We start from the raw sequence: 244,983 nt of genomic DNA, 5'->3' as shown, positions 1-244,983 counted from the left end.
CCACTTTACCCCTAAACAGTAGGCTAATTCTTCTGAAATCTGCTCGTCAATGGGACAGCTGAGACTGGGATTAGGCAAACTGCAGATGTTTGTCCTGGAATTGATTTCTCTAGGTTTAAAAACAAGTTCCTGTGGCTGTGGGTTTTTATATCCACCAGAACACAGCAGATGTGCCTTTCCTGCTGGTCCTGCTTGACCAATTCATGGATTTATTGTGCTGTAGAAGCAAATCAGTTCCTGCTTCCTCCTGATAAGCCCACTTTAATATTTAATGTAAAAGCTAATGAACACCAGAGGTTAGTAACCTACCCTTAAGAACATGTCCTTGCCATGAGATGAATGTACTCGCTGATAGCGCATTTTAGGAAAATCTGCATTTCAGTAGAGCTTCATTTGTGGGTTTTGAGTGTGTTAGTCAAAAAAAAAAAAAAAAAAATACAGCCATGGGTCTTAATAGTCTAATGTTCTCCATTATGTTTAAAATCAGCCTACAGTGAACTCAAGTGAAAAATGAATTCAATTTGTGAATATTAATGTAATTTTTTTGTTGATGCAGATTATGAAAGAGATACAGAATTGGAGACCTTTCAGCCTTGAGCCTGTGGATTATAAATGTCAAACTTAAAGGCTTTGAGCAGTCATTCTGCAGTACATAATACAATGAAATAGGGATGTAACACAATGCCACTGTCTGAATCTGTATCTGTTTAGTGCTTCTATTTAGTTTATGTGTGTTTAGTGTTATTTAGTTTTTCTGTTCAAAAATATGCATATTTAGATTGAAACATGAAGTAGGTGTAACCTAAACTGAAGCGTTATTTTAATTTATTATTTTTATTATTTCCCCACCAACCAGACAGATCTCCCCTATCATCCAAGCTACCAAGCGGAAAGGAGGACGGCTAACACATGCTTCCAAGTCAGGGTGATCACAGGGCATTGTAACACATGTGGCGGAGAGTGCTATCTGACCTCTTCCGCATACATGAGCTCACAGATGCCCACGATTAGCTAGTGTCACTCTGGCGGGAGAGAGTTATGCCATCCATCCCACCTAGAAAGCATGGACAATTTTGCTCCCATGGATGGCTGTGGCATTTTTGAGATGTGAACAGGACTGTTTTTAATCCCATTCACGCAGTAATTATTTTCACTGCTTGCAACATTTTCTAATGAATTTAATAGGTTCTATTTCCCAAAACATAGGCCTAAACAAACTACGAGCTTAATTTAATCCACCATGACATAGACCAGGCAGTTACTAAGGATGAATGAATGAATGCTGTAAATGAATCATTCAAACCTCCTGCTCGTGTGACTTTATTTTGTTGCATTCCATGGGATCCCAATCTCGATGCACACCTCTAGTTTCAACTAGATGCCTAGATGCGAACCTTTCTCGCAAGCTTTCTAAAACAAACAAACAAACAAACAAAAACACAAAACCCCCATGACTTCTATTCAGATTTGTATTTTAAATCAAGTAGATCTTTATTGTCATCACAGCCATATATATTGTGCAGTACACAGTGAGATGAAGCATTTCTCCTGGACCCAAGGTGCAAGACACATGTATTTGTATCTGTGTAGAACACATTATCTGTTCATTCCAAATAACATGTTCATATTTAGTTACATTCCTATAATGAATACATTATTCCTATTCCTAAACTTTGCAGTACTTTTTTGGTAGAAAGTGTCTGATATTACACCCAGAAAACACTCTAGGTACTTCAGTCAAGGGTGAGCCTATGCAGTTGTCATGAACTCACAGTAACCTGGGCAAGTGGATATTTTTTAGTCTGACACTTTTTTGCGTGTCCGCTTAGTGACCTCTAAATCTGATTAGCAACCAGCATTAACCCGAACATTGCATCATTACAACATTAATCTGAAATGGTCTAGAGACAAGAGATGAGCTAAAAATTATAAATATAGGCATGTCATACTGCTGAGAATGATTATACAGAAAGTACTTAGTGTAATAAAAAATGGATTATAGAACTCATCTCATATAATATTTACACAGACTGACCTCTTCCAGTTAGGGAAAGCTTAGAAAGCATAGAAATCTATAATGACGCTAATACTCCAGAATTGAACAGAGTTTTTAGAAACATGGTGAAATATAACAGTCAAAAGTCAAAACAGTCTCTATTTTAACCAGAGCTCATCCTGAGAATATTATTACCAGTTGAGGATGGATTGTAAGTATAGACTAAGCATTATCCCAGTAGAGAAGATTAGAGCGGTCAGAAATCTCATTTTGTCAATTTAAACCCTTGGAGCTGTAAGACCAGGCCTTCCTGGATGGAGCTGCAGCCAGCCTCGAGCCTGCAGATTTTAAAGTGAGGGATGACACTTATGATCTAATAGGAAAGGTTGATGACAGCGCTGTCTCATGAGCATTGCATTTGCTGTCATCCATCAGCTGCAAGTGATCATTAAGATGGGAAGGAAGTTTAGTTTCTGCAGTCCTGAATGCGTCCTTTTTCTCTTTTCCTTTCTCTTCTCTTCTCTTCTCTTCTCTTTTCTACAGGACTCATTTAGACACTTCCTTCTGACAATCCTCTGCTGTCACACATGAAAAAACATGGCTGTAGTAGACCTTAAGGTTATCCTAATACTATGACTGCCCAAGAGCCATCTGCATTCGACTTAACTTGTAAGATAGTTTAGATAAAAGCACTTGCAAAAGGAATAAACATAAAGTACATTAAAGCAATGATTTGAGGGAAAAAAAATTAAATTTGCACAATATCCCTCTTACCTCAAATATATGTTTGCTGTCCAACAGTTACTTCTTTAATTTTGTACTGGAGCTACAGTAAGAGAAAGTAGTGTCTATCTCACCCACATCATTACCATAACACAAGCCCAGATCTTTATATAACGATTTATATAACACCATAAGTGGCATAATCTCATTTTAAAAGCTATAGTGCATCAGATTTTTTTGTTTAAAAATGAATAAATATGATTATTGAGTCAGGGAACAAAAATAAATGCTATAATCTGATTTTGAGTTGCTGTGAGTCACCCTGACAGTCCTGTAATAGTAATTCACAATCAGCATTCTGTCAGGGGTGGTGTGTTGGAATTGGCTGGAAATCTGTACGCATACACCATACACCATATGCCATACGCCAGTGCTGATACATACAAAAATCATGATGCCCCAGAATATTTAATCTGTGGTAGTTTCTCTTCAAATGGGAATCAAATAACTAATATATAAGTATGCAGGCTGAGAGATGTATATTATTTAAGGAATAAAACAGAATGGAGCATGTTGTTTTAGCAAAATAATCAACAATAGGTTGGTGTGATGTGGATGACTCAAAGAGGATGATTATTTTCCTAAAACAGAACATCTCAAAGTGTTTTAGTTCTCGTATTTTGCCAATACTAACAATTTTTATTTATTCAAAGATGGCCATGTCATACATTTTATCAGTTTCTAGTTACATTTTATATTCTTACATTATAACAGCTATAAACATGCTTTCACTTGTCATGTTTCGCTTGTCATTTTACTGAGAAACAGCAAAGCCCTCTGTCCTGAAGACTTTCTAGTGTTGGAAAACTTAAAATTACAACATTACTTCTGAATGTTACAAAGTGCTGACACTGGAGGCTCCTTCCACAAAATGTTAAATAAACATCTCCTCAAGGAAAACTTCAGCAATTAAACACAATTTTAATCAGTTTATGTGTCTGTCATACAGTCCCTATGGATTAACTCTTATAAGAATAATGTATTAGAATGAGCACATTAATTTACACTTGTGATATTCCCTACAGCCAGAACTATTATCTGAGTCTTACTGTTATAGAAAATTAATCAACACTTCCTCATTGAGTAGAATCGAGAATCCTGTGGTATAAGCTACAATAATTACAGTGCCTTGTTAATAATACATCTATTACAGTGTAAATCTAAATCAATTTCCACTGAAGCTACTTTTTTTTAGACTGTGGCTGTCATTGTCTGAAAATTTCCACCAGCTTGCTATGGGGCAGGCCTGAAGCCCAAATGTCCTCTCTATCTGTATATGAGCTGTCACAGTACTGCACTAAAAATGTCCTGTAATGCACCGACAGATGAAAATCTCCTTTACAGAGCACTCAAAGCACAGGGGAAGAATCCTGACATTTACTCTTCCACTGTAAATAATTAACCACTGTCCACAGTTAATAATTAACTACATGTCATTTTGATATTTTTTAATTTTGGTATGTGTTGATGGATACAGAGATACGGGATTAGAGAAGAAACAGAGGCACACTATAACTATTCACTTCCATCATAATAGAAAAACCAGTTGTTTCTACACGAAGAATTTTCAGACTAATTTATTATTATTATTATTATTTTTTTACAAATCTTGAAATTGTCTTGTTCTATTTGCAGATAACTTTGCTTAATTCAGGAATTTATTTCTACAACAAAACAAAGACAATTTCAAGCTTGAAATTAGAAGCAGTGTCTAGAAATAGACTTTATATTTACATAAATATTACATTTATTTGATCATAATGAGAAATATTACATATTACAAGTTAGAAAACAATATTATAAGATAACATTCAAGAAAATTTCAGTTGATCTCTTGCAAAGGCACTTTAGAATGTTTGCAAACGTCCTCTTCATTTAATATTATTAAAATTATTTTTAGACCTCCGCCTTCACTCAGTTGACAGCTTTACATCTACATTTATTCATTTGGGAGATACTGTTATTCAAAGTGATCTACTAGTGAAGCAGAATCAAATCCAAGAACAAAGCTGTTAAAGGAACAGGTTCATCAAGAATGAAATTTGCAGAATATTCCCCTCACCTCACAAGTAGCCCTGCTGAAAGATCCAGCTTACTCTGACCAGCTACCAAAACACAGGCGAAGATGGTCACACTGGTACACCATCAGTGCTAGTAGAAAGGAAGTCGCCTGTGCTGCAGGTTTACATCAGGCAAACTACAAGCTTAAACTATATCAGTAAAACCATCTTTTACAACAAGCACTACCATAAAATAGCAGAAAACAGCTAACCAATCCAATTGTAATTCTATTACCTAAATCATTTTTAGTTCACAATTCTACCTCCTGACTTTCTCAATTGCTTCTATTATTCCATTAGTTTTCAAGATGGCTGCTAATACTGCTTTTGTTTTCAAGATTTCTGCCATTACTGCTTTCGTTTTCAAGATGGCTGCTATTACTGCTTTACTTTTTCAATGGCTGCTATTACTGCTTTAGTTTTCATAATGGCTGCTATTACTGCTTTAGTTTTGTAATGTAGTTTTGTGTACTTTTATAGACAACAGTGTGTCAAACCTCTTCCACAGGATGTCAAAAACTACATAAACAAGTCTATTTGAAATATTGAACAACTTAAGATGAGTGTGTGATGATTTAGACACTCAGTTTGCACATTGCTAAATGGCTTCCTATTATTTTTTTTAGCAAAGACTTCCTATCCTAGCATTTCAGTCAAATGTTTTTTTCTGTTGCAGTCACCATATTTGTCATTATAGGAAGGGTAAGACAATTTCAGCCAACTAATATTTGGTAATATTACTTGTCATTACTTGTCTCTGAAATAAATTTCCCAGTTGTCCTATAATGTGGCTAGCTAGCTAATATAGCTACGAAGCAGGGAGGATCTGCTGCACTGCTGCTTGTAGAAAATGTATTAAAAATGAAAATGTAGTCAGGTTTATTAGGGCAGTTGATATACAGTAAATAACACTATACTGGTATTGTACTGATATTTTATCAGTATAAATAATAAAAAAAATCTTGTTAACGAAACATAGACACAATACAGTGTGATGTCACATGAAATGAAGAATGAGCTTCCCTTGCTTCTTAGTTAATATCTACCAACATTAGCCTCATATCATCAGTACAAACCTGAAGAAGCAAACTTCAGAAGCCAAACATGCCTTGGTTGATTGACTACATTTGGGGTAAAGGGGAAAATGTTTAACTTTGATTTATTTGACTCACACTTTAAAGCAGATTCCAATCTAAGCAGAGAGCGATGCAGGTAAAACAGAGAGAGACAGAGCTAAACACCAAGAGGTAAGTGCTAGTTCTCAGGAGACCCTCAGACATTTGTCCTGAAACAGTTAAACCATGACTGATACAATGAAACTGAAGCAGACCTATTCAGCGTTTACAGCAATAATAATAATAATAATAGTAATACATGTAACAGTGATGTGGTCATCAGCACCTCAAAAGGAAAAAATCTACATAGACGTAAACAGATGGACATAAGAAAGAGAGCTAAAGGTTTTTATTATGGTGCTTTTAGAAGAGCTGAGGGAAATGCAGAAATTCAGGCTCTGTGGTAATTTAATCTAAATGATGTGCCAGTCAGTTAGCATCTGTCCTTGTTATTTTATTTATATGTGAAATAAATACTCCAGAGGCTAAAACAAAACTGTATTTCACATTTCTTTAATTTGACCGAGTGAAATTCCTCACCCTCCATCTCAGCTTCTCTTCTCTCACAGACCGATGCCTTATGCAGATCTCTTTCTCAGTGGAAATGGAGATGGAAAAGCACGTCGGATCGAGGGGACGGCGCCAGCTGCACATTCCCCGTCCCTGGGTGTGTGTGACATGCGACTGAGAAAGCAATCTCACGGTAATGAAATCTCCCGTGCAAACGTACACCTGGCCAATCTCGGCATAATGAAAGTTAGCCAACACAAACACCTGGGCTGAGGTGCAGTGAGATGGGCTAGAGGCCGAAAGGCTCTGTCACACACCTCCCTTCAGGCGCGTTCTCATTCAGATGGAGACAGAAGGGTCCATGTGGGACCTGTCTGATTAGCTGAGTAGTCATTATGCTGCTGTGGCAGGTAGGGCAGATTGAGGCAGGCAGATAATACAACTTTCAGGTAATAGGGAGATTTGTTATAAAGATATGAAGGTAATTGAAGCTAACAGGTGAGGTGTTTTTTGCTCTAATTTAACTTTTCACTTTTCAGAGCAAGAATAATTAATAGCATATTAATTACTACTAACATAAAAGTCTAATCCCTGACCAGAATAAAGTGGTACTGAAGATGAATGAATGAATAAATGAATTAATAAATGAAGGGCCACAATGTTTCAGGTTCAGGAAATACAGTCTGTTAAAGATGGGGTTCCAGTCTCTACTGGTCTGCAGCTTTCGTGTGTCTGTGCCACAAAATTTCCTTTAAGACTGCATGGAAGATGCGACTTCCTGTAACGTTTCATTGAAAATGCCACAATTAAATGTTTAACAGCATGACTTTATTACTCATCACTCAAGCAGCAATTAGAATATCTGCAATATTTCACTGCACTGCTGTTTGTTTAATCTGCTTTCTGTAGCAGTAAGAGCATCCTGAGTGCATTTGCATAAAAAAACACACAAGATTATGTTGGACAGAATATTTTAAGTATTATTTATTAATTTTTTTTAATGATTTTTGTTTAGACCCTGTAAAAAAACTACTAGTGTGGCATCTGTGTGAACAGTAACCTGGGAGAGGTTTTCTGCAGTATTATCCAAGCCTGGCCTTGCTAACAGTGTCCAGAGAAAGAAATCATGTCTATAACCTACAGCAAAAAGTATAATGTTTTATTATATTATTATAATATTTGTTACCCATTCATTCATTGATCTTCAGTAAGTGCTTTATCCTGCTCAGGGTCCCGGTGGATCCAGAGCTTATCCCTGGAACACTGGACACGAGGCTGGAATACACCCTGGATGGGATGCCAGTCCCACAGGGAACCATGCACACACATTCACACACTCATTCACACCTAAAGGCAATAAAGAGTAGCCAATCCACCTACAGGCATATTTTTGGGAGGAAACCACAGAATCCAGAAATAGCCCACATGGAGAACATGTACAGAATCTCCATACAGACAGTATGCTGAGTTCAGGATTCAAATGGGAACCCTCAAACTGCAAAGCTGCAGTGATACCCACTGCCTCTGCACATAAGAATATTTTATCAAATTACAGAAGGTGGGAAAATTGGTAATGTATATGATCTCAGGACATTTAAATAGTGAATGGAATAAATACACTCACCAGCCACTTTATTAGGAACACCTGCTCATTCATGCATTTATCGAATTTGCATGGCTGATTGGATATTTGCATGATGTGACAGCAGATTATGCAGACACAGGTCAAGAGCAGCAGTTAATCTTCACATCAAAGATCAGAATGGGGAAAAATGTGATCTTAGTGACTTTGATCATGGCATGATTGTTGATGCCAGATGGGATGGTTTGAGTATTTCAGAAACTACTGATCTTCTTGAATTTTCATGCACAATATTCTCTAGAGTTTACACAGAATGGTTGATGAGAGAGGTCTGAGGAGAATGGCCAGACTGGTTCGAGCTGACAGGAAGGCTACATAACTCAATCACGCTTGACAACCAAGATGAGCTGAAAAGTATCTTAGTACAAACAACACATCAAACCCTGAGGTGCATGGGCTTCAACAGCAGTAGATCATATTGGGTTATACTCTTTTCTGCCAAGAACAGGAATCTGAGGCTATATTGGGCACAGGCTTGCTGAAACTGGACAGATGCATTGTAAAATTGTGGCCAGCTAGCTAAATTAGTGAATTGCCTACAAAGTCTGTATGGTACTCTGTTTTTCATTCTTCAAAAAAAAAGTGTGTGGTCATGGTTCAGTGACTGATTTGGTTTCTGATTGGTATGTCTTATTTTAGGATCATGGATAATGATTTGATTCAGTGGGACTTTTGCAATTTAATATATTTGTAAGAATTAACAAAGTAGAAATAAGTCTGATTTATGTCTTCAATGGGAGCAGCTTGGAAGGTTAAGTACATTACTGGCAGGCATGTATACAGATATGCCTTTGGGGAAGACCTGAGGCCTTGCTTGCTATTTTGCCCTCAGACCTGTTGTGCCCTGTTGGCTGGCATGTGTAATAATATCACATGCTCTCTAGTTCAAAGAGCAAAAATATGTGCCTGGAGTGCAGTTATGATCCAGGGTTTTCGCCTCTAGACATCCGAAGTCTGTTTTGCAAGATGCGCTTGAATCCTGTTTATTGCTCTTGGGTGATGATTAGATGCATTCACAGATGATTAGGCTAGGCTAATAATTTAATGTTTACTCTTTTGCACAGTTTAATCACTATCCTACTCACAAACCAGATATCTAGATGGCTAATTATCATTTAAAATATCCATGCTAAAATGTCTGAGCATAGACCTGATTATCGCTAACTCACAAATTATATTTTTTTTCTTCTGGATTTCACTTCACTGTTCAGCTTTATATACTGGCAGAACTGTTCACTGACAGTAAACATGGCCAAAAAACAGAATCTTTCAAAAGAAAGCCAAATCTCAGAAAGTCAGACACACCTGTACTTAAAAATCAGATATAAACTGTGATTATTTAGTAATGAAAAAAGTGAAAATTCTGTTAAATTGAGTGGAAAATCTTTTCACAGTGTAATTTTGCATGTTGCAATGTATGCTATTTGAGAAGTGCTCACTGGCAAATATCCCTTAGAGTCCCTGATTGCTGAATTCTCAAGAAATATATTAAAAGTTAAAAGAAAAACAACAAGTAATGCATGCAGGATAGAATTAGGTAGATTTACATTGATTCTGTCCATTCAGAAAAGTACTTAATACCTAGTAAACAAAACACATTGCCATATAAACTGCTAAAAAACCCAAGAGCCCTTAGACCCAGTTTTTCCTGTCAGTTTGTTCTGAGGCTGATAAAACCACTAACACTTAACACACAGCAAAGTCAGACCAGCATTGCTAAATAAACTCACATCATTCATTCATTCATTCACCTTCAGCAGTAACATTTTATCCTGGTCAGGGTCGTGGAGTCTATCCCTGGACATAAAGGGGGAATACATCCTAGATGGAATGCCAGTCCATTGCAGGGCACCACATACACATATTCAGACACTGGGGCAATCTAATGTAGCCAATTCACATACTGGCATGTTTTTTGGAGGTGGGAGGGCATAGGAGAACCTGGAGTAAACCGACGCAGTCACAGGGAGAACATGTAGAGCATATGGTTGGGCCCTGTCTGCCCACAAATTAAAGGGTTATGGTTTGTGGTTACTATAAAAAGCATGGGCTGCAGAAAGAGAATCACTTTCTCCTTTATTGTGAACAACTCTGAGTCAGCAGAATGCCAAGAAAACTGCCAAATTTCCCTTCAGATCACAGACAATGAGAAATAACAGATTATTTTTAGCAGAGGCACCCACACAAACGCAAACATATCATGACTATCGCTGCTAAATTTGTCACAATATATGTATATAGATATAGATATATGTGTGCGGATTCAGCATATTGAGTAACTTAAATTGTCAGACAGACTGCTTATTTACCCTAATACTGTTAATGTTGATGTCTGAAACTGCTTTGGCACTATATGGGAGAATAAATCACTCAAAAAATTACATTTAAACAGTTTCCCCCTTGCTGCAAATGTAGCTGATCAGCCAGGACAGAGTTAAACTTTGGGTCACATCTCCTATATTTACAACACTGCTGGCAGACATTTATGCACCTCCTTTTACCCACAGTAACACTAAACTATGTGCTGAGGAAGAAAGTGTTTCCGGTTTCACGATGGCAGCTACGATTGTTTGTAGCTATCTGACCATTTTTTGTCCATTTTTACACATAACCAACCAATGCATTGTTTCAAACTATAAATTGATGATTTAGACATTAGGTTTCCAAAATGCTAAGCTAGAAGCTATACACCTGCCTTTTTTTTAAACATTTGGAAACACGTACAAAACCGAAATAGAGGCTCTTAGTCACAGTGCAGATTCTTGAGGACCATTAAGCCAAGAGAGATAATTCACTGTTCCAGGAAATCAACAGTTAAACTTTTAACTTTTTAAAATTCCAGCTCAAAAAATCATCACAGAAGTGGTTCAGGAACACACATCTAGAAGCACATGAAGAGGCACTGAAGAGTGTAGTTGTACTCCCATGAAGCCATTAGCATTTAGCGGGTGCTTTAGTCTCTTCAAATTTTCATTACACATTCAGATGTGTCCATATTCATAACACATCAGAATAACAGGAAAAATCTGAGTCATAGCCATTTTCAAAGCAGATATGTGTAAAGAATTAAAAATTAGCAAACAGGCATTTCTCACTTTTTATAGTCTTATGAGACTGTCACGGATGTCATAAGACATCCTTGCATGAACTGCAATGGGGTAAATGAGAACCCAACCATATCTTTGATTTTTACCCTCTTTAATCCCACTTCCTTCCCAGTAGCTAGATAAGTCTCAACTACTGCACAACAGCTACCAGTCTGCAAGCGTGAGGGCTAACATTGTGCATCCTTAGAGGCAAATGGAATCAACTTTTCAAACTGTCACAAGGAGATGTGCACTAACTGGCCAATTCTGTAAAAATGAGTATACAGTTGCCATTGTTCACTATGATAAACAGGGAAGAGAGATAGCAGCATCAATGGATCTCTTTTGGACTGTCTTGGACTCTTGGCCATGAATTGTTCTATATATACACACACACACACACACACACACACACTATCACCTCCTGATACTTCAAAATAGCCGCAGTGTTGGGAAGATGAACAGTCTATAAACGAAAAAAGCCAGCTATTTGATGAATTTATGTGTCTGGCAGGACAGAGTCTGTGATAGCTACTCTGTGAAAGTGATTGTGTGTAGTTTTTTAAAGAGAGAGAAAGAGAGAGAGAGAGAGGCAAAGAAAAGTAGGGTGTATAAATCACCTTGACGAGTAGCTCTCACACATGCTTGATGACATTATTACTCTTTGGATAATTAACTGCTGTACATGAGAGCTGACATGGCTGCTGTAACCGGAAAAATGAAAGTGCTTGGCTACTATTTGACTGTGACGACTTTTAGCTACAGTGCTTTTGGTAATACATTCCTCAATCTGTGGTAAAAGTTCAGTCACCGAAGGTTAGACAGTTGTGTGCTCAAATCTCAGGATGCTCTGCCGCATACTTGGAATGTGTCCTTGCAAATTGTCTGTATAAAAATGTGAAATGAATAAAATTCTACTTTATAGTGCTTGAGTAACACTAATGCACGACAATATTGCTGACAAGGCCCGAAAATTATGAGGGACAAAACAATGAAGAGTAGTTTCCAAGACACAATGCAGCTTTTTATGATAAGGTTCCACAATTCCAGCAATTCACACAATCTTGTAGTAAAAGATATAAATATATTATATATTCAAGGCCAAACAGGGTGGAGTTTAGGCATGTTAGGGTCAGTTGCGGCAATGGAATGGGTTTTGTTGGTCAAAAGGTCCAACTATAAGCAGTCTCTTTAAAGTCTTCTTTTATTTTTTTTGACTCAATTTGAGCAACCATATCTTCTTTTGTGTTTTTTCAATTTTGGGGCTACTGAAGGCTACACAGTGGTGCAACAGATACAGTTGCCACCTTGCAGCCCCAGGATCCCAGTTTCAATCCAGAGCCCAGGTTACTGTCTGTGTGGAGTTTTTCATGTTCTCTTGGTGTCCTTGTGGGCTTCCTCCAGGGTATCTGGTTTCCTTTCACCTCCCGAAACTGCTAAATTGCCCCTATGTGTGAATGTGTATGCATCCTGGCATCCTATTCATCCGTCCCCCCACACCATGTCCAGTGTTTCCTTGATTTCATCAAGATTGAGATGCGGCTGTATTCATTGACCTCATTCAACTGCACTATATGAGTCAGATAAAGCTGGTAAGTGTGGGCCATTGCTAATGTTCCATATGGATAAGGTTAGAGTTAGCTACAGGGATAGCACCTTAGGTTTTCTTACTACTTCACTTATATGAAACCCACCCTATTGCTGTAACTTTTTAATATACTGAGTTTTACTTGAGATCCAAAAGACCAAAGGAAGATTATTCCATCTCTCTTTGTTTGACAGAAATCCTGACTCCTCTCTTCTTTCTTCCTCTCAATGATCCCTCTCTAGTCCATATGCTATCTAAATGGTAAATGGATTAATGTCCATTTAAATGTTCTATTGTTGGACTTCAGACAAACCACTCTCACTTTCCCATGTTCTGTGCACTGAGGGAGATTAACATATTAACACAGACAATTTTCTCTGAGCCTTTCTCCAAGAGAAGTAATCAGAAGAGGAACGGTATGCAAAGGAACAGCAGATGAAGGTGTGTGTTTTATGCATACACTCAGTGACATGTTGAAAAAAGGATTGATGGGGATATGCATTGCTGGAGTGGCCTACGTGTGAAGCATATTTATTTAGCTGCTATATTAGAATCCTCCTCTTGGGGGATTTGAATCTGTCTTCCGGCTCACCTTGTTGCCAGCTTCATTGTCAATTATTTTTGGACTGTGTGGTGGAGTATAAGGTGACAGTACACTTTCGATCAAAACTAAACTCCAGTTCCGTCACACTGGCACAAGCAAGTAAACAGTGCTCTCCTGAGTATTGCACTTTTGCAAAAGTCTTTAGGTGCTCACTTGCCTCTTTTTCCAGATCTGATCCTGCTGTCTCAGTCTTCACAACTTTCTTATGTGATAGGAATTTGTCCTGTTGCTGTTCCATCAAATGTATTGTTGCTTTCCTCTTCGATTTTTCAGGCCAAGAGAATCATCAGGCATTGGTCAGATGCTGTCTTATCCAGTCTCTGGTAAACAAAAGTGCCATTACAGGCTATTGTGTTCATATCAAAGTTCGAAGCACAGCTTTGATTTCTGTAATGTCAGGAGAAATGACTCAAATGAGCCCAGTGTGGATGCAGCTGATGGTCGAGGCAACACACATCTCTTCTTCAGTATTTTATACGTGAAGCAAAATACTCATGTATCTTTCCAACTACGTAAGAATCTTCCAACTGCTTACATCAGAACCAGACTAGGCCGCACACTTAGCTTAGATCTCCCCCCAAAAATAAATAAATGGACAATGATCAACCTTTTAAAGGGAGGTGTCCAGATAAAAAAATCCATTTCTGAAACAAATGGGAGCCAGAAGCAGTGGGATGCAAGTGCATAACCTCTACAGGTCTATAATAATGGCTTATCCATAAATCATAAAGGGCCGTAAAATCCATAAATCATTAAGGCCGTATTTCTCAACTCCAGGCCTGGAGAGATGGAGTCTATCAGATTTTTGTTTTGAAATTTTGTTCTAATATGTAAAAACTTGTTATTGCTTCGTCATTATGGGTTATTGTGTGTAGACTGATGTCCAGAAAAGTCAATTGAATCCATTTTTAATTAAATCTATACTACAATAAAATGTGCAAAAACTAAGGGGTCTGAATACTTTCTGAAGCGTTTATTAAAGAATTTCTAAATATTTATTAAAGCAAGTTGTCCAGTGTTACATAGTGTTAAAGCAGCTAAACATAGTTTAGCAAATTACTAAATAGCTACCAAGTGTACAATAATATTCTGCCCATTTTTTGGAGCCATAGAGCTTTTTATTCCTGAATTTTCAATCGACGGAACACAATAGGTCCAAGCTGACATTATTTATATTTACTTGTTTTTGAGATATTGAGGTTTGACTTAAATCCAATCAATTCAAGTGACATGGCAAATGGATTAATGAATATAAGAACTCAACAGTGACAAAAAAAGTAACAAAAAGAAGTAGGTGCTAACAATCATGTCTACTTAGGAGCTCAGACTCAAACCCCAAAACATGGAGCTGTAAAGCATCAACACTTCCTGCTGCACCACTGTGCTCACTCGGTGTATTTTAAACCTTAAAAATCACCTTGAGTATCACATTCTGCACATTAGCTAGTGGAAGATCTATTACAAGAGGAGCTGTAGGAGGATCCCACGACCAAGGTCAATTCCCAGTACCAACACCCAGATGGAAGCACAAACAAATTGCACCTGATGCTAATTACCCACCAGTCAGGTAGAGAGTCTTTGCTTGCTTTTTACTGTATAAACATAGTTTTTACTATATAAACTATTCTGTTATGTTAACTTGTTCTCTGATTTGACATTTATGTTTAATTTTTGCCCTTGCAGAGTGCTTAATTTTTTTTTTTTTTAAAGTAAACTCATTTTATTTCATTTTTAACCTGTCGCATCAAGACAAGACAATCTCTGTAACTGTGTGGCTTAGGCAGGTCTGTTAAAGTCAGAAATAATACATCAAGAATATAAAAACATTAAGGTAGACATTTACAATCAAACCCGACTAGGCTTACAGTTAAATATTTAAAATGGCTCAGTGTAATAATTGCCCAATTTCGAGCTCCGCTATAAGGAGTAGACAGCACTGTATATGAAGACTGTCTTTATGGTTTAAGCTACATATTAATATTCTACTTTATAGTAACCACAAATTTAACGACAGAGTAGTTTTTAAAAAATGACATCAAGGTAATCTTATAACATATTGTAATACCCTTATTGTATAATACAGTATCCTATATGCTGGCTCACAGGCAAGTCCACTGGCCTGAACTCTCTTTGGGTTCAGAGTGAATCCTGGCCAGTGTCACCCTGCTTTGTCACATGAAATACAAAAGCTGCTCTCTTTTTCTAATTCACCCATTGGAAGAGAGCAGAGATCGATGAGAAGGCTGCTGCTGTAATTGGGTAATACGCCTCTTATGGCCTGTGTGTTCATGAATCAGTGTGAGTGTATTACAGAAGCTATAAAGCTCAGCTGGGGCGATGGGTTGTAAATACTCAGGAATTGTGAAGTGTTCTGGTGGCTTCCCGATGAAATGCATAACTGGGATTCTGCTACAACATCCTGGACAAGCCAATGAATTGCCTTTGATCGCTGTTTCTTGGCTTTGACCATGCCTTTGCAAGAGATAAGAAAAAGTGCTACAGGCAGAATCAAGCTGCATGTCTCTGTGGCGATGTCTGAAAATCTAATACTCAGAATTCTTCAGCGGCATCTGGAAGCAACCCAGAGGACTCGAGCCCAATCCTCTGCTCTGCCTTGAGTCTGCTCTGTCAAATTTAGTGCCTCCCATCTGTCAGCTGCCTCTAGGCAAGCACAGGGAATTCCCCCCAGCACTTGGCCCTTGACGAAGACCCCGCTTAGGGAATAGAGGGCAAATCAATGAAGTGCAAAATATTTTGGCTCCTGACAGTGAAACAAGGAGAGAGTGTGGCAGGCAAAAACAAGCAGAAACTCTGCACAAAGGAAATAAATTAAACAGGGAGTAGGAAGACACTTGAGGTGCACAAAGCCCCATATCCCAGAGACAGATTAATCTGGATTTCCTCTACGACTATGGAATATGGTCAAAATATATTACATATATCCATTTCTAAAAAAAAAAATGAATTGAATGATGTCATAAGAAAAGCCATAGGATTTGACCCTTGCCCTCCATCTTAACCTTAATCTTATCTTTCAATCCTAATTTAATATGAATTGAGTTCTGTGGAATCTTACTACCCTGCAATCATGAGAAATAAAAACATAGAAAGCTAACACGTAAAAAATATATAACAGACTGAAATACAACATTTGGTTATACACTTGCAATTAAATGTGACCAAACTCATGATTAATGTCAAATCCCAGGCATCTCTGAAATGAACGGAATGAGCCCGGACTTCAAAAAAACATTTTCACAGTTTTTCACTCTTCTGTCTAGCCATCCTGCAGGATCCCAATTAGTGTCTGAATTCCTCATTAGCAGAAAAGACTGCTCCTCCAGATGTTAGAGTGCAGAAAAAGTCATGGGACAGTGGTAAGAATCATGAAATTTTAACACTAAATGCAACACTAGTCTCATACAAACCACACTATTTAATGTTCCAAGTCGATGCTCGGCTTTTTTAAGCCTTATATCTTGGATTCCATGCATTTGAAATGCAAAGAATCTGGCTCTGAAGAAATCGGAGACACCGACGCCTCATTAGTGCTGATGCTGAGCCACTCAACTGAGGAACAGACAGATTGTGTGCTGTGAGAATTTGCACAGATGCAGCTGAATATCATCACATCATCATCTGCTGCAGGGGAAATCCTCAATACATTATTATGGTGATGGACAGACAAATCAGGGGTAATCTTTGGTTAACAGTCCTTCTGTTGTTCTATTCATTTGCTATACATTTTTAAACACCTTCTTCTTAGAAATCATCTGCTGGTGTTTTAGAATACCTGGTGTGGTTACACAGGTGTGATTGTAAAATATATAAAGTTAAGGCGATTGCTTTAAGACAACATGGGAAGCAACAAGGCCTCCCTTGAAATTTCATTAAATGCACCAATGAAATATTTATAGATTTGTCTAGATTATTCATCACTCTTGGTGAAATTGAATATTTTAGTGAGTCAAAATATCAAATATCTCACTGCAGTATTGCGCTGTTCATTCATTTAATGCAAAATGTTTTGAATGGACAGCGCAAATGTCTATAAAAATGTCCATAGAAAGCAGCAGACTCACCTTCAGTACGATCCTATGACAGATTCATGTACACTGTTTTTTAATGGAGCGAAGATTAATGCTCATTGGATAATAGGCTTTTAATACATCATTTTGGAGGGGTTATTTGGAGGGGTTATTTTTGCATAGAAAAAATTATTATTATTTTTTTTTTTTGCATAGAAGAAATCTCAACGGTTGGACAGTACACATTTCATAAATGAATTTTTGTCCTGCTGACTGACAGCATTTCAAAGATAAACATATCAGTGCCAGGCAGTCCATGACAGCCTCACACTCGCCATTCAAGCCACCCAAAGTCCCATATATAACCAGACTTTGCTAAAGAGCAATCTTATTTACCGATGGAGACAGTTTATCCAAAGTGTTTTTACAAAAAATCAATGACAGCAGCTCTACTCTAATAAAGTAACGGAAAAGCCCTTAAGGCTTTCAAACTAGGCAATTTTTGTATTGCTGACTAGATCACCTTTAATTCATTCATTCATTTTCAGGGTCATGGTGGATCAGGTATCTATCTTGGGAACACTGGGAGCATGGAATGTGACGCCAGATCGCATGGCACTAAGCACACACATTCATACACATATTCACAACTAGAGGCCATTTAGAATAGCCAATCCACCTACTGCCATGTTTTTAGGAGGTGGGAGAAAACTGGAGAACCCAGAGGAAACCCACACTGTCATGTGAGACAAAAAACTTAACACAGACTCAATTAGGCTCAGGATAAAACCATGACACTGTACACACCAAAACAACACCATCACTAAGTCATAACTAGTACTTAATAATAATAATAATAATAATAATAATCCATTTTACATGTCGCTTATCCTACACAGCGGAGCCTGGAGCCTATCCTAGGGAACTCGGGGCACAAGGGGGAAACATCCTGGATGGGGTGCCAACCTATCGCAGGGCACAATCGCACACACATTCACACACTCATTCACACAATACAGACAATTTGGAAATGCCAGTCAGTCTACAGTGCATGTCTTTGATGTGGGGGAGGAAACCGGAGTATCCGGAGGAAACCCCCGAAGCATGGGGAGAACATGCAAACTCTGCACATACAGGGCCGAAGCAGAATTCAGACTCCCTCCAACTATGGAGGTGCGAGGCAAAAATGTAACCACTAAGCCACCGTGCCCCCAATAATAATAAGAATAAGAATAAGAACAAGAATAAAGATTATTATTCAATATTTATCTCATCTAAAGTGAGGAGGAGGCAGCGTGCTTGAGCGTTAGCTTTGAAAACAGAAAACAACATTTTCACCTGGATACTGTAGATTTGTACCTTCTAAGAGCTGCTGCTGTAATCATGCAGACTGTCTTATTTGCAACATGCTCATACTGAAAATCCTTTCAAAACACTTAGTACTGTTTGTCTCTAGTTCCTCTAGATTTTTCTTCCTCATGTCAAGTCAGGGACTTTTTCTTTCCACTGTTGCCTCTAGCTTGCTCATTAGCTCACCTTGATTTCTGTAAAGCTGCTTTGTGACAGTGTTGCACAAAATTAATTTCATTCAGTTGAAAATTAAGAGGAGTGCTTGTGTGATTAAGCAGCATTTAGCAGCCACAGTTAAACTGAGTCAGTGACATTGGAAACCAAAAAACAACCCAAAACTAATAACTTTATTATGTCTTCTTCCTTTGCAATATTGAAATATTCATATTGAAATCACTGACAAGACCATTTTTTTCGACTGGCATTCTGCCTTATGTTGATTTTTATCACTTGTGCCCAGGCTGCAACCTGATTGCTCAAGAAATAAGAAATGCTTGACACCACTTTGAGCTTTTCTTAAAAGTTTCAGAAGTGCACTGCAGTGAGCGAAAAGGCCATAAGCAGTGATTTTTAAAAGCGGCTGCATTCTGCCTTTCTTCCCATAGGATTACATGTAAAATGTGTGATGAAAGTTGAAGAAAAATGCCTAGTGAGAAAGCAGCCTAATATGGCAACAGGGAATCTTCCAAGGGGGAAATGGTGAGGGCAAGTGGATTGAGGATATGTTAAAAACAGATTTGGGACACAGCCAAAGCCAATGTTCCAACTACGGCAACCATACCTCAAACACTTCAGTGTTCTTGTCTGGACAGTTACATGCAAAGACACTCATTATACCTGCAGGAATTTCAGCCTCATTCCTCTCTTATGCTCTGTGAACAGAGAAATGGATTGACCTTGTGTATATTAATCTAGACAGTCAAACCTTTGATATTTTTCTTGAAGTCTAAGCAAAAAAGCAAGAACTTTTTCACTTCCTATATGGACTGTGACCTTTTAGAAACAGTCAGACAAATCCATAAAGCAATACACTAAATATGATTTCAGCCTTGCAGAGCTTTACTGGAGCCTTAGCTGACTGTTCTCTAACATATCATTCTTGCCTTTCTCACAAACCATCCTATAGTCTTTCAGTAAAGAAAAAACCCTACCTATTTCAGTCTAACAGGGCTGACAATCTACAAATTGTTTCGTCCTCTTCCTCGTCCTCATCTGCCTTTTATTAACCACCCCCATATTAACCTCCATCTGCTCTGTTCAACATGTCTGCATGTGTCAGACTAAATCTCCTCCTTTCTCTCTCGTCTCATTTGGTGAAATTACCTGAAATTGGCTCCTATCCTGACTGTTTTGATGTTTGGTGCTGCTGCTTCCTTTTTCTTGTTTTGCACCCGATTCCCCTTACACCAGTTTCTGAAAGGTATTAATGAGAAGAGGAATTGATTTGTTCCTGTTCTCCCTCTAGTGCCCCAATATTGGCTTCCCATGTGGAGTGACTGGGATTAGTCTTGTTGATGGGTGTTTCCTTGACCTTAACAAATGGATCGGACTAAATTGCAGTTCTTTTGGGCTTGTCTGATTGCTCCGGTTTGTTGTCCTTCTTGACAGGGGGTCAGCAACATTGCTGCTTCTTGGACATTGAGCAATCTTCTTGTTTAACCCTCACCATCTATACCTTCTTCTCACCTATTCTCACTGACAGCTGGTCATGATATTAGATGGGAAATCTTATAAGAAATAAAATCTAATAATAAAATCTAATATCTATCAATAGCTCCACAATGACACTATTAGAGTTGAACAATGCATTACATCATGAGGTGTCATCAATGCAATGACACTTAAGCCCTTAATAGGATAGACAGCTGCATTTGTGATTTCTCATTTTTTAAGTGTTTTTTTAAGTAACACCCTCATGGCTTAATGCTGTTTTTCCTCAGAATACCAAACATGTTACAGAGAAAAGTGAAAAAGGAAAAAACAACAACCACAGTCTCTGTAATTTGTACTTTCACTGGACAATGTTTGCTCAGTATATCTATTTTTAGTTTCTCCTTCAAAGGCAGTTTGGGGGGAAAAAGTATTTCACATGCTTCCTCTTAATCAGTACTGATGACATATTAATGATGCATCAGTAAAGTGGGCTAAAAAAATATATCAGCTCAAATGAAATTAAAATCTAGGGGCCATTTCACTCTGTGACTGACATGACTGTCACTGATAGGCAACATGAGCCTACAGTCTGGGCTAAAAGAAATCAGCCCCACCCTTGCTTCATACCATTCTGTGTATTTTTCTGTGTAATATGACCATTGGTGGTGATGTTGCTCTTGGTTCCTCAAAAGTCTAAAACAATTCACCTGAAGATGTTTATTAATAGTAAATAATCTGATGTGGATGCCAACAATTCAATGAACCTTATATTGATTTCATTTTAACTTTGAAAGCCTTGCTAGCACATTTATACGAGCTGTCCCTGTCTAGTCTGTGTAAAACACAATATTAATATGCAGGATTTGTTTGCCCTCTTTATGTTCCTCTTTACTCCAATATATGTATCCTTTCAAATGTTAAATCTCTCAAACACAAATTGTACCTTCAGCTCTGACTCAATTACCTCAGAGACAGCAACTATGTGTCCCAAGCTGTGCACTGAGGAGGGCCATAAACCAAACTAGGTCAGATTATTTCCTATTATGTGCTGCACTCTCTTCCATATCAAGGCTACTGATTTGATTCTGGATTTTACCACCATAATTCACACAGCCGTGATCACAGAGATTTCTACTGTTTCCTCGTTAATATAATATACTGTTTTGGGAAATTGTTATATCTTTATATCATAGTGGTATAATTTATCTGCTTGAGAACATTTACATTGTTTGATATAGAAGTGGCTCAGAACCACCACTCATCTGAGTTGTGCTTACTGTGTGTGAGGTGTGTGTTCCAGCACACACCATTCCATTTGTAGAGGTTTATTTATTGATGCAAAGCAGATAAATCCAAAACCTAATCCAGGAAATCTTGACCAGCAGAAACCAGAGCTCCAAAGGCAAATACAGTCCAGGTGGAATCCAAAGTCACAACACAAGAAGAACCGTTCTGAGTTGGCGTCAGAATAAATCTAATGGGAAGGCATTAGAATTCCAGAAGAGGAGCACAGACTGCTATTTAATAAATGAATCAAACAAGTAAAACTGTATTGAAACAGAAGGTTCCGGAAATTCACTGCATGCGCACACCAAGGCTCCACATCCAGATCCAGCACCTCATAGTGCATTGACGCAACACAGCGTCATGCAATCATATGGATACATCTCCGTCACTTTTTCCATCTCCAACAACAAATAGTCCTAATCGGACATGGTAAAAGTACACAGATATCGAAGTTAAAGTGCAGTTAAATAGGCGTACACCTCTAAACAAATTATCTGGCAAAAGCTAAAGTACAGAATCACATTATTTACATAAGTTAAAATACAAAAAAGACAAGCTTTAAACAAGATCGAAGTACGAAATGCCTAAATGTTAGCAAGCATCATAATGATTTGGACAATGCAAACATAATGTATTCAATGTGCAAATAATGCTAACACCTAGGTGTCATGAATTGGCGAATTGGCTAGATGAACACAAAATAGAGATAACAAAAGACGCGTTATTAACATATACTAACATTAGGTCGCTTAGATAACAGAGTTATTCTTAATTGGCATTTCCAAGTTGTCTGTAGTGTGTGGGATAGACTGTCCCGTGGGATAGACTGTACAGAAAATGGATGGATGAAATTTAATTAATAATGAAGTTTCACATTACTGAGTCTTTTTACTGAGTCAGTATTTCAGAATTATTTGGATCTTTATGAATACCACATTTTGTGTGTAAATGCTCCTAAGAACAATTTACAAATATATTTAGTCATATCCAGCTTTTTAAATGTGGCCCAATGTTATTTTTTTAGTGTATTAGTGTTTGTTGACTCAGATAATGTCATTATCTTCGTCTTCTTCATCTTAACATTTTTATAGTTTTTTCATAGTTTTTGATTGAAGGTCAAAACTCAATTGCCATATGACATTTTTGCTACTTTGACTGTGTACTAGAGAATCTGCTCGGCCCACAATCCTGTCAAAGTTTAGACAGCAGTCATAATAAAAACAAAAATGCTTGCCTGGGTTTGGAACTCAGGTTGCAATCATGGCTGTGTACTTTTTAAGTATGTAATAGTTTTATTATTGTTTGTGTCTGTTTACCTGCTGAGGGGCACATGGCACCATTTTACTAGACATGTGGTGCAGTAAATTGGGTCTTGCGTGCCTCTGGCACTTGTTATTCTTGTTCTGTCTCTTAATTAATTGTAGTAGGTTTTTTTTATCATTAGCATTCATTTGAGCAACCATTTTAAATTCTACTCTTTTAATTTTATGCTATGCCTTAATTGCCCTCCACAGCACTTAAGACATCCTTGTCCTGTCTTTATTAAAAAATCAGCCAACCCATGTTTGTGCCAGTGTCCATCAGCATCTATGCTGCACTTTGGAGTGAGTGTTTCACCCAGCAGTCACTCCAAAGGACCCCAATGTCTCCTGTAAACACACGGGACCACCCCGATTTAATCAGCTGTCAACATGGTGATGAATGATGGAGAAAGTTTGAAGAACAAATAAGAACAAATTCTTCAGGGGTTTATCCTTTCCTTTGTATTTGTACTGAAGCACCTTTATTTTCCTATAAGGACTCTTGAAGTGTTGAAGTGACACTGGAATAAATGAGCAAAAAAATGAAAGTGAAGCAAATAAGCATCCTTCAGAGAAAGGAAGCTCTTTAAGTATCCTGTGTGGTGTTTTACATTTAAGCAGGCTCGACTAACTTGTTGTGTTGTCAGGTCATTAGTAATTTGGGCCTTTATAACAGAGACACCTCAGCCCATTAACACCTGGCGAAGGCTTATTTAGAGGCAGGAGAGAATGTTTGGAATAAGTATTTGTCCTGCACTCTGGTTTATGTGCCACTAATCTCTGCAAATGGCTTGGGAAAGAGCATCTAGTTTGCTTGAGGACTGACTAAGGAAATGACATTAGGTTTTTTATTTAAATTAACACTCATGTTTCTTTCATTCCTTGGATGTCCCACTGACTGAGGCAAGCTGTTTACATTTTTAAATTGTTTTTCAATGCTCTTTTAAATTAAATTTAAATTTTAATTAGATAAATGGCCGTACTGTTGTAGCATCACACAAATGTCCAGAGTTGCCAGGTCTGCATGATAAAACCAGAAAAGTGGCCACGAAAAAAAGTTATGAAAAATGTTCAATTACATATTTGACAGGTTCTAAGAAAACTAGTCTCTCTCTCTCTCTCTCTCTCTCTCTCTCTCTCTATATATATATATATATATATATATATATGTATATATATATATATATATATATATGTATATATATATATATATATAGTAGAATTTTTGAAATATTTACATGAATTTCAGAATTTCAGAGTGTCTTTTATAGAGTGTATTTTTTTATGTCCTCTTTTTTCATTCAATGACAGTGTGCACTCAGGCTGGCATGGACTCCACAAGTTTCTGCAAAACTTTATGATCAAATCCAACAGAGTGTTACATGCTTCAATAGAAGAGATTAGGCATGAGGAAAAGCTGCATATATATATATATATATATATATATATATATATATATATATATATATATGTATGGTTTGTGGACCCCTGACCGTCACGCCCATATGTGCTTTTTGAACATCCCATTCCACATTTAGTCTCCTCTTTGCTGTTATGATCACCTCTACTCTTCTGGGAAGGCTTTCCACTAGATTGTGGCTGTGGGGATTTGCCAAAAATGTTCAGTGGGGTTAAGGTTAGGGCTTTGTGCAGGCCACTCAGGTTCTTCCACACAACAAACCTTGGCAAACCATGTCTTTGCCGAGAGTTATGCACAGGGGCATTATCATGCTGGATCATGTTTGGGCCCCTTAGTTCCAGAGAAGAGAAAGTGAAGTGCTACAGCATACAAAGACATTCTATACAATTGCGTGCTTCCAACTCTGTGGCAACAGTTTGGGGAAGGAACACATATATTCAAACAATATGCACAACATCCTGCTGTGTCTCCAGTGATCTCTTCTCATTTCCTTTTATCCTTTGATATAATACCTGTGCAGGAAAGCACAGAGATCAAAAAGTTAAAATAAAAGCAGCAGTGTTTTATCTAACGCCTGCCTCCAGTGTCCTCACTACCTTCACAGCCATGAGGCTGTCACACTGTTGGACAAAAGCTAACATTATGGAAATGTTAAGTTGACATTCCTACCACTAAAATGCTGCAGCAATTTTATAGACATTATTTTAACCTGTACAAAAAACCTTAAAACCCCTCAGAATACTTGACTGCATACAGAATTCAGGTTGAGTGTTCTAAATAAGGAATAAAACATGATGGGACATGCTGTTATAGGCAAATAATCAGTGGCAAATAATCAAATAATCTGTTATAGGCAAATAATCATGCTGTTATAGGCAAATAATCATGGCCATTACCAACCTGAAGTTGATTATTTTCCCATAAGAGCTGTGTTTTATTCCCTTTATACCACAGCAATTTGCCAATGGTACCAATTTTTTATTTATTACAGAACATCATACTTTTTATCCATTTATGCTTACATTTAATTACTTATGGTATAACAGCTATAAATGAACAGCTGCTCCCTCACTTTATCTTGAAGTTAACAAGACAGATAAATGCAGCTCGTTACCAAAAGCACAATGCCCTCTGTCGTGCTGACTTTCTCCCGTGGCAGAAAACATAAAGGAACAGCTTTACCTCTTGCCGTCAAGTGCATTAATATAAACCTCTTAATTGAACTACAGCCGAAATTACTTTCAGAGTTGCTGCTATTGATAAGTAATCAACGCCTTCTGGCCAATCAGATTTGAGAATTCAAAGACTCTGTCATCAAAAACTCATTCCTACAACTGTACACTTTTTTAAAAAGGGCGTCTTGGGTATACGGAAAATCAATTTGAAATTTCACATGAAAAGGAACACCCTATGTAACCCCTAAGGGAAAGATTTCAAGATTTCAGTGCTCTAGTGTCTCTTGTTGAATTATTTTAATAATACCAGAGATGCTAAAGCTGCACAGCTGCTAAATTGGGATTATCATAACCTGTATTGATTGGTAAAACAGCATTCAGTACTCAGTAACTTTGATCACTGCAGCAGAGGATGCTGGGTAAACTGTAGGGGTTATATTATAATCCTTTTCTCTCTAATATGATGTGCAGTCATGAACCAAGAAAAAGAAAACACACACACAGATCAGATGATTTGACCTAAACCTTGCAGCTTCATGTCTTTGTGTTCAGCGAACAGTGAGTTAGAGGTGAAAAGTCAGCAGAGATAAAAACAAACTCATATGATAGAATTTTTTTTTTATTTTTTGGTTAAAAAAAAAACAGTCAAGGCCATGATCAAGTTGCTGCCAGCAGGCTTCAACAAACATAAATATTGAATTTGAATTTTCTGAAACCTGTTCTGTTCACTTCTTACCACTGACAGGGTCATCATGCTAGATTTTACAGTAATACAATTTTCACTCAATATGTTATATTTTTATCTTAATTTGCAGTATAAACAATATTTATGAAAATGTATCCACAAACTTCTCCTTATCCTCAAAATCTTAAAGGAAATTAACATATCAGTAACATTTTACAGTAACAGTACATGAGTAATCATGCACTAATACCTGAATTAATCCTTACTTAAATATGAACTAATGATGAGTTATGTACTAATGTACTGTGCTAATCATAAACTAATGAAGAACTAACCTTAACTACGACGTGAGTCTTATGAATTCATGCCTGAATAATGACCTCCTTAAGTATGTTAGTACATGTTTGTTAGTTAATGTATTAATTAACATGTAGGGGTAAACTAAATCAAACATGCTGTATAAGAAGGAATATGAATTAAACGTGCATAGTTTCAAATTGTTTATATAATTTGCCATATGATGCTTACTTTCATAATTTACATAATTTATAATTATAAATATAGCTATCCAGACTTCAGGTGATATGCTAGCATAACTAGCTAGCTATAACTACAGCTGCCTATAATATTACAAATATAATAATATATACAAATATATTAGTTATCTTAGGAAATAGCTCAATAGGGGCAGGAGGAAATGTTAACTGTGGCTTAAGTATCATAGTGATGATACTGATACTGCATAGTGAATATACAAACACAAGCTTACTTTAGTAGGTTATAAAACCTACTAAACCTAACGCACATTTGTTAAGACAAATAATATTTTACAGAAACTCACATTTAACACATCACTAAACTGTCTTTACTATGACATCTTTTGATGATATTGCTGGCCCATTTCATATTTTGGGCATGATTTTTTATGTTCATTAAAAAAATTAACAGAAAACATAATGTTACTTACTGGAAAAACTTAAGTTGAGTACAAAAAAGTAAAAAAAAAAGAAGTAAGAAGGTTATTTTAAACTGAACAGAAGTGTAGATAGACTGCCATCAAAGTCTTTATAAAAACCTTTCTCCAAGGTCATGACACGGCATGTGAAACAATTAATTATTTTCCAATAATAGCATGTCCTGAAGTGTTTTACTCTTTTTATTCCACAGCAATTTGCCAACGATTACAATTTTATATTAATTAATAACCCATCATTTTTTAATTTCATTTATTGTTACATTTATTGTGTGGAACATCCACAAAATCAACAAGTTAATTCCTGTTGTCATCTATGTTATAGCAGCTATAAACAGTTGTTCCCTCACCAGCTTTCCTTTTTTTCTCTTTCTTACAGTTAAAAAGATAAAAAAAACAAACAAGCATTTTCTTTGTCAGAAAACTTAGCTTCCTCTTTACCCGTAACAATGGAGACTCCTTTCGTCCATCCAGTCTCTGTACCGCTTATCCTACACAGGGTCGCAGGGGAGCCTGGAGCCTATCCCAGGAACTTGGGGCAGAAGGCGGGAGACACTCTGGACAGGGTGCCAACCCATCGCAGGGCACAATCACACACAATGGACAATTTGGAAATTGCCAGTCAGCCTACAAAGCATGTCTTTGGACTGGGGAGGAAACCAGGGTACCCAGAGGAAACCCCCCAAAGCACAGGGAGAACAAACAAGCTCCACACACACATGGTGGAGGTGGCATTCAAACCCACAACCACAGAGGTGCAAGGCAGAAATGCTAACCACTAAGCCATCATGCCAGGACTCCTTCTAAAAAAGGTAAATAAACATCTCCTCACAGAAACTTCACCATATCAACAATTACGTGGAGCGTCCACCATACAAGTCCATGTGTAAGCTGTTACTATAGAAACAATAACATATAAGAACAAGTGCATTAATTGCATGAATATAAACCTGTGATTTGACTCACAGTCTGCAGTACTATCAGATCTGTGCTGATATAGAAAATTAATCAACACCTTCTGATCGATCAGTTTTGAGAATTCGACAGTGCTGTAGTATACGTAATGAAAACTAACTCACTGGATGTGAATTAAGTGTGTGTATGTCTGTGTTTAGATGGAAGCACTTATAATGGGATTCATTAGAAGATGTGTGTCATTGCAGATTATTGAAACGGACCTCTTTGTTCCTTTGATTTTATAATCACTAGTGCATTTGTGTATGCTTTTGCATGTGCATGTGCTTGTGTTTGATCTGTGTCAGTATGTGTCTATATGTATGTGTCTGTTTTTGTTCAAAGCACGTGTTGCAGCTATTTCCATCTGTTTTGAGCGCTGTGTATGATGTGCCCTATAATTAAAACGGACCCTTATGAGGCAGTTCCTTTATTTCCTCCACTCATTCTCTCTCTTTATGTTCGCCAGAGAGTTGTGTGTGATACACAGTGATTAGTATTTGAAGCGTTCTTCACCGATGCAAACACAACTACATACATGCACATCAAGTGTGTTCACACATATACACACATGTTCGCACATCCACGCCACCTCCAGTCACATGCTTGTTTTCTCTCTTTGACTGACACATCTTCGTGGACATTTAGTCATGTGTAATAAGGATGTGCATAATTCTGATGTGTGTGTGTGTGTGTGTGTTAGAGCTGTTGACAGTTTGAAATGTACAGGAAGAGTTGTATATAAAAAAGACTTTTTTATGTTACCTTCATGTTTGATGTTAAGCAGAATAAAACCAGAACAACGCATTTAATTGTGTTCTTTAATTTAATTGTGAGCTTTGCATTTTTAAAGAAGACAATATTAAATATCATATAACAGACTTGATGAGAGGCATTTTTCTTTTCACTGTTGATTAAAACACAGTATAGATTGTAATGTATATACAAAGTAATCTGTAAAATCTGCACATTAACCCTCCATGCCAACAGAGGTTGTGCTCTCCTGAGGTCTAGCAAGACTTCAGACATGAACTTCTGGTTCAGTTCCTCATTTTGCAATACACATGTTCACAGGTTTAGCTACTCATTACGAAGTCTTGCCAATCTTCCTCTTGTATAAGTTGTTTATCCTTGCTGCATTGAATGTGTTTAGACATTTTCACTGTATACCTGACTACTGGTTTCGACATAACAATTGCCTGGTCATTTTTGGACTGTGTTTTGAATTTGGGATGCCAGTCTATCACAGGGCACAATGCGCACATACACGCACATTCACACTCTCATTCACACCTAGGGGCAATTTAGTTTTTGTGAGGTGGAAGGAAAACCCACATAGACATAGTGAAAACATACAAAACTTCACACAGACAGTAACCTGAGGTCAGGGCCAAACCAGGGACCCCGAAGCTGTGAGGTGGCAATGTGTGTGTGAGAATGCCAACATGTATTTGCTAGTATTTGTGCGTGGAAACCCAATCTGTGATGCCCCCTCAGTGACTCTTGTGCACTGACCTGCTGTTTAGCTGAACAAAACGAAACATACACAGACAGCATTTACTTTAGGAAAAAAATTGCACTGACAGCTGCCTCAACTTGCCAGGACAAAGAACTGCAGCAGTATCCAGGATTTCCTCTCTGCTGAGTGTGTCACGTGTGTACTAAAATTTTTCTGTCACATGTCCAGTGTTATTGTTGGTGCTGAAGAGTGTTTGGAGCAGATTTCATTGAATATTTTCTCTAAAGGCTTTTCTAGATGTAGATTTTTCTGTATTTAGTGTTTACTTATTATTCCAGGTGCTGTACACATTTTGTATTTGTCTTTTCACTGTGTTTATACACTAACCACATGGGAATTAAAAATCGTTATAGGGACAATAATCATTTTTCCCATAAGGGAAATGCACTGAAATGGATGGGAGACACTGTAATTAGGAGCTTCACACTCATTTTGGTTTCAGCTCATGAGGAATGAATCATTGTGTGTGTGTGTGTGTGTGTGTGTGTGTGTGTGTGAGATGGTGGTTGTAAATTAGACCCATGGTTCTCAGAGTTCTTAATTAATATTTTTAAATTAATCTTTGTAATATGAATCTATCTTGAATCTAACTACAATTACAATGTGCTTTAAAAGTGCCAATTAAATGAATTTAGCCAATTTTAAATATAATAATAAATACAACTGGGGTCATAACTTTACATACGCTTTGCAGAATCTGCAAAATATTAATAATAAAAAAACGTAAGAGGGATCATAAAAATTGCATTTGGTTTTTTATTTAGTACTGTCCTGAATAAGCTATTTCACATTAGATAATAATAACAATTTACACCGATCATCCTGTTCAAAAGACACCCACTGGCTCTTAATGTATCGAGTTGTCTTCTTGAGCATCAGTGAATGTTTGCACCTTTTGAAATAGTTGTGTACGAGTCTCTCAGTTGTCCTCAGTGTGAAAAGATGGATTTCAACATCATATAGCCACTGTTAGAAAGGGGTCAAATATGCCGAAAATGCTGGAAAAGCAAAGAATGTGCAGGATCTGGAGGATTTTTCTGAAGATCAGTGGGCAGTTTAACTGCTCAGGACAAACAAGGGACTCAGGGACAACTATCACAAACATAAAAACAGTCACTGATCAGTCAGGTAACAACACAGAGTATTAAGAATTAATATTAAGAGTATTAAGAATGGAAACTTGTGAGATCTATGTGAGATCTATCCATTGTCTATGTGAGATAGCTTATTCAGGGCAGTACTAAATAAAAAACAAAATGCAATTTTTATGATCGCTCTTATTTTTTTAAGTTATTAACATTTTGCAGATTCTGCAAAGCGTATGTATACTTATGACCCCAAGTGCATTTGCGTAATATTAAAATAAATTCATTAGTGCTGTGATCTTAAGGGGGTCTGCAAATTTTTACACTGTATAAAAATTTAATTTAAAAAAATATTAAAAGAAAAATGTTTTACGGGGAGTCCCTGACTACAAAAAATCTGGGATTTTGGCTGTACTTTCTGTAAAAGTCAATGAATTACAATAGTCATTACCATACTAGCAATAAAACTATACAAGACCATTTTTCTTTCCCGTGTCCTGTTCTTTCTTTTCACCACTTCTCACACACATCCACACATTCTGAGACAATGTGAGCCACCTTTTTGAGTTGCTTATCACAGATTTTAGATTAACCTTCATAATTCTTTCCATCTCAAGGTTATCAGATATTGATATTGAGGGTTATTGAGTCATGACTGAGTATGCATGGCATTCTGACATTTATTGGGCAGTTGCCTCACTTAGTCCTTGAACATTAATGCAGCCTGACTACTAATGTAAAAAGTCTCCTACCAAGAGCTGTTTATAATTCATCAGTTCAATATATTAAAAAATATTAATAATACAGTCTCTACTATTATATTATGTATAATTTTCCAGCATACTGACAACATTTACATTTATTTATTTGGCAGATATTTTTATCTAGGTGATTTCCAATTAATGTAAAATTTAATACAGAAGGGATGGCCCCTGGAGAAAAGCTTTTGTTGGGAGACTGTGAGTCTGAATTTCGTGAATGCCACTGTCATTTGTCGTCTAGAGTGCAAGAGAGCATAATTCACCCTGCTCTTTGTAGGGAAGGATGACATTACTCTCTCTCCTGTCGATAAGTGCAACACTAGCCAGCAACACTAGTCACTACCACAATTAGTTGGTGGAAATTGTCCATGAACAAACTGGGAAAAAAAGGGTCCTGAGGTTTGCATTCACAACATTCTGATCAGAACCTTAACTGCTCAGCTGCCGCCACCCATGCAGGGCTTTCCTGTGGGCTCAGAGCTCTTCTGGAATGAGAGAATGCTGTGCATGGATTTTTTTCCACCCCGAACAAAGAGAGAACTATTGTAAGCTTATAAAAAATTGATTGAGCTCAGAGAAGAAGGGATGCAGAGAGGCTGAGGAAAAAGTGATTACTTCCAGGAAACCCAGATCTGATGAATCCACACACTCACCCCCGACTCCTCTCTCTCTGGGCTGTAGCGAGTGTATGAAGTGTGTGATTATTCTGCGATAAAGCCCGTATCCCATTTTATGAGGAATGGAGAGGTGGAGTATATGAGGGAAAAAAACCGGAAAGTTTATGTATACAGTGCGTGATCAGATGTACATTTTGTAGCTGTAACAACAACAACAACAACAATAATAATAATAATAATAATAATAATATTAATTTATGGATAATTTACTTGATCGTCTTTTTTCTCCCAAAATGCCTTTAGATGAGAAACTAAAAGTAGATAGATTAAACACATATTGTCCAAAGTACAAAGGACAGAAGATACAACTGTAAACTTAAAACCTTTCTGTTTATCATGTTTTGGAGGAAACATGGCATGAACCCAGTACTACATTACATACTTGAAACTATTAAAAGTTTTAGAAATCACACGTACAGCTGTCTATCTAAGTGTTTGTGTGTGCATGTGTAATAGTTTTCCCCACATCATTCTTATGTCATCGACCTTGTGAAATAATACATTGCTCAGCCCTAATAGTTTCACTGTAGAGTTATTGATGAAGATTAGATGTTAGCCTTCCCATCTCATACGACGACCAGCCATCACTACCTGTAAGTACTGTAGGAGAAGACTGGAATAAATCTGATAAAAACACAAAAAGATCAAAATTAAGTGGAGGAAAAACAGGAAAAAAATGTTGTAGGTGAGGATGGAGCTACCCAGAAAGCATTCTAATGAGGAAATCTGGTCATCCACTGGTTAAAATCTTGTTTGCTGGATAAAATACTGTTAGATATTTTGGTTTACTGTTGGCCATTTTGGCATTTTGTACTATCATCCAATTATTATTATTACAGTAGTTTTTGGTATAAAATATGACCTTAAAATTCAGGTTTCCCAGGAGTCCATGTGTTAGTCTGATTTCATAGAAAGTGTAGTCCTCTAAATGAACTTGAAATTTAAACTGTTTATAAGCGTAATACCTGGAGTGGCATGAGAGTCTGAGGGAGGGACAGTAAGGTGGCATGAGACAAAAAAATGTGCTGACGTTTAATTTAAACTCACTTCCTTGCTGCTTCTCTATTCTTCCTTGCTCTGACTTTATCTGTCTCTCTGTCTCTTCCTCTCGTTTCCTGAAACAGAATGATGGGCGTGAGTGTATAGATTCCAGCAAATAGTAATCGATTCATAAATAGCATTATAGCAGCGTTAATGTCCACCACAGGGAGTTAGGGACTGGAGACTTACTTTCCGTCAGTGCTCTAGCACTCACACACTGCTCTAATGCATTTACACACGCACACACACACACACACACACACACACACACACACACACACACACATACACACACAGCAACTTCCTAAACCAACAAACAGGCAGAGGGGACTTAAGGAATAATGACTCATGTTACTCCTGCTGTAGTTCAGACCTAAATCTTAGGAATTTTAGGGAAAAGAACAAGATCTTATCTAAGAATTAGCAAATAATTCACTCCTTACAGCAAAAGTGGCCAATCAGCTTAGGCTTATATTATATGTATTCTAGGTTATTTGTACATCTAAAACATGTACCTATTGCACCTTGAAGAATCATAAGAAACACTAACCTGGCCCTACCCCTAACCTTACCCACTGTACAAACTGTTCCACAATGTTTGAGACTCTGCTAGGAAAAAAAAAAAATCACATTTTGGATCAATCCCTTGCCATTCAACAAAATAGTTCTGCTATCCATTAAAATACTATTACTTGTGTTTTGTATATGTTTCCTTATGTACTTAGGTTGGCTCATCGTACCCCATTCTCACATTACTATTAGCTTTTTTAAATGACTTTTTAAATGACTTTTTCATTCATGAAAATTTAAGGATTACATACTAACAATCCGCGACCAAATTTCCCATATAACAGGGAATATGTCCTTCTAGTATTCTTAAGACATTAGAACTCCAAAATCATATACCCCCAGTCTACTGGAGTCTAGTGCTACTGCAGTACACATACGAATTAGTTCTGTAATGATTTGTTTGGTCTTTTAAAATTCGCAGCACTTTGATGATCCATGGAAGGCAACTAATTAGGCAAGTTTTTAAAAACACAATGACCAACTCCATCTGCTTTGATGGGTGCAGAATTGATCTTGGGGCTATGTCGGATCTAATGGAACAGCACAAGAGACACACATACTTAATGAACTGACTCAAGCAGACTACCTCAAAAACAAACGAGCATACCACAGCTAGTCACGGCCACAAAAACCACACAAACAATTACAATTGTAGTATAGAGGACCAGAAATGGCAATAATGCTGTCCAGAGCAGATGGGAGGCAAACCTGGTTTATTCCCTCTGAATGAGTGTTTTATCGAACAACAGATTTTGGAGTATGTCAGAGTTTGCCTGGAACAAACTGTTGTGGTTGTGATTGTGACAGTAGCCGTGAAAGATCAATGTGAAGCCGTCTCCAGGGCCTCACTCGTAATAATGGGAAAATCAGTTTTTCTCTCCGATGTATTTACAGAGGCAGTCATACTCGCCTTGCGTTGAGCTCTGGTCAGGCCTGAGAGGAATACGAGAGGAGTGTGTTTTCTTCAAGGAGGAATATCTGAAGTGAGCATTTCACCAGCATCTGAAGCCAATATTCAACTTTAACTGACAGAAATACTTGAATGTATTATGGTGATCTTCACAGATTTGTTTTTTTTACTCAGTCTTCTCCCAGTTTGGTCATTTTGCCAGTTCCTAACATCTAGCTAACTCACCCCTATCACACAACACCTACTAACTGGGGAGAGTGGGGCAAACACATGCATCTTCAGAGACATGTAAAACCAATATCCATATCTTTTTTAACTGCTGCTCATGCTGTGTCACAGGCTAGTGTAATGCACTTGGAGGAAAGTGCTATCTGCCTTGTTCCACATACATGAGCTCAGAGATGCCCATGATTGGCTATTGTCACTATGCCATCCCTCCCACTCAGAGAGCATGGCCAGTTTTGCTTATATATCATCCCTTTTTTTTTTTTTTTTTTAAATTGCAAGACAGCAAACTCTCTGCATCCGGCCTGTTTTTCTCCTTTTCAACATGAACTAGCTGATGAGATCTGCAAGAGCAAATCATCTCTGATGTGCAACCTTCCCTTACAGAAAAGTCATATGAATTTCATGGGTGAATAATCACAATTCATGTGAATTTTATATATATATATATATATATATATATATATATATATATATATATATATATATATATATATACACATATGTGTGTTTTTTTTAATGATTTTCCCCCTACATGATTAATTTATTTTCACATGTAGGGCATGTGGATAATACTTTATATATATTGTTAAATGCATCTTCACATTTTTTTTTTACAATGACTGTTTTTTTTTTTGTCTTTTTTTTTTGGTGTTTGTTGATTTGGAAAATGTGCACAGACAGGACTCCAGTTTGTTTCAGGGCAGAGATCTATTTGCACTAATGACAGAGTGAATATGAGTTGCCACGGCTCTGCCATTTAACAATGTGATGTAACGATGATCTGTAATGCTTTGGTCAGCTACCTGGGCATGACTGCACCACAAATGTGTTCATGAAGACACTGTGAACACATTAACCAGTGCAACTGCTATATTTTGAAGAGAGGAACAATATTTCTTGGTCTTGTCTTGTATACATATTGTTTTTTTCCACTAGAGGTCTTGAATGGTCAAATAATAATCACTATGTTTGCCAGACTGTGCTCAGGATGTGAGTGCTGATGCATGGTGTATATTTTTATTTCCTGCTGCTCTCAGGTTGTCTGTCTAATGCAGGACTCCTGTTCCAATTAAGGGCCATTACTGAAGAGCCTGACAACATTTCAGTCTGCCTCGGCCTTTACTGCTTACTGCATTAATGTCCTAATGCTATTCTCTCTTTCTCTGGCTCGCTCTTTTTCCCCCATGCTGGCTAGCGTTGTTTCTTTTTTGTGATCGCCGGTTAATTGGAGGCTTTAAGCCATTCTCAGATTGGAATTTCTGATGTGTTTATCAGTCAGTGTCAAGATTTGCATGTTCTACTTCCTATGACTCCTGATAATGCTTCACCCGAGACAATGCTGGTAGGAAATGCAGAGACAAGCATTTTCGCTCACTTAATGAGACAGGATCGAAGCTTTTAATACAAACGATGGAGTGGCAATTTACAGCATGATATACTTAGTCGCTTGAATCATTAGCAAGACACAAATTGCATTTATTTGTGTACATTTATACCTGATTTCATTTCTGCTAGCATGATCAATTAAAAAAAAAAAAAATATATATATATATATATATATATATATATATTTTATATATAATATATATATATATATTTTATATATATATAAATGAAAGTGTCTTGCTAATGATTCAAGTGACTAAGTATATCGTGCTGTAAATTGCCACTCCATCATTTGTATTAAAAACTTCAATCCTGTCTCATTAAGTGAGCTAGCTAATAATACTGGCTTTATATATATATATATATATATATATATATATATATATATATATATATATATATATATATATATATATATATATATAAAGCTAGCATTATTAAGGTTTGAAGCATGTACTGAAGTAGATTGAGTATGATGTGATGATTACAGTTTCAGTATGTTGGAATTTGTACATTTACTGCCAAATAAGTTGCCATTTTGTGGGCAGGCATACAATCCAAAAGCAAATGTGCACTAATTACATTAGAAGTCATTGGTTTGTAAGTTCATTAACCACTATTAGGCTGATCTGTTTTGGACTGCAGATAACAGAAAGAGGCATTGCCAGGGGGCCGTGTGAACAGCACAATTTTAACAAGCTGCACTGTTTTAAAGCTTACTGAAAATGTGTGTAGGTGGAAAATGTGCATAAGTTCATAACTGCTTAGTCAGATATCACTGACTTCGCTCTGCCTGGCACAGCAGCTCAGGCGAATGTTGCTAAATGATTAACTGCGCCCTATACTTCCCACAACATTATACCAAATATTCCCACTGTATGTGTATCCCTCAGCCAAACAACTAATTAAAATGATAGAAGTGTTACATACTGAATAAATAGAAGAAAAGTTATACAGAAGTATGCTTGGCTAGGCAATTAGTGAGAGTTTTCTTACCCTCCCCTTGCCTCAATTATCCTTGATTACAGTGTCGGGCTGATGAAAGACATACAATCAACAGTTTTCCATCAGTGACCCCTAACAAGGGCATTGAACACCTTGGTTTTGAAGTCTTCTAATATGCAGACAAAATAGAAGGAGTAGGCAGTAATCATATACCATACACTGGCAGAAGGCAAGATGAGCATCAAACAGCAAATAGCGAAAAGGATGAGCTCCATTTTGAGACTGGTTCTTCTCAAGGTTTATTCTTCATCTTGTCTCAGGGAGGTTTTCCTTGCCACTGTTGCCTCTGGCTTTCTTATTAGGGATACATATAAGTCTACATCTGGATTTCTACAAATCCACTAAATTTGCTTTGTGAAAAAGTCTTTTGTTAAAAGTGCTTTACAAATAAAATATAAAGTCTATTCACAGCCACCTGTTCCTAATCAATATACTCCCCATGAATAACCCAGTCGTTCATTCAATCTGTGCAAAGTCTCGCTCCTAGTATGCCAGTAGTGATGGTACTGAATATTTTGTTTGTGTACACATTTTTCTGCTATTGATCCTGCCTGTTCTGTTTATTGAGTTCTGCCTAGCCTAATTATATCTGTCTATTGATCACATGATACTCTGACTGTCGATCAGTTTTGATTTTGGATATCCTTTTGGATTTGTCTGCTTTGTTAAAAAAAAAACTTCACTTGCATCCAAAAACCTATCTGTGCCTGACAAAATCTGATAAAAATTGCCCCAAAGCATGATAATGCAGGCTTTAATATTCACTTGCATTGCCATTGTCACCTATATACATTTCAAAACTGAAAGCACCCCAAAAGTTACATAAGTGTATCTGTACCTGAACTGTTGACTATAACAAAGCACGATGCACTTGAAATATTCAGTTAACAGTTATAGACACAGCGACTGTCCATGAATGAACCTTAATTGTTCAGCTAACTGCTCATACATGAACCTGAACTGTTCATTTAACTGTATATGAATAAACCTGAACTGTTCATTTAACTGTATGTGAATAAACCTGAACTGTTCAGTTAACTGTATGTGAATGAACCTGAACTGTTCATTTAACTGTATGTGAATGAACCTGAACTGTTCATTTAACTGTATATGAATAAACCTGAACTGTTCATTTAACTGTATGTGAATAAACCTGAACTGTTCATTTAACTGTATATGAATAAACCTGAATTGTTCAGTTAATAACACATTTTTTAAATTTTCCTTTCCGAAGCTCAAGGTCTTTTTACAAATTCAGTTATTCATCATGACACACAGAACACAAGGGCATACACACTACTGTACAAACACTACAAAACTACAAGTGATAGGAAAACAAAACATATTACACATTTGTGAAAAGAAAAATATGAGAGAAAACGGTCATATGATGAGCAGATTAGATAGCAGCAGAGAGAGTGGGAAAGGACTGAAAAATGTAAGTTTTTAACTGGAATTTTTTTTTTACACTCATGTGGGCAGAGTGCTGATTAATGTTGATTAATACTGATTAACATAGGAGTGTGGTGCTCACGTGGTGCTTTGTGATGTGCTTAGGAGAGAACTCTAACAAGGCACAATTGTAACACACATTTTCTCTAACCGTGAATTCATTACATGCATATACCAGTACATCATTTTTACGTGTCTATTTCCAAAAAACAAAAAAATTGATCCACTCCTGCTGGAGATTATTAAAAAAAAACATCTTCTGCCGTAAAGGTAAAAAAAAACAAACAAACAAAAAAAAAACAACAACCCTGAAAAATGTGCAGTGACATTTATCTCTACACTAACTGTTAACATAGTTTTCAGAGTCTGTGCATGCTCCTTCTGTTTGCAAGAAACCATGGGTGCAGCCTGCGGCACAATTGTAACACCTCTTATAATTATACCGAATCCTGCTTCAGTCATGTCTCAGACTGTTAAGAACAGCGAAAGGTGACAGCACTGAAACAGAAAAGATGCACACACTAATTTCCATCCGCTTAAGAATGAATTTCAATTGAAGTAGAGTGCATAAAGACTTATCCTTTTTTACAATCACAGAACTAAGGTTAAACCATAGTAATCATATGTAATACTACACTAATTATGATATAACAAAAAAAAGGCAAACATAAATAAAAAGGAAAAGGAGCTCTGCGACACCCTCAAAGGCATGTCAAACAGAGTAGAGAAGGTGTGACGATTCAGCATAGATTTTCCTCATGTACGTATATGTTTACAGTGTTTCTTGAATGGTGTTACATGTGAAGATGTGATGTTATAATTGTGCCACATTGCTAGTTGTGTCATGACACTCTTTTTGATTTCAATAGAAATGTACCTTACTGTGTAAAAGTCTTAGGCACATGCAAAGAAATACTATAGATCAAAGATGCCTTCAGAAATAATGAAATGTTTCTACATTAAAAAATACTATAAAGAGCAGTAAACAGTAATAAATGTAACAAAGTCAATATTTGGTGTGATGACCCTTTGCTTAAAAAAAAAAAAAAAAAGTAATTTGTGCAGTTTTATAAGTAAATTAGCTGGTAAATTTTTCCTGAGTTTTTCTTCTGGAGACTTTGACTGTTGTACTTGCTTCTTATTTTTGCAGCAAAACCCAGCAGCCTTCATTATGTTTTTTTTTTTGTCTGAAAAGTGGTCTCTTAAGTAATTTGCTGCTTTCTTTACTGAAATACAACAATTTTCTGCAACATTTAATTTTGTGCTGGAAAACTAGTGTGTGGAAATCTAAAATGTTTTGTACTTGGTTTTGACTCGATAATGTAGATGTCATAAAATAAAAATCTAGAACAAAGTTTGTACTAAAAAATAGGGTGCCTAAGACTTTTGCACAGTACTGTACTTGCTGCACTCACTGGTAATATGGGAAAACTTGCACATCATAAAATAAGTAATTAATACATTCACTCATTCATCTCCAGTAAATCCTGGCCAGAGTCAGTGTGGTTTTAAATAAATTTTTTTATACTGTATTTTGGGAAGTGTAACCAGATCAGATCATTAAAACTGCAAATACAGTAAATGACCTTATTTCTTATAATATAGTGACAGTACAATATTTGTTGCAAATTGATTTTGAAATTGATTTGAAACTGACTTCCTGGTGTGTGACCCCAAACCTGACCCTGACCCCCCTTTGCATTGTTCGCTGATATATCCTATATATATTCCTTTCTATCACTCCTTCTGTAAATACTCCATTTATTGTCCAAGTCAGTCACTAGATGTAGGATTTTGGGTGTTTGTCTTCGTGTATTGGATATATAGGGAGTTAAAGAAGTAGCTTTTCTTTTGTTCATGTTTTTTTATTTTTTTAAATTATATAGACAAGTAAGAGTGTGTTTTGCTTTTTTTTTTTAAATTTACCCTGTGGTTTTTGTTTATTATTTTTTTGTTTTAACACAAAATTTGATAAATTGCTGGTGACTGCATAAAATATTCCCACAATATAGCCACTGTAAATTGTGATAAAGCTTGTAAAGAGGGCCAAAAATAGATCCCTGGAGTACACCGTGAGTGACAGAACTGGAAGAGGATATGTGTTTCTGAACCGTGATGAAATATACTCTGTCTGCGAGGTAGGAATTAAGCCAAGAGAGAGCTAAACTGGTGGTGCCATTGGCATAGAGAATGGTGGGGAGTATATTATGACAACCTATATCAAAACTTAAGCTGAAATCAAAGGAAATAAGAACAATAAGAGCACCAGAACAGATGAAAACCAGATTGAAAGGGTCACAGAGATGATTGGAGACAAGGTGCAGCTGGACAGAGATGGTAGAGATGGTGGGTCTGTAGTTGTTTAACACAGTGGGATCTACAGTAGGTCTGGCTTTTACGAATAGAAGTAACAACTGCCTTCTTTAGATCCAACAGATCCAACAGCAGTGGCAGAGGCAATTGAACAATTAATGAGGTGGGAAATGGGAGCAAAGATATCAGACAGCAGTTTTTTTAGGAGTGAGGAGGGTGCAGGAAGTAACTGACAAAATGATGAGCTGAATCTCATGATTATTCTCTTAACAGAGGATGGGATGGTAAGAGTAGGGCAAAAAGAATGTTCCCGACAAACCTCTTGGAAGGATGTCTGAGAGTTGCTGGTAGCGAAAAGGTAGTTATACAACTAATCAGATGCAGAAACTACATTTGCAGGGGTTGGGTAAGTTTATTTATGGAAGCAAAGAGTGTTTTAAGCTTGCAGTTGGAATTTCTAATAGCAGAAGAGAAGTAGGAGTAGCGGGCGGTATTAAGGGCAGCCCTGTATTTAAGCAGATGGTGTTTATATGCTGCAGAGTGAACAGTAAGACCAGTTTTCCTGTAGAGATGCTCAAGGAATCTACCAGTAAAATTCATAGCCTGCATGGGGCTCAAGAGTGAACCATGGGGATAGATCATTTAAGGCTTTACAAATAATGTGTAATTTGAGAGTATATCAGAATAAGGGGAAAGTACAGTAGAGACTCAGATTGAATGGAAGCAGAGAATGATCAACAGCTTCATAGTTGCAATAAGAAATAGTGGACTGGGCCTCATACATCAATAATGGAAATTAATTATAAAGGTCTAGGCAATTATGTAGCAGGTTAACATGCGCCTCATTCACAGCATACATCTTCCATGTCTTGGCCAATCCCATAAGCCTGGATGCTGTACATTATTCAAAACCATTTATATGATTGACATATAGACTAGCAAATAATTTGAGGATCACTGGCTTTGCTCAAGGGGCAGACAGTGGATGTTTGGCAGTCCTGGGATTTGAAGTCAACATTTTGATCACTGGGACAAAATCTTAACATACTGCTGTTTCAGTGGTATAACATTTTATTTGCATTTCAGGGAACATGCTAACATAATATTCAATTTGTGTATATTAGGTTAGCATAAAAAGCTAGGCTGATAAAAAAAATTGCTGACTAATTTTAGCCTGTTAGCAAACTTGAGGTCATGCAAAGTCATAAGTATTTTAAGAAAAAGGGGCGATGTGGTTGGATTTTTGGTGAATTTTAGATGAAATCTTAAGATAAACATACAATAATACAATCGCTAACCCCAATGTATTGTCTATTCTATATGTTCTATGGTGTTCCAGTAGGTTCTAGATATACAGTATGTTTTAAACAAATGCTTGTTGTATAATATGGGGAATGTTGAATTGCAGTAGCGTTTTTTTCCTACCTGATTATTGTTAGTGTATAGTGCATGTGCATGCTATATAGAGAGGACTGAACATGTGGTACATGGCGAACAAGTGTTTTGCATAAACCTGCCCAAGCAATGTGTGTGCATCTGGAGTTATATGGCTTGCACAAGTCTTTTGAGCGATTACATAACATATTAACACTTGTGTTTCTGCAACTACAAGCATTGTAAGCTTAGGCATGTTCTCTCTAATTACACGGAATTTGCTGACATGCAAATGAATGTATAGTTTTTCATTAGTGGTTAATAGGCTGTTATGATAAATGCCTGTGTGGTTTTCTCATAAATGTGTTACGTTATGTAAGGCTTTATTCAATCCTATGAGATCACTGAGACCTCCGGCATGTTTCCAATATATTAGATTAGGATGGGTGCTGATGGACCAGTAGCTGCACACACACACACACACACACACACACACACACACACACACACACACACACACACACACACAGAGGAATATGTTACTGCTCACTTACTCTTACATTTAGGTATCAGCTTATTAGACAAAAAAGAGGTAATGTAATGTGTAACATAATACAGAGCTATAATGTAATACATAAGGAATAAAACACTATAGAGTATGCTTTTATAGGAAAATAATCAACGATGGGGTGGTGCAATGTGGCCTGATGTGAAGCGGTATTACTGCTACCACCTTGAAGTTGATTATTTTCTTAAGCAGCACGTTCTCAAGTATTTTATTTTAATACAGCAATTTGCCAACTAACTATTTTATATAAACAACAACACATCGTACTTTTCATCCATTTATAGTTACATTTAATGTTGTGGAATATCTGTGAGACAAGTTAGTTCATGTTATCAGTTAAGATTCAAAAGCAGTGCTTGTGTTGTGTCTGCCATACAGTTCCCTGTGAATTAGCTGTTACTATGGAAATTATAACTACTTTCAGAGCTCAAACTGTTATAGAAAATTGATCTTATTGACCAATCAGATTTGAGAATTCAATAGCACTGTGGTACAAAGAGCTTTTTACGACAGTGTGGTTGAAAGCTCAAATCTTATTGGTCAGTAGGTGTGCACGTATCAGACAGTAGTTCAGACTATAACATGAACGAAAGGTTAATATTAATGTGCTCATTTTAATACGTTATTGTTTCTATAGTAACAGCTCATATGCAGGGACTTGAATGGCAGACACTCAACATAATCTAAGATTATTATTATTTAAAAATGGTGATGTATATTTATTATTATTTAAAAATGGTTATCTTTAACAAAGTAAAACATATAATCATTGATGTGCTGACTTTTTTTTGTTATGAGACATTTAATTAATATTTATGGAAGGAGTCTTGGTTATAAGTGCTTTGTAACAGTCACAGTGTTTTGTGAAGTTTATCAGTACATGCAAGTCTTCCACTTTTTGGGTAAAAGGTGGATTTTTTTGAGAAAAAGAGAGATAGAGAGAGAAAGAGAAAAGAGAGAGGTTGAGGAGGGAATGACTGTTTACTGCAGCTATAACATCTCATACATTCCACAACATGAAAATCTAACTCTAAACTGTTATAATGTGTGACATTTCATACATTAACAAATTAGACATTGTAATTATTATCATATGGCTGTGGTATAAGTGAAATAAGAGGAATAACACTAGACAGATTGTACTTTTATATGAAACTAATGCACTTTGGGGGGTAGTGGCACTCCACTTGTGCGCTGTGCTGCATCACACCCCCTGGCTTTTCATTAATAATAAAGCAGAAAAGCATGAGAACCATGATCTTGTTGAATATGGGCACCGTTTGTGACTTTGTGTTGCCAAAACACAAGCCATGAGATTAGTGGGGTCTTTGGCTCATGATCAAAATCTGAGACCGCAGATCCTACAGGGTAGGAAACGTCTACATCACAGATATTTTTATTAATAAAACATTCATGCCAGTTTAAGGGCACATCATGAGTCATACAAGCCTCTGATTCATTAGCAAGTCAGCAGTAGTTAGTAATGCAGTCAAATACTCAGCCAATAGCAGTTCTGTGATCAGAAGCGGACACTGATTAAGGTTAATGAACAAAATATTCATACAGTGCATGGGAAAATACAGCTAACAAGGAAAAACAAGGTGGGTATGTCGAATAAATTGGCCATTTAGTGTACAGAGTATTTACAAACCCCAACAAAGGTGCTGTGCTGTGATTAATTGGCGACCTGATAAAATATCTAGTGAATGTAGGTGTAAGATAGGTGTATCATATATATATATATATATATATATATATACATATATATGTGTATATATATATATATATATATATATATATATATATAAGATGTATATATACACACACACACTGCAGAGGTGAGAAGGGAGACTATCATTCTCAGAAAAACTCAATTCAGCTCTTTTGTCTAGTTTTATTTTTGCCCCATATGGGAAATGACTGGAATTCCCTTCTGGGCAGTGAGGAGGAGGTGATATTTCTCAATCAGCACACTAATTAAAGTGTTATGTGCTGTCAGCTAAAAGCAGGAGACTGTAGGCTGGACTTTAGAAAATAGGGAAAGAGAGAGAGAAAAAGAGAGAGAGAAGGAATGAGGGTGGGTTGTTTGCAGTGCTCACGTTGCACTCTGAGTGGTCTCTGATGACGAAGGACCTAGCTCAGCACCAATCTGGGCCCGTAATCACGCCGATTTGTTAACTAAATGAATCGTGTCCAGGCCAGCCTCCCAGGGGGGACATTTTTATAAGGAGGAACAGAAAGGCTGGTGGGAGGGGAAACGAGAAGCACCCAGCAGTCGCTTATTGATGAGTGCGCTGCAGACTTCAGCTCGGCTGGCTGCGCTTCCTGTTCTGAAATCTGTAAACATCACAGCAGGAACAGGTGGAAGGGCCGTGCCGGCTAAGAAGCACCCGTTATGAGAAAATCTGCCGCTTCCAGGAAAGAAGCAGACATTTCACACAGCCATACTTTAATGTCACTGACACTGACTCAGTTCAACATTTCTAACATTCAAAATAAAAAAAAATCACATCTTGTAGCAAAAAAGGGTGTGGCTTCTGTGCCTGTTAGTAGAGAGGTAGGGAGGATGTAAAAAGCTAAATCTAAAAATTAAAACACAGCTGCATTTTACTACATAAAGTTGTATTGCTGCAAAACATCCCCATAGCTTATTGAATCATTAGTTGCTTTAAATATATTTTGCATACATATTCCATAAATGAGAAAAGCTTGAAGAAAAAAGAGAGAATACAAGAGGAAAGCTTTAAAGCGCTCAATTCACATTTTAATATTCTTTACTATTAACATACTTTGTAACACAAGCTTTGAGAATACAACAATACCACTGTTCGTCATGCCAATAAAGCACTCTGAAACTTATCGAGAGAGAACTAGAGACAGACAAAATGAGAGTGAGAGAGGTCTCCTATAAAGCCACCAAAACACTTAAAGTACCATTGGTACTCATTATAGCCTAATGAGTAGACTGCGCTGTCACCATTGATTTGATATAGAGTCTCTCTCTGACCCTTAGAGCACCACTGCACTGCTTGGGCCATGGGTTTAAAACCTCTCCCTGATAATGAAACCCTATCCAATCAAATCCACACACTCACTGTCGCCTCGCTCCAGTAATTAAACCACCCCATTAACAATATGTCTATCTTTCCCACTGAGTGCTTTCTCTTTCAGGTGCATAATCCCTCCAGATGTTACCTGAGTTCACCTAAGAGCCTCATTCTCAAAGAGCTGCTCTCCAGGGCTGTGTCCTCAACCAGTTCAAAAGTAAAAGGTATAGAATTAGAATGTAATAGGCTTAGCAGGTCTCAGAAATAATGGCATAAATCCCATGCTGCCCTTCACTTGGATGGATAGTGAGTGTGTTATGCTCTAAAACCTGCAAATTCTCAGGTGTAGCATTTAAGAGTGCGCTTTGCTGCCACTGTAAGAATCACATTTTCTCTAATAGAAGATATAATGTGTTATGCCACATTTTGGCTAGGATAGACATTGTCCAAGTGGGAAGTGTTTTTTTTTTTTTTTTTTTTTGATTTCCTTCTAAAATTTCTATCATGAAACTATGATGTCTACCTTTTCGTTATATTTGGTAATACTTTACCCTACCTATTCATAATACTACATGATACCTACACATCCTTCATGACAACTGACATAAACATATATAAACATTCATGAAAGGATATTCCAAAAGGTGACAGTCAGAAAGCCTGCTTTCTACAAGTTTACAAAACCCTAAAGTGACAGAATTTTTGGCATAAAGTTGTCTTATAATATCAAATAATGGTAATGGTAATGATGTAACCGATGTGTTATGTATTTGCCACATATTTTTAAAAATCACACACACATATAATTTTTAATGTTATGGCTAATCAGTATATATATATATATATATATATTCGGAGTGCCCATGCTGCCCCTGAGCAAAGGAAGAAGGTGGCCTGAATGGATGAATCACCACATTTTCTTTTACATCATGTGGACGGCTGGGTGCAGGAACAGGATGCATGATGGGAAGAAAGCAAGCTGGAGGAGGCAGTGTGATGCCCTGGGCAATGTTCTGCTGGGAAACCTTGGGTCCTGGCATTCATGTGGATGATACTTTGACATGTACCACCTACCTAAATATTATTGCAGACCAAGGACACTCCTTCATGGCAATGGTAATGGCAAGAGCGTAGGAAAATATTCAAAATAAAAACCTGTACTGCCACAAAAATATTGACAAAAATATAGTCACAACAAAAATAGAAAATATATATGAGACGTCCCAGAAAAAAATCCATTGCAAGTTGAATTCTGTAAGAGCCAAAAATGGCAAAAAACTTTTACACACTCTGTACAGACCGAATAAGATGACATTAATAACAAGTTAAGAAGAAGCAGAACTGTATGAATTAATCAGCAATCATTTCCTAACCAGTGTTAGCACGAACAAAGATCAGTTGAATGAAGAGACAAGATGATCTGTAAGTGAAATCTGTAATTCTGACTTTTTTACACATATCATGATCAGGAATATAGAGCCCTTACTTCACATAAACCCAAGTACAAACTATAAACAGTTATTCAGACCTGAAAGCTCATCCATTATTAAAAGGAAATGGAAATCGGACACAGGCATTCAACAAAGATACGTATAGTTCTGGATTTAAATTAATAACCATAATATACTGAATAAATTATGTACTGTGGCCCTAAGAAGCTTGTGCAGTTCATCTCTTTCATGAGTGTATAAACTTTCTTAGCTGGAATATAAGGATCAAGGTACAGTATGTGGTTCAGATTTCTTCTTGCCTGCTTGTTTCTAAACTAATCTGTCCCATCTGTTCATCTGTCTCATGCATAAACATTCCTCATGTGCGTGGGATTACCTGTGAAAACGTTTTAAGCTGAGCTCTAGAGCGTTTTAAGGTGAGCTCTAGGGCTCTAGGACATTTCCTGGTTGAAGATGCAGCCCTCAGGAACAGTCTGAAATGTGGAAAGAATGCAAAAGTTGCTGCTTTTGAGGATCTCAGATTGTCTCTCAGCAATCAAGAATCAGTGAGCTGTGTCAGAATCAGGGTTTGAACACTCAGCAGAGTCACTGTGTCACTGCTGGTCAAAATGAAGATCCATTTGATTCTCTGAGTCTTGATGGTGTCTGTCATGATGTGACAGTGAGTATATGCTTTACTGATGCTTGTGAGAGAGTGTGTGTGTGACACAGTCTTCCCTGCTAGAGCTTCTGGTCCTTGCTGTTTTCCTTAGTATACAACCTGTTTAGAGATAGAGAAAGAAAGTGTGTGTGTGTGGGTGTGTGACTGGAGGAGATTATGTCAGCTCAGGTCACAAGTTATTTTCTATAGGGTTCAAGCAGTCTATGTATATATATATATATATATATATATATATATATATATATATATATATATATATATATATACAGAACAATATACATATAATACATAATATAATTCAATTTAGCTGAGCTGGGAGAAGGGAGGATGACTTGAGTGGAGAGGAAGGAAGAGGAAAGAAGGAATATAGAGAGATGATTGGTGAGGGGCCATAACCCGTACACAGGAGGATGAACAGAAAGGAGATGAAGAAAAGAGAAAGTGGAAAATAGAGGGTGCTGATTGGCGAGAGACCATAAATCACACAAAGGGCTCTGAACAGCTGGCCTCATCTTCTTCCTGGGTATGTTTTAGTTTGCGCCCTTATGTGCATATGTGTGGAGGTGTGTGTAGGAATGAGTGAGTTTGTGCGTGTGTGTGTGTGTGTGTGTGTGTGTGTGTGTAAACAGGGAACATGATGACTTTGTTGAATATGTAATTAATGAAACAGCAGTAGCATAGATTCCCTGTAAGCCAGGGATCATAGATCATCTTTCATGCTATTATTTGGACGCACAGATATGAGGAAATCACACAGTTATAGAAACCTCTCTAAGCAGGATTTCATTACGCCCACATTCCTCCATATTAAAACTATTTACGCTTTCAAGTGTCTTTATTTAAACATAGTAGTCTAGTCACAGAAGTGTTGATTTAATCTCCGCTGCATAATTGACTGCTTTCCTGCTTTAACACACCTTTACCACACCTCAGTAGCTGTTCATGAGGCTTCATCTTGCTTATTAGTCTGTTTGTGTAGTCCAAATAAGAGAGACACTGAACTTTTGTTTTCTATTCTGTTCTATTTTCTTCACACTCCATAATTTTAAGCAAATCAGGAAAAAGAAATTGCAAATTGCAAATTCAAAACAGTTTGCATGACTCAATTTGTATGAATATTTACGAAGGTTAAGGTTAGGATTACATTTTTTTTATTACAACTTAATTTGTATGAAACCAAATGAAATCCAACTTTATTTGAAATGTATGAGTTTCTCATGAGATCAGGCAGACCTGAGATTGGACAGAATTATGGTAATGGAGAACATGGAGAACAACTGATGCTGAAAAATAAATTAAAAAATAATGCACATGTGATGGTTTTGGAAAATCCTTCACATGGTAAAATGTTGTCATTTTCTACTATATATAGTTCTGAGAACTACAGGCTTTTCTGAACTGAAATATGTCTCTCTTTTGCATGTATCTCAACCACAAGTAAAATCCTAACATTTGTCTGGTTACCCCCAAAAGTGAAAAACGATTACAAAAAAACAATTATTACACTTATGTCCATCTTGCTATGGCACATAGCATTCCAACAACTTGACCAAATCGTGTGAGAAAATTCCACTTAGCTAGGAAGGTTTTATATACCTGTAGGCAGACTGATTGAATATAGTACTGTGTTTGTTAAACTGGCTTGTTCTTTACCCAACTTGATCTTTGCAGACAAACAGTCAAAGCAAGGTTAAAAAGTAAATTAAAACATTGTCACATAGTTTTGGTGAAATATATCAATCAATTCTTTAAGTTGATGTGACAAAAACCTGATTTTTTTGTCTTTTTTGGCTGTTTGCCAGAATTCACCCACAGTGACACCTGATGTGTTTTCCCAGGCTGCCACACCAATCATAATCTGACAAATTCAGTGTTTGTAGAAATGCTGGTGGACCCAGTTGTAAAGCCACAAAAAGAACATTTTTGCAACTTAAAAATCAAATACAATCCTATTAGATAAAACGTGGGAATGTTGACCCAAGCCATGTTAGTCAGAGAGCTAGCAAGGTTATTCTCTGACATTTGTTTGTAATGTGGGTGCAATACATTTTGATGATTACATTTAGAAAACTGGTGATTGCTGCAAATTGTTTATTAGTGCAGTGTTATGGGGATTGTGTGATTGCATTTTACAGTACATTTATTCATTTGGCAGATACACTTAGCCAAAACAGCATACAGTTAAGAAAGAATGCAAAGCAAGCAATCGATTTTTCCCAGATGAACTCACCATCAGTCAGAAAATGGCTTATTAGACAGTCATCATGAGTGGAAGACAAAGTATTCATTGCTGGTGAATTCAATTCAAAACTTTTTAAAGCATCCTGTTCAGTTGATTATTTTGCCACTAGAGTCATCAAACCACATGCACTTTGCACAAGTGTGCACATGCATAGTTACGAGTATGCATTTCCACTGAAATTTAGTTTTTTATGAATGCTGATGTGTGAATGAAATTCTTTTGAGGCCTGTTTTGTAAGTGTGCAGTTTATATATAGGCTCCACAGATCCACAATAGATCCACAATACATTGTACACTTCAAAAATATGAAAATAGAATCCTAAAGATCCTGTCTTTAGGGGGAATCAATAAAAACTTTTGGAAACGCTTCTTTTATGGGCAATTGGGCTGCTTTTGCCATGCCTGATTAAACTGCAGCCCAGGCTGCAGCTCGAGTGTAGATTATTAGGTTCCATCCCAGAATTCTCTAGTAATTTCTCAGGTAAGTTAGAAAAATGACACTTTAACCTAATTTACATTTTAACCAAAGGACATTGATGAACTTAATAAGACTCAGGAGTCATTCTAGAACATAATAAGGAAGACAAATAAGACAAATAAGGAAGACATTTCTTGCTTATCCATCCACCTTGCTACCTGTCTGTTTGTCTGTCTAACTGAATGTCTGGCTATCTAGTCATCTATCTGTCTGGATAGATACAGCAAATATCTAGACAGATAGCTAGCAAAGTGGATAGATGGATGAATGGATGGATAGATGGATAACAATTGATAATTCACCTAAAAAGGTTAATTACTGAATGTAGTCAATTGTAACTACATCATTGTTTGTACCTTTACCTGAGACATTAAGCAGACTTGTGCTTCAGCCAGGGTTGCCAGATTTGTGTGACAAAAGCAACCCAATGGCCAATCAAAACCAGCTCAATACCAAAACTTTAAATGTACCTGTGACACCTTGGTTGGCATGGGGATAATAAGAGCTTGAGAGAGAGAGTGGTGTTATGATTATTTTAGGTTTCCAGCAACCTTCTTAACTGAAATGAAGTTGAAGTTGCTTTGCTGTACACCATCAGATCATTTTGCTTGGGATGTAGCACCTCACTGCAAAACCGAGAGTATAAAGATAGCATTGTTAATCACACACAGGAGTATGCTCATTCATGATCTTATCCATTCCTACTCTAAGACCTCCTGTATCCTCAAGCTGTGCTTGACCATGCCCAGACCTCCACACTGCACTGTTCTCCAGACCTCCACACTGCACCTGTGAAATCACTGTTTTACAGTGGCAAAATGTACAGAGCAACTTCATATAGGACAAAGGCTAACACAAGCAATATTGAAGAATATACTTTATAACAAAATGATTCTTTCATCAGTAAAGTCCTAAAACTGTCTCATATTAAAATAAATAGTTTACTTTTACTGTAGTTACTGTACATTACCTTATTTCATTACTTTACATGTACCACTAACAACAACAACAACAACCTACTGTTCAAAATTCCTTAATAAAATGAATACCTATCAACCCATCCTGCAGCTTACGCTGATTGGTCGGTCACATTTCTGTTATAGTTGTTCAGAGTAACATGGGCATTAGCAAAAAGTTGTCTTGCAATCTGATTGGCTGATGCAGACCAATCAGAATTCATATTTGTGGATTGTTTGCCAAGTAGGTGAGAGAAATGTTTCAAACATGAATGCAGGTGGTTCAAACATGTGCCAAGTGACATGAGCGATCTATGAATAAATGATATTGATTTGTGAACCATTTCTATTTCTGAAGTATATTTCATTTTATTTAGTTGTGGGTTCTGATTTTGTTTTTGTGGACTTCATATTATTTAATTGTAGATTATGCAAAAACAACAACAAACAAACAAAAAAAAACAAAGAAAGACTGAATTTGTGTGACCTGGAATTAAAAGCTCCATGGATCCAACCCAAAACACTTTTCATTGCCCAAGATTGGAGCCAGTGTAAAGAGAGGAAGACTGGACTACCACTAATGTGATTGTCTTAATTCTCTTTTAAAATGCATATAACAGAAATTATAGCACAGACTTAAAAATACAAATAGGTATATTATGTTACTGCAAGAAACCTGACACTAGTGAGTCTGTGTGGGATCAAGGCATGCACCAGTGAAAGTCCTTGTAATTATTTAAAGGATGTGAAACCATGGTAGGCTAATTGTAGCATGGCAGGTCACGATCTATTTTCAGCCATCTCTAGTCAGAGGCACATACATACAGCAGCTACGAATCCCATCAAAGGCCAGGCACTTTCTTATACCGCTCACTCTGGGAAGGATCCAAAATAAGTAACTATGAAACAAGACATGATTATATCATATGGATAGCTGAGAACTGAGTTGAAGCAGTTGGAGTGTATAATTCTTCAGAGAGGATACGTACATAACTAGCCTGACTCCACTTTGCAGGATCCTCTTTCGAGGTCTTCGACTGGTGGCATATGTAAGTGTGTGAAATGCATTTTGAGCTGATTTCTTCCAATGATTTGAGATGTGTAATTTGCCAGTGGGACACCATACTGCGTAATGATAAGTGATAATGAGTTTAAGAAGATTGTTTGACATTAGCATGAGCAGTTAACTGGTACCTTTCCTTGTCACTGGGGTGGTACCTATAGTGTTTATCTCTTATCTGGAAAGTTGTCTGCAGTGTACCTTTAAAGTACTTTAAAACAGCTCTCAAATATCTTGTGCAAATGATCCCAAATGGACAATTTTTTGTGACCCAATACCTTGGCATTTTGGTTTCTCTTTGTTAATTATCACTACACTCATAAATCCATATTCAGTAAGTGATTCGGCATTTTTTCGTGTTCATGTTCTTGACTTCTGCTGTTCCACTGACTCAGAGTCACTCAGTGTAGTTGGGGAACTAGTGGAGGGCTAATAGACAGAGAAATTTGTCCATGTTTTTTTGCTGAACTCCTACACTAGTACAGCCTGTCAGTGTCAAGTGGATTGTTTGAATGTGACTCCTTGTAATATTTCATATTCATAATATCGATCCATCCATCCATCCATTTTCTGTACTACTTATCCTACACACAGTCACGTGGGGGGGGGGGTGGGGGGGGTGGGGGGGGGGGCATGTGACTCGGGGCACAAGGCAGGGGACACCCTGGACAGGGTGCCAACCCACCACAGGGCACAACCTCACACACACACACACACACACATACACACACTGTGGACAATTTAGAGATACCAATCAGCCTACAATGCATGTCTTTGGACTAGGGAGGAAACCGGGTCACCCGGAGGAAACCCCAAAAGCATGGGGGGAAAATGCAAACTCCATGCACACAGGGCAGAGTACGTGTATCAGACCTCCAACCCTGGAGATGCAAGGCAAAAAAAAACATTAAGCCACCGTGCCCCCAGCTGTAATATTTATTTGTAAAATAAATGAATAAAACCATTGAAAAAAAAAAACACAACCCCATTTGTAAATCAAGTGAAAAGCTAATTAAACTTACATGAGTGGTCCTTATGTACCTTAAACCATCTTAAAGGTAAGCTACATTCACGCTACCATGTAATTGATATTTACTAAAGGTAGGGAAGATGTTCCCTTGAGGATACCACTCCAGAGACTCGGAATGGTATTTACATTTTAGTACCCTTTGCTCTGCGAGTGTAGTTATTTGCGGTTTTCAAGGTTTTTAAGTTGTATGGTATATACTGTCAGATGTTGTGTTGAGAAATCTGAGCTTACACATCCTTTCTCAGTGTGCTCCATGTGAACAGGGAAGCTCACAAAGGACATCCAGAAATAAAAGTTATTCACACCCATCCATATTTAACTCTCCTGATCTGGCAGCACACACTGTATGATATAGTGTAAGAGGATTAATTCTTGCTTTAGTTGTCTATGTATAGAAAATGACCGTGCCGTCTGTCTGAACATGGGCTGCTCTGTGCTTTGGTTGCAACACTAGGGTCAGATTTTCTTGGGGCAGCAAGTGGTCAATCTTTATGGTATTTATCAGTTCCTACCCATGTGATTGTCAATAAATGGGTTGGACTTGGAGAGAGTTACTGCATTGCCCACAGAATCAAGACCCAATGTCTCCAGTCACATGCCACTTTATTTCACCCAATCTCACTGTTTCTATTTAAAATTCCCTGGAATTAACTGAGCCTTTTCTAGCTTGCCTAGAAATGGTAACATTTAACAAATTTTATAATGGCATATTATGACTCGCTAATATATTTTTTTTTACAATAACAGTTACTACAACCTTCTGTTTTAAATTACTCATTTGATTTAGCTTGGTTCTTGTAAGCATTTCTTATTATTGACCCATTAGCTTTGTATTTTATTTAGATTTTTTCATAGCACAACTAATCTGGCTATTATACAGTATATTTAATTTCTAATTGGTGAACTGGACCAATTATTGAACTATTTACATATACTTATGTTGTCTGATGAAAACCACATACTGTACATTTTTCTATATATTGAATGTGGGCATACTCCTCTGTCTACACATAGCAGTTGACATCTAAATAACCAATGAAAAGCTGAAAAATCACACTATTTATTTTAGCAGAAGTGTCTGTCAAAACCACATATACACTCTTAATTTCATTACATTTCTAAGAAAGAAATATATGTACTTCTTACTTCTTACATATTTATTCAGACCTTCAAGGTACTCATCACAAATCTTGAAGGTCTCTTCTTCTGTCATCTCGCCAATGATTTATTATTACTTATTTAAATTATCTACTTATTTAAATTTGATTTTACATTTCTGTTTAAATCTTCCTAATTCTTCAATGTATAAAAAAACCCTATCAAGAATCATGCCAGTTCATCATCTCCTGTGACCTTACTTTCGTTAGTTGGCTTTTTTCCTTTTTTAATGCATGAGTCCATTTAAAAGTAGCAACTTTTTTGACTTTTTCCATCCCTGACAGTAAACAGTCTTGTCACCTCATATAGCTCAGGTTTGTTTGCATAATTGTGTCTCGGGTTGTCAGAGAAGTTAATTGCTAATGCGCTGTGTGAGTTCATTTTTTGTTCACTGTGTGCAGCTGGCTCAGGGTCATGCAGCTCTCTTTGCAAAGAAAAAGTAATTGCTTTATGAATTAAAAAATATGTATACTAGGTAGGCATTCACCATCATGATTAATTTTAGAATTCTTAATATACCTGAGTGCTGGTTTTGATCTTTGTTAATGTCAAAACATGTATTCTTAGCTGAGTTTAAGAAAAATAAAGAGGGATTTGTTTGCTGTGTCCAATCCATGTAAGCCCATTTTAATAAATAACATCTGTACACTGGTGACCTCATAAAACGTACTTTCATTTCTAAGCTACATGCGTCTACTTTCTGTTAATTTGGATGTGTTTTGTATGATGGTCTCTAGAGGTACATGTTTTTCATCAGACAGTGGTGATAATATGGAATGATTAATCAAAACTATCATTGATTTGGTTTTAGCACTATTCACTTCCACTTTTATGTCTTATTGTACAGTATATAACTATGCAATTGTATATTTTATTCATGTTCTTGTGTGTATGCGTTATTTTGTATTTATACAGCCAATCATTTGAACAAAATGTGGATATTTTCGCACTTTTTAATTTTGGTTCTCGCCAAGACATTGGAGTTATAATTAAATACTGACTTTGGGGTTAAAGTGCAAAAAATGTCAGCTTTATTTGGAAGGTAAATTTTGTAGAATGTACTGCCCTTTATATAAAAACTTCAACCATTTCAGGTAATTAGTACTAGGCTGAAAATGCTTTGTAACAGATGACTGTCTGAAGTCTGTGACCCAAACACACCACCAAACCACTCAGGTGACGTAAATGACTTGACAGGAACATTTTTAATTGTTGGTCTTGAAAATTGCTTGCTTCCAAACACTTAATTCATGAATTCATCTTGCATACAGAATAACACAAATCACACACAATCGGAACTGCCCAACTTCCTTCTCACTGCAGGAAAGAGATTGTATTCGTTTACGAAATGGCAGACTTTACCTTTGTGTTCGTGACTTTGAAAGTTTGTGAGGTCATTTGTAACAAATTCACATAGACAGATAAACCAGGACATGTCCTGATTCAAGAGACAGCAATATCTGACAATGTCATGATGATGGACAGAAGATAAAGAGATGGGTCATGGCATTGACTGATTCTATTCAGCGAGGCATGCATCTTTTAAGACTTTTGTGATTCGCCTGCTCTAAAGCATCTGACTTGGATCATTAATGTGTAATCAGATGCTTCATGGACTGACGCAGGTGTATTGGTGGGAAGAAATGCTAGAATAGTTGAAAGAACAGTGGTCTCTACAGTGGACCTGAAAACCATTGGGTCGATATCTGCTCTGAATGCGGACACTGTGAAGTATTTCAGCAGATTGAACTGGGTGCTCAGAAAAATACTGGAGCAGAGCAGACCAACAAATGAAAAAAAAAAAAAAAAAACTCACTTTACTACAGTGACTTCAATATTTTAACCACGAAACAGCTCAGTTTTTGTAGCAGATCCTTTGCTATGGCCAATCACATGCATTCATATAAATTATTTCCCTGAAGGCAGCTCGTTGAGAAAGACGTTTTCACAGACTTTCACAGATTTTTTATTTCATTTACCCTCTCTGGTCTGATTAGTGAACTGACAAAATGGCTTGTTTAAAAAAACGAATTTTTTTTCAAACGATTTTACAGAGAAATGCAAATTTATTCTCGGCAAATAAAACAGATGTCTCGTCTGTTCAGAGTCTGTGGTTACATAAAGCACCAGTGTGAAACAAAACAATCACCTCAAATTGATATCTATTCATTTATTTAAATCTATTAGCTAATCACTAATGGTTAAGCATTAAGATAATTGTCATTGCCATTCAGTCCTGTGTTTGTAAGGAAGCAATTTATATGTAGTTGAATGGAGCTAATTGTTATTTAATATCAGTTATTGATGAGAAGAATAACTTATTGTAGATTTATTACATTCAAGAAACCATTACACAATCCATTACACAGTGTGCAATATTAAAATAAACTTGTTTTTTGGTGGCAAAGCACACTGTACATATGAATCTCTGCCAAAACATAAGGTTTATATATTTACACTGTACGAAAATAGTCTGTTTGACTGACATACCACAACATGGGTTTTCACACTTTACGTTAAACAGACAGCTCTGTCAAGCAAATGTTTCCAAATAGTACCTTTTTCCTTTAGCCTTGAGTGCATACAGGCATTGCTCACCCATGAGATACTGTTACACACACTCAGCTCAGGGTTATAAAAGCAGTGGCTTTCTCCTGCCAAAGTTGTACCCACGCTTCCTGGTCATGGTAGGATGATGAAGAAATATCACACAGGAACAGATGTTTGTGTTAGTGGTTGCACGTATTAGACTGTCGCTGCTGTGGGGAGCTGTCAAGTAGTGAGGCAGATAGTAAAGAACGCAACTAAGTGTACTTTGTTAACCTGAAAATACTTCAGACAAGATGAAAAGTCTTTTTTTAAATTTTCTTTTCTTTTCACTCCACTTATTTTTTGTGTACTTATTTATTTTTTACTAAAATATCTCACTTTTTTTGCTATTCTATTACGCACTGCGGTTATTTTTACTACTTCATTTATTACTATATTGTCTTATATTCCTACATTGTTGTGATACAGCTGTATGAGCAACCTCTGGCACAAGAATTTCCCTCGGGATGAATAAAGTTCTATCTTATCTTATCTTATCTTATCTTATCTTATCTTAATGGTTAGGCGTAGAACTGTTTTTTTTTTAAAAATCCCACTGCTGAAGGAATTCTGACCAATCCCGCCCAGTCTCGCACATATTTTTTGTTTGTACCCGACCACAATATTTTCGCTCGAACTTCGAAAAACATAAACAACTAACATAAAGTAGTTACTAAGGATGAATTAGTGATCCAATCACATGTCGCATTTTGAGTGCGTCTCCATTGTCCACTTGTGCTCACATTTCATAAAATACTTTCTGCTGGAAGAAGGGTGTCGGACACATTTATTACATCAGTCTTCCACTGCATTTGTTTTCAGGTGAAAACGTCCTGTGAATCCTATCTCATATACCTGTATGGGCTGTTTCAAACGTTTTGATCACATGGTCTGCTAACAAAACTTATAAATGAATGGGAGATGAGATGAAGCCACTTTCCAGCTATGGACATCATCTTTAGCAGCTTAGTGTAAAACTCTACCATTCAGCATGACTTCGCGAAGATTGCGTATTTTCCGGCTAGGGCAGTGACGTAGTCAATTAGATGGTCCTTCCTTGCTGTCTGGGACACATCGGGTGTTTACACTACAAATGTTATATGGTTATACGAGTCCCAGACCACCTCCGAAGGTCATTTGAGTGATCGGATCACAATGCATCTCTGAGACACACTTACTTAGCAATGTCCACTTGTGATCAGATCTCCCTGGCCACATGTTAGTACCAGGGCCTAAATGAATACCTGAATGAATGAAAGAATCTCATTTTAAATGGCATGCAGCACTATGTCCAAAAACGCTCCCATGTTAATCAGTGTTGCTTTTATTTGTTCTGCAAGCTCCATATCCGAGTAAAAAACACCCACTAATGCAACTATATTTGTTCTCTAATAGTGTTTAATAGTTTTAAAATCGGGTAATATGATACATTGATTTATAATTTTGCACATTTTTGGCATTGATTTGTTCATTTTTGTCGTTAACCATGTAGCCCAAAGAAGCACTTAAGTGTTTTTGCTTTAACTATGGAAAATGTGACAAGTAACCTATATTTTTTTTAATTAATGAAAAATTAATTTCTAATGAAGTAACACTGTGCCGCATTATATTTACTGCCTTAATATGCACCAAGGATCACAAGATTCTGTAGAATCCTGCAAAAGAGGGTTTTCCTTTTATAAAAGGAAGCTCTTTAGGAAGCTAGAACCTCTAAGCATACAAGGAACCCTTGAGGAACCACTTTTTCATAAAAGTGTAGATGAAAGAGAATCACATCACACAGTTGTGAGAAATCAGAGAGGATAGTATCATGTCATATTGTATAATACTCACTTTTCGGATTTGACTCTCTTTCAGTAGTAAAACACGATGGGGCTGTTATAGATCACTGATAGGGTGGTGTGATGCGACCCAAGCAGAATTACCGTTGCTATCCCAAAGTTGATTCTTTTCCTTTAAAATATTACAATATTTTTTATTAATTAATGAATGACACTTCATATTTGAATTAATAAATACTTTTTTTAAACAGTTTATAGCTATGAATAATGTAGTGCATGAAACAGGTTGGTTCATGTTATCATTTCCTGTTAGCTTCTCTTTTCACTTTCTTGAAATGAATAAAGCCAAAAATACCCTGCAGCTTTTCACGTTACATAGAAACCCGAAAGAGCAAGTTCCTCTGTCCTGAAAACTTTCTTACAAAGTAAGGACATTGGAGACTCCTTCCATAAATGATAGATAGATTTCTTTACAGAAAGCTTCACCACATCAGCGATTATATATTTTTGTTCTTTAAATAACACATTTAAAAAATCTGTTTACTATTAGTTTGAATCTGCAATACAAATCTCTGTGAATTAACCGTTACTAATGTATTAGAACAAGTGCATTAATATAACTGATGATATGCCTTGCAGCCGGAGCTACTGTCTGAGCTGCTGCGATAGAAAATTAATCAACACCTTTTGACCAATTTGAGAATTCAACAGCGCTGTGGGATTTTAAATATATTTGTATATATATATATATTTATATTGCTCTGATTGCTCTAAGGCATTGGAATTGGTCAGAGATGTTATGGTATAGAGACAGATTGGTTCTAGCCACTGGCACTGTAAGACCTTTTCACAGAGATGAACAATGATGCTTTTTGTCTTACATTGTTGCGATTTGCGACTCCAGCAATTTGTATTCATGCACTGTGAACTTCGCACTCTCTGTGAGCATCTCTGTGTTTGTTATGTTAAAAAGCATGGTGCGGTTTATCTCCCTTTTGGACATCTGTATAAATCACTCTAAAATCAGATATTAAGCGAGATTTTTGATCTGCTTCGCACAACATAAACAGGTGTGAACGGAGCTCCAGAGAGAAAGCTGTTTGTGATTCAGAGCTTGACTTCATGCCAGCTTCAAAGCAACAGATTGATGTCTTTGCTGGACATCAGTGGAGTTTTTTTGTGGACACACACCTTTTTTGTATTTATCTGGTGAAATATACGTATATAGTTATATAGCAGCAACACTTTACAAAAGATATTTTTTAAGATGTGAGGAATGAAAGCCTTGAAATCCAGGCTGTCAAACATCATTCCTCAGGCTTCGAGGGAAAACATACAGAAATGAAAGCTTTTTCTTTGTATGGTCTCTGGCACATGGCCGCCATTAATGACATTGCGTTTGATAACTGCGATCACTCCTGTTCGGGCAACTTAATTGGGTAGAAGCAAGGCAGTGACCTTGAAATGAACACGATCAGAGATATTGTGTGAGTATGCAGTTATTTTTCCTGATATTCAACCATTTATTCTGTGCACATGTGAAGTGTGTGTATGTGTGTGTGTGTGTGTGTGTATGGGGGGGGTGGTTCATTATGGACTGTGCTGCAGTTTAACACAGTAAGTGGTAAACAGCATGGATTATTATAAATGAACAGGAGGAAAGCCGATATCAGCTACCTCTTGCTGCGGAAATCCACAAGGGCCAGAGTTCAATGTATGCAAGTGTGAAATTCGTGTGTGATAAATTATGAATTGCTAAAGGCAAATGCTAGTACAGAGACATTTCCATGTGTTTGTAAATGCCAGGAAACAATACAGGAGATCTAGCTGAAGGCATAAGAAGACCATAAATTTGGAAAAGATTCTGTGTAACTCACACTGGGAGGAAGACACGAATTGCAATACACAAATGGTATTGCTTCTCATTTGTGACACGAGGACAATGTGCCACACTGAAAAGCAAAACCTTCATTGCATTGCTCTTATGCCATTTTTTTAAAAAAAAATCTCTCGGTTCATAGCAATCAGCAAGGGATTTCATTTTAAGAATTAAACACAAGTGAATATTATCCACTATTTAGCAATCCACACAACTGCATTGCATTCCACTGTGTGATTCAGTTTATGTCAATTACAATACACAAATGTATTGCTTTTCATTAGTGACATACAGAAAACACTGCACACTGAAAAGCAAAACCCTACTTGCATGGCTCTTATGTTGACTAATCTGAAAAACAATCAGCAGGGGATTGCTTTTTAAGATGCTGACTTTGGTCAGAAGTGTAATTCCTGGTTGCACTGCATTTCACATTCATGACTGCATTGCACTCGTGCCTCGCTAAAATACAATCAATGTCCAATCACAGCTCTAAGCCGTACTTGTTGTAATCAGAGAAGGGAGAAGCATCCGAAAGTGTCATTTTAAGTGGAATGAACTTTAAAGTGTCTTATAGGCTCATTGTTTCTTCATTCCTACAATTCTTGGTGTCATACAAATAAATCTAGCAATAATATATACTTGGATATATTTATTAATATTAATAATGCATATGCTACTTCCTCATAGCTGTCACAGAGAGTAGGGCATAGGCAAAATGATCTCAAAATAAGCCACACTGTTGGTATTATTTTAAAATGGCTGACATTACACAAAAACCCCCACATATCAGTTCTAGTGTTTGAGGACAAAAGCACCCACACACATGAGTCATATGAGGCTAGATGTCAATTAGCAGTTATGAAAAACAGCCAAAATTTTCATATGGGTTTTCAAATCAATACAAACCATAAAGGTATTTCACTGAAATAAAGTTTTTAATCTTGTCTAGGATATCGTCCTGCAAAGATCATGCTGTGTAAGGAGCCAGTTTAACAAATGTGGTGATAAAAACAGTCAGTTGACCTAAAGATGTCTAAAACCTTGCTAGCTTAATGTGATTTCCTATCATAGTGAATGTCATGCTTTGATCAAGTTATTGGATAGATACATGCCATATGTCATGTCAACGCTGAATTCAGCATTGGACTACATTTCCCTGAGTGATTACTAATCACCTGGACTCAATCACCACCACCGCCTTTAAGCACACCCCAAACACACACTCACTGCGAGGTATTCGTTCAGCTCTGTTATTCATCTCACATACCAAGCCTTTGTTTTATGTTTGCTATTTCTGATTCTAACCCATGTTTGTTTCCTCGTTTTGTGATTACACTCTCATTCCTTGATAACCTGTTTGTACATCACCTGATCTTTTTCCTGTTTGTGGATTCTGATCTTTTGGATTTGTCTGTACAAAGTTTCTTTCAATGAATACATTCACTGTGACTGTCGCTGCATCTGCCTCCTGAGACCATAGCAAAATGGACATAAACCTAATCAATGCAGTTGTAATCAGATATCAGCTGTTAAAATAGCTGTGATGCTCCTGTGCCACATGATTTTTCCCTTAGCAACCAGACTTTAAAATGCTAGGACTAGGTATTCTTGAGATATATACAAAAGAGAAACAGTTCAACTGTATTTCAGTTCAATTCAGATAGTTCAGAACTATATCTATCTATCTATCTATCTATCTATCTATGCCAATACATACCTATATATACCAAATCAGATTAATTCCTCATTTATGAGTCTCAGCTATACTAAATACCACAAAGATGCATAAACTGGTATAAGGGGTTCAAATTCTGTACTACTGAGATCTAGAGAATAAGATGCCTCTAATCTACAGAGTCTGTGGTTTACTGTTAAACATGGCAGTGAACTCATAATGCTCTGGACAGCCTCCTTGTGGGAGTCATTAGGTCTTACGCTTGCTCCGCATGGTTATTTAATGGCTAAGGAATATGAGACCATTTTATAGGACTAGATGTATTCTGTGTTCCCTGTGATCCTTTAAAAATCCAAGATGATAATGATTTTCATAAACACTGCCAAATGAATTCAAAAGTGGTTTCAAGTCCAACACTTCCAGACTTCTAGAAGAATGGTATGAATATCATACTATACACATAGTATAGATGAATGCTAGATATTAAGTTTAAAGCTGTTTTCTTAGTTCTTCCAGCCTTTTTTTTTTTTTTTTAAATATAGATCAGTTTTAATCCACATCAATCTTCATGGTTAAACTCTTTCACACAAAAATCACTTACACTGTAAATATAATAAAGTAGAAAGAATAAATATCATAAAATCAATCTTGGAAAAAGAAAAATCAGTCAAGTGTATTTATATGTAAATAATTCCAGTTACAAAAATCAATTTGTTTTCCAAATCCAATTCCAGTCTTTGCCATTTGTTACAGAGTCATCTGATTTGTTTTCTCCGATATCTGATCCACCATTTTTTGCTGATATCGGCCCAATACTGATACTGGGTATCAGATCTGTGCTATCTCTAGGTACCATGCCTGACTACAAGGAAACATAGGTACATTAATAGTGTTAGCACTTGTAGCAACATAAATGCTGAATGTGTAAGAGACAGATACACACTGAAACCTGAATCAGGAGAGCACAGGACTATGAGGACATCCCCCTCTTCTCACTTACATGTCTCACACACTACTCCATAGTGTCCCCCAGCTTAGAGCCTAAAATACACAAGCTCTTATTACTGTACAACAGAAGTGCAAAAGAATAAGAGCAGTTACATGTCATGTTTTAAGCTTCCCCGGCTATATGTGATATATAACGTAAGAGTCTAGACTATCTGGGGCTGCCATTACAGTATGATATACACCTCACCGGCTGAGAGAGGTTCCAGTTGCTTCAGCGCTGTTTATAGACAGCCCTTTTACTGCCTAGCTACTACTTATTATTAAAGGAACACCTCAGTGTTTTTAAATCTGATCTCTAGGACTGTGTCTGTAGTGTACTGATTATTACACACACGAATTTCCTTTTACTAAGAATAAAAACTGAACATATGTTTTCTCAAAATCATTATGAATTTTATCCAATTTTCCAAACTGACAAAACTGAAAAACATCTGTGTTTGCTTTGAGTTATGTAGACTATGCTGGGAAATTATAACCCTTGTGTCCTTCCTTCTAGAAACTGAGTCCCAGTTCTGAATTTCTGACGAATTTTGCGGATTTAGGGTTCAATTTACAAATACCTTTGCCCGAAGAATTCATGAAATTGTCCTACAAAAATGTTTTCTTTATCATTTGACCAAGTTCAGCAACTGCAATACGACTTTCATTGTAGCTTAATTGAATGAAGAGGATTTCTATTCTTTTCTGGGAAATGTGTGAAATGCTCATCTGTAATAATCACATATTTCTACAGAGGCAGTAGAAAATCCCTAAAGTATTCCTTTATATCTTGGTGTTAACTATATAGTATGGCATTTTGTGAGTTTGTGTGGTCATGCAAACCAAATATAGTTATACAATATTTGGACCAGCATTGTCTTTGCTAACAATCACACGAATAACATCCGGGAAAACATTTTTCAAGTAAGTGGAATATCTTTTGTATTTTGTGATCTATCTTAAATACTTGTATAGGTAACACTGTCACACCTGACCCCACCCTGTCAACCGTCTGATATGCTAGCTAGTTTAACTATCACTTATGCTAACTGATAGTCAACTAGACAGTTATCAAAACTAGTATTTTTTTGGATTTGTTTACATGAATATGACCATATCATCACAGAATGAGGAAGAAAAAAGTGTATGAAATTACTTACACGAATTCTCTTCTCTATATTAGTGGTCCACACAGTGCCCCTGAAGTCTCCACAAAATGCAATATAACCTTTGATATCATTTTTTACTTTCCACTTTGGTCATAATTGAATTGGTGTGATATCATGGATACTCTCCATAGAAACCTGTTGTGGCAAACTGCCTTGGAAACTGTCCAACAGGGAAACATAACTATGTAGAGAAATAAAGGTTATAATTCATGAATTCCTTTGTATGCTATTTGGTTATTTAGTGTATTTAATTAGTTGATGGTTTTTTGGTTAAGAAATGAGTAAATTCATGTAATCAGTAATCTTAGCTTAACACGTTCTTGACCAAAAAATAGTCAGGAGCCTTAATGTTTGATAGATGTCTTGAGATAATAAAGGTTGTCAATCGAGATTTGAAATTTGCTATATTGGGCCATCATGTCAAGCACCAAAAAGGGACACACTTACCAGCCAGGTGAATTTCTAACCATTTAGCATCCCTAAGCAAAAGAAACACTTTGGTCTCTCCCACCAAAAACTCTTCACCTTCCCACCCACAATTCCACTGCCACTTGATTTCACTCATAACTCATCATTACAGTAGTTTTTCATAACATTTTCAGCATTTTATTCTACATAGAATAATCATACATCTGCATGCAGGCTTCGTAACTGATTTAATATGGCCTTTTTGCTGGGTTATTAGATAAAACTAAACTGAACTCATTAGTATTAGTCAGTAATTTCTGAGAATTTCAAAGAATATCAGAAAATGAACTGGGACGAAATTGAATCAGAATGCTGCAAAAAGCTGTAATTGCCAGCAATGGCTTTGCACCAAGCTAATTTTGTTCATTTTTGGATTCCCAATACTTTTTCTCTATCAATTTATTTATGTATTTTTTTTAAATTTTGTTTGTTTATGCTTAGTAATACAAAGTTTTTGTTCATATTATACATTCAAAGTGAATTATACATTGAAGTGGATATATGCACTGAAAGTATAGTAAATAATAAAAACAAGTGTCGGAATACTTATTTCCCCTCACTGTACATACATACATACATACATACATACACACATAAATGCACACATAGATTGCTCAGTCACACACTGAGCTCACCATAGACACCTCTGGAAGCTGCTATATTTACTTCAAATTGGATGCAGTGAGAAAAGCCAAGGTGTCACAGGATGAAACAAAAGCCTAGTGTTATTCTCTTCAAAACATGATCCTTTCATCCATCCGATGTAGTAACTATAGGCGGAGAATGGCTTGGCTTTGGGGGTGGAAAGTAGTACAGGGTGTGTGTGTGTGTGTGTGTGACAGCATTCTTCGCAGTGGCCTCCTAAACAGATGGCTCGGAAGCTCCCGGAAAGCATGTTATATTTGCGCCTGGTCTGAAATTATTCCTCTGTGCCTGTCCATAAAGTCTTACCCCTCACCAAAACATTGCTCTCTACACAAACTAGCCTTGTTTCATCACTGGTCGTCATGGGAACACTGTGTGTTCTCGGCCCCAAGGAAGGGAATTACAGAGAGGGCAGCCAAGAGTGCACTCTGTGGTGTTAGATCTGTCTCTGACATAAATGGATTATGTGTTGAGTAACACACAGGTTTATTGTATTTTCGGTGCAAAAGGGGAAATCAATCATAAAATAGTTCAAATAATCATGCTGAGAGATGATAGCGATCTGAAGTGCCAGTACAGTGGGATATTCCTACCTACAGCATACTGTATAAATGTGACAAGCAGAGGAGGTGTTTAGTTAAAGATGACAGCTGCCTTGTTCTATGTTTTTAGGGCCAGCCTTGAACACGTCAAAAAGTTGTCAGTCAAAATGGCACAGCAGTGTCACACAGCGTTAATCAAACACTCCAAGATATTCAGCTCTTTTGTGAAGCTTTGGCTCACACTGGAGCTAAAATCAATACTCGATGAAGACAGAAAAAAAACCTGAGTCTTTCGTAGTGGCTCACTGGATGACTCACTTCCTGGGAATTCAGTAGCGCAGTGAATCAGTAGTGATTCAATACATTCGCTATGAATTTTACACTTTAAAGTACAGTCAACGTAAGACCTATATTCAGCATTTTATTCCTGTGTTTAAAGTATTCTCATGTTTCAAGTGAAGTGGGACAGAAAATGTGCAGGGTCACAGTAATTACTGCTTAAAGAAGTTTAGGTGCTTCATGGCTGATTTAAAAAATCTTAAAAGGGTTCTTGTCAGTGTTTTTAAGAAACGTATTCATCTTAGTGCCAGGAATCTTTTTTTTTTTCCTTATGTTTGTACAAACAGTTCAGGGTCTAAGAATCAACTTAAAACTCTCTTAGCAAGAAGTTCTTAGCATGCCACCTTCATAGTTTCTTTCTGGATGCTATCCAGTTACTCAACCGCCCCAGTCCATAGCAACTCTTACTGAACCACCTCAATTTTTTTTTTTTTGCATTGCAGTTTCACACTGACAGAACATGAAACAAGAGACAAAGACATGGTGTGTTATGTCTCTTGTCTCATGTCTGTCTCCGTGTAATCATTTGTGTCTACTGCACTGTCTGATCCTGCTTCACTGAATTCCTGTGAGCACAACTCATAGGCAATAAAGTGTTTCTGAAGATACTGAATTAATACAATGAGGTACATCAAAAAAAAAAACAGTACAAGATGAGATTTTTTTTTTAAAGCAGTAAAAACCATTTAAAGCTCCAGGGTCCTTGCTTGGATCAGCCAGTGGATCCAGAAGGTGGCTTGGCTATGCTGAATTAACCTTAGGTATGAATGAATGTGTGAATATGTGTGTGTCTTGTGATGGACTGGCGACCCATCCATGATATATTCCCGTTTCAGAGTTCCTGGGATAGTCTCCAGATCCACCGCAACCCTGACCAGGATAAAGCACTTACTATAGATGAATGAATTTATGTTCATTTAAGTGTTTAGGAGTATCAATTTGTAGATTTCATACAAGTGAGCTCCTGTGATTTTTTTCCCCTTATGATTTCCAATAATAGAAAAATACATTTTCTGTGCCTTCACTGAACCCTCACATATACCCCGTTACTGAGCTGATAGACTTATTTAAAGCTATGGTTAGAAAAAAGGGGCTTACATTTGTATGTCTGCATCGAAAATACCTCTTTCAGAACATTAATAATGTATACTCTACATAGTACTGTTAATTCTCTAATCTGATTGGTCAGAACATGTTAATTAATTTTCTATAATAGCAGCTCTGACAATAGGGCCAGCTGCAAAGGCTAATCACAAGACTATATTAATGCGCTTATTCTAATACATTTCTACAGCAACAGATTTATATAGCTGGTGCTCCACATAATCTAAGTCTAATTATAAATGCTGTTATTTAACAAAGAAAAATATATAATCATTGATATGGTCAATCTTGGAGATGTAAATGGAACCTTTATGGAAGGAGGCTCCAGTGTCAGTGCTTTGTAACAGTCAGAGGTAAAGCTGGACCTTTAAGTTTTGCGATTTCTCTGTAATATGACAAGCTTTCAAGATTATTAACATCAAGAGAGAGAAAAAGAGAGTGGTTGGTTGAGAAACAAGTGTTTATAGCTGTTATAACATAAGTGATAACGGTAACTCACAATTGTTCCATAACATTAAATGTAAAAACAAATAGGTAAAACGTATGACGTGTCATTCATTGTTGGCAGATTGCTGTGCTACAGTATAAGAGGAATAAATCACTTCAGATTGTGCTATTAAAGGAAATTAATAAAATTTGGGGTGTTAACAATAACAATAACTCTGTTTCACATTGGGCCACATTACCACCCCATCACTGAACAGCACTTCATTCCTTTCATAACATATTTTTTTATTTTATTATTTTATTCCTTTCACAACATATGGTGTATTTGAGAAGGTGTTAAGACTTTTTTCTTAGATGCTGAAATTAAATGAGTCATGCAAGGTGAATATGATGCTGGGACAACCATGCACTAAAATCATGCAAGTGTGTGTAATGGTGTTCTCACAAAGATGCACACTCCTTATAACTATGTAAGACCGATCCTTGGCCTATCTCAGGGAATTACATGCTGTCATGTCTTATGACACACCCTGTTAGCACCAATGGCAACACCTTTAAGTGGCGGTGAGGGTCATGATTGAGTTTAGACAGCGATAAACACACCGGTAAATTAATGTATATATTAAAATATGTAACCAGCCCAACTCTCTATATAGTTTTTAGGCTATTCAGTATATTATGGGCAAAAGCAATGGAAATAGCTAAGCAATCTTGACATTTGCATTTTGTAATCTTAAGACATATATTGCATATTTTATTATTTTAATATAATATTTCTGAAGTACCATGAGTAGGTTTGATTGAGGCCAGTGATTGATGCATGAGACGCTTTGTAGAACATAATCACATTAGCATCTAAATGAAATCCCATTGCAGGATCCCGTAATGGAGGAAATGTGATTTGCATTCGCTATGTTTCACTATGGGGCCTTTCAGTTGTTCAGTTGCATATGTGTTTGATCTTGTTTACAAATGCAGGTTTTTACCTATTTAACGCCAAGGAAAATGGACAGATTTTTTACACTCAGGTAAAAAAGCAAAAAAGAAGAATGTTGGGGAATGCGAATAGGAAGTTGTGTCAGAGATTGAGACAAAAGGACACAATTACCTCTATTTAAAACTTGATAAATAAACTAAAAGAAGTACAAGGGTTTATAACCAAAATATCAATGACTTATAAAAAGCTTGGTAAAAATGTATCTTTGCAGTAGTCTCAGCTATTAACAATCGCTGCATGACGTCCTCACACTGTCTCACAGTGTGAAGATTACACCCGTCTGGTGGGTAGAGATGTGACTCGGTTAATCGAGTAGTTGAGTAGGAGAGATGAGGACTGGGAGCTCATTCTTCTGTGCCATGATGTGGAGCACAATGCATGTTTTCACAATCCGGCAGACTTTTTCTGGTTGGTATAGCAGTAACCCACCTGGAGCAGTGTCCCACCTGGAGCAGCGTCCCACCTGGAGCAGTGTCCCACCTGACGCAGTGTCCCACCTGGAGCAAAGTCCCACCTGGAGCAGTGTCCCACCTGGAGCAATGTCCCACCTGGAGCAGTGTCCCATCTGAAGCAGTGTCCTACTTGAAGCAGTGTCCCACCTGGAGCAGTGTCCCACCTGGAGCAGTGTCCCATCTGGAGCAGTGTCCCATCTGAAGCAATGTACCATCTGAAGCAGTGTCCCATCTGAAGCAGTTTCCTACTTGAAGCAGTGTCCTACTTGAAGCAGTGTCCCACCTGGAGCAGTGTCCCATCTGGAGCAGTGTCCCATCTGGAGCAGTGTCCCATCTGAAGCAGTGTACCATCTGAAGCAGTGTCCCATCTGAAGCAGTGTCCCACCTGGAGCAGTGTCCCACCTGGAGCATCCAGACAACACCATCACCCTTTAAGCAGGTCAGTGAGGTTTGAACGTGCGTGAGAGGGCATGTCATTGTAGCATCATTAGTCTGCTCTATGTGGATTTGGGAATTCTGACTAGGTGCCCCTACAGCAACATGAGTGCAGTCATTTGCTCTAATTACACATGGGAAACCAGACATTGTTGCAAATTGCGCTCTGATGCCAGGCTCTTCACGTACCGTGTAAGGAACTCTGATGTACCAACTTGTCAATTTAATTATGCCAACCTATATGATGGAGCTTAAGGACTGCTGGGCTTGTTAAGACCTGTAAGTGGACAGGTATTGCACGCTGGTCTTTCTAAACTCAGGGACATCTCAGCACATAGGTCCAAGAGAATTGCTCTTGGAAATTTAAACTGGCTCATTAACCAATCAACCTTTGTGGTGTCTAAAAACACGTTCTTGCTTTATTGTTTGCTTGACATGGTCTTCTAACAGTACCAAAAATGCCATTCTGTAAATGTGTCAGATTACTTCACAGCCTATAATTACCCACAGTTAATACCAATACATAACGATTTACTATTTCATTCTGATAGGGGATTAAACTGTAGATTGCAAATAGTTAATTGGAGCAATACATTTTCATACATAGAAACAATAATTTACCAGTCTACACAAATAAATACATAAACTCATAAAAATGCTGTTATGCTTTAATGTGGTTCATGTCCAAGTGGCCTGTATACAGTACATTTAAAACGGAGTCTTATAATTTGATATGAAGTGTAAAGTGGGAGAGACATGTAGGTGTAATTTGCTACATATCCATAGGGTGTTTATTGGATATTTTTAAGTTACCAAAGGGACAACAGTGTGATGCTGAAGATCAACTGTGAGGTGTTACATTAGCCATAGACAATTATGTCCCTATTTTCATGCACTGCACTATTATTTCATGCTACATTACTTTTAGAAACCTGAAACACACACACACACACAGTTGTCAAAGGTCACATGGTTAAGATTCTCTACTGAAGAGAGAGTCCTTAACCTGCTGCATGTACTTGTGGTTATTGTATTCATTAGACAAAACAGTCCTGATCACTTTCATTGAGTGTTTCAGCTGCAGCCATTTCTAAAAGGAGCTCGCTTTGCATTCTGATACTGCATTGCTGTATTATTCACTTTAGGTGGTAAAAATCGTCCATGACAGCACAGTGTCATTTTCTAGCTGAGTGAGTATTACTTCCTGTCTTAGGACTCGCTCAAGTGTCTGTTAACTGCTCTGACCTCTCTCCCTTCCTTAATTCCAAACCCCCTAGAAAACCTTCACTGCCTGTTAGTCATGTGTGTATAGACCAGACTAAAGAAGCTGAAGGGTATGTCCAGTCATTTTAAACCACTCTACCTGCAGCGTGCATTTGAAAGCAGTGGACAGTGTGGAAGAAAACAGGATGTTTATGAACGTCTTTAAAATGGAAACATCCCTGAGGACACAAGACCTCCTATAACTCCAGATTATTATGATAGATTTAGCAGCAATCTAAAGTGACTGTAGAGAGAAAGTGGTTAACTAGGAAAAGTGGAGAGAAATGACTCATTTGGCGAGAAGAGGGTTTGAGAAGATTAAAGGAGATGGTGAGATTTATACAGTCAGACTGCACATATGCATCAGTGGTTCAGATTTCTGAGGGCTACAAATAAAGAACATAAAAAGTGAATATACATCTCGGTGTTGCCAATGAAAATTTGACAAAAGATAAATGGTTTTAGGGGGCGTGGTGGTGCAGTAGGCAGCATGGACTCCTGACATCCTGCAAAAAATAATATCTTAGCAAGTGAAAATATCTTGAATATGGGCAAAATGTATCTAATATTTCTTATTATGAGAATATTATAAATCAAATATAAGATTATTCACTTTCTTTTTAGATTTTTTTACTCATTCCAAGCTTTAAATGATGATCTTATTCTACTGGCACATAATTTTGCTTCTAGAAATAAATTCTTAAAAATAGAAAAATTATCTGCCAATTAAACAAAACTATTACAAGCTTGACATTAGTTAAAAAAAAATCTAGAAATAGGTAATAATAATTTTATATTTGGTTTATTTGATATTGTCACTTCCTAGGGTGTCTTTTTTATTTTTTGCAGTGTAGCTCCCTGACTTGTGGTTTACATGTTCCACCCAAACGTTGTGCCTCATTTATCAAACTTTTAGTAAAGTTGTGTGTAAATGTTTGTGTAAGCCAAACCGAACTACACATTTCCAGCAGATTTCCAAAAGTTTTGGAAATGCTGATTTTCTTCATACTCACGTAAAGCATGGTCCTGACACAGCTCATTTACATTTAGTGATGCCCACAAAAAGGCAAAGTGCATAGAGGGCTGAAATATGAAAATATGAAATGGTGACTAAACAGTGAAAGAAAATGCTAAAGTAGAAGTTATTTTGACTCATGCCTACACCAAAAAAATATTATTTAGCAGCGTAACTGCACCTGAAAAAGCCAAACTTTAGAGAAAAATTACAGAAAAGGTGAATTAGGTGTGAACTAAGTGCAGTGAAAAGAAAATGGTTTGACAGGAAGACAGAGGGGAAAAAACTCAGGTGATCATGGACACCAAGCACATGACACAGGGAAACTGCTATGTTTATATTGCGCGAAGTCTCTCGTGCTGACATGCTTTTCAGCCTCTTGTGCTAAAATCTCACACTTATCTCTCTTCGAAACATATCACTGACAAGAAAAAAACATGATAAACATGCACAGAAATGGCACAAGTTGTTTTGCTGCTAGAATTCGTGCCAGGTTTAAAGTGTTACACAGCATTTAAAGAAGATGCCAACTTTCCAACTTTCAATACAATATATTTTTTCATATTTAATTTTCCTTAAATTAATACCATTACTGCTGTAAATGGACATAAGCGATTTAAACTTGACAGCATTGTCCCTCTATAATAGTGCAGTAATCCAGTAATCCTATAATAGTGCGAATGATGATTTGAAGCTGATGACTCGAGGTTTACATTAGATAGAGTTCTCATATAAATTTACACACACTCAGGAGAACTAGTAGGATAGAAGATAGAAATGTTTTTCTGGATTTTCATGAATACCAAATTTCATGTGTAAATACTCCTATGAACGATTTAGAAATAAATCTTTTTGTATGCAGCTTCATAAATGAGGCATTGTTTGCAAACCAAGAGTATACCCAAAATCCTTACAGTAAAGTCTGTCCACTTGGCAGCCATCTTGGCAAAACTCCCAGGCACTTATTCTCATCATACAAGAACAGCTTCCTATCTGCATACATAGGGAGAGACACATAAAGCAAAAAGGATTAGAAAGAAGCCATTTCAAACACCAATTTTGAAATCACTGTTAAAATCTGACAAATATAGAGTAAAAAGTTTATGGTCTTCAGCTCCATTAACACAAAACGCATGCTGCCTACAAACATGCACTATTTAGGGCAAAACATAATGTCTTCTCTATGTGATGTAATGAACTGTGTGGCCTATAAAAGGCAATTTGGGATTTGGCCTGTGGGTCGTCCATTAGCTCCCGAGAAGTCAATCTAATCCGGATTTTATGGTTCATTTCAGTTGCACTTCACAAATATTCATCGTTATTAAGTAAAGAATGGAACATCATACTTATTATCCATTTAAAGTTACATTTAATATTGTGGAACATCTGCACAACAAATTCTTGTGTGTTATCACTTACGTTATAGCAGCTATAAACAGTCTGTCCCTCACCAACCTTTCTTTATTTCTCTCTTGCATGTAATAAGACAAGCTGTGGAACGCCATACATAAAATATAAACATACAAGTTTTCTGTTACAGAAATTTAGTCATACCTTCTGACCAATCGGGCAATCAAGCATTCAATAGTGCTGAGGATTGTTAAACTATATTAAATTAAAATAAACATAAAGTTAACAGCGTAATGCTTATCACTGCCAAATCCTTCCACTTTCACATGTAACAGTGTTATACAGCAGAGTTTAATTCCGATGTTACCACCAAGAGTTCGGCTCAGGAGACACTCCAGAGCATCTTTTGAAAGTGTTCATCTTTGTTCTATTTTTAAAATAACCTTGTTTGTCAAGCAATTTCACATTATTATTCTTATCTGCTGGAAAGTGTCACAGCACAAGCTTATATCAACATACATATGGCACTTGACTCCAGTGTTACGTCGAAGTGAAAGATATGAAAGTTGAAGAAAGCAGTCGGAAGCCAATCAGTATATACATATGTCAGTTGTCAAGTTTCATATAGCCTATTATTTTCATAAGGGTGCCTTTTCTGACAACGCCACTGTCCCGCACACATTTTCTACCCTTTTATGGGATCTAGTTAGTCAGATGCACAACAGCTCCACTCCAGTATTGGGTGCTGGTGACAGATGTGAGTGGCTTCACAGGATACTCCAGCTGATATTCAGACTGTATGATGCAATATGGGACTGTTTCACTGACATTCAGTAGCTTCTTCATTTGGGAAATGAGAAAAATGCTCTCTATTCAATTGATCACAGTGGAAACACAGCATAGGGCAAAGGCGCTGATTTGGATCGAAGTCACACAGCTGGACAAGCTGAGCCGAATCCATGGCTTTTTATTCCCGCTCCATCTAAGCGCACACTCCGGCATTGTGTGGTCTGCGGGAGTGACAGAGCTGACCTTTAGACTTGTTTGTTCATCATATGGGTCCCCTTTTGGCTCATGACGCACCATCACAAACATGGTTTCTAGGGTTTGGGTAATGATGGGGTGGTGTAGATCTGACAAGTAGGAAAAGTAGGAGACCGTGTCATACTTAGTTCTTTTAAAATCGTTCTGTCTTGTTCGGGTCAAAACGACCCAACTAAAGTTTCTCCTAAAAGTGTAGCAATATGAAAAATATATGTAATAATATGTTCAATATGACTTGTTTTTGGAAACCCTAAAATGTTACCTAGTACCTCAACACTGGGAATGGCCTTGACCAACCACTTTATTAGGAACACTTGGACACTGGCTAGTTCACCAATCATGGTGAATGAGCTAAACTAACGTGGTTGGGTCCTTGAGCAAGACGCTTAACCTTCATCTCAGTTGTATCCTGCATTGATTGTAAATTGTTTTTTTTTTTTTTTTTTCTTAAAGCATCAGCCAAATGAACAAATATACTGGATTATGTGTTATTTTATACTATGTAAGATAATATAGTACTTTAAATATGTTTTACAGTTTCGCAGTATTTTACTGGCAATCCTGCTGTCAGTAAATTACTATAAGATTTACAGTCCTTTTTTTTTTTTTTATTACAGTGAAAGTCTTGATAGGGCAAAGTATTGCACACGGACAATCAGGCGCATGCCTTTGTGATTTCTAATATTTTTCAGTGATTCAAGCCTGTAATGCTCTACTTTGTTGATGTGTGTTTCCTCTGAATACCAAACATGGTAAACAGAACAGTTGTTACCCTTTCATTTGAAGCAAAAAACACCCCACTAAATGTACACTTCAGTTGTCTTTTTGTGTAATTTGTACTTTCATTGATCAAGGTTTGCTTAGTCTGTGTACTTTTAGTTTTTCCTCCAAATGCATTTTGGGTAAAAAAAAAGAATGACAGAATAAATATTCCACCGCATTTGTGTTTTTTATACCCATGACTATATTTCACATACACATGCTGTTGATGACGTGTTATGGATGTGTCATAAAGTAAAGTTGGCTGAAAAATATCAGCCCAAATGAAGATCAAATCTAAGGCATTTCACTCTATCTCTGCCCACCTTAAATGTAACGTATGGTAGTTTTCCTAAGAGTTGGCTCATGCCAGTTATTATGAATTCGCAATATGCAATTATGAGACTGTTGATCCCATCCAGATGGGTTGGAAATTAAACCAATCACATTTTATTGAAGTTGATTCTGCTCAAGATGAAGGGCTTCATAAGATTTCTCTGAAGAGTGGAGATAGGACACCCTTGAGAAACTTAGACTCAGTTTCTTCATGAACTTATGCAGGTAAAGCTCACTGTGCTGTGTATGTATGGATAGGAGGAACCATTCATAGCCATAAGCCATAACATTAAAAATGCAGCAACTATAGGGCCATATTCAGAGTTGAGTTAAGCACAGTGAGGATTTACTACTGAAATTACATACATTGGTGTTCAGACCTCAGACATAACTACAAACTTGAGCACTATTCAGAAGTTGCGTAAGAGTCTTGTGTGCAATTCTGATCTTGGATATTAAGTTCAACACCACTGTCTGACAGTTCGATGTAACCACAATATGTTACACTGAAATTCATATTTTTTGGCTCTAAATACACTTAAAATAAGCAAGGAATGTCATTTGAGGCCAATATTAAATACATAAATATGGCATTATTTGTTCATTAATAGTATCATTCTAAAAAGATTTTTTGTTGCACTGAAGACATCTTACAACATCTTATTCGGAGGCACTGCTTATCTTGAGGAGCGAATTTTTTTTTTTTTGGATAATATTATTAAGTGCACTTACTTAAAGTGAGCTGCAGTTGTAGTAGATAGTAGTGCTTGGTCAGCTTATCCTTCAAACCATGAGCACATTTTCTTTACAGGAGAGCACACTGAATTAACAAAAACATCAAAACAATATAAAAAAACAAATGCAAATTAATATAACATGCTGGATTGACTGTTTTATAAGATATGATAAATAATGAGCCATTATCTGGCATTTTTGGAGGTGTGAACTACACACTGGTAATTTGCATAATCAGAATGGGTAACCCACAAAATTAACTTACGCAGGTGCATAGCACATCTCTGATTATATTTACCTTTCCCCTTGTAAATGTTGACAAAAATTTTGAGCTCAAAAAGTCGCCAATTCTGAATATGGCCCACAGTGTAAAACACTGAATGCATACAAACCACAGTTCACCTTAAATCTAACTATAATACGACCCTTTATAACTTTATAACATTAAAACTGACTATAATATGACCTTTTTTTAACTTTCTCCTTGTAAATATTGACAAAAATTTTGAGCTCATAAAGTCACCAACTCTGAATATGTCCCACAGTGTAAAACGCTGAATGCATACAAACCACAGTTCACCTTAAAACTAACTATAATACGACTCTTTATATACTGGAACGAACTCTAAACCTGGCATGTTTCAATTTAATTTCTTTGCGCAGCAATATCTCATCTCAATCACACGTACCTTCTTGATTAAAAGTTTCCTCACCAGTGAGCCTCATCGCTCTCTGTTATGTTCACTGCAGACACACAGATAAAGAAGTCTCTGGGTTCATGATGAATTAATCTGAATCTCTTTTTCCTCCCTGGATAATAACTTGTGTTTTCAAAATTACATAATAAGCCTGCAGTCTTTTTCTTCAATTGTTTTAGTCTTAACACCACCAAGAGTGCTTTTTCCTATATATTTTTTACATTTACATTTCAAAGACTATATAGACCCTTTCTTCTCTTCCCTTTTCAATGCACTGAGAATAATCTTTTGTGACTGAATGGATGTGGCATATTTAAAAGCACGTATGAAAATATATCAGATTATAAAATTTCCCTGGAAAAAAAGTCCATTAAAATTGAAATTGCTTCTTTAATATCACATCACGGTTGCAAATGGCACTTTTTATGCACTTTCCATTTTTTATGAAAACAAATCTTCAGTTCTTGCGAATTTTTAATGAGGTCTGAATGGCTCCATTATACCACTTCCTTTACTCAAACTTACAAACCTCTGTATAAAGGGTCTCGGAAATGAAAAATTAAGAAGAAAAAAAATGAATACCTCAATGAATGTGGATTTCCAAATACATAGTGCTTTCACAAATGTCTGTGTGTATTCACTTTGAGAGCCACAGAGGCAGCCATATTTGACACATTTTGGCACCAAATGACTTTTAAATTCAGCATGGCTTGTTACCATTCTGACAAAATGACTGAAAGTGGGATTGTTTCAATTCACAGCACACACAGAATGTGATGTATTAAGCCCTTTGCGCCTATTTTCAGGCAAAATAAGTCCGCATTCTGCATGAAATTATGCTTTGTTTGAAACTGGTATATGAGGGAAAACACAAAATTTAAGCACCGAGCATGAGGCAAAACGCAAAGTGAGCTTCTTCACATAATACGTAATACACATATATACAATACAATACATTTGATGGGGGAATCATGCAAAAAAAAAGGAGTGGGAAAATGGGACGTGTGACTGATTACATGCTCTGTTTGAGGTAATAAACTTTAAAAGCGCCATGCGTGTTGTTCAGATCAGCAGTGTTATCATATATATATATATATATATATGTGTGTGTGTGTGTGTATATATATATATATATATATATATATATATATCTATATATATATATATATATATATATATATATACAGTATATATATTCCAATCAGCCATAACATTAAAACCACCAGCCTAATATTGAGTAGGTCCCCCTTGTGTCACCAAAACAGCTCTGATCCATCGAGGCATGAACTCCACAAGACCTCTGAAGGTGTGCTGTGGTATCTGCCACCAAGACGTTAGCAGCAGATCCTTTAAGTCCTGTAAGTTATCAAGGTGGGGCCTCCATGGATTGGACTTGTTTGTCCCAAACATTCCACAGATGCCACTTGTTTGTCCCACACATTCCACAGATGCTCGATTGGATTAAGAGCCGGGGAGTTTGGAGGTCAAGTCAATGCCTTTAACTATGTTCCTCAAACCATTCCTGAACAATTTTTTACAGTGTGGCAGGGTGCATTATCCTGCTGAAAGAGGCCACTGCCATTAGGGAATACCATTGCCATGTGTACTAGGGGTGTACTCTGTCTACAACAATGTTTAGGTAGGTGGTACGTGTAAAAGTAAGCTGCAAGCTGTAATGCACTGTGTGTTCTGATATTTTTCTATCATAGCCAGCATTAACTTTTTCAGCAATTTGTGCTACAGTAGCACTTCTGTGGGATTTCTGTTCAGACCAGACAGGCTAGCCTTTGCTCCCCACACGCATCAGTGAGCCTTGGGTGCCCATGACCCTGTCTCTGGTTCACCAGCTGTCCTTCCTTGGAACACTTTTAATAGGTACTGACCACTGCATACCAAGAATACCCACAACACCTGCCATTTTGGAGATGTCCAATTTGGCCCTTGTAAACGTTGCTCAGATCCTTACACTTGCCCATTTTTCCTGTTTCCAACACATCAACTTCAAGAACTCACTGTTTATTTGCTGCCTAATATATCCCACCCCTTGACAGATGCCATTATAACCAGATAATCAATGTTATTCACTTCATCTTTCAGTGGTTTTAATGTTATTCGCTCCTCCAATTGGCATGTTTTCAAAGGCCAGAGGAAACCAGAGAACCTGGAGGAAACCCATGCAGGCAGGGGAGAACCTGCACAGGCATTTACTTGAGCTGAGGATCGAACCAGGGACCTTGGAGTTGTGAGGCAGCAATGCTACCCACTGTGCCACCCAGCACATATATAAGATGGCCAAAAGTATGTGGACACCTGACCGTCACATGCATATGTGGTTCTTCCCCAAACTGTTGCCTCAACGTTGGACGCACACAATTGTATAGGATGTCTTTGTATGCGTTAGCATGACAATGTGCCTGTGCACAAAGCGAGCTCCATGAAGACATGGTTTGCCAAGGTTGGAGTAGAAGAACTCGAGTGGCCTGCACAGAGCCCTGGCCTCAACCCCATCTTTGGGATGAAATGTGCACCAGACCTTCTCGCCCAGCATCAGTGCCTTTGTGGCTGAATGAGCACAAATCCCCACAGCCACATTTCAAAATCTGTTAGAAAGCCATCCCAGAAGAGTGTAGGATGTTCTAGCAGCAAAGGAGGAATCAACTCCATATTAATGCCCATGGTTTTCAAATGGAATGTTCAACAAGCACATATGGATGTGATGGTCAGGTTTCAACATACTTTTGGCCATACAGTGTAGGTCAGGTCACATACATTAATTTCCTAACACAACAAATTCAACACATTAAACAGGACTTCTGTGGAATGTTATAGAAACTGCAGTCGACCACAAGAAAAATATAATATTTTTATTGCACACTTCTGTATATTCCGTGTTTTACACATCTGGTGCCGCCCACACTGTTTACTTGTTCAGACACAATTATTTATTAACACATTATTATCACTGCACTCACATTTCCTCTTTAGTCCTGAGCTTTATTACAGCTCTGTGGTTGACCATTTCTACCATTTTACAGCAGCTTTTTAACTGCAATTTGCCCTTCACGCAGAGCATTTAGTAGGTGGTCACCAGGCGCGGTTTGCATGATGAGCTACAGTAAATTGAACATTAATTTCAGACACACTGTGAATGCAGTTTGTCTTACTGAGCATTTTGCACTGCATCTCTTGAAATATCCATCTGGCATTAGCCCACAGTGGGTCCACAGTAGTATCATTTTACAACATTAATTCCAGTGCAAAACTAAAGAAGCAAACAACAGACAACATACATGTCTTGGCTGATTGTCTTCATTTAAGGGAGGCTGAAAATGAGGGTAAATTTGATATTTAGATTTTTTTGTGTGCTTGCATTAAAATCAGTAGTGGAGTGACAGAGACATAGGTTTGGTTTAAAAATATTCCCTATCCTCTTTCTCTTCTCCTCCAGGGCTCTGATATTATTAGACTTCAACAGGCAGTGTAACGGATTGCTCACTTTCTTTATTATATTAGAAAGTCAGCAGTTTCTCCGGTTACTCCTGCTCTACTGTATCTATCTGCATTTAGCTAAGGCTTTTTCTCTTCCCTTTAGCCATCTGGATATTGACTTTGGTTACTTTAAAAAGAAAGAAAGGTACAAGCGGGACTGAATTCCTAAACTCAGCTGAAATATGACCAGACGCCTTGTGATGATGTTTGCCATCATTTGTCTGAAATCATTCTGGAAAAGAAATATCACTTTAATAAGCAGTTCAAAACCTAGACAGATCAAGCTGGTTGAGGCATGAAAATCAGGTGCACCGTTTGAAGGCTCCTGCCAAGCCGAGCTCCTGTTTCACTATAAATCGAAATCAGAATGACATAAAAGATGTGAAACTTTGATGAAACGCAACATAACAATGACAAGTCAGCTTCAGTCTCTTCATATTGTATGTCTTAAAGAGAAATATTGATTGAATCCAGTGCTTGAAGTGCCTGATGGAGTCAAACAAGACTGTTCAAAAACCATTAAAGGATTCAATGAGAAGTGAAAAAAGTTGGTACTCACTCTCATTTGAGGCCATACTAATGACAGATCCATGTAGCACTAAATTAGTCTTAAAATTATTGTTCGATCATTAGCCAATTTATTAATTTTTATTTTTAATGGGAGTAGATTTTTTGTGTTTCAGGCAAGACACTACAGGTAAAATCACCAAGCTGTTGTCATAAAAATATCAAGAATCAACAGAAAAATGCTTATTTCATTGTTTTTCTCCACTCGCAACCACAGCATTATTAGAAACTTAGCAAGATTGAAGAAGGTTTTAAGCTCTGTCTGAAAAGCTCGTTTCCTGATTTACTGTATATGTCAGTTTATGTGTCGTTATGATATACAGACATGCCAATTTTCTTTAAATACATTATAAAGCACACTAACTAGAGTTGAAACACTTTAAATCACATTGTATTTTTAAAAGTGGTTTTCTCAAAATCAGAACCAAAAGCCTGTTATCTATGTAATATGTTTTTAATTACAGAGATATTACAGAGGAATTTCCCAAAATGTTGATTGTTGTTGGATTTACATTAGAATTTATAAAGAAAAATGGCATAGTATAATTTTTAATGAGGGTGCATGTTTTTCTAAACAATAAATAAATTATTTTCCAGCAAAATTTTCTGTTAAATAATTTTTCTTGAAAGTGTGAAAGTGTGAAATAAACATTTTAATTCTAACATAATATATAAAATATATATTTTTTGGTTTTATTGGTTTTAAGTATGCGAATGTATGCACATTTAATCTGACAAAAGCCTCATTCACATAAATAAACGTAAATCTTTGAAAAAATTCCAATACAAAAAATACTTGTAAGAATATCAGTCAAGTGACAAAGATTGTTTGTGATATCTATTGTTTTTAAAAAATACTCTATTCATATGACACCCATAACTTGGTTCAAATCTTGTTATTTCCATATATTTTATTGCAATAATCCTTTTAATTCAAGTAGAGATTGGGAAAGAGATGAGAAATGGAAAGGAGACACTTATCAGCCTCAAAAAGAGAAAATACGTCAGTGGACTGTGTGTCAAACTTGTGCGAAACCATGAGCCAGACCACTCCACATCACTTATCAGCACTTACTGAATCACTGTTGTGAGCCAATGAAATGTCCCTTTGAGTCAATAAGTCAATCAGTTAATGTGTTTAATCTTCCAGGTGATACAATGGTTTTATCACATTGCTTCCCCGATGAGTAATGTGGCTGTAAAAGTAAAAGTGAGGTTACAGTGCATTATGTTATATGATTTCTTATCCTATTACATTATTCAGTAATATATTAATATATTATTACACTTAATGTTACTATTCTAAAGGAAAACTTGCTTTGCCCATCCACAGTCATTTCATGTTTAATAATAATATCCAAGGGCAAATAACGTTTATTATAAGGATTCACTATATTTTGTAATGATGGAGACTCAAAGGCAGATCCATTTGCAAGATGTTTAATACAAATCTCAGCAAACGATAAGCGATAACTCCTTCCAAAACATCAATGTACACAAAGGTCAAACCATGACTGGTCATGAACAACAAATCCAGAGTAATGGGTAATCCAGAGACCAGTCAAAAATTTCAAAGCAAGGGTTCTACACATAATAAGACTATCAGTATAAACAAGGAAGTTACTCAAATGCAGGGAATGGCAAGACTTCGCAATGTGTAAATGTTTATATACTCTAAAACCAAGAAGTGAATGTTAGAGATCATGCTAGTATTCTAATGAGCTCAACCTTTGCTGATAGGGAGGGGGGAAATGTCCTAAGTGAATGTAATATATTCACATCTAACTTAAAATTGGGGTCATCAATAACTCTGTTGCCATTTAGTTGAAATCATTTTGATTTAATATTATGCTGAGCTGACAGGCTTCAGACAGCAAGCGCCCTGCCAACCTCTACATTTGTAAACTACTCTCTTTATGGAAAAACATTAGTGACACTTTATCAAAGATTATAAATTTACAATGGAAAACAAGTAATCATTCTGATCATAAAAATCATCCACATCAGTCTCTCCAGTCTCATTTCCTGAGGTAAAAATTACTCACAGATATACATGAGTCTTATCATCACTCTTGACTTGACTGAGCGCTGTTCTCTAATACATTGGTGCTGACATAATCACTGAATAATTCAGTGAGTTTTGTTTTGTTGGCTAACTTTCCAATTCCTTGATTAGCATTCAAACATTACAGCGCATGATTTCTACAGTTTAATCAGAGATGCATGTGCAGTGTGGATAAATTCTAATTCTCACTTAGTGTTTGGACTGTTTACAAACTGAATCTATTAGGATTATGCCCGGTTTGCTGTTGTACATAAGATGTGGTACACCTTGATCACAGTGTAATGTTTACCATGAGAGGAAAGCACACTTAGCTAGCAAATTAGCAATAAAAATATCTTTAAGCAGACTGCCTGTTTATGTAGCTGCATAAACTGGCTCCTTATTTTCCTAAAGTGATCTTTGCTGTTAGATAGTACAGGTAACGAAGGTAATTAAAGACATTTCTATCTCATTTTATTGAAATGTATCTATGTTTTCTTAAAGTAGAAGTGTCATGTTATTTTATAGACAGAAAATATCTATTTAGTCAACACCTTTTTTTTTTTTCATCATTTTTTGGCCGTTTGCTAGAATTCAGTCACATCTAACAGGTTTTCCCAAATGACTAACAGACATTTACCACCAATCCTAGGATTTTACCCTGTTAGCTGAGTGCCTTATTTAATTGTACTTAAATTCCAACAACTGTAACACCGCAATTCAGTGCGGAACAAAAGGGGGGCAACTCCATACTATTTCCCACGGTTTTGGAATGGGATGTCCAACAAGCTCATATTGGTGTGATGGTCTGGTGTCTACATACGTTTGGCCATTTTGTGTATTACTGTCATTAGCTAGCTGCAAGCAATAAGCTTAATAAACTGAACTTTCTAGTGCAACCTTGGCTGAAGGTCAGTTTGCAAACCTGTAATTGTAAGTGTTTGTGTGGTTGCACATAACTATGTGTTGTAAGTTCTAATATATTTTAATATTGCTAAATGTTTTACAGTAAAATTCCAAGGTAAAATATTTTGTTTAGCACCAACTTCAGTTTTTAAAGATTGTAATACCTTGTATTTTAGATCAGAAAAATAAAACCTAATGAAAAGCGTTTTTTTTATCATAATGTGGTCTTAAAAGGCTCAAAATGTCTTTCTCTAGTGAGTTTATTACCATTTATTAGGTATTTGATGATATTAAGAGATTACTCATCATGCAACAGCCGAATAGAACCTTATAAAACAAACAGTATGTGATTTTTCTGTATAATAAGTTTCTATCTTTGTTAGGCCAGCATTCAAAAATCTACTTTCTAAATTTCCATAATGTAAATCTGAAGTAATCTTAAAGTGTAGTTCTTGCTGACCTTTAAATATAAATGTTGCTCTACACAGCTCTTCACCCAGAAGCTTATAATACTAAGTTTCTGAAGTGTCGCTGGAAACATTGATCCCATTGTTTTATGTTTTTGATACAATTCCAATAGCAGAGCTCTGAGTATCAGTAATCACTGATCTGATCCTAAGCAACCTGGCTCTTTGTAAGGAATTTTGGGATCCTTGACTGTTTAGGGCACTGAGCAAGTAGATGTCATAGAATTCACTCAGCCCAGTATTAGTGAGCAGTCCATGAGACATGACCTGCCAAAAAATACAGTCATCACTCTTAGGTGAGACCCACACATCCTATCATTACTTTAATGGAATCATTTTGAAATGGGTTGTGAATCATTAATTTGAAGCTTGAAGAGATAATGAATTAAGGGATGGTTAAAACTTGAAACCGTCCCTGAACCTGCTATAACTTGAACCCTTTTTAGACATCTATTCATGTTTTTTGGGTTAAGCATAATAAATTACTCATACGGAACCACACAATTAACAAAATCAGCAGGATTTAGGAGGCCTCTGTACCATCACAAGAGCAGTCATAAGGAAAAAAAAGAAAGAGAAATGGAATTTCAAGTGTCCTTTTCATATCATGAATGACACTCAGAGCACCTTACTTTCATCTTAATCCCATGTATAGCTTTTAGAGCCAAATTGGCTGAATCACAGACACTACGAAATTAGTGTTCTTTCCAAACAACCATTAACCCAAATTCAGAATTAAAAGGAAGCGGAAACTACCTCTAATCACTGTGATTTACACAAGTGCTTTACTTCATCTGTGTGCCAGACTTCAGTTCCTGTGGGCTTCGAGTGTTTTGCTTTGCTAACCAGCCTTTCTTTTATCGGAAATGATTTCTGTGTAACTCTGTCACACTGGAGCCCGAGGTAGCAGCATCTGTGATAGCGCGTCCTCATAGGTAATTAAACAAACATAACAAACATAAAAGCTGTTATGACTATTCTCATCCGCCCTCAGGACAGACGACTGCCAAGTCAGGAAAATGCACCACAGAAATTGATAACACCTAAAATGTCTGGGCAACACTTGACTTAAGGGTAGTATACACCTTTCATGACATCTGGCATAAATTTACATAAACATTTATAAAGGTTTACTCCAACAGTCATCAGCTGTCATGAAGACTATTAAGTGGATATAACACCTGAGTCAAATAACGTGTGCCTGATTTATTACTACAGATGCATCAATACTATTTTTTCAGACCGAGTACAAGTATGAGTACACGTTTTTTTGATACTCGTTGATACAGATATCGAAACTGATACAGAAATGAGCAACCTATTTTTATTAATCAATTAATCAATAATAAAGAGAGTGAGGGCAGCTGATATGAGTGCGCAGAACAGAACATTATCAACGAGCAACGTTACTAAAAATGAGCAAAAGGTGCCATGAATTGCACCTTAACTTGCAAACAAACCATAGACACTGGTGAGCACGAGTGTCTCTATGCTCAGTGCTCGCAGAAGTGAAGCACTCACTCCCATATGCAACACTTTCACTGCATTTCACTGCAATTTACGGGACCTTGCACTCATTTTTAATGTCCAAGCTCACTGATGTTGCTCTGTGAGCTCAGGTTAGCTGCCCTTGTGCTCACAGTTAAAGATACTGTTTAACCACTGTAAGGTTTTATCAGGTTACTTGCATTGATGCTGTAAGATGCTGTAGTACCTTCTCTTGATATTTTCACAGCACACAGTTTGCTTTTGCTGTGATCATTATTCACTAAATACGTCCAGATGCTGTCATTTCCAACATACTAGGCTTACATTACATACAGTAGTATCATGTGATATCAGATGTTAGAATCTTTTTAAGGATATAAGTAAATGAGCATGCTATCAGGCAGATAGCCAATACCAGTGTCAGGATTGATCCATGTCTAGTAGATATTATGACTGGTGTAGGAGGATTAATGAACATTAATATTTAAGAGGCTTTGAAAATGATGATACTAGAGATTTTTGCTGGTGCTGAACTGAACTGAAATGACGCTGACCTGATGTATCATTCCATTCACAATGTAATCAGTACACTGGGGGAGTGGGAGCTGCAGTGAGTAATGTTCTGTATTGGTGTGTGGAAGGTTGTGAGTTCAAATCCCTGGACTGTCAGTGAGGAACTGCTGGACTCTCAAGTTCTCAGCTTTGTCCTTGTATTTAAATCTACATTTGTAAGTCACTTTGAATTCAGGTTTTACCAAATGAATCAGTGCAAAACTAATACAGTACAATTTAGGATAAGTGGCATCCAAATTTGCAAGTATGATTGAAAAAGAAAAAAGATGACAATAACTAACTCCAATTTAAAAATGTTCTTTTCAATTATGTATATGGAACGGCGAGTTACATTTGCTTTCTGAATTGCTGCCTTTTACTGGGTTTATTATTGTCTTTGTCACTCATGCAGTTGGAATACAGAGAACTGAGGTGAGGTAATATGACCGTGTAATGTGCCTCCTTTGACAAATGTAAGCCTTCGAAGTCACGGGTGTGTATGACTTAATCCTATAAGATGATATCAAGTGATAACATAAAGTTGATGTGTTGTGAATTTCAGTATTATTTTTTTATAATAAAATAAAGTTCTAATTTTTCATTAGCGTTTTCTGCATATCATGTAAAAAAATTTTCGGTTCTCAGTAATGCTAACATTAGAATTTGCATTGGACTATGCCAGAAAGCAAAAAAAAAAAAAAAGTGTAATTTTCTCACAGACAGGTACTATGCAAGTGAAGAATGGGTATTGTGTCAAATAAAAGCGGAAGTAGCTACAACAGTATACTTGAGTAAAAGGTAATATGTGTCCACACTTCAATGTCCTGAAATTTCACATTTAAACATAAATGCTTTTAATTAAATTTCTAACTATTTTCACGACTTCATATGTTCATATGAAAAGGCACAATGGTTAGGTGTAGCGTTAATGTTCATATCTTTTCTTACAATGTAATTTATATGAAATATGGATGAAATCAGTAATAACAATAAAGCAAAGATTATTATTTATTTGAAAGGCATTTATTGCACAAATATGATTGGCTATTGTAAAATCAGTATGCATTTAACTGGATTATTTAACCATAAGATTTGGAATATTTTGGTGTAAACAATTTTGAAATATACAGAATACAAAGTCACGTAAATTACATATTCATAATATTACCTCATTTTTGTCTTAAAAGTCAGACAGAACCATTTAGCTCCAGAATTATATGCTCTCTCATTAAAGGTACAAAAATCATATCCTTGAGGATACCACTTAAGTGACAAGTGTTTAGGACTTTTCTTTTCTCCCTGACTTTTAAGCTGAATTGGATAAACTATAAAAAAATAGAGGGCACCAGAAACTTTGGAAGCATTGAGAAGTTTGTCTGTGCAAGCATTTCCTGTTTTCCTTATTACAGCAAGGATTGATCGAACAGAGATCAGCGTGTGGGACACACAGGTATTATAGTTGGTCTGCTTAGCTCTGCTTTCTCCGTACAGCTATAGGCTTTTACATTTGGAAGCTATGAAGCATGAAATTGGTTGTATATATGTGAGTTTAATTGTATTGATATGTGCATTGATTAGGCTAGCTCGATGCAGTGTTACTTTTAGATGATTACAACCATAACGATGAGTGAAAATGTTCGTTTACCAACAAGTTACTCTTCCAGTTTCTCTTTAGGCATAGTTATTAAAGACATGGGAATTTGTAGCTGCACTTTTGACATGGAGATATTGTGGTAGTATTGATTATACTGTATATGTGAATGATTACATACATCATAATGCAGTACTTAGGAGATATCAGCAGTTTTCCTTGGGGCTTGAAGACACACTGAAGATTGCTTTAGTACTAGATTGCTGTTCATCTGTTTTACCATTAGTCTGACAAGCACACACACACACACAAACACACACACTCATGCAGAGGTCAAGGCTCCTATTAGCAAGAAGGGAAAGTAATTAAAGAATAACCTCACTATGATTTGATATCTCTCCATATCCTGTTCATCATTAGGCATGAGATATTAGATGCATTAAAGCAACCAAAAAAAGTTTACTAAAGAAAGTTAGCACATATTTCTAATTAAGTGAAAGATAATTTATTCTGCTCATTGAAAAACATTACTACAGATATCAGATGTTTTGCAGAAAATTATGGGTTTTAGTTTTACCATTTGCATGTTAATTAATATATCAAGAGCATCACCATGATCAGCAGATGAATAATGAAATATTTGGCATGCACCAGCCACATTCAGCCTTACACCTGTAGATGTGGTTAGATTTTGTGAGTTTGCACTTTTTTTTTTTTAATTTTGTGGCAGCAGTGATCTGAAATCCTGCTGTGCTCTAAAGCCTCATCGAGTCTCTAAAGCTATCAGCAGTGTTCCGCTTGACTCCAGAATTGACGAGCACCTTCAGCTTCACACAGCTTGCTAACCAGGCTTCTCATGAAGCTGACTGATTATATATATATATTTTTTATGGGCTCTGGATAAAAAAGCTTCCACTTGTTTGAGCTTCCTAAATGTAATTGGGTTCTTCATGAAAGGCCAGGAGCACAAAAGCAAAAGTGGAGATTAACAAATTCTCTGTCAGTCATGCAGGCTGAACTGCTGGTGCGTGATTAGCAGGACTGTAATCCCTCTCCATTTAGAGGAAAATGTTCTCTAGACCGATCAGGACCAGTGGCGTGAATCCGGTCCGGGAATAACAACAACAACAACGGAGACTCTGCAGGAAAAAAGATTGAGAGAACATTCAGGGAGATTAATGAGGGACATAGAGATAGAGACAGAGCAAGACAGACAGAAAGGGAGACAGGAAAGCAAGAGGATGCCAAACAGGACATAAGAGGGGAAAGAAAGAAAGAAAGAAAGAAAGAAAGGAAGACAGAAAGAAAGAAAGGAAGGAAGGAAGACAGAAAGACAGAATGAAAGAAAGAAAGAAAGAAAGAAAGAAAGAAAATGAACATATTAGAGCATGGAAGAAATGAGCTAGATATGAGAAAAATGTGAATAAAGAATAAAGACGTCTACATATGAGACATCTATTTAAATCACTCTATTACGTAAGGAATAAAACACTTTGGGGCATGCTGTTATAGGAAAATAATCAACGATGGGATGGTGTGATGCAGCCTGATGCAAAATTGATTAAATTCCTATAACAGTATGCCCCAAAGTGTTTTATTCCTCTTATACCAGAGCACCTTGCAAACTCTAACAATTCTTTATTTTTTAAGAACATGTCAATGTTTTTCTCCATTTATAGTTACATTTAATGTCCACTAAATAAGTTTGTTCCTGTTGACACACAAACACTGCAAAAGCACAAAAACCTCTGTCCTGAAAACCTTCCTGTCACATGAGTCACATGAGCTTCCCATGTGAAATTAAGTTTAAGTATTGAGAAAATACAGGTTACAAAGTGCCAACACTGGAGACTCCTTCTAAAAATACTAAAAGTCTTTTTTGTTTTTTTTTTTCCACATTTTTTAAATTCTTTTATGTGGAGCGTCTGTCATACGAGTCCCTGAGTAAGTTGTTACTATAGAAACAATAATATTTTAGAGCAAGTGCATTAATATAAACGTGTGCATTAATAAAGGTGGAACTACTGTCAGCGCTGCTGTTGTAGAAAATTAATCAATAAAAAGATGTAAAAGATGAGAGAAAGATGTAAAAGATAAAAAAAATGTTAGATTGGTGAATAAGAGAGTGAGTCATGCAGGTACAAAGGAGAAGATGAAAGCAGGAATGATTTGCAAAGTGCCTCTTCCTGTAAGTTTATTATTTTTTAATGACAAGACAGGATAGACCACTATTGAGTTTATTTAGTTTTGTGTTATTATAGTTTTTAGCCTAATTGACTGGTCACATCAATCTGAGGGTTTAAAATGAATCGGTCACAATGATCACAATGCTCTGTTTCTTAAAGGAGTTTTTTCTTTATTTAGTTTATTATTTGAAATGTTAATTGAATGTTAGAAAATGTTTTGAATCTTATTGTAAGTTGTTTGGGGTCTTTGCATGGAAATTTCAGAAATAAAAATCTGTAATAACAGATATACATCAGAAATGTGATGTCTCATTTACTGTACTTAACTGAACTGGACTGCAATCATAAAGGGATCTGTGAAAAAAAAAAACGTTTTTTAAGTGAGAAAGGTCTTTTTCATTTTGAAAAAGGATCAGGGTTAAAATATGTTTGTGACAGAAACTTAAATAATGAAGTTAATGCCCATGTATTAATTCTTGTAGAATAAAAAAAAATCAGTAGTTTTTACTTAAAACAAGTAGTGTTTACTTGAAATTAAATTGCTTCCACAAACAAGTACTTTACATTTAGAAGACAGGAGAAGAAATGAGGAGCTCTGCCTATTTGGGAACTTAGGAAAAGCCTCCTGGGTGAAGCTCCCTCATCAAGCTGGTTGACATGATGAAGAGTGTGCAAGACTGTTAAGAATTTAAGGTATAAAATTGTTTTGATTTGTACACTTTTGATTTGATCACTTTTCTTGATCACTGCTTAATTCCATGTGTTTCATTATGTATTTCATATTGTCTTTGTTATTATTCTACAATAGTAAAAATTTGTAAAAATTGTAAAAACAAACAAACAAACAAACAAAAAACCCACATCTATGAGTGGATGTGACCAAACTTTCAACTGGTAGAGTATGTGCAGTTTGCAAGCATTAAAAACTCCATAAATTAATATTTGATATTTAATAAGCGGCTCCTGAGTGATGCAACAGAAGAGAGTTCGCACTATAGCCGGGAGATTGCGAATTCAAATCCTGCCCATTCCACAGCCATTTCTTTGCTAGGAGGCAAGCAAAAGTGGCCATGCTTTTTGGGTGAAAGGGATGGCATACTCTCTCTCTCTCTCTATCTCTCTTTCTCTCTCTATCTCTCTCTTGCTAGATTGACACTAGACAATCATAGCTGCTCATGTATGCAGAAGAGGGCAGATAACACTTTGGTCCTCAATGTGAAGCAGCAGTTCAAAAATATGAGCAGGATGGCTTCACGTATCTCGGATGAAGAATGTTTTCCCCCAGTTGGTAGCTGTTGCATGATAAAGAAGAGTTTAACTAGTGGGTGGGATTTGGCAGGTGACCAAATTAGAAAGAAAATGGTGGAAAAAAATCCAAAAATATAAAAATTGCCAGTAACTCCAACACAGTGTTGCAGCAGGTATCATTTGCTGCCCCACAGCTCCAGTGTCCCCAGTTCAATCCTGAGCTTGAGTAAATGTGTGTGTGGTGTTTCTGTGCGTGCTCTCTCTGTGCCCCTATGAGTTTCCTCCATGTTGTACAGCTGTTTCCCACCTGCTGGTAGGCAGATTGGCTACTCTAAATTGCCCTTAGGTGTGAATGAGTGTATGATATATGTGCGGATGGTGCTCTGCAAAGCACTGGCATCCTATCAGGGGTGTATTCCTGCCTCCCGCCAGTGTTCCCGGGATAGGCTCCAGAACTTATTCAGTGAGTTTATTACAATGGGGAACCATCTGGGCCTTCCAGACCTTCCTAATAGAAGAGGTGCCACCGTTGCTAACAAGAAAATCCTAGCAGGCGGACTGACTGCCAACACAAGTGGTGGTGTGACCGTTATTTGGCTATGATTTACAGCCATTAAAATAGAATTAAGAAATATGGCCGGATTTGCTTCTTGATTTGCTGTTGATGGAGGATTAGGCAATTGGCTAGATTTATAGCATTGAGTTACTGTTTCACGTTCCTAAACAATGTTACAGATTTCCTTAGTAGTGGGTTGCATATCACAGGTTTGAACTAATCTGATTTAAAATGACAATGAGCAATCTGGCTATCTGGGTGATTTTAATAACAGCAGCTCTGAGAGCAGTGCCGGCTGCAAGGCAGATTACAAGTCTATATTAATGTGATCAATCTAATGTGTTATCATTTCAGTAGTACTTACACAGGGACTAGCATGGCAGACGTTTCACATAAACGTATTAAAAAAATGCATATAATCATTGACATGGTGAAGTTTTCTATGAGAAGACAATTATTTAGCATTTTCGGAAGGAGTCTCCAGTGTCAGTGCTTTGTAACAGGCAGATGTAAAGCTGTAGAGGCTGCTGAGGGAATGACAATTTATAGATGCCATAACGTATGTGATAATAGGAATGAACTTGTTTTGTGGATGTTCCACAACATTAACCGTAACCGTAAATAGAGAAAATGTATGATGTGTCATTCTTTACTTAATGAAAAAGTCAGGATGTGCTGTTATTGGAAAATGATTTGTGATGGTAACACACCACCCCATCACTGATTATTTTCCTATAACACCATGCCCTGTTGTGTTTTATTCTTTATGTAATGAATAATGTCCACATTGTAAATGATTGAGAAAGTTTTCTTAATGGAATTGAATGTACTGAAGGGCTAGATCAGAAAAGTGCACTTTTTTTTTTGACAGTGGCTTATTGGTGGGTTTAAAGGTGCATGTACAGGTGCATAATAAAGAAATGCTATTATTGATTGGTTTGTGTAGGTTGTGTAGTTTTTTCCCCATTATTAGATTATTTAAGTGTATCCAAATTCTTTGATCAAATTATTGCAAAAAACACATAAATTGCTTGTAGATAATTTTGTTGATATGATATGATTTCCTTACTTTTTATATATGTTTTTGAATCCAAATAAATCCAAGAGTGGAAAAGAGTTTTTTTCTCTGGTAGAAATGGCTATGTGTTTTAATTTATAATCCCAAGTGCTTGGCTATGAGTGTGCAATTATGGGTGAATCTACTGCATGCCTGTGGTGGGCGTCTCCTTTTTTCTCACTCTCACAGCAGGAATCTCTTACTGCTATCTGCTTTGAATGCGCAGAGCATTCTGCTTGCTGTGAGCCGACGCCTCCCGCTGAGTTCTCGCAGTCTGCCATCATGCAGATGGCACACGGTAGAACACTGTAGTGCTATGAATGTGAGGCCTGATATCTTACCCACAAAGGATTGGTTTATTAATGCGCCTGTCAACAACCTTTACGTCACTTACAGCATTATTCAGAGTGACTTACCAAAGTGCAAGATAGTCCCCATCCAAAACAGTCTCAGGCTAGTACAAATAGGTCAGAGTCTAAGAATACTTTCAAGCTAAAACCCTGTTAGAGAGGAGCTAGTACAACAAACTGGTATGGCAATGGAAAATGTACAAGTGTATTATTATTATTATTATTATTATTATTATTATTATTATTGTTATTATTATTATTATTACAGTGTGAGGGGAATAGGGCACTTTTGTTTTTGTTATTTAATATACTTCCAGTCCAAATTTACACACAATGTCCTTTTACTTTGTACTTGAAACTGAAAATTGATAGACAAAAAAGTGGTCAGACAACACAAATTACCAACATTAGTACTTTCTTGTAAAGTTGTTGTTGGCATTTACAACTTTGAGAAGTCATTGGTAAGAAGTAATTAGTTGCCGTGCAAGGCCTTCTTGAGTTATTTTGGCTGTATGTTTGGGATCGTTGTCTTAAAACCTCGAAATGTTGAAATGTCCATCAACTCCGCAGAGTCAGTTTCTTGGCCGATGGGATAAAATTTTCCTCTAATATGTCCTGGTACATCGCTCCACTCATGTTTCGATGATGTGTATTGCCCCAGTACCGTTTCAGGGAGACGTGAAGAGCTGAATTATTGCCCTCTGACCAGAGCATATTGTTCCAAAGGAGTTCTGAATTGTCAAAGTGCTTTCTCTGTGCTTCTTTTTAGTAGAGGAGTTTTGTGTTGGGTATAGGAATGGAGATGATTGTGGTGCAGTTCATCACTTACTGTTCTTTGTGTAACTGTTGTTCCTGCTGCTTTCAGGTCGTCCTGCGGCTCTTTTCGAGTCACTGCTGGCTTCTCTCTTACCTTCCTTATCATCAGTTGTAGATCACATTGTGAAATCTTGCATGATGCACCTATCCAAGGAAGATTAGTTGTAGTTCCGTGAGCTTTCCACACACATATTATCGAACCAATTGTACTGACAGGGATGTTTAAGGTTTTTGCTATGGCTCTGTAGATTTTTGCTTTGGAGTGTTGTTCAATAATGTTCTCATCTATTCTCTGGAATCAGCTCCCATCAGTGGAGGCCAACTGTTTAAATATGAATTGTTTCAGTTTCTAATAGCTGCTGTGAGTTTTTCTAATGCTGAATGGTCTGTTAGGAGGTTAGCCCAGTGCAGAGAGGATATCTTTCCAGCTTACTAATATGACGTTTTTGGATATTGCTAGTGTTGTTTGTATAAATGGTTGGTGCTGTCAGGGAATTTGAAGTGATGTAGATTATACATTGAATACTGTGATGGAGGGGCAGTGTGGGATGCTGATGCTGAGGATCTCAAATCCAGAAAGAATTGATGTATGGACATGACCAGAGAGAATAAAAATAACCATCTATGGAATCCGGGCAGTGTTTACATTTGTTACTATTGCTAAAACCCATGTGATATAGTTTATGTGTGGTGAGATAGGTAACCTATGTCAAATCTTATATTGCATTAAGGGAGTATTAGTATTGCCGGACATAGAGAATATATTATTGGATATGGTTTGCCAATGAATTATGGTATGCTCCAAGTTGAGATCAGATAACTATTTGTCAATTGGGAAATTAAATTTTAATAAGAGTAAATACTCTATATTTGTGATATTTTTGCTTGGTTTGAGTTGACTGACTTTCTCATAGAGCTGAGGGGGATTATACTGAAAATGATGGAAATTGATTTTTTCCTTTCATGACTTCTTTCTGTTATTGAATATGTTGAAAAAAACAAACAGTGGTGAGGTTTGTTATATTTGTCCTGTAACTAGTTCGAAGGTTGTGAGCAAGCTGACATTGAATAGACGTTTCAAATTGGTCTCTCTTTCCTTGCCAGAAATATTATGGCTTGTGCCATAGTGCGGTCAGAGTGGAAGGCGAGTGATTACTGTTCAGTATTTTATTAGCTTTCCAGGATGCGGTCAGAGTGGCATAAAGAGTGTTGCTTTTGAAACAGGGTTGGGTTTTAATGGAATTATCTATAAATGGTAAGTCTTTCGAAAGCAAATCATGGGATATTGTTTATTCTATATCTAACCATTAAGTGGTTGTATTGTTTTTTCATGATTGAATGTACTATAGTTGGTTAGAGAGAAAATAGTAATAAACATTTGGAGCCAAGGGGATTTGATACCCCGAGGGATTTTGATTTCTGAACAGTAGCCAATTTATTTCTGGTTTTATTTATTTATTTATTTATTTATTTATTACATTTTTGTAACAGCTGAAACAGCTGAATTGAGGGAGGAGAACCAGTTGTAGGGTGGATTGACAGAGGTCATTGAAAAAAGATAATTAATTTTTAGAAGTATTTTCTTCTCGATGGCTTCTGGATCGGGATAATGGTAATTTGTTCCATCTGATCAAATCTTTTTTTTTTTATCAATTGAAGAAATGGTGTGAAATTAAGTTTAAAGAGATCTTGTAATTTGGAAGATATGTGGATTCCTAGACATTTTAATAAATGAAACAGGTTGGTTTGAAGGGTACATCACCAGCACCAGCATCCCAATGGTAGGATTTCATATTAGGACAAATTGATAGAATAAGCCTTTGCTAGGGTCTCTGGAGGACTAGTGATTAGGCCACGGTGCTCTCACGGCCGTGGCATGGCTTCGTGCACTCCCAATGCTGGTCCCAAGCCTGGATAAAATTGGGTAGGGTTGTGTCAGGAAGGGCATCCAGCGTAAAAATTGTGCCAAATCAAATATGCGGACCAATGATCCGCTGTGACCTCCCCTAATGCGAGCAGCCAAAAGAAGAAGATGAAGAACAACAACAACAACTTAACAATTTGCTGCCTCTGTTTATCAGATCGTGGACTAGTGGGAGAGAAGTTGATGGGGTTGTTATATATAATAATTTGTCATCTGCATAAAGGGTTATTTAAGGCTGGTGTTCATTAATCAAGCTGGACAAATCACTAGCACAAGCAGATTTCCTGTCCAGGCTATTTGTTTTTTATTCATACTGTAGTTGCCTAGAGGACAAGTAGAAACAGTAAACTAGCAGGTGGATTAATTAGCTTGTGTGTATGACAGACGAACTTTTCTGAACCAGAAACACTGAAAAAAACCTGACTAAAACATAATATAGAGCGAAGTTGTCATATAACTGTCCTGCTAGGACCTCATTATAGAGAAAAAAAACTTATAGAGAAACAAAAACTCAAAAAGAATTTTTTAGGTGCAATGCCAGGACAGAGCACAGCTCATTAGCCTGACTCTTTGTGAAGGGTGCAAACACAATGTGCTACATTGGAAAAGAATAATTATCATATGCTCATTCATATCATATGCTCATTCATATCATTCATATCATATGCTCATTCTCATCCCTTAGTCTGTATAATACACTTCATACAGTATACAATACATTTAATACACTTAATGTCAACTAGCTAACTAGTTCACATTAATGTATTACACTACGCTAGTCAGTGAGATTTCCAGGCAATTAAAACATGGGTCTGGACAGCACATTGGAATAATGTGCTTACTTGAAATGATGTGTTTGCTTAAAGGCGTGTTGAAATGTGTCGCGGTCCAGCAGGAATACCCCATAATAATTTTTTTGACAATGATGGCCCATAAAAACATTCTTGTACTGAACTGATGAGCATAATGAGTCATGAAAAGCAGGGGTTCTCAAAGTTTTGCAGCTTTTAACTGTTGAATAAATTCCACAGACCCCTTAGAAGAGATTTATTTTATGAACATAATCCAACTGCAGTTATTGAGGTTTGAATGAAACCTAATCCAGTCAAATGACCAGTCAAATAGACTAATAGCTATAAGAACAGCTTTGATCATGGTGGGTTGTGATTTCCACCTCTGTAATAAACAACAACAACAACAAAAAGGACTCTCTGGCTATGCTTCACAGACCCCACTGATGTAAAGTATCCTCTCTGGTCTGATTTCAACTCTTATTCTTGCTCAGTATTCTTGAGCAAGGAACTGAATCCAAGCGGTTCCAGATGCTACATAATGGCCCTGTGGAAAAAAGACTGCAACCTAACAGTTTGTAAAAAAGAAACAGGGCATTATTTTTATTTCCCCAGTGCGCTCGAAAAATGGCGAGACCATAAATGCGGTAAATACAAAATGGCCTCCACACATCAAATGAAGCTTGAGGTACATTCATAGCCACAAGCACTAAACAGCCCTCTAAATCTCTACTTTATAAAACGAGGAGGAAAATGGAGGGAATGTTTAACACATTTTGTTTTGATATTAGCACACTTGGTAAGGCTCTAACAGAGCTCACTTTTATAGTTATGTTTTTTATGGTGTAGGCAGTAGATGGATTTTATGTTGCAGTAGTTTTGGAAGAACATCAGAAATCAGGTACACTACATAACCACTTCATAACAGATGTATTAGCATGGAAAAACATTTTTTTAGAATAATGCATGATTATGCTGTATATTAATTAATTGTCAGTATTTGCAAGATGGCATTAGATGCTTTATAAACTGTTATGCATTTTAAAAAATATATCACTACAATTAGAGTTTCAGAATTTTTCATATAACTGCCATTTGTGGTTCTTCAACAAGTGCCTGTCTCACAAGATTTGCATTACAAATAATATATCATAAACATGTTCCTCATGTCATTGTTGAAATACTGACATTGTTGAAAATTTTTATATCTTGTGCACTTCTCTATAAATGTTGTTCGATGCTTATGGATGTGTTATAGCCTTCAAATGAAATGCAACCCATGGATTAGCTTTGTAAAATTGCTGTGAATATGGAGTAAACTATCATTACCAGGGGCAGCTGATATAAATTTACTAGTACTGCTAAGCCCCCCTTCCATTCTATGACAAATAGACATCAGTATAAGGTTTCATTTTTGGCAGCTACATTCAATTCAATTCAATTCATTTTTATTTGTATAGCGCTTTTTACAAAGGTCATTGTCTCAAAGCAGCTTTACACAAACAAAAGTAAAGTGAAGTGTGTGTGTGTGCCGTCTCTGATGAGCAAGCAGGGCGACGGTGGCAAGGAAAAACTCCCTGAGATGGTGATAGGAAGAAACCTTGAGAGGAACCAGGCTCAACAGAGAACCCATCCTCATATGGGTTTACACTGTAGTGTGCGTGTGTGTGAGCACAATGTGTGTTGGTGTAGTCCATGGAAAACAGCTGAAGCGTTTTCGTGGCAGTATGAAGCATTGCCAGTGGACAGGTCCAGAGTGAAGGGGGGGAGGTCTGGATCACCGGCAGCTCAGGAGTGTAGCTCGGCAGAAGGAGAAGGAAAGTGGTTAGGTACACTCACAGTCACTGTGTGGAGATAAAACTCAACATCCACGAGTCCCCCAGATCTACTCCTTTGATAAAAACACTAGTCGCTAAATGCTAGGTTAAATAAATAAGTCTTCAACCTCGACTTAAACACTGAGACCGTGTCTGCTTCACGTACATTAACTGGGAGACTATTCCATAATTTTGGGGCTTGGTAAGAGAAAGCTCTGCCCCCTGCCGTGGTTTTGGCAACGCGTGGTACTGATAGACAGCCTGCATCCTTAGAGCGAAGTAGGCGCGGCGGAACGTAAGGTACTAACATATCGCTTAAATACTGCGGAGCGAGACCGTTTAATGCTTTATAGGTTAGGAGTAATATTTTAAAATCGATGCGGAATCTTACTGGGAGCCAGTGTAATGTAGATAAGACTGGCGTGATATGCTCATACTTCCTAGTCCTAGTCAGGACCCTCGCTGCTGCGTTCTGAACTATCTGAAGCTTATTTATGCATCTAGATGAGCATCCAGATAGTAAAGCATTACAGTAATCTAATCTGGACGTGATAAATGCATGGACTAGTGTTTCAGCATCACTTAGCGAAAGTATATTTCTAATCTTAGCAATATTTCTGAGGTGGAAAAATGCTAACCTGCTTACATTATCTACATGCGCCTCAAATGAGAGATTAGAGTCTATAATCACACCGAGATCTTTTACTGTTAGACTACTTGAAACAGAGAGACCATCTAAAGTAACAGTGTGATCTCTAAACTTACTTCTAGCGGCTTGTGGTCCCAGTACCAGAACCTCTGTTTTTTCTGGGTTTAGCAGGAGAAAGTTGCTTAGCATCCAGTCTCTTATGTCTATCGCACATGCCTCAACTTTCTTTAACTGGCTATTCTCATCTGGCCTATGGCTACATCAGCTTATTTGCTATTAAAATGTCTAAAAGTGGATTATTTTGCACTTTTGTGGAACCAAGCAAAGCAGCACTACCAATGGTTGTAAAAACAGTACACAGAATGGTATGAAGATGTGAGGCTGGGGCTGATTTCTTTCTAGCCCAGACTGTAGATTTATGCAGCCTATGAGTGACAGTCATGTCAGATTTGAGTTCATGTTGCTGGCTCATATGTAACACGTCATCAGCAGTGATTGAGAAAGTGCATTTGAAATACAGTTGAGGGTGTAATGAACATGAACAAGGTGGATTATTTATTCTGTCATCCTTTGGAGGATAAACTAGAAGTACTGTATGTAGACTAAGCACACATTGTCCAATCAAAGTATAAATTACAAAAAGACACACAACAGAACTGTTTAGTGTTATTTGGTTAAAAAAAAGTGTTTGTGTGTGTGGTGTGTGTGTTTGTGTGTGTGTAATAGTTTGCCCCACTCTTATTATGCCATTACTGCGACCCCGTGATATAATACATTGCTCAACACTAATAGTTTCACTGTCAAGTTATTGATAGTTATTAGATTTTAGCCTCCCATTTAATACCATGACCAAGCATTACTGGTCATCAGCCTTTAGCACCAAGCGTCAGTAGCCTGTTTCCCTTCACTTATGCAGTCATGCAATTTAACTGTCACAACTGAAAGTGTTTATTTACCTGTCAACAGTGGGAATTTTTCTGACAGTTTGCTCTGAATTAATTGCATATATCTGACTCTCTCATTGGTAATAGCCTGGAGTGAAACCAAAATCATGTCAGTCCAGCTCCATCTGCAAAAGGCAAAATATGGTCAAGATATAAAAAATAAATACTTTAAGTCCTTAATTAGCCTTTGAGACAATAATACACATAGTCTACCTGGGCAGATCAGGGAAACTAAGACATTTCTGTGTATAGTTATTTATGTAGTTTGTCCTCAGGGCCAGAAAATGTAAACTCAGAGCTCCATTAGTAATAATGATAGCTAAGCTGTTTTGCTCTGGTCGTTATACGTCCATTTCTACTGGCCAGTCCTATTGATATAGTTCTCATAAAAATTGATTTGTGCATTTCTTTTATTGCAATGCCCCTCAATTCTTTTGGTAATGACTCTTTACATTTCATTTCTTATGAGGGCTTTTATTGCAATGGTATATACGTTTCAGTGACTCAAGTTTGTGGCAAAAGACGCCTATCAAAATAAGGCTATTTTTTAGGCTACCTATTATACATTGGACCATATGTAGGCATAAGGTGTTGACATGTCAAATGTGATGCCATATAACTAACAGATCTGGCAACAGTCTTCCATTCAGAGCATTAAAAAACATTAGGGTTGGTTTTCCACATCTCTTTTTTCCTGAAATTTCTATTAGGAAATTCTCAGGCTGCTGCAATTCTTACCAGATAATAATAATAATAATAATAATAATAATAATAATAATAATATGTTGCTTATTCATACCATTCGGTGTATTCTTCTTATAAACATTGATTGTGCTGTTGCACAAAAGTACAAATAATCCACCTTGAGACATTTGTTAACAGCAAACACTCTGATCTGGAAGCCAGAAATGGAACCTTATAATGATGTCTTTTTATCTTTGCAAGACAAGGAGCTTGTCAAGGAGCCCTGCTAGCACATTTATACCAGTTACACCTGGAGGTGATACAGATTTATAAACAAAATATGATATGAGTCAAGATCAGTAACAAGTACAACAGTTGCCATTTGTTTGCAAAAATTGTTTTGCTTCTGCTGAAAAAACAAAACAGTTAATCCATCCATCAATCTGTCCATCCATTAGATAACTCTTCATTCAGTCATGTTCATCTGGCCACCCATCTATCCATCCATTCATGCATCAATCCATTCATATGTTTGGCTCTCCACACATTTTCCCATCTATCCACCATGCATCAACCATGTGTCCATCCATTCATCCACCTATTGTTTGTCTTTCTACCTGCTCTACTTCCTAGCTAGCCATCATCCATTCTTTGATAAAAATGATCATTTATTCAGTCATATATCTGGCCACTAAACCATCCGCTGAACCTTCTATCCATTCATCCATCCACCCATCCATCCATCCATCCATCCATCCATCCAACCATTCAGTCACATATTTAACCCTTCTACCCACTCTATCTATCTATCTATCTATCTATCTATCTATCTATCTATCTATTGTCCATTCATTGATCGAATAACCATTCAATCAGCCATATAATCATCTGGCCACTTAAACATCCATCCATCCATCCACCCATCAAGTCATGTTTGTCCTTCCACCCATCACTTGACCAATTGTCAGTCCATTTCCAATCTATTGCCATCCCTTCATCAATCAAATAACTATTAATTTAGTCATATGTTCATCTCCCCACATATCCACCCATCCATCCATCCATCCATCCATCAAATAATTGGTCATTCGGTCACTTATTCATTTGGCCACATATCCATCCAGACAGCCATCCATTAAGTTACATGTTTTTCCATCCATCCATCCATCCATCCATTCGTCACATATATTGTGGCCACATATTCATCCACCCGTCCATCCATCAATCCAGCTAGCCAGCCAGGTACGTTTGTCCTTCCTCCTATCACATCATTTATTCATCCATCCATCCATCCTTCCACATGTATAACATGTCTGATCAAAAACTGAACTAAACTGTTTAGTACTGTACTTATTCAGTAATGGCACAATGCTGAATTGAGTTCAGTGTTGGGAAGTTACTCTCTGTGTATATACATGTGTGTATGTATGTTTAACATGAGCTTGTGTGTATAGATATTGGGACAAGGGCACTATATGTGTAGCTAAATGTACATATCTGTGTGTTAGAGAGTGTCCTTCTTGGTCAGTAAAAAGCCCTTGCCTGCCTGAATGGACTGTACTTGGATGGCCTGATGCATCTGTTTGGGGTTTTTATTGAGATCATATGAAACTTGGCGAGATGGTAATGAGATTCAGGAATATGAATAGCCATCTGCCTCCCTCTGCAGTGCTCCAATACACCTCTCCCAGGTGGTGCATGCCAAGAAACTTACACCCACCTTTCAAACTCACATTACCGCTCGTCCGCCAAGACTCTGGGTGTCCTCGTGATTAAAATATATACATTAATCTATCAAAAATCTTCTAGCTAATGTAGTGCCAAGTATAAAACCTGTAACTTTGGTGTGAAACTGATACAGTGTGTGTGTTCCTGATCTGATACAATATATGGTACATATATTAATGCACTGAATGTCTTTATAAATGTACTATAAGTTCTCACAGGGATTGGCTACAATGCCAGAGCTCTGTCCTTTTTTTGTCCTAAAATGCAAACATGCTGAAAGCTTGAAAGAGAAGTGCAACTTTTTAGATGTCCTTGTTGGACCACATACTGTGCTGTCAGTTTTAAGAGAGTCTTAGGCTATGCTAATTGAGCTGTGTGATGTCCTGGCCAATGCAAACCTTGCTTGCCATAATGCCCTCATACCTACCCCTGCACATATGCATGCCCTCTTTCTTACCTCTGCCCCTACCTGGACAATGACATCACACTGTTCAGTTAACATAGCCTGACACAAAACACACATTGTCAGCTCCTGCCCTTGTCCTTTCTTATACTTGTAGACACTTTGTTTTCCCTGTGACCTCTACTGATGGCGACCTCTCTCATCATCCTTTGCCCATTCCATCCCTTCTACCCTTGCAGCCATATATGAACTCAGACACCCCATTCATACCCTTCAAACATGTCTGAGTATTTGACCAGTCTTCAAAAGTGATTTTATGATTGCACTTAAAGAGGTATACTTTTCTCAGATATGCTAATGCTAGCAGTGAAGATTGCTAGCAGTGAAGATACCATGACTTACTGAAATCCTTTCATCTTGACTTATGTTAGCCAGATAGCTAGCATTAGCAGTGAAGATTGCAAATGTTAATGAATATGCCCCGATAATCTTCTCAGAATTCTATATCAAGATAGCTTATATTTGCCTGCTAGGTAGCCTTAGCATTAGTAGTGAAGACAACAAATGCTATTAAATATGAAAATCCTGTCAAGTTAGTCATGTACTAATTAGGTCATCTTAGCATTAGTAGTAAAATTAAACATAACTTAAAATCCTGCAAAGTTAGCTACTGCCAGTGAGCTGGATAACAGAATCTGGGATGTTCAACACACACAGACACACACACACACACACACACACACACACACATATATATATACAGAACCCTCCGAAAGTATTGGAATGGCAAGGCCGATTCTTTTGTTTTTGCTATACAATGAAGACATTTGTGTTTGAGATAATAGATCAGAATTTCAGCTTTCATTTCCTGATATTTACATCTAGATGTGTTAAACAACTTAGATCATGACACTTTTGGTGGCAGACCACCCAATTTTTAGGTGAGCAAAAGTATAGAAACAGATAGTCTTAAAGTAAATTAAAGTAAGTAACACTTAATATTTGGTTGCATATCTTGCAATAACTGCATCAAACTGGCGACCTACTGACATCACCAAATTGTTGCATTCTTCTTTTGTGAAGCTTTTCCAGGCTTGTACCACAGCTTCTTTCAGTTGCCGTTTGTCTTGGGGCATTCTCCCTTCAGTCTCCTTTTCAGGGGGTGAAATGCATGCTCAAATGGGATAAGGTCTGGTGATTGACTTGGCCAGTCTAAAACCTACCACTGTTTTCCCCGATGAAGTCCTTTGTTGCGTTGGCAGTGTGTTTTGGCTCATTGTCTTGCTGCATGATGAAGTTCCTCCCAATTAAATTGGATGCATTTCTCTGTAAACTGGCAGACAAAATGTTTCTGTAGACTTCTGAATTCAATCTGCTGCTACCATCATGAGTTGCATCATCACTAAAGAATAGTGAGACTGTTCCAAAAGCTCCTCCATGCTTGACTGATAAGCTTGTATGTTTTGGATGAAACATGAATGAATAGATCCTTTCTTTCTCCATACTTTGGCCTTTCACTTTGGTAGAAGTTAATCCTCGTTCCAGAACTTTTGTGGCTCATCTCTGTATTTCTTTGCATATTCCAATCTGGCCTTCTGAAACTTACTGCTGATGAGTGGTTTTCTTCTTGTGGTATGGCCTCTATATTTCTGCTTTTCTTCAAATGGTGGATTGTGGTACCTAACCCCTGCCCTGTGGAGGTCGTCGGTGATGTCACTGACTGTTGGTTTTGGGTTTTTCTTAACAGATTTCACAATGTTTCTGTCATCAGCTGCTGTCGTTTTCCTTGGCCAACCTGTTCAATGTCTGGTTGTTAGTATAGCAGTGGTTTCTTTTTGTTGTATTGGCTATGACCAAATTGCTGTATTGGCTATGACCAATGATTGTGCAATGGCTCTGATCAATTTCCCTCTTTTCCCAGCTTCAAAATAGCTTGCTTTTCTCCAATAGACATCTCTCTGGTCTTCATGTTGGTTTATCCTTTTCAACAACTAATGCAGTCTTCACAGGCAAACCCTAGGGCTCAGACCAAGAGTAGACATTCAGAGCTATTAATTGTTTAAACAGTCAATTTAACAGGGCACACATGGGCAACAAGAAACATCTGTCAGTCACACATTCTAATATTTGTGATCACTTGAAAAATGGATGGAAAAAAAATGGATTGAAAAAAGGTGCCCTGTTATAAGGTGTATAGCAAAAACAAAAGAATTGGCCTTGCCATTCTAATATTTTTGGAGAGGACCATAAATGTCTTTGACTTATTTCCTTCAACAAGAAGACTTTCATATATGTGTGGAGGCCTGGATAAACTCTTCAGATGGTAAAATTTTGACATTTTCTTCTAGATATCCAAATTTCGGTTCCTGAGAAACAGCTATTTAGACCTGTTCCCTACCAATGACCATTCCCCAACTTTGCAGAAATCCTCAGAAGCTTAATATTGAACATGTTTTTCAAGTTTGGTTCAAATCCATATGACTAATCATGAATTACAAATAATTAACTAAACCAGCTCTGCCTCATAAGAATTGAGTGACATGTGGCAGCCATATTGTTTAAATTTCTCAGTATGCTTTTGATAATTATTAAGGTTCACACTTTCCTGAGTGGTTTGACATTAATAATGGGAAGCAAAAATTTCCAGGACTAGTTTGCAAAACTAGGTTTCACATATTATGCAAATTTTCACAAATTTGAGTAGGTGGAGCTAAATGCTCCAGAAGGCATTTTTTAATAGTTTGAGCAAAAGATTTAATGGTAACCCTGTCAAATGTTTGTTGAAAACTGAACGGCTAATGGCAGCCATGGTTTTTAAGTAATCAGGTCGAGGTTAAAACTCCATTTGCAGACTAGGACCAGATTGATTGGCCTTATGGTTCCTGAGAAATGGTTATCTGACCATAGCTCCACCACCTATGTATGACCACGCCCAAAACTCTGCACATGACCTCAGAATGTTGTTTTGTGTATGTCTATGAGGTTTTGTCCGAATCCTTGCAAGGAAGTATGAGTTACAAAAGTTTGAATAAATCAGACTCTGCCTCATTAGAATTGATTGATGTGGCAGACATATTGTTTATAAATGTCAACATATTTTTGATAATTACTGAGGTTTGCCGTCTCCTGAGTAGTTTAACACCAAATGTGTGAAAAATCCTAGGACTAGTTCGCTAAAGTAGGTTTTGCATAGTATGCAAATTAACCAAAAATCTAAGCGGCAGAGCTAAATGGTTCTTGAGGCTTTTTTGTTTGAGAGAACGCAAGGAATCAGAGGAAGAATTTTGTTTGTACAGCTCACGGTTCATGAGATATAGACCAAAATATGAATTTGCAATGATTAAATGATTTTATTATTTATATACTAGAGTGTGATCACTTTTTTTCAAATGTTCTAATCATTCTTGGCAGTTAAGACACATACTGACAGAGATAGAGAAAGCCCAAGAGAGAAAGAAGGAGAGCGGAGTGAATTTCTAAATTTTGCCTGGAATCATGAATATTTTAGGTGACTCAGTGTTGGTTTTCTGCATCTCCTCACTGTTCCTAAGTTTAACCGATTCACATTTGTCAGAGTGGAGCTATGTGCCTCTGTCTCATGTGCTCTCCTTCTCTCTCTCTCTCTCTCCCTCTCTCTCTCTGAAATCAGAGGACTGACTACTCAAGGCAGGATAAGGTCACATGTGGTTACACACTTGGTAGCCTCTTGTTTAACTTTTTGGATCTGGAGCTATCCATCTCCTATTTAGTCAACATTACGCCTCCTCGACAACGAACACACAGCGGCTGTGTCCTCATCCAACTGTGTGCTTACACAGCACCTTCCGACGGTCTGACATGCACATGAAAGAGACATTTCCAATTTAAATGGAGTCTTTACAGAGACGGTGCGTCATGAATATGCATGGTGGGGCTGCGGAGCGCGGGGGTGAGTGGGTTAATCAATAGACGTGTGTATAGACTCCAACAATAACACTGCAAATGGTTATGCATAGCAAGCTGAGAACTAAAAATGAAAGAACAACCAAAGATATTATTATTATTATTATTATTATTTGATCTATTATTCGAGCCCTGGTGTTTATGTGCTAATTATGCACTAATTCCTTCCTCTAGCAGGGTTCACACATTTGTGCGTGTAAATGCTGCTATATGAATTAGCATCTTTGTTAGTACGTTATTGAAACCACATGTCTGGATTTGTGAGTGACAGGTCTTTGATCTCAGGGTTGCATGTTAAAGATGGCTGTTAACAGTCTTTTGCAGTGCCACTGGGGCTGCATGAAAAATTCAGCACTCGTCAGGAGGAGGTGGGTGTCTTCACCGAGCGAGAGAATGACAGACGAGTGATGAGAGGAAAGAGAAGAATGTGGAGAGGAAGACAGAAGACAGCCCTGTGCAGCCCTGAAACAGATAATCGATACACTCCAGCATGGCAAACAGTTGTCAACAAATAGACTCGTTTCACAGCCCACAGACGATGGGATTGTGTGTGTGTGTGTGTGTGTGTGTGTGTAGGCCATCTGTGGTTGACCTGGGCTTTGTAGCATTCAGGGGCAAGACTGAGTTTTCTGGAGCGTAAAGTGTTTTGGTGCAATGACCGACGTCTGCACGGGCCGCTGAGAATAATGCATTCTGACTGCTGCTGGAAAACACACACACATGGTGAGGAGGAGAGGAGGATAGACAGAGGAGAAAGGGTGAAGAGACAAGAAGAGGAAGGAAAGGAGGGATGAGGGAAGACAGAGGGGGAGGAAAGAAGGATTAAGGGGATGTAGTTGAAGAGGAGGCTAGACAGAGAGGAGAGGATGAAGCGACAGTGAGAGGAGGAGAGGACGGAAAGGGGAGGGGTTAAGGATGTGTAGGAGGACAGGAAGTGAAAAGAAGTGGAGGACATGCAGAGGAGAAAGGAAGGAGGAAACAAGAAATGGAGGAGTGGAAGGAAAGGATAGATGACTGAAGATCGCAAGGAAGGAAGGAATTTTTAAGGAGGTGTAGGAGGACAGGCTAGACAGTGGAGAGGAGGTGAACAGAAGAGGAGGATAGATGGAAGAGAAAAGGTGAGGGGGGGAATGATAAGATAAGGGGGCGTAGGAGAAGAGGAGGATAGACAGCAGGGAGAGGAGGTGAACAGAAGAGAAGGATCGATGGAGGAGAAAGAAAGGGAGTGAACAGATAAGGAGGATAGACTGAGGAGTAAGGGAAGAGAAGACAAGAAGAGGAAAAGAGCAAGGAAATGAGGGATGAGGGAAGATAGACAGGGAGGAAACACAGACTAAGGAGGTGCAGGAGGAAAAGAGAAGAGGATAGAAAGAAAGGGAGGTGGAGGAGAGGAAAAAAGAGAATAGAGGATAAGAGAAGGAGAGATAAGGAAGACAACAATAGTTGAGGGATGATTGAGGAGGAAAGGTAGAGAGGAAAGGGGGATAGATCAAGGAGAAAGTAAAAGAGGAAGGTGAGAGAAGGAAAGTAAGAGAAGAACGACAGAGAGACAAGGGAGGTGAATGAGAGAAGAGAGAGCAGAGAGGAGGAGAAAGACAAAGGGGTGAGAAGGGGAAATGAAAGAGATGAAGGAAGAGGGGAAGAATAAATCATTAGGAAATTGTAGGAGAGGGAGCACAGAGAAGAAGAGGAGAATATGAGGATGAGAAGACAGGAGGATAAAGACGGATGGAAGAAGAAAGGAGAAGGAGAAGACGGAAGTGAAAAGATGAGAAGGACAAGGTGTAACTCAAGGAGAAGGGGGAACTTCTATACCTTTATACTAAGTCACCATCTCTCTCCTCCCTCTGTCTCTCTCTCTCTCACACACACACACACATAGTGTCAGAGAGTTCCTTCTCTCCTGCTTGGTGTAATGACAGGCCCATATGGACCGTCTCTTCTCTCTTCTCACCCTCTGCCTCATCGCCTCTTCAGCTGACAGAGAGGTTAAAGGGATTTTTTCACCTTTTTCCTTAGACAGAGGGAAAATTTACATTAAATGCAAAACAGGTAGCTGCATTAGCTTCAGTTAGAACTGCAAAGATCCTCTCTTTGTTAATGAACAGGTTAGTCCCAGTGCAGGAACGTTTTCTGGGCTGCAGTTCCAGGAACCTTATTAGCTCCTGCTCCAGATTAAATACTTTTTCAGTTGAGGAGAAACTGTTTGCTTTCTAAATGCTCATGATTGTCCTGGTTTCCCCTATGGCGTCTCTGTTCCCATGGCGATGAATTCCATGTGCTTGTGTTTTGGTTTTCTGTTCTGGTCCTGTCACTGGTTTGTTACCTGATTGTGTTCACCTGTTCTGTGTTAGTCCATGATTAGTTTTTAAAACCCTGTTGTGTTGTTGTTCATACTTATCATGCAGTTAATTACTTCAAGTTCGAGCCTTATTTCGAGTTTTGTGTCATTGTACAAGTTTTTTTTTTTTTTACCTTGATTATGGATTATTCCTATTTAACTCTGCTTGTCTGCATTTCCACTTGTGCTAAGGTCTCTAATTGTGATTACTCTATTCACCCCAATAAAGCTCATACTGAGTATATGCACTTGCATCCTGCCTCTCATCTTACGCTAAATAGTCAAAAGCAAACTTTTTAGAATGACCAATTTAGCTCCCTGCCAGTAAAAAAACATATCAGGCTAGCAGGTAAATACTACAGCTTGTTTTATACAATATGCAGTTCTTGAATGAACATTGTATCTTTGTCTGGAAAGCAGTTCGGCTAACCAGCTCTAATCAGCTCCAAGAAAATTACTGAGAAAAAAAGCTTGATGATGAAGGGCTTTAAATTTCATAAATTATAACAGCAAGGTAAAAAAAAATGCACTGCTATAAAAATAAAATGATTCTAATTTCAGCCTATACTGAGAAAAATATGAGAAAATGAAAATAATAGTTTAAGGATCAGTGCACTAGGAACCTCTGCGTAGTTCTATTATGGTTTATTACATTTTATTACAGTTAAATAAGGCAAGAAAGGGTTCCATCAAATACCAAAGTCTTTTTATTTAAGGACTTGTTCAGTGTCCACTCTCAGGTTCTAATGGGACTCTAAGTGAGAGCTTTATTAAAGAGAAGTGCACTTTTTTTTTGGGCAGTAAAAATGTAAGTCACTGCAAACCTACATTTGTCTTATAGTAGATTTAAGAAAGTGTTAGTGTTAACTATGAGACAAATATATATTGTGCTACAATTGCCTTTTGCAGCAACCCAGATCATCCTTTTCCACTTAGATCTGGATTGTTTTTCCAATCTTGTAGAAAATCACACACATTTATCAGTCAACTTAAACCTGTTTCTTACTTAGATTTTCTAATTCTACAGTATTTACCTCCATTCATTTCTTGAAATTTAACTGAAAATGTTAATACAGGGTGTTCAAAAGCCTTTCACTGGTTGTGTATACATGCACAGTATGTATTTTACAGGAAAATCTAGATATTTTTAATGGTTTTTGATGTTGGCTTATGGTTAAAATTTGCATTTAAGACAAATATAAATAATGACGTTAATACTAAAAGTGTAAACTTTCAAAGAATTGGATCGATACAATGACTTAAAAGGCAGCGATTGATATTAATCAATGAAACAATTATAAATTGCTTATTATTATTGGAATATATTTCATATTTTTAAATTGATGTGTAAATAATTTAAGCTAATTTAAACTTGCCCGTTACTCTGATACTTTTAAAATAGTCCTTCTCTACTACGTTGTAATCATTTGCAAATTAATGGTTGGTACCCCAGATTCTGAACAAAGTTGGTCACGTATCAATCAGAAACTATTAAACTGTATTGTTGTTTTGTTTTGTTTTCAGATATTGAATCATTGCCTTAAGAATTTAATGGTATTGTGTTGGTGGAAACTTGAGGCTTACACCCCTAGTTAATAACCATATATAAATTTATTTCTGAAGCAAAATCTATTTTTACATTTTTAGTTTTTATTCATTAAAATAAAAAATTATTTTTACTTAAAATAAATTACTTCCTCAATTAAGTAGTTTTCAGTTAGTACTTAGGAGAAGCTTCACCAGGAAAACTGTTAAGAATTTAAGCAAGACAGAAACTGGACGAATGGATTTTTCTTGGCAGATATATTGGCATTATGTATTATTTCATGATAGCAACATCTTCATTATTCTTCTAAAAAGGTGAAAATAGCAAAAATGAAGGAAACCCTTGTATGAGAGTTTCCAAGGTGTGTCCAAACTTTGGACCACAGTGATATTTTTTTTGTTGCAATTGACTTTTTATTGTTGTTAGGATTTATATATGAATGAAAGACACATAAAAGTACACAATAAAAAGTGAATATATGGAAAAAGGTAAAGAAAATGAAAGGATATAGTGCACAGGACAGGAGCAAATAAAAAACCTAAAATACAGATAAAAATTTATACAGACATAATTTATTATTATTATTATTATTATTATTATTATTATTATAGATACTAATAGATGTTATTATTATCTGTTGTGTTATTTAGGCACCTGAATGTACAGGATCAGTTTGGAAGGAGGGGCGTGGAGTTTTGGGAGGTGCTCGAGAGAGAGAGCGTTCTTCTGATTGGCTGAGATAAAAGGGGCGGGCAGAGAGGGGGATGGGTTAGGGCTCAGGCTTTAGTGAGCTTTTCAGCAGCAGATCTGCACACAACAGAGAGCTAGAGACACTGAATACACAGCCTGTAACAGAGAACTGAGCTAAGGAGCAGAGAGAGAGAGAGAAAGAGAGAGAGAGAGAAAGAGAGAGAGAAGGAAGCGATTTAGGAGTGTTTATTTCTCAGCAATCTCTCCATCTGTGCTTTGTATGAATGAGTGTCTCTGGATGTGCTGTGTGCATGGACATGGCACATGACACTGGGGCTCCGATTGATCCCTTCCATGCCTGATCAACAGCACTTTTATTAACCTGGAACTTTACCCTTTCAAGAGATCACTCTTTCTCTCACCTCTTGCTTCTGAGGTGCAGACAGAGAGAGAGAGAGAGAGAGAGAGAGAGAGATTGAGTGTGTGTGTGTGTGTGTGTGCAGGATCTCTGATTGAGAGAAAAGCTCCATCTTCATCCTCACTTCATGATCCAGTAACATCTGGAGAAAGACACCTGTCCTCTCAACATGTGGATCTAGCAGCATTTTTTTAAGGGATTGCTTCTGCTTTGGATTGCTTTCATTGCCTTGAATCAGAGTTTTCAGTGGATACTGAGGTAAGACACTGTTTCAATCTGTGTGCATGGTTGTTATCTGGAGGTTTTACAGCAGCAGGAGCCAAGTTGTGAAGAGACAGTTAACTTTTTGAACAGCAAATGATATTATAGATACAGTGCTTGCAGGTTTATAATAGGTGTTACACAAGAGGTTAGAATCAGGGCTGGGGTTAGTGTTTGTACTTTTTCTTACAACTTCAATGACATGAAATCTAATCTAACCTCCCCGAAATAAAGGCACCAAAATGTACTTTTGCTTTAACGTGGTAAAATCTTGGGTATATCTAATCTAATAAGTATTTATTATTATTGTTATTATTATTATTATTATTATTATTATTACTACCTGGGAATGTGGTGCATCCATTAGGTGCATCTTTAATTAGCTTTTAAACTAAAGCTTTAAATGGTCCTTAAGCTTGATGTTTTTAAAGATGTACATATTCACATTTCCAGGTATAACCTGGAAAAAAGAGATAACCTTTAAAAAATGTGTATCTGTTGATTTTTTTTAAAAGAGACAATTATTTAGTGTTTATGGAAGGAGTCTCCAGTGTCAGCGCTTTGTAACAGACAGAAGTAAAGCTGTAACTTTAAGTTTTCCACATGGAGGGCGGTTCTCTGTAACATGAAAAGATGCGTTTTTTTTTTTTTTTGTCTTATGACTTTCAGATGGATAAAAGAGAGCCTGGTAAGGGAACATCTGTTTAGTGCACTAAACTCTAAATGGGTTAAAAGTAACACATTTTTCTTTAATAAATATAAACTTCATACAGGTACAAAAGATGTGCCTTTGATGGTACCACTCCAGCGACAAGCAAAAGTACAGTTTGGTACCTTTAATTCTGAGAGAGATAATGGCCCATAATTACTGTAGCTCTGGCTCAGATTTTGTGTGGGTGTGTATTAAGAGCCATGTGATAGACTGGTCTCTGGATACAAGAAAGGTTACTGCTAATTAAACCACATTCTTCTTCACTGGAGCGCAAAATGCTGAGCGCCCCAAGTGAACCAGTGGCAGCTGTTACTCTCCAAACACCTCCGAACTCTCTCTGCTTCTCGCACCCGGTGTATGTGTGTGTGTGTGTGTGTGTGTGTGTGCGCTGAATCTGCTGTCCTGCTGTTCTCAGCGAAGAAGGTGTGATCTCAAGCTCGCGAGAGTCTCTGAGTCTGAGTCGCTGGTGTGTTTTGTCTTCTGTCTTCCTGTGGGGAGCTGATCATCCAAATCTTGTCAGGTCTTTCACGGTCTCGCCTCACCTCTTGCGCTCTCTCTGGTAAACATCACGCTAACCAGCTCTGATTTACATGCCCATCCCTTTATCACATAGCTCCTTTTCCCAGGAAGCACCTCTCAGATACAGGAGTAGGAGTGTATGGGGGAGTTCTAGAAGTGATAATGAAGCAGTCCTGTTTCATATAATATGATATCTCATGTACCATATCAGTCATGGTGTCAGTTATCACTTATTCATCTTTCTATGGAAAGAAGATTGAGATGATAAACTCTACAAAATATCGGATGGATGAGGAAAAATGGTGGAGAATTCCATCCTAGGAGTTCGACTTGGTATAGTTCAGCTCGCGGTCACCTGCCATGGACACACACACACACACACACACACACACACACACACAGAAACACACTTCTTAGCTTTGGGTGGCCAGATGCCTGCTTACCTTCCCTCTGACACACAGTGAATGGCAGATGGCTCTCCCAAGATAAGAGAGAGAAAGATTGCGAAAGAGAGACTGAGAGGAAGAGTCTAACAGTGTGTTGTCTGATTTAAAACGAGTTACTCCCAGCACACAAACATATATGCACTTACATTATTATTCTAACATATATGCATATTTTCCCTCAATCACAATTACAGGATTGTCATCATATAAAAGGACACAGGCAATGATGTTCAGTATAAGGGATCTTAAAAGACAGCTGTCCATCTGCTGCTCGGAATGGGACTTTATCTCACAAATGCTGCCTACCAAGGCTGCCTAATTTTCAGTAGATTGCAGGCTTAGTGAAGATATTTTTAAACGGATTCTCTGAATCTCTGTACATCACGTCTGTAGTGTATTTATGATTAGATGTTTCCCTGTGCTGAGAAAAATCCCACTCACGTTTAGTGAAAGCCTCGAGGACAGTTGACGTATTCCATCAACAAAGCCGCGTAAATTCCCAGTTTATTGTTGTTCTTCAGCTTAAAGTCATCAAGTACTAAGATTAATGAAGAAGTTACAGAGAAACTAGTAGTAGGAAATAGGAATAGGGAGCATGAGGAATGTCAGTCTGGACACTTTGACATATCCTGGGATCTTCAAGGATTAAAATATGTTACTAACACAAATCAAAACTATAAGTGTTACATTCTAACCGTAGTTCCTAAAGTTTACACTTATTAGTCTATTTGCTGAGACTGAATCAGAGATAAATTTGATACTTTTAATTTGTTTGCTATTTGGTTTGGTTTCCTTTCACAGTGCATGGAGCTTAATTAAATGAAACAAAAAGAAAAAAAAACTTAGCCTAAGGGGCATATAGGAATGAAAACGCCCCCAACAGTGCAGCAACAGAAATCAAACAAACCTTTGCCAAGCGTACAAAGAAATCTCAAAAGTCCCCTGAGCACAGAGAACACAGGGCCAACACACAATAAATTACTAGATAATTATATAACAACCAGTTATGTATATAATTATAACATTTCATGTGTTGCATCAAGCGTTTTATTTTCTCATTTTGTTTGTTGGTCCAAAAAAATGCCCACAAACCAAAGTATATGTTTCCTATATTCCTAAAATATATGTGCACGTTTAGTTCGTCTTCTGTTGTTGGGTAGATTCAGGGTCAAATCACTTTCTCACACAAATTAAACCTCTTGTGGAACCAGATCAAGAGCAGACAGTCTCAGACAGTTGTCTGGAATGTCTTTGTATGCTGTAGCATTCATTGGAACGAAGAGGCCCAAATCTATTCCAGCATGAGAATGCCCTTGTGCACAAAGCGAGCTCCATGAAGACATGATGTGTCAAAGTTAGTGTGGAAGAACTCGAGTGTCCTGTGCAGATCCCTGACCTCAACCCCACTGAACACCTTTCTGATGAACTGGAACCCCGACTGCACCCCAGACCTCCTCACCCAACATCAGTACCTGACCTCACTAATGCTGTTGTGAGCACAAATCTCCACAGCCACGCTCCAAAATCTGGTGGAAAGCCTTCCCAGAAGAGTGGAGGTTATTATAACAGTGAAGGGGAGACTAAATCTAGAATGGGATCTTCAAAAAATACATATGGGTGTTATGATCAGGTGTCCACATACACACACAGCCAATCTGACTGCTGAAGGTGCGTGCAATTTAATGTGCTTAAAAATCACGTGAAAATAACCAAATCAAATGAAAAGTCACTAAAATTTAAATTTGACTTCCAAATTGCTGTGGTATAAGGGGAATAAAACACTTTGGGATGTGCTGTTATTAGAAATTAATCATCTTTGGGGTGGCCACCTCACACTACCCCATTGCTGATTGCTTTCCTATAACAGCACGGGTTTGCTGAGTTTTATTCAATACTTAATGATTAATTGACCAATTCCTTTGACAGAACACTTCATGAAATCATTGTACAATTCTAAACATTCAGACGTCCATCATAAGTGAGTTTTAAGTCAAAGCGGTTCTTTTTTTTCCCAGTACAAGAACCATGTTGAAATGCTGCTTGTGTTTAATATTGCAGTATAAGCAGCCAGAGACGCTTACCAGAGCCTGAGATCCTTCTGATTCAAATCACATTTCCTGTTTTAAATTCACACTGCTTCTCTTGCTCATTAGTTCTCTGTTCTATCTTTGTTCTGTCTCCTTCTTTCACAGCGTAAATGTCATATGTGTTCTGAGTAACATTAATGTGAAAGAACTAAGTTATTGGCTGAGTTATGCCCAAAAGATCCCATCTGCATCCACAAACACGCGTGCACACACATGAGCCTATGACATCTGACTCTATTAATAAACCATGCTCGGATGGCGTGACTGGGATGAATAGTCTCACACAATAGTGACGAAATACCTTGTTCCTTCTGGCAGGTACGCAGTCATAGCATTGCTTTTCTGTCCTAATGGAAAAGCTCACCACAGGCCCTGTGTCATTAGTTTAGAGAGGAATTATGCACTGTTGGGTCGCACTAAGCCGCTTTTCGGTCTGCGCGGAGGTCACCCGGGAGCTTTAAGCTCCTATCAGTTTTTTAAAAACCCATTTTCAAGCATTCGGCTGCGTAATAATTCACTCGCCTGTGTTTATGAGAGAAAATCTGCTTTAGGGCTGGTGTGTAAGGGCCTCGGCATCAGAGTGGTGTTACACAACACGACACTCAGGGAGGAAAATCAATACACGCACAACTCAGACTTGGTTCTCTATCGCCCACGTCTGTACAACTTCGTGCATGTGCTAATCATCACGACTGGTCTCTCCGTGATGATGTCAAGGTTACTGAATAAAAGGATAAGGTCACTTTTGCTTAGGCATTTAACTAAATATTTTGGCCTAAAATTCGTCTATGAAGCTCATATCTGAATGCCTGAATCAGCACACACATACACATCTCAAAGCAATTTCTGACCGAATAAGACCATCTGTATACAAACAGTTCCCAAAAAATAGCAGAATATACAGTATCTGTGTGAAGTATAAAGATATACTGATTACATTGGGGTGATTCCGTGATTCCATTTAACTCTAACTCTAAACGCTTTACTTAGATTAAAATTGTTTTTAAGAAAGAATGCAAAGGTATCTTTACTGACACTGACTGCATTTTGCTCTTAAATGAGTAACATGGTTGAGGTTTTTTAGCATACAATACGCAAAATGTGTTTACTTTTCACCAAAGTCTTCAAGAGAGACAACTTTCATGCATACAGTTTCCTTGGTAAAATGAGAGGTTGCGTTATTTTTATTTATTAACTTATTAAATTGAAAAGAGAGAGAAAAAGAGAGTCTGGTGAGGGAGTGACTGTTTATACCTGCTATAACGTAAGTGAAAACAGGAACTAGCTTGTCTTGGGGACATTCCACAACATTAAAAGTAACTCTAATCGGATAAAAGTACGACATGTCATTTATTGATAAAATAATGTAATAATGTGAAATGCAAATTGCAATGGTATAAGGGAAATAAAACATTTCAGGAAGTGCTTTTATTAGAAACTAATCAATAACCACAAATTTTTCACTTTTATTTTATTCCTAAAATTATTGTCTTTTTGAATAAACAAACAAACAAAAAAAACACAATTATTAGCAATAAGATGCTTGTCTGCTAGCTGACAGTATTCAGTATAGCTGAAAAACAATAATAAGTGTGTCAATCAAGCTGGAATGATTTAACTACAGATTCTTCAGCGAGAGCGTTGTGAGATTTATATGGAGCTGTGAAAAGGCTTTTTGCCACTCTAAAATGCTTAGTTATCCCATTAGACACTTGTGCTAACTATGTCTACGTACTCGGCCATGCAGGGAAAAAGGAGCGAAATGGTGCTGGATTTTAAATATTCATACAGATCTTTCTTCCAATTAAATATTTAGCCTTCTGTTCCTTTGCTATATAAGACAGAAACATCGAGCCCTGTCACTACACCATGTTCGTCCAACGTTGACAACTGACACACTTTTTTAATTCTATTAAGAGGAACGGCACAGTTGTGCTCCAGCACTAAGATCATGAAGCTCTAAATGCTTTATCGAATGTTAGTTAGTATTTGTTCTCCTGCAGAGGGGCACGCTGAGCTATCAAGCGCCAAAGCAGATGATAAATGAGTTCGACGCTCATTTCTCCTCCATTGTCAATAGCCTCCCACGGCATGTGATTGCGATCACTCTAATCATTCCTCCATTAGCGGTGTCTCATTCTCACACACACTCACACACTCTCACTCTCAGCCAGCCAGCATGAAGGAATATGAAATCTGACCTGCTGACTCTTCTCTATTCACATGCACATTGTCTGCCACTGTTTCTTAGCATTAGAAATTAGCATTACGGTAGCAACAGTACAGACAAACAAAAGCTACTTACAAAGTGAAGTAAGGCTCGTTGACCCGGTGGGGTAGGGGGAGGTGGTGAAGATGGCTTATTAGGTACTGAGGGTGCCAAAGTGAGGGGTCAAAGCCTTTGTCTGGAATAATGGGGGGCTGATTTGCGCAGGAAAGAGGCCTGTTGTGAGGTGGACACCAGCAGAGCGTGGCAGAATGGAAACACGCACGCTCTTATCAGAGCCTGGAGAGTGTGAGTGTGTACAGCGCTGATAAGGTGAAGGAGAATGGGAGAATATTGCTGATCTGAAAACAGATTGGTGGAATCTGAACAATTTAAATGAGCTTTCTGCAACACCAGCAGCCAAAAGTGTTATATTAAGTGAGTAAAATCTCACAGGTTATGCAAGCACAAATTTCTACGTACATGCAACGTGTTACGTTGTGTTTTCACAATTTAAAAAGTGTGCAGTGTATTTTCATATGACATTTTTTTGCCATTTAGCAGATGCTGCATTCTATAAAACAAAGCAATTTATAGTATTATATATTATAAAAATATTATAATATTTTTTACTCTTCAGGGTTTAGCACTAATATGATGAATGTGGCACTGTGGGAAGACTTCGGTAAACAATACAGCACTGAAGTGTGGCAACATTAATGGGACAAAAACTCAACTGTACCAATGCTTAAAGTAGACCGACATTCACCTGTACACTATATTTTCTGTTTCCCTTGAATACCATGTGTTTTGCTTGCTGACACTTCTTATGTCTTATGTCGCAGTACTCCAGACTTTTTAGCTAATAATAGTACATTTAGTATATTTTGGATATGCATTGGGGCCATGGTGCCTTAGTGGTTAGCACTGTTGCCTCGCACCTCTGGGGTTGGGGGTTTGAATCCCGCCTCCGCCCTGTGTGCGTAGAGTTTGCATGTTCTCCCTGTGCTTAGGGAGTTTCCTCTGGGTACTCCGGTTTCCTTCCCCCAGACCAAAGACATGCATTGCAGGCTGATTTGGCATTTCCAAATTGTCCATAATGTGTGAATGAGTGTGTGTGATTGCACCCTGTGATGGGTTGGCACCCTGTCCAGGGCGTCCCCCGCCTTGTGCCCCGAGTACCCTGGGATAAGCTCCAGGCTACCACGCAATCCTGTGTAGGATAAGTGGTACAGAAAATGGGTGTATAAACATTCAAACTAAGTGGAAATCCACTGCATATAGAAAGTGTGTAGAACAATTGAAGCTTAACTGCTAATCCTTTACACTTCAGAAACATTTCTAGTGTGAACTGGGCTCAATGAAGACAGAAGATGCCATAACACTACCTCAGAATGAGAATGAGTGTAGTTACACGGAAGAGGGGCACAACTATCTGCACGGATTTAGCTTTAAACCAAAAATTATGGATATTGTAACATTTTTGAACTGAATATCTTCAGATTACATGGCAGATAAAATGGCATGCTAAAACTGGTAACATATGCAACAACATGCCAAAATGTGTAATGAAAATAGCTGAAGCTCTGAAAAGTTAATGAGAGATTGTCACAGGATCAACATAAGCATAAAATTCATACAGACTTGACAATGTTAAAGAAGAAGCAGACTGAATCTCGATGTTTAACTACATTTTTCAGTAGAGAGGTACTGTCTTAAATCATGTAGCTTGTAGTTAATCTATTTTATGACGCCCAGTATACGCTATATCTCAATTTCTTAACATACAGTATACCGCCTATATATTTTATTCATCATTTTTCTAGCGTATCTGGTACTTTGAAACAAATTGACTCAAGCAGGTTACAGGCCAATGGGAATAAACCGTCTTGTGGTCATGGATACACCTTCAATTTTTTACCATGCAGTGATTTTAGCTTCCAGTTTCACAAACTAAAAATATTCCATTGTTACCTTAACTATTACTTTGTCTTCACTTTGTCCTTTTAAACTCATCGTGATAGCCATTCAGAAAGTAATAGACCGTGTCGAAAGAAATCAGACATTTGCTTCTATTTTAAAGCTCCATGTCATCTTTTGTTGAATAAATTATTTCTCAAACCTAATAAATATATGAGCACATTGTGAGTGTCAATTATTTATGAGATTATGCAAGATTATGTACTCATGTGCAGCAGTTTGCATCAGCTTTTCACAGCATCTGTTATTTTAGTTATTTTCATTTCTGTTTTCCACACTGAAATGTACTTTTTTTTAGAAGCAGAGGAAACATTCTGTAAAATACGACTAGTGCGAATAAAGGCAGGACTTTACAATGCAGAAAGGCCAGTTTACGTGAAGGAGGGAGGAACGCAGTAGCACAAAAAATCAGCTTCCTCAAGCATAAACTTTACCTGAGGTGAACATTAACCTTGCAGATTAATGAACTTTGTAAAGGCGAGCCAGTAGAAAACTGTGGTCTTTTTTTCTTGCTATTTCTGTGCTATTTTCTCAGTTCTTACTTAGAGTTGGAAAAAACAACAACTGGCTAGCTCACTGCTGCCATTTTAATTTCTAATGCTAGTATGTGTTAGCACTAAGAGTAGTGTTAATTTACCTCATAGAGTGTCAAATTATGTAATTCTTAGAGTAGCAAATCTGTGAGAACTGATGGGAATGCTATTTTGCAAATAGTCTAATGCAAACTTTATAACATACATGTTGTTTTATTGCAGTACAGAAAAAGGCACATGAGTTTTTAGTGAACCTTCAGCAATGTAGTGTAACATGGCTATTCACTGATTCACTGTATTTGCTCCAAAATCGTATCACACGTGAACTACCTGTTTTTTTCCCCCCCTGTCCCTGAGAATAAAATAGCAACCGTATATTGATATTGATATATATTGTTAATGTCTCAAATCAGACAGAGTTTAGGAAGGCAAGGTTTACATTAGCTTGCATAAGTAATCACCCCCTTGACCCTTTCCACATACTGTGTTACAACCTGGAATTGAAATGGACCTTACAGTTGATAACATTTTAAGGTGCAAAATGGGGCAAAATATGGATGATTAAAGGTTAAAAAAGCAGACATCTGTTGGTTGCATAAATATTAACCCCTCCCTGGGTCAGTACTTGGTAGAGCCACACATGGCTGCAAGTCTTCTGGGACATGTTTCTATCAGCTTTGCACATTTTGATTTTTTTTTTTTTTGGTAATATCTCTCAAGCTTCTCAGGAATAGGTGTATTCATCCTGAGATCATGTGACACTTGAACTGCGCCGAGGTGGACTCCATTCAACTAATGAACTTATGTGACTTATGATGACTAAAGGTTTCACAGCAAAAAGGGGGGGTGAATACTTATGCAGTCACAACTTTTATGCTTTTATTTTATTTGTAAATAATTTTGCAGACTGTAGTGATTTTCTCCACACTTCAGTATTATGGGATGTTTAATGTAGATTCATGACGTATAATAACAGTTAAGCACATTTGAGTTTCAGGTTGTAACACTACAAAATGTGGAAAATTTCAAGGGGGGTGAATACTTATGCAAGGCACTGTAAACTATCTAGTTAATATGGTCATTTGAAGTCTGAGTCTGTTGTAAGAGCCGTATTGGTGTTTTATATTAAGTCATCATCACTGCTACACATCGCAGCTACTCCTATTGCTTTTTTTCTTTCCCCCCCATTCATTCTGTTCACTGGAGCTGTACATGATTTATACACATAAAGGCCCATTGTGGAGTTTTATATGACTGAGCTGTGCTGCTTCATGTAGGAGGTGCTGTAGAATGTGCCTCATCAGCCCCTGTACGCCTGGATGGCTTTATAGACTCTTCTGTCAACAGCAGATTAGCTATTAAGGTCATATTTTGCCGTTTAGGTGTGGGTGTCCATGCATGTGGGCATGCATGTCTTAAAATGCCATTCCCATGCATGACCATTTTACTACCCTGGCCTCTGGTTTTCACAGCACCACAGTGCAAGTCAGTTAAACTGTATTATGTAATATGGCCATTGTATGTATAGGCAGCTCTATTGATCACCTTTGCAAGTGTTTTCAACCAAAGCACAGGTCATGTGTCTGCATGATGCATGTAGTGAAAATAATTCATTACTCAGCAGTAGAGTAGCATGCTCTAAAGCACCGTATTCAGCTGTTGTTTCCTCCTGCAGGGATTTCCAGGAACACGGATTTATTTTGAAGCCTCTAAATAAACTTGCAGACTTCCGAACAGGCTTCCGACACCTGCGGGGGATAGAGAGGAATGTGGCAGTTTGGAAAAGTTGCTTTCCGAAAACGAACTATCTTAAACTTGCCTCACAGCTCCACATGGGCCAGTAAAGACGTGTGGAGGCGGAAACTGGTGGAAGCTGAGACTGTATCTGACACCCTCTCTTCAAAAGTGATAATCACAAGCACATTGTTATATCACAGGGAATCTATTATTTCAAATATATTTCTCATACAAGGGTGAAAGGGTTGCTATAAGCAAGAAGCAGCTTCTACATATTTTGTTGAACGAATAGCAGAAACAAACGCTACATCATTTAATTTTCATAACGTAAATTCCATGTTTGTAAACTAATGGATGAATATTGAAAATGAAACATATCCCCAATACACATTCATTAAAACAGTTTATACTGTTTTAATGAATGTGTGTACCACAGTTTATACCACAGTGCTGTTGAATTCTTGAATCTGATTGGTCAGACGGTGTTGATTCATTTTCGGATGGTAGTTCCGGCTGTAAGGTAAATGCAAGGAAGGACTCTCGGGTGTTATGAGTTTTGGGACAGAGGACTTTGTGCTTTGCAGTTTCTCGGTAACATGACAAGCTGTGTTTTTTGTCTTATTAACTTGAATAGAGAAAAAAAAGAAAGCTTGGTGAGAAAACTGTTTATAGCTTCTATATCATACATGATAATAGGAACTAACATGATTCATGGACATCCCACGTCCCATGACATCCCATGTCTTACTTTGCATCCATTTATAGTTACATTGCTTATGTATAGTTGTCCTTTAATTTAAAAAATATGCAATATGCATACTGTATGCACTAAATGTTGGCCAATTCCTGTTGTATAAGAGGAAAAAATTCTTTCTATTATAGGACAAAAAAAATTAACTTTTGTATGGTAACAGTAACTCCACAGTGTTGGGCCACAACACACCACCGTGCCATTGATTATTTTCCTATTACACCATGCCCAGTCATGCTTTATTCCTTGCTTAGCAGGTTGATCAACTGGAGCACCATTTCAATTTCAAGTCAGCACAGTGGAGTGTTTACCTGAAATCAGTGTTTAGGGACTTGCTATATTTTAAAATTAGATTGCCTGTTCAAGTTTAATTCATAATGGGGACAAGTTGAAGAAGAGTCATGCAACTCCTCAGCCTTAATCAAGCTCTGAGAAAGTTGAAAAGCCTCAAATCGTGCTTTTAAATACATATTTCCAATTAGACCTTGCGATTCTGTATAAAAACAAGAGTATCGTCATCAGTCTCAGTGTGCTGCCATTTTATTTAAATGGATAACAGTAAAACCTATGCTTTTACATATCATGTCTTGCTGTTTACTACTGCCCCCTTATCTGTTAGATAGCTGATTAGGTAGCTAGCTGATAGGATCTCCCCCCGTTTGTTTCCCAATTTGGACACCTGCTAGCTAGCTCTTCCCTACCACACGACAGCTACGAACCGGGGAGGGTGATGGCTAACATGTTCTTCCTCTGAGACACGTGAAATCAACCTTGTCAACCTTTTTTCAAACTGCTGCTCATGCTGCTTCACAGGGCAGTGTAACGCACTCAGAGGAAAGTGCTATCTTCCCTCTTCCATATATGTGAACTCACAGATGCCTACGATTAGCTACTGTCACCATGATTGATAGGGGAGAGAGAGTATGCCATCCCTCCCACCCAGACAGCACGGCTAATTTTGACCCCCAACTACGGATGGCTGTGGAAAAGTGTTCCCAATTTATAAATCTGGGATTTTCAATTTCTCATTATTTATTTCTCCCACAACATTTCTCCCTCTCTTGCATTTTGTATGTAACCTCTCTTTGTCCTTGTTGCTACGCAGTGTCCAGAATCCGCTGAATTAAAAAAGCATCGTGATGCATTATCCAGCACGCCTAATGCTGCCTCATAATAATTGTATTTAAACAAAGTAGTTACGTGTTTCAGAAATTATTTCTGAGTTTTGCATACTTTCATAGATCGCACATCGAGCAATCCAAATTATGGGAAGGAAACGTGATACTCCTTGAAATGTATCCAAATGAAGACAATTAACAGGCAGCTGTTCTTGTGCTAAATTGGGATCCCTCAGTACGAATTAGAAGCAAAAGCAATAAGTGTGGGAGCAGGGATAAAACACCTCTACTGTGGGCTGCCTTCTGAATGTGACTGACTTCCTCAAATGATGCCTATGCAGGAAGTGTCATTCCGAGTGGAACACAGGGTTGGGTGTGGTTTTGGGAATTACCGATGCTCGCAGTATTGTGTGTGTAGAATATTATGATAGATTGTATAAAACATTAATAGTGCATGCCTGGTACATGCTAAGTAAACCTTCATGTCTTGAATTCTCCTCAGCTGCCACTTTCTACCTGATCGCTATGTGATGAATTACAGCATGGGCCAAATCCTCGAAGCAGTAAGATTTCGTGCTGACTAAGGACCAAACTGACAGAGAGTGAGTGGGTGCTGGAAACAGAGTGGTTAAATATTCAGAAAGGGCAGCGAGGTCAGATGTGCCATGTGTGACAGCTGCTCTGTGTCAGATTTAATGGCCACGGCGAAAGACACGAACATTAGACAAGGTTTCACTAGTGTGGTAGAAGTGTACACTCCTGGGCAAGAAAATAGGCCAAGCCCAAAATGGCAAAATAAGCTTTTAATTGTCTTAACAACAAATCATTGGTCAGAAAATTATCAAGAATTAAACACATGCACTCCTGAGACCTCCTGTGCCACTATTTGCTTGTTTAATTTTGCTGCAGTGAACTGTTTAGGAAAAGCTAGAAACAAGGAAATTTACTTATATAGTCTTCTTGTACACAAAGGTAAAATCGTGATAATGATTAAAATGTTTGATGTAAAATTCAAACCCACACATGTCTGGGTGTACAAAATTTTCCAAAAAATATCTTCTGGGATGATTTTTTCTTAAAAGCCACATCTGATGCAGTCCATCAGAGACCTGGTAACAAGCTCATAAATGGACCCAGGATTGATAGAGCAGGGAGAGATCTACAGTATTTGTTTAATTCTTGCTAATTTCCTGACCACTGATTTGTTGGTAAGACCATTAAAAGCTTAATATGTGCCCAGGAGTGTAGAAAAGTTGGTGTACAGCTAAAGAGTAGAGCTTATTTGGAATAAATGATGTTGGCATTGCCTATTTTCAGTTTCTTCAAGACTGCTCCTTCAGATTTGTCCAAAATAAAGACCGAACCCACAGCCCAGAACCCTAGCAAGTGACAGTCAACTGATTGGGAAGACAGAGACATTTGAGTGACATTTGAGATTTGAAATCTGAGATTTTTATACTGTTTTATAAAAAATTAGCAACAAACCTAAAAGCAGTTGTACATTCATTGAACCAGTTCTATAACACAGGATGTCCTGTGTCCCCCTATTTTTTCCTCACAATTTCCAAACTGCATTTAGTTTCCATTCAAAGGTACTTTGTGCACAAAAATGAAAGAAAAACTATTATCTTACCCTGGTATAAATTGTACAGGACACTGTACATAGTCTGGCTGCTACCATTTATTATGTAAGGACTAAAACATGACAGGGTTCTAACAGCATGCCGGGGTGTGCTTTATTCCTCTTATACTACAGCAATATGCCAATGATTATAAGTGTGTTTAAAAATGGCATGTACTACTTATCATACTTTTCATCCATTTACAGTTACATTTAATGTTGTGGAACATTGTGGAGACCAAAATACTCAGCTTGTCATGTTACTGAGTGTCATGTGGCAGAGGCGGCAGCAATTGCAGAGAATGCTTTTATTAAAAAGAACTGGCAACAGCAAACAAATCCAAATCACAAGGCAAAGATCAAAATCACAAAACAGGTAAAGGGTCAGGTGATATGGGAACAGAGTATCCAAGAGCAAGTCAACAATCAAAAAACTAGGAAGCAAACTAGGGTCAAAACCAACAATAGCACACATGGAATACAGGCTTGGTGCAGTAGCTGAAAGCACAGGGTTGAACAAATACTTCGCAGAGTCCTAGTATTGTGAGAGTGCTTAGATTGTGTGTGGAGGTGATTAATTGGAGGTGTGTGCAATCAGTAATTGGGTGACTGTGAACATGACACTGAACGTGGTAAGTGGGTCTTGTAGTCCAGAGTGTCCATATTTGTAGGTGGAGGTGCATTATGGGAAATGGAGTTCAGTGCTGATTCCAGCGTTGACATGACACAGAGAAACCAGAATACTCAGACTCCCTGTCCTGAAAAATTACTGACTGTTACAGAGCGATGAAACTGGAGACTCCTTCCGTGTTGAATATATGTCTTCTTACAGAAGTCTTCACCATGTCAGTGGTACATTTTCTTGGCTCCTGTTTAATGTATGAGAGTGCATTAATATAAACCTGTGATTTTCCTTACTGAAAAAACCCCCGAAATATAGTAATGTATGGCGAGCTAGTTAGCTAGCTAAGTGCATTACCACCCAGTGAGGAGACACCTGTGGAGCCACAGTCCTTATGCCCTCCTACTAAAGTTTTCAGATGTAGCACATTGACATTAAGTCACCAGGTGACATAAAGTCACCAAGTTTTTGCCTAATGTTTCGGCTATGAGACAGTGTTATACGACACCTGGTTCTGAAAAAGTTGTATGTCATCCGTGTTTGCTAATTAATTCACCTATTTCACTCATTCACTCATTATCAACAAACTGAGCCTCAGCTGATGTGTGTAGTGCAGCAGGCAGTGGGATCGTGGTGCATCACACCAGCATGAAGTTTAAACAAAACATCCACACCAGCACTAGTAATTGGTCCACCTATGGGTTTAGATGTTTGACCAAATCCACTGAATATTAGGAACTAACTATGAAGCAAATACAATCATGTCATTACATGGCATATATGGTATATTAATTTTGTACCTTGGAACAAATTTGATATTGTGCATATGCGACCTCATTCGCTACATAATTAGGTGGTGCCACCCCTTTGTTCTCTTGCACCCCCTTTGTTGGACATTCCCCTGGTTACTGGCTACATATTGTCAAAAACATACTATCCAGTCTTCACAAATGCAGGGTAGTGGTGATATTTTAAAGCATCCATGATATTAACACTGTGTAATTTGAATACCTTGACATATGGCAGGACCAACAGGCACGTTTTTAGCTGAGGGATTTCAGCATGAAATGCATGATCATGATCACAGTGGGTGGAGACTTGTATTTTGGGTAGAGTGTTTTCCCACACACTTATGCAGGCCACGCAGTGAGCTCATTGCTGGCCTCCGAGTGTTTGTGGGAGTACATGAGGATTTTAAATAGAATCCCCATTCCCATTCCAGCAAACGTGGGAGTTGTGTTTGTGTGTGTGTGTGTCTGTGTGTGTGTGTGGTGGACGAGGTGTTGTTAAAACTGCATCAGATATTGATAGGCTCTCTGTAGACTAATATTAAGAGGGTGAAATGCAGTGAAAATTGTAAAAGTGATGAAGCGAAGTAAGCGCACTCAGCATGTGCGTGTGTGTCAGTATTAATCTGCCACTCTAAATTATTCAGCATCCAGTGGGCTCTGAGCAGAGCAGCAAGCTGAACAGCTTCCCTGGGTCCTACCACTCAGTGTGGTTGCTTTTATTGGGTTCACTTGCGTGTCAGTTGCATATATGTACACGTATTTGACCCTTGGTAGATGACCAAATAGGACCAAATGTCCTCACAATCACCTGGTCCTCAAAACAAAATACAGTGGTTTCTTAGCTTTTATTTCAAAAACTACAAGAGCCAGAATATTTTATTTTGTCTAGTGAAGTTATTGTTAAGGTGTGAGCATTAATTAGCTAGAGGATTGATTGTGAATCTTCTTGCCCTTTACTGAGATTTAGCAAAAAAAGGTATTTTCTAGTTTTGATCTATGTAAGTCCTTCACGGACCCCAAAGGTTCTTGCCATATATACCCAGTTTACACCTAGTTGCTTCATTTGTCTTCAGGTGTGGACATGTTAAACCTTATTGAGTAGCCTAATAACATATGGTGATCTAGTTAGCTAGTACATTACCACAGTGTATTAACACAGACAAATGGAAATAAGCAAGTATATGATCATTATCCTCTTCTAGCAAAGTTTCTAATGTAGCACATTAGTGCCTTCGACAAGAAGTCAGAAATTCTTTGACCAGTGTTTTGGTTATGACATGCGGTGTTCTGATCTCACATCTATTTCAGGTGACTGTTACTTATAGGATGAGACATATATGACAGTATCGAGGGGTGTCACATCATTGTGAAGCACTGTAAGTTTAAACGTATACATACCAAATGAAAACGTTTCTCTCTTTTTTTGGTTGTTGAATATACTTGTCTGCCAGGATGAATAAGCTATCAGTAATAAAAAAAAAAACTAGCCTGGACATAAACACATGGGCACATGGGCATCTGATTTGTCCACCCTGGTCATGTGTCTGGATTGTATCCTTATAAGATTCTAACCACATGAATTTGACTTGTGGTCAAAAGTACTTGATTGAAATCTGAGAACAGAGTTGTGCGACGGTTTTGCATAGCATTTCCTTGAAGTCGCCAGTCATGGACCATGTTATGATCTAAGGTATTGGGAGGGGTTTTAGTTTGTGTTTAGACTTGTATAACATTTGGCTAGAATGCATCTCAGATCACAGTGGTGTGTCTATGGTACATTTACATGTGCATTTTTATCTGGCCAATCCAAAGGCTAGAATCCAAAGAGTAGTCAAGAATCAAGGCAAGGGTCAAAACATGAGAGTAGCAGTAGCATTTTACAAGGCACAGAACTTACTCAGATGCTCAGGTGTGGCAAGACTTCGCAACAGTGTGATGCAAGTGCAGGTCTTGTGTACTCTGGAATGCAGGAAGTAATCAGGAAGTGTGTATTCAGAACTCATGGGAGGTTGACCTTTGTAATGTAATGTAATGTAAACCTAGGCCCCTTTCATACCTGGTATTACCATGTGTCCTGGGTGATTGGATCACAAGTGGACAGCTGAGACAGCTCACAACTGGCATTATGAATGCATCTTCAGTGACCACTTGTGATTGTTAATGCCAGGTGTGACCATGGCCTTATTTGTATATAGTCCTAATACTCGAGATGCTACAAATGATCAAGTGTATATGATGTTTATCTGGTTTTATTTGCAGTTACGGTTTGTGCCCAAGTTCAAATGTCAGGAGAATCATGGTAGAGATATTGAGAGAAGCCCCTGACCTTGAGCTTTATGCTTGGGCTGGATTCTGGGTCATTTGTAAGTCACTTTATATAAAAACATCCACCAAATGAATAAATAAAAGAAAAAAAAATTAATTACAATAATGGTTCAGAACTGATCAGAAATGATCAGGAGCTTTCATGATTCTGACCTTCCTTTAGCACTTCAAAGTCATCCTTATATCTTCAGGAGATTTGGTCTTTACCTGCCAGCATATGGCAAGATGACGCTCTTTGAGCTCTTGCTCACCCACCTTAGAAACTCTTTCCAGTTTCTTATCCTTACGGGCACAATCAATGACTTTGGTCACGTTTCCTTATCAGTGTGGAGCAGGGTTACAGCTTTAAAGCTCTAAACACACTGCCTGTGGTTTGAATGGAGGAGAGCAGCGAGGGAAGGCTCCATTAGAAGAGCGTTAAAACTCAATAATCTCCCTATCTGAGTGGCCCGTGCCCACTGGCTACACACACCCAGGCAGCGTAATTAACTCTAAACGGCCCTTATGACTGCATAGATCTCTTTAAATGAAGGAGCTAATGGCAATTGGGTGCTGATCTAATTTAGCCACTGGGAGCTGGTCAAACAGCATTTGGAGGAAGGAGAAGGGAACAGGGAAAGGCATAAATAGAAGATGCGGGTTTTAAACAAAGACACAAATATCTTTTTTTAAACATGATGATGCTGTTTTGCTAGAAAACTGAGATAGACAATAACCTCCTTCTAATAATTCCACTTAGAATGACAATAAAACCAATGAAAAATTCATTTTTCTCAGTACATTGGAATTAAATAGGGACAGGTTGGATGAAGAGAGGAACCGAGAATCTGTAATTAAGTGCTACTGAACACAAACATATTTTGTTGTGCATTGACACATCTGCTGAGACTGCATTTCCTGGCCTTTGGTGTAAAAAAAAAAAAAAAAAACCCTCAATATAACACCTCCTCAGTGAGATGTTCCTGTTTTACATTGACATTGTACTGGTGCTGATTCAAAGAACCAATGAATGTTTTTGAGACCTGGCCTGCATTTTCACCTGTTTAAGTGATAAATTGTTATATAATCATATGTAGGCGTTTCCTAATGCACAGTCTAACAATAAGAACAATCTTGGATTGGTCTAGAAGTTTTACTTTGCGAGCAAGTTTCATCATGGTGCCCATCTTTACAACTCCACGGAGGTATACTCAGTGTTTGTACATGTGTAACGGATGTAGTTGCGTTTTAATACAGTTTTCAAATAGAGTTTTCCGCCAATGTCTCATTTATATCACCAGTTCCTACAGTATGGAATTGTATGGGGTTTCCTGGTCTATAGAGTTCCTACAGGTTTATTTACAGTATGATGGCTCCATATGCACACACAGCTGTTTTGTGTGATAATCAGTGACAACATAGCACTTTTAATTCAAAGCTGTTTTCCTTTACTCTCACAGCGTAGCACTTTGTTATTAGCACCAATGCTGGCAGATGTAAAGATCTAATGAGGCATGAAAAGATGCAGTTATGTTCATTAACCTGGGGGTCGTTCCTGAAAAGAGCACAGCCCGTTACCTAATGACACCACTGTTGTTCAGCTTGCTGGAGTGTGTGTCCTTCTTCTGGTGAGTGAGGCAATGCCCTCGTGGAACAGCTGCAAATAGCATGGTCTAATTCAGGGAAAATCGCGAGGCAAGTTCACTCCACAGTTGTAATTTGCTGGCATACGTACGCGCACACTCCCACACGCACACATTTCAAACATGCTCTAGATCGGGTGTGGGAGGAGGGTGTAAAATAGCTCATGTGGAAAAGGAAGTAGTTACGGAGAGACAGGAGCCATGCTTGTCTTCTGTGTATTGTGTGTATTATGTGTTCTATCTATACATCTATATATCTATATAAACATCAGAATGGAAACAAATTGTGATCTCAGTGACTCTGATCATGGTTATTGATGCCAGACTGGCTTGATGCTCATCTCCTGGGATTTTCACGCACAACAGTTTCTCCAAAATGGTGCGAAAAACAAAAAACACCCAGCAAGTGGCAGTTCTGCGGGTAGAAATGGTTTGTTGATGAGAAACGTCAGAGAAGAATCTACAGACTAGTTTGAGCTGATAGGAAGGCTATGCTTGCTCAAATAACCACTCTTCACAACTGTGTTGAGCAGAAAAGCATCTCAGAAGGAACAGCATGTCGACCCTGGAGGTGTGTCAGGCAAAAACAGGAATCTGAGGCTACAGTGGGCACAGGTTCATGAAACTGAACAGCTGAATGTTGGAAAAAGAACATGTAACATTTGTCTAACTTTCAACTGTCCAGTGCACGCTAATTAATCCGACTTGCAAAAAGCCGATGTGTGCGGTGCAGCAGGTGGTGGGATTCAGAGCTAGCAGCACAAGCTGTAGTTACAGTGTTGAGGTGCGTCGCATAACCACTTAGATATACACACCAAATAAAACATTTTTTTGCAAAAATGGGTCCACTCCATTCATTACTACTGAAGTGACAGATTTTTGATATGCCTGCAAAAAGCACAAATTCTTTGACTTACAAAATAGTTAACTAAAATTAGCTTTTACTTTTAGCATTCAAATAAATTGGAGTAGCTCTGAATGTCCTGAAAAAAAAAAAGACATTATAAGAGGTATGGCTTACTCTTGTAATTACAGTGTTAGAAGTCTAGTAAGAAATGTCACAAATAGGCTACAGCTCCAGAGGTTAATAAAGGCTTTCTTCTAATGGGAGCAATTTTTCAGTGCTAAGGGTTAATTGTCAGGGGATTTTCTCGATTGATCAGGTTGATCATCCATGGCGGGTCACTGACCTTCTGTGCGTAAGTGAATTATTGATTGGTAAATACAAAGAGCGACTGATTAATTATTAGAGACCAGACCTAACCTGCTCGCTTGTGAAAAATGAATTATCTCCATGCACAAGTCACACATTACAGAATAATTAGAATCAAAGCGCTCTCCTCCCTTTCCCCCTCTTTCCACCCATAACACCTTTAGGGTAGTAGGCAAGATGGCCCCTGTTTCCTCCTCGGCTTCTGATGCCGTTCCATCACTCTGGCCCTGTAATCACACTTGATTGAGCTGTTTGTGCTCAAACAGGGGCGTTTGCGGAGCAATTAAGGGCAGAGTAGGAGATAAAATAACACAGCCCCCCTGCGGACTCCCTGTCGTCTACAGGAATATATCGCCTTCCTCCCCCAGCCGAGAGCAGATCTGCGCTTTCCTCCTACTGAGACACAGTTCTTCTTGTTCTTTCCGGCAACACGGTCAGATGTAATCAGAAGTTTTTGTGAAGAAATACACTCAAGCACAGCTTTTATATAACAATCCTAGCTCGGTTAGTGGGAGGATTGGAATAGTCACAGCGTTCAGTTCTGTGTTTTATGTGGGGAGTTTCTGTCTAAAAAAAATACAGGATCTGCTGGCATGCAATTCATATGTCGTGTTATTCACTGCTCAGCATGTGCTGAAAAAATGAAGCGGAGAAAATCAGATTAACTCAGATTTAAATAGTAAACCAGATTAGTGTTTTATGACAACACAATGCAGAGGATTTGTGGTTAGCTACTAGGGGTGTAACACAATGCCACTATCTGTATCTGTATTTGTATCTGTATTTATTTAGTGCTCCAAATATACATATTTATATCTGTATTCAGATTTAAATGTGAAGTGCGCATGGACTAAACCAGAAGGTGTTTTTTTTTTTTTTTAAATTTAATATGAACCGTATCAAAAACACTGGGGTTATTATGTTTGTTTTGTTTTGTACGTGTGTGTGTTATTTTCTTGCGAATTTATCTGGTTTTCTCCATGAACCTCTCTGGCAAGATTTCTAAAATTAAAAATCCAAATAGTGTGCCTCTTATTTGCATCTGTATATGTATCTGTTTATAACACATTGTCTGTTCAATCTGAATAATGTATTCGTATTTGCTTACATGTCCACTAGCTACCATAAGCCACTTGTATCTTTTTTATTGGATTTTTTCCCCTGTTTCACCCCAGTTTGGTCACCTACCAATTCCCAACCACCACAGTTCTCTCCTCATGCAATATCATATGAAAGCTACCAGCCAGGGTGGGTGAAGGCTAACATTTGCTGACCCCCGAGACACGTCAAGTCAGCAAAATGCATCATTTTCATATTGCTGCTCATGCTGCATCACACGGCAGCATAACACATAACACACTTGGAGGAAAGAGCTTTCTACCCTCTTCTGCATACATGAGCTCACAGCCACGCGCGATTGGCTAGTGTCTCCGTGACTGACAGAGTATCTTGACTTGTACCTTCACTCTCTGGCTTTTTTTCTAGTGATGCATTGTTTTCAAACAAAGACAAGACAGATGCATCTGTAACATTTTTGCTGAAATAGTTCACGGCACCTTGTATTTATTTTTAATGACCATGCTCGCTGATTCTGCACTGAGCAATCAGGTCACCTGTTCTCACTCACCCTGTTAAAGATACCATTTAAACGCCATAGCCTAAGCTTTGAGCCTGACAAAGATTGTTTACTGTCCAGTGCCTGCCAATTAAGCCGACTTGCAAAAAGCAGATGTGTGTGGTGCACCAGATGTGTGTGGTGGGGATTTAGAGCTGTTTATATATATATATATATATATATATATATATATATATATATATATATATATATATATTTCTTTTTAAAATAAAATTTATGTCCACATAACCTAGGGTAATTAAGACTATATAATGCTTTTTAATAGGCTGGGCATACTGTCAACAAGCGTAGCTCAACAGCCGTGTTTTTAGAACTACGCTACCTATGTCACCTATACTAGGTAGAATAAATTATGGTATTAATATAGAATTTCACATATTAGTGAACATGTTTAAAAGTTCAGTTATATTTATGTGTGGGAGTGCTAGTATCTTGCTATGATTTGCATGAAATAAATAAAAAAATAACCTTTTTTTTTTTTTAAATGATGGTACACAGGTTTTTACTGGTGGCTTGTTACCGTAGTAACTTGGTTAACTGTCACGGGCCGAGTATTTAGCCTGATTCTGTGCCCTAAGTAGGCAATGGCAACCTGGCTGTAATGCATAGAAGCATATCAAGCCAGTTGGACAGTTGGTATGGTATTGAAGAGTTTTTTACACTCACCCAATCCATTCATTAGCTAATCAGCTGGACATGGTGGATGAGTTGAGGACTGTAGCAAAGTCCAATCACTTTGATAATTCAGTGACTTGGATGAATAAACAAATTCAGAGACAGACTCAAACCAAAGAGAAAGGGGGAGACAGTGAGCAAAAGCCTTTACTTATGCAGTGTGTAGCCCGTTTGAATTGACGCCTGGTTTATTCCCCCTGTCTAGGTGAACAAACTCTAGTGTGGTTTGCTTGCAGTGATAAACTGATTCAACTCTGAATTGACCAAACTGCAGGAAGTGACTCAAACATGACGTATTTTCGGGTGCAGGCCGCATTTTGTTTTTTGGAGCTGTGAGCTGCTAAACTGAACTGCGAAGAGCAAAATGAGCCAAGGGACAGAGACGTGAAAATGTGATATGTTCTGGATATTTGGACAAAATGAGAAAAGGAACACTGGATGTAATTCACAAAATCTTTCAAACTAGTTATTTACATAATGACCTATAATCCACTGTATTTCGATAAATCTGCGTTCTCTGTGCTTGGGTGATTTTTGTCCTTTCTATTCTACACTTGGCAAAGTTTTGTTTATCTTTTTCCATTGCTGTATTTCCGGCCAATGAATGAAATACTTTTGGAGTATATTTCAGATGTACGTGATGCTCATCCAGCACTTTTTTAAAAACTTTTTGGTTTGTTTAATTATATATCAAGTAAATCCAAGCCAAACTGAATAGCAAATCAACCAAAAATATCAATTTCGTTCTGACTTGGATTTCTCGGCAGACTTCAACATCTCTTTCTCTATCTATTGCAAGTGAAGTTCATCATCATTTTGTTTTTTATATATGAAGGTGTTACTTGTACTCTTACGAAATACAAAAAAGTCTGAGTTTTTCTATATATTGTATTATTAATCAACTTGTGATCTGATATTAATTCACATGAATTGCTTTTTGTTAGCTCACCCATGTAAACCACGCCGCTGAATTTCTTGCATTACTGAGGATGTCTATTGCGTGACTGCACATACATTGCAGAGAAGCGCACAGTCTCTCTAGGCTTAACTTGATATACGTGTTAATACTACAGAGCTTCAGGAAAAAATGGAACAAATCCGCTGGAGTGTCTCGACAGATGTTGTGAACAGGTGGAAATTTTCTTTGCATAATATTTCTTTTTCCACTCTTCTAGGTTTCAAATACCCAAGGGGAGGATTTTGTTCCTAAACTTTCACTTGGGAGAAGAAGACTTCTGGTAAGGCTTAAAGGATGTCCTTTCTTTCCAGTTTTAGAAAGTCATACAGTTGTGAACTAATGATTATATGCGCTAGCACAAAATATTACCCATCACTCTTGAATTTTTTTTTTAAATTCTGATGAACATTCAGCAGTAAACAAGCAACAGCCTGACATTTGTAACCAGATGCTATCTATAAAGGGATGCATTAGCTGCACTCATAAAATATTGATTATCACACATTGTTTTTTTTTTTTTTATCCATGGTAATGGCTTTGGGTTCGTTCCCATTAAACCCTTCAGAGTCCACATTTTGCCTCTGTGCACAGATGCTTTTATCATGTTCAGATTGGAATTCATGGTACATTTGCTTCGAGCTGCTTACAGTTTTCCTCTTGGCAGTGTACAATCTTGTAGAAGAGGATGAGTGGTTTGATATATTTAGAAAAATCTATCAGATATAAGGCTATGATGACATAAAGACTCATCCATTATCTTAAAAGGAAACTTGAATACCCTTGTATAAATGCAGCACATGCTGTAGATGTATTTTATTGACACATTACTTATTTTTAGTATTGTCTGTGTATATTCTTTACCATTTATCTTATTGGAAGTAATGTCGAGGTCAACAGCAGGCGCAGTTCATTGTACAGCTTGTACTTTATATTAGAATCTGTTTGTACATTATATTGGTATGTTATTTCTTAGCTTTTACATGCTAAGATGGTTGAGTTGGTAATGGTTGAGTTGGTAATGGTGTGTTGCTGATATATAAAAGCTGCTTGGAACCCAGCTAAAAGAGAACTTATCACAGCGTTCACCAATTTCATTTACGTGACCTTTAACCCTGTGAACTTCAAGAACCTGTGATATGGCACTCAAAAGAAAGTAAGAATGCCTTAACCAAGGTACTGCTAAGTATTAAATACTGTTCACTCTGGAATTTTATCTTCTACTGTCACTGGGCTCACATTATCTTCTTAATGTCACATATCGGTCACAGTTGCAAAGAAAACAATAAGAAAGCTAGCTAACTACACCTGGACCTTGCATAATTTGACAACAAAGTCCATTGTGACCCCTGGTTTAAATTGTAGTGAACATAACGGTTTACTTTACAACATTCTCAGTTAGACAGAAATTAACATTGTAGAAACATTGTCTAAACATTCCTGCTAAATATGTTGTTGATGTTCTATAAAAATGCTCTGAGACCACCAAGAAATCTTGACAGGCTGAACGTGCTAGAATGTAAAAAAATGAAAGATTTATTATTATTATTATTATTATTGTTAGGAGTAGTAGTAGTAGTAGCAGTGTAATTTTCATCAAACGTGGTACTATTATTAATGTTGTTGTTGTTAGTAATAATAATAACAATAATAATATTAATAAAAAATTCACCGTTTGACAAAAATAGCAATAATAATAATAATAATAATAATAATAATAATAATAATAATACATATTGTGATTTTTTTGCCCATTTTCAGGGTATGTCCAGCGTTGAAATGGAGAATATTAGGTATTGATATTTTTTTTTAAATCTGTGTTATATGGTGTAATATCTCATTAACCCAGCAGGAAAAATTAACACCTGCGAAGAATGCAATTTTTATTTATACTCTCTGTTAACACTTGCACAACGACAGGGTAGTGTGTTCTTGCTTGTGGTTTTCAGCGTTTGTGTGCTGAGGTACATGATTAGTTGGTGGTACTGTTTTCCAGACATGTTAAAATGTAGGTAATTATACTGGCTGGTGTTTGTTGTGGTTTGTGTTAACCCATAACCCCTGGCTAGCCTTTGGCTCCAGAGAGGCTGATCGAGGACAAAAGGTTTTAGGGAGGTGACAGAGGTTTGGCTGGAGCTGTGGGGAGGCATACAGGGAGGTCAAGCACACAAAAGAGGGCCAGAGCTGTGAGAGTAATGTGTACTGCAGCCAGGAGGTAGTGATGTGACCTCCACTGCCTCGCACTCGTCCCCCCCTTAACCCCCTCTCCCCTCCCCTTGTCATCAGGGGCTTGCTCAGTTTACTGACGCTCCCACAGAGATTAGACTGTGTGTGTGGGAGAGAGAGTGCGAAGTGCTGAGCACACACTTCACATGCCAGACCTGAACCAACTTAACACTTGTGTTCACACACCAAAGCTCAAAACAGAATGTCGGATAAATACAATGGAAATGGCCTAATGATTACTTATATGGTGGATGCTCCGCATAAACAAATAAAAAAAAAAAATGTGTAATTGTTGATATGGTTTGTTTTCTGTGAGGTGCTTATTTACCATTTTTGGAAGGAGTCTCCATTGTTAGCGCTTTGTAGCGGTCACAGGTATAGTTGCAACTTTAAAATTTTCCAACATGGGAAAGTCTTCAGGATGGAGGGCTTCGCTGTTTGTAGTTTCTTAGTAACACGGCAAGCTGAATTTTTTTGTCATAATAACTTGAAGAGACAGAGAAAAACCATGGGCTGGTGAGTATATGATTATTTATAGCTATTAAGACATCAATGATAACAAGAACTAACCTGTTTCTTGGGCTTTCTTTTGCTTAACAAATAGCAAACGTTAGTCCTGCCAAATTACTATGATGGAAGAGGAATTAAACACTTGCTGCTACGTGCTCTTATAGGAAAATAATCAACGACAGGTAAACCCTCTGAAGTAACTTTGCATTTACTACATTACTACTACTTGTTGATTATTTTCCTGTAACAGCATGGCCCATTGTGTTTTATTCCTTACTTAAAAGACACAACATTATTTTCATGGATAATTTTCATGGATAATGTATTTCATTCTTAGAAGCTAGTGAGAGATTGTGGAAAAAAAAGTCACAAAAATTACATTTTAAATGTCATGTCATATGATAATGTTAAAATGCATGGCCTGTTAAAGTTCATGTTGATTAAAATGCCACCTGATGCGACACTGTATACTGTACATACAGGGTAATCTATAAATATAACAATATTGAAAACAGTGACAAAGCTAATTATGATGATATTAAAATCCTGATATGAAAATATCAGTGAGAAAATTAGGTGAGTCCATTAGTTGTTACTTCATGTTAGCAGGTTCATCATCTCTGTGGGCCAGATGCATGTACGTCAGTAGGTGCAGTGCAAAATACAACTTGATTCAGCCGCAAAGTGTGCTCACAGTGGGTCTGAAATAAACAATCAATTTACTGTAGCCCATCATGCAAACTGCCCCTGGTGACCGCCCTCTAAACGCTGTGTGAAGTATAAACTGCAGTTTAAAAGCTGCTGTAAAGTGGCAGAAATGGTCAACCACAGAGCTGTCAAAAAGCTCAGGACTAAAGAAGAAATGCGAGTACAGTAATAATGTGTTAATTAATGAAGTTCTTATTAAATAAAGACTCGTCAGAACAAGTAAACAGTGTGGGTGGCGTTAATTACTGCAGATAGCCTATGTGATTTGATTAATAATTGTTTTTAATGAAAAGTAGGCTGCATACAGAATTTCAACTTCATTTAAAAGTGTTCAGTTAAACTGTATTCAATTTTTCTTATGGTCCACATTTTGAAACCTGGAGTTGTCAAAAACAGTCATGTTCAGTATATTTCTTTCATATTTCTAGATTTGAGGAAATTAATGTTTATGTTCCTGACGAGCGTGCTATGATCAGGGTTGCCAGATCTGCATGACAGAAGCAGCCCAATTATTAAAAGACCTAGTTTATGATCTCGTATTATTATAAACTATACTGTACATCAGGATGAATAAAAAAACAACCCATGCTGGTAGTTTAAAAGCAGACCAGTTTTGCTATTAAACAACGCACCTGGTAACACTGGCTCAAGCAACACACCTGGCACTAATTTACACCTGCCAAAACTGGCTGCTGCTAATTTCCCAGCGTTTACTACAATGAATGGAATAAGCAATCAACCACACTTCTCATCTTCTCACTCTTTTGTGTGTCTACTTCCCACTTTTTGTGCAGTCCTCCCTCAAATGCATATGCATCCACATTTCGTGATTAACATGCAAAGTTTTTTGTGCAGAATCCGGCCTAATTACTCCTGAAAAACAGACTGTGAGGAGTCCCAAAATCCCTAAAGTCTCTAATCCAAATCTCTGGTCCTAGATCTTGGTGGCAGTAGGAATTAGTGGAAGGCTACACAGCTAATACTAAAATACCAAAACTTTCAGCAGCTACACACTCAATGTAATAAATAGCTAACACAAATCAATCAGATATGCATCTATAACAGGGCTGCAACATACACTAAATGGCCAAAAGTTTGTGGATACCTGACATTCACATCCATGTTGGATATTGAAAAAGTATATATAGGTGTGTTGGTCAGGTGTCCACATACTTTTGGCTATTTAGTTATGATTTAATTTTCAAATCTCTGTAATATAGTGTAGATTAGACAAATTTGATCATTAAATCATCAACATCTTTGCTATTAAACCTCTAAATTTCATGGATGTATTTCCAGACAGTGTGTTCTTCTTTCTTAGTGTCCTATTGTGTTAGTAAAGTCTTTTTCTTCACAACACTTAAGTAAATTAATCACATCCAACTGAAAACATTTTTTACCATTCATCATTTATTCCCATATCGTCATCCATCATTTATTATTCACAACAGAACCACTGTGCATTTTCATACAGTATTTTTTTAACATGCAAGGTAGTCACTGTATAAGGATATAACAAATGTTCTTTGATAAGACATTGAAAAACACATGAATTACAAAATGAGCTCATTATTATTATCATTATTATTATTATTATTATTATTATCATCTGTAATTTTACTGTCATTTTTGCTACGTCTGTGTCATTTTCTCATTTAAGCAGGCATTCATTCATGTTTGCTTGGCGTGGATAATGTCTGGTACTTCGGCTTTGCTCCGATTTTATCGAATATTTCAAATTGTAAATGATAAACGTTGGTAGACAGATAGTTAGTGAGTTAATTCTCAAAAAAGAGGAGAGGATAGTTGAAAGAAAATGTGCATTCTGTTGTAAAAAAAAGTTCATTTTTAAATAAGGTGATGAAATATATTTCTGATGACGTGAAGTATATTTCAAATTTTAAATATATTATATCTAATAGGGGTAAAGTTCCACCTTTCATATATATGACTTGTATTCTACTGCTGGGTTTCTTTTATTAAATAATTAAAAATGAATTAAGTCTTGAGCTTTTCTTGTCTTTAGAATATTCAAATGATTGAACATATTTCTACTATGTAATCTTGTCAGTAATTGTTGTCTTGGCAGTATTGGTGATATGTTTGTGTTGTATATAGGGAAGGATTTGACTTTGTTTTATTTTACCATCCAACGTCATGAGTAAAATGTGTTTCTATCTTTTTGTCACATCCAATAATCTCTAATCCAAAGCATGAAAGCATGAAAGTCATTGGTGATCTTGGTGATAGTAAGGATTAAAAGTAAGGATTAAAAGAAGGGAGCAACCCAGAAGAGTGCCCTAAGTCAGTACAGGGTCATCTGAGCAGAAAGAGAGCAGAATGGTGGTGACCAGGGGCAGCAATATGAGCTTTGGGCCCCTGACAGTTTAATGCTCTTTGCCCTCCTCCACAGACAGTTTTCATTCTTTTGTATAATTATCATTCTGTCAGTTCCTCTTGAGCCACCTTTCTTCTTAGAGCCTAGAAAATCCCACACCCCTTTATGGCACCCATGATGGTGGCTTGTTTAGAGCCACTGGAGATTTGTTTGTGTTTGAAAGACTATGAAAAGCAGGTGACGTGATTCATGTGCTGGTACCAGAAAGCTTTCTGTTCACTCGGGTGACGTACTTCAGCCCTGCACACTCCCCCTCTACTGACTATACCTTTGGAAATACTTCCTCTTCCATCTGCTCTGTTGTGGCTGAAGGACTCCAGAAATATATAATCATACTCTGCAAGCTATCTCTGTACCATTTCGTTTTCTAAAATGAAACAAACTCTGCCCTGATTTTCTCAAAGCCACTATAACTTCAGGTCAAGTCTTTGGACGACTAATTTTAGAGTGTAGAGATCCATATTGTCACCCTATGGCTGGTGCAGGAGATCATCAGATATTTCATTCAGAATGTGTCGTTTTAAACCACCACACAATGCACATGCAAAGCCTTGAATATTCTCTTTAGATCATGTCTGGCTAAGAATGCCTTTTACACATTTGTTTCTGCAATGCCGTTATCAACTTTGCCTTAGAAGGAAGTTAAATTCTTTCGAAGCTTGTGGATACTCATAACTCAAACTCTAAAGTGCATATTGAAAAGAACCAAATCAACTATTCGAAATGGCTTAGTATCTGGTAACATTACTACTGTAAAAAAAAAAAAAAAAAAAAGTGCATCAGCAGCGAGTGTAGGAGAGGCTGGCCTAGTTTTGGCTTTTTGTAGCAAGAGTGAGGAGAAACCTGCTGGCTAATGATAGATGAGTGTGTTGATGGACCATGAGGAAGAGTTGAGTTTCAAGGTGTCTTGTTTTCCTGGGATTTCATGAAGAATGCCGTGTTAAATGATGCTACTGGGAGGTAAGAATGAGCTCATAGATCATTGGGAATACAAACATGTGTGTGGGCAAGGACGAGGACAAAGACTGTGTGTATAACATTATAACAGAGAATGTGTACAGTATGTTTGAGCTGAAGGCATAGACATGATGACAATGGGTTGGTGGTGTTTAACATTTTCAAACTTCCTGATCCATATTTCCTTCTTAATTCAGTCAGAGATCTGACAAACCCATGTTTGAGAGTGTGGACTGTCCCATAAGTGCTCTAAGGGAGGTGTGACCCTAGGTTTTTAAGAGGTAGGAGTAAACTGGAGAACCTGGAGGAAAAACCCAAGTGAATATGTGAAGAATATGCAAAACACTACACGGACAGTAACATGAGCTCAGGATTGAACCTGGGAGCCTGGAGCTGTGAGGTAACAGCACTACCCACTGCACATATCATGCCACCGCTTAGTGGTGTAGGGCTTACATTAATTTTAACGTTAATGGAACAAAATGACGTTTTTCTCCAGCATACAAAGGCAAAAGTGAAGAGGCATAAAAAGGCAAAGGTCTTTTGTTTTCTCACCATTTTCCAGTTAGCTGCTATTGGAAAGGGGTGTGTCAGCTAGAGAGCTGTCCAGGACTGTCTGGAGTGTCCCTTTTATGCAGGTCATAAAGGGTTTAACCTCAATCTTGGTTGATACGTTCTCCTCCTCTTTTGAGTGCGTGTGAATTTCTTAAGTACCTCTCATGGGACCCATAAGCTTGCCACAGGAAATGTAAGAACAAAGACGGAGGCCTACTCAGTACAGTTGAATGACAGTGTTGGAATATGAAATATGTTTGTGTTGAAGACTTGCAGATGTTTCTGCTATCAGAGAAACATATCCAGTAATGTACTGTAGCTTCCAAGCTGAAGGTTTGGAAGCATGTTCACATTGTGAAAGCCACATTGATTGTTTTATTGGTCTTTCAGTATTTGTTTGAGGAGCATGGGATTGAGAACATGACAGCAAGGACTGCAAATGTGGTTGCTTCATGGTTAAGGGTCTCTGGTAGTTCAAATCCTAGAACTGGAGAGCCCATGTTGGGCCATTGAGTAAGACTCTTAACACCCAGGTGTTAGGTTAGGGTCATATCAAATTGATAGAACGACAATTACCTGTGCAAAAAAAGCACCCACGCTCATGGCAGGTGGGCTGTCATTTCACTATCCAACAGTTTTTACATCCTTTCATAATGTGCAAGCAGTAGAGACTATGGCATGTGTTTAAACTCATTGATCGATTTACTTGGGAAAATCCGAGAATCACTGGCTGTATCAGGGGTCAAAACACGGGCAGGCAACATCAAACATGGGTAATCCATAATCAGTGTTGAAACAGGCAAATCTCGAAAAACAAATATGGAAACAGGAAAAGGTGGCTTGGACTAAAAGACACAAAAACCATGATAAGTCTTCGCACTGGACAATGACACAACAGGTTATACAGAGAAATTATTCAAACACTAACACAGAACAGGTGAACACAGTTGTGTAACAAACCAATTACAGGACAATGGCAGAGACAGGACTAGAAGAGAAACCAAAACGTGAGCACATGGTGGTTTTTGCCATGGGAATCGTGGAGTGACGGAGGAAGCTGTGTTACTGAGATCCCATTTCCAATTTTGAGATACATTATATGGCCAAAAGTATGTGGACACCTGACCATCATACCCATATGTGCTTGTTGAACATCCCGTTCCAAAGTTGGTTCCCCTATTGCTGCTATAACATCTTTCACTCTTCTGGGAAGGCTCTACACTAGATTTTGGAGCGTGGCTGTGGGAAGTTCTGCCCATATAGCCACGAGCATTATTGAGGTCAGGCACTGATGTTGGACAAGAAGGCGTGGTGAACAGTCAGCATTCCAATTCATCCCAAAGTTGTTCAGTGGGGTTGAGGTCAGGTCTCTGTGTGGGCCACTCGAGTTCTTCCACACCAACCTTGGCAAACCATGTTTTCATGGAGCTTGCTTTCTGTACAGGGGCATTGTCATGCTGGAAGAGGTTTGAGCTAAGCCCCTTAGCTCTAGTGAAGGGAAATCTTAATGCTACAGCATACAAAGACATTCTAGACAATAGTGTGCTTCCAACTTTGTGGCAAGTTTGGGCACAGCCCACACGTGAATGTGATGGTCGAGTGTCCAGATACTTTTTGGCCATATAGTGTACTTTGTTGGATTCCATCTCTTCTTGGATTGTCATTAGCATCATGGTTGCATTACCATATTAACAAGCAAGCAACCACAGAGATTCGCCATTGGGGCAGATAAGCTGACCTGTCTCTGTGTCTTCCAGCTACGTACTAAATATTGACTTGTTTGTCTCATTATGTAACACTGTGTAAGGTAACGGCTAGGCAATCCTAGCATTGTGTTATAGGCTGATCAGCTATCTAGCTGCCTTCCTCATGTGAGATACAATGCGCCAGCTCTGTGCTTGGACTGCATCCTCCCTCATAAACACGTCTGCCTGATGAATAAATGTAAATGTACTTTGGCGCCGTAAAGTTTCTCTGACCTTCGAGACCAGAATTTCCTATTCATCCACTGACCACATTTTAAGAGCTTGTTAATGGCGGCATTGACTTGCAGCAAGCAGCTTTTCTTTGCATCCTTTACAGCTTCCAGTAACATTAAACAAAGCTGAAGCTTCTTAAACATCCACTGAGACTTAAACTCTATAAGGTCAAACCATATATCTATTCAGAGTGTAGACAGGGTACTGAGAGATAAATCTTTTATTTTTTTAAAACAGGTTTTTGTATACTGTTGTCTTTTCTCTTCCACATACTGAGATATAGGTTGCTTTTTGGTTGCTGATACGAAGCGGGGAGTTCTTTATCTTTCCTTATTTGCTTTGTCTAAGACAGAAGGACACACAGTAGGTTATTGCAGTCAAGGTGCAAAGGTCAGATCCATACATATTTAGATTACACACATATGGAAGGGACTTTGGGAGGGAGTCCCAAAAAAAAGCTAAAAGTAATATGATTTGTGTGACCTCCAATTTAATGGCTGTAAAGTGTGTATGAAAGGCAGTGAGGTCAAATATGAAAGGTAGAAAGATCAAATCCATACATATATAGATTATACACATATGGAAAGGACTTTGGGAGGGAGTTAAAAAAGCTAAAAGTAATTTGATTTGTGTGACCTCTAATTTAATGGCTGGAAAGTGTGAATGAAAGGCAGTGGAAACATTAACACAGCTGATAACGTTCACTGCCTGCTGAATCTCTTCCTGTTTGCACACACATACACATGAATGAGCACAAGTTTCCATGGGGATGGGAATGTGTGGCGCCGGGCACGTACTGTGTCCACTGATCTCGGGTCATTGATAATCTCACCCCAACACTGCGACAGCGTAGTTCGTAACAAAGGCAACCTCATATACCAGTTTTACAATATAATAATGGATTATTTCTAACAAACTAAACTTAACTGAACTAATTTAAAACTGAGATTCAAGTGGGTGTGAGAGTGTGGTTGGGTGTGTTAGATCTTGTCTAATTACCCTAAATGTAGTTTGTCAGCCAAGGCATGTTTAGTATCTGTTAGTCTTGTTAATGTGTGAAACTAAGGAGAATTATAATGTGTTGATTTGAAAATATTGAATTGGAAACAGTAGTCCAATATTTCAGTATAACTAAATGACAGCTTATTAGGGCACAAGGCAGGGGACACCCTTGACAGGATGCCAGCCCATCACAGGGCACAATCACATACACACACACAATTTGGAACAGCCTACAATGAATGCCTTTGGACTGGGGAGGACATGCAAACTCCACGCACAGAAGGCGGAGGTGGAATTTGAACCCCCAACCCCAGAGGTACAAGGCAACAGTGCTAACCACTAAACCACTGTGCCCTCACCCCATTAAACTTGGCCTCTTCATCAAATCTTTATTTACATTTTATTATTGAAAACAAGTAATCTAATCTAAATGGCAAGCTATACAAGTTAGGTAGCTGATTCTAGCTAGGATTGGTAAGAGCATTATTGTGAGCACAGTGTGTGAGTTGCTTGAGCTTTTTTTTTTTTTATATCACTACAAATGATCCAGCCAGCATTTCTTCTTTGTTAAAAAAAAATGGCAAGTGTGAAATCACCGTAAGCAACATTAGCTTCATAGTGGGTGGATGATATTAGCAAGAGATGCAGCAGTGGAATGTGTGTCCATTTAGGAAAGACATCAGAGGTTACTGCTTAGTGCTGTGAGCTTAGTGATGCAAACTAGCATTAAAGTGCAAGTAAATAAGTTAACCGTTTTCAGTTTAAGTGTGTCTGCATGTGTGTGTGTGTGTGTGTGTGTGTATGTGTGGACTGCACTCTTTTACACCAGGTTTGAGAGGCATACACAGAAGCTACACCTCCTTTACATCTTCACACACCTTCTACTTGAAGCCCAAATGAATAATGTTTGTCTTCATCAGTGTTCCTGTGTGTTCTCGGTTTTAAAACAGTTCTCCTTAAGGCTGCGTTTGCGATGTGCCACTTGGTTTTGCCACTGTGTTTGTGTTGTGTTTACGAGAGCAGAGGGCTGCACCGTGTGAGGCGTCACTTTCACACAATCCGGAAAGGTCTGGCAAGCAAAGCTGTGGAAATGCGGATCACCAGCTGCTGCCCATCCCAGGAGTGTAGGGAGACTGTGTGTGTGTATGTGTGTGTGTGCGCGCATGGAGCTTAAACAGGTGCTGGTGAAACTCAATCCTCACTTCACAACACCCACACTCCCCCTCCCCTCCTCCCTCTCTCTCCCTCTCTCTCTCTCTCTCTCTCTCTCTCTCTCTTTCCCTAGAGCCCTTCAGAACATGCGTAGCTCTCTGTCTGCCACCCTAGCCCATTATTCCAGTCACTGATGACCTTTAACCCCTTTAACAGGGGCAGAACAAAGGGTTCTAACCTATTAGGTCTCAGTTTGGCCAAAATGAGTAACCTTGGAAGACAGTTGTCCCTGTGCTGCCTTCTACAGGAAATAAACTTGATTTCAGGAGCAAATCACTGACTCAAACTTGCTGCATTCCACCTGAGTGGAACCAGGGCTAGTTACAGTAATTTGAATATTTTGAATACTGTGATATATTGAATAGTCAGCATCTGAGCATGAGTGTTGAAGAGGCCTTTATGATTGCAGACATAAAAAGTTAACAGTTATAGCTTGTCTTATTATTGATTTCCTAACTTAAGCACATAACATAAAGGTGTCTATTATCATCACATTTTCTGTGCTTGAGCTGATTTTAGCCTTTTGTTTGTAACCAGGTGCAAAACCAAGGCTTGAAAATATATGTGTGCATTATTTTTTTGTATATTTGTAAAAATACATTAATTGTAACAGCTTATATTTGCTTAAAAGTAAGCCAATGCATACTATATGAGTTTCTTGGTAGCAATTAGACTATAACAGAAAGATTTCAACACAGTAACAGTTGCTCAGTTACTCCACAGTGGGTAAATAATTAATTTAATTCAGAGAACGATCAGAGTCAGAATTTACAAACAATCCTGACAGTGCTCCATTTCTACATCTGAGGGGGCATAGTGATATGGTTCATCCATGCCTACTTTTGGTTTAAGTCCAAATACAGATACAGATACAGATAATGCATTACATCCTAATACATACATACATACATACATACATACATACATTATATGACCAAAGGTTTGTGGACACCTGATCATCACACCCATAGTCCCCTCTTTCCTGTTGTAATAACCTCCACTCTTCTGGGAAGTCTCGCTACAAGATTTTGGAGTGTGGCTGTGGGGACAAAGGTGTTGAGGTCAGGGCTCTGTGCAGACCGCACGAGTTGTTCCACTCCAAACTTGGCAAACCATGTCTTCATGGAGCTCACTTTGTGCACAGAGGCATTGTCATGCTGGAACAGGTTTGAGCCCTTTAATTCCAGTGAAGGGAAATTGTAACGCTACAGCATACAAAGACGTCCTATACAATTGTGGCAACAGTTTGAGGAAACAACACATATGATGTTGTGGTTGAGGGTGTGGTGGTCAGGTGTCCACAAACCTTTGGCCATTTAGTATCCATACTTTATTTAAATACTTACAATTCTTTTGTATTTTCTTATTTTATTGGACCTTTTATTGTTTCAACCAGTGAACACATAAACATAGTCAGTGTATAAGATATAATGCACAAATCATTTAAACTCAAATATAATTGTAATGTAGGGCATGATGAATTGTATTCTGAATGACTGTCTAAGGCAGCTCCACATGGCTGAATGTGTGTGTGTGTGTGCGTGTGTGTGTTCATTCAAGCACTGCTGGTTGTCTGTGTAGATAAGAAGAACGTGAGACGAGCTGTCAGTCACTATGCTAACAGCCTAATGAGTGCTGACGGATCCTGAATGACAAAGGCCCGTTTTGCTGCCTGATAGGAATGCTTGATTATACCACGGTGCATTAGCAAAGCGAGCTAATGCTTACCATTAGCATCATCTTTCTGTGTCTCTTACACACACTCATGCAAAGGAGGGCTGCTGGGTCATTTATCAGGTGAATGCTGGAGTTAGACTTTGCACTCTTGCTGTGTTTGCTGTCTTTTGTCATGCGGCTGTAGTTATTTAAGATGACAACTTCATACTCCACCCCGCCAAATCTGACTCTTTCCCTCTTTCTTTTTTTTTTTTGGTTCTTTATTCCTTTCTCTTCTCCCAAACATATATCATGGTCTGGGTTAATTTGGTGAATGTTGCTGCGGTTGAATTCTCCAAAAAGTTAAAAAAAGTCAAAATAAAGTCACTACAATATTATTTGCACTAATTACCTAACCTGCTTCATAAGTCACAAATTTCTTCCTATTATGTACAGTCTTCTGGGATTTCCATTAGACACATAGTTTCTTTTCATAATTTTTTATAATAGAGAATATACTATACTATATTCTATACACTATATAATATACTATATACTATAAAATGTGATATTCTAATAGCTGGAGATGCAAACCTAAGTCCATTGTACTCGTACGTTGCCTATAATGGTATTCTCTACGATTCTATTCCTTTCGTGTGAGGATGTCATCAGGCTTTGACGAAGTTGTTGTATAGCTTTGTGCCATAGTGAAACAGACATAAGCCTAATAAATTCAGTTTGTAATCAGAGACCTGACCGGCTGTGAAAATGTCCGTGATGCTCCTGTGCCAGAGTTGGAAAAATCTTTAAATGTGATTTTTTTTTCCTCTCATTTTTCACTTTTGGCTCTAACCAGACTTTACGTGCAGGTCAGTAAGTAAAGAAAGTAGGAAGAGGAAAGAACATGAAGGCAGTTCATTTCACCACCTTGGAAGGGTGTGTGTGCCCCCAGAGGAAGGGATGAAGGTTTCTTTTCTGTTCCGGCAAAGTCAGCAACAATGAAAAGTGAAGTAGAGAGAGAATATCAAGAAGGAGAGAGAGAAGGAAGAGAGGAGAGGTGAAAGAGGAGCCTTTGATCCTACGACGAGACAAAAACCTGCCAAGGCATGCTTGCTGGAGAGTGAAGGGGAGTGGGAGGAGTGTGCACGCACTGACACACACACTCACACACCCACCTACTTCCATACACACACATGCACAAAGGTAGGAAAGTTCAAAGTTTGCTAGTGGCAAATCGCATTGACTCGCCGTCTCTGCAGGTTAGTCTGGAGTTTCATTCAGCTGTCAATGCGCTTGTCCAGGAACTCGAGCAACCAGGAAAGAATAAGGAAGAAAAAGAGGAACTAACTAAAGGAAAAAAGAAAGCAATCTGGAATTGGCACTGTAAAGAGGTACAGATTAGTATGTCCTTTCTCCTTTTTCTCCTCTTTGAAAGCAGCCTTTGTGTACCTCTCTCTCTCTCTCTCTCTCTCTCTCTCTCTGTCTGTCTCTGTCTCTCTGTTCCTCCGCAGTAATATGATCCTCTGATCCAGGGATAGACTGAGTCCCACTTTCAACACTCTTCTCTTCAATCTGAATGCAGTGTGTGTACCTTGTGCAGGCAGCGCTTGTTATAACTGCGTAGGTGTGCTTAGCGTTGGTAGATGTTAGTGTCTGTGACATAGTACTATGATTTAAAAAAGACAAAGACAGTCTATATAGAAAGAAAAACGCCACAGTAGGATCCTAATAGGTGAAAATAGGGTTATTAGAGGTTCCAGCGGGTTCTTCGTTCAAATCCCAGGACTGCTGGAGACTGACTCGACTGCTAGATGCTTGCATTGGATTCTGCCTCACGTGTAAGTCTTTTTGGATATAAAACATCTGCCAAAAAATGCAGGTAAATGACATGCAAATATTTGCAGAATAGTATTGTAGTGCTGTTATAGAATATTAGGGATGCATCAGTACAGGTACTGGTTGAGTGTGAGAGCAATTCAGTTTTGCGTGTACTGAGCACTGAGACACGTATGCTTCCTTTCTCCAGGGTCTACACTTTGCTTGTGGAGCCAAGATGCAATTCAGATGCAGCATGTGTGTTTAAGTCGGCTGTCTTCTCTCTCTCTTAAATGAATTTAAACAATGTTCCACTTACTCATGTACATATATATATATATACGCACTGGAAGTTTGTCTTACGCTAGTCTCTTTTAGTTTAGCTCTTTTAGTTTAGCTCTTTTAGAATCTGGTACATACATATCACCAAACCTGGCCAAGCGCTGCCTACTTTCACAGGAAGGAGTCATTTGACTGGCAGAGCAAACAGCCAACCATGTTTCCCGCTTGCATGATACCTCAAAAAAACGAGTGGTTAAATGTTTGCACGATTAATTATTGTAACCTGCAGTTGAACTGATTTTGAAATGACTTCAAACAGGATCAAGGTCATAGCAAGGTCAAATGTCTGAAATAGATTTTCTTCAATAGCTTCCTTGCTTTTTGAAGCATATTTTAAGGGTATTTGAGGCATACAAAATAGTAGCAAGAGAGACTAGTCTTATTAGCAGCATGCATAGACATTGATGCCATTGGTGTAGAGTTCTACTTTTTTTTATCAATCTTTATTAAAGTTGTGTATAGATATTCTCATAAGCCAAACTGAACTGAAGTTTGTGTAGCAAAAATTCCGATTTTCTTCTTACTCATGCCTATGTTGATAAATCCTGAACACTTGTAAACTACCAAGCATGTTCATGGCTCGGCTGATTTATACTTAGTGAGATTTACGAAACTCCATAAAATGCAATGCTTACAGCGAGGTGAAAGTGTCAAAATGACGACTAAACAGCACTAAATTTTCTAGTAATGCAGCTCAGCCATTGCAGCTCTTTAGCTACCACAGGTACACGTTTAACTGTTTCTCCTTTTATACCATGGTATGTCTTCCGTCCTCATTGAATAACCAGTCTTATTTGTCTTCATGTGTGGATTTGTTTTAGATTGTTTTCTTTTAAATACTTAATACAAAATGATAAAACAAAGAGTTTCCTGAAGGTTTCATTAAATTCACATTAAATGAAATTAAACCTGACAGCGTAATCCATATCAAAAATTCCAGTAACTCGTAATTCGATTTGAAGCCTATCAATCAAGGTTCACATTAACTGAGTATGCATATGAACATTTTTCAGAACCAACTGGATTGTCATGAACACCACGTTTCTTGTGTAAATGCTCCTGCAAACAATTTGTTTATATCCAGCTTGATAAATGGTGCACGGTGTACAGAAGTGTACATGCACAGAATTGCAGTGAGCAAACCATACTGCAAACTTCAAGATTCGGGAACTAGTGGCCAGCTAAGTGTACAAAAGATATTAGACATTCTGTGGGCTGTGAGTATCTCAGCCTCACCCAAAATAGTTTCCATTAATACATGACCTCTTATACACTTACTTCGAATTATGTAAAATAGCAGTTCGAACTATATTACCATCCACAAGATACACTCACAGTGTTCTAGTAATTCTGTAACAAGTTAACTGTTTGAGCTATCGATATTTGAATACTGTCTGGTATTCATTATGCCTTACACCCACATGAAGTCCTTGAGAAAATCTGAAAAAGAAAAGGCGCGTCTGGAAATATTTTGCTGCCGAGAGTTGTACTTTCGTAGTGTCCATGTTAGAGGTGTACATTGGACTCAGTGTTGGGAGTGGGCGGTTTTTGGGTGGAAGCAGGTTTTCAGATATGAAGCTCGTGGGACAAAAGAGAGATAAAACATTTCCAATAACGTTCAGTACAACTCCATTAAAAGCATTCGTCTTACCTCGGAAGTAGGAACTCGGACTTACGTCATTAGCCACCTCCGTGCATACGCGCTACAAAGTGGGGAAAAAATCATGAATGTTCGCCTTTTGTTAGCAACAAGATAGCTTTTTGTTAGCAACAAGCTAGCCAGGTAGCTGTGATGAGTGATGTATGTTTACTTTTGCAATACAGCAAATTGGATAATCAACGTTATAGATTTAAGGTACAAGTTACGACCTTTAGTCGAATGCAGCATTCTACTAGGCATTGCTCTTCCATTCACTGGGTTAGTAAATATAACATACAAATATCTGTATTGACAATCAGATTATTGTAAATGTGCATTACCGCTGTGACCATATAAAGATTTTTATCGCAAATTTTTGTGACAGATGTAATCCGTTGAATTTTAGTTTGTATTTTCACTGATGTTAAAAAATTACGTTTTAATCCAATTTGAATTTTTCAATTTCAAGCCAGAGTTCGCTGTGCTACAGTAGGGCTAAAAGGCTGAAATACTGAGCCTATATTTAGTAAAGTTTTGCTGTGCATTTGATATTATTTCTGTTTATAATTTCTCTAGCAAAACAAAGACCTGCGCCACCAACAGGAGGAAAGTTCAACTGCAATGGAACAATGATATTTGATCATGTTAAAGACTTCTTACCCTCTTCTAGCGGTTATCCAAATATCCTTTCATTAACTCTTATGGATATTTGAATATTAAAATTAGGCAGAGGGTACATCACTGTCACTAGTCCATTAGTGAAGAACTGCATGCAGTTTGAAGCAGCTATTTACTGGAATGATTTTGGGTGAGACGGATGTCCATTGCTTGGTATGACAGCCTCATAGCTTCAGAGTAACACTAAAGAAGCAAATGCCAGACACCACTGGATCGACTACATTTGGAATGGGGGATATTGTGTGATAATTTTTGTCTAGTCGCTCGTTTAAAAATCAAATGTTTAATCAGGTTGCTTTAAAGGTAATTACAACTATAGATAACGTCTGTAAATGATTCCTCTGTGTATGGCTATAATGAAGGAATGTATGCGTGCAGTCAGTTCCTCCTCTGGGGTGATTAACGAAGCTGAAGCAAGTTCCTAGCAGCTCTTGACAAAGTGTGTCATTTATTTAGCATAATATGCACCTTGCTTCATAGTTGGCGATTAGCCAATTAGACATTTATTATGGTTAGTAGATAAAAAAAAGGCAGCCTTTGCAACTTAGAGCTGGCAGGCTATCAACTTTGCTCAAGGCGCTGAAAAATGGTGTGGTTTAGCTGCGAAACTCTGGCGCCATTATGACTCGTTCTGGTTGTAGATTTTCCTGAGAGTTATGGCAGTGCAGATTGATGCTCCTGTCCTCTATTTAAGGAGAAAGTTGCATCTAACGGTTCTGACTGAAGCAAGTGCTTAATTTCTGTAGGATCCTGATGCTCGCAGCACTTTCAAAGTGCCAATTGTTTTAAGGCACAGCGCTAAATCTTTTCTCTATTTTCTCACTCCCTGGCTTCTTTCTCTGTATCAGCCTTTATCTCCAAGCCACAGTGGTGGTTTATGACGTCTGAGACTCTAAGGAACGAAAGAAACCACTTTGCGTTGTTTGTCAAGAAAGCAGAGAGGAAGATTAGCTTGCTTCAAGGCCTCAAAAGCATGTCTCGAGAGCATGGGAAGGCAGGAAGTGTAGAGAAAGGAAGAGATGTATATAGAGAGATACAGAGTGGTTTTGAAGATTAGCCTCCTAATGCACAGTGTATCATACTCCGGATGACAGATATTCCAAAATCCTGTGGGGTAAACCCTCTGAAGAGCTACTCTTATTGGCTGTCAGTTTTTCTCAGTTGGTTTAAAGATGAAAAAGACATTCTTACAGCACTTGTATATCAGACTTAGCATGGCTTAGTGAAATAACCGTAAAACCAGATCACGGATCATTGTTGTTATTTCCAGTGTTAAGTCCCCCAGGTACCTGTGCTGAATTTGGTTACCCTTCCTGCCAGGGGACATGTGGGTGGAGCTAGAAATAGTTGAGACCACTGATTGGTCATCCTGATTAATCTCTCTCTGTAATTGCTTTTCTACAGCAGTTTTCAGTCTAGTGACTGTGTGCCAAAACTTCTTTTCTTTTAAATGTCTAAAAACTGGACCCAAGAGTTTTTAAATTAAAGAAATGGCTTCAGAGCCATGATCTAATTGACATATTTGCTTTTAAAACAGAAAGTCAAAGTGACAGCATGTTGAAGTGCTTGCATGAGTTACACAACAGCGACTAGCGTTCGAGATACACCATACTCCCAGCGAATCTAAACAAACCTGACAGTAGCTTAGTGAACTAGCTTAATATGGAGAACAGTGAGAAGCTTTTTTTCAATCGTGGATGATTTTTCCCTGGCGATTTCACTCATGAGCAGGATATCCTAGAGATGCAGTGTGGTTTTTAGTGTTACGCTGCCGAGGTCTACGATCTGAACGGTGGGCTTATAATTCATTTCATATATTACGCTGCTTGATGAAATGATAGATTAGTCTTACTGATGGAGAAGCCACCAGAAGGAATTGCGTTCTCAAGCAGTCTGAGGTAGAAAGACATTCCGGCATTGAACATCCTCAATTTGGCAAAACGTTCCTGTCACATAACCGCCAACTCTCATTAATTCTACTCTTTTTAAAATATATAACTCCAACCATTTTTTTTATAACCCATGGGAAAGTTGGAAAAGGGAATAGTGCGCTAGACGATGAACAACCGCAAAAATGTGCCAAGGAACCATGCTTGCTGCCAAAAAGCTGCTACTGTAGAGCAAGACTTGCCCCTGGGGGTGGGACATGTACGTTCTAGAGAGCATTTAATTAGATTAACACAAGCCTAGTACAGGATGAGTCAGCAAAAAATAAAAAATAATAATAATTTTCCTGACAAATTATAAAGCTGAAATGAAAAAAAAACTTTTTCTAGGTATATTATCATATTGGTGCCATAACACCAAGGCACTGCTACAAAAAGCTCTGAAACACCAATTTTGATATTTTGATATATTTATTTACCCACCCACCAAGATATATTTATTTACCAACCATAATGTGCTCATGTCACTGATACTTGACTCAACGTTTCTTATCAGTGATCCATGTCAATCCCATTGACCAAGTCCAAATGTTCTCTACATAGAATATATCCTAGTGTAGTAGACCATGTGCGACTCTTATTTTAAATACTGTATCATCTGGCAAACTTTGCACTGTAACTTCTTTCTATTTATATAAAGATTAAAAGTTTTGGCACACTTAGCGTCATTTACGTCAGTCACCACCATTAAAACAAGCAAACAGGCCCCGTCTTGTGTTCCGTAGTTCACATGGGTGTGTGTATGGTGTGTACTTTAACTTTGGCCAAACAAAGTGACTTTAGAAGACAGTTGTTCTTGTGCTATCTTGTATATGGAACACAGACGCTGGAAAAAAGCTACCCTTGCAGAATCCTCCCAAATAGAACACAAAGGTATAATTTAAATGTGCTTACGATCACAATACTATGTTAAATATAGTGATATATTGTATTATTGATTACTGGTGCATGACTAGCAGGAATTAAATTGATTTATTTTCTCCTAAAGCCTAGTCAGCTTCAAACCTAACTAGTAAACCACTATATGGTATGCACTACATTTTCTGCTTGTGTAGATGTGTGTGTGTGTGTGTGAGAAAGAGAGTGAGCGTGTGTGTTGCTGGGTCAGCAAGGTGATTATGTCTTAATCAGAGAGATCTCATCTCTGATTATATGCACAGCTGAAAAGCCCCTCGTTTAAAAGGGCATGACTGCACTAACGCTACTCCAATGCGTGGCGATTATGAAGTCCCACTTTAATCACATTACCATCCTTTCCAGTGTGCTTTGATTGACAGCTGGGGCAGGATTGTGTCATGCTTTCCCAGGTTTGGTCGCTCTTGAGAAAGGGAGACGTGTGTTTGTTATCTTGGTCTCCAATACTAGCCTCTGGGATTGACTTCTGGAACATACCATATATAGTCACGTACAAAGTACTTTCTTGGCAAGATCGTACACACTTGCCGCTCATCTTGGGCTTCATCATGGCTGACTTTAGACTTGAATAGACTTGCACATCAGTGGCTTGTATTATTCCTTCAATCAATACAAAGAGGTTTTTTTATCATTTCTTCATCGAAGCTAATTCTGAAAGAGAAAGATAATCAATGGCGCTTTTAAATCTGCTCAACACTGTATTATCAGAGTGTACACGTTATACATTAGGTAGCTCCCAAGAAATTGTCCTGATATCACAAAAAATAGACAAGATGAAGACAAAAACTTTGTTTCCTCCACAATGTTCAGTGCGGTCTGATATCACGACACTCTCGCTCATACCTTGGCTGCTGACCAACATTCAAAAAAGTGTAACTTTGTATATTTATAACAGAATCATATAAAAAAGCTAATTCTTTGACATTTCATTTCACTTTCTAGTCCGGCACATCATCAGTAGACTACAGATACAGAACTGCATTTATGCTTTTATCTTATTCTGTCTTTGTCACCATTAATTTAAACATTTCCATGCACCATCTGCTATAAATCATAATGCCATACATTTTTTTTTTACATTTTAATTCACAGTCTCAAAGGTGACAGTGTAATTATAGGCCTTAACAATTTATGGTTGCATTTCACCATTGTCTCACAGTATAATGAGTAGCACTGATGTAGAGCAGGGATTACGTTTCTGATTAGATCTACGTTCGAAAATAACAAATGCCTGCTTTCCAGTTAGAGGCAGGATTCTGTTGCCAAGTTAATTTAAATCAAACATATGGCAACAATAAACAATAAAAAAGGAAATAAACGGTATGTAGACAAGATGTTTGCATAGATTTCAGTGTCATATAGGATTTAGATAAATTTCAATTTTTTTAAATAATGCATGCTACCGGATTACAAATTTTTGTTTTGCTAGTGAACTTAGACTTTTGGACACAAGATAGAAGACAGAACACACTCTTTGGCATTGAGCTAAGTATATGAAACCTACTATAGATTCTCAACTGTGGGATTGAATGAACGACTGAAAGGAACGGAAAACTGTAAATGCACAAAAATTTTCAATGAACATAACTGAAAACGCAAAGAAAATCACTCTAAAGTGTGAAAGTGTTAAAATGAGTACCCCAGATGGACGTTAGAGGTTTAATAATGTGTCATTATGTGATAATTCTAATAATTCTAATTCCTTCCATATACCACAGCAATTTGCCAATGATGACAATCATTTATTAATTAAAGAATGGCACACCTACTTTTTTTATCCATTTATTAGTACATTTAACATTGCTGAACAGCAATGAAACAGGTTTTTTCGTGTTATTGCTTACGTTATAGCAGCTGTAAACAGTCATTTTTTCACCAACCTCTCTTTTGTTCCTTTCTTTTCAAGTTAATTTCATCTTGTCATGTTACAGAAAAACCGCAACGCACAAAGCCCTCTGCCTGAAGTCTTTCCTGTGACGGCTTTACTTCTGACTGTTACAAAGCACTGACACTGGAGACTCCTTCTAAAAATGATACAGTAAATAAATGTCTCCTCTCAGATAAACTCACCATAGCAACAATTATACCAATTTGTAAATGATCAAATTGATCAAATATTCAATGCAGCCCTCATTTTTTGGAAATAGACTCGTGAATATTCTTCCTGTGTTTGGTGAGGTGTGTGCATGTTTCACCTCATGACTCTGAGGTCCAAATGACCTGAACATTTTCTCTATAATATCATTATGATTAAAAAAAAAAAAACGAATTATTTGTGGACATTTGAGAAATTTGGTCGAGCACATAATGTTCCATGTTTCAAATCGTTTTTCAGCAGTAGTATCTTTTCAATTTTCAGCACAAATTAAAACGTGTCATTTTGACCTGAACAGGAGGGAGATGGGAACGATGGGACAAAAGGCTGCATGCTCAGGGCTTCGTAGTTTTATATATATCTCCCATAGCAGATAAGATGAGTGTTGGCTGTAAATGTCGCTGAGGTCTCTGAGCGTCCATATTTCACATCCACAGCCCTTTTTCCTTCCTCTCTCTCTCTCTCTGTTAGTTCTGCTTTACTAGAGCTTTTATCCCAGTGGACTGTAAGCGTTTTGTTTTGTTGCTGGTTCGACAAAAGATCCTCATTAAAGCGACCCAGCTCGCCTTATATCCTCCCTCTGCCTTTCTGTCTCTCTCGCTCCTTTTGTCTATCTCTCTGTCTTTCTCTCTCTTTATGTGTGCTTGGGGCGAGGATAAACTGTCACCTCCCAAAACCTGCACCTTTTGAGACGTTCTGAAATCTCAAAGTGAGCAAGAGACCAGACTTCGGCTCAGGGCTGAGTCAGTGCTTATGTCTGTTGATGTGTCAAGCTACCTAAAGCAATAATTAATGTAGATGTAAACATGAAGAGGCGGCATGTGGTCAGACTGCAAGTGTAAGCGTGATCCCAGCGCCGTATGATCTCATCAGAGAGAATTGTGATGAAGGTTTATGTGCAACAGGGATATAAGAAAGACTTACCTGCCCAGCATGAACAGAACAAATGGAGGCCCTGAGATTTTGTACAGCTTTTGTTTTCCATCTCTTCGAAGCTGTCAGCTTGGTCACTAAACAATATTGCTAACACAAATCTAAGGCAGTAACTTGTATAATGACATAAAGGAAGTAAAACTATTATTAATATCACAATAGTAATAAGTACAACATGACTGATGTTTGTTTTTTATTACCCTAGTACTGCCTAGCTATAAGTAAAGAATAAAACACAACAGTGCATGCTGTTATGGGAAAAGAATCAAAGATAGGGTGGTGTGTTACAACCTGATGCAAAACAGAGTTACTATTAAAACCCAAAGTTGATTATTTTGCTATAAAACCACATCTTGAAGTGTTTTCCTTCTTTCCTTCCATATACCACAGCAATTTGCCAATGATAACAATCCTTTATTAATTAAAGAATGGCACACCTACCTATTTTTTTTATCCATTTATTAGTACATTTAACATTGCTGAACACCAATGAAACAGTTTTTTTCCTGTTATTGCTTATGTTATAGCAGCTGTAAACAGTCATTTTTTCACCAACCTCTCTTTTGTTCCTTTCTTTTCAAGTTAATTTCATCTTGTCATGTTACAGAAAAACCGCAACGCACAAAGCCCTCTGCCTGAAGTCTTTCCTGTGACGGCTTTACTTCTGACTGCTACAAAGCACTGACACTGGAGACTCCTTCTAAAAATGATAAATAAATGTCTCCTTGCAGAAAAACTCACCGTAGCAACAATTACATGTTTGTTGAATCCGTTTATGAGGAGTGTAATGTCTATGTGGAGCATATAATACACAAACGCCAGAGGCAGCTATGTATTCAAGCAGAAGCTGTTTATTCGGGTAGTTCAGGTATTATTCAGGAAATCCAGGTCAAAAACCATAATCCATGTTGCATAAAGGTTCAACTAGACAGACAGCATCAGAAAATCATAATCGAGAACACGAACTATGAATCAAATTAAAAGAGTCAGGGCATCTAGATAGAAACACAGTATAAAATACATTCAAAACAATAATACAAGCAAAGTTGTATAGCCTCTAAATACACCAAGACTAAGTGAGACTATAATAACAAGAAACAGATGATAACAATGATTATGGGTGTGGTCAGAGCAGAGCAGGACCGAGGTAAACTAGGGAAACAGGAAGTGAACAATAGATCTTTGTGACCATTGAATACTTTAGCTAAGGTTAGACTGAAATATTCAGTTCTCAGTTATTTAGTATTAAAATATGTCATGACTCATTAGGCTAAACTGTGAACACAACCAGCAAAAAACCCTGTTTCTTTTCTGACTTGTCAGTTGAAATGCATTAAAGCCCGCAGGAACCCAAATCTGTGATTGCTTTCTAATTAGTTTAATGTTGGTCTTGTGGTCACACAATAGGAAGTACAAATTATGCATAATTGCCTTTTTATAATGTCTACATGTGCGTTATGAGATTTCCTATTCAGTCAATGAAAAGTGGGTGGTCCTTGTCTTGGGTTAAGCTTGTGTCAGTCTTGTATTTCACCATCTCCAATCATAAGGCTGATGTTAATTTTCCCACGCTCAAAGGAGGACGTGAGATGTGGATCCAAGTGCAAAGCCAAAGCCAAAGAGATCAACAGCCGCAACATCCATCATGAAATCCGAGACATAAAATAAGTCCATAAAACGAGAGCACAGGCCAAATCCAGCACGAAGAGAGATGTTGCCATCTGGTAGAGGTGGTGTACTTCAAAATGGCCGAATGTGAGACAGCAGTTTTAATAACAGTTAGTCAGGAATAAAGACTGAATGTGTGTGTGTTTGTGTGTGTGTGTGTGTGTGTGTTCAATCAATGGTGCCCTCTGCTGGTGGGGTATTTCTTAGTGTGGGTGTGACAGTATGACACATAGTGCACTATACAGGGTGTAAAAGCTATTATCTTAAACCACATACAGTGCATAATATCCAGATTCACACTATGATTCTCTTCAAGCCTGAGCAACCTAGCAAGAGAAAGGTAACCTAGCAAGTGTAGCCTACTGTGATAATCCTATAATCCTCAGCTCTCAGATTAGTGATTTTTCAGTGGGTTTCAGCAGTTCAAGTATTATATTACTTCACTAACATGTTACCTTCACTAACATTTCTGTAATCATAATAATTTGTAATGCAAAAAAATTTATTATATATTTATAAGTAATATAAAATGTTCTAATAATAATAATAATAAGAAGAAGAAGAACAACGACGACAACAACAACAACAACAATAATAATAATAATAATAATAAAAATAATAATTTTTAGAGCACTTTTCATATGGTCACATAGTAAATATTCAATTTTAACATGTAATGCAATGGAATGCACAAGGATAAAATAAAAGATGAAGTAAAAATATAAGGACAAAAAAGGAGATGTACACAAATACAATAGAATTAAATGTATATAAAAAAGATTAACCTAATAAAATAATATGTAGAATTTTAAAATAATAAAATTTTTAAAAATTGCAACTATAAATACCAAAACAGAAGAAGTACCAATTAAATGGCAGACAAAGTGGTGTTCCTTAACCGTTTTAAAGCATAGTAACATCTGTATTTTACAGAGGGGATTTCTAGAAGGGATCTAGAGAGAACTTTTACTCAACGGATTCAGAAATTAAAACAAATAAAATGTATGTTTGACCTGTAATCAGGCTGAATTGTGTTTTTTTCTGGTCATGTTCACGTTGTTAGAGGTATGCCGAGCACAGCTAGGTGTAAGATGACACTGAAGTGGCTGTGGGTTGTCAGTGAATAGAAACCCTCTGACTGCATACTGTGGACCTACCAATTTGCTATCACAACCTCTGACCTTTCGTAGTGATGTCCAGCTGCGAGATGGAGTGCTTGAGTGGAAGAGATGGGCTTGCACGCAGAAACATGATCATAACGAGAAAAGAAAGAATCATATTACCGTTCTTGACTCATGAATCATCAGAGCAGAGGGTTCCTGGTACCGTGTCTGTAATGGAGTGTTATTTTACAGTGTGTGTTCAGTGACCTAGGGGATTGTCTGGAATAGGGATGCATCTATAGCAAGTGCATTTTCACTTTTACTAATACTGAAACTGAAATGAGTACCCTGCTCAGTATTGAGCAATCAGGGGTGTCATGGAACATTTTATTTAGCTCTGTTTACATGTATAAAGGTTTCTGCCATATGCTGCTAGCAATGAAGTCCTTGACCGACCTGAGCTCAGAGAGCAATATGAGGGAACGTGGTCATTAAAAATAAGCTCAAGTTGCCATGAATTGCATTCAGTCAGCAGTGTAGATGCTGGCAAGCGAGCGGAAAGGAAGCACTCACTTCTCAGTGCTCAGTGCTCGCAGAACTGAAGTGCTGTCTCTTTCACATGCGACAGTTTCTCTGGACACTTAACAGCTCCATACTCGCAAATCCCTTTCATGGCACCTTGTACACGTTAGTAATGACAACGCTGACTGATACGGCTCTGACTGCTCAGGTCACCTGCCCTTGTGCTCAACTCCATATGATGTTTTATCAGGTTGCGTGTAATTGTAGGAAGATATTGAAGTTCCTCTTCTTCATATTTTCACAGAGCACAGTTTGCAGTCTGCTTTGCTTTGAATGTGATCATTAATCATGAAATACATCCGGATCGCTGTCATTTTGTGTCATCTGTTCATCACGTCACAATTTCATCTGGATGATATTAGAATACGAATATGGTTAAATGAGCGCAGTACCAGTATTGGTATCAGTGCATTGCTAATCTAGAAGAGAAGAAAAAAGAAGAGAAAACATTACAACACAGACTTGATGGTATGTGTTTGTTCGTGGACCTCGCTGAGCTCATGTGGAAATGCTTTATCAGCGATGATTTAGCGGATCAGTGATGTGTGAGCATCTGTGTGCTCCCAATCATCCTCCCATTAACCTTATTTCCTTATTCTACTTTTAGTGCAATGATTCACTTTTATTGTGTGATTACCTGCAATTTTTTATTCCTTCTTGTTTTTATGATCTCGTGCCTCAGTCGGCTCACGCTTAATTGCTGGGAATTATATTTCATTACTGAATTTGGAGTATTTGACCTTGAAGGTGTGCTTCGTAGAGATGCCGTTCTGCTTGGTTATGCTTGTAGATTTTTTTTTGTTCCCTTTCAAGGCCACCAGAGTAATGTAAGCTCAAACTCCTTATTTGATTTGCTTCTTGTGCCTGTCCCTGAAGTTAGAGAAAGTGAGTGCATCGCTAACTCTTTGTGGGAATGTTTGTGTGGTTGGGCATGTGACTGGAGAGAGGCCTTGAGAAGGCAAAACAGTATGAATAAGCACTCAGATAAAAAGGCAGGAATAACACTGGATGCTGAGAAGAAGACAGCATTATACATACTTCTGTAACCCCCATAGTGTAGTACAGCAAGAAGCTGGAGTGACACAGGAATACACAACACTAATAACACACAACACAGTACTAATCTATACTATAAGACTATAGAAATCAAATGAAATTAAAAATTTGTTATCATTCTGCTCTGATTTTTCATATTTCACCGGAATCACTAATAACATTCCAAGAAGTGCCTCTGTAAATCATCTCTGAGCTGAATGCTCTTTCTTTATTAGAGTACAGAAATCAAATGAAATTAAAAATTTGTCATCATTCTGCTCTGATTTTTCATATTTCACCGGAATCACTAATAACATGCCAAGAAGTGCCTGTGTAAATCATCTCTGAGCTGAATGCTCTTTCTTTATTTTGCATATAGTCTTCAGCATTCCAGTGAATTTTCAGCAGCTGAAAATGTCTTCAGAGGAAAAATGTTTTTTAGTGAGTGGGAGATGCATAAACAAGCCAGGAATTTGCAGGCAATATCTAAATGCAGAGTCATGGCCATATCTAATTAACATTACCACAGTGCTGTTGAATGAGCGATTCTGAGTTTATATAGTAGCATTTCTATAGTTCTATAGTTTCTATTCTGTAACAATAACAGATAAAACAGATAAAACTTTCAGTAAGGAGATCTTTATTTAAAATTTGTGATAGGAGATGATAGTAATATAGGTGTTGTTAATAAAAAATGTAATCACTGACAAACTGCAGAAAAATTGAGAAAACAGGATAATCCATGATCAACAACAAAAATATGAGCAAGAGTCAAAACCAGGAAACACTGAAGCAGAAAGGAGTTAATGATTCAAATGGACAAGAAGACCTCACAATGAGGGACAGATATAATGAGGCATAAACAGACAAACTAATCAAACACATGGACACAATCGCATAACACATCAATGACAGAACAGGGGCGGAGACAGGACTAGAGCAGAAGCAAAAGTACATGGCATAACAAACAGAAACACATGAAATGAGTCTAAAACAAAACTACGTTAAAGTATTGTATATTGCACTTGGAACCATGCCTCACACTGAAATTGTGACCAAGTTATAGGAAGATTTACTTTTAAGGGAAAGCCTACTTTTTTTTCTAAAAGTGTCATTGTGTATAGTACTTTTGTACCATAGGCCTAAACAGAAGTTGTACATTGGGACAGCAATGATTGAACACACAAGAGGGAAAAAAATGTGTCAACAGAATTGGGAGGTTTGTAATGTAATCTGTAGAAGAGCAAAAATACAAATACCTCTGACTAAAGCTCACTGAAGAACACTATGCTTATGAAAGGATGTTCTGGGAGCAGTATTCTTACTCATTTAGCTTTTTTTTTTTTTTTAATGCCATCCAAGCATGGAACTGAGGACTTGAGGGTTAAGGGTCTGACTCAAGAGCTCAGCAGTGACAGTCTTGGGATTGGGTCAAGACAAGCACTGTCTTCTCAAGCGTCTATTAACGAACATAAAACCCGCTGCACAGTCAGCACCTGAAACAGCGTCCATCAGATCCCCATGGACTAAAAACCTAATAATCCGAGGTCTGCTGTATCACTCTTCTCTTTGAGCAGTGTCCTGCTTTTAATAAACTTGTTGTTTTCTGTTATTGGCAGCATCCAATATTGTTGCCTGCAGGAGAGTGTCTAATTAAAGTGAAGCATGATTAATTAAGGTGATAAAATCAGGGGATGCATCTGCCTCTCCTTTGCTCCATCTCCCTGTCCCTTCTTTGTTTATCTGTCTGTGCTGAAGTGATGGAGAGTCTCCCACTACGATCTCTTTAATTAAGAGAGATAGGACTGGTGTTCATGGAGCCATGTGGCATGATGTATCTACATCTTTAATTGGACTTTACCCTGCTGCTTTGTTCACTACTTAGCAGTGTTCTGTTCCCCTGATCCAGGCCATCCCAAGTTTCATGTTGACAAAAAGTATGTCTACACTTTTACCATCATCAAGAAATCCAGAGGTTATATACAAATCGGAAATGCTCTCACCACAAACCACAAAGCCACCCCACATTTACGACCTGCATTTGAGAACTAGAACCTTATTGGCTCGTATATTTTATGATGCAACAACGCTCATCTATTCATTTTGAGTTTATATATATATATATATATATATATATATATATATATATATATAGTGCTTTTAACAATATTGCCACAAAGCAATTTTATAGAAATCTGGATATAGATTTAGATCCCTAATGAGCAAGCTAGAGGTGATAGCTCCCTGAGACAATATGAGGAAGAATCTTTGAAAAGAACCAGACTCTTAGTGAGCTCATGCTACTCTGAGTGAGACGATAAATCATTAAAAAACACAGGTGTAGGGGTTGCATCACTATCGATACTGTATCAAGTATTGGACCAATACAATACAGTGCTTATTTATTTACACTTGTATTTATAAAAGATGCACCAATACCAACATCCGATACCAGGTGATAATATGTGGCGTAATCCTAGTCTACATTGCCACGCTAATGAACAGATGACAGCGATGTATTTTCTGGATGTCTTTCGCGATTAATGATGCCAATCAAAGCAATCAGCCACTATTGTTCTAGATAATGAGGGATTCTGATGCAGTGAAGACAGTAAAACAGATGTTTGCAAAGTGGAGTAAAACCCACTCTTTTCCACAGCACTATCGAATGCAGCTAGCTAATGTACTTTATTTACACTCAGCACGCTAACATTATAAAGCTCAAGCATTGTAGCCTAAGTGCATAAACACACAAGTGAGCATTTTTCATGGCCACAACTTATACTAGGAAAACGTAAACAGTTAAATATCATATCCACTGGGAAAAAAAATCACAAAACCATGCTGTGCTGTTTACTAAAAAATCATAATCTTCATAGATGTCATGATAGTGTAACATGTAGCTGCATAGCAAAGTGTTTGTAAGCTACGATACTCATTTTACACCAACATGGGGAAGCAGAAACACAAATGTACACTGGTTATTAATGTCCTACAGTCTCATATCATGTTTGTAGGTGAACGGTTTTATAATTACAGCTGACAGGTTGCTACAGACAAACGAGACTTAGTAATAAAGAGAGCTCAAGAGCAAACATGACTTAGCAATGTGAGGTCTGCTTGTCCTTTTCTTTTTTTTTTTTTTTTTTTTTTTTTTTTTTTTTTTGGCATCCAGTGTGTTGTGTTAGGGCCCTCTTCATGGCAGTTTGGCAAACATGTTTAAGTAATCAGTAAACGGGGGACTTTGCACAGTGTGGTTGTCAGTGGGGGATAGAACTAGACTTATTCCATTAATTATTAAATACGAATAAACATGATTTAGTTTCTCTTCAAAACGAGACTGACAGACGGAGCTGTGTCTGGTATTGGTATTACTGAGTACCAAAAAGCATGTACTCATACTCCTATATGGTCTGAATAAAAATGACGCACCACCGATTCAAACGATGTTCATTATGAGCATTATGTGACTAAGAGTATTGGTATGAGCAGAAGACATTCTTTATGATTACAGCAGCAGCATCTGTCACATATTCAACATTAACTCAGATTTTACAGTCAGCTCTCGTTTCTAAAAACGTGTCAAAACCACTGTTCAGTGAGAACTTTGGCCAGTCTGTGCACTCTAATTAGGGATGAGGATTAAATCATAAAAAGTTGCTTTATTAAGTATGGACTCACTTTAAATTCTCACTTCATTAAGCTAAATTAAAAGAAGGTCAAATGCATAAGAAGAGCAAACTTTTAATTTGTATTCTGGTTAGTACTCACTTGCCTGTAATGATGTCCACATTGTTAGGAGACAGAAGAGAGTAACGATGAAGCCCTGGCCAATTAGTTGTTAGGGCACAAGGAAGAGACAGCAGGCTGGAAAGAGTTGGCTGAGAAGAGGCACATAGCGGGTACTTACGAACAGCTGCTGGGGTAATGTGGAGTGCTGGGGTGGGGGAAGAAAGAGAAATAAAGTTTCATGTTGGAAAAATTAGTTTATTAGAGCTGCACTTAAAAAAAATTGGGCAATGTTTTTATATAATAACTATAAATATATTCTATAAGTATAAATATAAGTATAGAAGTATAGTATAGAGAGTTTTGCATCATTTCAGATTCATTTTAGGGATAAAATTAATAAACAATATTTCACCCCAAATTTATATCTGCATATGTTGATCCAATTTTTATCATTTCTTTCACAAAAACAGAATATGTTTCCAGAGTATACATCTTAACCCAGAGAATAGCCCGGCGAAGAACCGACTTCCAAGTCGACTTTCTTTGTGCTGAAATGTGCTGCAGTGGACAATTTTTCATATTTGGATTCATGACTATTTGATCTCTAGACTTTGTGTTGCAAAACAAGAAAAAAAAAGGAATTAAAATCAAGGCGGTATTTGTATTTTAGTTTTTAAAAATAATTGTATGAATAAATGAATTCATTTATCTTAAAGTATGCCAAGAAAATCAAAAATAAATGAAAAAGCCCCGAAAGCTCCAGTGTCCAAAAGTTCATCATCTATCAAAAAACGAATACAAAATTAACTATTAAAATTATTTAAATCTTCATTTATTATGTTAAATGGAAATGACTATGCAGTTCATATGCCACATATTTTATTCAAATGCTAAAATATTCACTCCTAAAACACAGTGTTAATTGTTGTGGTCTCTTAATGACTACCACCACATACAAATTCAATTAATATGCTCCCGGATTTATTATTTTACTGCTTTTGACTTATTAGTAAACGTTGTAGTCTTGTTTCAGAAATATAATTTCAAACTCTATTATTAGTAACTGATGAAATATGACATAACATTTTCCGGTTATGGACTCAGGCTTTTGGCCCCTCTGACCGGAATGTTCCTTCCATTATATTATCATCTTTGAGTCATTAAAGTGCTCTAGAGTTTTACAGTAAGCTGCGTGTCTTTCCCGTCTCCAGATGAGAGGATGCTGCAGGGAAGCAGCGTGAGGCCGAGTCCCACCTGAAGCCCATCCTCCTCCTGTTCCTCCACCTGCCGCCATCCCATGATGCACTGCCCGTGCCGAGGGAGGCTGAAGCTGCTGCTGGCGTCTCTGAGCTTCATCATCCTGCTCACGTGGCTCTACCTGCTGGCGGGCAACCTGGAGAGTGAGTGTTTATTATCATTATTATTATTATTATTATTATTAGTAGTAGTAGTAGTAGTAGTAGTAATAAAAATTATTATTATTATTATTATTATTAGTAGTAGTAGTAGTAGTAGTAATACATTTTATTATTATTATTATTAGTAGTAGTAGTAGTAGTAATAAAAATTATTATTATTATTATTAGTAGTACTGGCAGTAGTAATAAAAATTATTATTATTAGTAGTAATAGTTGTAGTAGTAAAAATTATTATTAGTAGTAGTAGTAGTAATAGTTGTAGTAGTAAAAATTATTATTATTATTATTATTAGTAGTAGTAGTAGTAATAAAAATTATTATTATTATTATTAGTAGTAGTAGTAGTAGTAGTAATAAAAATTATTATTATTATTAGCAGTAGTAGTAGTAGTAGTAATAAAAATTATTATTATTATTATTAGTAGTAGTAGTAGTAGTAGTAGTAATAAAAATTATTATTATTAGTAGTAGTAGTAGTAGTAGTAATAAAAATTATTATTATTATTAGTAGTAGTAGTAGTAGTAGTATCAGTAGTAGTAGTGGTACTAAATTCATTAAGGTGCAGTTTGAATGCTTAATGGACTAATGATGCAGATGTTGATGAAAAGCAGTGGATTAGAATGAAAACACTCATGAATATCCACCTCTGAACCTCTTTTTCTCAGTGTGTGGGTGTTTGGTGTTTTAAGGGACAGTGAGAGAATAATAAGACTGATTTTATTTATATAGCACCTTGTGTGCTTGCCTTTAAAATACAATTCAGTGTGCTTTACAGTATGTAACAAAAAACTGAAACGGGAATTAAAAGAAAAGAAAATTAAAATTAGTTGTCTGAGTGGTACTCGTCGATGCTGAACCTGTTTCTGAAATGAGTAACCTACTGTCTTTAGTATTAGGCAATCAGGGAATTAAAAATCAACATTTAATTTATCTCTGTTAATGTTGGTTGCTGTCAAGTGCTGCTTAAGATGTTACGGTGTTTAAACAGGATCTTTAATAGAAAGTGTAGGGCAGCTGACCTGAGAGCGCAGAGCATTTATTTTTTATTTGATTTTATTTTATGTGTTTGTTTGTTTGTTTTTGTAAATTATTTTTTTTAAAATTATTTAATAAAAAGATTTCAAAATATGATCCAAAGGTCAGCATGTATAAACAGCAGACTACTTAATCAATGGTCCATACACAGAGTATCACAGTACAGATAATTTAAATAATTAAGGCTCATAAACTCTCTCTCTCTCTCTCTCTCTCTCTCTCTCTCTCTGACATTATTAACATTTATTATTTACTTGCGTATTCAGGTTCATAAAAAAATAATGTAAATGCACACATAATGTGGTGAAACCGGGTTTGTATCAGATCACAGATAAGTCTAAACACAGTCTTTACAGCATTTTTGAATCAGTCTGGTATTAGAGAGCAGGATATCAAACGAATCCTGCTTGGTTCTCAGCAGTTTGCATGTGGAATGGGAGAAATGAGATCTGATCGCAGTGTGTTCAGAATGAAGACAACATGAACATTTGAATACTATGATTAAATGCACAGACGAGGTCAGATATTTGGTTGCCAGGTATTATATACACACACATTGTACGTTAACCCTTTCAGACCCGCATTAAATCCTGTGCAGGACTATAGGCTTTTTCTCACTGAAAAAGTGGAACTGTGCTTTTTCCACACACCACTGTCCTGGTTGCAGTTGTATAGTTTTTGCTAACTGATCAAAATGGAGACTAAGAAGAGCTGATGGTACTCAGGTGTGGAGCTAGCAGTGCTGTTCCTTGCTCATAGGTTACGTGTACCACATCACATAATTCGCAAGCAGTGTTTTAAAGTTCAGCAAACTTTTCATCTTGCCTATTGTCTTACCCACGTTCAACAAGCTTTTTTGTTAATACTGAAACACTTACATCATACATTTGCAAATCATCAGTTAATCCAAACTGGACCAAAAATAAAGGTTCTGACGAAATGTGAATGACGAAATGTGCTAATGATGTAATTATATAATGATGTAACCATGTCTTTCAACATAGAATAATTTGCAAGTTTCACTGCAAAGGGGTGAATACTTATGCAGCCACAAATTTGACTTTTTTTTTTAATCTATAAATAATTTCGATAACTATATTGATATTTCATAACTGAAAATAACAGTTAAGCCCTTTTCTGTTGTAACACTACAGAAAGTTCAGAGGGGTGAAAACTTTGGAATCATAATTTGGATATATATATATATATATATATATATATTGTATGTTCATCTGTTTTGTAGGTGATATATCTGTTTGTACATTGAGAAGGTAGCAAGATCAATACTGATGATTTAAAACACTTAAGAGTTGTGACTGATGTTATTGTTCTATTAAACAAATTTTAAACAAAGCTACAGTCATGCTTACATTAACAGATCTAAAGAGTTTATTTTTATATATTTATCCAAGATATTCTGTAACAGTTCCTAATTTAGATTGGTGCAGAACCAACCAGACGATCTTATACTTGTCAGTCACTACAGTCACTGTCGTGCCAATAAAACACTTATGAACCTTATAAATAGCACACACGATTGGCAACACTCAAAACTGAAAGACTAAAAATGTGCCAGTTACGTAGTCGGCTGTCTGTTTTACAAATTTACACAATAGTTGGTAACACTTTATTTAAAGGGTAGCTACATAGTGCCTTTATAACACACACTCATAAGCATTGTATAACTATTTTATAAAGCAATTCTGGAGAATTTATGAAAGGCTTATGTCAAAACACCTAAGATGATATTGGAGATTTTATGCAACTTTGTCTTTTAATTATCAAAATGAGTTGATTGAGCTACTGGGTGTCTGCATTTTTATCCATATTTTGCAAGTTATTAGCTTGTTTTTACTAACAGTACATTCATGACACTTTGAGAAAGTTGTAGAAGGTAGAAATAATCCTTCATAAGAGTGTCATTAATGTAAATTGAATTAATGCTTTAATTCGAGGGCATTAAAGTCATTAATTTTTCTGGTATATTCCTGGACTTCGTAAATAGGAATAAGGATTTCATATAAGAAGTAGATACTATTATAAAGTATTGGTAAAATAAGTCCACCTGCCGTCTTAACTTTTGTGAAGTGTAGTTATAGTATCTAATTCTTATAGGACCATAAATTTAATCTTTAGTCCATTTGTATTTAAAAATATTATGGAGCCTCATTCCAATACAGCTTCTTATTTATGAAGCTCATATGCCAGCCAATTGACTGAGTTTAATGTCCCTAAACTAAAGTGTTAATCAAATTTACATTTATATCACTCTTATATAACATTCCATAACTTTCTTGAAGTGTCATGAATGTGCTGTTAGTGAAACCAAATTTGCATAATATGGATAACAAAATGACAGTAACACAATATCTCAATAATATCTCAGCTCATAATGATGATTGATGGTTGTTGTCCTTTATTCCATTTAGAAACAGAATTTTATAAAACCTCCAATATCATCTCACATGTTCTGACATAAGCCTTTTCTCCAACACTGGTTTATAACATATTCGCGCAGTGCTTATGAATGTGTTATAAAAGCACTAAGTGTTACCCAGAAGTTAGATGAAAAGAAGAAAGAACTGGTGCACATTAGCCCAGTGTCTCTAGTTTGTTTAAAAAAATGGAAACTGCACCGTTTACACTGGAAAAACTGAGACATAGCAATGCTCTAAAGGGAATTCCATCGTGTTGGAAACTAGGTATTAATGGATTCAGTCAGGAGAGAAAAGTTGAGCTCCATCAAACAAACAAACAATCAATGCAGAAATAAATGAGTTGTCAGTAACATAATTGTTTTGAAAGTGGATAAATGAGGATTATTATGCCTGAGTGATGGGAGGAGAGCCTGCCTCGTCTTTGCGGAAGGGAAAGAGACCAAGCACTCGTTTAGCGTTCTACTGTTAATCTGAAAATAAGTGCTAAATTCATTAAAGTCATTAGCATAAGGTGCAGTTCGGATTCGGCTGCTTAATGGGCCGGCAATCCAGATGAGCCTTTGCGCTGGTGATGCATTACACTGCTGATGAAAAGCCAGAGCTTGTTTATGTAGCTTTTATTAGAATCAAAATGGTGATGAATATTCCCCTCTGAACCTCAGGCTGTCTACACTTCATCTGCATGTATGTGTGTGTGTGTGTGTGTGTGTGTGTGTGTGTGTGTGTGTGTGTGTGTGTTATGGTTTTTTGGATCTGGATGTGAGCACCTCTCCAGTTTCTTACATTTGTGGTAATAAGAGTAATGATGCCTCATGGCAGCTGTGTGTGTGTGTGTGTGTGTGTGTGTGTGTGAGAGAGAGAGAGAGAGAGAGAGAGAGAGAGAGAGAGAGAATGTGGCCACCATGGCAAAGAGTGCCAACATGGCAAAGAAAATATTTTAAAATCTCTCCTGCTTTGGGAAAATATTTTCCATGCAAAACCAGAATATTTTAAAATGCCTAACAGGACACTGAATAAGATTTAATATGTTTAAATATTAAAACATATATGAGTTCAAAATCTTCCTGACTGTCCTACCAGATAGTCACTTTGCATGTGCTGATATTAAATATATAATAAAAAATGAAAGAATTAAAACACAATAACGTGTTGTTATAGGAATATAATCATTGCCATAAGTGTGTGATTAGTTTCCTATAACAGCACATCCCGAATTGTTGTGCTCCTCTTCAACAACAAGTAGCCAGCATTTATTTTTATTAATTAAAGAACAACACATTGTTTCTTTTTACCCATATAATGTTTTAGTTTTTATCTATTTATAGTTACATTCAATATAACATGCCTGGAACAAGGTAGTTCCTGTTATCACTTATGTTATAGCAGCTATAAACAGTCGTTCCCTCACCAGCATCTCTCTTTTTCTCTCTCGTGAAGTTAATAAGGCAAAAATGGAGTTTGTCATATTAACAATAAACCAGAAAATGCTAAGTCCTCTGTCCTGAAGCCAACCCATGTCAGAAAACTTATAGAGCTGTTATAGAGCTGTTGCAAAACATTTACTGACTGCTACATCAGATAAACCAACAATATTGGTGGAATATCCTGTCATTCAGAGACTCAGTACTCCTGAATCTCTAAATGAAGTGGTTATACTGGGAAATATGATATAATATAATATCTGGAGGTGGCCCAGTGGGTATCATTGCCGCCTCACAGCTCCAGGGTCCCGGTTTTAATCCTGAGATCAGGTTACAGTCTGTGTGGACTTTCTTATGCTGTCCCCGTGTTTGTGTGGATTTCCTCTGGGTTCTCTGGTTTCCTCCCACCATCCAAAAACAAGCCAGTATTTGGATTAGTTCCTCTAATTTGCCCCTAGCATGAATGAGTGTTTGAATGTCCATATATGGTGCCATGCAATGGATTGGCTTTCCATCGGCTGAATTGTGCCTAGTGTTACTGGGACACACTCCAGATCCACTGCGACCCTCACCAGGATAAAGCGGTTACTAAAGATCAATGAATGAATGAATGAATAAATTAATTAGATTTGGAGTATTTCCTTTTAGTAGTGTTAATATATTTAAGCCTCATGCTTTTCTAAAATACAAGTTAATCATGCAGTTTTCCAAGCAATTCCTTTCAGGTACTGGACATCAACAGAAATTTGCTGAGAGATTTTAGAGAAGAGAAATTTGTTAAATGCAAAATGGAGTTGTGAAGTAACTGAGGTTTGAGAGAAAGACCATGCTTGCACCTAGTTAACTAGCCATCTCTCTATTTCTCCACTAGTGACACAGTTTCCTAACCTACTACCTCCGTCTAATACATACTATTCAACAACTCCTAACCAAGAGCCTTTAGAGGGCGTCTATACAGACACTATTCAAATTTCATATGTTCTCAGAGTTTTCCCACTTTTAACCAGTAATGACTTGAAGTCAATTAGCATTTTGAGTAGAACCATGCCTGAAGCTCTTCCTCCTACTTCAACTACTCAAGAGTCGTTAGTAGGTGGTCTGTCTAACTAGCATGGAGTAGAACTCCCAGAGTTCTCCAACTTTGACAGTTCCACAATCAATCTTCATGTCATTTAGTTGAGGGCATGGTCTACACTAGAGGTCATGTTAGTTTCTCAACCTTGTGCTGTCTGTCAGAACCACTAGCTAGGTGATTAAGCTAGCTACTGAATAAGGTTCAATAGTTTCTTTGATAAGCAAAGAAACTAGTGTTACACTAGCAATAACCTAAACAGTCATTACTAAATACGGCTGATCTTGATGCTCCTCCTAATGCCGTTATGAAATTCCTGAAATCTGAAATCTGATCATATGATGGCAGATGGCCGCTCCTTGCTCCTTGCTCCATGTCTTCTGGAGTCCACGGAGGCGCGCTTCCTCGAGCGGGAGGTGCTCGCGTCTCGGGTTCGACAGGTGGAGGAAGAGAACCGGCAAATCCGCCTCCAACTCAGTCAATCCCAGGGCCAGACTGAAGGTAACTATGGCAACCAGCAGTGGGTGGCATCAGCAGATACGGGAGCAGAGGATGTGGAGAACACGGCGGAGGAACGGGCCAATCACAGCGAGTGTGTCCGCTCACCTACTGCAGAGAAGTGTGAGGTAAGAGGATTGGTGCCACTGGCTTGACCCTTCTACAGTTTTTCCCTTCAGAGGGACACGGTAGCATCATGGGGGATGCGGGCTCTTTATATAGTGCAGCATAATGGGAGATGTAAATTGAAGTGAAGCTTCAGGGGAGAAATGTACATGTACATGATGTTCAAATGTACATGAAGAAGCATAATTATCACTGGAACACTAAGGCATCGTGGCATATGTCTTAGTGTTCTAATGATGCCTTAACTATGAGAAAAAGAAGGCTTAACTATTCAACTGTAGGCATTATTAGGGGACAACATTTATTATTCTGATTAAAGATTTGTTTTTTATCCAAATATGAAAAATACATGATGTTAAGTAAGAACTTTTAAGAAAATTTAAGACCTCACACAGGCTTATCTCTGATATGAACATGATGTCCTTAGTCTCCTATCTCTCTTGTCTTTTGTCTGTACTTCGTATTTAATTTCGTAATGTTTTCTGCCTGTGTGCATATAGCTGATTCACGTGGCATGTGTGTGTGCGGGTCACAACGCCAGCCGAGACGTGGTCACCCTGGTCAAGTCCATCTTATTCCACAGGTAAGCACAGAACACCCAGTTCAACTAATTGTTCACTTTCATCATACTTTCATGACTTAGTATATGATCCTATAATACAGTACAAACTTGTACTCTAGCTCAAGCCAGGCTCAGTCTTTCCAAATGATAAGGAAAGATTAGTATATGTACACTATATAGCCAAATGTCTGTGGACACCTTGCCATAACACTTGTACGTGGCGCTTCCCCAAACTGTTGCCACAAAGTTGGAAGCACACAATTTATAGGATGCCTTTGTTTACTGTAGCATTACAATTTCCCTTCACTGGAACTAAGAGACACAGACACATGTTCCAGCATGATAATGCCCCTGTGTACAAAACGAGGCCCTTAAAGACATGGTTTGCCAAGGTTGGAGTGGAAGAACTCGAGTATTCTGCACAGAGCCCTGACCTCAACTCCAGTGAACACCTTTGGGATGAGTTGGAACGCTGACTCCGCCCCAGTGCTTCTGGCCAGACATCAGTGCCTGACCTCACTAATGCTCTTGTAGCTGAAAGGGCAAATGCCCACAGACATGTTCCAAAATCTAATGGAAAGGCTTCCCAGAAGAGTAGAGTGGAGGTTATTATAACAGTAAAGGGGTACTAATTCTGGACTGGGATGTTCAAAAAGGACATATGGGTGTGATGGTCAGGTATCCACAAACATTTGCCCATATAGTGTATATACAGTATACAGTCATATTCTATTTGCATAAACGATCCGCTAACACTGATTCTTATGATGATACCAACTGAGTACCCTTTTCATTTTTAACACCTTTATGACTCTCTTCTGTTCACCTCCTCATTTCAGGAGAAATCCTTTGCATTTTCACTTCATAACCGACACAGTGGCCAATCAGATCCTCAGCACGTTGTTCCAGTCGTGGATGGTACCGTCAGTGCAAGTCAGCTTCTATGATGCTGATGAACTGAAGGTAAAACCTCCAAAAATCTCATCACATCTTTTGTTCAAAACTTCACTATTTGAACACTATTGAACACCAAATATCAGGCCTCCGCACAACAGTTAGTCCATCAGCCAATATTTACTCTTTGCTACATACCAGTGGATTGACTTCTGGTATTTATTTAGATTGCATAGCAACATAATAATAAAATAGATTTTAAATTGCATATCATACATTCATTTCATCTATATTCATAATTCCTATGAGTGGGCATAAAGCTATTGCAAAGGTCACTGAAGCTGTGACTTTAATTCACTATATTAAATATACATAAGGTTTTCTCAGATTTTTCAAACTAACACATTTTCACATTAGAACTTTCAATGCAAATAGGAGTTTTTTTAATAACTGAAATGTGTTTTTAGAGCAGAAAGCATCATGAGCGGTTTAGTTAGGTGAAAAGTCAATTTCTGTTCTCAGAACATATTTCAACAACCAAAACTAGATGATGTTACACTAACTTTATAATGTTATAACTTTATGGTATGCATAGAGAACGCCAGGCAAACTGTGCAGCATCTATCATATAATGTGTGACTTACTGTATTAACATGCAGATCAAAATTAGCCTTTATACCTGGAAATATGATTGTTTTAATGACAAAGATATGACACCATTCTTCTGCTCTGTTCAGCAACTAGCAATGGATGCCCCATTAACCCAAGGCATCTTATTAGATTTTATAGCAATACAATTATAGTGTTTATTTCAAAATACCCAGTATATCTTCTCTATATTTCAGTGAGTAGCAATATAAGTAATGATGGTTATTGAGGCCCAAAAGCCCCTCCCATGCTTGGGGTTCCTCCTGATGGCAGGTGGGAGTATTAATAATCGATGCAAGGAGGGTGACATTTTATTTCCTATTCACAGAGACCAGTCATTTTTTTTACATTTATTTTACCTCAGGTCAAAATTAAATCTAATGGGTTCGTTGGGAACAGAGGCATGCTGAACCCCAGGTAGTATGGCCATCAAGCCCAAGTAGCCCAAATAAAAGGGAATGATTAAGTTCTGGGCTCCTCCCAAAGTTAAAACTTGAACTAATCACCCTCCTAATCTCCACAGTAGCTGCGGAGGTAATGTCTGAGTTCTTGGTTCAATCTCTCCACCTGCACACTGGAATCTGCTAGCCAGAGGTGATGCTGATGTCAGTGCCCAGTCTCTCATGAACACTTGTGAAGTTGAGGGCCCCAGTCTGAGATGATACCTTCAGGAAGGCAAAGAGGCTGAAACAGGGCCTCAGCTGTCTTGTAAACAGTGGGGAGGCCTGGAAGAGGGATCAAACAAGCCTTGGAAAAATGATTGACCACTACCAGTGTGGTGGAATGAAATCCACTGAGAGATGTATCCATGGCCTTGGGGTGTAGGCAAAGGTTCCAGCTTGCTGGCAGGGAGCTGTCTAGACATCTTGGCTTGAGCAAAGGAGCAAGACTTACCGTATATAAACTGGGCCACCAATAATGATCAGAGAAGACCTGTGCCATTCTTGGTAAACCCAGGTGTCCTGTAAAAATACATGTGTCACCTCAGTTGATAAGCTTTCCCCTTATTGCCACTGGGGCATACATCTTCTCAGGTAGTTTATCACTCTGTGATCTTGCTGCTGAATTTAAAATTTTCTGGTCAATCTCCCAGTTGATGGGAACAATCAGGCAGGTCGGCTTGATAGGTAGTGGCTTAGGGTCCACTGGTGCTGGGTCGTGCACTCTTGAAAAGATGTCCAGCCTGCCATACTTGGAGCCGCATCTGTAAGATATGGTAAATGTAAATGTAAAGTACAGAACTCACCTGGCTTGACAAGGAGAGACACATCTCCTCAGATGACAGCATGTACTCTAGGATGCAGTCCAGAAAGGTGAGAGTTAAGGGATGAAACTGACATTTCACCACCTTGTTGTAGAGACTGTGCTCCAGAGGTTTCAGGACAGTACTGACATGTGACTACTGTGTTTCTCTAGGCTGTGGGAATACACAATACAGAATAGTTAAGGGTAGACTTTGAGCTGTACCTTTCCTGAGCCCAGAGGTATACAGTCCACAGCAGAGAAGAGCATGGTTGCATGGGGATCTTACAGTGTCAGATCAAATGTTCTGCATTAAAGCTGCCTGCAGCCCCAGAGGCAATCATGCCTGCAATATATATAATTACATCTCCCCAACTCACTTGAAACTTTATGTTAAACGAGTTAGTTATATCGGGTGACACAATGGCACTGTCGGTTGCATGGGTTTCCTCCAGGTTCCTTGAAGTAGCCAATCCAGGAAGATTGGTTATGCTAAATTGCTCTTTGGTCTGAGTGTGTGTATGTGTGGGGTGCCCTGTAATGGACTGGCATCCTATCTGGGGTGAATTCTCCTGCTTTGTGCCCAGTGTTACCAGGATAGGCTCTGAATCCAGGCCAGGATAATGCAGTTACTGAAAGTGAGTTAGTTATATCATATGTGGACTGTGTAATTGTTATTCAGAAACCCTATATTGACTAAATATACTCTATTATTAGCTGTAGGTATTTAGGATTCTGGCTGAGAGGATGCTGCTGAGAGGGTGCTGCTGAAGGTGGGGCTGTTGCTGAAGCATGCTGGGAGTTTGTTACAACACAAGTATAATGCATTGTTTATAGACCATAATTCATAAGTCAGGCGGCACAAAGCTAGTAACGCTTGCTGCTTTTGTAAGTGGAAGCCATCAGGTTGTGCACATTGCAGCATCCTGACGCTAGCGCTCACCCTGGGAGGCCTTCTGTTCTCAGCATGGAAACTCTGCAGAGACTATGGAGCGAAGGATTTTTCATTTTTTATTCCCATATTTAAAATGATTATGTGGCTCTTTTTTTAAAACATTTGCTACTGCAGTGACTTTTAAATTATTCACTATGCTTTTGTAAGTTGTTTTGTTGGGACGCACTGCATGGTGCCATCTGTGTGCTGATATTCAAAGAGCATTTTGTTTTCGCGTAATACACAGTATGAAAATGCATATTCATCAAATCTCTACACATATTCATCACATACACATTCTGTGTGTGTGTTTCTTTGTGTTTTCATTCTGACTCTCTCTCTCTCTCCCTCTCTCTCTCTCTCTCTCTCTCTCTCTCTCTGCTTTTACCTCTGATTGTGCTGTTGTTTGGCTCAGAGCCTGTGTAATCATTACACGCATCTAAAAACACAGGAACTCTGCACTCTCGAGTGGATGCCATCTCTGCAATTCAGTCTTTTATCTCTTGTCCACCAGATCATTTTGCCGAGCTTCTCATCAATAAATATGTATGCGGAGAGATGAAAGAGACATTACTGACAACACTCTTGTGTGAGATCCCAACTGTGGGTAGTGATGCTATTACAAGAGTACAAACCCAAAGGAAAGAGACCAAACAGTTCTGAGGTTATACTGGTGACACCCTAAACGCTAATATCGTTCATTCTCTTTCCCTCTCTTTCATTATTTAGCCGGAGGTTTCATGGATACCCAACAAACACTATTCAGGAATTTATGGCCTGATGAAACTCACGCTCACCAAAGCGCTGCCCTCTGACCTCTCGAAAGTCATTGTGCTCGATACGGACATCACTTTTGCCACTGATATTGCTGAGCTATGGGCCATCTTCAGAAAGTTCACAGGTAATTACTGTATTTACTCTAATGACCTTTAACATCTTGAACAGGTTGCCAAGCATTCAGGACCAAAGACCACAGTGCCCAGAAATATAGTGATATAGCTTATATTAGAGGTGCCCAAACTTTTGGCACCCACAGGCCCCTTCAGTGTAAAAGAAATCTAAGCATGTATCTTTAATAACCATAACCTGACTGTTCAAATAATCCTGACTGTCCATCAGATCTATTTATTGGAGCCGTTAAATCATTTTTATTCCTGAAATGTTCTCCCCGTTCTAAACACTGTTCTTAAAGAAGTTGTGGAGCCTAGTTGACCTAGCATATTTTCCAGCACTTTCCACTGCTAGTTCTCTTTTATTCTATTCCTCCAGTCTAGTCTAATGAAGTCAAGAGCCCGACGATATGGTAATACGGTGATACGGTGATACAGAAACACTATTTAACTCAATATCGCATTCTTCTTGCCAATGATATGCACAGAGTGTTTGCAACATTTTGCACATTTTCAAATGCTTAAAATGTGTCAGTGGTGGAACAATTAGCAGCGGTGAAAAGAAGGTAGCTGAAAACATTGCTCTAGAGAGAGCTATTGATAAAACAAAATACCAGACTTTGAATTTTCACATTTGACGTAAAGATTGTTGCATAAGAGATCTAGGGCTCCATTTTTGTGCACATATTGCATATTGTTCAGATGCTATTTTTTTCTGGTCAGAAATGAATGTGTCTGTGCTGACGTGACATTCAGTATTTTCAATCCCACTTTGGTCCAAAATTGTGTTATTGCCTATTGAGATTGTGTTTTCCTGACTTCAAGTGAAGCCTGTTCCATTTCTTCCACCCTGGCTTTGTGGATTTTCACTATTCCGGTATAAATATGCTACTTCATCCAATAACATGCATTTAACTATTCACAAAAAAAAAAATTAAACCATCTCAGGCAACTGTGTAATTTTTTTTTAAGCTTTCATTACTTTTCAGTGAGTAAAAAGATTGAGTTTTTTTAGCAAATAAAAAATAGCAAACACACAAAGTGTAGTCCAATCTATAATTTCGGTAAAAGGGTTGTACCTTGTCAATCAATATCACAATATGACTGAAAATAATGTTAAAAAAAACAATGAGGGAGCATACGTTTCTTCTTCCCCTGATCTGCAGGAAACTTCCTGTTGAACACATGACTTACAGGGTGAATATATAAAGGTAACATGATTGTGTGAATGTACATTTTTCAAAGCCTATAATGAACGACTCATGGAAATGGATGTTTCACATGGATTTATACATGAATGCAAATACAATACGATTTTTTAAGTACTTCAGTAATTATATTTCAAGGTAAAGTGAGACAGGACTGAGACCGGCCAAACTGCACTTTCTAAATGCTACAAATGGGTTTTGATCATGTTTTAGGTTGTTTATCTGAGTCATGCACATAGGTTGATGTGAAGGACACTTTACATATGTTTAAAATGTCTTTCCCTTTACTTTAAATACATATGTGTAAATGTAATATCAGTGGAACACAAATGGCACCCCAATCGTGAAATCATCCGCATGCTATTTGTAGGGTAGATGGATGACCTGCAGTATTTCTCATTGCAGCAAAGCAAGTGATTGGACTCGTAGAGAACCAGAGTGACTGGTACTTGGGGAACCTGTGGAAGAACCACAAACCCTGGCCTGCTCTGGGACGTGGCTTCAACACAGGTAAAGAGAACCTGTACACAAGCCTGCCATGAGGAAGAAGACTGGGAAGGGATCTATTTCTAATAATATTGCTAATAATTGGCTCTCTTTCAATGCTTCAGGGGTAATCCTGCTCTATCTGGAGCGCTTACGGAAGCTCGGGTGGGAACAGATGTGGAGGTTAACAGCAGAGAGAGAGCTAATGAGCATGCTTTCCACTTCCCTCGCTGATCAGGTCAGGGTGATATGACCAAGCTGTTACTCTGTTTATGACAAACATGTTGTCAAACCTTTCTAAAAGAAGTGTCGTACATTGTGTGTGTGTGTGTGTGTGTGCGCAGGATATTTTCAATGCAATCATAAAACAGAACCCGGTTCTTGTGCACCAGTTGCCATGCTTCTGGAACGTACAGTTATCAGACCACACTCGCTCTGAGCAATGCTACACAGAGGTGTCCGATCTTAAGGTAAGGAAGGATATGACATTTACAGTGTACAGTTACAATGGTATTTAGTATTAATTTGGTATGACAACTGAAGAGACTTTCACCTTGTATACAGTATATATAGTTCTGCAAACAACATGTTTTCCTGAATTGAAAAAATGTTTCTCTTCTGCATGTATCTCAGTCACTAGTAAAGTTGTACCTCCGAATGTAAAAAAGGAGAAAATTGCATTTAACGACTTCATTCCAACTGCGGCAGCGAAGCATCACAGACATTTTGACAAACGATATCTGATTACAAACAGAATTGATTAGGCTTATGTGTGTTTTCGTGCCATTCCCCGTGTGAGGAAATCACACTCAACTAGCAAGGCTGACTGTTTTTATCACAGCATTTGTTAAACATGCTTTTTTACCCGACATGATCATTGCAGGAAGATAGTCTAGGCAAGACGAAAAAGAAAATAAAAACATTTCTACGTCATTTCGGTGAAATGTATTTTTTGTTTTCTAAAAGTGAGGTGTCACAGTATGTGATGGGCAGCGAAACCCACGACAAATTGCGCTTTCCATCAGTAATTTCATGTATAGTACAAACCATGTACATTTTCTTTTGTTTGGCTTTTTCCCCAGACAGAATCCACATATTAATATTGGTCCCTTTCCAGCTCTTCTTCTGTCTCAGCTAATTTTCACAGTGAATAACATCTACAGACAAAGGTGCAGAAATGAAGCAATCACATCAAACTAGACGAAACTGCCCTTTTAATGAGGCCTATTTTCTGTATCACGTATAGACTTCACATTATTTTTAACAGCCGCCATCCAGCTGTCTGCTCTGCTGTTGTCCGGATTTTACACTTGTTTTTGTTGGTTTGTTGTAGGAGAAGGCATGCTGACAATCCTGTCACATTATATTTACTTTGTGTGTAATTGCAGCATTTCATGCATTGTCAAAGGGCTTATCCTATGAAAGCAAACAGAAAAAACTTGGTCCCTCTTTATAGTAAGAGTCTCAAATAACTGTAATTGCACATAAACTATATGTGCAAGTATAATATAACTACTGAGGATGTTGCACCATTACAGGTGGATTATAGCAGTAAATGTTTATCATTACATTTTAAAGTCTATATTTTATATAGTTTCTGTACCAAAATAAAATAAAATAAAATAAAAAAAACAAAACAGATGAATTAACCGCAGTCTGTGATTTGACAGTTTCAACATGCTAACTACACACTGCTCAATTATAAGTGTGTATTCTATAAAAAGTTACATTTTATATTTATATTAGAAAGAACATCTTGTGTACAGACACAAGCCAAAACTAAAAGTGTATACTTACATAATATGTACTGCTGTAATCCAACTGTAACAGTGCAACATATTATACATTATATTATAATTGTACAACAGTTACATTATAATTGTGGGTATAGTCTGTGTAACTGCACAGTTATTACAGACATCTAATGTAAAGTTTTGTTGATATTTGCGAAGTGCAAAAGTAGTGCATGCGTATACTGAGAACACAGCTAAAGGAAATGAATAAATGAATGTGACTTTGTTGTACAGGTGATTCACTGGAATTCTCCAAAAAAACTGCGAGTAAAAAACAAGCATGTGGAATTTTTCCGGAATCTTTACTTGACCTTCCTGGAGTATGATGGGAACCTTCTCCGGCGAGAACTCTTCGGGTGTCCGAGTCAGGCCACCTCTGAGAGCACACGGGTGAGTTGATCCAAACCCACTCTTCACCAAGTTTGCATAATTAGAAAGATGTCTGTCAAATTCCTTGAAACTTACTTCAAAAATTTGGCGTTTATTATGTTAAAGTTATTATTGAGTTATTATAGTTATTAGCCGATTTGACTGGTCTCTTATCCAAAACCTAAAAAAAAATCACCCCATAAGTAATGTCAACGGACTTAATGCATTCTATCAGGAATAAAAAGCTACAATAAATAGCCTGCAATAGCTGCAATAAATAGGCAAAATATTATTGGACACATTTTAATAATAAATATTAATAATACATAATTTTATAATGTTCAGAGGGGGTCTGTGAAATTTATTTTACAGTTAAATGGATCCCTGCCTGCAAACCAATTTGAGAACCTTTGCTTTAATTGACAGGCATTTACTCAAAGCCCTTTTCATATGTCAAGTGGCAAGGTCATTTGGCCAAAAAATCAGGAAGTGCATGTTTCAGTAGCCTTAATATTATGTGACTAAAAGTAGAATCTTAAAGACTGGAATCTTAAATTTTTTTTTTTTATTTTATTTTATTTTTTTTATTTATGCAAATAGTATAAAAAATTAAAGAAAGTATTGGAACAATTGATTATGGCAGCCCTAGTAACTTTTAATAAGATGGTTTATGCAAATTTTTATGAATTTGGAATCATGATGTACTATGTTGGTTTAGTCATAATACAAACTGAATAAGAGCCACTCATCATGTAGTGTAAGGAACTGTTAAGATGTTAATCCATTGGTTATTCTTTTCACCACATTCACTCACATTCATCATTGAGCTTACCTTAAACACCATTAAAAACTTTGTTTGAACTTCTGTCTCCAGCTTCAGAAAGCACTAGAGGAGCTGGACGAGGATGACCAGTGCTATGATTTCCGGCGTGAGCGAATCATGGTGCACCGTGTACACCTTTATTTCCTGGAGTATGAATACACATCGACCGAGGATGATACGGACGTCACTCTGGTGGCCCAGCTGTCAATGGACAGGTGAGAAAGGCAATGCTACTGACTGAGCTCAGTGATTATACTCTTACATGGATTCACATGAGTTGCTATGGTTTGATTAAAGCACAACATTTTCTAAGGCGTTTTTAAAAGGGTCGTGATTGGATTTGGAGGTTTAAAGAGCTGTTATATTCTGGCTCATCTTAAAAAGCAGCTAATCCGCACCGACAGTCTGTCTGGCCTGGTGCATTCTATAGCTGTAATGTGTCTTTCTGTGCAGACTGCAGATGCTGGAGGCCATCTGTAAACACTGGGAGGGACCCATCAGTTTGGCACTCTATATGTCGGATGCCGAGGCTCAGCAGTTCTTACGCTATGCTCAAGCTTCAGAGGTCCTCAAAAACCGCAAGAACGTGGGATACCACATTGTCTACAAAGAGGGCCAGTTCTACCCTGTTAACATGGTTCGCAATGTGGCTCTCCGTAATGCCAAAACCCCTTACGTCTTTCTGACCGACATAGATTTCCTCCCTATGTACGGACTCTATGATTACCTCAGGTGAGTCAGTAAAGGTTTCTTACAACTTTAAAAAAAAGATTAAAGAGAGTTCCTCGTTCACAAAACATTCCAAGTGGAACTTCGAGGAACCCTTTTTTTTAAGTTCATAATTGAACAATTTTTCCATTGCTTTGCTTGAACATGCTAATAACAAAAATACCATATTGCATTTCTAATTTGTCTGTGTCAATTGCCTTTTGTAGAAAATCCATTGTCCAGTTGGACATGGCCAACACCAAAAAGGCTCTGGTAGTGCCAGCCTTCGAGACTCTGAGATATCGCCTCTCCTTTCCGAAATCCAAAGCCGAACTGCTATCCATGCTAGACATGGGGACTCTCTACACCTTCAGGTATACTGACCAGCAGTAGTCTTAACTCGCCATAGTACTGAAAATTGAATCTATCCGTATCTGTACTCGGATTTAAACCGGGTTTTTTTTTTTATATATGAACCCTACCACTGGGAAAAAAAATCCAAAAATGCCAACTAGAAATGTCAGCACTGTTGACATGGTGTGTGAATTCTGACTCTGAAAGTTCAACCTCAGCTGCAACACTCGAGTTCATTATTGGTTTCAACTAGAGATGTATACAGGAATGTTTTATTTAAATCCCGCTCACGCAGTTATAGTTTTTGTTTGTTCCTTCCCATGGTATTTGCTAACGAATTTTATTTCCTAATTAGTTGCCTAATTTCAATCACTGAACACGACCAGCAGTTACTAAGGATGAACGAATGACAGCAGTAAATGAACCTAGTAGGTCTTTCTTTGTCCCCCAAGCTTCATATCTGACCGCTCACACGCACCCACATGAAAGTAAAAACCTCCAGTTTGTGCAGTGATGTTGCTGTATCTTGCGAGAAACAAGTGGCTATGCTAATTTGCCCCTAGGTGTGAATGAGTAAGTGTGTGTGTGTCTTTGAGGTGAAGCACAGTGGACTGACGTCCCATCCAGGGTGAATTTTCTCGCCATGTGCCCAGTGTTACCAGGATAGGCTCCAGATTTACTGTGACCCAGAATAAAGCAGTTACTGAAGTTGAATGAATGAATAATGTTTGGTTATCTTCTGACTGGCAGGTACCATGTGTGGACCAAGGGTCACGCACCAACCAACTACGCCAAATGGAGGACTGCCACTACACCTTACAAGGTGGAGTGGGAGGCAGACTTTGAGCCCTACGTGGTGGTCAGGCGGGATTGCCCTGAGTATGACCAGAGATTTGTGGGCTTTGGCTGGAACAAAGTCTCCCACATCATGGAGCTGGATGCACTGGTAAGATGTCTTTATAGTTGCATTACCAGTTTAAGAGTCCACATGAATCCTTGTTGGCTGTTGGTTGACTCGTTACTTACTGAGCACTGTTGGTTGACTTATTACTTACTGAGCACACTTGGTTCTCAAACAGGAGTATGACCTGATGGTGTTACCAAATGCCTTCATGATCCACATGCCCCATGCGCCCAGTTTCGACATTTCAAAGTTTCGCTCCAGTCCGAGTTACCGGTTCTGCTTGACGACTTTGAAGGAAGAGTTCCACCAAGATCTCTCCAGAAAATATGGTGCTGCTGCTCTGAAGTACCTCACTGCTCAGAGGAACATTTGAATTCAGCCCTTAATGTATGTCCATGCACACTGGGGACACCTCTAATCTGTTCCTGGAGGCCTATCGGCCGCATGCTGCTCTCAGACATGTTGATGTGTCCAATGTGTGTCAAGGTACTGAACTGTCCTTTCACATGTCTGCATTTCTATTAAATCTGCTGGACGCAGATCAGACTGACTGGAGCTTTAAACCTCGTTTTTGAATATAGCTGTCACATTCAAGACTTAAAACAGCGATGTCAGCACTACCCCAAGCTATGTCAAAATTAAGACTGAGTGAAACCCAAAACAAGATGGCTAATACCTAACCAACTGCTGGTTAGCAGTGTTAATTGAAGTCTATTGTATGTCTGTTCTTAAAGGTCTGGCAAGCTACTTGCTTAAAAGCATAAGAGATCTTGATCAAGGTTTTTTTTGACAATCAGGGCTTTCTCTCGACTAAATGTAAACAGCTTATTCGGGGAGTTAAGCAGAGTTAGAGAAAAGACGTGAACTTTTTAAAGCCTCTTTTATTTTGGAAAGGGCATCACAACTGGAGGAATAGATTAAGCCTTATGAATCCCTCACTATTTAAGATATTTATGCTTTTTGTTTCTTTTTAAATGATATGGCCAATGAACTTTGGGTGTTGACTTACAATATATGTTTTGATTATAAGATTATGAGATCGAAAATAAGTCATATTATTTTTTCATTTCTACAAACGGAGTACCATAGGTGACTGAGAGAGTGAATGCTTGATGGAGAAACATAACTTGTCTAGTGAGGATATTGGCTTATTTGCTTTCCATTAGGCATGACAGGTTGTCTGGACATGTGTGTTATTGCTGCATTTAGGACTGTCACTTAACTGTCACATGTTTTGGCATGCATATTCCATATCCAGCACTGTAGCATCTCATCAGCTTTTATCTCAAATTCACTCTGACCACTATACATTTAACAAAATGTTTAAATAAGAATATATCTATCGTATGAGCGATCCAGACCAGGGACCATCAAATGACCCCTCAGCTGTTCAATTATATTGTATTATTTACTAATGGTCATTGCTAAAATCCTGGAAAACTACTGTATGTGTCAAACTGTAATACAATTACAAAAAAGAGCGGAACAAAAAAATGATTGTGGAAACCCTATGAAAGTGGTACTAACTAATTGGTGGGGAAAATGTAGGAGGTACATCACTGGCTCATTACAGTTCATCTATCTCGCATCGTTCACCCTCCACTACTGCAAACACTGCAGTACACGTTTGTAGTACATGCCTGTGCCTTTGCTGTATTGTGAAACTGGATATTGATTGTACTACTGTACATGTCAGCGGGGCCTGCAAGAGGTACTCTATTTATTATTGACTTAAATCAATCATATTTTTCTATGTAGGGGTTAAGTGCTTTAAATAAATTTGCCCTTTTTCTAAGACAGTTGGCTAGAGTTTTCATTTTTCAAAGTGTGTATCAATACTTATATGTAACATTTTTTTTCTGATTGCAGATTGACAGACATGGTAAAAGCAGGCAAATATACAGTATTATCACAATCCAAGCACAAGCTAGGAAAAAAAGACTCGCAAGGAAGAGGTGCCAACATTTGTGGGTTAGCAGTAGTGTTTATGATATTTGACACATTGCTATGATAATATAGGACACCTGAAAAAGATTTTTTGCTTTTTCAGCTAACACAACTATCAGACCAAACATATAAAGCCAGCTTACTGAAGGGGAACGTACACAGGACCTGAAGCAGTTACTTGGACCTATGAATTCACAAGCCTCTGTCTCATGTGCCTATAGAAACCAGGGAAGTAGGACTGTGGTCACATTGGACAGTAAAAAAATGGGAGGAGATGCTTATTATTAATTCATGGTCGTGTCACTATTTTCTTGGTTGGTGCACATTTGGAAAAAAATTGTCCACCAGCATACATTGTCCACCAACATACGCTAGTGTTTTTGGGGTACAATTCTGTTTTTTCTCTCTGCCTGATAGAATTTTCTTGTTAGCAATCATGGCACCGCTGACAAGGCTAGGGAGCTAGGACAAAAAATGAACTATAGGAAACACAAGGCTCAGAAATGCAACACTGGTCCATGACAGATTACATTGCACACAAAGCAAAAAAAGCGTTTTAATACACCGACACATGGACAATAAGAGTAAAAAAGTTCAAGCAGAAAGAAAATTGAGTGCTTCTCCTTGATGCCTCAGTTGTATGTCCTTCAGCCAGCAGAACTCAATTAAAGCCACCAGTGGTTAAAGGTTATAGGATCAGACGGTTGGAGGTTCAAGGCCCAGCATCACCAAGCTGCTGCAGTTGGGCCCTTGAGCAGGGCCCTTGATCAAGGTCCTTAACCCTGTCTGCTCCAAGGGTGCTGTATCATGACTGACCCCAACTGGGATACGTGAAGAAAAGAATTTCACTGTACTGTACTTTATATGTGACAAATAAAGGCTTCTTCTTCTAAAGCCTTCTAAGTTTATATACTTATTTAAGTATTTAAGTGTACTCAAAGGAATCAAGAAGAAGACAGGAGGCTACTAGATCAAGAATATGCAGGTGCTTCCTACTCAGTACAGTCATTTTTTATTGTACTGTATGACACAAGCCTATCATGTAAATGCTATACCTTCTCTAATAAATGATTTGATAATAAGAAGCTTTACAAAATTCGGTTAAGTGAACTGTACCTTGTAAATGAAATTAGTAGCAGTGTGGGAGCATTTTCACTCCTTAGTCCGTCTATTTATTATTAAATTTGTGGGATTTGTTGTCTTAATTGTCAGCACTTAATTTTGCCCCTTCAGAGTTTCCACTGTGGAGGATGTAGCCAACCTTCAGATGAAGGACAGCACAGCCATAATGACTTCAGGATGGACTGCACCTAAAGGGTTTTCAATCTGACTCAGTACAGGAACTACATAAAAGTTGCTCTGAGCTACTTCGAAAGAGAGATGAGTCTGGATTTTGAGATAAGCTTAAAAGAAAAAAGAACCAGAAAATAGACACAGAATGTCTGCCAAGCTCTTTTTTTTTTTGCAGTTAATCTCTCAAGGAAAAGTGCTGGTGCGTGCGACAGTAGACTTCTGTAAAATCCTGATGTGATCACTGTCATAGCTCTAATGCTAATCAGCCTTTTCACATAGATAAGAGACAGAAATGTCAGACAGCTCACAATATCAGATTTCAAACAGACTCGGAAGAAGCTCCTAATCAAAACTTCAGATTTCTGCTTCCTCTGCGTCATAGAGGAAGAAAAAGGCAGACACAAAGCAGTAAAACCAGACAAAGTGTAATTCTGTCTGCTGATTTTGAGGGAGACAGGTTGGAGCAGTTGCATACTGTACATCAGGAGAAAAGAAGCTGCATTGCCTCTGGTTTGTTTTAGAGAAATAGCCATTGGTCGGTTACTCAATATACGAGAATGATAGTATACTCATTATCATGATATACATCATTATCGTTTATTCATTCATCTTCAGTAAGTGCTTTATTCTGGTCAGGGTTGCAGTGGGTCTGCAGCCTATCTCAGGAACACTAGGAGGGAAGCAGGAATTCGCCCTTCAGGGCACCTTGCACACACACACACACACACACACACACACACACACACATACACACATGCATTCACAACTAGCGGGAATTTGCCAATATGTTTCTGTGAGATGTAAGGAAACCCAGAGGATACCCAGAGGTCAAGAACCCAGAGGAAACCCATGTGGACACAAGGACAACATCAAGAATATCCTGTGCTCAGGATCAAGCCGAGGACCATGATGGTGTGAGGTAGCAACACTACCTGCTGCACCGTCATGCCACCCTATATATCATATACAGCATAAATAATCACATATCAAATACCATTACTTGCAGGCGCAGTGCATCTCTTACAATATTTAAAATCAGGCTTGTCAAATTTGCCTCAGTGAAACAAACAATATTTCTACAGTGACAGTGATCCTCTCAACACATCTACTTCCCACTTAAAAATATTCTAGCACTTTCTTTAACCAAATAACTGTATCCTTGCATTACCACTGCAGTGTTTTATAGAATTTAATGCCATCTTTCTTGAAAATGAGAAGCTGTAAGCTGATACCATGATGTAGCTAAAACCATGATATAAAGCTGTCACTGTAGTGTAAATGAAAACCTTCTCACAGAGTCTTTAAGTGCTTTTGACGTCAAAGTTGCATCAAAACATCTTTACTATAATAATATTCAGTCATGGATTTGAGAAACCTTTCTATATGAGACATACAGACATTTTGAGAAATAATAGATTCATTTCTTCAAAAGGCAGAATGAGCTTTCATAAATATAATACCTGTCCATCTGCTGTATTAATTGGCTCACAAAACCACTGTTCCTGAAGTGACTTTGAGGCTACAGTGAAAAATCACAGTATGCATGGCAAATAAATCTCTTTGCAAAGATGCTGAAATGTATTTAGCACTTTTAGATAGAAATGAGACAATCTGCATAGACATATTTTTACAGGTTTTATCAAGCTTGCTCATGTTCACAAACCTTCACTAAGTCACAGCTTACATGTCTTAATTATAAATCTATCTATCTATATATATATATATATATATATATATATATATATATATATATATATATATACAATATTTGTAATACAACTGATTTCGCTATAATTGTTTCTAATTATTTTACTGATATAGGAAAGTGCTGTTAAAGTCTTGATTCTGACTGGTTAGAAAGTGTTTATATTCATACCGCTTTCTAATACCTGTTTTCTAATATGTTATGTTTCTATAGTAACAACTTACACAGGGATGCTTCACATAAACGGATTAAAAAACTTAATTTTTCATATGATGAAGTGTTCTGTATGGGTATGTGTGGGTATTTAGCATTTATGGAAGGAGTCTCCAGTGTCAGCGCTGCTTTAGAATCAGAGGTAAAGCTGTTCCTTTTCTGACACAGGCCGTTTGGTCACATGACCCCTTGTCTATTATTTCCTATAACAGTACACCCTTTTTTAAATTTTATTTTACCTATTGTGTTTTATTCCTTATATATTGCTTATAGCCAAAATGTTGGGGCTGATGTCTTAATGCTTTTAGTCTAAACATGAACTTAGTCTCAAAAACAATGGAAATTTGTTGAAAATAGTGTATAATTACATAGACACTGGTATGCTGTGTAATAATGAGAATATTGAGAATATTGTTTTAGACTAACAAGCCAGAAGGTGGATGCTGATGTAGACTTTTCCAAATGCATTTGAGCTAAAACCAATCACTTTGAAGACGAGCCTGGCTTGTGGAAGTCTGGGAGTGATGAGCCGCTCTCTTCCTGTACTGCTAATGCTAATGCATTGGTAATTGGTTGATATGGCTCTTTATAGCATTATGATGCATGGAGCTCAGTTCATGTGAGGTAAAGGTCTCAGACAGCTTCCTCAGCAGTTTTTTTTTATTTAAACAAATGCCAGGACTGAAGAAGCAGACAAGCTATGTTCAGTACATGCAGCTCAAGATAAGCCATTAGAGCTAGAGGACACAGAACATGGAAAGTCTCTTTATTTTGGCTAATTCGTTAATCTTGGTCAGTGTCTGTAGCTGAGGCCAGATCATAGGCAAACAAGGCTGCCATAGGCAAATCCATACTCTCATCCAAAACAGGCAGGCTAGGATCAGCTGAGCATTATGTGGAAACCTATTGTAGGACCTGGGAAGCTAGGGAACCATCATTAGAAGGTACAAAATCAAATAATAATAATAATAATAATAATAATAATAATAATAATAATGAAAAAAACCTCTCAGATAAAACAGCAGCTTATTGTACAATGTCAAACGGTTGCACATCTGGGCAAATTTAGCTTTGCTTAAAACCAGATTAGATCATCCACAGTATTGACACTCACCCTTTCTAGGATGACAACTGTAGTGGCCAAATATAAACAGGGACAAATCTATGTGTGACTTGTTTGACAAGCATAATGGAACACTGGGACATTTTGACTGAATGCAAATTCACCCAGAGAAACTTGTGGGATTTTTTTTTGGAACAGCAGGTGATACACTAAATAGGCCACAAACACCACTGGAACATGTCACATTTCCTTTTTAAGTTTTATTACAGATTATCCACTATTGGCAAAGAAATAAGGGGAAAATTAACATTCCATTAAATGGCTAATTCTTTGTATTTAATCTTATTCATTGTCCACGCTCAGATCCTGCTGATCCAAATATTCCCACAATATATATATATATATATATATATATATATATATATATATATATATATATATACACTGCTCAAAGAATTAAAGGAACACTTTGAAAACACATCTCAATGGGGAAAAATATCGTGCTGGATATCTATACTGATATGGACTGGGTAATGTGTTAGGAATGAAAGGATGCCACATCATTTGATGGAAATGAAAATTATCAACCTACAGAGGGCTGAATTCAAAGACACCCCGAAAATCAAAGTGAAAAAATGATGCAGCAGGCTAGTCCATTTTGCTGAAATTTCATTGCAGCAACTCAAAATGGTACTCAGTAGTTTGTGTGGTCCCCACGTGCTTGTATGCATGCCTGACAACGTCGGGGCATGCTCCTAATGAGACGATTAGCATGATTGTTTGGTCAGAGACATTCACACCAGTGGCCTGCTGGAGGTCATTTTGTAGGGCTCTGGCAGTGCACATCCTGTTCCTCCTTGCACAAAGGAGCAGATACCGGTCGTGCTGATGATCCTGGAATCTCCTCCATGCCCTTGAGACTGTGCTTGGAGACACAGCAAACCTTCTGGCAATGGCACGTAATGATGTGCCATCCTGGAGGCTTTGGACTGCCTGTGCAACCTCTGTAGGGTCCAAGTATCGCCTCATGCTAACAGTAGTGACGCTGACCCTAGCCAAATGCAAAACTAGTGAAAAACAGTCAGAAAAGATGAATAGGGAAAAATATGTCAGTGCCCTTCACCTGTAAAACCATTCCTGTTTCGGGGGTCGTCTCATTGTTGCCCATCTAGTGCACCTGTTGTTCATTTCATTAACACCAAAGCAGCTGAAACTGATTAACAACCCCCTCTGCTACTTAACTGACCAGATCAATATCCCGGGAGTTTAATTGACTTGATATATATATATATATAAGTTCCACTCACATATATATATATATATATATATATATATATATATATATATATATATATATATATATATATATATATATATATATTCCACTCACAGATCAGTTCCCTACACTCTTGGTTGGTCTCCTAACATGACTTTATATTGAAGTTCCGCGGGAAGTTTTGTTGTGGTTGTATATTGGGGTGTATCTTTCAGGCAGGCAGTAAGGAAACTGATGTTGCTCTGAGATTAAAAAAAAAAAGATATTAGTAGTGATCACTAAGGTCAAAGGAGACTTGTAGAACTTGTACAGTGTGTGCGTGTGTGTGTGTGTGTGTGTGTGCGTGTGTGTGTGTGTGTGTGAGAGAGAGAGAGAGACAGAGAGAGAGAGAGAAATTTCACCATCCTATTTTCTTGACTCAGAATGATGTTACTACAAGTATGCAAATTATGTAAGCCTTGCATCTTTCTCTCAATAAGCACTGAAGTGAGGTGCTAGTGACGTGTCAACTCTGTAATTTGTTTTTAGCCTTGTCAGCCTGAAGTGTTCACAGCAACAGCCAGTTACCAGGAAGAAAATGACGTGTGCCATCCCAAAGGAACATTAGAGAACAAAGATTTAATTAACTGCTTCACATGAAGGTCACACATACTGAGGCTGTCACTTTCGTTTGCTATATTCATTAAAAGATGTAAGATTATATCTCATCTTCTCTATCTCTCCAACAGGAAGCAAATATTTCTAAATTCTCACTTTAGACTAGCAGCTGCTCTGCTTTCATTATAACATTACAGCGCACTGACTGAAGGAAGGCCAAATACGTCAAATAGCCTAATGTGTGATTTGAGATACTGAAAACTTTGATTTAATTTTGAGATAAATAATGATTTAGAAATGCAAACAAGGAGAATGCAAATGCAAACTTTCTCATTCTCATTCACCGTGTAGCTCAGCTGCTAAAAACAAGCAAAAAAATGCACACCATGGTTTAACTGCTTGACCATATTCAGGGTTTCATTTCATTTTTGAGCAAATTATTGATTTACTACCCCTAAACTATGTACAGAGCCTTGTTTTCAAATGTCTTTTCTGAATCAGAGGATGAATCAGAATCAGAGGATCATTTCACTTACAGAACAACAGGGGTGTAACATAATGCCACTGTCAGTATCTGTATCTGTTTAGTGGTCTAAATATTCTTAGATATTATCTTTCACTACTGTCAGTTTGGTATGTGAATTCTGTGAATTCTTGATAGTTCCTTAACCTCATCACCTCATTTGTTTGTATCTGCCATATTTTCTAATGAATTCAGTAAAACTTAAACAAACTAGTAGTATAATATAACCCAGACCCAGACCCAGGGAGTTACTAAGGACTTCCTGTCTTTCTCTGTCTGTCTTGCTTGCACCTGTATAAAATGAAAAATCTTCCCTGGGATCCTAGTCCCATTACACACCTCTAGTCTCAACCAGATGTCCTGTAAACCTTCCTGACAAGCTTTCAGAAAAAAAAGAAAAAGAAAAAAAAAAAACCCTAAGCAACACAAAAAAGGATTCGTGAGCTTCTTACTCTTAGCTGTATTATTATCTGTTTAGAAAACATTATCTGTTCAATCTGAATAATGTATTCATGTTCTGTTACATCCCTAACATACAGATTAATTCATTTATGAATTACAAATGAATTGCTTTTACAGCAGGTTTCTGGGAGAAGCTTCAGAGAGAGAGGAACGGATTTAATCTGCTGTTGGATCCAGCTGCACTTCATGAGAAACTGGTTGATGTGTGAGATGAGATCATTACTATAATTAAAACCTCCAGTGTGTTTATCAAATAGCTTATTTGATTTGACAGTGTGAGATGAGGCATTATGGGAGAATTGGCACGCCAGCCTTTTGATCAGGCTAAGACTCGGGTCCTGCTAGCCACAGATAAATGCTCTGCGCTAATTTAATTTGCCTGGATGACAGATAACAGAGTCAAACATGTTTAGGAACCTGCACACATATCAAGCTTGCCTAAAGGTTATTCACAGAACACCTGTGGAATTAATTTACCAGCTATATATTTAAAAAAAAAAGAATTTGCAAAATCTTATGTTTCTTTTTTAGTGTCCGGTAATTGAATGGATCCATGTTCTGAATTCTGAATTCTTATCCACTGCAAAAAAAAAAAAAAAAAAGACAATCTCAATAATGGGTATCTGTATCTATGCCAAAGACATCAGTGCTCCGTTGGCAGTGATTTTTGAAATAAAAGATGTGAGGTTGACATTGGGATTGACATTGATGTAGATATATTGTTGGTTACAGCAGAACTGGAAAGCATTACTGAATAAAAAACTAGTGGTTTTGAAAGCTTGCTTTTGGCTCATGATGGATATTATCTTCTGAGTTTTGCAAAAACTTGGCTGCACAAGCATGCACAAAAAAATGTACTTTTGAAATTTGGGATCATATCGGATGAATATGTTTGTGTTGTTATCTGTGATTAATGATACTAGTAATGACCCTGTGCATTGTCTTCCACGTGATTGAATTGAGTTACATTAACACAATTTGTTTTGGTACATCCAACATGATTTGATAATGTATTTTCAAAGCCCTGAAATACGAACTGAGCATTTTGCATTAGAACTGAGCATTTTGCATTAGCCACATTACCGCTGCGATCTCATAATGTAATTGCGTTACGTTAATACTACAGGAATTGATCACGCTCACTTTACATAATTCAATCGAGTAAATAGAGACTTGTTTAATATAAGCAATGAAACCACATTTTGATGAGAAACTTAGTATTTTTATGTTCTCTTCAATCTCACTGACCACATATTCCATTTTTTCAGTGTGTGTTTTATTTATAGTGTTGACTGACTGTTTTATGATTACTGACTGTACATTTACTAAGTACAACATAGTTACATACTGGCAGTGAGGTGATATGACAAAGTGGCCAGAAGTCATTCATTTTTGTCAGGAAGCAGTGTAACAAATGGCTAAGTAATGTGGACTGGACAGATGTTGCAGTAAACTTAATTGAAATAATACGTGGAACAATGTGGCCATTACCAGTAGGTGTGAAAAGCACTGAACTCAGGATGGCCCTTTTAAACCCCATTGTGAAGCATTATTCATCATTTTTGTACTGTTCAAATCCCTACACCTAACTCCATTTTATTGCAGGTCGCCATTTTTAGAGACAGTAAGTGCAATAGTAGAAAAAAGGTTTCTCAAGGGCTCTTTGGATGTTCTACTTGGAACCTTCTGTGGTAGGATTCTTTATAGAAACTTTAAAGCAGGGGCATTCAACTACAATTTATAATGGTCCAGTTACATAAAATTACTTCCTTGTTCCCAAGCAACCAACACGACTGAATTGCAACAGCAGTTTTAATGCTTAGCTATTAATGATTTTTGTAGTTTTGTTTCATAATGGTGCTCCACGTTACCACTTTTAAATAGCGCCATGGACTCAACAGACATGTGTTTTTATATATGCGTGGAGAGAATAAAAGCATACTTCTTTGTCTGTTTTCGTTGTTTACTGTTTTTCAAATAAGCCATGCCATCAGTTCTCTAATCAAACTAGAGGGTGTAAATAAAATGACAAATCTATAAAAGTCTGCGAAATCTCTTCCCTTTCTGAGATGTCTGTAGCACTGTAGTTAGTCTCTGGTCGGAAAGAACTGCCTTCAGTTAAATAAATGACATAAATGCATGTGATTGGATAAGGTACAAGAGAGGGTCTGCTACAGAAGCTGTGCTGGTTCATGTTTAAAAATCTAGAGTCTGTGAACGATGGTCAGTCTTTATTCATATGTTTATCAGTACTACAGTATTTTTTCAAGTACTCGGTTTGGACTAGTAGTGACAAAGCAACATGCAACTACTAATTTCATATGTATAGTGCTTTGTATAAGTAAACCCCCCCCCCCCCCCCCCCCCCCCCGCCACCCCCCTGAACTTTTCAACATTTTGTGGTGTTACAATCTGGAAATGAAATGACTTAATTGGATTTACATGTCATGAATCTACAGTGGTTGGTGTGAACCTTGTAAATTAGTTTTAGTGCAATCGGTTGCCATCATAATTCACTGAATGGAGTTAACCTGTGTGCAATTAAAGTGTCACATGGAAAGCCACAGAGTTTGTTAGAGAACATACCTGAATAAACAGCATCATTAAGACCAAGAAGCTATCAAAACAAGTCTAAAAGAAGTTATGGAAAAATATCACTCAGGCTTTTGGCTATATAAAAATATCCCAAACTTTGGACACCCTGCAGAGTGTCATTAATTTCATTAAATTTCATTTTGGAAAAAAAAAAATACAGAGGAACTGTAGTGGTCTCACCCACAAGAGACAAATCTGGAGTGACGTGTTGCTTGGCAGTGTGAACGCAGGGTCACAGCCTTCATCTTAGCTGTGGTGTAATCTGTTCTTCCATTCGTTTCGGGTCAATTGGTGGAAACTTATTTTTGTTGGATTCACTGTCATCTTCTTTAACAGCTCTGTGCTGATATTGGATTCTTCCTCACGGGTAAGTTGCTTTAGCAGAAAACTGCCAAAAATAATAAATGTGAATGTAGGATTTGGTGGAAGACAGATAACATGCTTTCAACCAATTAGCGCGCTTTCAGAATGCCGCTCCACTTCTGGATACATCCAGTTGATGGTTAGAAACAGTTGTCATATTTACTGAAGAACACAGTTTTTCATCCTGAACGCTATTCCTCTACTGAGTTTTAATAAATTTGTGGGACATCATATTGACCAGATTTACTTTCAAATGTCATGGCAGTATGACATATTTTGTCATTTCTGTTGTTGTTTCTGTACCAGAAGTTTATGAAAATGTTATTTTTAACATTGTCAGCACAGCTGTGCTGTGTGGGTGAGAGATTGAGACAATAAAGGAGTGTGTGTGCTAGCAGTCTGCCTCTAAATGACATGAATTCTTGGAGGAGTTGAAGTCATTGTGGCAGAGTGACAGTGTACACTCACTTCTAGCACTTTTATAAAGACTTTCTATGGTCCCTCTGGGCTTTCCTTTGCCATCGGAGCATGCCCAATGCTCCAAACTTACTCTGCTTATTAAAATTATATTACAGTACACTTATGGATGTCTTTGAAGTAATGAATAAAACACAAAGGGGCATGCTTTTACAGCATAATAATTGACAGCGGGGTTACTAGAGTTTTATTCCTCTTATATACCACAGCAATTAGACAATGCTAATAGTTTGTCTTTTTTTTCTTTACAGTTACATTTTATGTTATGGAAAATCTGCAAAACGTGTTAGTCCTGTTATCACTTATGTTACAGCAGCTATAAACAAAAAAAATGCACAATATCAAAAATTACATACCATTTGTAATCCATTTATGTGTTGCATCTGCCATGCAAGTTGCAACTTACTATAAAAATAATACCGAGCATATTGATATAAAGCTGTGATTTGTTTGCAGCCAGAACTACTTTCAAATCCGCTTCAGCATTTAACAACAGCTCATATCAGTATCAGTGGCTTTGTGTTGACAAGGAACCCATGCTTTGTATTCCGAGTTACATTATTTCACAAGTCATTTACAATACATACATAGAGACTTTAAAAATGTATGATTTTCTTTGCTTTTTCTTTTTACCTTATACCACATTCATGAAGCCCTGGTCCTACTCCACAAAGTGTTTATCTGCTCTATGTAATATTGTTCATTCAATCAGTTATAGCATGGGAGTGGCAGTGGGACTTAAAGAACCAAAGTATCATTCCTGAGTTGTGCATGTTATGCAAGTCACAATTGTTGAATATAACAATACAAGACTATTTACCTGATGTACTGAGATATATTTCATTACTGACTTATAACAACACTTACTGTATATCTGACTTATATGTATTATTTTAATCAAAATGTTGCATGGTTTATAAAGTCTGTAGGAAGACAAAAAGACAAATGGTTACTGACTTTTTCAGTACTGTCCAAAAATGTTACAGTTCTCTCCAGAAGTATTGACACCCTTTGTGTAGATAAGCAAATGAAGCCTGGGAAAGAATGATTTTTTGTTTGATGTTACACTTATAATATGAAAATTGAAGCTATATGTTACTACTATTGATAGAAGCCAATCTCCCATAAATGCTGTACTTATAATTGATAATAACTGTACATATAAGTCTCAGTAACCATAACCATAATAATGCTCTGTAAAACTTCAAAAAAGTTACATAATTGATTCCTTTATATATGTGTTACAGCATACTTTAGCATACTTTTGTCATTTCACTTCACTTAAAGCACAAGATGATGCCATGATGCCAGATTAATGCATGGTAGCCTTTACAGGGCAATTTTAATTCTGCTACAACAGCAACAGCAACAACAACATCAATGGCCGAATCAAATAGTACGAATTCTTGCAGCAGTCACAATTCTAAACATAACCAGCGTTACCTCAGTGTTTACAGCTTTCCTTTGGATGAAGAGCAGAAGAAACAATAAGTTAGAGCAATCAGGAGAGGACAAAGGTATGAAGGTATGAACATTGGAAGTACATGTATGGATTTCGAATTTCACCACTGTCGTCTATAACTGACACTGAACAAACAAAAACACTCGTCATTCTCACTACAAGCATTAACTCAGCTCTCACTTAACTAGAAATACGGCTAGATAATGTTAGCAAAAATATATTATCAGTGATAAAGGGTTTTTTTTAAACTAGCCTTTTCACCTATCCACAATTTTGGGCTAATGGAATTAACTGAAATGTTGTAATGATGAAAGCTGTCTAGACTGATGGCTGGTATAAATGCTTTTATAAACATTTCCATAGGTTTAAGAGCTTATGTAAATGTCATGTAGTCACAAAAACATGATATAGCAGGGCTTCATGTTTGAGTCTCAGCCATGCCATGTGTTTAGAGCCTCAGAGAACACCAGCAGCTGCTTTCTAGTTGGAGGGGAAAGATGGCAGAGGTCCTGTTTGTTGCTTCACAGTATGAGATGCCAGGCAGGCAGTCATGAGAATAGCTCTCCTGTGTGCAGTGAAGTGTTCAGCAGTGCCGCATGGGCAGTAGTTCAAAAAGACCAGCCTTTATAAGCAAGCGCATCCGGCCTTGAGCATCTCAGACTGGGTGTGCAGTCATGCAGAAGAGAACTTCCATTGCCCAGGAGATTGACAGGATGACCCAGAGACCGGATCTCTTTTTAAGGAACATCTACTCACGTCCTACAGATGAGAATAAAACATCAAAGAACTGCTTGTCAGGAGTGAATTACATGATCAGCCTAAGAGTATGCAACCATAATATATACTATATTGTGTAAATTACAGTAATAATATATTATAATAATATATACCATAACAATACATATATACATATACTATATATACATATATATATATATATATATATATATATATATATATATATATATATATGTGTGTGTGTGTGTGTGTGTGTGTGTGTAAAACAACATGTCAAACCAAGTGGATTTATTTTAAAGAAAGATACCATAAGCACACTTTTCAAGAAAAAAACATTTTCAAAAAAAAAAAAAAAAGATTATGTTTTATATATATAATATATAAAAATATTAGATACACTGTTCAAAATTAGCCAAAAACTATTTGGACACTCATTTGTAGTTTTATTAAAGATGACAGTTAGTGTTTGAGTAATTAGTTTACCATCCTTTGTTTCACAGATCTTCTTGTCAATGTGTTGGCATGGAATAAACCAGTTTCTGTAACAGTTGTGGTGGAAATTTTCCTCCAAGCTTCAACCAACAAAACTTTCAGTTCATCTACAATAGCGCATCGACAATCTGCTCATTTTCTTCTCCCTTTGTATCCCATAGCTGCTCTATAGGGCCATTAGGTCAGCGCTATGGGATGTATTCTTTCAAAAGGACTGGTATGCTTTGAATCATTATCCCCCTGAAAAATCCACTTCTGTCACTTGAATAATTTTTTAGCTGATTTCTGCAAGTTTACAGCCAAAATGCCTCTGTACACTTCATGGTGCCAATGAATACAAGCTCACCAACACCACTGTTGGAAAAACAGCCCCAGACACTTCGGTGCTTTATAGTACATTTAGTGCAGTTTGATTGGCTCCTCTCCTGGCTTTTTCCTCACAAACACTCTACCATCAAATTCATCGAAGTTAAACCTGGATTCATCTTAAAATAAGACAGTTCTCCAGAAACTGCTGTCTTTCTGTGCATGTTCTCTTGCAAATTTCACTCTTGCTTTCTTCTTCTTGAGCCTGAGGAATGGTTTCTGTCGCATTACTCTCCGTCTGTAACCATGGTCATTGATCCTTTTTCAAATAGGTTGTGCACTAAATTGTATCTCGTAATTCTCATTGATGTCTAAAGCAATCTTTGCTGCTGTTTCTCACGCATTTTTCTTGATTTACTCACTATTATGCCTGTACATTGTCTGTTTTCATTCAAAGGTCCTTCATCATTGAACTTTTCATTGAACCATTTATTGAACCATTGAACTTTTTCTTTTTTAACAAAATATCCAACTGCGAAGGAAGAAAGATTTCATTTTTTGCTGATCTGGTGAGTGGCCTTCTTTGTGCAAACAGATGATGCTAGACCTTTTCTCAAAAATTACTTCCCACTTCTTAGTTATTTTTGCAGTTATTTTTAACCAACTGGTCCCAAGGTAATTTAAAGTGGATTTATGTAGTCAAGTACCTTCAATTTCATACAGATGCCTCTAGCAGAGTAACCACATGGTGCAGTTTATCACTTTAACACATTGGATTAACTGTGACAAGCAGGCTTAAATGACCAAATACTATTTTGTGTTTAATTTGAACAGTATTTCTATAACTTTTTATATTTTTAAGCATCTCTTTTTGGGAAACGTTTTGCTTGAAAAGTGTGTTTTGGTCTTTCTTTAAAATAAATGCCACTTGGTTGTCTAATGCACTGATATTCATACATTTGTAAATGTGGATGGTCAGGTTATATAGTGTATATTACACAATATAGTACACATAGTATAGTACAGTTTTAATAAATGCATTGTTTGGTCATTGATGAATCCCTTTATCCACCCAAACATACGGATGCTAATATTAGCTGTTGGATAAGGTCACTAGGCACTATATGTCCACTCCTAGTCTTGAGCACTCTTCTTAGTTGCCATGCCAACAGATGGCACTGCCCGGAGTGCTACTCTTATGCCATGCTGAGATCCTTTGAGGGCCAATGGGGCAAAAACGTCTGCCACACTGACCCAAAAGCTCAATGAAATGGTGTGTATCTGCACAGTGATAAACACACACCACTAATAAAGATCCCGTGTAAACGGAGCTAATGTGTTTTGTAAAGTCTCTGTAACAGTATAATCCACTGTTAAAAAATATTTGCACCCTTTACTGTCAGCTGAGCTGTTCAACAAACATGGCTAAAAGGGAGAAGAATATCAGTGACAATTTTAGCAAGATAGCTCTTAAGTTAAGTCTTTCATGGCTGCTGGACAACCATATTAGCATTTCTGATAAGCAATGCCTTTAATTTAGGTTTACCAACTTTATACTCACATCTAAAGAGAGAATTGAACTCAATATAGAACCCAGAACAGCTAGGTTCAGTTCTATCTATCTAGTTATTTTTTTACATTTTTTATATGAAAATACTACGTGTTAGGTCCAACCATATGTTTTTTCCAGATTGTTTGCATTTGGCAAATGATGGGTTGTTAACTCATCCCTAGTATAAACAGTTAAATTCTATCAATCACAAGACAGGGGGAAGAGAAATGCATTTGTCTGTTTCTGAAATGAATAAGCCAATTACTTTTACCTACTGTAAATTTACTTACTGAAGAGTTTGGATTAGTTCATTCTGCTTCCGTTCTCTTTTTTTAAAGCAATTATTTTAAAGTAAAAACAAGTATTTTAAATCATTCAAATCAGATTCAGAATCAGAATCATTTTATCCGCCAAAAACATTTACATGTATTAGGAATTTTTCTTGGTGTTTGGTCACAACACGATACATTCAACACACACATCTCAGACAACACAACACAATCAACAGCCTAATATACAAATATTGCACCTTCTATGTTCACCATATTCCATATGACTAGCCCAGTCCAAATCAAATCAATCAAATCAAATTTTATTGGTCACATACACAACCATACACAGGACGACATGCAGTGAAATGCTTTTTATGACTGGCCATTATGACTGTGCATAAAACAGAATTTACATAAAAACAGAATTTACTTATATAGAAATAGAAAAAGCAAAATTATAAAAATACTTTAAAACAATGAAAATATTAAAAGATATAAAGGATAGATGGCAAAAAATGTATGAACTATATATGGTATAAAGTGCAGATATATGCAGTTGTACGTGCAAAACATTGTGCTGAGGAAGTGGCAGTGAAAAAGCTAACAGTATAATATAAATATTTATAAAAACAGGATATGCCATATTTAATCCTGTGATATTCACATTGAAAGTCCAAAAAAAAGTCCATATTTAATACAGCAGAAGCAAAGGAAGTTCTTTTTTTACAGTGCACTTTTGGTCTTTTCTTAGTAATTTATCAACACAGCTGAGGGAAATGTAAAATCTTGTTTCCACTGGTGCTTGCCTTTATGTTTCACCACAGGATAAAGGCGATCAGTCAGATTAAGTTTGTCCTGATTTGTAGTGACTCTTCTCATTAAGGGGAACACAAGTGAACCCAAAACATGCTACCAAAATGCAACTAACAGCTTAACACAACCACCATTTTTCCTTTTAATTTGTCAAACATCTGTTGCTTGTTTGACATCCAGATTTCCAAATTTTCCCAACACAAATCACTTGAACACAGAGTGTTTTACGTGTTTCACTTCCCATGTTGGAAGCACAAATTTACAAGTTCCATTTGAATGCACCATTAGCACTGCTTGAGTGCTTGGGAGCAGTCTGCTCCAGATGAACACATATGCATATTTGTTTTCAGGTAGAAATAGTTTCAGGCAGATTCTGAATTTTAAAAAAAAAAATCTGTTGATACCAATAAAAAGAATGAAGATACTAATGGTATTGGCAACTAACTTTAATGTCAACTTGGTTTCATTTGCTATCCATCAGTAAAGTTTCCTGTATACCACTGAAAATTATGATTTTAATTTTAATTTTATAGTTAATGACTATAGACAAAGAAGAACAACAACATTATATTACTTGTCTTGCATTACACTTTATGTCTGGTTGGAACTAAACACAGTTGCAGAATGCATTTATTCTTCTACATAGTAAGTGTACTGAAGAAGAAGAAGAAGCAGCAGCCTTTATTTGTCAAATATACATTACAGCACAGTGAAATTCTTTTCCTCATATATCCTAGCTTGTTAGGAAGCTGGGATCAGAGTCAGCTATGATAGGTCACCCCTGGAGCCAAGAGGGTTAAGGGCCTTGCTCAAGGGCCCAACATTGGCAGCTTGGTGGTGCTGAGGCTTGAACCCCTGCCCTCCTGATTAGTAACCCAGAGCTTTAACTGTTGAGCTACTGCTCACTACTGCCCCCTATACATTCTCTATTAACATATCTACATATAAATATGGGGCATAAAGAAAACATTCAATATCCAGTGAGCATAATGATGTTTCACATACAATTCAATCACTGCAAAAGTGTTCCATGGACTAACTTATCAAACTGTACCATTTCTAGGATGCCAACACAATCTGAAAATGAGTAGAGGATTCTTTGTAAGACCCTCTATGTGAAATTAGATGAAACAGTTGGAACGATAGAGCCTCCAATGCCTGGATTTAAGGATTTGCCTGTGGGAGAAATTGGCAAATGTTCCATCTCCATGTCGTTTGAAGGAGATTAGAAAATAATTTACTGCTATAATCATTTGGAATCCTTTTACCTGAGGATAAAGAGACCAGAAAGGCATTTTCTGGTTCTGTGTTTTCAGCAGTGACAGAGCATAAAACTGAAATATTGGAATAATTGAAATAAAAACACTGTTTCATTGTAATAGAAGTTATTTTGGGTGTACTAGCTCCTCTCATAGAACATCTTAGCATTCCTTAAAGCAGGGGTCAGATCAGAGGCACACTTATAACACACTAAACAGCTAAGCGCAAAAGGTGAAGTCCAGGAAACATAATTAGGAAGAAGGAAACACAGACCTAGGAGGCTAATGATATGGACTGGAAACAAGGAAGTTAAGCTATGAACAAATTAGAACTAGGAAATATATGAAAACAGATTAATCCATAATCACATCAGCAGCGATTTTTCACCTTGTTTTGCTCAGATCACTCTACAATGGTCGCCAGTATGATCTCCTATCATTAGTTTATTGCTGTTCACCATGGCTTCTTTAGTAGTACTAGCCTAGAGTGGTGTCCTCTAAACACTGATATCCATATATATGCAAGCTAGCTAAAGGACATACAAGACCACCAGTGTAACCACTAATCAGATGTCTTCCTACTAAAAATAGACATTTTAGATTGAAATGTTTGTGTATAAAATGCATCTATGCAATCCAGCAATCTCTGCTAGTGTTAGGATGGGCCTAAACGATGTTTTGCTCTCTATAATTTCTGCTTTCTGTTTGATAGATAGATAGATAGATAGATAGATAGAAAGAACTTTATTGTCATTGCACTGTACAGATACTCACCAACGAAATGCAGTGATGAGCTGAAATAGAACAGCAAAAACATTAGCATCGTTAAATTCTGGGTAAGTGATACACTTCAAGCCAGTCATAGTGGGTATCACCACTTCAAACAGTACAACTGGTATCACCATCTGGCTCAGGAGCTGCGAGTATGAACAAAAATGTGGAAAAAAAAACACAGGTAGATAGATTCAATAGTGATAGAGGATCTTTCGCTCAGACCAATGGGGAACTTGGGTGAAGGTGATCAGAAGTGAGGTGCAGTAGAGGGATGCAATGTGTGATGATGCCCTTTCCAAAAGTTTGACCATCCAGGGTGTGAACGTGAATGGGTGAATTAAGCAGCCAAAGCTTTTAAATTGAGCTCTTTTGACCAGGTTCTGGTGAATGATGCTCCTGCTGCTCCATTGCCAATGAGGGATAGAAAGACAGTCTGGACGTCTGAATGGTACAGGAACAATTTTGTGGAAAAAAAAGCTTAATGGAAGCAAATTGTGGCTGACTCACTGCATTAGCACGTGATTGGTCCTCCACGTGCTTTCCTGGTTGAAGAGGCTCACAATATGGAGGGCACGTAGGGCACTGTGTGATGACATGAGTGCCCTCTCCACAGTAGAAATGGTATAAAGTCCTCATTTTATGAGTCAGATTCTTTTGTGGGAATGAGTCCCCTTAAATAATTCCCAACCAAATAGCTAAATCTATGAGTTTGTCCAGCGTCGAGTGGCTGTTGTGTTAGAACAACTCAGAGAAGACACTGGCCTAGAGACCTTTGCTAAAAGCTCAGATGAGGCTTGGTGAGTCAGTTTGATTTTCTCTGTAACTCTCAACAGTAGTCACAACATTTTTGACCCTTGCATATTCTCCACTCTGTGGATACAAAATATTAGGCAACAACTGGTTAATCATGTAAAAAAAAAATTGCAAAAAATAGGATGCATTTCATCAAGTGCTATTTTGTTGACTTGTGTCCAATTAATGTTGTCTGCTTGTCTGAGATTTAAATCCCCATCTCTGTATAAATGTCTGTTAATTTTACAGATAATTATTAACATCCATAAGTATAATATGTTATGGGTCCACTCTAATATCTGGAAAGAAAGTTTACAGGAAAAATGTAAGAAATAGGACAAAAGGAACAAGAGACAAATAAAGTTCTACTGGCACCAGATTACAAAATGTATTGCAGTCAATGCCAATTTTTAATGCAATTCTGATTTATTTTTTTCTTTGAGCAGTCTTATCATAATGTATCCTTTCAGTACATTTCCTATGGTACTCTAGTTTCCAGCATAATACTTTGTTAATGGGTTAGTTGTATTACCATTAGCAATATTCTATATCTATTATAGTATAATATTTCCTTGCCCCTTTGTGTTTTATTACTGATCTCCTTGCAGCATTGTGCCTAACCTTCCTTGTTGTCTCTGGAGTTATCTCTACAAGTTATATACTACAAGTATAAACTACACTTTGTCATGCCTTACAAAAAGTAGCATTTGGGCTAAATGCATAACAATGTGAAGGAAAGATGCAGTTTCAAAGTATAATGATTTCAGAAGTTACAGATCAAAAAAACAAAATCCTCAAACTAATATTTCTAAAATACATACTGAAAATATCTGTTATTGATTGCCTTTTTTTAGCTCTTATATTGTATAAGCCATTGTAACATAATGAAGGCCCTCTTGGATTTTACTGTTCTTTGCCTTGTCAGTGAAGTCATTTTTAATCAAATGTACCATGAATTCATAAAGAAAATGTCAAGGAATGTCATAAACAAATGAATGTCTCTTTTCAGAAACGATCCTCACAGTGTGTGTCCTCTGTTTTATTCATGTCTCTGCCATCTTTTCCTGACACTCTTTAAACCTTTAATTTAACAGCAATGACTCGTCATTTAAATATAATAGTTTTTTTCCACTTAGTGTACACCATATGAATTGTCCACAGATAGCATGAAATGACAGAAATGCTCATTACCACATCACAGAAGAGGTGCTGTTGAAGGATGCAATCTTATCTTCTGACTGTAATTGTATTGCATTGAGTAGCAGTTGAAAAAGTTTAAATCAAAAATGCTCTAGTATTAAAGCGCTGTCAGAAATATTTTGAATGGTGCAGGAACACGTTTATGGAAAGAAGGATTAATGGATGCAAATTGTGGCATTAGCACGTGATTGGCCCTCCACATGCTTTCCTGGTTGAAGAGGCTGATGATAAGGAGGGCACGTAGGGCACTGTGCGATGACATGAGTGCCCTCTCCACAGCAGAAGCACAGTCCTCTGTCTTTGAGTCAAGTTCTTTTGTGGGAATGAGTCCCCTTAACCAGTTTCCAACCAAATAGCTAAATCCATGAGCTTGTACAGCGTCGAGTGGCTGTTGTGTTAGGCCAACTCAGTGAGGACACTGGCCCAGAGACCTTTGCTGAAAGTTGAGATGAATCTTTGTGAATCAGTTTGATTTTCTCTGTAACTCTCAATAGTAGTCACAGCATTCTTGACCCCTACATATTCTGTGTTATTTGTATAAAAAATGTTCAAAAAAAGGATGTGTTTCACCAAGTGCTATTTTTATTAACTTAATGTAGTCTGCTTGTCTCAGATTTGAATCTCTGTACAGATTTGAATTTCTGTATAAACATGTGATGATTTTACAGATAGTTATTAGCATGCATAAGTAGTATATGACATGGCTCCATTCTTGCATCTCTGTGTTTTCAGGAAAAAGTGAAAAAATAGGAAAAATAGTCATACTACAAAAAAGAGACAAATAAAGCTCTACTGGCACCAGATTACAAAATGTATTGCAGTCAATGCCAATTTTTAATGCAATTCTGATTTTTTTTTTTTGCAATCTTACCTTCAGTACATTTCCTGTGATACTCTAGTTTCTAGCATAATATTTGTTCATATGTTAGCTGTATTACCATTAACAATATTCTATATCTATTATGGCATTAAAAAAAACATAAAACCATGAGGGCAGTGTGTTTAGATTTTGCTTGATATATGAATGAAGGAATAAATGTTAATTCTGATTAAACTCATTGTTTTCATGCATTTTCATTGTTGTCATACTTTTCATAGTTTTTCAGTTGTCTGAATTATTATGAATTACCAAGCATTCGACCAAGTTATCAGTACTCACTGGTGATCTCAATATTCCTAGATAATTCCTGAATCTGATTTGCATATGGAGTTTCAATTACTTCTAATGTAGTTCCACCCAACAGAAAGGAAATCATAAATCTCCCAAGTAAAAAAAAAAAAAAAAAATCAACATTGTTCTTTCTTTTGTAGTAAGTGGTGAATTTATCCAAGATCTTACACAATAGTAAAACACATTAAAATATGATATTAAAGAGTATGCTGCTTTAATTTAGTATATACAAATAAAAAACACTACACATCTGTAACACAAAAGAATACAATACAAGACAATACAAGGTAAAAGCCATTTTTCTGATATTCTTGGGTTATTTATTAGTTCATTCATTCATTTATTCATCTTCAGCAGAGGTGTAGCCAGGGGTGTGGATTTAAGATGTAATTTCTGTCTATTACTAACATGTTATTTTAATCATTTTTCTACACCAATTAACATTATTAATATGGTAAGGTTGGTTGATGGTAAATCATGCTTCTACTACTACATGGCATCCACCCTAAATGCATGACCATGTAGCACTTTTAACTATACAGATCACACAAATTAAATTGAATCCTGGCTACACCACTACAGTTTCTTTTTCTTTACAGAACTCTTTCTTCCTGTGTACATATATTCTGACATGGCTGTATGCCCAAAAATACTTACCACATCACAGAAGAATTTCTGTTAAAGGATGCAATCTTACGTATCCTCTGACAGTAATTGTACTGCATCAAGTAGCTGTTGAAAACCTTTATATTAAAAATGCTCTAGTATTAGAACTCTAGTTCTAGTATTTTTCCCCTAGAATGTGGTTTTCATCCAGTGTCCGTTCCACTTGTCTTATGCAAATTCATGAATTCGGGGTTTTAAATGTTAGTGCTTTGATAAATCATCTTGATCCTGCCCAACCAATCAACCAACCAAACAAACAGCCAACCAGCCAACCAACCAACCAGCCGACCAAACAAACAAACAAACAAGCAGCCAAACAAACAAACAAACAACCAGCCAACCAACCAAACAAACAAGCAAAGTAGTAGCTAAAGTTGATATGATACATGATATGATACAATATGATGTATGGTACCATAAACACAGTAGGGCAAGAGAGAAAAAGAGCTCGGGTGAAAGAAAAAAGTTGAGACAAAAATGCAGTTTAAACACCATCTTAAAGCCTCTACCAGCATACAGTAGTTTCACATCATAAGAGTAAACCTCAATCAAGATTAAACTGGGGACACTGGCGCTCTAAGGTGGCAACACAAAATAAGGAATGTATGTCTGGAGTTTGAGCAATTACATAAAGTGTTTATAAATACAGATAAAACCTAGAGACTTTCTGGACTCTTTCTTTCTGTGTATATTATATATATTATAATATATTACATATGTTCTGATGTAGCTGTATCCCAGAGTTGGAACACCTGAAACTAGGCCAAGGCTCCAAGAATTCACTATTCCTATCCTGGGTCTATAGGAATCAATCTCTTGTTGCTGCTGGTTTTTTTAAGGTGTGCTCTTTGCTATGTTGGACTCCAGCTTGACTAATTTAACTTTCTAAAGTCACTAAAGTGCATCACTCCACTCGTCTATGTACGGCATGTAACATTCCACTTCCTAGTTCGAAACGGTTACTACAGTAGTGTTAGCGACATCTTCTGTGGACGTGGCAAGCAATACTTTTCAGGAATATAACATTTGACTTAACATATGAAAGCTCAGCAGTTGAAGAGGAAAAGGAGGAAGGGACGCCAATTTTACCAGAAGCACCTTTAACAGGAACATGCAAATCAACATGAGCTAGCTAGTCAGCTAGCCGACATGCTATAAAGTGGCTACTTCGGGATCTATTTCAAAAATATTTGGCCATATTGTGTCCGAAATGTCACTTAGTCTATATTAATTTCTTGTTTATAGAACTTTTGTGTAATGATTCAATTCAATTCATTTTTATTTGTATAGCGCTTTTTACAAAGGTCATTGTCTCAAAGCAGCTTTACACAAACAAAAGTAAAGTGAAGTGTGTGTGTGTGACGTCTCTGATGAGCAAGCAGGGCGACGGTGGCAAGGAAAAACTCCCTGAGATGGTGATAGGAAGAAACCTTGAGAGGAACCAGGCTCAACAGAGAACCCATCCTCATATGGGTTTACACTGTAGTGTGCGTGTGTGTGAGCACAATGTGTGTTGGTGTAGTCCATGGAAAACAGCTGAAGCGTTTTCGTGGCAGTATGAAGCATTGCCGGTGGACAGGTCCAGAGTGAAGCGGGGGAGGTCTGGATCACCGGCAGCTCAGGAGTGTACCTCGGCAGAAGGAGAAGGAAAGTGGTTAGGTACACTCACAGTCACCGTGTGGAGATAAAACTCAACATCCACGAGTCCCCCAGATCTACTCCTTTGATAAAAACACTAGTCGCTAAATGCTAGGTTAAATAAATAAGTCTTCAACCTCGACTTAAACACTGAGACCGTGTCTGCTTCACGTACATTAACTGGGAGACTATTCCATAATTTTGGGGCTTGGTAAGAGAAAGCTCTGCCCCCTGCCGTGGTTTTGGCAATGCGTGGTACTGATAGACAGCCTGCATCCTTAGAGCGAAGTAGGCGCGGCGGAACGTAAGGTACTAACATATCGCTTAAATACTGCGGAGCGAGACCGTTTAATGCTTTATAGGTTAGGAGTAATATTTTAAAATCGATGCGGAATCTTACTGGGAGCCAGTGTAATGTAGATAAGACTGGCGTGATATGCTCATACTTCCTAGTCCTAGTCAGGACCCTCGCTGCTGCGTTCTGAACTATCTGAAGCTTATTTATGCATCTAGACGAGCATCCAGATAGTAAAGCATTACAGTAATCTAATCTGGACGTGATAAATGCATGGACTAGTTTTTCAGCATCACTTAGCGAAAGTATATTTCTAATCTTAGCAATATTTCTGAGGTGGAAAAATGCTAACCTGAAATTGCATTTGCAATCATGTGGTTACACTGAATATAGGCACATATCTAAGGCCAAATCCCAGCCGTGACGATATTCAGTATAACCTCACTCTTGCTTGTGCGATATTTTTTAACTGTATGCCGAAATAATTTCTTATGGTCAAAATCAAATGTATCCATAGTGCAGTCCGCTGCATACTCTCTTTATATTCACATTGATCATGTATGACCTCCAGGTGACCTAAAACCTCCAATATGTATAGGTGCAGAATATTTCCTGAGTGTAGGTGACAGGAGCTGTTAACACTATTTCCCCACACAGGATGAATAGGAGTTATTACACAGTTTCAAATGCCTGCTGTGACCCTACCTTGAGAAAAATTTCCTGTCATCCTAGGGGCATTGCTCTAAGAGGAGATTTAAGAAATATTGGAGTGTGTGACCTCTTTTACTTTTACTGGTGTTATTACTGGGTTGGCTGCGTCTCATTAACATTGACTGGAGCGTGTACCTCGTTCATCATGCTCACTCTCAAGCCGACTGAGTCTCTGAAGGAGGAAATCCACTGCTGCTATTTTGAATGTTCCTCCTAAAAAGGGCAAAAGTTTAATGATGCATTGCAATGAGAAGTCATTCACAGCACATTCTGTGCCCTACACCCAGTAGGAGAGTTGTTATCCTTTTTGCACCAGATGCCAAACAACAAAATTGCTTCTCCCATGCAATCTCTTTGTATTTTGAGATCAGGCGTTTGAACAGCGTGTTCTCCAAGGGACCAAATTATGCGCATGACTGTCACATAGATCTCCTGTTTACCTCAATTCTGGCTGCTGATCACTGTTGGAACACCTGCCATTCAAAGGGTACCTACACTGGGCCTTATCACATTCATATCACATCAGGATCTATTAAAAGCTTCTGTTAAAACATGTGAGGTAACATTAAAGGTTTTATCTAGTATGACTTTCGAGACTGTTGCATCTGTATATAAATCCTTATCTTGCCTATTAAAAGTTTGTCTCTGCTCATGACACATTAATGAAGATTTGATTATTTAAGATGATATATTGTTTTTGGGAAATGTATTGTATTTTCCTTCTCTCTTGAAATTAGTAAGTCAGAAAAAATGCAGCTTGTCATGTTACTGAGACACTGCAAAGCCCTTCATCGTGAAGACTTTCCCATGCCAAATAACTTCAACTTACAGCTTTAGCTCTGGTTGTTACAAAGCGCCAACATGCCATAAATGCTAAACGGCAACGGCATATCTCAGCAACGGTGTGACGTATTCTGACCAAACTTTGGAGATTAGTAAATGACCTCATCCTAACAGACTCCAAGAAGTTTTGTCTAAATCTCTTCTATGGGGTGCTTTAAATCATGAGTTAGTAAAACTGCTCATAACTTTTGAACTGCCTTCCTCCACTGTTAAGGTGTGGGGACAGAAAATGCTTGGCCCCTTAATTGCTGTTTGCAGCTATATCATTAACCCTGTAGCCATAACTATTGCCAGAGCTGCTGGCAAGGTGTTAATCAATAACTTCTGACTAATAAAAATCGAGCATTCAACAGGGCTGTGGTATAATGTTTAATAGATTCATGGTTATATAAACAAATGAATAGCTTCCAAGATAAAGATCTACAGTAACAAACTTGAACAGAGTATACATAATGATAATTATACTTGAACAGAGTATACATAATGATAATTTCTCTTCCCCCTTTCACATAAACACACAAAGTCATACTACAAAAAAGTGGTTCCAAAACTAGGGGTCGTGTTTTACATCATGATAGAAACTCTTTTGTTTCATTCATTTATTTTACAAAGTTGTATTACTAATATCGCTCTAACCGTGAAGATGGATTTTGCATGCTACTATTTTGAACTGTTTCTGGGAGTCCAATTCAAACAAGCCACATTTAAATTAAGAGTGTTAATGCTATTTTAGTCTTTTTACTATCCTGACGTGCTGCACTAGCATAGGAGTTCCACAAAGAAATGGACAAATTTCTCTGTCAATCTGCAGTGACTAGATCTTTTAACATCCAATGTTTCTAAAGTCAATTATTGCAATAAAATTTTATCAGTGTACATTTACAAATGTGACTGTGAATGACGGAACCAAAATACCTCTCAGTGTTGCAGAGTTTTGGTCCACTGCAAAAATAAAGTACCCATATAATACTTTGTGTGCACTGAAAAAGATTGGCCCAATTGCAAGCTCCTATCAGTGTGATGCTGGATTAAATCCAAGTATCTTTCGAAGCTGGATATGACAGTGTAAATGAGACACCTCCTGACTTTGAAACGCTGTGTCAATAAATGCAAGTTCACCCTTCCTTAAGTTAGTGCGAGGAATATTACTTTGTGTTTTGAGATACTTTACATTTTCATGTTTTACAGTATGAAAGCTTTGTATTAAACTTAAAATGTCACTTCGATGTTCAGTAGCAACTCCCTGTTGTGTTAAAAATGAATAAAGTATATCCAATACGTATGATCAAGTAATAATAACTGTTTAAACTGTCTAAAACCGGGTTCGGTTAGCTATCCAACAAATAGTCGAGGTACTACGTGAGCTGAGCTGGGACATACAGTATGAGTGGAGCTAAAAATAATGCAGACCATCAACTGATTAAACAATCACACAATCACATGTCCTGATTAATGTCTCTGGATGGAATTGCTTCTCCACCAGCACAAAAATCTTACAGTAGTGGTGACTGTCTGCAAAAATTTCCCACTCTTTTCAAAAGCCCTTTCTCTGTTGGATTTAACAGACCAGCAATTTAAATAATTTAAGCAGTTTTAAACAGCAATTGAATTTGTCAGGCTCATTTTTGTTTATGTTTTCTAATTACTACACTATATGGCCAAAGGTATGAGAACACCTGACCATAACACCCATATGTGGGTCTTCCCCAAACTTTTGCCACAAAGTTGGAAACACACAATTGTCTAGAATGTCTTTACATGCTGTAGCATTAAGATTTTCTTTCACTGGAACTAAGTGGTGGAGCCCAAGCCTGATCCAACATGACAATGCCATTACTGGTCATTAGTGCCCAACCTCTTGTGGTCTTATGGCTGAATGGAAAATACTCACAGCCATGGTACAAAATCTAGCGGAAAGCCTTCTCAGAAGAGTGGAGTCTGTCATAGCAGCAAAGGTGGAACAACTCAGTATTAATGGTTTTGGAATTGGATGTTCAGTGGTCAGGTGCCACATACTTTTGGCCATATAGTGTATGTAGCACGTTCTTACATTTCTTCCCAGTGATCACAGTAAAGGCCACCATCTTCTAATTGAGATAACCGCAAATGGCCTCCAATTCACTAGTCTACACTGTACTACATGAGGGTGTTATGTAGGGTGTTATATAAGATATAACATAATAGAGCTGAACACCCTAGCTAACACCCTCATGTAGTACAGTGCAGAAATACATTTCTCTGTGTGTTTTAATGTTGTCTGCACTCAATCTCCAATGTATTTTCAATAAAGATTAAAGTATTGCCACACTCGGCTATGTCTGGGAGATTGGGCAGCCAAGTGAAAGCTTGCCCCTCTTTATTTCCACTAAACTATTGTAATATTCAAGCTTAAAACAAACTTACAGTGACTTAAATACTAGTGCTCATTAAACTGAAACGTGAATCAGGTGCAGTCATGTGACATGTGGGTCATGATCAGGTCAGATGCAGTGGCTGATGGGAATTGTAGTCCTGCGCCATATTAGGCACGACCATGACAACAGCATTATCTTTGACTACGATATTTCCTCTACAAAATCTATAAAAGAAAAAAAAAGTGGTCTAGTAATTTTCCACCTTTTAAACATTGGCAGTACACAGCTAGGATTAGAGCAGTGCTTCCTATATTTGGCCCTGTTGCTCTAGCATACCTGACTCAACTCATCAGCTCATTAACCAGCCCTCTGTGAGCTTTAAATGAGTATGTCAGAGCAGGAAAATGCTAAAATATGTGCTGGAGAGGGATTTCTGGACTTGAAAGAGCTCAATTAGCATGACTACAGGTGGTGCGCATCAAAAAGCTCACAGTAATTGTGCTTATCTGTTAATAGGTTTGATCCCAAATAAGCAGTTTCTATGAGATGGCAGATAAATATGTGCTTAATAACTAAGAAGTTTGTGGTTTGAACTTTGTGACAACTGCTCATGTAAAATCTAGATAAACAGGGATGTAAATGTCTTAGCTTCAAAAATAATTAAATAGTATCCCATTTGCAGTGGTGTTTTAGATGTTTGGTGAAATTATACTCTGTCATAGAATTTTTCAGGGTCAGAGCTATGGAATACAATTTTCAAAATGCTCATCACATGAGTGAGGCTTTTAAACTGTGGCATTTAAAATGAAACACAGCTTAAGCTGACAACAATTACAGAATAAATATCCTCTTCAGGAGCCATTGTTTTAGTCCCAGGGTGTAATTTAGCCCTGGAAAAAAGACACCTTGTCATTAGAGGTCAGTGGAGATTTGAAAACAGCTACGGCTGTCAAGGAACTCAGCATGACATGACATCAAGGCTTTGCTCCCTGCCGTCCTGCACTGAGCCCAAATGGTGCTGTGTAAGCTTCAAAAAGCACTACCAGAAACTTCTGGAAGCACAAATTAATATTTCATATCTCACCTTCTTGCTGCATGTAAATGACTTCATATCTAAAGCCCTACCTGAGAGTGCACCATTCCAGTAAATAAGTTAGACATTAGCACTGATTAATGAAGTGTTCACACACCAAGCTTTGCACTCTTTAATTTGAGAAGAGGAGTTGGATGTGTATCAAAGAGAGCATGGCAGCTCTGCTATAGTTGCCCACTCTCTGTCACAGATACTTAAAGATCCCAAGTCTTTCAGAGATTTCAGGGGTGCCAGTGTGTGATGTGACAGCGCAGTGCAAGGGCCTTGAGGCCTTCAAGATGGAGATGAATTGTAATTCATGTAAGGGCCTTTGAAATGTGTTAATCACTTACCATTAGGCATTTGGGGTCCCTGGAGGACTAGTGGTAAGGCCATAGCAATCTCACCGCTGCAGCCCGGGTTCGCTTCCTGGCCAGGGTACGAAACTCAGCCACAGGGGTTGCGTGCAACAGTGTGTTCTCAGTGCCGATCCCAAGCCTGGGAAAAAAATTGGGGAGGGTTGCATCAGGAAGGGCATCCAGTGTAAAAATTGTGCCAAATCAAATATGCAGACCAATGATCTGCTGTGGTGACCAGCCAAAAGAGGAATAACTTCCCATTAGGCATTATGATATTAGTGTGCCTATATGTCTGATCAGATAAAATTATCTTATTAATCTGGTTTGAGATATGGCTGATGAACTGGGAAACCTAGTTTTTAGAAAATGGCAACATTTCACTATGTAAAAAAAGTTTTCCTGGACCTGTACTTACACCCCATTTTAGTGGAACCCCCTGTACACATTAGCAGGTAAGAAGTTGTTCGTGTTGGTTGTGGACCTGCACAGTCCAGCTATTTTTTTTTAGTTCTAATCAGAATGGTAGCAGCCAAAATGTCTAGCCTACAGCCCATTATACAATTTATATACACCACTTTTGTTTAAAATGTATTTAAGTTTGATTTACATGTTGCATGCTAGGCTGCATACTAGCTTCTTTGGCAGATTAGCAAAGCAAACTAACTCTACTAGCTATACACACTCATCAGAGGCACCAATGAGCTCTGCTACTTCCTTCCAAGCTTTTTTTTTTTGGTAATATCTCTATACACATTTGATGAGAAGTAGTATATGACAGGATAAGTTTTTCTTCCATTTTTGCACATCGAACAGTAAATCAGAACTAATTGTATGTAGCTGTGAGTGAGGAACTGAAGATACTTTGGACAATACAAGCCATAGAATCGGTCTGAGGAATCATTCAGTGCTGTCATTTAGATTTTTCATTTTACTGCATCATACCTAATCTGCATATAATTGAGAAAATCCCAATTCAAATGTCACTTATCGCACTGCCACTGAAATTGCAGCTCTGCATCACACATGTTCATAGAATACAAAAGGTCACCTGTCGCTCGTTTGAAAGTAGGGTAAGAATGTGAGAAGTCAAGGCACTCACATATGAGTGTAGAGGGCTTTATTTAATAGCTCATGTTTCATTGAAACTGATGTTCGAGATAAACCTGCTGATGGATTGCTGCCTTCTGCCAAGTTACTCACCATCAGTCATTACTTGATTGGCCTTATTCTCCAGCAAGAATACAAAGCAGAAAAGATGTTATATACTAAATTACTATGAATTTCTCATGCTTGTCCAAAAAAAAAAAAAACCCTGACATTCCTTTTAGAGATGGAATATGATGTCAGCGGGGTCTAATGAAAGCTCTCAATCTTGTTTGTCAGTCTTCAGCAAAATTAGATTGGTTGGGTTGTTTTTGCAGATTCTGGGCTCTGGCTTGATGGATCTTGGTGTAAAATCTAATTTCATAAATGAATAGATAAGCATAAATAAATAAACGCTCACTTTTGGTCCAAGGGCCAAGAGGTTATTGTTCATTAATTAGAGATTGTCAAAGTGGAGCTTCAGCCAGCTTTGGAGATTTGGTGGTTATCTTCAAGAAAGGACAACAACAAAAAATTCAGTGGCATCAAAAATCTGGGTCAGAATGAGACCACCAAATGTGTAAGGCATATACTGTATGGAAGCTGAATTTCATTGTCCTCTTTGAAACAAAACTGCGGTATATATGAAGCTATGGTCAATAATGGGTCATTACCAATGACACCTGGCCATTATATAAGATGGGAGGGCACAAATGTATATCTATGTGTAGCTCAATAATGAAACGAATAGGGTTGAGCAATGCATTAAATCACAAGGTCTCATCAGTGACATAAAAAGAATGAGGTGGAGTAAACTATTACACACATGTTCTTTTTTAAAGTGTTTCCAGTCTCTACTGGGTTCATGCTTCCTCTAATTACCAAACATGGTAAACAGAAAAGTTGTAACTCTTTTGTTCAAACCAAATGATCTATTGACTTTTAGTTTCTCCTCCAAAGTCATTTTTGGGGAAAAAACAATGATAGAGTAAATAATCCAGCATATTCTTGTTTATTAAACTTGTGAATGTATTTTATATGCACCTTCTAAATAACTGATGAGGATGGGTTATGGACGTGTTAGTGAAGAGGGAATAATATCAGCCCAAATAGAGATCAAATCGAGTGGGAGTTTCACTTTGTGTAATCATCTGACACCATTGTCACTCATAGGCTGCATGAATCTACAGTCTGGGCTAGAAGGAAATCAGCCCCAGAATCAATTCTTCATACCATTCTGATTAAGTATCTTATGACCTTTGGTGGTTTTGTTGTGCTTGGTTTCACAAAAATCCAAAATAATCTGAGTTAAGACATTTGTTAACAGCAAATAATCTGATTTGGATGGCAAAAATAAAACCTTATCAAGCAGGCAAGCATTAGATTCAAATGATCATACCACATGTCCTCAGTCTAGTCTTCAAAGATCCCATGGATCAGGCCAGTGGATCATTGTTCTATTTTGGTTCTCAACACACATGTGCTGGGTAATCTACACAGGGGACCGTGGTGCAAAAATGTGTTTTATGCGAAGGCTTTTCACCTGCAGTGAGACCAATGTCGGTTGCCAGCACAGTTTAATGGCTAAGCCCTTTAAAAAATTGAATCTGCCTCCTACGTGTGCTTTGCATTTCAGTATTTCCAAATTATAGATTAGTATTAAGAACCTGTCATGTTGCTGATTTGGTGTACAAAAATAATCAAATCACTACACCCTGGGGAAATCAAAATGCTTGTGGAAAAACAATGGACAACCACAGTTTGGAGTCTGCTATGATTAAAATGATAATAATAGGATCAGCCAGCAGTGGCTTCTCTCCCAGAATTCCATTGGAAAATTAAACTTTCTGTGTACTTCACTGACAATGAGTGGTAGTGGGAGAACAGCATTGAAGGAAGCAGAGCCAGTTAAGAGTTATAAATGAGTGCGCCGTGGACATAGACAAGGCTGACAGCTTCAACACATGGAAGGCTTGCAGAGAATAAAAATGAGCCTCACTGAATTACTAATGGGGCACATACTATAAAAACCAGACTTATGAAGAACATTGAACAGATTGTAGCCAATTGGCATACATAAAGTTGAGTAATTATGTCTATTACTTGGTAATCAGCAAATGCAGGCAGTGCAAATAAACAGCCAGCTATCACAGAAATGAAGAGAGGAATAAAAGTTGTTTACAATTATTAGCCAATTGTCTTTTTTTATAACTTGTGGTTCTGATTTGTTTCCCCTACAAAATATTTCTAATTTAATGCTACTGTATTTTGTGTAATAGACACATTTTTTTTAGCTTGAGACATGATCTAATCATTGACTGAAATGGATTTATGAACTGTGTATAGATGTGCATAACATATATATAAATTCTATTTTCATCCTAAAAGAAATGTCTTGGTTTAAAATTTCATGTTACAGAAAAAAATGTTTTCATGTTAGTAAAGAAAGCAACATATTATGTAACAGACCACTTTTCAGACACACACACTTTCACACAAACATTAGTAATAAGTTTAAATATTGTCTCAATTGAAAAAAAATAGTGTTAATGATTTAAACCATTATTTAATTCATTATTATTAAAAATATATGCGCAGCTTTAAAAGTTGTTTACAATTATTAGCCAATTGTCTTTTTTTATAACTTGTGGTTCTGATTTGTTTCCCCTACAAAATATTTCTAATTTAATGCTACTGTATTTTGTGTAATAGACACATTTTTTTTAGCTTGAGACATGATCTAATCATTGACTGAAATGGATTTATGAACTGTGTATAGATGTGCATAACATATATATAAATTCTATTTTCATCCTAAAAGAAATGTCTTGGTTTATTACACTTTTTTCTGCTGACTAAAATGCTATTGACTGTACACTTTTTATGGATTAATAAACTAATGTTTGCTCATTTCATTTTGACCTACATGGACAGGAAGAACATGGGAAACTCCACACAGATAGTAACATAAGGTCAGGGTTGGACACTAAAGCTGTGTAAAGCATTTAAAAATGCAATATTGCATATATATATATATGCCTGTATTGTTACTTGAGTACACTGATGACATCACTACCTGCATACTTCAGACATTGATTTCTTCCTTCTCCTTATTTCGCCTAGCCCTTGACTACACATGGAATATTGCACACCCTGGATCAAGCCCAAACTTGTTAGTGAAATCAGAAGATTCTACTTCGAAAACCACCAACCATTATAAACATACAGACTCTCATTCCTATTTAGTACAACTTTTCCCACCCCAAGCACTGCAAAACATCCATTCCTTATTCTCTGCTAATGAGACTGAAACACATTTACAGTGCGAATGAAGACTTTCTCCAAAAGAGCAAGGAAAAAATGTGATTTTTTTTTTTTATAACTGTGGATTCCCTAATAAAGTCATCGATCATGCCATGGCCTGTATTACTAGTATTATAGAGAACAGATGCAGTATACAACCCACTGCTTAGACAGAGAGAATTCCTTTGGTGCTCTGCTACCATCCTACTAACAAAACAGTTTAAAACACTTACACTTAAAATCTTCTTTAAGAAATCCTACAGGATGATGCCGTGACTGATTATCTTTGTAAGGAACCTCCACTCATCTCCTGAAGAGGCAAACACCTCAAAGATATGCTTGATATGGAGTGAATTAAACAGTACTCACAAGACCTAAAGGATCAGTTTTTGTCACTCATCACTCCTTGTGCATCACTGCAGGAGTTTATTGTCTTTTCTGCAAGAGATGTAACCAGTTGTACACTGGAGAAACCAAGAGAAGACTGGCTGATTGTTTAGTTAAGCATGATGCTATTGTTATGAAAGCAATGACGTGAGGAAAGAAAGAAAGCGCTCATTTACACTCTTGGAACTTTGGAACCCCATGGTTCCATTTTTGTCGGAAATGTCTTGTTTCTCTGAAAACTTTGTGTACTACGCTTCACATCAAACATCAGGATGGGGAAAATGTGATCTCAGTGATTCTGACTGGGACATGTTGGTGGTGCCTGATGGGCTGGTTTGAGTATTTCAGAAACTGCTGATCTCCTGGGATTTTACACAGAATGGTGCGAAAACCAAGAAACATTCAGTTAGAAGCATTTCTGCAGAAATGTCTTGTAAATTTTGTTATAGATGTTTATTTTATGACTTCTGCATTATTGAGTCAGTACAAAAAAATTGTCTTCCTTTTCCAACAAAAAAATTTCATGTTACAGAAAAAAATGTTTTCATGTTAGTAAAGAAAGCAACATATTATGTAACAGACCACTTTTCAGACACACACACTTTCACACAAACATTAGTAATAAGTTTAAATATTGTCTCAATTGAAAAAAAATAGTGTTAATGATTTAAACCATTATTTAATTCATTATTATTAAAAATATATGCGCAGGCATGGAGGGTCATGTCTCAGATCTGCACCCATTACCAAGAACTAATATGATTTTGACTTTTGCATATGTAACACAACTATAAATAAGATTTATAGAGCTTTAACACATCTATAAATAATATTTTCAATCTAAAAAAATTTTGGATTATTATTTTTTTTTCTGATGACCAAATTAGTATCAATTGTACAGATTATTACTGTTTTGTCCTAGAGCTCGGCAAGCACAATTGGTTCTAGCAGTGCTGTGGATGCTCTTGGTGTTATTGTTACTCCAGGCACAGATGGATTTAGAGAGTCTCCAGATGGTAGACGTCCGAGCAGTTGTTTTATTGTTACTCCAGGCCCTGCTCGTTCAACAGAAGCTCTACAACACTATGGCTCCTAGCTGTGTTTTGGATGCTATGGTTAGAAGTGGGCTTCAAACACAATCCTGGGTTTTGTTTAGTTCTTTTATGACTCAGTAGCTATATCTCAAATGGCCTACTACACACTATATTCCTCTTTACACTATGTACTTAAATATGTATAACTTCACACTGAACAGTAGAATTTTGTACTGAATGGAAATAACTAATTCACTATCCATAATCATTATTACCTCGTGCCAAAACAACATCGACTTTAATTCAGTGAATAGTTTGATAAATATGAACCACCATGACTTCTGTAGCCATCAATGGTCATATGTTTGGACACACCTACTCATAGAAAGGTTGGTTCACTTTTTATTATTTACAATTATTTTAGATTAATAATGAAGACATTGACAGTACAAACGAACACATATGGAATTATTCAGTGACCAAGAAAACAATAAAAAAAAATTTTATATTTAAATTTAAATGGTGAAGCTTTGAACACTCTTGGCATTTTCTCAACCAGCTTCATGAGAGAGCTTCACTCAGGAGACTATTTTTTTATAGGCAGAGATCTTCATTGCTTCCGCTAAGATCTAAATTAAACCTACTTGTTTAGGGAAAAAAATTAACTAAAAACTGCTTATTAAAAACACACATTCAGAAATAATGTTACAATGAAAAATATGTACTGAATCTAGCATATCCAAACTTTTGATTAGTAGTGTGTCTTGTGTTATTCTGGGTCTGGCTCTGTGTCTTACACAACATGACCGTAATTTATCTGAGTTTACCGTGAGCTGGATAATATATAATAGAGAGATGATTTAGAGGGCATGGGAGTAAGCTGAATTTCAGAATGGGTTGTTCTCATTGCTGGTCCAAATGCAGTGGTTGAAGTGGTACTTCAGACTTTGTAGGTCCTAATGGTGCTTTCCTTCTATGTGTACTAATGGGCTTCAAGATGCAATGCGTCTTAGATGTTCAATGGCTACTAAATGTTCTAACGATGATATGTATGCATACTGTGTTTCTGAGTGCTGCAAGAGGGAAGACAAAGGCAACAGAATAATTCAGGATAATTTCATTGATTTTAGTTATCGCTGGGCTACAGAAATGCAAACATGAAAATTAATATAGTGTTTAATGGCTGTATTTAACCTATAAGTAAAGTCAGTGAGTACAAGTGATCTACTGTACTTAGAGCATGCATACAGTAAACACAAAGACATCTTGCCTAATTAACATATGGCTGGCATGATATCAACTTGATGTGCACGACTTCCTGTTAGTAAATGGGTGGAGCCAGGGAACAATATTTATCAAGGTTTTAAATTGAATGTTTAAAAAAGTGTGTGTGCTTTCTGTTTGTCTGGTGGAATTAACTGAATCCAAGGTGCATGTATCACACTGAGTGCATTTGGAAACATAATACTGAAAAAATCCATTTTTAATTTCACTGTATATTTCGGATTTCTTCCCTTAAATTCATAATAATGTGACAGGTGATATGTGCACAAAATAGTTCCATCATTCATTGAACATAATAGTGTTCTTTTTTAACATAATGCCTCTGCTCCTGAACAAAAACACAGTATGAGCATAATATAGGCACTCATAGCCCTTGTACCTGTTTAGTATCCATTTGCAATGACAAAAATGTTTATAGCAAAGGGAGTATTCTGATACACTCAACACACCTGACTGTAGTCAAGACACACTCTTTCCCAAGACCTGCCTGTTTGGCCAGGAAGGCATTATGGACACTTTTTAACTTGACAAGTCTATAATCTACAGCTATTGAAATATACATTTAAAATATTTACCTAACAATTGAATCATTTTTATTATAGGCTATCATAATATCCTCTGCTCTCATGGGATTATAAAGAGATTGTTTTTTATTTTATTACTGTGTCTGCATGGCAATAGCAGTTGTTATATTGTTATTCCTCATGCTTCTTCTTTTGGACTATTTTTTTTATCATCTCTACCTCTAGTTCTATTTTCTTTGTTCTTTGTCTGTGTTCTCAGTAGTATTCTCTCTGTCTCTATCCCCTTGTTTCATCATTTCCTTTCTCACTCTATCAACATATTTCTGTCACATTACCAGGGTCTTATCTTTATCAACTTCCTTCTTGGTTCAGAGCCACCAATCCTCTTACAGTCGTGCTTTCAACATTAAAAGGAGGGGAGACAATTCGCTGGTTTTTGGGTGAATATGGGTTTTATAATATGTAACTGTCAACATGGCTGAATTATACGAAGGCCCGCCTGTTAATAATGCCAGAGCAGCAGCCCAACTTGATAATTTTGATCTGTAGACTCAATATCATGAAGATAATTCAAAAGACATGCAGTCTATAGTGGTTTAGGTGCTCATAAGATGGACACTCTCACAAAACAGAATTCTGGATGTAGATGTAGATCCATAAAGGGCAAGCCAGATGCAACAGTGACAAGAAAAACAGCTTAGAGTGGAACCAGGCTGGTATAAAGAGATATAGCAGAATTGTGACCATTACAATAAACAGTTGTACAGAGAAAAGGCAAACACTCCTACACATCTTGAAAGGATGTTTGGTATGAGCATAATTTGAATAGATGTCCTGGGATGAGCACAGGCCAGTCTTTAGAATTACAGCAGCAGTTTATATGTGGTGCTAGTTTATGGTATCCAGGTATGACTACAGTTTCCAAAAAATATCTAAAAAAAAAAAAAAAAAAAAAAAAGCCCTTACAGCTCCACTCTAGGGATAGATGAGAAAACATCAACTTGTACCAGAATGATGGGAAGAGAAGAGTATGGAGAAGGCAAAGAACTGCTCATGAGCCGAAGCATACTACCTCATCTTATGGCATGGTCATGTATGGGTGCCAGTGGAACTGACAAAAGCTGCTGAATGAATTCTGAAGTGTATAGTGTATTGAGTGTTATGAGCTCTGACTGGGCCAAATGCTTCAAAACACATTGGACAGTGCTTCATAGTGCAGATATACAATGACCTGAAGCATTCAAAACTTCTGAAGACAAGTAAAATCCAAGTGGAATGTTCTTTAATGGCGAAGTCAATCACCTGACCTGAATCCAACTGAACTTACATTTAACTTGCCGAAGGCAAAACGCCCCAAGAACAAGCAGGGACTGAAGACAGCTGCAGTAAAGGCCCGACAGAGCATCACCAGGGAAGAAACCTGGCATCTGGTGATGACTATGAGTTCCAGACTTCAAGCAGAGGCAAATACTGATGGTCCCTTAAAAACGTGGAGACCACATGTATAAAGTGCTGTATCATACACCTTTCACCAGATTTGAATGTATATACCCTCAGATTAAAGCTGAAAGTCTGTGCTTTCATATACATTGTTTAATTTTAATTACAGTATACTGTGGTAGATAGCTAAAATAACACTATATTTGTCGATGTCTAAATATTTATGGACCTGACTCCATATACAATATATACTGTTTAATTAAATCCTGTGTATGTTACACTACAGGCATAAGCACATATACACAAGCAGCTGAATGCATCAGTCTTTATACAGTATGTGCTGCACTTTTGTATGAACACTAGCAGAATAGCGACACATGACTGATCAAATGTCAGAGAAATGTCAGGTCCTTTTTGGAGTTAAATTAAGGCTGGTCACAGGGGTCACCTAAAGTTCACTGTGCAAGAAACTGGGCTTCTTCCCCTGATTTGTAACAACAGGTGAAATGGCAGGCTTTTTACAGCTTATCGACTTCTATGGTTGTCTTGAGGAAGACAAATATTCCTTTATTTCTCCGGTTGATTATCCTTGGGGATAAAAGACTCAAGATTGAAGATCTTTATTTGCCATTTGCACATGTACAGGTATACATGGGCATTGGAACTCTTGTGTGGTAATCTCAGTAAAAGTCTTAGCCTAAGACAAAGGTAAGACATAAAAATAGGCAGTAAAAAATTAAAACTAGAAAAAAAACACAGACAACAAATACTATTAACAACAGATCACAATAATAATAACCAGCAATATAATAAAAACATAAAATACAATTTGTACAACCAGTTGCCTCCGGCAGTGGTGGGTGAATACAGTGTCCATGGGGGAAGATGGGATCCTATGAGTTTCTCAGCAGTCCTGTAGGGCCTTTCCCTCCTTCAGTGTGGTGTTCCTGAACCACACTGTGATGCCTCTGGTGAGAATGCTCTCTACTAATCCTCTGTAGGCCTGGGTGAGAGTTTGGTGGTTCAGACCAGCTTTTTTCAGCAACCTAATAAAGTAAAGGTGCTGCTGGGCTTTCTTGACGATGGCTGTGGTGTTGTTTGACCAAGTCAAGTCATTGGCAATGTACCGGCCCTGAAATTTAAAGCTGTCTACCCGCTCCACCTCTGTACCTCTGATAAGGAGTGTCTGTGGAGGCGGAGCCCGCTTCCTAAAATCAAACTGATTGTGTTGGCCACCAGCTACTGGAATTCGTCGCTGCCCTTTATTAGTCCAAGGATGGTTGTGTCATCTGCAGATATGAATATGTGATTGTTTGTAATTGGATGAACAATCATATGAGTAAAACGAGTAAAGTTTTGGACTGAGGCAACAGCCCTGAGGAGTTCCTGTGCCTCACAACGCATTGCGGTCTTTCTGTCCAAGTTACAGGTGGGAGTGAGCAGCCCGAGATCTACCAGCTTCACAATTACTGGGCCGAACAGTATTAAAGGCTGAGCTGTAATCCAAGAAGAGTGTCCGGGCGTAGGTGTTATGGTTGTCCAGGTGTTCCAGAGCTGAGTGGAGTGGGATGGCCACAGCGTCATCTACTGACCTAGTTTGCCAGTAGGCAAATTGCAGAGGGTCAGTGATTGCAGGGAAGCTGGTGTCAGTGGAGTTCAATACCAGTTTCTTCAGATACTTCATGGCAACTGATGTAAGGATAAAAGGTAAAGAAAGAAAGAAAGAAAGAAACCACTCTGAAAGTGGTTTCAATGTAAAATGAATTTCTAAATGGTATTCTAAATAGCACTTGTACATGAGATTGTTTGATTAACCAGTGTAAGTCAACTTTGCCTTTAATGTGATGGGGATTTAAGATTTAACTTTCATGCATGTATAAACTGTACACATTGAGTTTGCTCATACATTACTACACTGGTGTATTTTATAAACTGGCAATCCAGGCCCTGACTTACTAAGATCCCTAATAAAGAGTGGTTGTGATGCAGGTGATTTACAAAGAATAATTGTATAACATCCAAAGTAAGAAACAATATTTGATAACAATTTAATTGAATGGAATATAGACACTACATACAGTAGTTTAGTACAACTACAAACAGCCAGTGAACCATGTATGGACTGTCATCAACCATACTATCAACTGATTCTTCACAGTCTCTTCCAGCAACCCTACCTGCGTGGTAGGAGAACCCTGCAACTTCTCCAGAATTCTGCTGCATGGCTTATTTTATCTTCCCAAGTTCTAACCATTACCATATTGCTTGCTACACTGGCTTCTTGTGGCTCACAGCAGATTTAAAGCAATGATGCTCACCAATAAAGCCAAGAATGGACCAGTCCAGACCTACCTGAAGGCACTTATCAGACCCTCAAGGTCGAAGAATGACATGCATCAAGACTCTTTTCAGTATTGGCACTCAGGTGGTAGAATGAATTTCTCTGGCTGTCCAAACAGGTGGGTCAGTGGATGTCTTTAAAGAAAGCCTGAACACCTACCCATTCACTAAGCACTTAAGCATTAAATCCAGAGGAAAAACACTTTTTCACTTGTGTTTTGTTTTGGCTTGTGTACTAACCTTAATGGAAACTACAAAACATGTGTGTCACTCTGAAAAAAAAGGCATCTGCAAAATGCTGTAAATGTAAATGAGAGAGAGACATATTGCTATTTGCACTTCTGGTTAGATGCTAACTGTATTTCACTGGCTATGTACTCATACTCTGCACAATGACAAAGTTGAATCTAATCTAATCTAATAACTAGGCATTTCAAAAAAACAATGGTCTCTCATACAAGCCTTGTTTTGCTTGCTTCATTAAAGTAACTTTGTGTTTTCGGAAAGACTTGCACAATATGAGGGAATACTTTGTATTTCTTGGGCAGGGTAAGTGTGTCTGGGTGGAAAAGCAGACTTCTTGACTGTTCTTTTCAAAAACTATGCAACTGCCTAGCCTCCAGCAAAATATGGAGTCTGTGTATCTTCTGTGGTTAGGGACCTTAACTTCCCTTTTAAAGGCATGTCTATTAATGTTGAAAATACTTGCTGACTTCTTGGATGTTGCTTCTCTCATGTGGGGTTCAGACTGGTCAACTGACTACTCTGATCAGGAGACGGTTCAGCAGACAGATGCTAATCTGGCATACCATTTCTTAATGCTAGAAGATTTGAGTAACAAGCATTTTGTCTATCATCAAAGCCTTTATATATATATAGCAGATGGACTCAGGAAGCAAGAATACAATCAGTACCATAACTATTTAGACACCAACAAATTTATTGATAAAGGTGTCTACCATAGTATATTGGAGTTGAAACTTAATAATGTATATGACCTCAATGTGCAGACTTGACTTTCAGCTTTAATTTGCAGTCAATAGCCCTATTCAGATTGGATTAATTTCAGGGGGACTTTGGTAATAAATTTTTTACACATCTCCTCAGTGATTAAAAATCTTGCATTCCGGACAGCAATAAAATTACCACAGGAGGAGCGAGTTTCTTGTGGATTGTATTTTCTACAAACCCTGATGCTTGTGTGGTCGTATGATCACGCTCAATTCACAAAATGGAGTCCAAGCAGTCGATGAGGCACTGGAGTACAGAAGAGATGTTGGCTCTTATTTCAGTTTGGGGCAAACAAAAGTTCCATCAGCAGTTTGAAAATACAATAAAACAATATTGACAATGTTTTTTACATTTGGTGACTCGGGAAGTGTTTAATATTTGGGGGAGGGTCACTGATACACGCACTAAGAGATTAAATACAACAAGTAGGTACAGTCAAACATCTTTTTTTCCAACGTGAGGAGACATCTGCATAGAAAATCACAGACATGTGCATCAGACATGTGAGAAAAATGGCAGACATGGCCGATCCGGGCAGAAATAAAATCACAGAGGAGAACCTGTAAAATAGGAAATTACTCCAGGACCCCATGTAAATTTAATACTGTTCAGATAGGGCTAATCACTGCCTGAAGTCTGGAACCCATAGACATCCCTAGACACTGGGTTTCTTCCCTGGTGATGCTCTGCCAGGCCTTTACTACATCTTCAGTTACTGCTTATTTTTGGGGCATTTTGCCTTCAGCAAGTGAAATGCATCCTCAACTGGATTCAGGTCAGGTGCTTGACTTGGCCATTGCAGAACAATTGATTTCTTTGCTTCAAAAAAGTCTTGAGTTACTTATGATACATGCTTCAGGTTGTTGTCCATCTGCTTACTGAAGCACCGTTCAATGAGTTTTGAAGCATTTGGCAGAATCTGAGCAGATAATATAGCCCTGTACACTTCAGAAATCATTCTACTGCTTTTGTCAGCAGTCACATAATCAATAAATTCAAGGGAACTAGTTCCACAGTTGTTTGGTCTTCCAGGCCTTTTGGTATTCCTGAGCTCACCCGGGCATGTTTTTAGAATATACCAGATAGTTGATTTGGCCACACCTAATGTTTTTTTCTGTCTCTCTGTTGAGTTTGTTTTGATTTTTTTAGCCTAATGATGGCAGGCTCTTTGGACTTCATATTAAGAGTTATGCAGCAACAGATTCCAAATGCAAATGCCACACTTGATATTCAACACTTTTTATCTGCTTACTTGAAATAATGAAAGAATAACACACACCTGGCCATGAAACAGCTGAGCATCCAATTGTCCAATTACTTTTAGTCCCTTAAAAGGGGGGGGACCATCTGTAGTTGAGACCACTTATGAACTGGTGTGATGTAAATTTCTATCTGTTAGGGATGTAATATGAATTAGGGATGAATACAAATACATTCATATTGAACAAATAATGTATTCTACACAGATACAAATACAGATGCAAATAGGAGGAACATTCATCTTTTTTTTTTTTTCTTTTTGCGACAGCTTGCCAGAATGGTTCACAGGGATCCTGCAGGACACAACAAAGATGTAATGCTGGCAGGAGGTATTTACATTCAAGCGCTTGCTTGAAGGGTATTAGTATGATGCTAATGGGACAAAGACCCAGTTCATTAACATGACACAAATAGGAGGTGCACTATTTGTTTTTTTGTCTGTCATCAATGGTTTGCCCCAGTAGCTCGACCTAAACACTGCCTTATATAGGTCCAAAATAAGATCATATTTCTATCATATTTAAAACCAGGCTGATATTCACATAAATGCTTTTATTTATAGAGCCACCTCTCCATATAGCTGATGCAGACTGCCTGTATTCGAATCCATTTGCCAGGAGATCCTTGCCTGCTTCTGCATTTAAACAAAAAAAAATTTTCCCACTGTTTTGCACTGCCAAGAATTTCTGCACAATTACAATTTTTTATCAGTTGCTGTATTTTTTCTTTCCTCTTATGCCACTACTGCATTCATTCTTTTGAAGAACACATTTCGTAATGTTTTTCATTTTAAAATGGAGGCTGTTTCAGATCTGTCTGAAATTAAGCAATATCAAACCTAAGTAACATCTATAATATTTTCAGCTTAGCCAACATCAAGATTGTTTATTTAGTTCTTCTTCTTCTGTCATTAGTAATAATTTTACTTGTAAGAATTGTAGACTAGTTAACATTCTGACTGAGAAGATTTTAGCATTAGAGTTGCACATCCTGACACAACAGAGGACTAGTGAGAGTGAGAGCATCATAGTTTCAGGAGGGGAATCTAGCCACCTTACCCTATAGCCTATACATGTAAAGTCTACGAGGGATTGTTGTCACATGCAGAGAGTAATCAGTACTTGTCAGTATTCCTGCAGCTACTCTAATGTTGCCATTGGGCTCTTGGGAGCCTCCCTGGTAAGATTTTGTCTTGTTCTTTTCTAGGTTTTGGAGGGACAGCCTGTTCTTGGTAACGTCACTGTGATGCTCCATTTTCTCTCTTTGTTGATGATGGCCTTCCCAGTGTTCCACGGTACATGTAATGTTTTGCAAATTTTTTTGTACCCCACTCCTGATCGATTCCTTTTGACAGTGAGACCCTGTACAGGCTTTGTCAGCTCTATGCAGACCAGGGCTTCAGCAGTCAGATGAAACCAAGACGTCAAGAAAATCCAAGAGAAACAGCTGGTCTTTATTTGGGGTTAATCAGAATAATTTCATTGATGACAGCTGTATGATAATTACTTTTGAAAATGAGATTGAATGTGATTGGTTCATTCTGAACACAACCACATCCCCAATAACTTTTTTTATTTTTCCCTAAAGTATTTCTGATTGTTTTTCACTTAATTTTTACATGTTGTAATTTCACATTCTAAATATATCTCCAAAACTTTGCAAACTTTTCCTCGAACCTGGTTTCAGTAGACAAAGCAGTAATCGTAGTAATCTACAAGATGCACTGACAGCAATATATTTTAGACTCAGTAGGTGTCAATAAGAATATTGCAAGACTCACTCATTACGGCAAACACACGCTATATTTTTATTGACATTTGGATTAAACATAGATTACACTGCCTCGGTCTGAAATTATCTCATATCTCTACCTCATTTCATTTAAAATGTGTCTTATATACGCATTTTGCCACAATACTGCATCAATCACAATCATGTCAGCTACTGTACCCAGTTTCACTGAAAATCTCCCAGATTTTTGATTTTTTTCACTCTGTTTGGTTTGGTTTGGTTTTAACCCCACAGAACTCTTTCAGGTGACTGCATGCTTAGAGTCAACACTCCACTACACTCCCCACTACACTTAGCCCCCCTTTTTTTATTAAAATAATTAGGGAAAAACATTAGCTCCTTAGTATAACAATCACATGGGCAGCATATCTCTTCACTCTAATAGAAGACAAATATAATCCTAGATTTGTATTTAATATATTAGCAAAGTTAACTAGGAATAAGACCACCACATAAGCACAAATACCAACAGTAAGTAGCATCAATGACATTTTTTCATGCCAAAATTGACAATCTTAGAGAGAAAATTCAGAGTATTAACTTAAAGTCAGACAATTTGATAACTACCTGTATAGAGAACAATATAACCACCTCAATAGAGCAATTAGTCTTTTAGGTCAATCCAACAGATCAAACTAAATACACCTCTTCAAAATCATCAACTTTTGTACTATAACACATTACCTACACATTTCCTTAAACAAATACTGCCAGAAACATGTGAACTACTATTAATCAACTCTTTCCTTAGCAAATGTACCTAAATACTTTAAAGTGGTATTTTTAAAGTTGCCTCCAGATGGGAGGCAAGTCCCTCACGGGACATGGACACACATATTCGCACCTAGGGACAATTTAGTGGAGCCAATCTGCCTACCTGCAAGTATTTGGGTTTGAGAACCCAGAGGAAATCCAACATGGAGAGAACATGTAAAACTGTGCACCAACAGTAACCCAATCTCAGGGTCGAACTAGGGATGCTGGAACTGTGAGGTGGCAATGCTCAGTGGTGGAGAAAGTACAAAAATCCTGTACTTGACTGAAAGTAGATTCAGTAACATGCTAATCGAGCAAAAGTAGAAGTCTTTTATTTACAATTTTTCCTTGCGTTAATTTACAAAAGTACCTGTTTCAACTGTACTTAAGTGTCAAATATAAAAGTGCTGAGTTATTTTAGTTCTATTATTTTGATTATCATTTTCTTGATACCTCTCTGACTGCCTCGCCATATGAAGGGCATGTTTATCTAGAATGCAGGACATGAATGAACTTTTCAATCATGAAATCATGGATTTCATCTTCTTATTTAAGTTCTTCTAAACTTTGTTCTTAAATGGCATTCTGAGCTAAATATTTTTGTGTTGTATGGAAGACTTGTGATATATTTCTTATTTATTCCTTATTTACTTTGAATATTCCTTATTTATCTTTAGTCTATTTACAGTAGCATCGAATGATACACATTCCCACTGAAATGTACCATTAACAACAACACAGAATCTATAAATACAGAGATGAAACTCAAAATGACCTGCCACATGCATTGAAGTATGAAGAAGGTTGTTGTCCACATGCAACAATATGTGTTTCATCTCTGTATTTATAGATGAGTTGAGTTTTTATAGCACATTTGTGCAAGAATAAGTGTCATTGGATGCCTCTATAAATAGACAGCTAGCTTTCTCAGTCACTTGAAAGGTGCCCTGTATAGTTATTGGTTTGCTTCGATTTGAAAGTGTGTCATATTCAGATATTTCAGCCAAATTAATCTTTCTCCTACTTCAAAGTGATTAGTAACAATTGAGATGCTACAGAAAGTAATGGAATGAAAGTAAGATATTTTGTGTTGAAATGTAGTGGAGTAAAAGTATAAAGTCCACAAAAATGGAAATACTTTAATAAAATGCATATACTTGAAAAAAGTACTTAAGTACAGTAACAAATTACATGTGCTTCATTATTGTCCACCCCTGGCAGTGCTACCCACTGCGCCACTCTGCCACCCATTGTTATGTAAGATTGGCTGAAGATGATGGCCTCCACTGTTGAAGTGTCTCACTACTGGAAAAGAGAAATTCTTCATTCTGATGGAACGTGTCACGTATTCCTCCTCTCTGTATGTGACATGCTCCCCAGCATGACACATGCTGTTAATATTTCGATTTCAGTTTCCATGTACTTCTTTGTTAACAATGTCATTTGTGTTCTGTTTTGATTTGTGTCTTGTCTCCATCCCTGTCGTGTGATTGGACTTTATCCTGATTGTTCTCACTTGCTTTGAATTAGTTCCTGATTGGTTTGTGGATTTAAGCCCTGGTGTTTCATTGTCCCAGTGTGAAGTCTTGTTACTATTATGTGTGTTTCTGAGCCATGGTTCAGCCTCTTTCCTTGTTTCCTGGTTTATACGTCTGAGTATCCCAGTTTGTTTTGTGCCTTTTTCATTGGTTAAGAGTATGACTATTCCTGGGTTAACCCTGTCTGCCTTTGATATGACCTATGTTCCAGACTATGAATACAATTATTGGATTCACCCTAATAAACACTCTGCTCACCTGCGCACTGCTTCATCAGCCTGTATGATACAGTACAGTGGTGCTCGACAAAACGATCACACATTTATAAACATATATAGTATTCTGAGAGTGTATGGTATGTTATTGTATTATGTGTTGCACCTTGGTCCTGAAGGAAGAACAATTTATGGAAGAAAGACAATAAAACCCATTTGACTTGGCTAGCATAGTGTAGTTTATTTCTTTTTGACTTGGTTTTTAGTTAGTAATTATGGATCATACACTATTAATAGTTATTTCCTCCTTTTCTTTTTTTCATTGCACTGTTTTTTAGTAAGACTGACCTTGCTAGTTACCCTCAAGCAACTAAAAATATCATAATTTGTACTTTTGTTTGTACTCTTTGTCCTGCCCTGTGTATTGCTGATTTGATGCTAGTTGGCGTCTGGACTGTACCAACCTGAGAGTGTTTGTTTTGTTGTTGTTCCTGTGCCAGATACTCAACCCACAAATACCTAAATTTTTCCTGCTTCGTTGATACCAACCAAGGACACATTAGCTTTCATGTTCATATTATCAACACAGAGTCATCACGATTCAGATCCGTGTTCACATTTAGTCATACTTCATTAGTTCACTTAGTCAGTAGCGACTACAGTGAGAGTGATGGCTTTAGGCCCATCTCCTACACAACACAATGTTTTAGCCAGCAGGAGAGTGGAGGCAGTCACTGGGACACTTGGGAAATTGAACAGGGATCACTGAAATGACAGGATTAGTTCTGAAGAGCATGTGGAGATGACAGGATTAGGTCTGAAGCTCTCTAATGCTAGAATACTGATATGCCACCATGTCTGTGTGCATTACAGGTATTGAGACTTACTTAAACAAATTGATGCCTCGGTCTCCCAATTTAACAGTATGGCTTCACCAATTCAAAACCAAAAGTACTAAGTAAAATTTAAAAGGCTATGACAGCTGTATATATACATGGCCTCAGTGTATGTCAGTCCCAGTAAAGGAAGTGTGGCCTTAGTGTTTGTCAGTCCCAGTGAAAAAGGCATGGCCTCGGTGCCTGTCAATCTCAGTAAAGGTGTGGCTTCTCTGCCTGTCAGTCCCAGTGAAGACAGTGTGGCCTCAGTGTCTATTAGTCCCAGTGAAGGGGATGTAGCCACAGCTAATGCTAGTCCCAGTGAAGTAGGTGTGGCCTCTGTGTCTGTCAGTCCCAGTGAAGGAGGTGTGGCCTCAGTGTCTATTAGTCCCAGTGAAGGGGATGTGGCCACAGTTAATGTTAGTCCCAGTGAAGTAGGTGTGGCCTCTGTGTCTGTCAGTCCCAGTGAAGGAGGTGTGGCCTCAGTGTCTATTAGTCCCAGTGAAGGGGATGTGGCCACAGTTAATGTTAGTCCCAGTGAAGTAGGTGTGGCCTCTGTGTCTGTCAGTCCCAGTGAAGGAGGTGTGGCCTCAGTGTCTATTAGTCCCAGTGAAGGGGATGTGGCCACAGTTAATGTTAGTCCCAGTGAAGTAGGTGTGGCCTCTGTGTCTGTCAGTCCCAGTGAAGGAGGTGTGGCCTCTGTGTCTGTCAGTCCCAGTGAAGGAGGTGTGGCCTCTTTGTCTGTCAGTCCCAGTAAAAAACATGTGGCCTCAGTGCCTGTCAATCTCAGTGAAGGTGTGGCTTCTTTGCCTGTCAGTTCCAGGGAAGAAGGTGTGGCCTCAGTGTGTGTCAGTCCCAGTGAAGGTGTGGCAACATCTTAAAGTTAACAATTTTCATCAAATTGTATTGTATTGCATTATTGTCTGCTTTAAGCATACAGACAAACACACCTGAAGCGTGTGTGTGTGTGTTAGGGGTGGCAGAACAAATTAGAATGAATTGTACATCAATCAATCACTGTTTGTTTCGTGTTTTATCTGTGAAGAAAAATGTAATTCAGTAGAATGACTCTCTAACTTTTATTTCACAGGTCTCTGGGTACAATTTATTCAAGAGTGTGGGAAATTCTGTTTCAGTGTTTTTCTAGCTATAGTCAAAGTGTCCTTGTAAGGACGATGCTTTTGGTAACATAATTCTCTGATTTGTTTTGTATCAATTTTTTCCTCTTAATAATCAAGAGGGGCAGGAAAAAATCAAGGAGAAATCAACCAGCATTGTGTGTGTGTGTGTGTGTGTGTGTGTGTGTGTGTGTGTGTACGCGTGTGTGATAGTCTCTGCTCCCTTTGCGTATCCATCCAACCAGGATCATGCAGGTTGACACATCATTAGCTGGTCTTCTTCCCCTTGGCTATCCAAGTCAAAGGTCAATAAAAGGTCAACAGCTTCTCATTTCACCTTTCATTTCCTTCCTTCCTCTCATAAATCTAGACTTCTCTTCTCATTGTTTTCATTTCTGTCCTGATTTGACTTCCTTGTTCATTTTATAATCGGTGTGCTCTTTTTAATCCCCAGAGTTGCTGTATATTCATTTCTCTCATTTCTCTCATTTCTCTCTCTCCATCAAATAAAATATTGAGTATGTTCTGTCTATGTTGTCAGTAGCTGACTTGGCTATGACCTTAAACTTATCAAAAATACATAAAAATGTAGAGAGGCCATAAGAAGTTTGGTGCAGTTTTATATTAATGTAGAAAAGATGGCTCCATTGCAACAGCACATATGTACAAATATATTTTATACATGTATTGTGTATATGTACATAGACTCCTGAGTGGCCCAACAGAAAAGCATTTGCCCTAACTTGGGAAGGATTCCAATGATGTCCAACAGCATTGACAGATCTGTGGTCAGGAGCCAAGCGAGCAAAACTGGCTGTGCTCTCTGGGTGGGAGATGACATACTTTCTCTCCCCTTATCAGTCATATTGACACGTCAGTCATGGGCATCTGTGAGCTCATGTGTGTGGAAGAGGGTAGATAGCGTTTTTCTCCAAGTGTGTTGTGCTGTCCTGTGACACAGCATGAGCAGCAGAAAAGAGAAAAGATGTGGTTGGCTAGCTTCATGTGTCTCGGAGGAAGCATGTTAGCCTTCACCCTCCCAGGTTGGTAGCTGTTGTGTGATGTGGCGAGCTGGCTGGTGGATGGGAATTGGCAGGAGACCAAAGTAAAGAGAAGAATGAGGAAAAAAATCAGTACATTCCAGCAACCCCTTATACTGTGCATAGAACAGACAGTATATAGCCAGCCTGCAGCCTCACAGCCCTTTTGGCCCTGTACAGCCTCCATAGTGTGACATGCTGCTCAAAACAAACACCATGGACAACCGGCACAAGATAGCAATGGTAATGGTGGACCCAAATGGACCCAAATATTGACCCTACAGCATAAGAAAGCCACAAGTAAAGGCAGACATGGAGATTATAAAAAATGAGACACAGAACAATATATACAGGTTTATCAAGACTCCTCATCTGTCAGAGCCAATAATTGCCAGTAATCTAGTAGTCAGTTTCTTTAATTAATTTGATATCAGTTTCATTAATTGTGTTCGCAAAAGAGCATACTGCTACCAGCCTAATATATTACCCCAAGCGCTGTATGCATTCCACTTAGAAATTTATGCATGCTTTTTTATGCACGCTTAATCCAGACAAGATTACTACAATGCTTATGTAGCCTACCCAAGAGCTGTATTACTAATATACATCATGTTCAAAATGCTGCCGGCAGAATCCTGACACGCATATTAGAGATCATATTACACTGACACTTAAAGTCCTTCAGTGACTTCCCATATCTTTAAGAGGTTTTTATTAATTTTCAAACCTCTTCATGCTCCTGCCATCTCTAGTGCAGCAGAATGATTGGTATTATTGTTTGAATATTGCATTCACTTAGATTTTTATTTCCTTTTATGTTTCCTTCTATTTGTATTTTAATCATATTGGGGTTATTTCAGCTCAAGTGGTCCATTACAGGTTGCTTGACCATTTTTAATTTTCCAAATTTTTTTTTTTGGTGATTTCTTCTATGTATTGGCATTGTAAAACCGACAGTGTTTTTTTTTTTTCCACGTAGTTTAACCGTGACAGCCATCTCTGTGTCATGTCATACAACAAATTTTGGTTATACAGCTGTTTATGGAAACCTCAGTAACTCGGCTTAGGATGGTCTTAGCTTCTTGGAACAAAAACTGATATCTAGAACACATTACAAGGTACATGTGCCTATATAAACACTTCTGCACATTCTTGTTCCTTAGACTTAGAACTTAAAAGATGGCTGTCACGATTAAACCAAGTGAAATAAAAACAGCTGTTGGTTTTGCAATGCCAATACATAGAGATAATCACTCAAAAACATTAGAGAAACATTACAAGAGAAACATAAAAAACATTAAAATTAAAAACAGTCAACCAACCAACTTTACAATTATTGGACCACTTGAGATAGACTGACCCATTGTCCTTTTTTTTTTTTTTTTTTTTTTTTTGCATTTTTTGGGAATCTTGGGTTATTTTAATTTTGTGTTCTGTATTAATCACTCTGTAAGGCACTTCATAATCTTAAAAAGGTTTTTAAGAAGGTCATTATTAAGAACAAGAAGAACAAGAAGAAGAAGGTCTTTTAGCGTTTGTTTTGATACTTGATGCTGTTTTCTTTGCACATGATCAAAGCCTGACATTCATTGTGTGAGGAAATCAGACTTAGCTAGCAAGGTTTTAGAAATCTTTAAGCAGACTGACTATTTTTACCATCATGCTTGTTAAACTGGCTCATTACCCAACATGATATTTACAGGATTAAACGCAAGATTAAAAAGTAAAGTAAAAAAAAAAATACTAAAAAGTATACTAAAAGTAAAGTAAAAAAAAAACCTAAAAAGTAAATTAAAACATTTCCACTTTCTTTTGGTGAAATATACAGTATTTTAGCTTTCTTCAATTTGAGATGTCAGTGTATGTTTTAGGCAGAAAAACTCTTTCCCCCTCCTACAGTCTCTACTATGAAAGGCAGGGTGGGATCTGGGTGTTAGAGGATGGCTGCTGTGGTGAATGCATTTTGTGGGTGGTGAAAACTTGTTCCACTTGGTGGTTCCAGCTTCCTTTTTAATCCTTTTAACAGTCAGGCAAGGGTTGCAGTGACTGAGCTTCTAGGTTTGTAATGAATCCCCTACAGAAATTTGCAAAGCCTAGAAACCTGTGGAGTTTGTTGAATATTTCGGACACTGCTTAGTAAGTAGCTCTGGCATCATCCATTACCGGCGCTTTGGCATCATCCATTACTATCCCCTCTTTGCTTGTGATATATGCCAAGAATGTCACTCTGGGTATACAGAATTTGCATTTTTCTGCCATGACAAAAATACTTTTTTCCAGGAGCCTCTGAAAGAGTCTATGAAGGATGTCCTTGACATGGATAATGTGTTTTTAATTGAGTAAGAATTTCCAAGTATATCAAAAAATTTCCAAGCATACAGTATCATTAACAAAGGCCTGAAAGACAAAATGGCATGTCTTCTTAGTGTCCACTATTGTGATAAATGCTGTCTTCCACTTGTCCTGCTCACAAATTCTGATCATCTTAACTGTGCTAGTGCTGATGGAACAAGTGGCAGTGGAAATCAAGACTTGATGATTATCTGGTTGAGACCTTGACAGTCAATACAGGAATGCAGACCCCTTCCAAATGATCTGTCACGTAAAAAAAAAGAAAACAGGTCAATAACGTAGTAGTCGTTTGGTCTATGAGGGGGTAGTGCACAGGCCTTAACTTTGCTAATACTTAGAGTATCATTCAGGAATGACTATGCCAGGGTAGTTCAAGAACAGCCCTGTTTAGTTGGGAGTTGTGGTGACAAAGACAGAGATGAGCTTGTCGTGAAGGGTACTTGTGAGAAGACATAGGGGAATGGTATGATGTGCGATGAGCCCCTTTCCTACATGATTCCCATCAAGGGCTTCAATTGGAATTGGAATTTGGTTTACAAGGTTTACTACCTGTAGTATTTGGAGATGTTGAACAGTGCTGATCTCTATGAAGTTGGCCATTGCTCCGGTGTTAATTGTTGGTGGTCGGATGTGGAAAGAAGAAGCTAATGTTTGAATCATGTAGTACACTGGGAAAATTAAATGGCTTTAAGGGAACAACAAATGATATACTCACTGCAGTAGAGCATGTTTGTTACTCCACACACTTGACAAGTGGGGCACTGGGCACACTGGGCAACAGGAGAGACAGAGGCCCTTCATCTGACATTCCTCTTTGATGTGCATCATAGGACAATCTGGTACTGCTGATTTGCATGGGCTCTGATTCAGGAATTCAGTGGTTGGGTCAGAACTGATGGTAGTTTTTCTTTTCTGTGAGCAACTTTGAATTAGGTGAACTGTCAGCATGATGAGGGAGTCTAGTGAAAGACTGCTGTCTCTGTAGGCTAATTCCACATCCTTTTGAATACCTTGTCTAAAGGTGGCAATGAGTGCCCGCTTATTCCATCCACTTCCAGCAGCCACTGTGCAGAATTTGATAATAAACTCATCTGCTGTGCTTTTCTTCTGCTTCAGGGAGAAGAGATGTTCTCCTACCCCTCGGCCATCAGGTGGGTGGTTAAACACAAAATGTTCATATGAGTCAGTAGCTTCACCTCTGTTGAACCAGACAGCGGTGGCCCATTCACATGCTTTAATCATAATAAGAGAGATGAACTGTGTCACTTTGTCCTTGTCAGGCTGGTTGTCTTGTGTTGCTGAGAAGTACAATGAGCACCGTAGAAGGAAACTTTGACACTTTGTCGTATCCCTGTTATACTTGTCAGATTGAGCAATGAGGATCCAAGAGGTGCTGGCAAAGTGAGAATCTGACCTGGAAGTGTCAGTTGTCAAAACTAGATATTAAAGTTTTCTACTGTGGCACAAAAAGAGGTAAGCTTTTGCTGTTGGTCGCTAATGGCATGGCCTTGAGCAATGAGAGCTTGACAGAGATCACTGAAACCCACTGAGTCCATGTTAGAGGCAAAGTCTTCTGTTGTGAATGGTGGACAGGCAGACACAATTACAGGTTTCACATTTATTACAAAAAAGTTGCAATTCTCCAAAAGGTAGTCAGGTGATCCAACAACAAGGCAGTAACTAGCTTGTTCGAGCAGGCAAAATGGGTAATCAGTAAATAAACCAAGGTCAAACCACTCAGCAACAACACTGGAACACATTCTCAGTAATATCGCTAGCAAAAGCTGGAGCAAGAGTTTGCAATAATTTTGTGATAGCCCAAGCTTTGGTCAAAGCTAGTCCAAAGATTGTATTTAGGACTCATATTTACAGTATACAGTATATTTACACTGAGTAACAGCTGAGTAACAGCTGAGTAACAAGTACTAGGTATATTAACA

General features: G+C 37.6%; 1 protein-coding gene across 6 annotated transcripts; it reads left to right on the top strand.

The window, feature by feature from the left end:
- Nucleotides 1-52,759: 52,759 nt before the first annotated feature.
- On the top strand, nucleotides 52,760-190,208 carry large2 (LARGE xylosyl- and glucuronyltransferase 2). Of its 6 annotated transcripts, XM_053234707.1 has the most exons (17): nucleotides 52,760-52,983; nucleotides 113,174-113,346; nucleotides 137,119-137,181; nucleotides 169,796-169,984; nucleotides 176,319-176,596; nucleotides 177,095-177,177; nucleotides 177,996-178,119; nucleotides 181,604-181,775; nucleotides 183,378-183,482; nucleotides 183,584-183,696; nucleotides 183,803-183,928; nucleotides 185,486-185,641; nucleotides 186,495-186,658; nucleotides 186,897-187,175; nucleotides 187,379-187,525; nucleotides 188,256-188,451; nucleotides 188,585-190,208. In XM_053234707.1, exons 4-17 carry the CDS (start codon nucleotides 169,882-169,884, stop codon nucleotides 188,780-188,782), a joined length of 2,244 nt encoding a protein of 747 aa, XP_053090682.1. In that variant the 5' UTR covers nucleotides 52,760-52,983; nucleotides 113,174-113,346; nucleotides 137,119-137,181; nucleotides 169,796-169,881; the 3' UTR covers nucleotides 188,783-190,208. The 6 variants fall into 6 exon arrangements, with proteins under 6 accessions (XP_053090682.1, XP_026769846.1, XP_053090684.1 ...); XM_026914045.3 differs by lacking the exon at nucleotides 113,174-113,346; XM_053234709.1 differs by lacking the exons at nucleotides 113,174-113,346; nucleotides 137,119-137,181.
- The last annotated feature ends 54,775 nt before the right edge of the window (nucleotides 190,209-244,983 follow it).

Source organism: Pangasianodon hypophthalmus, chromosome 6 (assembly GCF_027358585.1).
Source record: "Pangasianodon hypophthalmus isolate fPanHyp1 chromosome 6, fPanHyp1.pri, whole genome shotgun sequence".
NCBI classification, from domain to species: domain Eukaryota; kingdom Metazoa; phylum Chordata; class Actinopteri; order Siluriformes; family Pangasiidae; genus Pangasianodon; species Pangasianodon hypophthalmus.
The sequence above is the reverse complement of the archived record's forward strand: the minus strand, read 5'-3'. Positions and strand labels throughout refer to the sequence as shown.

Coding starts and splice junctions, on each gene's coding strand:
- large2 (XM_053234709.1), top strand. CDS start 169,882: ATGATGCACTGCCCGTGCCGAGGGAGGCTGAAGCTGCTGCTGGCGTCT. Junction 183,697..183,802: donor CCACTTCCCTCGCTGATCAG/GTCAGGGTGATA, acceptor GTGTGTGCGCAG/GATATTTTCAATGCAATCAT. Junction 188,452..188,584: donor TCATGGAGCTGGATGCACTG/GTAAGATGTCTT, acceptor GTTCTCAAACAG/GAGTATGACCTGATGGTGTT.